This window comes from Prionailurus bengalensis, chromosome F2, assembly GCF_016509475.1.
Source record: "Prionailurus bengalensis isolate Pbe53 chromosome F2, Fcat_Pben_1.1_paternal_pri, whole genome shotgun sequence".
Taxonomy (NCBI): Eukaryota; Metazoa; Chordata; class Mammalia; order Carnivora; family Felidae; genus Prionailurus; species Prionailurus bengalensis.
The window spans coordinates 66,221,609-66,435,417 of NC_057353.1; the positions used below are offsets into that span (position 1 = coordinate 66,221,609).

The window sequence follows — 213,809 nt, forward strand, 5'->3', positions numbered from 1 at the left end:
TGAGCTGTCAGCACAGAGCCCAACACGGGGCTCAAACTCACAAACTGTGTGATCATGACGTGAGCCAAAGTGGACGCTTAACTGACTGAGCCACCCAGGCGCCCCATGCAATTTTCCTTTTAAAAAAAAACCTGTTGGGGCACCTGGGTGGTTCAGTTGACTTCGACTTGGAACTCAACCTCTGTGGATATGAGAAGACTACTGTATAATACTTCCCCTACTGGGTTGTTTTAGTCACTAAATAAAATAAAACCTGGAAAAGCATACTTCTTTAACTGTAAAGCCCTATACAAACTAAGTTCTTACTAGTTATTTGTGCTTTTCTTTTTCCTTAATTAGTATCCACACTTTTACATTCATATGAAACAGATCGCGTTGTCCATTCAGGAGAATTAAGAAGTAAAGTTTATTTCAGAAAGACTGTGGGATGTTGTTGGAGGGATGGCATTTCCTTTCTGTCCTTCTAACTTTGAAGAAATAATATGCAAATGCCACGATCTTGCTAAGGTTTTTCCATACAAACCAGACTTGGAAATATCTTGCACCTGAACAGTACAGGTATGTTTAAACTGTAAATAATAACCTAGGGGAATAATAAGGTGAGTGAGGAAGGGACAACACGTAATTACAACTGGAATTTCACTAGGTGAGAATCCAAAGCAGGCAGAGCATATAAATCAAATCTTTCCTTTCTAAAAAAAAAAAAATTAACGTTTATTTTTGAGAGAGACAGAGAGACAGAGTGCAAGAGGGAGAAGGGTAGAGAGAAGGAGTGAGACACAGAATCCGAAGCAGGCTCCAGGCTCTGAGCTGTCAGCACAGAGCCTGACGCGGGGCCAGAACCCAGAAACTGGTGATCATGACCTGAACCAAAGTCAGTCACTCAACTGACTGAACCACCAAGGCCCCCCACCCCAAATCTTTCCTTTTTTTTTTTTTAATTTTTTTTAACGTTTATTTATTTTTGAGACAGAGAGAGAGACAGAGCATTAACGGGGTAGGGGCGGAGACAGAGGGAGACACAGAATCGGAAGCAGGCTCCAGGCTCTGGGCCATCAGCCCAGAGCCCGACGCGGGGTTCAAACTCACGGACCGCGAGATTGTGACCTGAGCTGAAGTCGGACGCTTAACCGACTGAGCCACCCAGGCGCCCCCCAAATCTTTCCTTTTTAACTAACAAGGTGTGTGTGTGTGTGTGTGCACCCACAGTGTATGTGTGCACCTGTGTGTGTGTCTGAATGTTTGTGTGGGTGTATTTTTTCCTAGTCTTTTTTTTAATTTTAAAAATTTTATTTAAATTCAAGTTAGTTAACATATAGTGTAATAATGATTTCAGGAGTAGAATTTAGTGATTCATCGCTTACATAGAACACCCAGTGCTCATCCCAAGAAGTGCCCTCCTTAATGCCCATCACCCACTTAGCCCATCTCCCCCCAATACCCCTCCAGAAACCCTGTTTTTTCTCTATATTTAAGAGTCTCTTATGGTTTGCCTCCCTCTCTGTTACCTTATTTTTCCTTCCCTTCCCCTATGTTCATCTGTTTTGTTTCTTAAATTCCACATATGAGTGAAATCATATAGTATTTATCTTTCTCTGATGAACTTATTTCACTTAGCATAATACACTCTAGTTCCATCCACGTTGCTGCAAATGGCAAGATTTCATTCTTTTCGATCGCTGTGTAATATTCCATTGTATATGGAGGCCACATCTTCTTTATCCACTCATCCGTCAATGGGCATTTGGGCTCTTTCCATAATCTGGCTATTGTTAACAGTGCTGCTATAAACATTGGGGTGCGTGTCCCCCTTCAAATCTGTATTTTTGTACCCTTTGGATAAATACCTACTAGTGCAATTTCTGGGTCCTAGGGCAGCTCTATTTATAATTTTTGAGGAACCTCCACACTGTTTTCCAGAGCGGCGGCACCAGTTTGCATTCCCACCAGCAGTGCAAGAGGGTTCCCGTTTCTCCACACCCTCGCCAGCATGTGTTGTTTTTGCCTATTTGTTTGGTTTGTCTGGGGTGGGGGTATTTTACTTTATTTTTGATAGAATAACACATGCATGTGGTGTTAAAATCTAAGAGACCATCTATTCTACGGAAGGCTGCTCCCAGCTCTCTGGGGTTAGGCTAGAGAGGACACAGACTGCCTCTAGATGACAGTTCCAGAAGTGGCAGAGCTGACAGGGGAGACAACTGTTTTCCTTGAAGTGTTCTTGAGGTGGAAGGAATCTTAAAGGTCACTTTACAGATAAGGAAATGGAGGATGACCAGAGAGGGAAAGTGACTTTCCCAAGACGACAAACTCTTCAAGCCCTTCCTAAGCATCTCTCACATGCAAGCCTTCATTCTGTCACTTGAGGTGGGTCCAAGATGAATAAAGCATGGTCTCCACACTCAAAGAGGTGACAGATTAATGGAGGGGCATTAAATGTCCTATAACACAAGGCACAGTGAATCCAGACTAAAAAAAAAAGTGCTTAAGAATACTGGAAGAACTAAAAAGAATTTCTGAATGGGAAATTAGAAAAGGTTTTATGAAGAAGGTGGCATCTGAGCTGGATATCAAAGACAGAAAGATCCAGGACAGTAGCACCCACGCTGGTATAGTTACCATGTCACCTGCTGTCTTAGGCATCCATTTTGGAAAACAACATCAAAATACCAGACCATAAAACAATACCAATAAGCCGGCACAAGGGAAGCTGAGAAGCACAGGCTGGGACAGGACGAGCAGCATGAAGTCACATTTCTGAAGGGGACGGGGTGGGGGGGTGGGGGCGTGGGGGGGAAACAGGGAGTACCTGCTGATGTATCGCTTCCATTTAAAATGCAAAAAGCGGGGCGCCTGGGTGGCTCAGTCGGTTAAGTGTCCGACTTCAGCTCAGGTCCTGATCTCGCGATCTCGTGGGATCTCGCGATCTCGCGGTCCGTGAGTTCCAGCCCCGTGTTGGGCTCTGGACTGATGGCTCAGAGCCTGGAGCCTGTTTCCGATTCTGTGTCTCCCTCTCTCTCTGCCCCTCCCCCGTTCATGTTCTGTCTCTCTCTGTCCCAAAAATAAATAAACGTTGGAAAAAAAATTTTTAAATGCAAAAAGCAAATCAAAGGGTAAATATATGCTAAAAAGTAAAAACATGCTAAAAAGTAAAAACAATTCTGATCATGCTCAGTATCATGATCATGCTAAAAAGTAAAAACAATTCTGTAGGTTCATTAAACGTGAATATGGTGCACCGACCTCATGTATATAAACTATAGGTTAGAGGCCTGCTTAGCTTGAGGTAAGGCAAGGGAGAGCAGCTAAGGGGGAAAAATGCAAAGAAAAACAATTTTGAACTAGATTCCAAAATGGGGGCGGGGGGGGGGCGTGGAAGAAATGCCACTGTAAGTGTGGTGACACTAAGCCCTGCCTCAGGGGGCCAGGCCAGCAGGTAGAATAATAATCTGTAAAATTAACCAACATGATGCCATCACTTTGAGTAATTATTGAAGCCCCAGGGTTGGGTGAGATGATCCAGCAGGCGTGAGGGTGAGTGCGGGGTGAGCAGGGAGACTGGGCCAGGACTCTGGAAAACTGTCAAGGGCAGGATACGGCACGGAACAGTCAGGAGTGACTTGGATGGTTACAGTTTCCTGCCGTGGTGGGAGCAGAGGGCAGCTCTGTGGTTTGGGTAGATGTAAAATTGTTCTTCTTTTTTCTTTTATGTTTATTTAGTTTTGAAAAAGAGAGAGAGTGTGTGTGTGAGCAGAGGAAGGGCAGAGAGAGAGGGAGACACAGAATCTGAAGCAGGCTCCTCCAGCCTCTGAGCTGTCAGCGCAGAGCCCGAACCCACAAATCGTGAGATCATGATCTGAGCTGAAGTCGGATGCTTAACCGCAGCCACCCAGGCGCCCCCATGCAAAATTGTGCTTAAACCTGTCCTCCAGGAGGCTGTGCCCTACTGCAAGCGGGAATGGGTACAGCGTGAGCTCGTGTGGGGGCAGACCTTGCAGAGCAGGACACTCACAAGCCAAAGGGGAGGGTCTCTCAGGAAGTTCTGGGAAGCTTATTTGCCCTGGGACAGCTAAAGACCCTCACAAGAGCTTCACTCCCTGTCACGCTCCCAACCACACACACCTACCTCCACCACCACCAACCGTCACCACCACTGCCGTCACCCAGAAATAAAGCATTTCATTAGGGGAGCAAACATCACAGTTTACACCTGCTGTCTTAGCATAATAATTGAGGGCATCCCCCTTCACTCCCCAGAGTGTGCCAGTTTGGAAGACGGATGAGTGGTGGCAAGGGTGAGGGAGGGTGGGGACAGGGTGTGGGCGTGACTATGAAGGGGAAGCAAGAGGAAGGTCAGTGTGGTGATGGGAGCATTTATATCTTGATGGTGGTGGTGGTTACACAAATCTACACATGCGATAAAGGAGATAGAATGATACACACACATTGTATCAATGTCGCACTCCTGGTCACTATAGTTATGTAAGATGTAATCTTGGGGGAAAACCGGGTAAAGGGGACCAAGGTCCTCTCTGTATTATCTTTGCAACTTCCCGTGAGTCCATAATCATTTTAGAAGTAAAGGGTTTTGTTTTTGTTTGTTTGTTTGTTTGCTTTTTAATGCTCTAGCAGCATCCACTGTGATAGAGCAGGCACTTTGCAGAACTGAGATTGGTGCAGCCAGCATTTGCTTGGATCTGTACAGTTGCTAATAGGAACATAAATTGCAGCCGTTATAGGCATGGTGCTGGAGGAGACTCAGTTCTTTTAAGTTGGGAATTACAAGACAGGGAGACCAAGAATTCTCTGTAACTCTTCCATTAGCTCTGTTACAAGAAAGTAAGTGGCCCAGCATGAATCAGCAGAGATAGATATACCCTGTGGAAATGGATCAGTGGATGACCCAGAACCAGCTCACAGACAGCAGAGGAGATCAGGAAGGACCAGGACAACAATATTCCCTGGCCATGAGCTGCACCAATGTTCAGGAGAGCAGAGAATTAATAGTTAAGCCCAGACCCGCATGATAGGGTAGCTGTATATAGTTTGGTAAACTGTTTTTAGTTTACTCCATATCTTGACTTTTGTTGTTCTCAACTGCTCAGTTTTGCTTTTCAGTGCCACAGTTAAAGGAATCCCATGAAATGTTTTTTTTTTAATTTTTAAACCATTTCCATTTATTCAATGTCATATGTCCACACCATTCACATGACATTTCAATCTTCCCACAAACTTACCAAGTGGATGTTACGATTCCCCACTTTGTATGTGAGAAAGCTGAGACCCCAAGAGGCTAAGTATCTTACCCAATATCACACGGATAATAAAGGGCAGGGCAGGTTCCAGACCAGGTCACTTCAACTCCAAACCGGTGTCATCCCCACTATGCTACACTGCCCCTCCTGGGATGAGTGAGGCAGGGGTAAGGAGAGTTACAGGGTTCCCTGAGCTAGGTAGAGCCAACTGCCATCAGTCACGATCCCATTGCTATGGTGGAAATGCCACCCCTTGGAGAACAGCATCAGAGCCCGCACTGTGCTCCCTCTACTCCCTATCCCCCCAGAGTTGGGGTTGGCGGGGGGAGGGGGTGGTGAGGAGCCCTTTGATTCATCCTATCTTTGCTTTTTTTCCCTGGAGGTCTGGGTGAGGAAGAGAACCCTCCACCCATGCCAGGAGCCATGTGCTAAGTTCTTATCTCAGAGCACCCATGGGTTCCATGCAGACCCACTCACTCTGTTGCCCCACCCCTGAACTGCAGTACATTGGGTGCTACTGAGAACCTTATGGGGTGGCCAGAGGTCCTCAGTAACCTTCAATACATAATAGAATCTGGGAAACCCAAACACCATGTTTCTTTCACTGCATCTTTCAGGTAAAAGGCATCCTCAAGAGAAAAGAGAAGAAAGGAGGGTAGGGCAGGGGCGGGGAGAGGAGGGAAGGGAAGGGAAGAAGGGAAGGGTAGAGGAGGAGAATAGAATATTTCTGGCCTGAGAACATCTCCAGCAAGGGCTCCACTGGGGAAAGCCTGCAAAATCTAGATCTCTCACAGAGAAATCTGAGGATACCCGGCCAAGTCATTGGATTGGAAATTCTGAAGCCGAGAAAGGAGAGAAAGCAGCCCAGACGGCTGACATCTTGACCGCTTGGCTCTGCAAACACCAACGAGGATTTTGTCTCCAGTCCACGTGACTCCAGCGGGCAAATCAAGTCTCAGTGTCAGACCAGAAGAGGGTCAGAATGAGGTTAAGCAGCTCCAAGATCTCTCAGCCTTTTTCCTCAGACATGGTTACAGACAAAGAGAAGGACTAAGAATAATTAGTGGCTTCAGGCGCCTGGGTGGCTCAGGCAGTTGAGTGTCCTACTTCAGCTCAGATCATGATCTCACAGTTTGTGGGTTCGAGCCCCGCATCAGGCTCCCTGCTGTCAGTGCAGAGCCCGCTTCAGATTCTTTGTCTCCCTGGCTCTTTCTCTCTCTCTCTCTCTCTCTCTCTCTCTCTGAAAAATAAATAAACATTAGGAGCACCTGAGTGGCTCAGTCAGTTAAGCATCGACTTCAACTCAGGTTATGATCTCACAGTTCATGAGTTCGAGCCCCACTTCAGGCCCTGTGCTGACAGCTCAGGGCCTGGAGTCTGCTTCAGATTCTGTGTCTCCCTCTCTCTGCCCCACCCCCTCTCACACTCTGTCTCTCTCTCTCAAAAATAATCATTAAAAATAAAGAAAAATAAATAAACATTTAAAAAAAGCATAGTGGCCTAATAAAAGATACTTAGAAACTAGCAGCTACAATTTCTCCACATTTACTTGCAGGCCTGGCATAGTGCCTGATATGCATGTATCTCACTGCAAGCTCACGACAGCCATACAGATCATTGTAATGATAACCCCATTTTACAGGTGAGGAAACTGAGGCTTAGAGACACCAAACAACTTGTCTATGGTCCCACTGATAATCAGCATACAGACAGGATTTGAATCCAGGAAAACTCACTCCTGAGCCATTTTTAACGGCTCTTATTCTGTCTCCCATGTGGATGATAGTGGGGTGTTCTAGGAGCAGGAACAGAACTAGAACCCGGGGCTGCCCAGCTCTATTGTTCTTCCCTACTCAAAATATTCCATATGTGTGGTCACTTGGGTGTGGCCCACACATGTGTGTGCACAAAAGCGTTCAGCCAGGAGGTGAGTCCTTGCCCCGCCCCATCTCACACACCTTGCCCTGAATCCTTGCTTTGAATGTCTGCCTCTTGTGTGTGTATCTTTACAATGTGGCTACATTGGAACTACAAGCTCAGCATTTTGGAAAACCCAGAGGGAAGGGAGGGAAGGTCTCGGGGCTACCTTCACGTGGCTGTACATCAGAAGAGTTGCTTTGGCAGATGAAGCGCATAGCCTGTCTGAGCAACCAGGTAGCAACCCATAAATTCCAAGGCTGGGGTTACCCCCAGAAGCGGATCCCATGTTTGTGCAGGGGTTTAAGTCCCAGCTAGATCTGGGCCTTGCTCTGGCCTCCCCCAGCCCCTCCTTCTCTGTGGCTGTGTGATATTGGGAAAGTTATGACCACAACACTCAAAATCAGTAAGTGGTCAGCTTTTCCAGTCAGGTGCCTGGTAAGCAATGTGGGACCTGGACTTGGAACAGCAAGTGAGGAAAAACCATCACTGAAATACAAACCTTGGGTTTTATTTGCAAAAAAATAAAACTCTAGGGGCGCCTGGGGGGCTCAGTCGGTTAAGCGTCCGACTTCGGCTCAGGGCATGATCTCGTGGTCCCTGAGTTCAAGCCCCACGTTGGGCTCCGTGCTGATAGCTCAGAGCCTGGAGCCTGCTTTGGATTCTGTGTCTCCTTCTCTCTCTGCCCCTCCCCTGCTTGCACGCTGACTCTCTCTCTCTCTCTTAAAAACAAATAAACGTTAAAAAATAAAATTAAAAAAATAAAGCTCCAAGAAGAGCAGGGGGTGTGGAAGATAACACAGATGAAATAAAGGAGAAGGGACGGGTCTTGAAGAAAAGAGCTAGTGACAGGGGAGAAGTGCCAGGAGGGAGGAAGCCACACACTGCAGGAAGGAGGAATGGGGCACCCCAGGAACAGCAACCCAGAAGGGAGCCAGCCACAAACACCAAGCCTGCCCAAGATGGCAGCTGGGAGCTGGCCTTCATGGGGTTTGGTTCATGGTCCCATTGTAGGACCCTGTGCAATGGCTTCTGAGGCAGACAGGAAAGTTGCTCAGCCCAAACATGAGTCTCAGGGGTGCAGTGCCATTGGGCCCAAACCCTGGGCACCTCGGCAGTAGCCTGGGAGACAGAGGCCCTATGGGTCACCTTGCAAAGACCCTACCCCTTTTGCCTTAGAGTCTAGGGAAGGAGCTTTGACCCAGGCTCAGTGACTCTGCAGGGGGTCTGATCTGGGCAGTATTGAGATAATAATAATAGTAGGAGAAGTAGTAATAATAGTGATCGAGTTTAATCATAAGACTCTTTGGGAACTTAGAATGTGCTAGTTACTGCTCTGAACACACATATAGTAACTCATTTAATACATCTACTAAATGGAGGTAATGTACTCATGATACTTATCACATGTTAGGAATATTATCAAGATGACACATGTGAAATTGATGATAAGGATGATAACTATAGTAATAATAACAGTGGTGTTGACGGAGGTGATGCTGATGGAGAGGTGCTGTTAATAGTGGTAATGGCATACACATTACGGTGTGGCAGGTAAAGATATAGATTTGGAGTTTCACAGGGACCTAGGTTCAAATTCCAGCTCCATACTGGATCATGGTATGATCTTAGGCAATTAACTCCAATGAGTCTCAGTTTCTTCATCTGTGAAATGGGAATAATATTTCCCTCATGGTGCTATTGAGAAAAGTGCATGTCAGTTTCTCAGTACAGTACCTGACACTGGCTGCACCCTGGCTGCTACGGAAGAGGGCACGGGGCTGGGGGGGGGGGGGGTGGTTAACGGGTGGGGAGGGGCAACAGCAGCAATAAAAATAGCAAAAATGGGGTTCCCTGAAAACTCTCTTGCACTGTTGGTGAGAGTGAAAACTGGTGCATCCCCTCTGGAAAACGGTGTGGAGTTTCCTCAAAAAATTAAAAGCAAGACTACCCTACGACCCAGCAATTGCGCTTCTAGGTATTTATCCAAAGGATACAAAACTGCTGATTTGAAGGGGAACGTGCACCCCAATGTTTATAGCAGCGCTATCAGCAATAGCCGAAGTATGGAAAGAGCCCAAATGTCCATCGACTGATGAATGGATAAAGAAGATGTGGAATACTAGGCAGCAATGAAAAAGAACGAAATCTTGCCATTTGCAACAACATGGATGGAACTGGAGGGTATTATGCTAAGCGAAATAAGTCAGAAAAAGACAGATCTATGATTTCATTCATATGTGGAACTTGAGAAACTTAACAGATGAACATAGGGGAAGGGAAGGAAAAATAAGATAAAAACAGAGAGGGAGGCAAACCATAAGAGACTCTTAAATACAGAGAACGAACAGAAGGTTGATGGGGGGGTGGACGGTGGGATAAATGGGTGATGGGCCTTAAGGAGGGAACTTTTCGGGATAAGCACTGGGTGTTGTACGTAAGAGACAAATCATTGGGTTCTACTCCTGAAGCCAAGACTACACGGTATGTTAACGAACTTGAGAAAAAGAATAAGAATAAGAATAAGAATAAGAATAAGAATAAGAACAATGAAATTCCCAGTAGATGTCAAGAGGTTCTCCCGGGCAGGGAGGGCGTCACCTCCTGATCACACTCTGCACAGCTGTTCCAGCAGAGACAACCTTAAGGGCCTTCACTTCACTTCGAGAGGATGTTTTTAATCTGGCAACGTTTAGACTCGAGTATGCAGGGAGGCCTTCTACGCTCACCACAACTCAGGCGCCACTCCTTAACTATTAACCACGTTGGCTCCAGCCAAGCAAGGAAACAGACAAAGGTTATCTCTGGAGATGTTATGTCACCCTCTCACCTTGGCCCTGGCACCGCGTGGCCTGAGCCTGACTCCTTGTCTGCTGGGACCACAATTGCCTTGCGCCATTTCCTTCCCCCTCCCAGACCCACAGACTCCCAGACCGTTGCTTTAACCCTTTTATGTCTAGCCAACATCTGTCATTTGAGGTTCTATGACGTCAAAGTGAATGATCATAATAATCATAAATAGCTTGCATGTACTGTGTTTATTATGCTGCATGGGTTAGTTTGTTCAGTCCTCACAACTACCCTGTGAGTTGGGTAGAATTATTAGCCCCATTTTGTAGGTGAGGATACTGAGGCTCAAAGGGCTAAGTAACTTTCCCTAGGTCATACAGCTCATAAACTGCATAGTGGGTACGTTATTTGACATACGTTCGATCTTGGATCCCAGGCTGATTCTTCCATATGATGCTGCCTGTCTTTCAAAGACTGAATCCACAGGAGCGAGAGTTAATTGAAGAGCCAGGATGGAGGGAGAGTGTCGGGGCTGGGAGGAGAATGCACTTGCCTGACTCTCAGATCCCCCTAGGAAAGCAGCTCTCCTCTACCAGCTTCTCTCTAGACATTGACCTGGCATTACCATGGTCCAATTGACGTGGTCAGTGTCGGTCTCAGAAATGATGCGTCGTGCTTTCTGAAAAGACAGACTTAAAAAATAAATAAATAAATGTAGCATGCCCTTTATCTCAGCAGCTCCGCTTCTAGAATTTCATCCTTCAGACATACTTGCACATGTGTGGATTGACATATTTACAAAGTTATTCATTGTTTGTAACAGCACAAATTTGGAAGTAGCCCAAATGTCTGTCATTGGGGAATGGTTAAATAAATTGGGGAATGTGCATATGATGACATACTCTGCTGCCTAAAATAAATTTAAGAGTAAAGCTCTATCTGCAGGGATATGGAAGTGATTTGTAGGAATACGTAGGAGATGAGAATGTACAACACATTGCTAAGGAAGGAAAGTAATAACAGCATGTATGTTATGTTGCCACTATGTGAACCATGGGGAGTCAGAAGGGTAACTGCAGATGTTTTCCTGTATATGCATAGATGGCCTGTAAATGGGTACGTAACAAACTGGAGCCATCAGTTGCTTTCAGAAAGGGCTCTAGGTGGCTCGGAGGCAGAGGTGGGACAAGGACTTTTTGCTCTGTACCATTATGTACCTTCTGAATTTAGGCACCTTTGCCAAAATTAATTTATCTGTAAAAACATGAATAACCATAAGGGAAGGTTCACGGCACATCAATAAAGTCACTGGACATGACATCAGAGACCTTGAATTTGATCATTGTTTCTGTCACCTTGGAAAAGCTGCTTGATGTTTCTGCATCCAGGTTTCCTCAATTATAAGGCTGAGGAGGGGGGGGGAGTGATAACTACTTCCTAGGGATGATCAAAAAGATTAAGAGGCAAAGTGTATTTGGTTATTATTCACTCTCCAGATATTTGTAGAGCACCTACTCTGGGTCAGGCCCTGAGCTCATACTATATATTAACAAGGCTGGCTTCCCCCCTCCTGCATCATGGGGTTACAGTCTAGCGGGGGGGGAAGGCCATGAAATCAATACAGACTTGTGCAGTCGCCTGTTGTCATAAATACTGCAGCGGCTCTGCGAGACAGAATCCCGCTGGGGTTACAGAAGGCCTTTCTGAGACAGGGACACTTAAGCTCAGACCCACAGGCATCTGCTTAGCCAACAGAGGAGGGAGGGGCATTGCAGGTGAGAGGTCTGAGCCAGAAATAAACTTGGAGAGTGCAAGGAACCAAAAGACAATCAAATGGCTGGGAGCAGCGAGCTCTGGGGGAAGGGCTGGAGGCATGGGGGAATGAAAACATCCTGAGCTTCCAGAAACCATGGCAAGGGCCACGGGTATGTTCCAGGTGCAGCGGGAAACCACTGAGGTCCTACCCAAGGCAGTGTGGCATGGCAGGGAAGGGTGTAGGCTCAGACAACCAGCTTCAAGTCCTGGCTCTCTCTCTTTCTGGCTGGGTGCCCTGGGGCAGCCCCATGCTTCTCAATAAGGAGGCAAACAGTGCCTCTGGTACTGTGTGTGAGGTTCAAGTGCATCCCAGGGGAGCTCTTAGCTCGGCGCCTGGTGCCTTGTACACACTCAGCAGATGGCTTCGCAGCAGCAGCAGCCATAACAGCCGTTGCAGAGCATTTCTGAAAAATCCTTCTAGAGGGACACTGGGCAAACAGTGGCCCCTGGACCAAATCCAGCCCGCCTCCTATTTTCGTGCTGTCCAGAAGCGAAAAATGCTTTTCACATTTTAACATTGGCTTAAAAAAAAAAGAAGAAGAAAAAGGAGAATATTTCCTGATGCGCGAAAATCTTATGAAATTTACATTTCAGCAGCCATAAAGAAAGTTTTATTGAGACAAAGCCGCTCACATTCATTTATGTATCATCAAAGGCTGTTACTATGCTGTAATAGGATAATTCAGGAGTTGAAACAGAGACTTGTGGCCTGCAAAGCCTAAGGTATTTGCTATCTGGCCCCCTATGGAAAAAATTTGCCAACCCCTGCTCTAGAGAATAGATAAGAGATGCCCAAAGATACAAAGAGCAGGACCGGTTAGGAGGCCCTTGTAGAGTCTGAGCAAGAGATAACAGAGAAAAGGGAAAGACAGAGAGAGTCTGTAGACAAGTTTTGGAAACTAGCAAGGGCTCACAAGTATTGGGCTTTACCGTATTTGCTACATTGGACACAGTTGTGACTACATCTATCTGTAAGATTTGAGAAGCTTTTGAGGTTTGGTTATCAGCTCCGACATGTTGTAATTAGAGGGCACTTGAGAACAGCAGAGGATGATTCCAGATTCCAGCTGACCAACAAGCTGACGGCATCACAGATATGTAATGTGGGCATCCTCTGGGCAAGCCCAGCATTGAGCTGTATAAATAGAAGCCAGTGGTCATCAGGAAGTCTTCCTGGGGCTGAAGTCATCCCCCTCTTACACTGTCACGGCAGACCCCAGGCAAGTGCTGGGCTCACGTCTGTGCCCACAACCAGCTTGAGGCAGGAGAACACAGTGGTGTTGGGAGAGAAGCCAAAACGTTGGCTGGGTAACACCTGGGTGTTAAACAACTGGGATTACCCAGTAATGGTAGGCACCACGTATTAGGCACCCACCGTGCCCCAGTGTGGCTGCAAGCTCTTCACGTGACTCGTCTCATTTAATCCTCATGAGTACCATGAATTACATCGTCACTACCACCGTTACCGCCATTTCACAGATGAGGACAAAGAAACGCAAGGGGAACTTGCCCAAGGCGGCAAAACTAGTAAGTGGAGGGGTCGGGATTCCATTCCCAGACATCTGGGTCAAGAGCTCCCATACTTAACCACTATGCCTCATTACCTCTCTTTTCCAGCTGTCAGGGAGAGGAGAAGACTATGGGTCATTTAGGAGTAACATTTAGGCCCCTTTTGTTACTTCCCCTCACAACTCCCAGGGATTAAAATATTTTGTCTGCCAGATAGCATTTATTATGTAATGACCACCTCAGTGTTTTCTTGAAGTCATATGTGGCCATTGATCCTTGCTTATCAGCATGTAATGCCAACCCTCCCCCCTCCCCAATATGCACATGAGTGAGTGTGCAGGTGCACGCGTGCACACACACACACAATTCAGTCTTATCAGGGATGGATTAGGATTTCCAGTGGGCTTTTTTAGAACGTGCAGGTAACTCTCAAAGCACCCACGTCACCATCCTATGGGCTCTAGACAAAGGACCACTGCCTGGATACATAGCTCAGGCCCTGTCCAGCTCTTCCTGACCTATCACCACTTAAAACCCAACTGAGTGGTATGGGCATGATTATCTGCATAAGAAACAGAAATTAGACATACCACCAACAAGAATAATAATTCTAACTGCCATTTATTAAGTGCAATGTGCCTTCAATCTAACCCTCTCAACAACCTGTGGGTTGAAGTAAATTGGTGGATATTGTTAGCCCTATTGTGCACAAAGGAAACAGAGCGTCAAAGTTGTCCTTACCACATGAACATCAGACAGAAAGTGTCTGCGTCAGTATTTACACGCAGGACTGCCTGACTCTGAACCCTGCTCCTAACTCCAAGGCCACAGCAAGGAGTTCAGAAGTATCCCAGAAGGAGCTCAGTTCATTAGATATTTACTGATCACATACTATGTGCCCGGTACTGTAGTAAGTCTTGGAGATCCAATATGACAGAAACGGTCCCTGCCTCATAAAATTTAGAGTTCAATTAATACAACTATGGAGTTTATTCATTCAACAAACATTTATTGAAAGTCTATATGCCAGATCCAGACACAATTCCAAGTGTTTGAAGATGCAGCAGTGAATTCAGAGTCTTATGCTTGGACCTCCAGATGGGACGTGCCTGCCCAGCCCTCCCGGGAGTCATCCAGCTGTTGGCGGGAAGTCTGGCCTGCTGTAGGGGCAGTCACCCATCCTGGCACTTACCAAAGTCACAGCCCAGGAGCAGGTCAGAGAAGGGCGGGCTGCTTTATCCCCAGTTGTGCTGAATCCCTGGAGCTCTGCAATTATCATGAGGGGTGTGGGGAAGTTCTCTTCACAAGGACTCCAAAGGAGATGAACCCTACTCTTTCATTAAAAAGTAACTGTGTCAATGTGGCAAGCATACCAAAAGGTATAGAGTCATCCAATCACCGTGCTGTACCTTGAAATGAATGTAACATTGTGTGTCAACTATACCTCAATTAAAAACAGCATCACCCTGTCACGGGGAAGGGGAAGCAGAAGATTCCAACCACAAAAACTAGAAATCAATTACAATGAGATAACAGAAAAATTTCCAAATACTAGAAAACTAAAAAAAAAAAAAAAAATTTAATATAGAACTTCATCAAAATTAAAATTTTTGCTCTGTGAAAGACCATGTCAAAGTATAAAAAAACAAGCTAGAGAGTGGGAGAAAATATTTGCAAACCATATACCCAACAAAGGAGTGCTATTGAGGGTATATAAAGACTTCTCAAAACTCAACAGTGTAAAAACATACAATCCAATTAGGAAACGGGCAAGAGACACAATGAGACATTTCACCGAAGTGAAATGAATTTGACATTCACAGATGGCAAGTAAGTGCATCAAAAGATGTTCAGTATCATTAGCCATTAGGGAAATGCAAATTAAAGCCACAATGAGATACCACTATACGCCTATCAGAAACGCTAAAATAAAAAATGTTTGCAACACCAAATGTGGGTGAATATGCAGAAATGCTGGGTCACTCATACATTGCTGGTCGAATTATAACATGATATAGCCACTCGAGAAACCAGTTTGGCAGTTTCTTACAAAACCAAAAGTGCACTGGGGCGCCTGGGTGGCTCAGTGGGTTAAGCATTCGACTTCAGTTCAGGTCATGATCTCGTGGTTCTTTGAGTTCAAGCCCTGCCTCAAGCGTGCTGACAGCTCGGAGCCTGGAGCCTGGTTTGGATTCTGTGTCTCCCTCTCTCTCTGCCCCTCCACCACCTCTCAAAAATAAATAAACATTACAATAAATAAATAAAATATTCTTTAAAAAGCTAAACTAAAAGTGCACTGATCATATGACCCACCAATCTCACTCCTGGGCATTTATCCCAGATGAATGAAGTCTTAGGTTTATACCAAAACCTGTATACAAATGTCTATAGCGTCTTTATTCATAATAGCCAGAAACTAGAAAAGACCCAGATGTCCTTCAACATGTAAATAGTTAAATAAACTGAAACGCATTCATATCAAAGAATACTACTCAAGAATAAAACCTGGGAATGCAAGCTGGTGCAGCCACTCTGGAAAACAGTATGGAGGTCCCTCAAAAAACTAAAAATAGAACTACCCTACGACCCAGCAATTGCACTACTAGGCATTTATCCACGGGATACAGGTGTGCTGTTTCAAAGGGACACATGCACATGCACCCCCATGTCTATGGCACCACTATCCACAATAGCCAAAGTATGGAAAGAGCCCAAATGTCCATCGACGGATGAATGGATAAAGAAAATGTGGTATATATATATATATATATATATATATATATATATGTACACTCTGGAGTATTACTCGGCAATCAAAAAGAATGAAATCTTGCCATTTGCAACTACGTGGATGGAACTGGAGGGTATTATAGTAAGTGAAATTAGTCAGAGAAAGACAAAAATCATATGACTTCACTCATATAAGGACTTTAAGAGACAAAACAGATGAACATAAGGGAAGGGAAACAAAAATAATATAAAAACAGGGAGGGGGACAAAAGAGAAGAGACTCATAAATATGAAGAGCAAACTGAAGGTTACTGGAGGGGTTGTGGGAGGGGGGATGGGCTAAATGGGGAAGGGGCACTAAGGAATCTACTCCTGAAATCATTGTTGCACTATATGCTAACTAATTTGGATGTAAATTTTAAAAAAGAAAAAAGAAAAGAAACGAATAAAACCAAATTATTAGTACATGCAACAACCTGTTTGAATCTCCAGAGAATTATTCTGAGCAGAAAAAACCCCAGTCCTAAAAGGTCACATACAGTATGCGTCCATTGAGATAAGATTCCTGAAATGACAAAATTATAGCAATGGTGAGCAGACTGATGGTTGCCAAGGAAGAGAGGTGGGTATAGATGTAAAAGGGCAAATGGGGGACCCTCTGCTTACGAATCTACAACTATCTCAAAATACAAAATCTTAAAGAAATAACTACAACATAAAAAAATAAACTTCAAATTTCATAGAACAAAAAAAAATGTTAAGAGTGCATAAGAAAAACCTAGTGAAATCCAAATAATGCCTATACTAGCATTGTACCAACATCAACTGCTTCCTTTTGGAAAATGTACTAGGATCATTGGGGGAAGCTGGGGGAAGATTCCATGAGATCTTCCTATACTATCTTTGCACCTTCCTGGGAATCTTAACCTATTTCAAAATAAAAAGTTTTAATTTTTAAAAACCACCTAATAGTCTAATGTTCTTACCTTCAATCAATTCTTAAAAGACCACACACGAATGCAGGTGTCTGTATGTCCAGGTGTCTGTATGTCCAGGTGACCACTAGATAGACATACCCACTACGCTGGAAAATGTCAGTTATAAATCAGAAATCTCAACTCAACAATTTTCTTTAATTTCTCTAATGCAATTTCATTTGTATTTTGAGCTCCCGTTCAGCCAACGTGGTAGAAATAATCTCAGGCAGTTCAGCTCCTGCCCCTTCCTACTTTCCCTGGGGAGATGGCCCAAGGCTTGGGAAACTTACAAAAAGTCTGATATCAATGTGGGGTGAGGGCGGGGTAGGGGAGGAGCACCTTCCTACCTTCAGCATCTCCTGTGCAGACTGCCATCTTCTGGAGATCTGTCATCCATCATCCCTCCGCACAGATCCACACCCCCCGGGCTCCACCTGTAAGGCTACTCGCACCCAACAACACCTTCTAAACCACCTGTATCTGTTTCCTACTGCCGCTGTGAGAAACTACCACAAATTTAGTAGCTTAGAACAGCACAAATGTATTGTTACAGATGTGGAGATCAGGAGGTCAGAAGGCTGAAAGCAAGGGGTCCGCAGGTCTACATTCCTTTGTGGAGGCTCCAGGGGGGAATCCATTTTCTTGCCTCTTCCTCTTTCCACAGGCTGCCTGCATTCCCTGGCTCGTAGCTAAAAGACTCTGACCTTACTCATCCATTGTCACATCTCCTCTGGCTCCAACCCTTTGCTGCCCTCTCATAAAGACTCTTGTGATGAGGGTAGGCCCACCCCAACGTGTGTGCACAAACAAGTCATGTGAGCCCACGATGAGATAGCAACTATCCACAAGCCAAAGAAACATGCCTTAGAGGGATGCCTGGGTGGCTCAGTCCGTTATGCGTCCGACTTTGGCTCAGGTCGTGAGTTCGAGCCCCATGTCAGGATCTGTGCTGACAGCTCAGAGCCTGGAGTCTGCTTCAGATTCTGTGACTCCCTCTCTCTCTGCCCCTCCCCTGCTCGTGCTCTCTCTCTTTCTCTCTCTCTCTCTCTCTCAAAAATGAACATTAAAAAACTTAGAAAGAGAGAGAAAGAAAGAAAGGAAGGAAGGAAGAAAAAGAAAGAAAGAAAGAAAGAAAGAAAGAAAGAAAGAAAGAAAGCAGCCTCAGAATGAAATCCACCTTGCTGGCACCTTGGTCTTGGGCTCCTAGTCTGCAGAACTGGGAGAAATGAATGTTTGTTTTTTAAGCCCTCCACCCCCATCTGTGGTGCTTAGGTATGACAGCCGGAGCAGACTACCGTAGTCTGCTGGTTGTGTGGGCTGCGTCTCCAGCACCCAGAATGAGGCTGACATACCCGCAAAGAGGAAGGGAGTGTTGTGAGGAATGCCCCCACCCGTGCTAAGACCAGAACAAAGGAGACCCGTGCTCTCAGGGGAGGAAGTGTGAAGCTGGGCCAAACTCTTCCAGAGACCGAAAGGCAGAAGCAGAAGGCAGGAGGTTTTACCGACAACCCCTCCCTCCTCAGGGGAACTAGGAGTGGGGAGAGGCATCCCCTCCACTGTCCTCTGTGACCACGAAAAGTACATGTTCCCATGCATTTATTCATTCAGCATTTACTCAGCATCCGTCCTTTATCAGTCTTCTACTGGCGTGTGAGGAATTACCAGACACTGAGCAGTGTAGAACAGCACAAATTCATCACTGCACAACATGTAGGGCAGGAGTCTGGACATGGAACCACTGACTTTTCTGCTCGGGGTCTCACTGGGCAAAAAAGAGGTGTCAGCCAGAGCTTCAGGCCTGGTCTGGGTCCCAGGGTGCTCTTCTGAGCTCAGTGGCTCTTGGCAGAATTCATTTCCTTGTGGCTGTAGGACTAAGGTCCCCGTTGTCTTGTTAACTATCAGCCAGAGCCTGCGCTCAGCTCCTAGAGGTGGCTCCCAGGTCCTTGCCACATGGGACCCTCCATTGCAGCCACGGAGAACTTCCCCTGTGTGAAATCCCTCTCCTGCTTTGAATGTCTCTGACTTCTTCTTCAACCAGCCAGAAAAATCTGTCTGCTTTTAAAGGGCTCACATGATTAGATCAGGCCTATCCAGATAATCTTCATAATCTCCGGATTTTAAGGTCAACTGATCTGAGGCTTTAGTTACATTTGCAATACCTTTTCACAGTAGTGCCTAGCTTAGTGTTGGAATAACCAGGGGCGAGGGATCCTGGGGCCATCTCAGAGTTCTACCTACCACAAACTCCATGTTAGGTAAGGCACGAGGACAGGAGTGCCTGGCAAATTACCCATCCCTGAGGGACTCACAGCCAAGTGGCCATGGTAAATACAAAGAAGGGACTGGATTGCAAGGCAGCAATTCTAATTCGAGGAAAATGCAATATTCTGTAGGACTTCAGAAGAGGCAGGTTTCACTCTCCTGGGAGGAGCAGAAGGCTCCCCAAGGGAAATGACGTTTGATTTGAGTCTTGCGGCATAGGAAGCGTGAAGGCATTCCAGGTAGAGGGTGTTCCATGTACAAGGATGGAAAAGACTAGCAAATTTAGGCAGTGACCAGGAACCCAGTGATGCTGAGTCTTAAGAGGACAAGGTTAGAAGAAGGGAGAAAGAAGACTGGGCTGGAAAGCTAGACTGGCAAGATGACCTGTGCCATCCTAGAGAAATGGGAAGCAACGGCCAGATTGTAAGTGGGGAAAAGACCTAGCAAGCTCCGTGTTTTCGGTGACAGCAGGGATAATGAGGGCAGATACGGGAGCCAAGAAAATGAGTTAGTTGGCGTCTACCACATTTCGAGTTCCTCAAACTAACCTTATGCTCTCAGAGGGAACGATACTAACTGATGGATCCATGAGAGGCAGACAGGTGTCAGCGGGGTATGAGACGTGCAGTGCTGGTAACACGTGTGGCGCATGGGATGGTTTCAGATGATGCACGGACACAGCAGTAAATGGCTCTGACTGAGAGAGAGACCTACTGCTTTCCCATTCTCTTTCCATCCTTTTAATTAGCCCCAAAAGAACTTCTCGCTTTGCAGGTAGTCGGTCTTTAACACCTAACACCTTTATCCTCGGGTTCTACCTTCTGCAAATAACAGTATCTAGCTAGATTAATAGCACTGTGTCTCCCCATAGATTACTTTTACTGTTCCTTTCATTTGCTACCATCAGTATTGGATTTTTTCCCACTGGGATAAAAAGCTTTATTATTATTATTATTATTATTATTATCATATAAGTATGTTTACATTTCAAATGTGATCCAATATGAATTTAAAATGTTATATAAATAATACTGCAGATGCACGTATGCTGCTGGGGCAAAAATTGTGAAGGTAGTTTATGAATGAGTTAATTTGGGACACAGGTGTAAGAGGGAGCAGGCAGGATTTGCGGTCAGTCTAACTTGGGTACAAGTCCCACTTCTAACTTATTAGCTGGACCACCCGTGAATGAATCATAAACCTCTTTGTGCCTCAGTTTCCTCCTTGAGGAGATGACGCACCCTCTCAGAAGGTGGTAACGATTAGATAAAACAAAATGAAAGACTCTTCTAGGTGCCTCATACATAGTACGCACTTGGATCTCCTGGTGTGCATCTCTGAAGAAGGAAACCTCAGTTTGGGGCAACACCAAAAAGGACTTGACTCCAGCACTTACTGAGTATCTGCGTTTGGTAAAAATTACCTGAAGGCATTCATCGGCTTAGTATCTGGGACCTGTGGGCAGGGGCAGTTTTTAGGCTGAATCCAGCTGTTTTGAGAGAAACAATTCATATTAGGAAAAGGTTTTGACTCAGGTTGGCCAGCGCAAGCACCCAGTGTCTTGTCCTGACCTTCTCTATGATCTCAGAATGCTTCTTCCTGCAGAGATCAGTTGGAAGTGGATCTGGAATATTCAGATATATGTGCAAATGAAGATATGTAGAAAATACTTCCCATTTTAGTTATCTAATGCCATGTAATTAACCACCCCAAAACTTAGTAATGCTGAATGTCTACCATTTTGCTATTATCTCTCACAATTCTGTGGGCTGACTGGGTTACACCGGGTAGTTCTTTTGCTCTGTGTGACATCAGCCAGGGGTGTTGTCACCTGGAAGGCCAATTCGTCTACAGCATCCAAGATGACTCATGTGGCTGTAGTCTGACTGGGTGTTAGCCAGCAATCAGCTGGAGCTGTTGTCCCCTGAATCCTGGTTTTCTTCCATGTGGCCTCTCCATGAAGTTTGGGCTTCTCACAGAATGATGGCAGGATTCTAAGAGGAAGGAAACAGAAACTACCAGTCTCTTAAGGCCTGGGCTCAGATGTCCCAGAATATCATTTCTATTCATTCCAAGCAATCACAGGACTAGTCCAGAGTCGAGGGAAGGGGACATAAACTCCACATCTTAATGGTGAAGTAGTTTTCACACAGGGAGGGAAAGGATTGGTGGAAGCCAACTTAGAAGACTGTACCACACCTCCTAAAGCTTTCACTTTTTGCAAAGGTTGTCAGTCTAAAATTATGTGTATATTTGAACCCAGCAAATATCTATCTAGGAATTTATCTTAAGGAAGTAATCATGGATGACTCAACACAATGTTGTCCATTGGCGAGGGGGGGGGATGAAATTACCTAATATTCAACAGTACTGGACCAGTTAAATTCAATGGGGTTTGAGGACAGTGTTTTGAGAGTCTATACCCTGGAAGCAGACAGAGTTAAGCTTAAAGCCCAAATTCACCACTTAAAATTTGGATGACTTAACTACCCTCTGTAAGTCTCAGTTTCTATAACTGTAGGAGATAAAATATGGGTTTGCTGTGATGAGACATGGAAAAGATTCAACACATAGTGAATGATCACTAAATGTGAATTGCCGTTATTGTTTGTAGTCATTAGTGCTATGATTTTAGTACAAATATTTCTAGATCCCCCCATCTCCTGGCACATAACACTTCTATGTCTCCATGTGGGTAACTTTGTGACTAGTTCCAACCAGTAAGTAATAAGTAAAAGTGATATATTACTTCCTGGCTGAACGTTTAATTGTCTGTACAAGATCGTTTTCCTCTTCTAGAATGATTGGCAAAGTCTGATGCATGTGTTGACTGCTTTGTTAGCTGGAGTCCCTGAGTGACTGTGATGGTCAGAGTCTCCTTGCTAACCCTTCACGGACAAGTAGCAAAAGCAAGAAATACAGCGGTTTTAAGTTACGGAGCTCAGGGAGTTATTAGTTACTGCAGCATATTTTAGCCTGTCCTGACTAGTCAATGCTGTTTTTGTCATTCAGCCTTGCAGTGAACAACAGTATTATGATCCCATTAAATGTAGCATATAAAAAAGGTATTTAAATTCTTAATGACAACGGGTGGCCGGGTGGCTCAGTTGGTTAAGCGTCTGACTCTTGATTTCAGCTCGGGTCATGATCTCACGGTTCGTGAGATCAAGCCTCAGGTCAGCTCTGAACTGATAGTGCAGAGCCTGCTTGGGATTCTCTCTCTCCCTCTCTCTCTCTCTCTCTGCCCCTCCCCTGCACGTGCACTCTCTCTCTCTCTCTTTCTCAAAATAAATAAACTTAAAAAAATTCTTAACAGGGGCGCCTGGGTGGCGCAGTCGGTTAAGCGTCCGACTTCAGCCAGGTCACGATCTCGCGGTCCGGGAGTTCGAGCCCCGCGTCGGGCTCTGGGCTGATGGCTCAGAGCCTGGAGCCTGTTTCCCATTCTGTGTCTCCCTCTCTCTCTGCCCCTCCCCCGTTCATGCTCTGTCTCTCTCTGTCCCCCAAAAAATAAATAAACGTTGAAAAAAAATTAAAAAAAAAATTCTTAACAACAAGAAAAAATAGTCCTTATATAAGGGCCACCTTCACTATAGAGGGTTCACTATACACAGGGACACTTAAAATATGTTTGTATTTCTCTCCCACCAGATTCCCTTCATCACTCATCCAAATATCAGCTCGACAAAGAGGCTATTTCTTTCTGTCCTTTTACCAAGCTTTATTCATGTTCATGGAATTTATCACTACCTGTTGTATTACCTATTTACTTATCATCTGGATCCAATATAAGCTGTGTATCCCAGGTCCTAAAAACAGTGTGTGAAACAAAGTAGACAATTTTTTAATTTAATGTAGGCATACATATATAGCAAAATGTTCATTGTGCTTTTTTCGCGGTTGTAAAATTGAGTGCTATCTATCCATTTCTCTAATGTATTTATTTTCGCTATGCATTCTTGCAACAAATATTTTATTTATGTGAATTTTTGACATTTTCAATGATTAATATGTATTATTTTCACATGAGAAATGATAATAATAGGTAACATTTACTGAGCACTCACCATGGGTCAAGCACTAAAGCTCAATACTTTACATGAATTATCTCAACCTCCCTGGGAGTCAGGTATAATCATCATCCCCATTTAGTATTCACAGATAAGGATACTAACATTTAGAGAAGTTAAATGAACACCGGGGCTGGAATTCAAACCCCAGAGCCTCTATGCTATAGCCAAATAACTAACTTGACAATGTATACATCAGGATGCACATATAAGCTCATTATAAAGAATAAATAGGAACATTCACACACGTTGTCTCATTGGAAGCTCACAAAAATGTTACGAAGGTAAGCCAGCAGGCATTATGATCCCCACTTCAAAGACCGAGTCTTGGGCCCATGTGACTGTGTCTTGCCATCTGTCTCCTACCACATCTTTGCAACAGGTGTTTCCTCCTCCCCCCCCCCCCCCCACCATACTTGGCTATGCACATCTTTTTTAGCTCCGTTGCATACTGACAGAAGACACAGTTCTGTTTCTCGGGGGCAAGCTTGGGGCTTTGTTGCTTATGAGCAAATCTGCATGGGGATTAATATAAGCCAGAAGTTAGGAGACCCACGTTCTGGTCGTGGCACTGTCACCAACTGAGAGTCTCAATTTTCCCGCCTGTGAAATGAGCTGGTTGAAGAAACAGATCCCTAAGGACCGATGCCGAGCTAATGCTTTGCAGGCTGAGAATCCAAAGGAGGAGGGATCAGTGATGTTCTTCCCCATCAGACTCAAAGCCCAGGCACCCCATAGAAATAGAAGCCTGGACCACAGGAAATGAAGTGCTTAGCAAAGATCATTCTCGGTAAACAGAAAATGTATACAGTCTCTCTTTTTTAAAGTTTATTTATTTATTTTGCGAGAGAGAGAGAGAGAGAGAGAGAGCAAGGGAGGAGCAGAGAGAGAGGGAGAGAGAAAATCCCAAGAAGGTTCAGCACCGTCAGTGCAGAGCCCGATGCAGGGCTCAAACTCACAAGCGGTGAGATCATGACCCTGGCTGAGATCAAGAGTCAGACACTTAACTGACTGAGCCACCCAAGTGCCCCAGAAAATGTGTACAGTCTTGAACAGAATTGGCTCCCTATTACTGGATGAGCCCTGACAAGAGCACACTTCATTCATTCATTTATTTCACAATCACTTATTGTGCACCTATGTACAATGCCCCAGGCAGGCTTTTAAGCACGGGAATATGATAGTGAATGAAACAAAGTACCTGCTTACAGAAACCTTACGTTATAGTGGAGAGACAACAAACAAATGAATAAGCACATATAAAATAGCATATGATAACAAAGACTTTGCCAGGTGATAATTCTCTTCCAGGATATTGCAAAAGAGAGTCTGATAGGGCCATACTTTGGTCCCCTTTTGATACAATAGCAAATGAAAAAGGGCACAGAAATAGCATTAGCCTTGCAGTTAGAAGACCTGGTGTCAAATCGTGGTTCTGAATCTAGTCTGAGAACTTGAAAACTACTACACACTGTATACCATCATTGCAACCTTATTAGCTTCAGCGACCTTCTCTGTAAGACGTAGATGGTAGCATCCACCGTGCTTACCTTACAGGAATGCTGCAAGGACCAAGCCAGACTGTGAAGTTGGAGAACTAGCACTTTGTAAACTCTCTGTTCTACACTCCGGGCAGGTTCAGATTTCTGCTAAATCAAGCTCCTGCTATAAACTTGAAAACGTCAAGTCCCAGCTTTGATCCTACCAAGGATATGGGATTCCATCTCAAAGCACAAGACATTTTGTATCAAACCACGGAGCGAGGGGTTGCAGACATGTGAGGAAACAGCATCTGTCTAGCTTGCTTCCTTTTTTCCTCTGCTTGCAGGTATTTGGCAAAGCAATCTGAATATTCCAAAAGGTCACCCTCTATCTCCCTTCTTTAGAAGTTGTGTCCGTAGTGGCTGTTCTGTGCTACAGTTGGTAAATTGATATTTAATACTTTTCACTTCTGAATCTTATAATGGAAAAATTAAATAAATGTAACATGTGCAAGGATATATACCAAAATTATAACCAGTACCTGTTTGGACTGCTGATAATTACTTTCTTCTTCTTGCTGACTTCTCTGTATTTTGTGCTTTCTTTTTTCATTCATTTAAAACATATTTACCTAGGGATCAGACAGCTGGAAGGGGCGATCCTGCAATTCACATCTTAATTCCAGATCTTTCTGCTCTGCCACCATTCCTTTGTGTTTATAAACCAGTGTGGATTTGTTGTCATTTGATTAGGGGCTCCTCAGGGATAATGCTATGTTTTTGGTTTCTTCTCCTCCTGCAATTTCTAAATTTGCAAGACTTCTCAGCCGGGCCTGGTTCTCACCCAATTAAGAACAGAAGCTGTTTTCTCCCCACTGGGCATCTATAAAACACCAGGATGGACTCTTGTCCTTCCTTGGTTTTGAAGCCACTAGCCAAAGATTTGAATCCAAATTCAAATTGGCTGGGTGACTTCGGAGAAGCGTCTTAACCTCTCTGAACAGCAGTTTTGCCATTTGTAAGATGAGGGAGACAATACACGCAGGGTAGGTGGTTCTAAGGATTTGACAAGATAATGCATATAGGAAGGGCTGGCCCCTAGTAGAGCCTCAATATGTGATTGCTGTTAATGAAAGTAGTCTTGGGAAACACTAGATGCTGTTCTAGGCTGGGGGATGGGGGAGAGGAATTCAGATTGTTACCAAAAGGTAGAATCATGCAATCAAGAACTCTGGCTCAGGCCTCTAATGAACTCAGTTCTGAGCCTCGACTTCCTCCTCTGTAAAATGGGCATGATAATGTAACTTCCCTTAACAGTGGTTCTCAAAAGGTGATCCAAGGACCCTGGAGGCCCCCAAGGCTCTTTCAGGGGTCCCTAAAGTCAAAAATCATTTTCATAATAGGGCAAAAATATTACTTTCCCTTTTCACTCTCATCCTCTCACACATACACAGTTTTCCCGAGGCTCTATGACCTGTCATGGTTGTCATTGCTCTGACGGCTAACGGAAAGTGTGTCTGTAAATCCCTGTTTTCATTTTTTTCAATTGAATTTCTAATACGGTAAACGTCAATAGGTATACAGCTCACATGGGCAAAAGCTATTTGGGGTCCTCAATAATTGTAAGAGTTTAAAGAGAACTGAAACAAAACATTGTAAGAATTGCTGCCTGATAGAGTTGTTGGAAAGATTAAGTAGCAATTGGCATATGGCGGACAAAGCACTCCATAAACATTACCTTTATCATCATGGATTCCAAAGCTCCTGAATCATATCAGATAAGGGTCCATCTACTCCACCTACGCGTAGAGCAAATTGAAATCATAGCACTTAATGCAAAGTCACCCTTGGTTTATTCCCTGCTGTTTGTTTAGGTAGTGAAAGTTCAGTCCATGTTAAACTTTGAACAATTTGCAGACAGCAGCACATCAGAAACCTCCACAGTGTCCATGACATAGAAGTGACCTGTAGACAGGGGGACTTGGTGGACAGTCCAGAGGACTACCCTGCTTGACTCAACCCTGCCCCTTCCCACCCTGTTAATCTCTCACCAGCCAGAAGCAGATGGTAACAAGGTAGGGGCACAGGAAACTTGACTTAAAGAAAATGCTCCTAAGTGATGGACCATCAAGAGGAGATGCAGTCTCAAAATGGGAACAGTTTCCTTAAGGCTTCCATAATTTCCGAGGAAACAAACTGAGAGCTGCACTTACTTTGGGGCACGGGGAGCGAAATGACCTGGAAGAGTCAAGGGTAAGCAATATGAAATTATTAAATTTGGCAGGGGGGTCCTTTTCCCCCCCTGTATTCTTCTGGCACACCCTTGGGGGAAGAAATATAAAACAGTATTCTTAGATTCTCATGTTTATGGCAAATACATTAGGATCTTAGAAGTTATCAAATGAGTCTGAGAAAGATGCAACACGATCTGGGTCATGGTCTGCGAAGAAGTTCTTAATGAATACGTTAAGAGCTGCATCAGCGATACGATGCATCGCTTCTTGGGTCTGTGACCATCACACAAGAGACCCCTCCCAGGCCAGGGCCTTGTTGTCTACGTCATTAAAAAAAAAAAAAAAAACACCACCAACAAAAAAACAAAACCAACAGACCCCACATGAGCAATAACCGAACAAACAGGTGCAGACCAGTAAGACAATTTTGCATATGAGCTATTTTTATTGTCAAAACTTCTGGAGACCCAAGGAGCTCTGTTAGAGAAATTGGAGCCCCAGGGGAGACCCTAGAAAAACGTTGTTCAGCCAGTTTTTTGTTCCCCAGTCTAGAAAACGAAAATGTCAAAAGGTCACCCAGTGCCTTGGCCACGCAGTCAGCCCCCTAGGCCAGCCGTCCCCACTCCAGTCCCCGTCCTCGCCTCTGGCCACTCCGCCGCGCACGGCCACCTGTTGCGGTCCTGGCGCCCAGAGCTGCGTCGCAAACCGCCGCTAGAGTTCGTTCTAATTCCCCGGAGCAGAGGCTGGCCGGGAAGACCCGACGCTCCGCGCCTGCTAATCCTCAGGGCGGGCGGGGACTCCGCAGAGCCTCCCAGCCCCAGGCTCCCTTTGTTTTCTCGCTGCGCTCAGACTGTCAGAAGTAGACCCCAGACAACATCCCTCGGCCCGGTTCTGCTAGTGCACGCCTGCGCCCAGCTCAAGCCGGGAAAGGCTGACGCGTCCACACGCCCTTGGAGGGGAACCGGGTCCGTCCGGGCAGGAATGTGCGGCGCAGACAGGTTGCCCGCTGAGATTCCGAAGCGTCCCGGGGATCCGAATTCCTTAGGGCTCCTCAGCGTAGCACTGCTGCAGGAACGCCGCGCCCAGAACGCAAGTTCACGGGTACCGCGCCGCGAGCGAAGGGCAGCGAGATCTTGGCCCGCCCGTACTCTAAAACGCCCGAGGGGAGCCAGGGGGGCGGCAGTTAGGGATCTCTTCCCGCCGGGAACGCCAGAGTCCCAGTTCCGAAAGCGACCCGCCCAGCTTCCGAGGGACTTCCCTGCGAGCGCCGCAGGGGTGTGCATTTCTCCGAGTCTGAGAATCCCAGCGAACGGCGGCCCGACAAGAGTTTAAGTCAGCTCCCGGGGCGTCTGTTTGTTTATTGGCTCTTAAGGGAAAAAGTTTGAGGATCTTTAACTAACCTCAGACCTGGCGCAAGCGCAAATCCCCGAATCTCCCCAGCAAAAGTCATCTAATTTCAAGTCGTTATATAAGTGGGGGCTCTTTCTCACCCTCCCTACCCCAAGCCCTCTTATTACTATTCCAGGAGCAAAAACGTGTCTTGCTTTAAAAAAAAAAAAAATTTTTTTTTTTTAGTTATTATTTCCCTGAGCCGGGAGAAGGGAGAAAGCGCAAGCAGCGCCCTGGGCGCGTGGCGGCCCCACCCGAGCACGACCCCTCGTGCTGCGAGAGGGACGCGGGGATCTGGGGTGCCACCCGCTCAGGGCCAGCAGCAGCGCCCCGCGGTCCCTCCGTCTGCCACTCCACGTGGTCAGGATCAACAGTTTGTTGAGCTCATCAGTGACACCTTGAACTTTTCATAAAGAAAATGGGTATTGCACCAGGAGGGTTTGGCCGCGGCCGCCGGGCCGGGTCGTGCTTAATATTCAATGATCTCGCTCGCGCCTCCCCCTCCTCCCCTCGGAGAAATTCCACCGAGTCCGTTACTGGGCTCAGACTTTTAAGTTAATTTACTGCCCACCCCCCCCCCCCCAACCTCGGCTAGTAACCAGCGCCTTTAGGGCTAACCTCCCCCCCAGCTCCCGCCTGAAAATGACATTTCGCCGGCGTCTCCGGAGGGGGCTGAATTTCACTTTGTAACTTTCTGCGGAACCCGAGCCCGGGTGGCAGCTCGGGTGGTGGTATCGTATGCAAATACGCATGCTGACGTTACAGATCATGTGGGTTTTGGCGTAGATTCCCCACTGATCGAGACATTTTTTTTTCCCCTTTTTTTTTCCTTCTTTTTTTTTTTTTTTTTTTTTCTTTTTAAAATTTTGGCCACTGTTCCCCGTACGGGGGCTTTTCCTGTCCGTCTGTCTGGCAGGCTGGCCGTGCCCCTCTTTCCCACGGAGCCCGAGCCCGGCGCCCGGTGGGGAGTGGGGAGTGGGTGGGGGGAGCCAGCAGAGTTCCATTTTGGAACGCCCGTGCCGCGTCTCCGCGCTCCCAGCCCGGGTCCCCGCGTCCCCAGCCCCGGCGCAGGTAAGAAACTTCGCCTCGGCGCCCGGCACCCCCCGCCCGGCGCCGCCAGCCCCGAGCCCCGCACGCCGGGCGCCGGCCACTCCAGCCCAACTTTCCCACCGCCGCCGCCGCTGCCGCGGCTCCCGAAAATGTGTTGTTAATGGGACTTGGCCGGGTTTGTGATTGGAAGAGGGGGTGCGGAGAGGGGGGGGTGCGGGCCCTTTCGGCGGGTGGGAGGAAAGAAGAGGATCCGGAGGTGGGGGGAGATTTTTTTTTAAGAGTTTTGATTACAAGTTTGGATAAATGGGAGCCAGACCGAGGAGGAGGAGGAGGAGGAAAAACATGTCTACGTTTCCCTATGTCGACATAAGCCACAAAAAAATATGGCGTCCGCTTTCGACAGGGCGTTACGTAGACCCGACTCTGTTTTTATTTATTTATTTCGTGGCCGGCGCCCTCCCCTCCGTGGCCCAGCTGCGGCGCTTTGTGCAAACGGGGCAGGTCCCGCGGGGACTCCGGCGGGACGTGGCCCCGGCCCGGCGGGTTTGGCGGAGGGGGGGGGGTCTGCGTGTGCGAGCTGCCCTCCCTCCCCCGCGCTCCCCTCTTCTCCCCTCTCCCGGTGACGATTCGCCGTACTGTGGTGGCAGGAAGCATGACGCCGTGGGCTGAGGCTGCCTCTGCTCTCGTCGCCGCCGGTGGCTGCGGGCGGCCGCCCGAGCTACCTGCCGGGGGGCAGGGCCGGAGCGCGGCGCGGGCCCCACGCCCGGCTCAGGTGGCGGGGCGCCCGCGTGTGTGTGGGGGGGGGTCCGGGGGTGGATCCCCCCCCCCTCGCTGTCCGCCGCCGGCCGGCCCACGCCCGCGGCCGCCTCTGCCAGCCGAGCCCACGCTCGCCCCCGGAGCGGCAGCTGGCGCTGTGGCGTCCGCCCCACGAGAGGTTCATCTTTGTTGGTGTTGCGGCGTCTTTGTGGCTTCCCCGGGACTTGGTATCCTCGCCTTTGCAAACTTGCCCTTTCCCCCGGCCGCTCTGCAGGAGGCTGCGGAGACGGAGAGCAGCGGAAAGTTGGAAACCAGTGAGCATCACAGGACGGTCCCCTTGGCCCCGTAGCTGTGCGGAGAGCTCGGAGGCGGAGGAGGAGGAGGGTGGCTCGTTAGGCTGGGGAGAAAACTTGGGGAAGCCAAGTTGTGATTTGCTCGGGCTTCCACCTGATTGATCGGCTTCAAAGCCAGTGGGGTCTCTGCCTGCCTTCAGCTGTTTGGGGATGGCCTTTTGTTTGTCCGGAGGTGGGGAGGGGGAAGGTGGGGGAATGGTGACTTTCCCTGGACCCGTCCCCTTTGGAAGAGGTATTGCCCGGCGGGCCCCCGGGGTCCCCTGAGTCTTGTCAGGCCCTAGAGTTCTTCCCCCACCTGATGTCTGATGATCTCCTTATCTCCCAAGTTAGCAGCTCACCAGGTCTGAGGCAGGCCCCATGGGCAGGTTTTGGAGGGGCAGGAAGTCCCCCTCTTCATCCCCTGAGTAGTTCAGACCTACACTTACCCTCTTGTCTCACACACACACACACACACACACACACACACACGCACGCACGCACAGGCACACACTCTCAGACTTGCAATACACTCACACTCCTTTATGTAGAGCAGAAATTAATGCCTGTTGAAGTGAAGGGGGTGAGCTTCTGAGGGCTCTTCAAGATTTCAGTCAAAAGGTGATTTTCTATTTATGAGGGCCCTGAGTTTAAGCAGTTCAGTCCCAGGGCAGTAATGTCAAAAAGCATTTGGATGACAACCAAGTGGAATAAATATCTTGTAAAATGGCGTGTTTAAAAGTAAAAATAGATTAATGGAACCCTCAAGTGCTTCAATGGAACTAACATAAAGGGTTGATTCAAGTTTAAAGGGAAAATTATATTAAGCCATATACACATCTTCTTTTACTGCCCGGGGGGTGGGGAATCTACAAGTAAGACTGAAATGTGTCACCGACAGGAACAGGGACCTGTGATCTGTGGGAATCTCGTTGGTGTGGAAACGCTGTGCTCTTTGATCGTTCTTGTGTGCATGTACCTTCTGGCCAGGTTTGATGTCAACTAGGATCCAGCTGAAGTTAACAGCTCTTAAGGGGCAATTCAGAGGTCAATGATTTAGGGGACATCAGATGTATTAACCAATCCCCATTTAAAGGAAAAGATCAAAATGACAGTGTTTGTGGGCACTCCAGAAGGGTATTCTCCTGATGTAAATGCAGCATATCTTGACATGCGGAAAGGTGATCCCCACACCAATGGTCTCACCTCCATCAGGGCTGTGGGATTGAGTGGGATGCCTGGTGTTTGGCAAAAAGAATAATGACAATATTTGATAATGATTGCTAATGTTTACTGTTTTCATATGCCAGGCACAATGGTTAGTTTTTTTGTGTGCTTTATCATTTAGTTCTTAGCATAACCCTGTGAGATAAGTGCAATTATTATCCTCAGGTTACAGTTGAGGAAACTGAGGCTCAAGGAGGTGAAGGAATTTGCCCAGAGCTGCAGAGCAGAAAGTGAAGTCAGTGTTCCGAACCGGGCCCTATTTCTTAGCCTTAAACGCTCCTGTTACAGCAGTTCTCATTAGAACGAGTCCTCATTAGAAGGGAAAAGTAAAGGGACAGGTGTAGTTATGAAAAAGAAGGAACAGTGACACTGCCCTGGGGTCTGAACTCCAGAATTTTCCTGGGTTTTATTCCTTCATTCACTTATTTAGCAGCTACGTGTTGATTTATTTGTTCATTCAGCAGCTGTGATAGTCATCATCCTAATAAGAGTGCAGTCATTAAACACTTTTATATGCCAAGAACCCTTATAAGTGCTCGTGATTATTTTGTCTTCGTGACATCCCTGGGGGGTAAGTACTGTCAGTCTCTCCTTTTTATGGATGAGGAAGCAGAGGCACAGAGAGCACAGAGGTTGCCCAAGACCAAACAGTAAGAGCACCAGACCCCAGAACACGCACACTTTGACCCCAGAAGAGCTCACTCCAGTGGGCTGAGCTAGACATTATGGAGAGACTGGCGACAGAAAGCCCCCCAACATCAATGCAAAACCCTGCTCCAGGCACTGTGGAGGTGCTGGCGGGGTCCAGACCCCCTACCCCCGAGGAATCTGAGCAGACCGGCAGGCCCAATCAAGCAGGATTAACTAAGTGCTGTAATTGAGAAAAGTACTGCGGAAGCACAACGAAGGGTGTAATTATTGTGCTCTGAGGGAATCGTGGAGGTTTTCCTAAAGGGGGTGGCATCTGAACTGACCCATGGAATGAGAAGGAACAATGTCTGGAGGTGTGTCAGATATGATTGTATTCAGCTGTTAGCAGCAGCGATCCTGACCACTGGTGACGTAGCCAGATGGGGGCTTACTCGTGTCAGACAAGAGGGGTGAGTGGGACGATGCCTGGGCTGTACCACTGGGGACCCAGGCTCTGTCTTTCCACTACACCATCCTTAGCTATAGGCCTCCGATCCCAGGTGTGTGTTCTTGAGGTGGAAAGGTGGCTGCCGCGTGTCCGGGCTTCACATCTCCATCCCAGGAAAGAGAAAGCAGGATGAACGAGGCATTGAACATGTGTCTACTAGGGCTTTCCTGTTACATTGGGAAGAGATGCCCTCTCAGGGACTTCTGTCCTTGGTTCATCAACCAGAACTGCACTGCCTGGCCACCCACACGTACCAGGGAGGGCAGCCCTGCATTTTTTAAGGTAGGCACATTGCTGCCGTGAACAAACTGGGGTGAATGGTGGGATGGTTGTTGAGTTGGCAGATAAAGTGTGTGTGGCCTAAGAGGAGAAGAGGAAGAAAGGTATTTCTGGTGAAGGTAAAGCTGTGTCCTGGAAGCCGAGCATATTCTGAGGAGGTGGAGAGGGGGATGGAGGGACAGTTGTGCAAAGAGATGATTGCAGACTTGAGGGTGGATGTGGAGGAGGGTGGCTGGTAATCCATAGGTACTGGGGAGCTATGGCAGGTTTCTGAGGACGCGTGTCAAGCATTTAGGAAGGTAAGACTGACAGCAGTGTGCCTTGTGCAGACAAATCAGCTCGGTTCTGGTTTGAAATAAAAAGTTTCAGACCAGGGGACCAGTTTTGCCTTAGGGCAAAAAGAAGACCGAGTGCAGTAAGAAAGTGAGGGATGATGGGGAGCTTTTCTTTTAGATCCTGCCAATAGGAATCCCAAATTAACCCAATGCTAGTCAGCTGTTCCGAGGACGTAAGTAGCTCTCCCTTTTCATAGCTCAGTTACTGAAAGCTGTGGAGGTAGGTACCATTACTCCCCAGACACTACAGTTGGCCTTTGTCCTGATCCTCAGACTGCTAGGTATTACCTGCATCAGAATAACTTTGGTCATGACCGTTCACCTTTGCTTTAAATGGACAGGATGGTATCAGGAGTCCTCAGAGGCCCTTCTGTTAGGTTCCCCACTCTGGATTCCTCCAGCAAGGACTGATTCTCTGCTCGATTTATTAGCTACTCTCTAAACCTCAATTTCCTCATCTCGAAAATAGAGATCGTTCTAATAGCTGCCTGATGAGTTGTTGTGAAGCTTTGGAAGAAATTTGGAAAAGAGCTGAGCACAGCGCCTAACACTGTGTTCAGCAAATATCACCTGCTGTCACCATCATCACCACCAGCATCATCACTGTCACTGCCACAACCTCTGGCATGTGACTTTATTGTATCCTTGAGATGCCAAGTGATTAACATACATGGATTTTATCATTGATTCCAAGACCCAGACTGCCCCCGTCTTATTGCATTCCCCCCCTCCCCCTCACGCATACGCACTGGTTAGTGGCAGGTCCGAGTAACCACTGAAATGGAAAGCCTTCCCAGAAAATCGCCGTGAGACCCCGGTGCAGTGTTCAGGTAGGATAATGTGCTGTGTCATAGTCAAATACAGACAGCGTGGTTCTGAAAGGATGCCTGACTACTCACATGGCCCCGTGGTAGACGATAAAGTAGACATTGTTTTTAGTAGTGACAAGGTAGTTTCATTTTTAACTCGGGGAGGGGGGGGGAGTCCCTCCTGGTTCCCCTCCCCCACCCTTCTCTAAGGCCCCCTCCCAGCATCCAACAGGTTGTGATTTTAAGAATCACCCACAATGTGTTTCCTGTTCCTATGCTTATAGTCTTACTTTTAAGAGGGGCCGATTGGGGGTGGTGTGAGTGTGTGGGTGTGGGTGTATAACAGACCCCCCCACAGAGAAAAACTGTCGTGACAACAGTGTATCAGTTTCCACCCAAACTTTAAAATGGAATAAAAGAGGCCAGAGCCAGAACTGATTTTCTTGCTTACCCCTCTTGTTTACCACCCTGGTGAACAATTTTCAGTAAAAAGCCACAGTGCACACACTTTCTTCCTCCCCTCTGCCTGCCTCCACACCTCTAGTACTAGAAACACTTAGTGGACATTAAATCTTATTACAGGGTGTTTCGCTGCAATAGGTTGCCACATAGAATCTGCAGTGAATGAAATACTTGTACTGTTGATCCATGGGGAATCAGTATTTGTAAGGAGCGTGCCCCCGGCGTTCACTTTGGTGTAAGAGATTTGTGGTATGTTTTGGGGGTGCACAGGCTTGGTTTGGGATAGAAAAGTGAGAAGCGTATGATGGGTTTACTTTTGGGTTTCAAGCCATGCTTGGTTTACCCCGCAGGGGGAAACCAGCAAAATCTTGGGAACCATTTGCTGTCCAATTCAGTGTGGGCAGTGGACTCATGGATCCCTGGGGCCTCAGAGAGTGTCCAGATTGAGTTAGCTCCTTCTTTGGGAGGGAATCCTCCCTGTTGGGGGCCCTGAACAGACTTTGGGAGAGAGGAGTCTGCTGTTGAGAAAGGAAGAGGGAAGACGTGAGCAAGAGTTTCTGGGCTCCGGGTTCTCCTTGGCCCGGTTGGATGCCTGCAGCTGCAGCTTCTAGACTCCGAAACATCTGCAGAAAACCAAGGAAGGACCAGAAGTCTAAATTGAGGTAGCATGCGTGCATGCCCTGGCTGTGCAAACATTATGGTTTAAGTCAGTGTTGCAGAAAGACTCCAGAAAAACACTCCTCGGTGGGGCTGAGGTCCATGCCCCACCCCCAGCTGTCTTGCTCCCCCTCCCGCTTTGTCCCCTCTGACTGGTGAGGCTGAACGAATACGAAGTTCCCTATACCCCCAGAACACCACAGACACACAGTGTTGCTGCCTTAATAACAGCAATGCGTCACCCAGATTGAGCACCTGCTGTGTACCGGGCCCTCTGCTAAATACTCTCACTATGTCATTCAGTCTGACCATGAGTAGTACTTTGAGAGCAGGGTCGTAGCCCAGTTTTAAAGACAGGAAACCAAAGCTCAGAAAGGTTAGGTACTTGCCGAAGGTCACAGAGAGAAAGTAGCCAACTCAGGATTCAAATTCAGATCAGTCTGATCCCAAAGCTGATGTCCTTTTTTTTTAAAGTAGTTTTTTTTAAATTATTTTGAGAAAGAGAGAGACCGAGCACACAAGCCGGGGAAGGGCAAAGAGAGACAGAGAGAGAGAGAGAGAGAGAGAGAGAGAGAGAGAATCCCAAGCAGGCTCCACACTGCCAGTGCCAAGCTGGATGTGGGGCTTGAACCCACGAACCGTGAGATCATGACCCGAGCCGAAGTCAAGAGCAGGACGCCTAACCGACTGAGCCACCCACGTGCCCCTCAAGGCTGATGCTGTTAGTCATCACCAGGTCTTTCCGAAATCTTGTGGAGGTGCCCCACCCCAGCCTAGGAGGAAGTATTGGGGAGACGGGACAGTTTTAGAATGTGCTTCTAGACGCTCTGATTGCTTTTCTGCTAAAGGGGTGTAGGGGTGTGGGCGTTCATGCATGCGTGAGGATGCGTGTGTGTAAGTTTAGTCAAAACAGAAGAGAATTCCAAATCCATGCTTGTGATCCAACTGCCCCACCCCAAAAAGACAACTCTAAAGCCTCCAGCAGTGTCTATGACAGAACATTCCCCAGGGGCCCTGCCCCCTTTCCGCCCTCTCCTTGGCTGTAGGGAGGAGGAATCCCAGCGGGCTGCAGGCTGCGCTCCCGGGACTGATGAGAATCCGGGTGCTACTTTCAGGATGCTGAACAGCCTTGCCAGCCAATAGGGGAAGGAGATGGAGGGAGCAGGCGTTGGGAGAGGAGATGGCTGTGTTGCTGTTTTTATACAATAAAAGAGGATCATTGTAATTGGGAGCCCTTGAATCATAACACGTCTGCCTATGGCTCTCTCCAGCTGCAGAGCCATTTAGTTAAATAGCGCACAGAAAACTCCTTTCAGCAGATATTACTTTCCCGCTGTTCTTAAATACAAGACTGAGCTGAATTGCTGTAAGGACAAAGCCATCTCAGCCCGCCCCCCCCCCCCCCGCCCCGGGTATACCCAGAGCCCTCGCGGAATTTCCCTGGCCTATGGAGGAGGACATTTAGAAATTATTTTCCTTTGCACTGCACCCTTGCCTTTTTGGAAACAGCTCCTTTAAGATATTTGCACACAGTCTGGTCAGAGTTGGATGTCATAGTCAAGTTGTTTATGGGGGGTAGTGACCCAGAAGGGGCAGAGAGAGGCCAGAATGCCAGTGCGGGTAGAGATGGGGTGTGTCCTTGCTTTTGGAGGAGGGCGGTGGGAAATGGAGAGATATGGACCGACAGCTGGAAGCTGGGAAGACTGCCCCCAGGTCAAGAAATTTAGAGGAAGGGAAGGCAGTGGCTCCAGGCAGGAGCAGAGAAGAAGCACAGACCCACACCTAACCTCCCCTAACAGAGCGCCGAGGGCTCATTACCCTGTACTTTCTTCCCCGGGAACTTTGTGTTACAGAATTAATTAGGAGAATGCGGTGAACTTCTGCCAGAGCCCCGCAGTTCAGGAGAGTGGAAGATTTCACAGTGTTCCCAGGAACAGGGGCTTTTGGGCTCACAGAGCCACAGAGTGGACACGGTTTGGGTCACTCCATGGGTTAATGGTAGACATTCCAAAGATGGAGGGCTGTATTCAGCAGCGTGAAATTGAACATGGCCTGACGTCAGCACTTTCAGAAATGGGATTTATGGGTCTTCTGGTACAAACTCTAATGTCCTCTGGGGTCCCTGGAGGAAGATAGTGGGGACCGGGGGATGAGTCTAATAGCAACATGGTGCATTAGTGGGATCAAGGAATGTTCCGGCTGGAAGAAACTTAAGGGAGCACTTAGTCCATCTTAGGGAAACTGAGGCCCAAAGAGGTAAGGGATTTGCCCAAGATCACACGATTATATGGCAGAGTATTACTTTCCTCTTCTATAGCTTGAGGCTCTTCGGTTTCCTCGAGCCTTCCCTAACCTAGCCTCTTTTCCTCTGTCTAGTCAACAAACACCTGCCAGAGGACGAAAACGACATCCCTGCCCTCGGGAAGTCCTTTGGCCCTTAGCAACTGCACTGATCGTCACACTGACATTATAGGAGCAATGCTGAGCCCTTTTTGTGGATTAGCTCATGAGAATCCCAAGAGATACAAGAACCCTTTTATTTCCACTTAACAGGCGAGGAACAGCAGAGTGGGAAGCCCTCTGTCCGAGGTTTCTGGGAGCCAGGCAGTCTTCTTCCGTACTGGTGCTCCCCAGGCATGGGCCCATGCCACCTGTCCTGCCCTCTGTGCACCTGGGGCTCCTCCATCACTGATTAGAACCAGCGGCCAAGCCACCAGCCAGTGCCGAGGGTAACACAAGGATGCACGTGCAGTTAGGGCTTGACAAAGGGCTTTTTTAAAAATGGTTTTTATTTATTTTGAGAGAGTGTGTATGCATGGGAGTGGGGGAGGGGCAGAGAGAGCAGAGAGAGAGGATCCCAAGCAGGCTCTGCAATGTCAACACAGAGCCCGACATGAGGCTCGATCTCACAAACCGCGAGATCATGACCTGAGCCGAAATCAGGAGTCAGACGCTTAACTGAGCCACCCGGGCAGACAAAGGGCTTTCTTGTGCATAGTTGGTTTTTTTCCCCCCAATGTGTTGAATGCCAACTGTATGTAGGTTCCTCACACCCTCACACCATCGTCCAGGTCGTTTGTACAGCAGCCCTGCTGAGCAGATAGTGTGAAGGTCAGGGCCAGGATTCCAGCACAGGTCTGTGGAATCCAAGACTGGAGCAGTTCTAGCCACATCAGGCATGCTGCAGCCATAACCCACTGATTGGGAGAACTCTGTGGGCAGGGACAGGTCACTTAGGGATACAGAATCACCAGTTGACTGCCCAGGTTAGTTTCCCTGATGTCCCCCTAAAAGTAAAGGAATCTGAGGCACTTCAGGCAACTTTCAGCTGAGCAGCAGATACTTCTTTGAGCATGTTAAGAAGTACCAATTATAATATATGGGGCAGTACATGCCAAGCCCTGTGCAGCTCTGTACCTGGGTCCTAGAGTTAGCCCCTATTTTAAAATAGCTTACGGTGTAATGTACATACCTTAGAATCCACCCAGGTATAAAATGTACAACTAACTGATATCTAGTGTATTTACAGTTGTGCAACCATCACAACAATCTAGTTTTAGAACATTTCTGTCATCCCAAAGACAGATCCTGTGTCCATTAGCAGTCACTTCCCAGCCCCCTCCCAGCCCCCTTCCCCAAGCCTTAGCAACCTGAGCTACCTTCTGTCCTATAGACCTGCCCTTGTTGGACATTCCACATGGGAGAAACCGTGTAATCTGTGGTCTTCCCTATTTAATTTCTTTCGCTTCACATAATGTTTTTGAGGCTCATCCGTATTATAGTATGCATCTGTATTTCATTGTTTTTATGGCTAAATAGTATTCCATTGTGTGGCTATGCCTGCGAGGGCTGCCATCACAAAATGCCACAGACTGGGTGGCTTAAACAACAGGCATTTATTTTCTCACAGTTCTGGAGGCTGGACGTTCAAGATCAAGGTGTCAGCACATTGGATTTCTTCTGAGGCCTCTCTCCTTGGCTCGCAGATGGTTTCCTTCTCACTCTGTCCTCACACGGCCTTTTCTCTGTGCACACACATCCCTGGTGTCCCTCTGTACGTCCAGATTTCCTCTTAAAGGACACCAGGCACATTGCTCTAGGGCCCACACTGATGACTTGTTTTAACTTAATCACTTCATTAAAGGCCCTATGTCCAGGGTCATTTGGGTGGCTCAGTCAGTTAAGGGTCCAACTTCAGCTCAGGTCATGATCTCACAGTTCGTGGGTTCGAGCCCCGCGTCAGGCTCTGAGCTGCTGGCACAGAGCCTGCTTGGGATTCTCTCTCTCTCCCTCTCTCTCTGCCCCTCCCCTGCTTTCTCTCTCCCTCTCTCTCAAAAATAAATAAATAAACATTAAAAAAAAAATAAAGGCCCTATCTCTGAATACAGTCACATTCTGGGGTCCTGGGGATAGAGCTTCAATGTATGATTTGGCGGGGGGGGGGGGGCAGAGCACACAATCCAGCCCATATTTTGTTTATCCATTCACCTGTCAACAATGGGATTTCTACATTTGGGGCATTATAATAATGCTGCTGTGAACACTTGTGTGCAATGTTTGTGTGGAGGTGTGTTTTCATTTCTCTCGGGAGGATCCGTGGGAGTGGAACTGCTGGATTGGATGGTCACTCTATGCTTTCCTTTTTGAGAAAACGCCAAGCTCTTCTCCAAAGTGGCAGCACCCTTGCACACTCCCAGCAGCAGTGCATGAGGGTTCTGATTTCGCCAGGTCTTTGCCAGTCCTTGGCATTGTCGTCGGTCCCATTTTACAGGTGAGGAAACTGAGCACAGCGTGGGGAAGGTCAGTCACATGGCTAGCGGGCAGGATTCACGCACTGGTCTGACCAGTGAACTACCCAGGGCCTGGACTGGGTAAGGCAAACGAGGCACCCAGTGTGCAAAACATAAGGTGGTGCTCGCTCCCGGGCTCCTGCAAATGCAGGGTCAGCGCTTGAGAGGGAGTGCCTCCTTGAGTTCTGCGTCCTGGGTGCCTAGTTTGCCACTGCCTCACCCTTGTCCTGGTCTTGCCACTGTGTGTAGGGTACTGTGCTCAGTATTGGGAGCAGGGGAAGGGACACAGATGACCAAGCCACAGCCTCTTCCCTGGAGGTGTTCTCAGTCTAGCTGGGGAACGTGTGCATTTGCTGGTCTACACAGTGGGCCTAGCTGGACTTGCAGGCCTGGAACCCCTGCTGCTAAGGCCGCTGTGTGAATTATAGGGGGTAACACCTGTAAAGTACTTAGCACAGCACCCGGCACCTAGGCAGTGCCCTAGAAATGCTGGCTCATATTGTTTTGTTATCCCCGACATATCTCTGACCTCATGTACTATGAGGCTGCCTCTGAGTCACTGTGGTTTGAGGGATATCCTAGTGCCATGAATCGATGACTAGGGGCCACACCCCTACCCCACAGAAGGGGCCATCACCCAGCGAGAGCAGGAACTGGTCATCCAGGCTCTCCTCAGACCTGCCGAGCCTGTCCTGGCGGACCCTGGTGGGTCCTGTCCCCAGAGCCCAGCGCTGGCTCCACTCGAGCTTCTGGCGTTTCCTGGCTGGGCTGTAGTGACGCTCTTGTGTCTGGTTGTGTTACCTCCAGAGCCATAGTGTGATTCCTGTGCTCCCCGGTGTGAGAAAGTACCTGATAGATAGTGCTTGAGGACGAGGTGAGGCAGGGAAAGGTGGCTTCCGGTCCTTTCTGCTGAGCTGACAGTCCCCTGGTTTTCTCCACCGGGGAGAAAGAGCCCTGTGTGTGGCTCCACTTATAACCAGATCAGCCTGCGGGTCTTTCAGGGTTGGGAAGGGTGCACTGATTGATCCTGGTAGGGGATTTGTGGAATCAACTTCAAGATTTCTGGGTATAGAAGATATGTGCCAGTTACAAAAACGATAGGAATTTGCAGTTCTTAAATACCACATCTGATCGTGTTTCCTTACCCTCCTAAAAAGCTCCCCATGTCACTGGTTGTCCAGGAATCACAAACCCAAGTGCTTTCAGGGGTATAGAAGAGTGAAGGGGTGAAGTATAGGGCAGTAGAAAGCAGTGGGGAATGGGTCAAAGTGGAAAGCATATGCCCAGTCTAAAGGCATTCAAAATCAATTTTTTCCCATTGTGCTTTCCTGTCTATTCTGAGGACTCCCACTTAGTAACTTCTAACCCATAGGATCAAGTCCAAATTCCTGACCCTAGCATGGTGGCTCTTGGAGAGCTGACCTCTGCCTACCAGGCTTATTCTACCATAACTAGTTCCCCCGCCCCCTCTGCCATATGCCCCACACCTCGGCCAGACAAGACTGATGCCTAAACCTTGTGTGCCGTCTTTTCCTTTTCATTCCTTTCCACACATAGATTCTTTTCCCTGGAAAGACTCATCCCCCAAACTTAGCAAGACCTACTCATTCCTGCTATAGAGATACTTGCTCCCTCCTCCGAGAGGCTAGTGTGCCATAGAAATAACCCCTTATAAATCTTAGCAGATAAGATAGAAAAAAAAAATGGATTTTTGTCTGTTTGCACATCTGTCTCCCTGGAAAACCGTGAGCCACCCCCACCCCCCAACCCTCACCGCAAGGGAGACTTTCCTATTTGTCTCCACGTTCCCAGCACCAGCACAAGGCTGGCCCACTTAGTAGGTTCAAAATGAGTATCTCTCCTCTCATGTGATTGGATTGTTACTGAGGATGAGTAAAGGACCCTTCACTGTTTGGGAGCCTGTGCTCTCGGTCAACACAAGTTGGCAGCCAGATGCGTTGCTGCTCGCTGCTGCCCCTGGTGGCAGGTCCTTGACACTGCCTGGAAAGACAGTCAACTGGACCATTTTGTAACAGGAAGCAGTGGAGGAAGCTTCCGTCCCAGGCTGGTTTTGTCCCGGATTCAGGATCTTTTGGCCAAACTCTGCCAAGCTCCCTGCCTCCCTGGCTCAGCCCTACTGCCTCTTCTGGATCTCTGGCCTATCTGTGCAGCCTGGATCCACTGCCTCCCTCCAACTTGTCCCACGTGACACCTACAGCACCATCACAGGTGTTGTCGCAGGGTCTTTCTACTACTTTCAATATTAAACTTTCTTTTATTTTTATGTTTTTTACAAAGTCTGAACTTGAGACCAAACTCTAAAGTTGTTAGAGAGAAAGGAAACCAAACCGATTGAATGCTATGTACCAACCATTGAATCTTGTTTTAAATTGTTTCATTTTCCCAATAACCCCACTTGGTAGACGTTTTTATACCTATTTTATGTATGAGAAAATTGAAGCTTTAAGAAATTAGCTTGCCTGAGTTATACGGGAAATGGCCGAGCTGGGATTTAAAGCCAGGTCTGAGTGACATCAGACCCCAGGGGATCTGTGGCCACATCACAATGTTGAAGTGTTAGGTAAAGAGTATTAAGAGTCTGTGTTGGGGCACCTGGCTGGCTCAGTCGGAAGAGCGTGTGACTTCTGATCTTAGGGTCGTGAGTCTTTGAGTTCCACGTTGGGTGTGGAGATTATTAAAAAAAAAAAAAAAAGTCTGTGTTAAGTGCCTTAGCACATGGGATACCAGGGAAACTAGTTCTGTATTCCCTTCCAGAGTTTAAGATTTTGCTTATGAAAGCCTGCACAGGTAGAATTAGTAACAGGAGCGTCTTTTTCCTTTCCCTTACCAGGTGCTTCTTGGCCAGTGTCTCATTCTCAAGATATTTGTCCTCTCACAGTTTCGTCAACAATTTTTCCCTGCTCTGGGGAGACAAGAAAAAAAGTACCTGTCACGAGAGAGATGGCCAGATTTACTAAATCTTCATAATCTTGCTGGACCATCTTATGTGATGGGAAGATGGTCTCACTGAGATTTCAGTGTACTGAGTGTGTGGTTGAAAATAACTGGCCATCCTGTGACAAACGTGCATGAGCCTTCTGGAATAGGCGCTGAATAAATGTACATGAGTCGTCAGTTATGATGCAGTGACCAGTAAGCCCCAGTATCCTAGTGGCTTAACAAAGCAAGGTCTATCTCTTAGTCTTTGGAGGTGTGCTGAAAGGCAACCGGTCATCAAGGTAGCTTTCTTCGAAGCTGGGACTTAGGGATCCAGGCAGCCTTGACCTGGTGGGCACATCATTTGAAACAATTGGCTTTCAGGCTGCTGGAGCAGAGGAAAAGAAAATTAAATGGTCACATACGCACTCCCTAAAACTATCACCTCTCCTCCCCCTGCCTAACTCTAGGATGCTGGGAAACCAGGGGGTTGGGAGAGTGGATGTGAATATGAGTGTTTGGTGAGCAGTACATATTTCTGACCTGTGAAGCCCTGGACTGGCCGTGCTATTCCAGCAAGTCATTGTTCCTGTAAGCCTGGCTGGGAATCAGGGAGTAAAGAGGATCAGTGGCAGAGCCCAGACTTGAACACAGCTTCCAGACACTTAGTCCGGTGCCACTTTGGCTCTAAGGACAGCGCTCAGTTGTCTCTGTCAATTGGGATGTGGAGGAGCCGTCCTAATGCTCAGAAAGGCCACCAAACACTAAAAATAATTTTTTGCAACATCTTTACCTTTCTTATATTGTGTAGAATACCATTGCAGTTTGGATTTACATTGAACATCCAATGCGGGGTAAAGAAAATGAACGTTAATGAGCCCACAGCTGCTGCCAAGCACTAGTGAGTAACTCTGATGGCCAGCATTTGCCTCGAGAGTGCGATGTGCCAGGCGGATTCTCAGCTCTATGTGGACAAATTTATGTACTCCACCCAACTCCCCTAGGAGGTCCTTTACTGTTAATTTCCTCCTGAGAGAGGCCTGATTATCTGTATATAACAGATGAGGAAACTGAGGCTCAGAGAAGTCACATGGCTAGGAAGAGGCAGAGCCCAGCCTCACAGGCAGATCTAGCTGATCCTCAACCCAACACTCAATTCGTGAGGTTTGGGAGTATGTTGGGGGGTGCAGGAAAGGCCTAGGATTGCATAGCGGTGCTATTCAGGTGAGTAGTTGAACGCTTTGGGGGTATTCTGCCATGCCTGTCTATTCCGAGGTGTGCCGGAAGCGTTACGGATGCTGGACATTTGGTTTATTCATACAGGAAATATTCAGGAACCTACTATGCATCAGACACACTGGTAAATACTAGAAATACTGAGGTGCTTTCAATCTGATTTATTTCTCCGTGGGACTTTCTAGATTTTCAAAAATGTCCTTGAAAGATAACTTCAGGACCTCGAGCATTCCTGCCTGGAATGATCATGTATTTGAGTTTTGGCTTCAAGAACATGGCCTGTGGCACCTGGGCTCTGCTTGGAAAGCAAGGACCCCCTTCAGCCAATTGATCCTGTGATTGAACAGCCCAGCGTTTGTTGGTTACCAACTTCGCACTAATTCCTGTCTCAGACAGTCAGCCAGCCAGTGATAAAGCCAACATTTGAGATCACCTAGTCCACCCCTCTGAGGTTTTATAGTAGAGGAAACCAAGGCTCTCTCTAGGTTGTGAAATACTCTAGGCCCTTCTGCTTCTTTAAAATGTTTCAGTCTCGGGGCGCCTGGGTGGCGCAGTCGGTTAAGCGTCCGACTTCAGCCAGGTCACGATCTCGCGGTCCGGGAGTTCGAGCCCCGCGTCAGGCTCTGGGCTGATGGCTCGGAGCCTGGAGCCTGTTTCCGATTCTGTGTCTCCCTCTCTCTCTGCCCCTCCCCCGTTCATGCTCTGTCTCTCTCTGTCCCAAAAATAAATAAAAACGTGGAAAAAAAAAATTTTAAATGTTTCAGTCTCAAAGCGCATTCCAGAGCAACAGATTTTACCAGTGATTCAAGACGTGTTCCTCCCTCTACTGCGCTTCCATTCAGGAATGTTAAGGATACAGGGTTCTACCCCTCTTAGGCACTTTATACTTTCGACAGTATGCCTTTCCATTTACCCCGGGTGCCCAGGACAGGAGCACTGACCAGCCTCATCTCCCGCCTAGCCCCCCAATTTGAGGGGGTGATTGAGGAAGCAGTCCCTCCATCATGGAGAAGGTAAAGGACACGTACAATGTCAGATGATTAGCAGTGGAACCTGGGCTCCAACCCTGTGCTTTTTGTCTGTGCTTCACGTGTGTGTGTGTGTGTGTGTGTGTGTGTGTGTGTGTGGTTTTCTTGCTTGTTTTTCGGTATTAGAATTTTATGGCCAAGTTCTCTGACAAAAACTAATCATTTTAGACTGTCAGGGTTGGGGGGTGGAGGTGGGGGAGGTATATGTCTGGGGAAGTATGTCTATTAAATAGTTTTGGTTTTGGTGAACATCACATTTTTTCACTTAGGGTTTAAATCGTGGAGTTTGGGTCTCCGAAAGTAATGGCATGACTCGGTTATCTCCGAGGTGAGGAGAACTTGGCTTTCGTGATCCTGGTAATCCGAGGAGGGGGCCTGCTGGGCTCCATCTTCCTGACCATGAGAAGTTTTCCATCCAGGTGACAGGGCTGGATCCGGGGCTGTGGGCAGCCTCCCTCATTCTGAGATTTTGGAGGAGTCCTGCCCGCCCACTAACCCTCCGCCTTTGCTTTGCACAAATGACAGGCATTTGAATTTACTTACGAGAAAAACAAAACGCTTTTGACTCCTGTAGCTCATCTGGTGGGGCAAGCGTCCGTCTGTCTTGCGGTTCAGATGCCCTTGATGACAGAGGACCCCAGCCACTATTACATCTCTTTCATCGTGGCTCCATCACATCCTGCCCTCCTCTCCCATCCTGGGTTCACATGGTAGCTGTGTGCCAGGCCTGCAACCCCTTCCGAGAGGGGCAGGAACCGTGTCCTGGACAGTACGATGGAGCCCCAAGCTCTAGTGGCCACCCCTTGCGCAGAGTAGTTGCTCAGTAAATATTTGTGGAATTTCTGAGGCAGGCAGCACTAGTGAACCCACAGCGACCCTTATCCGGGACACAAGCTGTTGGAGATTTGGCACATGGGTCATTTGTTCTGGCAACTAATGAAACATCTTTGCACCATGTGCTATCGGCAACCCTAAATGCAGGTTAACAGCAAATGCTTGCATTAGTCATGAGGATAGCTAGTGGTCACTTCGTGCCAAGTCTTTTCCCAAGGGAGGAGAGAGCAGTGGAGGGCGGGGAGGCAGGGTGGGAGGGAGAGAGGATGGAAATCATATTAAACCACAGGAATAAAAGAACAAAGAACACAGGTTCCCCCCCCCCCCAGTGAAAACCATGTGAGAGGCTTGCCTGAAAGACTTGTAAAAACATAACAAAAACCTGCAGCTGGAAGTTATATCTTGTGTAGACAGGTGCACATGCACACACATACACATACACGGGTTATACACACGTACACACACAGGTGAACACACACGCCTACATACCCACACACAGGTGCACACGCACACACACACACATACACACAGCTAAAACATAGTACAGCTGAAAAGTTTAATTTGTGAGTCCTTTATTTGACAGGACATAGGTATTGTGTACAACCTTAGTTGCAGAAAATACACATTGAGACTAATTGTTTTGTAAGTTCTGAGCTGTAGATACTCTGTGAATCAAGGCTTTTAATGAATGAAAAGACTGTTTGTGTATGGTTGGTTAAAATAACAACCCATGAGAAAATTCTTAATCCTAGGTTTGCAGAAGGGGACTATTTATTCCCTAATTACCTACTTCATTGTGGGTGCCTATAATAAAATTCTCAGGTTATATTGGGCAAAGTGTAGTTTTTAATAAAATAATTGTTTAAGTAAACATATTCCTGCAAATTTCCCATAATGCCCCTTGTTGTGAAATGAGTTTCATAAGTTGGGACTTGACATCTTTCCTCATGAACAGGATTTTGACACGGAGCTTCTATTCAGGGGCTCTGGACACACAAGGGGAATGTTTTCATTTCAGAAGAAGAATCTAGAAAGTAAGGAAGCAGAAATGTTTGGCAGTGTCCTCCCATCCCCCCCCCCCCCCAATCACGTTTGGAGGAAGGTGACTGCCAGTTCTGGACAGTCACCGTCTTTCTGTTCAGATGAGCCCTCGTGGAACTTCCCCACGATTCTGGAACAAGTACGTGGCCTGAAAGAAATTCCATGCACAGATGGGTATCAGGAGGCCTGGAGACACCCAGCTCAGCCGCCCGCTGCCTGCTGACATTGAGAGGGTCGTTCTTTCCCTCTCCAGCCTCGGTTTCCCTGCTCGTAAAGTAGGGGTGACCTTACAGCCTCTGAGCCACTTCTCTTCCCTGAAGTGTGCAGGACGGGTTGTCTCTGCCCGCTCCAGGTTGGCAGGACTTCTGCAGGTAGGGCCGGCTGTCAGATGCCTGCTGCCACCCTGGCTGCCTCCGAGCGGCCCGTTGACTCAGACCTTTCTAGAAGCCTTGTACAAAAGAACTCGACTTTCCGCCGAAATTGCCCGTGGAACTATGGTGACGTTTCCTTGGAAAACCCACGTGGTGTTGAGCAAGCAGGCTGCTCCGTGCAGCTGCCGACAGTCCAAACTCCCAAGGCAGTGGGTCTGCAACTGATTTACAGGGAAGCACCGAGAAGGGGCGGCTGGTGGGGGGTGGGGGTGGCTGGAGAGAGGGCTGGCAGGTTCTCAGGTCCCAGCGCCTGGCTGGAAAAGTTAACCGGCCATCTCCTCGAGGGGGACAAAGCCATCTCCGCGAGGGGGACAAAGCTGGCCAGACCTGCCCTCCCACCCCTCCTCCTCTGGAATGCCGTGTTTATTTATGGCTCTGTGGATCCCTGTTTCTCTTGGGAAATCACTTCTCCCAGGGCTGGGGGAAGCTGGCAGGATGTCTCCAAAGCAGGCTCCTTCCCCCCGCCCCCAGCAGTTAGAGCTTTTGGACACCAGGGATTGGGGGTGGGAGATGCCTCAGGAGAACAGGAGGAGGTAGGCCCGCAGGTGGTGTTGGGGACTTCTGAGTGGTCAGCCTGGATTAGCACCCTCTCCTTCCCCCTTTCCGGTTCGGTTTGGAGCCTGGAAAGAGGGTGGGGACTTAAAAGTGAAAGCAGCCAAGCAAAAGCAGCCGAATTTCCCTCTCCCTTCCCCCGCCCCAGCGAGCAACCCCAAAATGATGCCAGGAGCAGAGGTGCGAGGGCTCTTAGGTTAGTAGGTGGTCAGAGCCAGACTTGGTGGTTTAGCCATCTGGTGTCTTTCTATTCGAGGCTGTGATGGTGGCTCCGGGCCCACCTCACATTCCTTGCCTCTCGTCGCTTCCTCCAGAGACTCGTGCTGGAACTCACTTTCCAGCTCTACCGTCGCCTCCACGGGGAAGCCTTCCCTGAAGTGGTCTCTGCCCCTGCCCCTCCAGACCAGGGTTTCTCTACGTCAGCACTGCCGACATTTGGGGTCAGGCAGTTGTCTGTCGTGGGGGCTGTGCTGTGCCCCTTGGGGTGTGGAGAGCACCCCTGGTCCTCCTCCACCAGATGCCAGCAGCACCTTCCCCAAAATGCCTCCAGATGCAGCCAAATGTCTCCTGGGGGGAGACCATCCCCTCTTCCCTCCCTCCCCCTCCACTGCCAACCTTGGGGCCAAATCACATGCCCCGTTCTGTTTCCTTCACAACCCTCTTCCCTCCCTGACATGATCTTATTTTTCTCTCTTCATCCCGCTGGTGCGCAGCCCTGGTGGCCCGTTATATTCACCTGAGAAGCTTTAAAAAAAATCCCGACGCCAGGCCCCACCCCAGGTGATTCCACCAGAATCTTGGGAGAGACTCCTTAAAAGCTTCCTGGCTTGGTCTGCTGGGCAGCCTGGGTCGAGAAACATCTTGCTCTGTCCCTCTGGCGGGTAAGCCACCACATGAGGGAGGAGCACGGCGGCCTTGACCACACCTGTAAGTCCAGAGAACGATGCCCGGCGCACAGTAGGACTCGGCACTGAGATCCCACGAACGTGCAAACACTCCAGACAACCCATCATCACTAGTAGGTGTTCTTTGTTCTTTCGCTGTTACCATTCGTTCGCTCAACAAACATTCATCGAATGCTTGCTGTGGGCCAGGTGTGGTGGTGCTACATGCTGGGGATGCCAAGCTGAGCAAAACTGAACCCCCGTCTTCTAGGTGCCTCCAGGCTCCTGGGAGGCAAATATGTAAAACGCGAGGTTGCCCATAGGATGCGATCGTTGCTAGACTGGCTGTGTGCAGAAAGCAGCTAGAACAGAGAACATGGAGTTCCTAAAAAGACACGAAAAGGAGCCTCGTTTCTCTTAGCGAGGTGTTTTCCTTAGTTTTGACACTTGGGTGACATCACAGCAGCTGAGCCAGCTGAGGTCCTGGGAGGCCACCTAACTTCCGATAGGAGCCACCTGCCTAACGTGGCCCCGTCTGGATTCAGACCCAGATCTGCCTTCCTCGAAGGCCCGTGTTCCCTCCAGGAGATGCTACTGTGTCCAGAGCTGAGACTGGAACACAGGACCCTGGGTTGGTTCTGTGTGCACAGCAGCCACTCGGTGCCTTCAACCAGCGCGTAGGATGCCCACCGCTCCCACCACTAACCTGCTGTGGACCATCCATCTCCTGCCCCCAAAGAGTTTTACCCCCGAAGCCCTTTCAGTCTATGAAACCAAGAATCAGACTGTCTTCGTTTGACTCCTCAGAAGGAGACCCCAAGACAAAGATTTAAGTGAAGGTGGTTTATTTGAGAAGTATAGGAAGCTCTGGCAGGGAGCCAGGAAGGGAGCCTAGGAAGAGAAGGTGGGGGGGGGGGGACACGAAGTACTTTCCAGCAAGTTACCACGGTGGGCACCTGGGGCCGCAGCTCACGGGACCGCATGGCCCACCCAAGAGGTGTGGCAGGCATGGGACTCACCAGTACCCACTCAGGAAGCAAAGTGGGCCCGGAAACCAGAGAGAGCCCCCAAGCAAGGAAACACAGGTGTTGGCAGTTAGAATTCTATGAGGCTCAAGTGCGCGGAAGGGGGCACGCGGTAGGGCACGGGCGGCATCTGCTCAGACCCAGAGGAGCGCTTCTCAAATATCATTTTTTTTTTCAGTTGTCAGTCTCATTTTTGGGGCACCTGTTGTATACAGAGCTCCGGGCTGGGTTTGAAGGTTTGAAATAGACATTCTGTCTCGGAGGGGTTGGCGGTCACAGACAGGTGACCAGAGCGCTGTCTGTGTAAGCCTCACTTCTGCAAACACTGGTATGAAAAAGGTCCAGGTCCTCAGCCCAGCATTTGTGGCATTTCCCTGGGCAGGATGCAGCCCCCTCTCGTCATTCCCTCCCCCTGGAGCGCTCTGCTCCAGGAGTTTTGAACTGCTTGCAGCTCCTGAAAAAGCGTCTTCTTTCTCTTCTCCCTCTGGACCTAAATTTATACGTGGTAGCCCTTCTTCTTTGTTCCCAGAATAACTCCCCATCGTTTATGAGTCGGGTTAATATCTCCTCCTCCGGGAAGCCATCTCTGACTAACACTCCAATCCAGGTGCCCTTGGCTGTTGTCAGGGTCACTATTCTTATTCCTCTCGGAGGAGTTGTCATAGAAGATTGCCATCACATCTTCTCTGTAAGCTTTGGGGAAGCCATGGATACATGTTTCCTTTTCACTGGGCGTTAAACTAGGCCTGGGTGTGAAAGCTAGGCCTGAATTTCAAACTTAGCTGAACGGCTTCCTAATTGTGAAACTGGGACTGAATTTCAAGCCTCAGTTTTCTAGTCCTTAGAAATGGGCACAATAATGCTTCCCTCACAAGAGTGCCGGAAGCATTAGCGAAATTCATGAAAACTGCCTAGGACACAGTATACATACAGGCATCTGAGTCAGGGCCCCCGACAGAACGTGGAGTAGTAACGGGAATTAGTGAATGGACCGTTCACAGGTAGGTGCGCAGGGATGAGTAGAGCCAGCAGGAAACGGGGAAGCCCTGGGTGAGCAACAGCTGCAGGGCCCGAAAGAGCAAGCGGAGGGGTGGCCCCTGGAACCGGAGAGAGGCTGTCTTACATGATAAGTACCAACTAACCTTGACTGTGCACCTGCTATGGCCACTGTTCTAAATCACTTAAGCCGCATTTATGGGGTATTCCCCGTTTGTCCCATTTGACGGATAGGAAAGGTGAGGCACAGAAAGATTCATTTTCTCTGCGTCTCGAAGTTGGGGTGGGTCCTTGCTGTCCTATGACCCTCTGATCTGTGTGGTTGGTGAGCGGGAGCCATTATTGCTTCTACTGCTACTTGGTCGCGGTGGCTGGGCCCTAAAATGTGAGGCAACGCGGGCTCCTAGGCGGGCTCAGACGCTTTCCAGCCAACTTATTAGCTACAAATTGTGGCCATCTCACCTGGGCCCTAAGTGGGCATATTTATTGAGTAATGAAATTGGAAGTCTCATCCCTTTAAGCTTCTGGTAATGTGGGACATGGTTCACTCGTAAGAGTTTTAATACTCGCGCATATTTGTTGACTCCATGAATCCTTTTTGACATTTGTTCAGGATTTCCAGGCTGTATGGGAAGGAAAGCAAAACACCATCGTCAGTGTTGTAGGTAGAAATAGAGAAATAGGGTTTTCCATTCAGATTGAAATGTTAGGCACTTGCAGGCAGCCTTTGAATTTAGATGGCAAATTTAACACTCCTGTCGGGGGCCACCCAACCTGGTAACCACAGCCAGCATCCTGCCCAGTGGGCACCCCACAGTCAAGATAGGGATCGTGGTCCCGACACACAGGGCTTAGGGCGGGCCATGTGAGGCTCCGTACTAATCACTGATGTTGGGCTTCTGTGTGCCCGGCTTCCTCCCAAGATGTTAACACAGGTTTACTCATTCAATTCCTATAACTACCTTCTAGGGTGGGGTCTATTATCAGCCCCATTTTGCAGATGAGGAAACAGAGACACCAGGAAATGAAGTAATTTGCCCGAAGTCACCCAGGTGATGAGTGGAAGACCGCTAATTGAAATCCAGAGTCTGACTCAGGATACCTTCTCTGAACTTCAGTGTTATTGCCTCTCTGTAAGATAAGGCCCTCTTATTTTACGAGTGAGGCTCAGAGAGGTACAGTGACTTGTCCAAAGTCACCCAGCCTTGTTAGCAGGAAAGTTCAAAAGGGTTCTTAGTGACTCCTTCGGACTCTGAACCATCCTGTCGCCTTTTTTTTTTTTTTTTTCAGTTTTCTTACTCATCTGTAAAACGGGGCTAATAATTATACCTTTAAATATTTTGAAGAGACTAATAATCATTTCTGCCCTGACTCCTTGTAGATATGAGGACCATTACAGTGTATGTGGGCACCTCACGTAAACTGCAGGGTGCTAGAACAGGTTTCTAGTAAATGACCCCGCTGGCCTTGCTCAGCAGAGTTCAAAGCACATGTATTAACCCACACGGTTCATCCTTCATAATCCATAATCCTCAGCACACCCTTTCAGGTTTGCAGCTGCAGAATCAGTTGTAGGAAGGAGAGTACCTTGTCAGGATATGGAAGCTAGTGAGGGCGCTTTCTAAGATTTGAACCTGACCAGTCTGGGTTGGAGCTCCTTACCAGCAGCTATGTTATTTTTTTTTTTAATTATTTTATTTTAGAGGCCGCACATGTGAGCAGGGGAGAGGGGCAGAGGGAGAGAGAGAGAAAGAGAAGAGAATCTTCACGCTGAGCGTGGAGCCCGATGGCTTGATCCCACAACCCTGGGCTCGTCACCTGAGCGGAAACCCAGAGTTGGATGTTCAAACGACTGAGCCACCTATGCGCCCCCACCCCCAGCAGCTATATTATTAACAAATCTTGTCAATGTTACATTTTGCACCTCACACACATTTTCTCAAGCACTAGCTACAGCCACAAAATAAAGGAAAATCATTTCTTTATAAAACCTGAATCTGGGAGGGACTGGTCTTTTTTTTTTTTTTTTTTTTTTTTTGCAACATCCTAACAGAGATGATGACAAATGCCCTCTGTACCACCTTTCAGCGTGAGGAAGCTTCCAGAGGGAAATAAGGGCCTCAGAGACCCGCCCTCTGAAGTCCTATTAGCAGTTGTATCACAGCAGAAAGGGCAGAGACGGCTGAAGTGGCTAGAGGAGGAAGAACCCAAAGAAACTAGAAAGAAGAGCTGAAAACAAACCTCCCAGGGGCAAAGAGAGCTCATTTATGCGCGATCCCATGGTGTTACTTAGTTATGTCCGCTGGAAGTGATTTTAGACCATAGGTAACCTCACAAGCCATCGGGGGCACATGTGCCTGATGTGACCTGAGCCACATCCTTTACTAGGTAAGCTCCAGACAGGCTGGCTGTGGGGTGTGAAGTTTAAGAGCAGGACCAAGGGGTGCCTGGGTGGCTCAGTCGGTAAAGCGGCCGACTTCGACTCAGGTCATGATCTCGTGGTTTGTGAGTTCGAGCCCTGCGTCGGGCTCTGTGCTGACAGCTCAGAGCCTGGAACCTGCTTTGGATTCTGTGTCTCCCTCTCTCTCTGCCCCTCCCCCACTTGCGCTCTGTCTGTCTGTCTCTTTCTCTCTCTCTCAAAAATAAACCTTAAAAAAAAAAATAGCAGGACCAAGAGTGAGGCAGACCTGAGTTTGAATCATGACTCCACCCTTTTCCAGCCGTGTGACCCGAGGCCACAGTGTGCCACCATTTCATCATCTGTAAAGAGAGGTAATCACTGTCTACATAATACAATATTTTTGCAGATTAGAGGAAATCCTATACTTGGAGAAGTGGCTGCCCAAAGAACTCGAAACAGAAAGAGTTAGAAAAGGTTGCCTCTGGGGAGTATGTTGGAGGGGGTTAACATTTATCATAAGCCGGTGGTTTTCATCATAAGCCTCTGTAGTATTTCATAATTATGAGCATGTATTTCTTTGCTAAAAATGGTTTTAAGGCATTTTATGAGGGGCGCCTCGGTGGCTTAGTTGGTTAAGCGTCCAACTCTTGAATTCAGCTCAGGTCATGATCTCAGTATCCTGAGATTGAGCCCTGTGTTGGGCTCTGCGCTGACAGCGTGGAGCCTGCTTGGGATTCTCTCTCTCCGCCCCTCCCCTGCTCAGTTGCTCTCTCTCTCTCCCACGCTCTCTCTCTCCCAAATAAATAAGTAAACTTAAGAACGATAAAGCATTTTACAAGATCATGTAAACCCAGCACTGTGCAAAATGCTTGGCAAATAGTAAGAGTTTAATAAATGCAGGCCGTTTTTCTGGATTCCTTAAATGACTCGCTGTCACTATTTCCTGAATGCTTCAGGAACGCAGTCTGGGGTTGCTGTTTCAGCCTAGAGCAGCCGAGTGCTCCACAATTACAACAGGCAAGTGATTTGGACAGATCTCTTCTTGCCAAATGAATCATTTTGCTTCCTGATTCTAATGCCATCTCCCCTCCCTGCCACCAACGTGCTGGAGAAGGCAGACAGTGCCTCACTACAGGTCTCCCCTCACCCCTGGATTCAGCTAGTGGTGGACTTAGCTTCTTTAAATCTCCAGGTTCCCTGGACTCTTCGGCCAGGGCTGTGAGAGGGAAGAACGAATCCAGCATGGCCTCACCGAGATCAGAGTGAAGCAGATTCGCTTCATTTCTTCAGAAATGGCTTTTGAGCTAGTAGATGAGGAAAACGTCCCAAGTCAAGCATCTCTGGTGTTAATCAAGGTGTTTGAGAAAGCCACTCATGAGTTCTTTGGAAACATGATGGAGAAATGTTGGATGATGCCATTGGATAAGTTGGCAGGTTAAATGACCGCGCCAAAGGGTATTGACAGATCTGAGTAGAATTGCCCGGACTGAGGTTCCTGGTGGCGAGTCTGGCTCTCTGCGCTCACCCCTATTCTAACCTAAATGCTAGCCCTAGGAGTCATCCAATGTGTGGCCTTTGGAACTCACACTGCTTCTTACAAGCTACAGTGATAACGGGAAGGTGCTTCACTTCTGAAAACCTCAGTTTCCTCATCTGTAAAATGGGGGATAGTAACACCTGCCTCATCGGTTTGTTTAAGGGACAAGGCAAGGAGAATGCCTCGTGCCACGCCCGAGACCTTGCAGACCTTCAGGCAATGGTTACTTGCATCTCACTGTGGTCAGAAATAACACGACGCTGGGAGTATTAGTGGGTTTATTGGATGATAAGCACAGCCATTTAGAAGATCTCAAGAAGAATGAGCCAAATCTAGTGACTTGAAGAACAGCATCAAGTCCCACGAGAGAGCGGGAGACAGAACCCTGAGGCACCACAGATCCTGGGTGGGAAAGGCTGTATGGGCTGCAGGTCCGGAAGGACTCGCGGTGTGAAGAGGGATGTGGAGATAGTTTTTAGCAGCATTGGGCACAGAGTGTGTCCAGAGCGAGCCAGTCACAAGCCTCCTCACAGAATTGTGCTCAGCAGTTTGCAGTATTGGGTGCAAAGTGGGACATTCTCAAACTAATACGTGGAAGGAGAGCGACTAGGATCGAAAACAGTCTGGAAACAAAGAACATAAGGCTTCACTTGTTAAAATTTGGAATATTTAGTTGAAGTTTTAGGGGTCAGTAAACGGCACAGCGCTGTTGCTTGACCAGGTTCGAGACCAATCAAGAGAGATACAAGTGGGGCACCTGGGTGGCTCAGTCGGTTGAGTGTCCGACTTCGGCTCAGGTCATGATCTCGCGGTCCGTGAGTTCGAGCCCCGCGTCGGGCTCTGGGCTGACAGCTCAGAGCCTGGAGCCTGCTTCGGATTCTGTGTCTCCCTCTCTCTCTGCCCCTCCCCAGCTAGTTGTCTGTCTCTCTCTCAAAAACAAGTAAACATTAAAAAAGAAATTGTGTTTAATGTCCACTTTGTTCCTTACAGAGCCAGGCTAGTGAGCATGACTTACGTACATCTGCTGGCTAGAAGGTCTTTCTAACGCGCCCTGTCCTGCACCCCACACCACACAGAACCCAAGGAGGGAACTGTGAGCCTGCAAAGCAGACTCACTCACTTAGAGCCATTGCTCTGTCTGATGGCAGAGCCAGAACAGGCAAAGAAATTGCATCTGTGAAGTTTGCAGCTTAACTTCATTGAGTCAAGAAATGGACCAGTGACTCATCCGCCAGCGAGATGCTTTACTCCACTTCTAGGCGAACGTGGGTGACAGGGATGGAAACAGGTCCAGGGTGACTAAGTAAGGATCCTTCCTCATGGAAAGAAGGCAGGGGAGGAGTAAGAATCTCCCCTTAACATTTAGGAAGGCTGCCCCAAATTCAGTAAGCACCTTCTTGCTGTACAAAGTGCTCTTCATTCATTCATTCATTCATTCATTCATTCAGTAAATATCAAATAGTTACTGATCACCTGTTATGTGCCAGGTAGTCTTCTAGGCTTTTGTGGGACAGAAACAAAATAGAATCCTGCCCTCATGGAACACACATCCTTGGCCTGGGAGGAGACAGACAATAAAGGGTAGTAGTCATCATAAGCAAGGAAATCGTGCACTATGCAAGAAAGTGATAGTAGCTGTGGAAAAAATAATAATCCAGTATTTGAAAATGGTGTGGGAGTGAGCTATGGGACTATTTATGGAAAGAGCATTCCAGGCAGAGGAACAAAGCTGGGGCAAAGGCCCTGTGGTAGCAGTGTGCCTGGGGAGTGGGAGAAAACCCAGGAGGCCAGTGTGTGGAACAGAACAAGTGAAGGGAGAGCCGTGGGCCAGGAGACACAGGAACTGGATGGCCCAGAGCCTTATGGGCCATGCTCAGGACCCTTGTCCACCTTTACATGGGATGCGTGATTTGGTTCGCACTACATGATGTGGTGTTATAGGATAGTTATTCCTATTATCGTTGTTTACAGACGAATAAACTGAGATTCACAACCGAAGTCCCCTATTTTTACAGCTGAGAAAATTAATACCCAGAGAGATGAAGTGACTTGCTCAAGGCCACAGAGTGGGCAAAATGGCACTGGCCTAGGACTTGGGCCTCTCGATTCTCAGTCCAGAGCCTTTTCCCCCCACACTTCTACCCTGGAAATGAACTGCCCTTGAAGGAGGTGACCCTGGGCCTCTCTTGCAGATTCAGATATAGATCATGGAGTTCTTAATACTGTGTTTTCTTTTCAGATCTTCTATGTGGACTAAAGAATCTCCTTCCTAGTAAGGGGGTTGGTGTGGAAAAGCTGTTAAACATGCATGTTAATGAACACGGGATGAGGGGAAGGCCAATGACTGTAATATGGCCATTGCAAGCCGGATGCTAATTGCTTCCTATGTACCTGGTCCTATTGTGAGCTTTGGACGTGTATTCATTCATTCACTCCTCACTAGCACCCTGAGGGGTAGGTATTGTCATTACCCTCATGTTATAGATGAGGAACTGAAACACAGATAACTTGTCCAAGATCACACCATAAGTAAAGAGCGGAGCAGTACTCAAAGTTCAGGAAGTCTGGCTTCAGAGTCTGCTCTTAACCCCTCTGCTCACACTGATGGACCAGGACCAAAGGAAGTTACACCAGCTGCAGGCTTGGGGTCACCAAAAGCATTTCCTGTGGGCAACTGGGGAGTGGATGAGAGCCATCTTTTACTTCCCCACATTCTTACCTGGAAGATACTCCTTTTTCGAAGCTTCCCTTCAGACACAGGGACTTTCAGAGCTTAATTGGCAAGACGACTTTCAAACACCTCCCTAGGAAAGAAGTCTCACCTCCCCTCTGTGACTGAAAGCATGACTGTTTCTGCTTGGAGTTATTTTAGGAGAGAGAGAAGCCATTCCCATGGATTGAAAACAGCACTCGGTATATGCTGATCTGTTAATAATGATAATGAGCATTTATGTGGTGCTTACACTTTCCAACAGGCTGTCATACTGAGTCATTAGATCATTCAGTCCCACGAGGGTTCTAGGTTGTCACCATTTTATAGATGAGGAAGCTGAGATGCACTGGGGAAGGTTAAATGATTTGCTTAGTCACACTAGTGAGAAGTGGAGAGAGACTTGGACCCAAGTCCATATCGAAAGTTCTAGCTACCACTCTGTGCTGGCTGAACAGCCACGCTCAAATATAGCCACTAAGACTTCAAGTTTCCCCCACTGTCCTAGAGTAGAGTGTTCCTATGAAACCTGTCGTGAGCAAGCTGAAGCGGCATAAAGCAAAGAAGCAATTACCATTCATTTGTATAGGAAATTTTTCGGCTCCCCAAGCCCCCAAAAAACCTCTCAGGCTTTTCTGATACCTTAGGACACATCTTGCTAAAGGATGCACAAAATAAGTCAAAGCACAGGCAGTTGATGCCGAGATTCTAAGTGTAGGTCCCAGGGAAGGATCTTGGTGGGGCCACTCTCCCTGCTTGGGGTGCAGCTATCTCTTTAATGGCTGCTGCAAAACTAATAATGCTATTTTCATTTTTTGCCCTTTTTTCCATAAAAAGTCCTTTTTGCATTTCTTTCCGTTAGTGAAGCCAGGTACTAATGGAGATCTCTCATAAAGGTGAGGTGGCATAACACAAACTTTCAAAAAGGGGAAAGCTGTATATTCCTGAATCACGTGAGCCCTTCAACCCATCTTTTCTCCTGAAGACAAGCATAAAGAGCCGTGGCAAATTCCTGGGGGTATTTACTTAGACTTGAAAGATATTGGAGAAACCAGTTTCTAGGATTGAGTCTCCACTAAAAAAGATTGTTTTTATTCCCTAGGATCTGGCTGGCTGTGTCTGTTTTACTAAATTAGGTTGCCGACGGATTGACACCCATTGGCCACGTTTAGGAGTTTGTGTTGATATCACTGTTGTGAAAAAGCACATATTGGTCCCCACCATCTATATGCCTGTGACTAATTTTTTTTTCTCTCTTCCATTTCGTGCAACTTTTGCTTACAGCCTTCTTGGCGTAATTGACACATTGGCTCGGGCCTCCAAGACTGCCAACTTGGAGCCTTGAATCAGTTAAATCAGTTATGACAGATGTGATTATTTACAAGAAAATAGAAGTCACTATAATTAGACCTTCTAAGGAGTACATTTGGGTGGAGAATGAGAAAGCACAAGTCTGATCTGGCACGATGTGTTTGGATTTCAGCCCTGCGCAGGTTCTTCTCTGCTCTATGAAAGAAGGTGTTGGGGCGTCTGACACCCTCCATAGACACTGCCATGTATCAATTCTCGTGACAGAGCTATTGATAGATGGAAAGGCGAGGTGGTAGAGGGAGCATTAGATTTGGCCCCAGAAGTGGTTTCAGTTCTCAGCTCAGCCGCTTGTCCTTACATCAGTATCTTTTTTTTTTTTCCAGTCATACAATGGGGGTTAAAAAAAGAGAATCCCTATCGTACCGCGTTGAGAAAATGAAAAGTGACAAAGACAGGTGTCTAGCACTGTGCCTGATGTGAGGCACCATGCACGGGGCTCCCCTCTTGAGCATGACCCTTGACCTCTCCGAGCCTCACCTTTCTCATTGGAGAATAGAAGTGAAAACCATTTCATACAATGGATGTGAGAGTTGGAGGAAATGAAGTATGTGAAAGGGGCTTCATGACCATTTGTTGCTATTTCATGCTTCCATCTTCCTATTTTTTTTAATCCATAATAGTTTTGGGGGACCTGGGTGGCTAAGTTAACTGACCATCTCTTGATTTCAGCTCAGGTCAGGATCTCACCATTTGTAAGTTTGAGCCCCACGTGGGGCTCTGTGCTGACAGTGCAGAGCCTTCTTGGGATTCTCTCTCTCTCTCTTTCTCTGCCCTACTTCCCCTCTCTGTCTCTCAAAATAACAAACTGAAAAAAAAAAAATCTCCATAATAGTTTTGATTCATTGCATGCATCATGGGCCAGGCACTGTAGTAAGCTGGGTCATCTTCTCCGTTAGGTACGTAGGCATAACGCCTAGTGCCCACGATATTTTCAGAGCCCCAGGAAATGTTTGATTTTAATTTCCCTTAAAATCAGAAGGAAAAAATGAACATAATAATAATGAATATAAAATCAAATATAGAAATAAGAAACAATAATAAGCATCATGATTTATCTGGCCTGGATTATACTCCTCTTTATACCGATGTAATATTAAAAACCCAATTTTTTCTGTTTTTTTATTTCTATTATTATTTTTTTATTTAATGCAGGAAGGGACCCATAAAGGCAAAAATGTATAGGGCTCACAAAAGTCATAATGCAGCCTTGATTGTGAGATCTTCACAAATGTTAGCCCAGTCATTCTCAGGAAGGTTTTTTAGATTCTCATTTTACAGATGAGGAAATTGGAGCTTCAGGAGGTTAAGAAACTTATCCAAAGCCACATGGCTAGTAAGAGACTGTATTAGGTTGGGCTAACAGCGGTAACCCCCAAATTTTAATAGTGTAACGCTTTAGGAGTTTATTTCCTGCGAACACGATTCAGTGCAGATGTTTGGCAGGTGGTCTTCACACAGGGATTCGGGAACCCGGTCCTGGGAGCACTCTGGGTCAATTGGTAGATGGAAGAACCACATGTGGGAGGTTTTCAGGGGCTGGGCCTGAAATTGCCCCACATTACTTCCGCTTTCAGTCCATTGGCCAGAGTGTAGCCACGTGACCATCCTAACTGCAAGGAAGACTGGGAAGTGGAGTCCAGCTGCATGCTTGGCAGGAAGAGAACATGGATAATGGGGACACCTCTCAGTCCCCTGACATGGTGACAGTGTTGGATGCCAGCCCACATCTTTTCTACCCCAAGTCCATGCTCTTTCCACTCTAATTAGCTGATTCTTGCCACAAAGCCCCTTTATGGGCCCTTTAATCCTGCCAGACTTGCCCGTTTACTGTGCCCAGCACCAGACCTTTGCCTGCCCCGTCCCCCTTGCTGTGGTAGGCGCTGGGAAGAGAGATGCCTTGGGAAGGCGCTCCTCCTACCCTGGAATTGCTCGCAGGCTAGCTTGAGAAGACCGCAGCCTGGTGCTGTGTGCTCCGTGTCTCCTGGTACCCAGCCCAGTAGTGCTTCTGGGCATGTGCTGAAGCCAGAGAATACCTCCACAGTGTGAGAAAAGGAGGCTGCACAGAAGGTCTCAGAGAGCAGGAGAAAAGAGGTTTGAGCTGGAGTCTTGGCTGGACCGGGAGCCTTGGGCAAGGCATCAGCGGTAAGGGGGTGGTAGCAGGTGATCTTGCAGCACTAAAATGCCGCAGTCCTGGTATTGCTAGTGATTTGCCAAAAGCGAATTGTGTGGCCCTGCCCTTGAGCTGTTAACAGTGTTGCCTTTGAACCCCCGTGTTCATAAAGGACAAAACGGCTGGAGCCAGCTGGAGGCCAGATGCCCTGTGGATGTTTCTGTAACTGTTGGGCTAGCCCAGTGACCCTGGCGATGTTCCAGTAGTGCTGGTGTTGGTGGGCACCCAGGTCCTGCAAGATCAGGCCAACACCATCAGTCAGGAGACCGCTGAGTTGAATCGGAATAACTCCCTCCTCCAGGAAGCCCTCGGTGGTCCCTACCTGCTTGGAACTCAAGGCACTTGTCATGCCACCTTAAGGTCCTGCATCGCCTCCTGACACCTGGCACACAGCTCTCCTCCCATTACCCGTTAGTCTCTCACGCAGGCGCAGAACCCTGCTTAAAAATGTGTCTTGCAAGGAGACTTGGCATCCAGGACGCGCCCCTGGAAGAATTTGTTTTTGTTTTAATGCCGAGGACGTTTGCATGAAAACAGGATCTTTGTTGCTTAGGAATTGATCAACTCCTGCTGCTCCTTCTCCCTGCTGAAGTGCCAGCCCCATATTTGTCACAGGCAAGCAAGTAACAGGACGGCTGGGACCTCCACAGATAGAGGGTCCTGGCTGTTCAGGGAGGGCTACAGAGGCCATGGGGTCCACAGAGAATCCAGAATCCTTCCTACGCTGAAAAGAGCTCACAGGTGAGAGGTGCCCTTGGCCGAAGAAGTGCCTCCTGAGTGAAGATTCTTTGTGGATCTAGTTTGTCCTAGATGCTCAGGAGAGAAGAGAAGGGGCAACATTTAAGAAGGGGCCTCCACCTGCAAGGAGAAAAAAGGAACAAAGACAGCGCAGACGTAAGTGACAGGAACTGGTATGTAGAGCAGAGAGGTGGGAAGTGAGGAGCTGGACAGACGTGGGGGTCTGCTACTTACCCGTAGGGTCAGCATGGACATGCTGCTTCACCTCTCTGCACCCCAGTTTCCTTACCTACAGAAGAACATCCATCTCTTGGGGGTGTTACGAAGATTAAATGAGATGCTATATGTTAAGTGGATGGCATGGTGAACACTCAATAAAGGCAGACTCTTATTATTGATATTAATAATAACAATTCATAATAATACCAGATGCTCTCCATCCTAAGGAAGAGATATCCAGATGGCCACAAAAGGCTATTTAGAGAAAGGACTTGAACTTGATTTGACACAGCTGTGTCCACTGCAGACCATTCTTGAGGTTGGAGAAACAGTCCACGAAATCGAAGTAAAATTGCCCACATGCCCGTGGAGGGGGGTTTTCCAGGCCCCCCCCCCCCGCCCATTTGTGGCCCCGGCCTGGCCTGACAGGCGTTGGCCTAGAAGGGACAGAGATGAGAAAAGCCTGGAGTGACAAGTCAACCCATCAAGCCCTTCCTCTTGCCTCAGTGCTTGGTTTCTGGAGGGCAGGGGGGCGTTTATGTCCAAATGCCCACAAGAGGCTGGACACCTTTCTCTCTCCGCGCCCTTAATATATGCTAATCAAAGCTGAGAGCCTGCAGAAAATATCTGCTTGGCAAAGCCCTGCTCCCTCGCCTTGGCTTGCCCACCCTCCCTGGGCTTCCCCTCCCATCTGCCTATCCAAGGGCGTCCATAAATCCGGCTTTCGGAGCCCTCGGGGGCTGGCAGGGCTGCCGTGGACCTCAGTCACATCTCGATGGAAACAATTGAAAACCACTTGGCAAAAAACAAGGGGTGACCTAATGTTTCGTAGCAAGAATACATTTTTTCCTCGCCATTCTTATTCAAGCCCTGGAGAGAAAGCCGGCTGCTCTCCAACTCCTTTGGGCTGGGACCTCAGGGTTTCTTATTCCTTTCTCCCCGCTTTCTGACCACCCCCCAGGGGAAGCACGGAGAGGCCAGGCTCCCGGGTTGGCTGTGGCCCCCACGGCCATGGAAGAGCAGATCGGGCCTTACCTTCCTGACTTGCCAGGCGGCCTTGGTCCCCTCAGAGGCAAGGCTATGGGCACAGGGGCCTGTGAGAGGCCCATATATGGAGCCTGGGGAATGTGGGCTCTGGCAGTCCGCCTGGAAAAAATGGCCGTGTTCTGAGGGCCAACTCTGCCGAATTATAAATAGCACTGCCTCCCTCCCCTTCCAGCTTGCTGTGTCTGTCACCGAGCCTTCAGAGAGTAAGTTGGAGAGGACCGGACAGGACAAAGGGGCAGGCGGTGGGGAGGAGGGGGAGACCTACAGGACTACAGGACTTTCAGCTGCTGTCTTGAGATCGATAAAGAGAACTGTCACCAGACCGTGGGGCTGAGAGTAGACACATTTGAGGCAGCAGAGTGACTACTGATTTAATACGTTTTTTATAAGCCAAATAAATATGGGTGGGGGCGGGGGAGAACTAAGGGAATGTTTAAGTACAGGAGATGGCTTTAGAGGAGGTTTTGGAGCCTTTAAAGGGGCGCCTGGGTGGCGCAGTCTGTTAAGCGTCCGACTTCAGCCAGGTCACGATCTCGCGGTCCGTGAGTTTGAGCCCCGCGTCAGGCTCTGGGCTGATGGCTCGGAGCCTGGAGCCTGCTTCAGATTCTGTGTCTCCCTCTCTCTCTGCCCCTCCCCCATTCATGCTCTGTCTCTCTCTGTCCCAAAAATAAATAAAAAACGTTGAAAAAAAAATTAAAAAAAAAAAATAATAAATTGCCTCAATATATGAAAGCTTTCTCTCTGGCTCCAAAAGGCCAGCTGTTGTGGCTTCCAAATCGGAACCTTTGGACAGGTGCCCACAAAGGCCCATCCTGGGAGTCTTCTCCCAGATGATTTCTCAGTGGGTTTTGGTATCTCCCTGACATAGGGGAAGCAGGGGCACTCACCCCTTCCCCACAAATGTCTGCACGTTCTTTTGCTCACCACGTCGAGGGTGATGAATTTGGAAGGTGTTAGAAAAGAAAGAAAGGAGTGTGCAGCTCTGGCTATAGAAGGCCCCCCCAGCGATTCACACCTGGGTGATAGTGATCGGTAGGAGGTGTTCCAGCAAATTCTGAATTCTGGAGGAGGGGTGGGCTACTACTGCAAGGACCCGAAGTCCTGGGTCGTGCCCGTGACCGTGCTGGGTGCTCCTGGGGACCGATGGCCAGGTCTGCTGATTTGCTGCCCGGCCCTCCACGGTCAGAACTCCGAAGTCGGGTCTAGGGGGCTCCGCTGAGGACGATGGGACTCAGGCGCCCGAGGTGTGTTGAGGGCCAGCACACCCCCACATGGGTGTCCGTGCCTCCTCGGTGAGAGAGCGGGCAGTGCTAACAGCAGTTGCTTGTGCCCTTTGCTCCAGTGCTTGTGGCCCTTTGTGGCCCTTGTGTCCATATCACAGATTTGGAAGTGGGCTTACCGATGGGTCTCTCCTCTCCTACCTTTTTATAATCCCCCTTTCATGCGTGCTCCGGAGCTACGTGTGAAATCAGACGTGTTGAAAGAAAGCTTAAAGAGGAACAGACAAACCTTTGTGTCTTTTGGACACTTGTCGGTAGAAGATCTGCGGACCCCACAGAATTCAGGCAACCAGTCAGCATGGGGTGTGAGTGGGTGGACTTTGGAACTTGCCCTAGTGTTAGATTTGGAAGGCCCGTCCCAGGGAGTGGCTTGAAACCCGTGCCTCTGGAGCCCTAGGCGGGGGAGGTACCTCAGAGGCTGAGAGACAAAGGGCTTGCAGACTTTGGCCCATTTCAAGCAAAGTAGCTCCGCCCGTTCCCTGCTTTAGGATTAGACAGCATCATTTGAAAAGGGATGTCATGTCTTCAAAAGTGTGGAAACCAATACTGTGGCTCTCTCTGTCATTTCAGTGCTAAGTAAGTGATTGTGACTCTTGTCTCAGGAAGGGAAATCTCAGAGCGCTGGGACAGGGAGGGAACCACAGTGAGCATCTTTTCACCTCCCTTCCTTCGGCAACTGAGGCCCAGGGAGGTGATGGGATTTGTTGAAGGGATGTGAGTGGCAGGACCTGGGACTCAGAGCCACTGCAGGTGCTCGTAAAAGAGGCACGAGGTGCCCTAAGCACCCCCAGTGGTGGTATTTGATCCGATCAAGACAGACAGCTTCCCAGAGGAAGTGACACTGAGCCAAGATGAAAAAGATGGCAGGTGACAAGAAGGTGACGAGGGGCAGGAGGATTATCCAAGCAGAGGAACCACATGGGGGCTCGGGCAGGCAGTTCAGGGAAGCAGAGGCTTGGGAAAGGCGTTGGCTTTCATGGGAAGACCCCCCCTCCCCCCATCTGTCTGAGCTCACATCTCGCCTAGGGAACGAGGAAGGTGAACGGCGTTACCACCTGCCAGGCGAGGCCACGTTCTGTGGGCTTTTGGAGCGGTTCCTCTGGCGGACCCGGAGCCCAGCTTACCACGAACAGAGCCTGCTCCCCAGAGAGGTGTTTCTGCTGGAGCCCAGGCAGGATGGCGTGCTGGAAGGCTTGCTGCAGCAGGACTTGAATACATAATGTGCCTCCTCTGACTTGAGCTGTGAGAAAGTCCAGACGGCCTTCTCTAGACAGGAAAGGACATCGCAGGGACGGTGGGGTTTGCTCGCAGTGAAACTCCCTGTGGCTTCCTGGGGAGAATATTGGTCTTTTTCTCAGGGTGTGCACTTTGCATGAGCGTAGGCCCTGTTCGGGCCCCAGATCTTGTTTCTGGTCCCAGGGTGCACCGTTTATTCCTTAATCAGAACTGAAGGGGGACTTGGGTAAAGATCCCCGGAAATGTGGACATTGATCGTTGTCACCCAGATGATATGCTTGAAAAAACAAATACATGTTCTTTGCAACATAGCATCCTAGAAAAAGGATTTCTATTCTTTTATATTCTGCTCTCTGGGGAAAACCAGCACGGGCTAGTGCCGACTCATCCAATCGTGGGCTTACCTTATCCTCAAGCTTCATGAATCCCACAGAACCGAGGGGGAGTCTGGGATGGCTCAGGAGAGTATGCAGAGCTTTACTAACTAGCAGTCAAGCAGAGAATTCCCAGTCACTCCCACTTGCTTTTTTTTTTTTTTAAAGTAGGCTCCATACCCAGCATGGGGCTTGAATTCACGACCCCATGACCCCAAGATCAAGAGTCACATGCTGTACTAACTGAGCCAGCCAGGCGCCCCTCTCCTACTTTCTGATACGCATTTGGAGGCGGGGACTCTCTGCACAAAATGCCTTACTCTGTATTCATGAGATTCATAGTCTCCATCCTGACATGCTAGCCTCGGTCCTGCGAGAGTGTGGTTCATGCTTCAGTTGTCTCTGGGCCAGGGTTTCTTAAAGTGTGTTCTGAGGAGCCTGTGTCCTGCGTGATGCTCTGGGACAAAGGGGTTGTGTTGTCATGTTAGTTTGGGAAATGCTGCCTACTGATTCATTTTGCATGTTAATTCTCTGTTCAGATGTCTACGCCAGATATCTTCCCAGACCACCATTACCACCGCTGTCAACACCTATCCCCATACCCGTTCTGTTCCTCAGAGTCCTTTTATTTTTTGTTAAGTTTGTTTCTCAATTTTGAGAGAGACCGAAATGGCACCAGTAGGGGAGGGGCACAGAGAGAGGGGGAGAGAGAATCCCAAACTGGCAGCGCAGAGCAGAGCCCGATGCGGGGCTCAAACCCACAAAGCTGTGAGATCTTGACCTGAGCCAAAACCAAGAGTTGGACGCTCAACCGACCGAGCCACCCAGGTGCCCCCTCTGAGTCCTTTTATATCCTGATGTTATATTTATCTGTTGAGTTTTGTATTGTCTGTTTCCCCCACACTCACAATGCTCCACGCGCCAGGGACCTTGCCTGTTTTGTTCAGTACTGTATTCCTTGTGTCTAGAACACTGCCTGGTTCAATAAAATAATGTGTCATTGGACAGTGAACACATGAACCAACTGATATGTTCAAACCCTCAGGACTCTTCCGTATAGAATTCTGTTTAATTTTATTTAGCTCAATATTTTTTCCTACTTCTTCCCCCTTTTCTTCAAACGCCCAGCTCATCTCATCACCTAAGTCCAGGTCGAATTTGACCCTGAGAGGCCAGCTCTGACCATTCTACCAGGAGAAGCTGGCCTCCTTGTCCCACACTGTCTCATCACCAGGTTTCATTTTCTTCGTGGTATAATGACCAGTGGAAATTGGCCTGTTCATTAGTTCTCTCCTAACAAAGAGTGTGTTAGTTCACTTCTCTGATCTGAGCTCTGTGAGGGCAGGGAGGTCATCTGTTCTGTTCGCCACCGACTCCCCAGGGTTCAGAACAGTGCCTGGTAAGTGATGGGTAATAATTTGCTGCATGAATAGCCCTCTTTTCTGACTAACCCTTATCAGCAGCCCATAGAATTTAAATTCCACCAAACACGCTCTGGGACAGGCTGTTTTCTGTCAACCCTCACAACCAGTTGCCAGTCATTACATTATGGTAGCTGCTCCTCTTCTTCATAAAACTACCAGTGTCAGAACCAGAAGGGACATCGGAGAGTGTCTACACCCAGTGCTCTTGGTTTATTGTTGTTGTTGTTGTTGTTGTTGTTGTTTTTAAGTAAGCTCCACGCCCAATGAGGGGCTTGAACTCATGACCCTGAGACCAAGAGTTGTGTGCTGTAGTGACTGAGCCAGACATCCCCCACCCTCACCAGTGCTCTCGTTTTTCAGAGGGAGAAATAGATAAATAGAGGCTTTGAGAGGGCAAGGGCTACCGGTTCAGGACTAGTGCCCCAGGGCTCCTGTGTCCTACTCGAGTTATCCTCCATTGTCTGTGTTCTAGGGCTGCTGTACCAAACTACCACAAGCTTGGTGGAGGTCACAAGTCTGAAATGGGTCTCACGGGGCTAAAGTCAAGGTATCACCGGGCTGTTCCTTCGGGAGGCTCTAGGGGAGAATCTGTTTCCCTGACTTTTCCAGCTTCTGGAAGCTGCCTGTGTTCCTTGGCTTATGGCCCCTTCTTTCATCTTCAAAGCAATGGCCTATTGAGTCTTTCTCAAACTGTGTCACTCTGACTCCCTCTTTCACTTCTGAGGACCTTCATGAATACATTGGGCCCGTCCAGATAAGCCAGGATCATCTCCCCATCTCTACGTCCGTAACCTGACCACATCTGCAGAGTCCCTCTTGCCATGCAAGATAACATATTCACAGGCACTGGGGATTAGGGCATGGACATCTTTGGAGGGGACGTTTTTCTCTCTGCCTCTCATCACACCATCTGCCCCCTGCTACACCCTCCGGCAGATGCACGTTCTCCTCCCCACTGGGACTCCCAGCACTTTCTGCATCTACTTGTCACATCACTTTATAGCTCGTCTAGTGTCTGGCTGCCTGGCCGGGCTGTGGCTTCCTCATGGGCAGGGCGGTCATCTCTGTACCCAACCGTTAGCACGTTCCTGGCCCTTAGGAAGCACATAGGAAGTGCCGTTGCCTTGGCTGAGATGGATGTAATCCACCTCCGTTTACTGCACCAGCCCCCTGCTTCCATTCGCTGAACTGAAGGGGGCCCCCAGCAGGTTCTGCTGTTTGCGTTTTGCCATGGGATCAGTCCACAAAGAGAGCAAGAGAGAGCCTGGCCCCAGCTTTGGTCTTCTGGCATATTAAAGTATGAAAAAATATGAGAACTGATTACCATAAAACCTGCAAAATCTTTATATCAGCAAGTTTACTCTTGATATCCAGAATACTCTGCTATAGAACCGAGTTGTGAGTTTAGCACGAGGTTTACATTTAAAAGACTTTAAAAACTTTTTTAAAATTTTATTTATTATAAAGAGAGACAGCAGGGGAGAGGGGCAGAGGAAGAGAGAGAATCCCAAGCAAGCTCCACACTTCGCACAGAGCCTAACACGGGGCTCGATCCCACAACTCTGGGACCATGACCTGAGCCAAAACCAAGAGTTGGAGGCTCAACCAACTGAGCCACCCAGGTGCTCCTATGTTTAAAATACTTAAATTCAGGGTATTGCATAGGTCTTAGAGTCTCTGATTCAGACAGCCTCATAAAGTTTTGACATGGACTGTGTCAAAAGCTTCAATTTATGCCCTTTTGTGAGTGAGAAGCCTGGTCTGAGGAGCCCTCCCGTTCACACCCCCAGGCCTCCAGACCTTGTGAGAGGTTCCACTTTGGAATAAAGGCTGAAGGAAAAGCCCCTGGGATGTGGCTTAATATTCAGTATCAGACCTTGAGCAAGTCACATTCTTCATCCAAACATTGTATACTCAGCTGTCAGCGAGGGGCTTGGAGCCCACGACTTCTAGGTGCCCTTTTCACCAACATCCTGTTACCTGGAGGGATCTTGTGATAGATGCCGCCACCTGGTTTCTGGTCCGGATGTAGCCATGAGGAAGGTTTTGCTTCTGGCCCGGGCCGGTAAGTGATGCCATCACTGTCCTGCCTTTCACAGACATCCTGGAAGATTCCTTCCGCTCTCCACAGTATTCTGAACCTGGCAGAATCCTAGAGGTTCTCCACCCTGGAGAGATCCTGTCCCTCTTCTTCTTATTATTTTTAATGTTTATTTTTTTGAGAGAGAGAGAGAGAGAGACAGAGCGCGAGTGGGGAGGGGCAAAGAGAGAGAGGGAGACACAGAGTCTGAAGCAGGCTACAGGCTCCAAGCTGTCAGCTCAGAGCCCAATGCAGGGCTTGAACTCATGAGCTGTGAGATCATGACCTGAGCTGGCGTCGGACGCTTAACCGACTAAGTCACCCAGGCTCCCCAGAGGTAGGGTGGTTTCTTATCTGGGGTGAGTGCAGACTGAAAAAAAGCCCTGATTTTGAAGCATCTTTGATGGCTTTTAGAAAGAAAACAGGACCAAAAAAAAAAAAGAATCATAAACAGTTGAAAACAATATGTATGTTTCTGTGTTATGTGGTTTTCTATATGTTCTGTTTCACAATAAAATACATTTTAAAAGTCACAAGCAAACAGCACTGAATAAACGGGGTTTCAGGTCCACAAGGCAGCCAAGAACCCGTTACTCCCTTTCTAAGACTGTTCTGTTTTAGGCTGTTGTTCTTCCGACCCCCTCCCTCCAGCCCCCTGCCTCACCCTACAGCAGCCATGTCTTGGGCTGGTCCATCCACCAGGTCATTATGATGGTCCTCCTGTATTGAAAACACTGTGTACCCCCAAGTTGCCCTTGATGACACACAGTGTGATATGGGAAAAACAGCCCAGACCCTGATGTCCAGCAGAAACCTGGATTCAAGTCTGCCCTTGTCTGCTGTCTCTTCACCTCTCTAGGCCTCAGGTTCCTCACTAGCAAAGCAAGGGGCCTATCCTATGTTAGGCTTGCAAACTCAAGTGCATACGAAGTCAGGCAGGTAAAAGGAATGAGGAAGGCGAGCCAGAAGTAAGGAATGGGGAGTGTGGCAACTTTGACAAAATCGAAAATTCCACGCCCAGTCCAAAAGGGACACTCGCCACTGAGCCCCAACAGACTGTTCCCAGGCAGGAATATAGACTTAGGGATGCCAGACAGCTACCTTTTGTTTGTTTTGTTTTGTTTTGTTTTAATTTTTTAATGTTTATTTATTTTTGAGAGAGAGGGAGATAGAATGCAAGTGGGTTAGGGGCAGAGAGAGAGGGAAACACAGAATCCGAAGCAGGCTCCAGGCTCTGAGCTGTCGGCACAGAGCCTGATGCAGGGCTTGAACTCACAGACCGCGAGATCATGACCTGAGCTGAAGTCGGACGCTCAAACGACTGAGCCACCCAGGCGCCCCTACCGTTTGTTTTTCCAAGGAAAGTTGGAAATCTTGGTTTAAAAAAAAAAAAATGTTTATTTATTTGGAGAGAGAGAGAGAGCATGAGCGGGCAAGGAGCAGAGAGAAGGAGAGAGAGAATCCCAAGCAGGCCACGCGCTGTCAGCGCAGAACCCAACACGGGGCTCAAACTCACAAACTGTGAGATCATGACCTGAGCCGAAATCAGGTGTCAGACGATCAATCCAACTGAGCCATCCAAGTTTCCCTGAAATCTTGGTTTTTATAAGACATTTCCAAAATGCTTAACGCATAGTGTAGCTCAAAGAAAACACGTCTGAGAGCCAAATCCAGCCCCAGCCACCTGTTTGCAAGCCTCGGGCCAGAGATTTGGTAGCTTGCAACCCACTCTGATACATGGGGATGCCGCCATGCATGCCTTACTTTCTGTGTGCCTGGATGTGTGTTTCTCTCGTTGCAATCAAGGCACATATTGTCCCTGGAAGATAGTAGGTGCTCAATTAATGATAGCCATAAAGGACTAGATCCACGTGTCGTACTCCCGTGTACCGCCCCACACGAATACACACCAGGACTAGCACGCGTATACAAGTAGTCCCCAGGCGTTTCTGCTTACTAAATACGCAAGAACAGCAACCTTTAATGATACCATGGAATCGTAATGATGGAATTATGGTAATGATACCGTGGAATGATATCATGGAGTAGACTGACCTACAGCCTCTAAGAGGGGCCCCGCATGTGTGGTTCATGCTCTTCCTGATGTAGTTTATGCAGGTAAGAGAAATGGAGTCCTGCTGGGTTATGTCCTCTGTCAAAGGCCATGGTGCAGCAGCCCCCTCTCCCCATCTGGCACCCAAAGAGATTTATTCCGTCACGCCATGAATTTCTGCCTCACCCTTTCCTTTCTCCCTCCTTCACTGTCCCCTACTCACCAGGAGGAGGTAGCAGACAACTCAAGGACACATCTCACTCACCGGGGGCGGGACATGGGCTTCGGTGGAAAAGAAGCCCATTATACCCCAGATCTGTGGCTGTGAGGGTGAGCGCACCTTGTGCAGCTGAAGGGAGCACAAAGAAGCACTTGAACCCAGTGGCATCAGCCTGCCTTTCTTCACTGGAGGGAAAATGGGCCATTATTCCCACTGTGCCCTATTCCCACCAGCTCTCCGCCTAACCTCCAAGCAAGAGAGGCCCCACTTTCCAGCAGGTTTCTCTGCTGGACACTCCAGCAACATATTAGCATATTTTGCATTAAAAAGGACTTGGAAAATGAATTAAATGATTGGCATGGTGTTTTCAAAAGGGTTTTCCAAACTACTAGTAATTGTGTGGTGTTAAAATTCACCACTCCTGCCTGAAATGCCGAGCCTGGCAGCCAACTTAATCAGGAGACATCGCACCAGGCGGGGCGTATTTTAAGGCTCATGATACCCGGTGATTGCCTGAACAGTACCTGGAGACTTGCTAAAGAGAACCTTGTCCTAGTTTTTCAGCAAGCCGGCAGTTCATTTTCCTTCCTCACGGAGCCGAGATTTACGCCAATTCAGAATCTCTTTTTATGAGAGGGTCTGGGTCAGCTCCGGAACAGTCTGTTGAGGCTCCAGGCTGTGTAGACAGTATCCAAATGCAGACAACAAGCTAACAGAGGTGGAGCTTGGGGGACGGGTACTAGGTTGGTCACTCATGGCACTGCTCTGGCCACGGGGGCTCTGTGTAGGGGCACGAGTGTGGCAGAAGCTTCTAGAACGCGCTTTGAGAAATGCTGCTCTGGTCCAACCTCTTCATTTTTCAAGTGAGGGAGATGAGACCGAGAAAGACTATTACTCGCCCGGGGTCAGAAGCCATTTTTATTCTTCCTTGAAAGCGGGATTCAGATCCCCTGACTCTTAATCCAGGTTTGTCGTTTTTGCGGGTGCAGAGGAAAGAAAAACTAAGGGGCACCCGGCTGGCTCAGTCAGTGGAGCATGTGATCTTAGGGTTGTGGGTTCAAGTCCTACATTGTGTGTAGAGATTACTTAAAACGAAAATCTTACAAAAAAAAATTAATTGGGAAATAGGGGTGTGGGGCTGGGTAGGACTCCCGGAGGGAGGTTAGGAAGTCCAAGACGGAGGATGACAAGCTGTGGGAGAGCCTTAGGCTTTTTAGAATAACAGTTGTTACTAACATCATAATTAACCGTGATAATGGTAATAGTTGCTAACACTTGTGTGCTTTCTCTGTACCAAGCGCCGTGCCAAGAGCTGGCCTGTATTACCTCATTTGACCCTCCTAACAACTCTGTGAAGCAAGGGTTAGGACTCATGCAACCCCGTTTTACAGATGAGAAAACTGAGGCTCAGAGATCAAGCAACCAACCTAAGGTTACCCAGACCTGCCTGCAGCATCAGAATCTGTACAGAAAAAGAGAGCGTCCATAAGCAAATGATCAGGAAAAGGTAGTATGAGGCACACAGCTACCAGGCAGAATTAAGAACAGAGACAGGATGAGGGAGAAAAGAGTGGGGACCGAGGAGAGCGCCAGGGGCACCCAGAAGGTGCTGGTCAAGAAAGCAGAGTGAGATGCAGTGTGGATGGAACGGGGCTCTGTGACCTGGGCTCCCATGTCTGTGCAGGGAGCAGCTTTGGCCCAAGAGCAGAAATACAGACCTGGAGCTCAGGAGAGGAATCACACAAAAACTCCGGGTTTTTCAGGAACTGGAGGGGGGAAGGAAGAGAGAGAATGCCTGGATAATAGAGTGTGTGTGTGTGTGTGTGTGTGTGTGTGTGTGTGTGTAGGAGGACCATACGCATACACACCCTCACACACATCCCTCAGGAGTGACTTGTAAGGAGAACGTGTCCTCAATCCAGCTCAGCCTGGGATGAAGGAAGAGGTGCCTGATCAGAAGGGAGACTGGAATCAGGGAAGACAGGGACAGCCATGCCCCATGCCTGTATCCACCAGTGCCTGGCTAAAGGCATCTCAGGAAGTGTCATCCTATAACTCCCCTTGTCTGAGCAGAGAGCCCCCCCCCCCCCCCCCGCCCCCTGCCGCATGCTGTTGGGAGAGGCGGCTCAGTGGGTGTGGGCTGAAGCAGGCTGCAGGACAAAAGACGGAGGGGTAGAGGGCTGCCCCCTGAACGGATGAGTGGTTTATCTCATCTCGTGTATTTTTCCCTCCCCTTCTTGGGGCTGATGGATCATATATGTGAATGGGCTTCTGGATGACTAATGACAGATGATTCTCACTGGGAATACAAACAAAGTATAGTGGGTCTGGGCTCTACCAGGGTCTTGTGGGCTGGCTTTTATTTCACACAGAGTATCTAAAGGTGGCAGATAACAATTCATATACCCTACACGTTGAGGGCACCGATCTTTTTAAAAGTAATTAAGACACTCTATTTCAGCAAAAAGTTAGAAAAACGTCCTATTACCTTTTAGTCTCATTAAAGGGCCTCAAGAACTTTTAACAGTGGTTAGAATTTCTGTGCTTTTCCACATTTACTTAACGTGCTGATAGTCCCTTCAAAAGGATATGCACGGGTACACATATAAATTAGAAAGAAAGGAAGAGGAAGAACAGTATGAAAACCTTCCCACCTCAGTCTAGGAGCTGGGCAAGAAAGCCTCTCTGCCTGAGCTCTGCTGGGGTCTGCGTCCATTTGGACGGCTACAGTAAAAATACTATAGACTGGGTGGCTTGTAAACAGCAGAGACGTATTTCTCACAGTTCTGGAAGCTGGAAGTCCAAGGTCAAGGCACTGGTGGGTTCAGTGTCTGATGAGAGCCCGCTTCCTGGTTCATAGACGGTCGCCTTCTCACTGTGTCCTACATGGCAGGAGAGGTGAGGGGGTCTCTAATAAGAGGTGATAAGGGCACTAATCCCATTCAGAAGAGCTCCACGACCTAATCATCTCTCAAAGTCCTCACCTCCTAATACCATCACACTGGGTGTTAGGATTTAACATAGAAATTTTAGAGGGACACAAACTTTCGGTATAGCAGGGACCAAACATAGAAGACTGAGTCCACCTTCAAGTGCTAAGGAACGTAGGGTTGGAAACCAAATGTACAAGCAAAGGCATGGGACAGTTGCAGGGCAATAGCCCCAGGACTGAGGGCTCTGAATTTTAAGAGTGCAGAGAGGACACAAAATAAGTGACCCCAGATGGAATTCACCTTGACAGGTTTTCTGCATATAAAAGGTAAAGTTTGGAGTGCTGTTTTGAAGGAGGAAAGGCCAGCTGAAGGAAACGGCACAAACAGATTGTAGAGAACCCATTGGTGCTGACGATGTGGGTTTTGCTCTCTAGACCGGGAGAATCTGAACATGCCATTTTGACGGACTTACCATGTTCAATTTTGAGTGTGACTGAACATCCAAAAGAAAGGCCCCTGAGCAATGAGTCTCGGAGCTCTGTTTGCTCGTATGGAGTCCGCTAGCCCCCTGCAGCCCAGCATCGTTCAGATGCCTGCCCTCTTTTCTAAAACAAGAGCCAGTTTAGTGAGGTCACCTGCTGGTCCCCTCATTTGCATTTGGTGGTCAGAGCTGGTCAGGGTGTCATTCAGACAAATTAATTTCGCAAAGTCCTCATGGGTTTACAGGTAGGGGGATGAAGGATGAGAATGTGAGATGTAAAAAATGCATTTCAGAAACGCCATCCCATTAGAGCTTCATTTCAGTCCCTTGGGGTGGCCACCAAGTAAACAGCTTAATTTCCATCCCTGCTGGAGGTGCCGAATGCAGCATTCACACTTGCCAACAGATAAATGTCTCCTGTCTCTGGCGGTGCTTAATGGCTTTTAGTGGAGTTAAGGCTGGGAAGAAAGGGACTGACTTTCTCTTATTGGGTAAAACTGAAACACTGGGGAGACAATCCCTTTTCAGACAGATCCTTTCCTTCTCAGATTACTGAGCCACAGCCCAGCCAACTCCTTTTCAGCTCTTTCAGGTAAAATGGGAGACAGAAGCCACCCAACTGGGGTGCAGGCTGGTGTTGGGATTTGTCAGCTGAGAGATTTGCATTTCTAATAAGGTCCGAGTCCAAGTGTGCCTCAGCCCTGTGGCTGCCCTGTCTCTTTAGCTCTCCGAGTGCTCAGTTTGCTGGCACCCAGGGAAGGATCCTCAGCATAAATAAATCGCTGTGCAGAGAGAGAGGAAAGCAGAGGGTAGTGGGGCATCGGGGGCGCCTTCTGGTGCGAGCCTTTAAGGTCCTGTATGTAACAAGCTGCAGAGCGCCCTGGCGAATATTCCCTGTGCACCTGTACCTCACATGCCCTTTGTCTACATTTGTTTTTAAAGATTTTATTTATAAGTAATCTCTGCACCCGACCTGGGGCTCGAACTCACAACCCCGAGATGGAGAGTCGCATGCTCTACCAAATAAGCCAGCCAGGTGCTCCAAGAAACTTACGAAACGTTGCTCTCTGAGATTGTGAGATTCATTGTCATTTCTCTGAAAAGAACCAGGCATGTCTATCCCAGTGTTATCTACATTGGCAGAAAATTGGGAGAAGGAAACCTACGTCCTCTAAGAGATGAAGAGTAAAACAAATTCAGTGGTTAAATAAATGAACGATTAAATAAGTAGCAGAAACCAATACAGCAAGTCTACTTAGTAGTGTGATTTTTTAAAAAGTGTTAAACGTTAGGGGTGCCTGGGTGGCTCAGTCAGTTGTGTCCGACTTCAGTTCAGGTCATGATCTCACGGTTCATGGGTTCGAGCCCGGCATCGGGCTCCATGCTGACAGCTCAGAGCCTGGAGCCAGCTTCTGATTCTGTGTCTCCCTCTCTCTCTGCCCCTCGCCCACTCGCACTCCCTCTCTCTCTCTCTCTCTCTCTCTCTCTGTCCCCCCCCCAAAATAATAAACATTTAAAATTTTTAAAATATAAAAAATGTTTAAAGATTAAAAATTAAAAAAAATAAAAGCATTAAATGTTAAGTGAAAAATGCAGGATATTTACTGTATACTGTATATACTTTTTATTTTTATTTTTTTTTCAACGTTTATTTATTTTTGGGACAGAGAGAGACAGAGCATGAACGGGGGAGGGGCAGAGAGAGAGGGAGACACAGAATCAGAAACAGGCTCCAGGCTCTGAGCCATCAGCCCAGAGCCCGACGCGGGGCTCGAACTCACGGGCCGCGAGATCGTGACCTGGCTGAAGTCGGACGCTTAACCGACTGCGCCACCCAGGCGCCCCTACTTTTTATTTTTAAAAACACGATGTAGATGGAAATACAGCATGATGTTCAACAGTTAGTTCCTAGACATGACATCAGAGATGATTATTTTTCTTCCTTTATTGCTATATTGCCTACAATGGCTTTTTTTTTCTGATTGTAGAAGTTAAATGTCGAAGCAGGAAACTATCATATTCCCTCTTTTCTTTTGTTTCTTTTCCTTTCTTATCTCCTGGCACGAGAACATCAGCTTTGCTGTCACTGGGACCATCTAGGTGCTGCCCAGCCAAGCCTTCAGTTGCTAGCAGGGAACAGAACTACAGGAGCACAGGACAAAACTTGAACGTACCTAGTCCCCCTCACCTGCCATTTACTCTGCCTTGAGTTCATCTAAACCCTTCTTGAACTTGTTTATATTTTTAGCTCGTACTGCCTCTCAGGCCCAACAAGTTCCATGTGTTTTCCACCCGCCGTGTGAAGTGGCCGAGGCCTGCCTGTCGCGTATCCTCAGATGACCTCCTTCCCACGCCAAGGGGTCCTCCCCGGTTTTGCACTTCTAGCGAACAAAATAAGAACAGCGAGGACACGTGCACAATTAGCCAAGCACCCGTACAGACATAATCGATTTTGTAGAACTGTTGAACCTGGTGTTGAGAGAGACCTCCGAAATTGTTGAGGCCGGTGTTTTCCTCAAAACTCACATAATGACAGTCACTATTTCCAGAAACCAGTGGAAATTGTACAGTACCCAGGATACGGTGGCACTGGCTGCCTAAAAATATCACAGGGCTGTGTGTGTGGTGGTGGGGAGGGGTATTTTGGCTTTGGCCCTGGGCAAGAATCGAATAACAATGGTCACCTTGTTTTGATCAGGGACTCCGGCATTTCTACAAGTGCTTTGCTATTTTGTTAATGGAGAAACTAATTAATGTATGAGAGACAGAATCTTTAAAAATTTGGCACGTGGAGAAGGAGGACATTGACGGGACTTTGCTAATCTGGGCCAGACCTGTGAGGCGGAGAGGGCAGGAATATTCCCGCATGCCGGACAGAGGAGCAGGAGGACCCCGGAGCGGCCACCTGACCCCAGCTGAGGCCAGCGCACGGAGGCATGGGCCTGGACCCAGGCTGTCCAGCTGTAAGGCCTCGGCTGTCTCCAGGGCGCCTCTTCTCTCTCTGTTTAAACCAAGCCCCTGAGATATGTTACCTGCACTGGGAATAACTTAATAGACTTTAGATTCAGGCACGCTCCAACAGTGGTCTTCCTGTCCAGACTGAGTCGTCGAAACTAACGTTTTAGTCGAAACTAAACTATTGATTAGTTTCGTGGCCTTTCTAGATCCTTCAGTCTTTCCCAACTGTAGAAAAACGGGCTTCCGGGTTCAGTAGGGTACAGAGGGAAAGACGGTGGGCTCTAAACTCCGAAAGCCCGGGTTCAAATCCTGCCTCCCTCCCTCCCCGGTCCACAATCCCAGGTTAAACTTCCCAACTGTAAAATGGGAATAATGATAGTATCTGCCTGAAAGGGCCTTTGTGAGGATCGGGCAACACACTGAATGAAAAGTGCTTGTCCAGTGCCTGGCGCCCAGTATATACTCCGTGAAGATGAGTCGTGGCCTCTGATGTCATCATTGTTATTGTCGGTGTCCCATGAAAGGACCATAGTTAGGACACACTGCCAGCTTTGAACCCGTTTTGCTTTGCCAGACCAGTGGCAGTTACCCCATTGGCTGTGTCGCTTCCTTTATCCTTTAGGGGAAAACAACCCAGTAGCTCCTCATTCACCCAGTTCCCGTTTCAAAGGGAGCAAAGCAAGGCCCAGATGACCTGCCCTACATGACTTGCTCAAGGTCACACGGCTCGCTGGGGCAGAGTGGGAGAAAAGAGCTAAATCTAGAGCTCTTCACTCCGCAGTGCCCTGTTCCCTCTACGTGCCTCCTTTAATCCTCCAGACCAGGAAAATAGGGAGAAACGAGAGAAAGAAAGAACCAGATCCCCAGGAACCCTTGTTTGGATCGCTGAGCAGTCACTGCATGCCTGCTGCTTGGTTAGTGTCTTTCTTTCATTTAGGAGCTTTAGATGCCGGTGAGTGTGGGGGCCCCCCAATGGTTCCCGTTTCGCTTTCCTCCCTTCTTGCCTTCACCTGACTGCGCTCTGCATGAACCTCAGAACCTCGGGTGGTGGGTGGATGACGGACACAAGGAAGAAGCATGGAGTTGGCTGGTGGCTTCTGGTTGGTATTAAGCCCTTGTCCCCGCGTGCTGGCTCCAGAGGGGCATTACAGGAATCCTCTGAGGCTCACGCCCATCTCAGGCTCTGCCGAAAGCCTCCTTACCTGAACCAGCCACTTCCTGAGCCCACCTTTTTTTGAGAGAGAGAGAGAGAGAGAGAGAGGAGAGAGATAGCACGAATGGGGGAGGGGCAGAGAGACAGGGAGACACAGCATCTGAAGCAGGCTCCAGGCCCTGAGCTGTCAGCACAGAGCCCAACATGGGGCTCAGACTCTTGGTCTGCAAGATCATGACCTAAGCGGAAGTCAGACAGTTAACCGACTGAGCCACCCAAGCGCCCCTTCCTGACCCCACCTTTGAGGTGTCAGACATCCTGGGCCACAAAACTGAAGGAGCCTCACTTCCTGCCTTCCAGGGGCTCACCGGTGGGGCAAGTTAGGCACAGACTGTGAACCAAATCACGGGAGGATTTGTGCACATAAGGGTTTGGGGAAGTGCATTCCAGGCAGAGGAAGGTTTGAGCAAAGACACTAAGGTGTCACCTTGCACAAAGTGCTTCAGGGTTGTCTGGTTGCTTTGAATATGTTTCTTCTGTCCCAGCTGGACTATAAGTGCTTCTAGCAAGAAATCACAGCGAGTCCTCCTCTTTCTTCTTAGCCCCTGTGTTCGTGGGGGCTGTTGACAGATTGGAAAACACCTTCAACTGTGCAATTCTTACTTGACTTGCTCAGCAGCTTTGTGGGGTTAGACTTTATTTCCATTTTAGAGATATTTAAACTGAGGCCTTGCAAAGGTGACTTGGTGGCTCAACTCCTTAGTGACCGAGCCTAAATTTGCACTCAAATCTGAAGTCTGATTCCAACTTCACCACGGATCTCACCTTTAATTGGTCAACACTCGGGAAAGGGGCCTGAATTCAGTGTTTGACTAAGAGGGAGACACAGGAGCAAGAGTCATGGAGCTCAGTAGAAAGGGCAGTGGCTTCAGAAGGGAGACCCCTGGGGGCACCTGGGTGGCTCAGTTGGTTGAGCGTCTGACTTCGGCTCAGGTCATGATCTTGTGGTTCGTGAGTTCAAGCCCCGCATTGGGCTCTGTGCTGACAGCTCAAAGCCTGCAACCAGCTTCCGATTCTGTGTCTCCCTCTCTGTCTGTCCCTCCTCCACTCATGCTTTGTCTCTCTCTCTTTCTCTTTCTCTCTGTCTCTCAAAAATAAATAAACATTAAAAAAAAAAGAAGAAGAAGGGAGGTCCCTGGCTTGGGTCTCAGCTCTGCCAAACATGAGTTGCAGGGACTTAGAATAGTCACTTCTCTTTGAGACTCGGTTTCCCTGGTTGGAAAATGAGAAGGTGGTAGGAGATCCCAACTCATAAATCTGTAGAGCTGGGATCAAGAACCTTGGTGTTCAGTAGCTTTCTTCTGTCTCAGCCCCCAGCCCCTCCCTAGCTGCCCCCAGCCCCTGGTTCCATCCAGCCCCTGTGCTTTCCCCTCTCCAACAAACCCCACCTCTATCTAGCTCAGTGGAATCACCCAGGGAGCATGTTCAAATGCTGAATCTGAGGCCTTTTCCCAGAACCTGAGGACTCTGAGTCCCTGGAGATGGGCCTGGGAACCTGCATTTCTTCCCTAACCAACCCTAGGAAATTCTGATCATCAGCCAGACTTGACAGTTTGTGCCTAAGCTCGGTAGTTCTCAAACTTGAGTGGGGATCAGAATCACTAGGGGGGCTTATAAAATGACTGAGCCCCAGCTCCAGAATTTCTGATTTCGTAGTTCAGGAGCAGGACCCACCAATTTGCATTTGGAACAAATTCCCAGGTGATGCAGCGGCCACCCTTTGACAACCACTGCCCTAGCTGATTCTCTGAGAGCCTAACTAGCAACAGCAAGGGAATCTTTACTCATGGGGAAGCCCCGTCAGCACATGAACTTTTTTCACAGAGACCTTTATAATTATTTAGATGACCAGAATAGAAGCTAGTGTTGGCTGTGACATATGCTACATACCAGGCCCTGTGCTAAATGTCTAGAGTCAGTGTTTCTTGTTATTATATAGGATTTTGCAGATTCAGAATTAGAGGATCCATTAGATTGAGTGCTCATCTCAGATTGCACATATGACCAAGGCAATCAGGACTTTCTAGAGCAGTGTTCCGGCTAATTTCCTTACCCCACGAGGCCTCTCTGTACTGTGTCAGCCATGATGGATTCTGTTACGGGCATTTCAAGCCAGGTCCAGAGAGGGTTCACCATGCAGGTTGGGAGTGGTACTGCTGGTCGGAGGAGCCTGGAGCCTTTCGTTAGTTCCCCACAAATGGTACCCTGCTGTTAGTGGCCTTTGGCCCATACCTGCGGGACAGCATGACTGTCCCTCATCTCATCATCTACCTAGCCCACTTCTAGGGGACCCTTCACGGACCCACAGGGTGTTGCGTCTGTAGCTCGTAGCTCCTGGGGTAAACACTGGGCTCTGCTGCTGGGTCTCAGAAGACCACCAGCCGGGTGGGGCTCTGCCTGGGTTCTGGCCCAGCTGATGTTCCGTTTGCCCGTAACAGCCTTGGAAAAGAACTGTTGGTGTGAGATCCCAGGAGACATTCAGCAGATACAGATGGAGAAGGTTGCATCATAACTCGAACTCTGGCGCGTCTTTATTGGCGAGCTTCTTTCCCCCTGACTTGTGAAGATTCGTCCATTGTTTAACAGCAGGTTCCCTGATTTGTGAAGAAATGTAGGACAGAGTAATTAGAGAGGAAATCCAAGTGGTCATGAGGGCTTGTTCCACCCTTAGGTCTTTATTCTCACAGTTCGCCAACACACACACACACACACACACACACACACACACACACACACATCATGCTTGTGTGCGTGGTCTGTTATTGTTTTATTTCCCCGATTATTTTTACATCTGGCAGGAATCTCAGGGGTCTCAGGAAGTCATCCAAGTTGTTCATGCCTCTCATGCAGTGTCTTTTACTTCCCCTACCTGTGCTCTTGGCTCTGTGGAGAAAAGGAAGGAAGGAGGGCAGGAAAGACACTGATCCTTCAGGAGGGCCAGAGGCCTCCACACAGAGGCTCAGAGTGTTATCCTTTCTGTTTTAAGCGGATTGACATGCTCCCTTGAAGGCAGCTTGGCGGAGTCAGCTGACTTTGGAATTGGCTTTGAACGCTGCAGCTCTACTCAGGATCCTCCATTGAACCAAGCCACCTTCTCCGAGCTTCAGGTGGCCAGTCCGACCTGCCCGTCTCCTCTGAGAGGTTGTGAAAGAAAAGAGATGGTGGCTATGAGAGCATCTCTCCCGTCTGAGAGGGGAAAGGGATTCTAGAAACCTAGGTGTTTTACTTTACTAATGAGAAAGCGGGGCGCATGGTGGTCCAGCCCTTCCGGGGCAAAAGAGCAGGACTGGAAGCAGAAGCAGGGCATTGCCGTGGTTGTGTTTCCTTCCGTGATTGCTTTGTAAACGGCGAGCAACGTGAGTGCGGAAGCAGAAGGAAAACGATAGGAATCTCTGGCCGGAGCACCTTCCCCAGCTTCTGAGACGGCGTGTCGTGACCAATCACTCGGTTTCTTTGTGTGTGTGTGTGTGTGTGTGTGTGTGACTCTCTGTTTCGGTCTGTCGGTCTCTCTCACACACACAGACACATCTCTTGGTTTAAATAGAAAAAGGCAGTGACTGCTCTTCACAAGACAGTTACTCTCTTTCACTGATCAGCGGGAAATCCATCGGGCATCATCTTACTCGGCAACTTATTTTCCAAGACATGAAGGAGAGAAGCTTCAAGTCAGGGAGAATCCACTGCCTGAGCTCTCTGGCATCCATGGGCTTGTGGCCTTGTACCTGCCTCAACCCCCAGCCCCCTAGTCCCCCTGTTCCCCTCCCACAGATAGACACATTCCCGGTCCTGTTGCCCCCAAACACACATAGGGTGAAATCGGAGAACATGGGCTATTAAAACAGACAGAGGATCAGAACCGTTTCTCACTAGCAGTGTGACCTTGGGCAGGTCACTTAACCTCTCTGAGCTTCAGCTTCCTCATCTGGACCATAGTAATAGCCCATTGCATTGAAGCGAGGCTTCACCTTCACAGCGGAGAAGGATAAAAAGTGCTTAATACCGGGACGGACACAAAGTAGCGGCCCAATAAACATTAATCTGCCACTATTGCAAATGTTGGAGGGATACTGAAGATCACGTGATTGCTGTATCATTTTCGTAAGGGAATTGACTGGTTTATCATGTAAATGAGATCTCACTAGGCCTCCAGCAATCTGGCTGCATAGTTAAAGCTCTAATTTTCTACCCAGGGAAGAACAAATATTGTCCAAGTGTTAAGCACTCCATAGCTGAGCTGTTATCTCTGCAATACTGAGATGCTCCCGTGGTACTTTTCAATACTACCTTGTGTGCATAAATATCCTTGTATCTGGAAAGGATATAAAATTGCAAATAATAAAGGGATACCGATACAACAGAACTGGACACCATGAAAACAGGAGTAAAAACACAAAAGCCCAATTGTCAACGGGAGAGAGGTTACATTATGCTGCACTTTCTAGTTTACAAAGCACTTTTTTATAATCCCCACGCCCCAGCGGCCTCACAGCCGGCCTGGAAGGTAGATATCATCTCACCCAATCTGCAAGCGGGAGAACGGGGTCTCAGGAGGAGAGCCGTCATGTGAGTAGGTAAGACAGACAGCAGCCACATCCTCCCAGGCCTTGTAGGACTTAGGAAAGGAATGTGAGTAGTTCTGAGTTCAGTGGAAAGCCTTCGAAGGTTTAAGCAGGACAGTGTTGCCATGTGGTCCACGTTTTCAGATGATATCTTGGGGGGGGGGTGGGTGGAGAAAGAGCAAAAGTGGAAACAGGGAGGCCACTCGGAGGTGGCTGTGGAAGTTCAGGCGAGAGATGTGATGCTTTCGAGAGAAAGAGAAGTGGATGGGTTGGAGATGGAGGCCAGGAGCCAGCCTTCCGGTGGACTAGATATGGATGCTAACGGAGAGGGGAGAAGCGAGGATGGCCCCCAACTCCCTGGTGGGTCGCTGGGTGGCTGGTGATCTGATGGGGCATCTGCAGAGGAACAGGTTTCTGAGGTGGGGGGCGGGGAATCGGGAGATCCATTTGCATTTATTTTTGGAAGGAGGATGTATTTCCCCAAACACTTGGTCCTCTGATGGCAAAGAGCTGGTCGTATTCACTTGCTCCTGGATGTTGAATAAATGCTTTCAGTGAGCAGGGTGAGCTCAGGCCCATCCCCAGCAGCCTGTCTGTAAAGAATGCTGCCCCTGGCAAGGCTCCATGTTCCTTCAGCCTCCAGGGAACCAGGGAGCCATTCATGACCCCTTCTCAGAACATTGGGCCCGATACAAGAAACAAACAAAAAACCCCAATGTCCTACCTTCTAATGTTTCAGGCTTTCGGTAACTTTTTCTTTCGCCAATCTCCACGGGATCTTTCCTCAGCTAACGTTTGAAAGTGATTCTTTTTTTTTTTTTTTTTTATGTTGTGCTCAGGCCTTAAATAACCTTTACCCCGTGGTGGCTTCCAAATAGATGAAGCCTGGTAAAATTACAATAACATCAACAACAATAACAAGCTTTTGTAGACTTCCATTTAATTAAAAGACCTTGTTATTTTAGCCTCAGGAAAAATCTCTGAGCTAAGATACATGGTGAGTTTGTTTGGCTCTGTTTGAGAAGCCAAGGAATGTGGGACCCAAGAGCATGCAAAATAATAATAATAGTAATAGTGTTAAATTAAAAGAGTTAAGGCATTCGGAACAGGGCCTGGCGCATGAACGTTAGCTGTTGTTTTTATGATCAGTTTCTAGATAGACAGACCCAGGCACAACGAGGCTATGATGTACCCAGTGGTGGAATCGGCTCCCGTGTGCTCTGCGATATTCCCGGATGCTGCTCTCAAAAGGAATCTATGTTCCAAAGTGATGTTCAGGTGGACGGGAAGGCTGCTGCCAGGGCTGGGTCCCTATGAAATGCTCCTTTTCGGCCGGCCAGGAATCGCAGGAATCGCCACACGTCTCCCTTGCAAATCTGTTTTCTACCTGAGGTCTGGGAGCAGGCCACCCCAGAGCCTGTCCTCTCTCCACTGCCTCCCGCCCCAGGGGCTCCCCCTCTGTCCATCATCTTTTGCTCCTTCCCATTCTGGGAGGTAGAGCACAAGCCCCGCCTCCACCACCTCCTCCTCCCCTGACCTCCACCCTCCCGGCACCCTTCTCCAAAGGGCTTCTGCAGCAGGGCCACCATGGGCACCATGGAAGGGCACATGACCTCATCTGCCCCAGGTGACTCCTCACATGTAAGTCTTGCCCCCCCCCCCCCCCCATTGAGTAGATGGAGACAGAGAGAGGCCTTGTCTTGTACCTGGTGACTCTCGCTGCCCGGTGTTCCTGGCCCAGGGCCAAGCCAAGAGCAGGTGCCATGACATCATACGACTGACTTCTGAAACAATCACCACAATCATCCCTACAACCCACCTTTGCCAATGGGTGGTGAGCTCATCCAAGTCAACCCCTTGGGGAGCTCACCTCTTATTACAAAGGTGCCATGGCTCAGAACAGCCCAGACCCCCCAAATATCCCCCCAACACATTCTGAGCCTTGAGCTTGGCAAATCAGTGTCCTTTGAAGGTGGTTCCACCTTTCCCATCTGTGGAACCAGGAATGTGACTTACCTTAGAAATATAGCTGGGGAGGCAGGGGACAGGTGTTGAGAGTAAGGGACAGTTATACCATAATGTGCCCAGTTTGCTTTTTGCCTACAACCTGATAGTGAGGACAGCTCCAGAAAAGGGCTTCCAAAGGTGTCTTAAGCAAGGGTCATGTCCCTGAGATCGATAGGAAAGGTCTGCTGCGGGGATCCTGTGGAAACAAAGGTTCACTTTGGGCTGAGTCAGTTCTGTGAGTGTGCTTACAGTTTGTCCACAAAGAGGAGTGAACAAGTGAGTGAGCCTTTGGGTGAAACCTCATTATCTCCTGGCCAGAGTGCATGTGTCGTTGTATTTGTGTATATTTGTGTACATGTGTGCCTTGGGAGGGGAGCCTACAGACCCAGCCACCCCGAAAAAGACAATCCTGCTCTGAAGCAGATATAATGCTCATTCCTTTGCCTCTTGCCATCCCTCACAGGGCCCCCAAATTTGTTTCAGCCCAGTGACTCCCTCCACTGACCTGAATTTAATTATTTTATTCTTCATAAAGAGAACACCTCCCCCCCCGCCCCGATTCCCATCCCATTCCCAAAATTAACTGACCTCTCCTCATTAAGTGTTCTAACAACACGGTTTTGTGTGGGAAGAGACGTGGGCTCTGTTCACAGGCCCTGTCTGTCCACAGGCCCCGCCGTTGATCTCTGTTAAAATGATGAAAATTTGACAAGGCAAGGGCGGGTGGAGGTTGGGAGGGTGTTTTCCCTAAATCCCCGATATTTGGGTTTTGTCCAATAAAATATTTTCCTGGGCATCAGAGGAAGAGGAAATGGACAACGTCTGTTTCTTCAGAGACCTATGTTGGCCTGCTGGCGGAGGCTCAGGAGTGGCCTGTGCACCTGCCCCCAGCACCCTTCTTTCCCTATCCTCCTAGTGGCCCGGGGTAGGGTGGGAGCCAAGAGACTTTCAGTGTGCATATCCCGGGAGAGGAGGCACGTTTAGTAACCCGACTGGCTGCAGTTCCTGAGTGATTGTTATGAATCCTGAGGCACAGCTGAAACCTGTTTACTGAGGCCACTACCCAGCGCCCCCCCCAGGATCTCTTCGTGGCCGTGTGCATGGGGGGACCCAGAGGCTGTAACTTGAAGTCACCAGATTGGACAGAATTCCCAGCAAAGCCCCGGGTCATGTGGTGGCTGCCAGGAAGCAGTGGACAGGATGGACAAGGGCCATTCTGGGGTTTTGCAAAGTGGGGACGTGGGGGTCAAGGGCGGGAAAGGCATCTGTCCCCCCTGCTAGAGGCCCCAGGGAGCCTGGTGCTGCCATTCACCAGCTCTGTTCATGTGGCTCTGATCTCCACTTCCTCATTGGAAAACACGGGGATAACAATACCTGCCTACAGAGTGAGCGGCTCTGGAGCCAGGCATTTCCAGCTCTGCTCCTCGATTGCTGTGTGACTTTGGGCAAGTTACTTCACCTCTCTGGGCCTGGTTTTGCTTGTCGTATTCACGTCCTGTGGTTGCTGTAACAAATGACCACAAACTTGGTGGTTTAACACAACAGAAATTTCATCTCTCACAGTTCTGGAGTTCATGAATCAAGTGTCAGCTGGGCCATGCTTCCTCTAGAAGCTCTAGGACAAATTTTTTCCTTGCTTCTTCCAGCTTCTAGAGGCCGTTGACGTTCCTTGTGGCTGCCTCCGTCTTCACATCACCTTCTCTTCTGTCTGTGTGTCTCTCTTCTGGGTGTCTTATGAAGACACTTGTCATTGGATTAGGGCCCATCTAGATAATCCAGGGTGATCTTCTCTTGAGATCCTTAACTTAATCACACATGCAAAGACTCTTTCCAAATAAGGTCACGCTCACAGGTTCTGGGGACAAGGACATGAACCTATTATTTTGGGAGCAGGGCACAATTCAACCCACTATGAATGACTAAAGTCCTTCAGCCAATGCCCACAAACACTCACCGTTTGCTCTTCTCATAATCCTCACCAATCCACTGTTGACTTCGGGGAGCACCACGTTGCACCCTCCAAGGGGCACCCGCCCCATTTTGGTGGATGCAAATGGCCCCTCTAGAGTTACACGTGAGCACGTGCTCGCGGACCCCTGGGTGGTGCTGCTTCTTGCCACGTCAACCACCGCCCCCCAGTCCAAGCCCCCGTCCCCTCTCGAGTGGACCATGGCAGTGCCACTGGCTGCCCCTCCCCCCGCCCTCCCTCCACTTTCTGCACACACCCCACAGCTGTCTCCTCTCCCCACAGCTGCTTTTCCAAATGATGGGTCAGATCCTGTCAATTGCCTGCCCCCAGCCCTCCACTCGTCCCCCCTTCTCAGAGCAGCGGCCAAAGCCCTCATGGCAACCCCGAGACCCCCCATGATCACCTGCCCTCTGCCCCCTGGCTCTGTGGCTCAGCCCGGAACACACGCACGCACGCACGCACGCACGCACGCACTGGCATTTGCACAGGCCGTTCGCTTAGCCCAGAACACTCCTTCCCAGTGGTCTGTACTTTCCTCCCTTGTTTCATTCAGGTTCTGCTTCAAAGTCACTCCCTCAGAGGGTCTTCCCTGACCACCACAGGGTCGTAGCTAAACTAGCACCCCATCCATCTCCGATCCCTCACCCTGGTTTTTCTTTAAAGCACACAGTGTGCTTGGCACCATACGTTTATTTGCTTGTTGAATGGTCTGCTCTCCTCATTATGCTCAACTCCATGAGAGGAGGGAGGGTGATCTAGCCCTGCTGAATCCCCAGCCCGGCACATGTGAGGCACGTGGTAAACATTTCTGGGATGAGGGGATCTTACCGGCCAGGCTTTGGCTCTGTATGCATGACCTAGTATCTCCCAACAACCACCAACGATGGTGTTGTTCTACCCTCACTTGTTGGAGGTACAGAGAGAGTCAATAAATGTCCCCTCTCCCCATGGGGAGTGATATCAGCAAGATCCGAGCTAACTAGCCTTACTCCAGAACCGACTTTCTGAATCACCATCTGTCATGAGGCAGACATGAAAGACGAGGTGAAAGGCCTTTGGAAGTGAAAACGTGCTACGTGGAGGAAGCAGAATGACAGGCAGTAGCTGAGCCCTAGCCGAACAGGTCGCTCCACATTGCTTTGGGTCACCTTCTTGTTTAATTTTTTTAATTTTGAGAGCCATTTTTGGCTGCCTCCCTGGATGATATAATGTAAAGTGGTAAGAAAGGTGTCTGTGAAGTATCGTGGTTCTCGTCTACTACTGTCCTACGTGGGTGGTCTAGAATGTTCTAGAAATGGGGCATGCATGCTTAAAGGTGTCCTTTCTTCCAAAACAGGTCAGTCCATTTTTCTGCCATCGGTGAACATAGCATATTGATTAGGATAAAATATCTTGATGTGGGGCCGTGCAAAGAGCATACCTCCAACTCTACTGCTAAAAACACCCTGGGGCCTTGAATCATAATAGCAGCTCTTCCCCCAGGTGCTAGGCACATTCCAAGCTTTATACTTATTGACTCATTTCATTCCCCTAAGCACTCTTGGGAGTAAGCACTCTTAATCACCCCAGTTAATCCCCATCACAGAGACACAGAGATGTTAAGTAATTCGGCCAAAGTCACCCAGCTAATAAATGGCAGAGCCAGGATGTGAACTCAGGCCGTCTGTCTCCTGAGGGTGAGTTTTAACCAACTCTCTTTCGTGACTCAGCTTCATCTGTAAATTATGGGGGAATGCATCCAATCGTGTTTCCAGCTTGAAATATCCATACTTTGAGGGGGAGAAGCTGATAGTAGTTTTGAGTCACTGGTGTGAATGCAGAAGATGTAGGCGAGCAGGGCTGGAAGCAGGGCTGAAGCAAGGAGATCACAAGGGAAGGTCCAAGATGTGGGCTCCTGTCTGTCAGGTCCCGGCTCGCATCTTGCTGTCCCCTTTTCTCGCCTCGACGGTTTGCGGACATAAGAACACACAGGTGCGTATCTGCCCCCAGACGGCTTTCCCCTGTGTGTGGGAAAAGGAAAATGAAACTCTTATGGTCGACTCGGCCTCACATCTCTTTTCTCGTTTAATTCACATAGAAACCCTGTGTGGACAGGCAGGGAGAGTCCCATTTTACAGATGAGGAAACAGAGACAGGTTGAGAAAACAGATCTCGAGGTCACATTTCCCCCCTCCTGCCCTCCTACGAGTATTTCCTGGGTCCTTCCTCGGGGTTTTTCCTACCTTCCTGTATGCAAATACCTTTGATTGCTCCCAGCCACCTCCCACACTGTTGCCACCACTAGATTGGTAATAAATACCCATCATGAAGACAGCTGTCCTTTATTTAGTGCCTCCGGTGTGTCAGGAACTATGCCGGGGGCTGTCGCATTTTGTTTGCTTCTACTCCCCACAATACCCCTCTGAGATGCAGCCTTATGATGCCCATTTTATAGATGAGGTGCCTGAGGCCATAGCCCCAAGCTGACCCTTGCATACAGTCACACAGCTAGGAAGTGGTAACCCCAGCATCCCTATGTATTAACCCAGGTTGTCTGATGTCCCTTCCCCCCTCCCCTGGGGGACTCGTGGTCATGGACGATGTCCAGTCTCCTTGACATGGTGTGTAGGGCCCCCACTCCCCGGCCTCTGCCCCTCTATCCCACACGCTAGCTCCACTGTCCTCACTGGAATCCACTCTCAGCCACCTGCAGCTCTCTGCCCAGGCCATGCCCTTCCTTGGGACCTCACCCCTCTGTTCCCTTCCCTGGAATTCCCACTCCCTCCCACTTCTGACTGGTGATTTCCCACCCAGTCTTCAGAGAGCGGGCCAAAGCCACCTTCTTCACGAAGCCTCCTTCATGCAGACCCGCCATCTTCTGTCCCCTTCTCCCCACCCAAGCATCACTGTGTCCCAGGGCACCCTGTACCTCTCTCCATTCTGGCATAGCTCACAGGGTGTCTCCCACAACTAATGCAGCCTGTGGATCTGAGGGACATAGGACAGCAAGGAGCAGTATGGCTTATGGAAAGAGTGGCGAATTCGTGCCCCGCCAAAGGGCATTCTGATTCCTTGTTGTTGTTGTTGTTAAGTTTTTATTTATTTTGAGGAGGGAGGCAGAGCCAGAGAGAGAGAATCCCAAGCAGGCTCCGGGCTGTCAGCACAAGCCCAGTGCAGGGCTCGAACCCATAAATGGTGAGAGCATGACCTGAGCTCAATCAGACACTTAACCTACTGAGCCACCCAGGCACCCCTGATTCCTCGTTTTTAAAAACACCATGCCAGCCAGCCCAACAAAACAACTTTGTGGGTATTTGAAACCTGAGCCACAGCTGTGAGACTCCTGGGAGCCCTTCAGGATTTTCTACATTGTCAGTGCTTAAATGAGGGAGACAGGGAGGGAGGAAGAAAGGATTTACTTTCCTAAACCTGGCCGTTTGGTATATTCTATGTATGGTATATTATGCCATTATTATATTATGTATTATACCAGACTGCCATAACAAAGTACCACAGACAGGGTGGCTTAAACAACAGATATTTATTTTCTCACAGTTCTGAAGGCTGGAGGTCCAAGATCACGGTTCCAGCCCATTCTGTTTCTGGTGAGGACCCCCTTCCTCACTTGCAGACAGCCACTTCCTGCTGCGTCCTCACATGGCCTTTCCTCAGTGCATGATACAGAAAGAGAGAGAGCAAGCTCTCAGGTGTCCCTTCTTACAAGGACACTAGTTCTGTGGGATCAGGACCCCATTGTTAATGACCTCATTCAACCTCCCTTAGAGGCCCCCATCTCCCAATGGCCTCCGTCCCACTAGGGGTCAGGACTTCAACATATGAATTTGGGGGAGACAGGCATAAACATTCAGTCCCTAACACATGGCATTCCGGATCACTTGATCCTGTGTCCTTACTATGGGGATTCTGGAAACACTGAAGGCAAGCAGGACAGTCCAGTGGTCCAAAGCATGGGCTTTCAAATCAGAGAATTTCAAGTTTGAAACCTAACCCTGACGCTTATTCTCCGAGTGACTTAGCCTACAGGGCCTCAGATTCCTCACTGTAAAATGGGGCCACGACACAAACCACACAGGGTTGGAGGATTGAGGTTAGTGCATATCCACAGTGCCTGACAGCACCCCTGTGTGAGTTTGGGGAACACTCATGGAGCACACCTCTGTTCTGGCCGCCCTGCCAGGTGCTGGGAATCGGGTGGTGAGCAAGATAAGCAGATCCCTGGTTCTCACACTTACTGGACGAGCCAGATAATAAGGGAATATGTGATCAGATAACCAACAGGTCAGTCATTTGAGGACAGGGCATGGGCCGTGAGGAAATAAATCAGGTGGTAAAATAAGGGCACCTGGGGAGGTGACTTTGTCAAGAAGCTGACGGCCACACAGAGACTCAGGTCGGAGTATTCCAGTCGCGGGAAGGGGACGCACGCAGACTGCAGGTGGATACGCTCGGTGCCTGCATGAGCTGTTAATACTTGCTGTGATTGTTGTGTTTATTCTTGCGTGTGGCCCCACCTTCGGAGTCCACCTCGCTTGTGGGGACACAAGACCTCTGCGCAGCCCTTCAGGGTATAGTGCCCCCTGAACTGGGCCTTCAGAGGAGGGCAGCTCAGCGAAGGCTGGAGTGGTCAGGAAGGCCTCCCCCTCTGTTGGTGCAGAGGGGAGGGTGTGTGGGGAGGGAGGCCAGCATTCCAGAGGAGGGGGAGTGTGGCTAAAGAGCCTGGCATCTGAGAGGGACCCTCGAAGACTTCCCCGGCCAGTGCCAGGTCTAAAAGAAATGCCCAGGGTGCCATTGGGTGACCTCAGTGTGGGCTGACAAGGGCAGCGGCGGGCTCCGTTGTCACGGCGGGCTGGGCAGGTTGTCAGTTCGAGAGAATTAGCTCCCCTCTCAAGATGTAAGGCCCTGGGCAGAAATCCAGCTTTGTGAGTCACAACCAGATGCACATCTTGTCAGAGAAAACCATGGCCACAGAGCACTGGTCATGGTTTCCTGGAAACTTCCTGAGCGTCGGGGGAGGGGGCCCTCTGAGGATATAGGTGCCAGCCACAGCTGAGAGTGGAGGATGTGCCGTGGGCAGGGCCCAGGCTGGAGGCCTGGGGCTGCACCTTCCGGGGTCCACAGCCAAGCCTTCCCCACCCCACCCCCGGAAGAGTCAGAGCCTCAGCGAGGCCAGTGGACTAGCTGAGGCCCATTTGGGGTCTCTGTCTCCCCTCCCACAGCCGGCCTCCTCAAGCAGGCCCACATTCCCCTTGTGTGGGTGCAGGAAGAGCACTTATATGGGGAGAGGTGCCCCTGAGTCCCCATCCCACCACCATGGATTCAAATCCAAGGACTTCCACTAATAGAGCTTCTCTGGCCCTCAGTTCTCTGGTCTACCAAGCAATAGGATAAATTGGGAGCTCTCCAAGGTTCCGCCCAGCTGCAGTATTCAGACACTTCCTCCGTTTTCCTCCGTATAGATAAAAGAAACTGAAGCCCAAGAGAAGGGGTTTGCTCGGAGTCAACCCAGTTGAAGGTGGGACCGGAGCTCCTGCTCTGGCCAGATCTGCACCCTTTCTCCAATGCCCGGCCTTCTCTCCTCAGTCTCCCTCACCCTGGACGCCTCTTTCCCTCTGTTCTTTCTACCTGTGCTTCCCGCCTGCCAGACAGAGGTTTTCAGCTACTCCAAGAAAGATGTTCCCACGTGGGGGGTGGTAGGTCTCCAATCAGAACCAAGATGGGAACATCTGTGTGTTCTCACCAGTATTAAGCAGGCAGGGCCTCGTCTGGCCACCTCCTGTCTGAATCCTACACATCCTTCAATCCAGCTTCAATAACACCTCCGCCAGGAAGCCCTCTGGCAGATCACTCCAGCCAGAGCTGTCACCTTCCCAAGCCTTCCTTCCCCATGCACGCCACCTTATAATCCTGCCATTGGCATTTTCACTTACTTTTGTTGTGATTATTTGTGCATACATCATAGCTCTTCTATGCAATTTCCAACTCACTGAAATCAGTAACCAAATTGCCTACCACCAGCCTCCCTTGGACATCTGGTGCAGTGTTTGTATTCTGAGTGTTGGGTAGATAATTGTGGAATAAATGGAGTTTTCTTTCTTCATTGCAGAAGGGTTCTTTCCTTTCAGAATGAATGGCTGGGCGTGTAAGAGCATCTGTTCTAGAACTACAGTGGGTTGAATCTTAGCTTCGCCATCTGCACACTGTGAGACCTTGGGCAAGTTACTAACACTTTTGTACCTCAGTTTCCTCACTTGTAAAAGGAGGCTGACTGTAACCACCCCACCAACCAGGGTGGCTGTGCAGGTACAGTGGCCTGCATAGACTTGCATCAATAAATGAAGTTGTTAAATTTCAGTGGCCCTCTATGCAAATTTTTATTTGATGTTTTGGAATATAGCACAGCCTTGCAGAGTTCAAGTTTGGATTTAGATAAGGTGCCAAATCCTTTTTAATCCTTGCAGTCACTGAACCTGCTTTCGGGTATTTGGTACCCATTGTAGAACCTCCCCAGGTCCCTGGAGTAGGAGCGGGGAGGGAGGGATGGGGCCCCGAAGCTAGCGTAACTGCTCGCCAGCCTAGGACTAACAGCTACATTAAGCGCTTTTATTCAATTCATGTGACTCCACAAATTTGGAATGTGTTAGGGAGAGTTTTTCCAGCTATGAGTCAGTACATTTATGCTCTCTCACACACACATAAAAAAATTTTTTTAAAGAAAAAGAGTTTAGCGAGAATCATTTATGAGTGCAAAGTGGAAATCTGTGGAAATTTTATTTTGACCCTGAAGGCAAGTAATACTTAAGAATTTAATAAAGGGCTTGAAACAGGATGCAGTAGAGAAAAAACACAGCTAACTGCCTTTTCCTTCCTTCTGTATTCTCAGCCACTGTGTTTCACAGAGGAAGGTCTAATTTGCGTGGGTTTATTAAGCACCTCCTGGATACCCAGATTTGTGCTAAATATGGTGGGGAAGAGAGGAGAAGCAGAACCAGCATTTATTAGGCACCTATTACGTGCCAGATAACCGTGATGGGAGGGGAAGAAACAGGTCTTCACTTCAAGAGGCAGTGTTGGAGAAAATGGAACAATTGTATTCAGACACATGGGTTCAAACCCCAGCACCCTATATTCGTAATACCATCTAATCCCCACCATATCCATTATATGGATGACAAAACTAAGGCTCGGAGAAGGTAAAACATTTGTCTATGGACACAGAACTCTTAAATGTTAGAAACCATATCCTAAACTGGGTCTTTCCGTCTCCCTATCAGGGTTAATGTCCCTAGGAGCTGGATAGGAGCTGTTTCCCACCAGGGAGGGAGGCAGACACACTCGTTCTCGGAGATCGTGTCTGCATATCATAACCAGGTACAACCTTCCTGCAGACCAGTCTCTTCAGCCACCTTCTGCCACTTGCTTTTAAGTCCTGCAGTTAGGGATTATCAAGAACCTGCTTCTCATTCAGGCTGATCCTCTTTGCTGTTGTTGTTTATTTTAAATAAAGAAACCACCGCCCACCCAGAGGGCTTGTGTTTCTAGCTCACTTTCCTCTCTTTTGCAAGGGCTCATTTTCATAGAATCCCGATCACCAGGGAGCTGTGTTTTTCCCTCTGAAACATGAGCTGTAATCAAAGGTGTATTCATCCCTAAACATCTGCCAGGAGCCACCTGAGCCAGGGTTCCCCAAAGCCTCGAGGCTGAGGCCAGGTTCCCGGGGACAATTTTTCCCTACACAAATCAGATTGCCCTGTGGTTGTCTTTTGTAAAGATGGCAGGGTCCCAGGCAATGCCTCTCAGATTGCTGGAGGATGTGAAGGGGACCTCGGGGTAAACAGGATTCCACTGTCCATTCGGCAGCTACTTTTGAGGGCCACCACGTGCCAGGTACGGCAGGCGTGGAGAATCCCATCACTCACAGGTATAAGGACCCGACTCCTTGAAATGCCTGCAGGGCTCTGGAAAGTCTGGCCCTTGCTGTTTCTCTGGCCTGCTTGGCTATGGCCACTCCAGCCCGCTTCCGGTATCTGTGTCCCGCAGGGCTCCACACGCACCCTTCTCCAGCTTTTTCGTCTTCCTTCCCCTCTTCGCCTTTCAGATGTGCCCCCCTCTGCTATACTCCCATGTGCCTCTCCTGGTGCTCTTGCTGCCATTGCCATGTGCTTCGTTGGCACCATAATGTCTTCGAAGTCTTTATCTCCAGCTCCATTGCAAGGGCTCACCTTACCTCCCCAGCCCTGGTCCATAGTGCCCATTGTTGGAAGAATGAGGACAGTAGTAAGCAAAACAGACCGTGCCCTGCCCGGTGCTGGGCACGTCTTCCTAGAGTGTTCGTTGTGCTTAACAGTTTTGAAGAGGAAATATTTGGAAACAAATACAGATCAATTCTAGAGCAGAATTCAGCGTTCTCATTCAAGACGTCAAGCTGCACCCACACACCACAGGGAGGTTATGAACTCAGCATTCTCTGTACTCTTGGGGTTCTTAGTAGAAGAGTAGGTTGGGCTTGGGGGAGAGGTAGCCCAGTTTGCCAGCAACTCCAGCCATGGGGCCAAAGTTTAAGAGGCCAGTATGGGGGCGGGGGGGAAATGGAAGGACTATCCAGTCAGGCCAGAGTTCAAAACCCCAGTGCTGGACTTTCAACTCTTGTGACATGGGGCAGTGTATTTGATCGCTCTAAGATTCAGGTTTCCATCTATAAAATGGGTACATGAATACATGCTCCTCAGAGTTGCCGTGAGAGAGAGAGAGAGAGAGAGAGAGAGAGAGAGAGAGAGACGGCCCCTGGAGGACTCAGCTCAGTACCTGGCACAGAACAAGAACTCGGGAAATGGTGGCTGTTGCATTAGCCACTCACTAGTGATGCTCTTTTTGAATTAAAGGCTGTTGTTGGTGATCAAGGTGAAACATTTTCTGGAGCAGAGACAGGCAACTTAAAACTATACTTCCAGCTTACAGAATGATGGCTTCTCAGAAGTGACTTGTAGCTTCCCACCTTCTTTCTACTTGACCTTTGTCTCATGTCCAGCCTGGACTGGCCCCAGCCAGAGCCCGTCACCCCCTCCCCTTTATTCCATGGGTTCCTTGCCCTCTCCTCAATATGAGGCCATCACCGTAGGACATAATGACCTGCTTACCAGACCTGGAGTTTCTTACTCATCTGCTAAATGTTTGCTGAATGAAGAAATGGAACGGAATAAATTGTGTTAGTGGGGGTGACCGTGGAGGGTGGGGGGTGTTTTTCTCCTACAAACGGTTCAAGTAGCTTCCCCCCCTTTCCTCCTTCAGGTGTCTAGCAATCCAGGAGGCTTAAAGTAGGCCATAAGGGAAAGAGCAGGGGAGCTGGAGGGAAAATCCCATGGGCAGATTTTTCCTTCCTGGGATTTTGCTCCATATGACCAACACTTTCTGGTGAAAAGAGTCCTGAGCCAGGAAGACTGGAAATACGTACACGTGTCAAGGCTGAAGAACATCGAAACATCCCTTAATTCATTTATAATGCTCCTAACGGGAGCTGCCATCTTCCTCACGCAGGAACGGTGCTCAACACCAAGGTGTTCGTTACCTGGTGCGGCCCAACGAGGAGGTTCTGATAGAACCCCACTTGGTTGGTGAGGAATCCAGGGTCCCAAGGAGTCGAGTCCTCGGTGTGAAGGCACAGCACAAGGGTGTGAGACTCAGACTCAGAAGTCCTGTCTCCTAGACCAGCGCTGTTCCCCATGCTGGTTAGGACCAGGTGTCTCGCAGGCTGGGTCCGAGGGTAAACAGGGAAAACAGGACTGATTCACAGAGACCCCTCCCAGCTCTGGCAATAATTCGCTGTGCAGCCCCATTGCAAGTTGCTCTGCTTCCCTCTGCTCAAGAATCACCTGGCCAGCGGAGGAGAGTGATAAATGTCAGTAATAATAGTAGCTACCATACCTGCTGACAAGATTCTAAGCGTTTTATGTGTTGCCTCCCTCAGTCCTACAGGGTAAGTTGGGGTTAATTAGGGGAAGGGGGAGGACAGGGCATTGAAGGAAGAGACTAAGTGTAGCCGTGTGGCTGCCTAAAGGATGGTAGACGGATTCAAGAAGCTTACCAGTCAGGGATCCCAGAACACACTGGAGTGAGGCGAGGCAGGGAGAGATGAGCCGATCTGGACCTTGGAAGCCCTGGGGTAAGGAGTGTGGTCTTTATCCCGAGACAAATGAGGCATCTATTAGCTTCTTCCCCCACCCCATACTACCTCTATCACATTGTCCTTTCTCAGACTCAGTCCATTATTGATTTTTTAAATATTTATTTTTTATTTTGGCGGGGGGGGGGGGGGTGGTGAGGGCAGAGAGAGAGGAGACAAAGAATCCCAAGCAGGCTCTGCAATGTCCATGCAGAGCCTGACGTGGGGTTCTATCTCACGAACTGTGAGATCATCACCTGAGCCAAAATCAAGAGTTGGACCCTCAACGGTCAGTCTATTTTTTATCTTCCTCCTTTTTTATACTGTGAATTTCCTAAAGGTAGGGACTGGGTCTTCTTTTTTTATGTCTATCTGGTGCTTAGCACAGAATCAGGTATATATGGGTACTTAATATAGACTGTTAACCAAGGGGCGCCTGGGTGGCTCAGTCAGTTAAGAATCTGACTTCAGCTCAGGTCATGATCTCATGATTTGTGATTTCAAGCCCCACATCATGCTTTGTGCTGACAGCTCAGAGCCTGGAGCCTGCTTCGGATTCTGTGTCTCCCTCTCTCTCTCGGCCCCATCCCCGTTCATGCTCTGTTTCTCTCTGCCTCTCAAAAAATGAATGAACATTAAAAAAAAATTTTTTTAAAGACTTAATCAAACGTTTAATGTAGTCAGTATTCAGTATTGACATGTTCGATATTCAATAACTATATATAGTATACATTATATATAGACATTAGTACCTATAATGCAACTTACATTCAGCTGGATGATTGTAATTATAACTGAAAATTCAGAAATTGCAGCACCTTGGGGGACAGTTGGGGGACAGCAGAGCCGTCACTCTCCATGCAACTCTGTAATAAAGCTCAATCCTAGTATTGAAACAAACACAGTTCAAAGGGCATGCTAGATTTTGAATTAAAAAAAAAAATCAGTAACTTAGGGCCCGAGTCACTACAGGGGCTATATTTTAAAAAGGAAGAGGGGGGATTGATGGGAGGGGCTAGAGAAGGGTTGAGGCTGAGAAGGCAGGAGGGGACAACGCCTTTGTCAGAAGTTCCAGGTGAGGACAGCTGCAGCTGTTGCCACAGGGTAGCAGAGACGGGTGGTCTAGCCCTTGGCCTTTGCACAAAGATCCGTGAGGCCCGAGCAACAGGAGCTTCTAAGACAGCATGTGGCCACGCTGAGCCAAGAGGAGGAGTGTGGAGCACGTAGGGCGACTGGACAGCGAGGCCTCCAGGCTTGCCTTGCTCACTCAGGCTTCCCCAGGGGCCGGCGGGGGGTGGGGGGGGGGGTGCTTTGCATCCAGCTGGCGTCACTGGGGCAAAGCATTCATGTACTGGGAGCGTTTGCCTGTGAACTGCTGCCACCTCCAGATTTTGTTGACATCCTTCCCCTATATACCCTGTGTGAGCTCATCTGCTTTATGGAAGCCAGTGCAGTAGAAGGAACGATACATAGTGTAATACGTGACTACCTGATAAGCCAAGAAGGCCAGCTGGCCAGTTTCCATGGAGAAAGGTAACAGTCACACACCCTGTGTGGGCTGTGGACCATTTTCTTCTTGGTCCATGAGTCTATTCAGCAAACCCATTCCGTGAGCCGAGTGTAGAGCAAGGCCATGGGGAGTTAGGCAAAACTAAGTGAGAGCATCATAAGCCTGTGACAGACATGATCTCTTTCCCCATCAGGAGCAGCTGAGCCGTCAGAGGACCTCAACCCCAGCCTGCCCACAAGCTGTGTGACCTCAGGAAAATCACTTAACTTCTCTGTGCCTCATTTTCCTCAACTGCAAAATAGCACTGATGACACTCTCCCAAGTTTTTGGGTTTTTTTTTAAATTTTTTTAATGTTTATTTTTGTGAAAGAGAGACAGAGTGCAAGCAGGGGAGGGGCAGAGAGAAAGAGAGACACAGAATCGGAAGCAGGCTCCAGGCTTTGAGCTGTCAGCACAGAGCCCGAAGCGGGGTTTGAACTCACGAGCCTTTGAGCTCTGAGATCGTGACCTGAGCCAGAGTCGGCCGCGTAACCGACTGAGCCACCCAGGCACCTCTCCCAAGTTCTTTTAAGTGATTAGTTAATGGATAAAAAGCTCTTTCTAAACTAAAATGGGCTTCACAGAGTATTGTCCCTCCCACAAGTCAGTGCCTGGAATACTAAGGCTAGCTGGTCTTCCAGGACCTTCTTCCACTGGATGGTTAGCTCTAAGTGCAGTGGGCAGGAGCCCCAAACTCCCTGCAATCCAAATAAATTAATCGCTGGGATTAACACAGAAGCTTGAATTCTCCTGCAGGAGGAAGGCCCAGAACCTTTAACTGGGAAATTTTGTGGGCCCTCACAAAAAGTGAGGAGGAGGAAATCAGTGTGCAGCAAGCAACACCTCCCTCTCTGAAGGCTCTCCAGGACACCCAGGACCCTCCCTGTCTGGGGCCTGAGGTCATCCCCCGGCCCCCCACTGCCCTTCCCCAGCCCTCCCACCCAGCTGGGCCTGCCCATCCCTTCCCCCTCGCATTCTGCTTCCCCGAGATCACGAGATCACGCAGTGGAAAGGAACACCGGCTTGGGAATCACACGAGCACGGGCTTGGCTCAGCTCTACCAGTCGCCAGCAGTAAGCGAGTTGTGGCCTCGTGAGCCTGTTTCCTCACCTGGAGAATGGGCTATGACTTCCTTCCTTCCACGGTTATTGACGGATATTACTATTCCTTCGGAGATTATGGATGAGAACCTGGCGGGCTTTAGTGTGCCCAGAAATCACCCGAGAAGCTTGTTGGGAGGCAGGTTCTGACGCTGTAGGGCTGGGTGGGGTCTGCGACGCTGTTCTCTCCACCAGCTCCCAGGTGACACGACTTCCCTCTTGAAGAACAAGAACACAGAGCAGGTATATGACGGCAACTATTGCCATGAAGATTCTTTTTTCTCCCCGGTCAAAAGGTTCTTCCTTGCAAACAGGCATCGATGGATAAGAGAAACCTCTGCTCACCTCTGAATTCGTAGGGAAACAAGAAAAAACAAGTTTTGCTTTAGAGGCAGCCTGGGTGTGGGGAGTGAGGAGAGTGGCCTCCACGGCTCATCAGCACGCAGCTCCACGCGCACACGTGCGCCGCAGGTGGGCCTCCGCCGGCTGCAGAAACCTCTAGAGCTCAGGCCTCAACTTGCCATGCTGGGAACGCAGCCTCGGAGCTGGGCACACGCCTTATTCCTCCGGCTACAGCTCTCCAGAGGAATTTTCAAAGCACACGGGGTTCGCTTGGCAGGAGCCTCCCAGGATATAAACACGCATTTGGGGCTTTTGCTTTAAGGACTGCGGTGCCTTTTTGACTGGAGGCCTGTGCCCAGGCCTCTTCCCCCTCACCTTCATCAAAATGGAACCACGGCCGGCCAGCCGCTGCTAGGAGCAGACACCAAAGACTCCAGGAGAGCCGGAGTGAGGATCGGGACACCTCCCCACCCCACCCCATCCGATCCTGCTTTTGGTTTCCCTTCCTAAAAGGCCTGCTTCCCAACAAGCTGCTGACTCACCCAGGGTGAGGGGCTTTTTGTTTTTCCCCTCTCCTCTCAGCATCCCCACAAAGCCCAGAGGTTTTGAGGTTGGTTTCACGAGCAGTTTTGTCCTTATCATTTACTTTCCTTTCTCCCCGCCCCCCCCTCACCCCCGTCTCCATCCCAGTCTCCCAGTCCTCCATCCCGCCTGGAAAGAGAGTTGGACACCCAGGTGGTCGGCCCGGCTTTTAACATTGAGTTTCTCCTCTTTGTAGGTCTTGACACACTGGCTGCTCTTGGAGTTCAAGCATACCAAGATTCCCAGGATGTAAGCAATCCGGGACTGGTGAGTGACAATGCGTTGGATGCAACCTCAGCTGGATTTCAAGAAGGGGAAGGGGATGAGTAGGGGGCGCGGGCGGCCGGTCCTGGAGCCTGTCCTGAGGGCGTCCGACTTTTGCAGCTTCAAACCGTTTCCCTCCAGATGCACCTGGAAATGGCACAGAGAAGCTAGGTGTGAGTCCCTCGCAATTCAGAGGGGTCCTGCCAGTCCCTCCCTAGAAGCAAACAGAGTGTGTAGGTGGCTGGGCTTCCTTTCTCTGCTCAGATGCACCATCCTGAGGGCCTGGGCCTGGAATTGTTTTCAGGGAGCCTTTAACCAGGATTAGGGAGGTATTCTTAGAAGAGAGAGGACATTACCTGGTCCCGTCCAGTTTGTAACCCATCGCCCCACGGAGACCTGAGGAGGTGAGGTGAGAAAGCCACCTTTGCACATATAAAGGGCTGTCATTGAAGAAAAGTGGGCAGCTGTTAGCTCAACCTAAGGAAAAATTCCTACCAGAAGAGGTATGCAAAGGTGACGTAGGTGTCCACCACAAGTAGTGAGTTCCCTGTCACTGGCAGAATTCAAGTGCAGGTTGCAGAAGCATCGGTGTTGAAGGAAGGAGTGGTTTTGACTAGTGTTTTACAGACTGTTCCATGATGACCTAGAACCCCCAGGGGTTCTAGGGTGAGGGGTAGCGGACTTAGGGAGAGTGAGGGGGCTTGTGAGTGTGTACATTCTCTCAGCGCTACCTGTTTGGTGTGGTTCTGCTGTAAAACGGTTTGGAAGTTGCTGGATGCGATGATCCTCAGCTCTTCCTATGACTTGTCGTCCACCGGCCCCTGCTGTACCTGAACTACCACCAGACAGACACACATATCACAGCACGTCGTGAACGTGATGGGGTGGGCAGCTCTCCAAGCGTGGTGGGGGTTTTGGCCAGAGGCTCCTGTCCCATGCCAGGACCACCGAAAGATTAACCGGCTAGTCATACCATCTAGAGCTCTGATCCAGGCGACACAGACCCGAAAAGAAGGCATGGGGGACACTGGAGCCCCCCAGTCCCCCAGGCTGTGGGGGGACAGTGAGGGTGGCTTCCTAAGGGGGGGTGGGGCACTTTGGCAAGACCAGTACCCCAGACTCAAGCTAGCGTGAGAAGAATTGCACCCAGACCCAGGTGGGGACAGTATGGGAGAGGGACACCCACTGTGAAGGGGAAGGTCTCTGAGTAATGAGCCCCCAGGCTTCCTTTGTGCTTTGTCACTGGGCCTTCTTCCCCTGGGCCTGGGTCAGCTGCAGCTGTAAATATTTATCAAGGGCCCCTGAGGGCAGGGTGCAGTGGGAGGCCAGAGATGGGGTTTTTCTTTAAGAAACTGACAGCATGGATAAGAATTGAGTTTGACAGTCGCTGTGCATAGGCTGTCTGTTCAGCTGAGTCCTGAGCGCTGGGGGTGGGGGGGTGCTGGGGGCGGTGGAGAGGGGGTATTGAAGACCAGCAATGGGAACAGAGGGCTGAACAATGCTTTTGAGCCATGGCTTGATGCTTCCTTGGCAAATCTTCAAACAGGAGTGGGGCTTTGAGGACAGGGGCTGTGTTCTTTGATTCACAGGAGCTGGCACATAGTAGGTGCTCAGTAAGTGATTGTCAGATGACTGAAAGGGAAAACAACGAGGAGGCACCCGGGGAGGTGATGTCTAGTTAAGAGGAGCGGGGCCCCCGGAATCGATCTTCCCAGGTTCAAATCTCGCCTCTTCCGCTAGCTGCTGGGCCATAGGCCAGGACATAGTAAGTGCCAATAACCCTGAGCCCTATTTTTGTTCTACATGTGGGGCATGACCCTGAATTAAGGTTCAGTGTTGGGACAGGACAGTGTCCAGTGTTGGGGCAGGCTCAGTGATGGGACAGCATGAGTCAGAGGAGAGAGCTCTGGGCTGGGAGTCAGAAGACCTGGCTCAGCTGGAGGGTGGGGGGACAGGGAAGCAACCTCACCCCTGAGCCCACTCTCTAAGACGGTGATTCTGTGAGGAGGTGATCAAGGCGGCTCTATTTTTCCTGCTCTCCCTCTGATGGGCCATTGTAGTCCTGGCACCCTTCCAAAGGCAAGGGCAGCTCAGCCATTTATTACTTGTTGGGGGCCCTCCTGGAAAGTGGTCCAACGTCTCCGGACCTCCCTGTCCCCCAGTGAAAGGGAACCCAGTGCAAGCCTTCTTCTTTTGCAGAAATGGTCTTAACAACTTGAAAAGCACTGTGCAAAAGAAAGATTCTGTTGATGCAGACAGAAAATCACTAAAGATGGGAGCTTGGGTAGCATAATCTCAAGCCTCCCAGCCGAAGCCCATTCCCTGTCCCCTCCCTGGTGACGCCGCCTCCACTGGGAGACCACTTCTCTGAACGATGCAGGCACCACCCACTACACCAGGACCTGTAGCAGGTTCCAGATAAAAATTTGCACTTGCCTGAACTGGGTGTAGCTGGCATCTGCCTAACTCCAAGCCTCAGACTCCACAAAATGCCCATATTTTCCCTGAAAGCAGACCTAGGAGAGTCTGGAGGGCATTTCCAGGGAGGGCCCCTGTGGGCTGGTGTGGGTACACACCTGTAAGAGACACCGAGGCAGCCTTGATTGCCGAAGACTAGAGTCGGCTAAATGGGGGCGCGCTGCTGGCACCTTCGAGCTGCCACCTCTGAAACCATGTCTGAGGCAGGATACAGTGGCCCAGGATGCTATCCGGCTTATTCCGGTGTGGGCCGGGCGCCACAGGCAGAGAGGGTCCGGCATCTCCAAAATGGGTAAAGGAGTGCCTGCTACACGTGTGAGTCATGCAGGTGTGGGGAGCCAGGGACCCTAAGGAGAGCCAGCTGTGCAGAGAGGCAGAGTGATGGTGTTATAGGCAGTTTAGAATAGGGATGAGGGAACAATAAAAAACAGGATGTCATGCATTAAGCAACATTCAGCCTACAAGTAGTCAGGGACCTGACTAAAGAATAAAATGCCCAGGCTCCTTTTTCGTTTTTTGTTTTTGTTTTTTTGAGACCCACACATGCACATAAGTGCCTTAAAGGACTGAGAACGACCCGTCCACCAGGGGTACTCGAGGGCATAGAGCATACTCGATATTCGGGGTATACTCCTGGCAAGTGCCAGGACACATGCATCAAGTGACCAAAACTAGGTATGTGCAAAGTCCCTCAAAGCTCCTCCAGCATTAAAGGAAAAGATCCCCCATACCTCCCGTGAACATTCAACCTTTAACGTCCCAGTAAGTGGGTGAGGCCCAGGCTTCCTGGGGTGGCTCCCTCTCAGAGCTGGCACTCCCTTCTTGAGTGTGTGCTTTCCCTTTCAATAAACTCTTTGCTGTTGCTTTTACCTTAAAAAAAAATTGCATTTGCCTGAAACATTTATCAGGCTTTAGTAATAGACCTGGACTGCAGGATGGGCTTGCTCAGGGACCCACCTTTCGCCTCCCCTGCCTGTCACACCATGATCCTAGCTGGATAGTAGGACCGTAGTGAGCCAGAATCACTTAGCACACAAGCACTGGCCCTGTGCCTAGGGGATCTTCAAAGATGTCTAACATTTTGCCAAGTGACCTCAATTTTACTTCTGCCTTTAGTGGGACGGATACAGGGAGGAGGGGCTTTCCTGGCCAGCTTCAAAGAGGGAGCTCCATCAGTCACACAGCTTCTCTCAGCTTCTGTGCCACCTCTATTTAGATGAGGTGACCAGGCTAGGTCAGGGATGGTAAATAGATTTCATCTTCTGCCAACGCTGATCAACTGGTCTTGGCTGCCAGGGGCAGGGTATTGAGAAGGATTCTGAGGGCTATCTAAGAAATGGTGTGCTGCAATGGATTAGTGATGTCTGCTCAGGCAGAGGACAGTAGCATCTGCGGCAGTTTTTGGCATGCCTGCACTACCCCCCCCCCGCCCCGCCCCGCACCCCACCCCGTGCTTCATGTTTTATATCAACAGCCTTGTTTTGCATCAGAGAGACACAGCACAGCAAAACCTCATTAATCTGGCCCACTTTAGAACCCACCCGAGTGAGTGAAGAGTCTTAATCTTTGGGTGTCCCCTACATTCAGGAGCTTTATTACCTTTCAGTGAACGGAATGAAATGAACTCGCAAGTAGTTAACTGGTCCACAGTGATCTGTGCTTCGCAAGTCTGACCATAGGGCTGAGCGCAGCTGACCTGTATTTCTAGCACAACTTACTCTGTGTGCAAAGTATGGATACCACCAAAAGAAACTCTGATAAAAGCAGAGTGTTTTTGAGGTACAAAACCATTCAATGGGCAGCTTGACTTCTATTTCAAATTGCCAGAGAATTTGAATTAGAGCTGGCTGCACTAGCCAGGAATAAGCTGTTTTTCCAGAATTATATGCACAAGATGAGACAAAACAGTCCAGAACTAGATTTTCCCTGAGCTTCCCGATCTGTAAAATGGGGAAATAATACACCCCATAGGGCTGTTTGGGAGAGTAAATGAGATAAAAACGCAGAAGAGACCTAGCAGGCGATCGTGCACACAAAAGCTGGTCAAAAAATGCTATTTCTTCTCCCCTGTACCACCTCCTATCTATAGTCCCCTGAAAGCATAGCTTTCTTCTTACAATATGTTCGAGAAAATGCTGTTACAGATAGATTTTTTTAAAATAGTATCATACTTTTCAAATGACTCCTGTTTTTCAGAGCCTCTTCCTTTTTATTTCCAATGATTTTTCAACGGGAAAGTCCGCTTAAACCTTCAACTGGAGTTGCTCTCGGTCGTCTGGGTGTAGGAGCTGATGCTCCAAGGGTCCCGACGGGCATGTGCGTGAAGGCTGTGGTTGCAGGTCTCCCTAGAGGATGACTAGACCGTGTCCCTGTCTTCCCTTTAACTCGGCAGGTGTCAACACCCAAATACCGCTCCCTCCATAGGGAGAGTCGGAACAGCAGAGGTGGAAAAATGCCGAATTGATACCAAGTGAATTTCAGTGTGAGCGTGTCAAAGAGGGGATCTACTTGTTAAAAATGGGTAGGAAATTGGAAATGGAACTCCAGTTTGGGCCTTAGTCCCTGAGAATCTTCAGGAGAAAGAAGTTCTCACTTAAAGAAATCAAGACCCATTGAATCCATGAGAGGCAGGGAGAGGAACCCATGTGCCCGGAGGGGCAATACTCCCCAGTCACAGGAGCCCAGGGTGGGGGAACAGGCCTGGGAGGCCCAGGGGAGCTGGTTAGGACTCCTGGGTTGTTGGCTGAGAGCAGAGGTTCTAAGGGGGCACTGGACAAGCGCGCGCCCTTTGTTCTGGTGCCTGGAGCATCTGTCCCGCCTTCTCCGGCCCCGGTGTGGACAGCCTCGTGCTTCTCCTTGGACTGGAACAGAACCGCTCTGCAGCCCGTGCCCTGCTCCCCCGCCAGAAGCCTCATCTTCCCTGCCCCAGGAGAAGGCCTGGCCAGCAGCCTGCCCGCTGCCCCATGGGCAGGGGAGGAGGGGCATGGACCCCTCACCCTCCCTCCCCTTCTTTCCCCTGAGCCTCCACTCCCTGTGTGATGACTGTGCTGTGGGTCCCTGTCCTCATCCTTGTCCAGCCTCGTCTTCTCGCTCCTGAGGATGGGGCTGAGAGTGCTTGGAGCAGAGGGGAGGCCTTGTGGTTGGGGGGGAGGGGGGACAGCCAGCATAGGCTCTCCTGGGGAGCTGTCACCTGGAGGCCCCGGGCAGCCAGGGCTGTCTCCTTAGCACTTGAAACTCAGCAAGTCCTGCAGCTTCCTCTGAGGCCCCTGTCCCCTCTTTGGATCCCCATGGACCTTATGGCCCCACCACCCAGTGTGAGGCAGTGCCACAGGGTCATTAAGACCATGCGCTCTGGAGCTGGACTGGCTGGGTTAGCATCCCAGCTCCACCCTCACTGACCCCAGTGTTGGCCAAGTTATTCAACTTCTGTGTGCATCAGTTTCTTCATCTGTAAAATGGGCCAGCTCACAGGGTAGTTAGGACTCCTGAGTTTATGGTATGCGCTTAGAACAGGGACTGGCACAGAGTGAGTAAATCAAAATCAGTAAGAAATGCAGAAATCAGTGTGTCATGTGATAGCCTGATTGACACCAGCAAGATTTTAAGTTTCGGCCCACAGAAACAACATCCTTCCTTCTGCCTGTGGGTTCAGGAGGCTTTCAACTAGAGCCTGAGGGAGGGGGAGAATTTCTGCAGATAGGTGGCTGTGGAATCATGGGCAGAGATGCAGAGGGAGAGGACACCTGGGACATTTGGAGGATCCAGAAGTCCGGCATTGCTGGAGCAGGTGGAGCCTGAGGGAGGAGCACGAGGCAGTTGAGATGGGCAAGCTTGGATGAGTCAAAGCCTGGAGATCCTCAAACGCCACGGTCAGGATTGGACTCCGCAGGAAGCAATACACAGCTGTCGGAAGTTGGAAACCAAGCAGGTGATGTGATGCACGACGTGGTCACCGTGCAGGGACTAGGCTGCAGGTAAGACAGATCAAAGGCAAGATGCAGTTGGAGGCAGCTGCAGAGAGATGGCCCTGGAGGGAAGGTGTGACTGTGTGAACTGTGACGGACAGTCACGGCAGAGGCAAAGTGAGGGGAGTTGCCCCCAGCGTACTAGTTCAGAGAAAGCATCGACCGGTCTTGAACACAGAAAGTGGGGACAGAGGAGTCCAGAGGGAGCCCTACACTCCTGGCTTGGGAATCTGAGGGAGATCCTGCTGAGCGTGGTAGTGAACAGATAGAGAAAACATGCCAGGTGGTACAGAAGGCGCTGGGAAGGTAGTAGCTGACGCACGTGTGGGACGCCCAGGGACCGGGGTGGGCAGCGTGGAGCAAGTGGTCAGGCACGTGGTCTCGGGAGTCCACATGGCATGAATCCAAATCCCAACTCCACCATTTACTAGCCGTGTGACCCTGGAGGGGTCATTTCCTTTTCCAGAGTTTCCGCGTCTTCATCTATATAATGGGGTTTACACAGTTATTAGCTGCCTGAGAGGCTGTTCGGTCAGGACATGTGGCGTTAGGAGCTGTGCCGACGGAGAGTGCTTAGTAGGGGCAACCTTGCCCTACGGGAGCAGTGGTCTTGATATTAACTTTTAGTGTTAGTATTCGTGTCCTCATCCTATTGGGGATGTCCAACATGGGCATAAGCGAGCCCAGGACAGGAGGGATTGGCTCCGGAGTCCTCCACCCAGAGGTCAGTGGTTGTCAACCTGACAGGGGTGGTCCTGGGGGAGGAAGAGAAGGCCATCAACTGGGTTCTTTACAAATTGCATCACCCTCCCCAGCTGTGGCCTCACCACACTCCACCCCCCCCCCCCGCTGTCCTGTGAAAAATCAACACGGGTGACTGTCACCATTCCCAAAGGGCATGTGCCACGTCCCTCAGGCCTGCTGGGAAGGAGTGAGGTGGACAGACAGCTGACGGAGGAGCAAGGCAAGGCCATGGGGTGATTGCATTCTCTCTCAGGGACTGCTCAGAGCAGGGGGCAGAACCCGGGGACACTATCCACATTTAAGAGGCAAGACTGGAAAAAACAACTCAGTCGGGAAACAGAGCTACCGCTGTCCCAGGTGCCGCTAATATGACATTCACTCAGTCCTGCCCGACTGGACATGAAGACCCCATAAAAGGCGGGCGGTTCTGCACAATCCAGGTGCGGGTTCAAACCACACTCCCACTCAGCACGTGAGGGGTCCTCTGCTCCTTCCTCCAGCAGCAGTAGACTCTGTATCTGAGTTGAACAGGAGAGATGGCCTCCCACCTTCCCCTCCTGTCCATCTAACGCTTGCCCTGGTGCCCTGCCCTGAACCCTGTTCCGTGTTATTTCAGAGCCCACAGTTTATTGGCCAAGGAAATGATAACACCTGGAACCAGGAGGTAACAAGGCTCAAGTGGATATTCAATTATATTAGTCGGACTTTTGGTTACAAGCTTAGAGATCTGATTCAAATTGATGGAAGTATAAAAAACAAAAAAGCAGTTCATGTAATTGAAAAGTCTGAGCTGCTCTGGCCCTGAGCCCAGCTGGATCTAAACAGTGTCAGCAGGCATCGCTTCTCTCTGTCTCTAGACTCAGATTTCTTGTGTGGGCTTCGCTCAGGCAAGTTTTCCCCCCAAAGATCCAGCAGCTTCTCTCGGCAACCCCCACAGAAAGAAAGCTTTGCTTTGGTGGCCATCCTAGCGGATGCCCTGGGGTTGAGGGGTTCGGGTCACGTGTCCATGCCTGAGCCAAGGATTGCTGTTTGAGCAGCATCAGTGAGCGTACAGGGGAGGCTGGCTCACCCACCAGCCCGGGCAGGATGCTATCTTTGCTTTAAGTGAGCTCTCAGCTGATGAGGCTTCTCCTTTGTATGGCCAACAGGGTATCTGTTCCCTGGTTCCAATCGCTCTTCGTGCCTGAAACCACTCACACTGTTCTTGAGGTCAGAAGTCTGAAATGGGTCTCGCTGAGCTAACATCAGCGTGGCAACAAGATGCATTCCTTTTTGGAGACTCTGGTACAGAATCCGTGGCTTGCCTTTTCCAGCTGCTAGAAGCTTCCCTAATTCCTTAGTTCATGGTTCTTCCATCTTCAAAGCCAGCAATGGCCAGTTGAGTTTCCCTCCTGCTGCATTACTCTGAAGCTGACTTTTCCGCATCTCTTTTCAATCTCTAATGACTCTTGTGATTACATTGTGCCGACACAGATAATCCAGGATACTCCCTTTATTTTAAGGTCGGCTGATTAGCCACCTTAATTCCTCTTTGCCATTCAAAGTAGCATTCACAGGCTCTGGAGATTAGGGCCTGGGCGTGTCTGGGGGCTGTTTTTCTGCCTGCCACAGCTATTGTCATTAGTGTTGTAATATTTAGGCAATATTTGCCATGACCAAGGCCATTTGCTAAACTCTTAACCACCCAGAGGCAGGGTACAGCAAATAACCCCCATTTTACCATCAAGGAAACTGAGGCACCAAAAAGTGAGTCACTTCCAAAGTGACGCATTCAGTGACAGTAGAGTTGGGGCTGGATCACAGGTCTGCCAGACCCCAGAGTCTGGCTCTTTACCAGGTCAGCTGGTGGAAGATGTCGGGCGTGTTGGAGTAACAGAAAACAGAGTGGAGGCAGATGGATGGAGTGGTGGTGAAGTTCTCTGGCACCAGACCCCCTAGGGTTTATGTGCCGGCTCTGTCCTTCACTAGCCATGTGACCTTGGCCCCGGTCACCCCACTTTTCCATGCCTCCCTTCGTCAACCACAAAATGAGCCTTGCAGGACTCCCAAGAAATCACCAGGGCTGGTTTTATTTTGATTTTTAAAGTAAAATTGCCAGACCCAAGTTTTTCTTTTTTATGCGTAGCTTCAACCCACTTTTAGTGGGAGAAAAAGCCATGTATACATCTCCTTTAACTTTGCTTTCCTTTTTTCCTGTTTCCTCATAAGACAGCATGGCAAGGATCAGCCAACTATGCCTATCTCTGAGCAGCCTGTGAGCTAAGAATGGTTTTATATTTTTAAAGGATTTTAAATACACACACACACACACACACACACACACACACACACACGCAACAGAGAGTGCATGTGACCCAGCAAGCCTAAAATATTTACTATCTGGCCCTTTACAGAAAAAGTTTGCCAACCTCAGAAAGAACAAGGCAGTTGAGTCGACCAGACCTGGGTTTGGATCCTGTATTATATGGTCATGGTCCGGTTAGACCTTTAGACCATGAAAGCACCATGGGGCCCCCTTGGGGTTTTCCCCTCCGGGTGGGGGCAGGAACACAAGTGTGGTGGTCAATATGTGATTGGGCACCTACTCTGGGTAAGAGCGTCACCTGTCGTCCCCTCACCAGCCAGGTGCACCCATGGGGGACAAGCCACTTGGGGGAGCAGGCCACTCGCTCACGAGTGACACAGTGGGAGGAGATGGAATGGGGATTTGAACCCAGGCAGTCCGAGTCTGCACTCGCCTGCCTTGCCTCCCTGTTGTTTCCATTGATTTTTTCAGGCAAGGGAATCATTGGCTGTGCCTTCCCCCTTCTCAGGCTTTCCCCAACTCTCTGCAAAATTCCTTCCCACTGTAAAGTGGGAGAGTGGTCAGAAACAGCTCTCATGAGAACCATTTAAAATTTTGGTTCTGGCATTCATCTGTCCATCCATCCGTCTATCCAGCAAACACAGCACAGCACCAGGAATGGGTGAGAGAACATGCCTTTTTAAAAAACAAATTCTAATGTTTATTTTTGAGAGACACCGAGCATGAGAGGGGGAGGAGCAGAGAGAGAGACATACAGAATCCAAAGCAGGCTCCAGTCTCTGAGCTGTCAGCACAGAGCCCAATACGGGGCTCGAACCCACAAACCGTAGGATCATGACCTGAGCTGAAGTCAGATGCTCAACCGATTGAGCCACCCAGGTGCCCCAAGAGAACACGTCTTTAAGAGTGACAAAGACACAACCCCAAGTCCTTGGGTCCTCTGCGTTCATTGTTATGGGGAGGCATACAGGGAAACTCATTAAATAGCACCACGCACTTGATTAATATGCTGTAATTCGGGCAGCACCAGACTATTTCAGCACCCCTCCCCCCACCCAGTTACCATGACAACATTATTTCAACAAACAGCTCCTTAATATTTAACAAAAATTATGCTCCTGCCAGGTGAGCAGAAGAACCACCACACTACAAAGGGCTTAGAGGGGTTTACAAAGACATTTTTATATGAAGCCATCAGTTTCCCCTGATCCCTGCGTGCCATCCGTCGCCAGAAAATGCAAGTGTTCTGGGGGCTGGGCGCCAATGTGATGCCAGGCCTCCGTTACATGCAGCAATTGAGAGTTGTCACTTTTTTAATGCAGAATGTCACAACGGCTCCGTGAGGACGGGTAGCGTGATAGCATTATTAAACGCTTCTTTGTACACCAATCTACTAATTTCACCCCAGCTCGCCTGAGGCTGCTGAAAGCCTTGTTTGCTTCCTGTGCCTTGAATCAAGCTGGATTGCGAGACGGCGTGTGGAGAGCCCAGAGCGTGTGTGCGCCACTGTGAGAAGGGGCTCGTTTCCTCTTCAAGGCGCCATCTGGTCCCACCCGGTCGATTCAGTAAGGAGCAGGTGCAGGGATCAGGAGACCCAGTCCTCTGCCCTCAAGGGGGCTTGAGATGAAAGAGAAAAGACCAAGGAGACACGGAACATTCTGTGGCAGCCTCCACCAATATGATGGTCTGACATGTGCTGAGCATTGAGAAGGCACAAATTAATTACACATCCCAGACCCCCATTGGGAAGGATGGGTTAATAACTGTAATAAAGTAGGGAGAGTGGGAGTGCTATCATGGTGATCTATTAGCTGTATGCTCTTAGGTAGGTTACTTAACTTCTCTGTGCCTCTGTCTTTTCATCCATAAACTGGAGATAACACTACCTATAGGACAACCTAACTCCTGTCATGAGGTTTAAAAAATGAAATAAACGTATAAAAAGCACTAAAACGGTTCTTAAAATACTCAAAACAGTAGGCACATGGCAAGTATTAAATAACTGCTAGCTAGGATTTCAGGTTCCCATGGTACCATGCATACAATTATAATAATAGCTCACATCTATTAAGGGCTTACTGTGCCTCGCACAATGCTGAGCGCTGGTGCTGTACTATCTCATTTAATCCTCACGTTCGTCCTGTGAGATAGATACTCTCATTAGCTCCACCTTGTTGTAGGGGTTGGGGAACTTGGCTGAAGTTGCGAGGCTTCTTGTTTGTAAGAGAGGATTGGAATTCAGTTGGTCTGCGTTTGCCACCTAACAAAACGCCAAGGGCAGTACCACACGGAGCACACCGGTGGTGCTGGGGGAGCACGGGTGCCCTGCTGGTGGCTCCAGGGAGGGCTGTCTGGGGGCAGCGGCTGTAGGTACTTTGAAGGCTCCTGTATAGTCGTGGAGAGAGGATGGGGTTTGAAGGCAGAGGGGCAATTCTAAGTAGGAGGACTAAGTAGCTGCATTTGTAGGAGAAACACTGTCTTGTTGACCATCCGAAGGGCAGATTCGTGGCATTGAGTGGGACCTTATCTATCTATTTAAAATATACATTGGGCTTTTATTTAAAATAAGTGGACTGGAAGAGGAAGCATGAGACCTGACCTAAGGGGGAGAGAAAAGCCTTTAGAATTTTCCATTTTCTTGGATCAGGATTTCATTGGGATAATATGACTGGGTCTACATCGAGTGTGCATGTCTATGCAATATGGAAACATTTTGCCCCCGTATCTCCAAAAGCAGAGAAAGGAAGGTTTAGATTGTGTAGCAAATTATAACCATAGCCATAATGCACTGTATTTTTTAATATATACATATGTATGTGTGTATCAGCTATTTATTACCACAATAGTGCTTCATAACAAGCAACTACCAACCTCACCCATGAACAACAAGAAGCATTTATTTAGCTCATAATCTACAGGATTTAGCCTTCATGGATTGGGTTCACTCATGAACCTGAGGTTAGCTAAAGGTTATGTGGCTCTGCTGATCATGGCTGGATTTACCCGCATCTTTGGGGTTGGCTGATCTAAGATGACCTCAGCTGGGATGACAGGGGTGAGTGGATAAAGCCCCACCCATGGTTGACCCTCTAGTAGTCTTGCTCAGGCACAGGAGCAAGGGTGCAATCTGAAAGGTGCTCGTGCTTTTGCAAGCCTTGGCTTGCATCCTGTCTGCTAACAAACCTCCAGTTGGGCAAAGCAAGTCACATGGCCAGAGTCACAGTGGGAGAGCTCAACAAGGTTACATGTCAAAGAGTATGGGTTGGGGGGGCGCCTGGGTGGCTCAGTCGGTTAAGCGGTTAAGCGTCTGACTTTGGCTCAGGTCACGACCTTACGTTTGTGGGTTTGAGCCCTGCATCACTCTGTGAGCTGACAGCCTGGAGCCTGCTTCAGATTCTGTGTCTCCTTCTCTCTCTGCCCCTCCCCTGCTCATGCTCACTTGCTCTCTCTCTTAAAAGTAAATAAACATTTAAAAATTTTTTTTAAAAAAGAGTAGGATGGATACAGGGAAGGATATAGAATCGGGACTATCAGTGTAACCAGTAACATGTTTCCCAAAGTCCACCAGATGAAAGCATCAAGCCATCTGGGAGGAGGAATCCTCAAAGGCAGACTTGGAATAGTCATATGATTTCTTCTGGTCTGAGAGCTACAAGGTGACCTTGACCTCAAAGTGAGTCCTCAGTGCATGGCATTTAAGCCAGCGTCTGTGTCTTCAACATCATACCTAATCCCTGACCCGAGGTGTCTGCAGTGACAAGTAGAACCCATCACTACAGGGAGGGGGACCTCGTGTACCCCCAGTGGCACTTGGTTTGGATGTCCTGCTTGTCCTAAGCTGCTTCTCTAGACGGCAAGGACAGTGCAGCCCTGGGGACTCAAGGTTGGCCATGTGTCTCCTGGCAGAACTTGGTACCCAAGGTTTGCCCTAAAGGCAGTCTGTCTAGAAATATAGGTCAATTGAAAGGAAGGTCTATCTAAGGAATTCTTTTTTCTTCCACATCATTTAATAGTAGCCCAATACCTTGACTTTGCGCTCTACTGGATACTCATAACAATAAGGACTAGCATTATTCCATTTCACAGATGAGGAAACTGAAGCCAAGAGAGCTGAAGTGACTTTGTCAGAGTGGCAAAGCCAGCTGTGCAACCCAGCCCGCTCTCTCTCTCTCTCTCTCTCTCTCTCTCTCTCTCACTCTCTCTCTCTCTCTCTTTACCGCCAATGATCTGCAGCTCAGCCCTAGGGACTGTGTTCACATCCCCGTTCTGCCCCTCGCAGACATGTGGCCTTGGATATGTCACTCACCTAATTCTCTGTGCCTCTGGAGAGAATCTTATCTCCCCGATGGGGCTGTTATGAGAAGTAAATGGGTTTAAAATTAAGGACTAAGATTCTTGAGTACTGCCCTGAAGTTGGACATATTCCTAGAACTCTCCCTGAACCCTCAAAACCACTCTGAGGAAAGTACTGTTCTTACCCCACTTTTACAGATAAGAAGCTGATGTTCAGGGACAGAGTGACCAGCCAGAGGCCCCACCAAGGTGGGGCTGGAGCTTGGACACAGGCTGTTGGCCTCCAGAGCCTGTGAACGTCTGCTTCCCGTGCAAGGATTCAGCAAGGACACCATAATAAATACTAGCTGTCCTTGTCCCTTTGGAAGCCTGAGCTTGAGAAGCACATTGGGGAGAACATGCCACAAGAGAAGCAAAGGTGAAACCCTGGCACCACTCTAAAAAGCATCTAAAACAGATGCTGCCCCAGCATTTGGTCCCTTCTGACGATAGGAGCATCGTGTTAGAGAGCCCCTGAGGTCATACCCCAACACACACACACACACACACACACACACACACACACACACGAAACTACCAAAGCGTGCGTTCACTGAACCCGGTGACTCAGAAGGCAGTGGCACCATCTCTGTAAATCCGAACACTTGATTAACACCGAATGACCTACGTGACCAAATTCATCTGATTGAGATGCATTATCACCACCAGTTCATTTGCTGGGCGCGTGAGTGTTGCTAACAGGCTCCAGCTTGAGCACACAAACCCTCCGCCGTCATCCTTATGCACCACATACCTGTAAAGCTTTCTAAGCACCTTGACATGGGGCCTTTTCACTCCTCGAGGGAGGTTAAAGCAGGGATAGTATCTGTTTTCCAGTTTAAAAAGCAAAGGCCAGAGCAGTGACACTTTGGCTGCCGGCCCTTAGGAGAGACAAAAGAGGTCCAGGCCAACACAAACTAAAACTGTTTCTTTGTGTTCAATCAGAATCTTGGGTCCAGATTTCTTTTTTATCATGTACTGTCTGTGTGACCTTGGGGAGGTTACTGTATTTCTCTGTGCCTCTGTTTTCTCCTCTGTAAAGTGGGGATAATAGTGTTTACCGCTTAGAAATGGTAAGAGGATTCAGCATTTCATCTATGTCATGTACTTACAGTAGTACCTGGAACGAACATACGAAGCATGTGGTGAATGTTGCCTATTGCCATTACTGTGTGCATTTTTGATTAATCATAAATGGAAATTAAGTAGGGCTTGATAAGTGTAGCTTGTGGACAAAAATCCTTATCGGGCGTGAGGGTGGAGTCACAACAGGCGTCTTGCGTGACGAAAATATTGAGGAGTCCGTTAGGATACATGGCCAAGGTCACCCTGCTGGTGAGAGGCCCCGTGGAGATGAGAAGCCATCTGACCCCAAAATCTAGACCCTTTCTGTTTTACCAGGCTGCCTGACTGTCCTTAGCAGGAGATCTGTCCCTTCCCTAAGTCACCCATCCTGTCACTCCATAACTCCGGTATTGGCAAAATGCCTGGGCTCATGTACCTAATGGAAACCTCCCCATCTCCTTAAAACTTCCAGCCAGCAAATTTAATGGAGCTGTGAACCCAGGTTTGCATTAGCCATTCAAAAAGGATACAGTTTGTATCTGAGAACACTTAATTAAGCACTAGGCTTAATTAACTTAAATCAATCTCGTTCCTTACTCCCAAGCCCCCCTCAAAAAAGAGGGCTGCGTAAAGTATAGTCCTTAACTGGAAGTTCTGATTTTAGCTGTTTCTAATCAGACTCAAAATTGCCAGCTTGTTGTCTTAATCTGCCCCTGAGATATCAGCCTTCCCTGTGTGATTAATCTTTCCTTTCTTTGGCCACGTTTCAGACCTAGACAAGCATTGCACTGCGGCTTATCATGTTGTGGTTATTGTTCCCTGAAAGGGATGAATGGAAGCAACCGCCTTTCCTTGCATAATTTGTCAAACACCCACACACCCCTCTTTTTATTTTTAATTCCAAAGCCAGCCGATGAGCTTTGCACTTTTGCAACTTTGCCTCCACCCTCAAGAATCTTCATTAATTAAAAAAAAAAAAAAAAATTTTTTTTTAATGCTTATTTATTTTTGAGAGACAGAGTGTGAGCAGGGAAGGGGCAGAGAGAGAGGGAGATACAATCCAATGCAGGCTCCAGGCTCTGAGCTGTCAGCACAGAGCCCGACGCGGGGCTCTAACCCACGAACCGTTAGATCATGACCTGAACCGAAGTCGGACGCTTAACCGACTGAGCCACCCAGGTGCCCCTATTAATTTTTTTTTAATGTGTTTTCTTCCTTTCGCTAGAGAATAGTGACTTGCCCCAAACTGCAAAATAACAAAATGCACAAAACTGGACCGTGGGTCCTGCAGAACTTCTCCCTTTCCTTCTATGTCCACGGGGGCAACTGTGATGCCTGCCACCTCCAAGGCCTCCTCTGCCACCCTGGCCCAGACCTCATCTTTCACCTGGGCCTGATGGGCCCCCCTTCCCCCCCTTACAGTCTTGCTTGCAATCCACCCTGCACACCTCTGCCAAAGTTACCTTTTTACTATACAAACTAAATCACGTCACTCCCAAGGATTATAACCATCCAGTAGCTTCTCCCTGCAATTCAGCTGATGTCCAGACTCCTTTCCCCAGCTGACCAAACCTTAAGGAAAAGATCCCGCCCTTCTCTACCCATCAAGCCCCTACCGTCTCCTCCACTGAGTATCCGCCATGCTGGCTTTCTTCCTGTTCTAAGGGACCCCAAGCCCGCTTTCTCCCTGGTGCACTTGCCGTCCCCTACATGTGCAGTGTTCTGTCCTGGGTTCCCAAGAAAACAGAGGCGGAGGCACAGCTCCTAATGGTCTACGTGGGGATGGGGACAGATGTGCGATCCCCAGGAAGCAGCAACAACAAGGCAAAAGGGAAGTTCAGGTGAAAAGAGAAAACCGTGTTCGGGGTGGGTTGTTCAGCTGACTGACCGCTTCACGAGGAACTCCAGCCCGCTGCTGTGATACACGGATGGTGGTGTGGGATGTAGTCAGCTATACTGTGATGCCACATCCGCGTTCCTCAAATCTGCCACGTTGTGCAAAACTGCACAGTAAAAATCACCGGGCCCAATCGCGGGGAGGATGAACTTAGGGCCACAACTCAAAAACTTTGTCCTCGTAAGAGCAGTGGCACGGTTTTACACGTTACACATGGTTTAGAAATGCACAAATACTGCAGTAAATACAGCGTTTTTCCTTGCCACGAGACCCGTGTGTTTGAGGAACTGGGTGGCAGAAGGCGGCAACTTGTGGGTCACCGTGGCGTGGTAGAGGGACAAAAGCTGTGACACCAGCTGTGACGGTCGTGACTCGTCACGCACAAGGTAAACTGAGGTAGCCGGCACTCATTTGAGGTGGATTTCTGTTCATTTCTGTGGATTTCGGTTCAGGTGGGTGAAGTCTGTTCACCTGTGGTTTCTCACGGATGACCTCGGGCACAAGCATGTGCAAAACCCATGGCTTACTCCACCGGGGTCCTGTTGCAACAGATTTGCATTTTCCAGACCGGCACTGCAGCCGACCTGACAGGGCTGTGTCCCAGAAAAGCCCGTCGGGGGAGGATGTCAGAGTTCCCCCGTCAGCATCAGCGCTGACTCTCCGTGCTCAGGGGGCTGAGCCTGAAGGAGGAGCCAGCGCCCTTAGGCCTGGTCAGGTGGGACCCGAGGCCAGCGGAGGGGGTGATGTTGGCCACGCTGGAGCCCGCCCTCACGTGAGAGAGCTGGGGGGACACCCGGGGCCCCGCGCGGCCCAGCAAATCCAGCATCTTGCCGGGCCCGGCACCTGCTCTTGCCTCGTCCTTACGCGTCCCACCGCTGGTGGTTCATTCTTTTCACTTAAAGACACCCCTTTGGGGTGGAGGCGAGGGCCGCGGGCAGACTGGCAGCAACACCGGGGGGGCTCCAAGCAAAAATGGGAAGCCGCGGGAGCCGGACAGACGTGGTGGGATTTGGATGTGTTAAATCCTGCCCTACAGCCGTGCGGGAACTGGCTCACTGGGGAGAAGCCCAACTAGGAGGGCGATGACAGCTTGGACCAGGGGTGCAGGAGTGAAGCTGTGGGAGGCGGGCAGGTGGGGGGTATATTTCGGAGGAAGAGCCGACAGACTCACTGATGGAGAAATGGGGTTGTGGCCTGTCAGGGCTCCCCCAGTGAGACCCTCCTGGCTCATGAGAAAGTCCCCGGATTGCCACCTTACCACCGTCAGGAGACAGGCAGACCCTGGTTCAGTGTGGTATTTGGCGAGTCGGTGACAGCTTAAAATCACCTAGACGTTGAATTTGTCATCTCTGGAGTGCTTAGCTGGGATCAAAGCAAACACACCCAACTCTTGGGACATGCAGGGGCCTTGGGAGGCCTGGGGGGAAGGGGGTGGCACCACCTGCCACCTAGTGAAGGGAAGGCCCCTCCCAGGGGGTGGGGTTTTATGTGGGAGATTTGGGGTGGCATTGAAAGTTCTCACCTTGAGAGCAGACAACAAAATGTTTAAAACAGTGCTTCTCAGAAGTGGGAGGCATGAGGGAGCACTTTTGTTCCCCACCCCTGCCCGGAGGACATTTGGCAGCATCTGGACACTTTTTTTTTTTTTAATTTTGTAGTGTTTGTGTATTTAAAAAAAAAAATTTTTTTTTAACATTTATTTATTTTTGAGACAGAGACAGAGCATGAATGGGGGAGGGGCAGAGAGAGAGGGAGACACAGAATCGGAAACAGGCTCCAGGCTCTGAGCCATCAGCACAGAGCCCGACGCAGGGCTCGAACCCATGGACCGCGAGATCATGACCTGAGCCGAAGTCGGCCGCTTAACCAACTGAGCCACCCAGGTGCCCCAATGTTTGTGTATTTTTGAGAGAGAGAGAGCATGAGCTGGGAAGGGGCAGAGAGAGAGAGAGAGAAGAAAACAGAATGTGAAGCAGGCTCCAGGCTCTGAGCTGTTAGCACAGAGCCCGATGCGGGGCCGAAACCCACGATCCGTGAGATCATGACCTGAACCCATGTCAGACGCTCAGCTGACTGAGCCACCCAGGTACCCCTGGAGACATTTTTGACTCATCACAATTTCAGGCAGGGTTGCTGCTGACATCTAGTAGGTGAAGGATTTTTTTTTTTTCTATTTTAGAGAGGGCACGTGCAAGTGGGGGAGAGGGGCAGAGAGAGAATCTTTTTTTTTTTTTTTTAATGTGAATTTTGAGAGAAGAGAGACAGAGCATGAGTGGGGGAGGGGCAGAGAGAGAGGGAGACACAGAATCCAAAGCAGGCTCCAGGCTTTGAGCTGCCAGCACAGAGTCCGATGCAGGACTCAAACCACGAACCACGAGATCATGACCTGAGCCAAAGTCAGATGCTTAACTGGCTGAGCCACCTGGGCACCCGACAGCAGGTGAAGGATTTTAGTGTGCTGCTGAACATGCTACAATGCACATGACAGCCCCCTCAGCTAGAAGCTAGTTGGCCCCAAATGTCACGTATGCCAAGGTTGAGAAACCCTGATTATGTCCCGAACACCCAACACTAGGGGGAGGGGGGGGGAGCCTTTTCAGGTCTGTTACAAAATCCCATAGTCTAGAACACTGATCATGTGGCTGGTGGGTCTGGCATCTACACCTGATACTGGAGTTTATTGCTCTGTATATTCGAGGTACATTAATGGAGAGTTGAGTACACATATATTTAGCTCAGCATTTCTGAAAGGCTGCCAATTCAGGGAAAAAAATCAATTAAAATGCACAAAAATGCCATTAAAAGTTAAGCAATATGTGCCAAACACTGGACACAAGCAAGATGCCTCTCCGTAGGTGAATGGATGAACCAAGTGTGGTATATCCACCCACTGGAGTGTTATTCAGTCATAAGAGGAAATGATGAGCCAACAGGCCAAGGAAAGATTCGCAGGAACCTTAAGTGCAGATTGGTAAATGAAGAATGAAGTGGTTGCATATTGTAGGATTTCAACTTGGTCACATTACCTAGTAGAGGGGAAACTATCCAGACTCTAAACACGTCAGCAGTTGCCAGGGGTGAGCAGGAAGGGAGAGAGGGGTGACCAGGTGGGGCACAGGGAGGGTTCATGGCAGGGAAACCATCCTGTGTGATGCTGTAATGGGGGACTCATGTCCCACGTGTGTCAAGACCCATTAAATGCACAACACAAAGAGTGAAACCTGGTGTAAACCGATGAACTTCGATTAATAATCACTTTGGTTGTATCAATATAGGTTCATCAGTTGTAGCACATGTACCACACCAGTACAAGTGCAAGAAGTTACTAGGGGAAACAGAGGAAGTGGGGAGAGAAGAGTGATATGGGAACTCTGTACTTTCTGCACATTTTTTCCAGAAAACCTAAAAGAGCTCTAAAAATTAGTCTATTGATTTTTTAAACATTAAGCAATATAACAGAATTAACAAAATTATTATAATTATCATAATAACTAACACTTACCGAGTGCTTCCAAAGAGGCAAACACATAATAAAAAGTCGTCACTGTCATCATTGGTGAGGACGTAACAGAAGAACTGAGTAGGAAGAATGGCTCTCACTTGAAGAGCACTGCTTAGGTCCAGGCAGATAAGATGTTGAACCTTATACATTTAACCCCCACTACCACCCTAGGAGGAAGGTCCTATTATCGCCATCTTCATTTTATAAAACAAGGAAATGGAGACTCAGGTTAAGTCATGGGCCCAGGGTCACAGAACATCAGAGGCAGGATTTGAATCAGATCTCATTGACTCTTGGGCTTATGTGCACACATGTGGGAGTGTGTGTGTACGTGTGTGTACCACATAGAAGGAGAAGGGTGGGGTGATTAGTGAGTGACTGGATCAAAGGAAAGAAGGAAAAGCATCAAAATAATGGAAATACACATACACACAAATGAAGTTTCTCCCCTCCCCCTGCCTTGTGTCTGGGTCTCTTCCTGTGGGTGTTACCGCCCTCTACCCTGCCTGCCCACCAGGGATGGTAGGGTGTGGGATGGGGTGTGGCGGTGACCCAGGCTGACCAGTGTTTCCATTGGGCGCTGGCCAGCCTGAGAGTTGCATCTGAAGCCAGCCTCCTGCCCTGGGTGGTCCTGGATAGCTCCTCTTGCCCAAGGTTGTACAGAAGGTTCCAAGACAGCAGCGGGAGCCCCTGCCCCTTTCTCCAGGAGCATTCTCTTTTGTTTTGTTTTGTTTTGTTTTGTTTTGTTTTGTTTTTTACTGTTTATTTATTTTTGAGAGAGACAGACAGACAGAGCATGAGTGGGGGAGGGGCAGAAAGAGAGGGAGGCACAGAATCCAAAGCAGGCTCCAGGCTTCAGGCTCCAAGCCGTTGGCACAGAACCCAACGTGGGGCTCAAACCCACGAACCGTGAGACCATGATCTGAGTCGAAGTCGGATGCTTAACCAACTGTGAGCCACCCAGGCGCCCCAGCATTCTGTTTTCAAGAGGAATGCGAGGACCAGGCAGCAACCATCCCATCCTTAAATGGGGACAAGCCCCTCATAGTCCCGGAGAGCTGCCTGTAGTCCTGCAGATTAGTGCCTGCTGCGTTCAGAGTCCAGAAACAGCTACTTGTCTCCTTCAGAAGGTGCTGGAATGAATTGCCCGGCACCGCCCAGTTTCCTGAGGGCTTCTGATCACGTCACTCTGGACCAAAACGTGAAGCAAAGATCCAGCTGCCCCATCTGGCTGGCATTTTCATATCTTTATAAGGTGATGTCATGCACGAAGGGAAGGTGGCATCACTCTCACCTGATTCTGCCTTATCTCTTTTTTATCCACCTTATTCTGTCTAGACCCCCATCCTGAACCTACTGGCGGAGAAACCCACCTCAGGGCGTGGATCTCGTCCTGGTCTTCTCTGTCTTCCTCTGTGTCTGTACCGTGCCTGACAACGGCATGTCCTCAAGAAACGTTTGAGTGGCGCTACCCCGAATAAATCTCAACTGACCATGGACCGAATATTCAAAGAAGCATTTTTCTGCCCATTCCAGAAGATTTCAGTATGGGCCCATCATTCTCAGATTGTTTTTCAATCACCAGAATTGATTTCCGTCGTCCCCCTCCGCAGGGTCGTCGCCAGTGAAGTGTATGAAATTGCAATTAATGTTGGCATTTGTCCCCGTCTCCCTCCCTTTCCTTAAAGGGGGCACACAGGTGGTGGCAAATTGACGAGCCAATAGTAATCGCATCATAGGGGAGGTGTGAGCATTGGCAAGGGCTTTTGCAATTAAATTAGGTGGAGAAATTCGCTTTCTGAGGAAGGGACAGCAAGGAGGTGCCCCTGCCGCAGGGGAGCTGGCTTCTCTTCAGAGGCGCTGCAGGAGGGGTGGCTCCGCAGAGCACAGGAAGAGGGCGTGGCCGCTGGGATTATTTCCAGCGTAATTGGTTTTGCACGGCTCAAGTTTTAGCAAGCAATTTCTATAAGTCCTTTTACAATTGGAATTCATAAGCAAGTCTGTGTGCGCTCCCCTGAGTGGTTTTTTTTCCTCTTCTTTCTGTTTCCTGGTCCCGTCTCACTAGTACCTAGTACCGTCTTTCATCCGATCCCAGAGAGATCCCTGGTCTTCCCACCTGTGCCAAACCAGACCCTTCCCAGAGAATGGGTTTCATTAAGAGTTTCCATCAGCCCAGTCTTAATTTTGTTTCTCTCCTGCAATCAGCGATTCATCAGCCTGCAGTTCATTAGGAAACTCTTCGCACCAAGGAGAGCACAGCTGGGCACTCGCTGTCTGGGCCGAGCTGCGGGCAGACGGGAGGGGCCGATGGCAGAGGTGGGGACTCTGCCATGCCTGGTCCGTGGATGCTCCTTGGAGGCAGAGGACTTAGGAGGGAGGCCGACTAGTCCATCAGTCTAGACCCACAGCCCTTCTCTGTTCCGTGGACTCCCTCTCAAACCTTCCTACAGCTCCTTGCTGGGACTCTGGTTTTAAAGGCACATTTGTTGTTGTTATTAAAAGGGATGAGCTCCCCTCTGAGAATTCTTTTACTCCCTGCCCTCTTCTCTGGTCTTCCCCTTGCACGAAATGGGCATAGCCAGATCTATTCCATAGGATTCTTGGGAGGTGGTGAATATAAATGCCTGGGACATGATGTCATTTTGAGCAGTTCTGTTTTATGCACCATGCATACAGTATCTCATTTAATTTCTACAGAAACACTTTGAAGTGGGTTTTTTGGTTCATATGCTTATTTGTTCTGTAAAAACCTTTTATTGAGCATCTACGTGCCAAATAGTATTACATAACCTGCTGGGGCTCCAGCCATGAACAGGCAGATTTCCCTGCTGACAAGGAATTTAGGTTCTCATAGCTGCTGTTACACCATTTTACAGACCGAAACACTAATGCTCAGAGACAGTGTCACTTGGTCAAGGTCACACGGCCACTTGTCTGGCTCTGAAGACAGTCCCCGCTCTTCTGTCCTTGCTGCCTTCCTGGGTCTGAACCCAGCACTAGGCATGCACATAGCTTTGTCAATATGTGGAGCTTCCCCCCACCGTACCCTCACCCTGTTTCAATTAGGCTGGATTACATGTCACTGGGGAGGGAACAGTGCCTGGGAATTAGGAGATAATTGTGTGACCTCAGAGAAGCTGTTTAATCCCTCTGAGCCTCAGTGTTCATGTCTGTGAAATGGGGATAAATCTAACACTTCAGGTTATGATGGACTTCCCAACACCCAGGATATGGGAACCTACTTTAAGGGCTGTGATGTCCTGAGCCAGTATGAGTTGTTTCTTTGTGCCCTAGTAGCCCCTGGGTGTCTTGGGAGCCTGTTCAGCTGCCCTAGGCCCTGGGCACCTAGTTTCTTCTAGATCATTAGAGGGAATACAGGCTAGTGGTTTTGACCGTGGTTAAAATTCCAGCTCCGCATTTACCGTTATGCCACCTGTGAAATGGGAATATTAAGAGCCTCTGCCTCAGAGAGTTGTTACGAGAGTGAAGTGATCCTTTCCTGACAGCAGTGGCCGCCATGACTCAGTGATGTTCACACAGTGGCTTCATTCTTAAACTGCTAAGCAAAACCCTGTGATTCTGAAACATCTCTGAGGATTACATTTCTTGGTCTGAAAATCAAATCTAATTGTTTCTGTGAAACATTGCATCCCTCTATTCAGTTTTGGATTCATCCCCTTCAGACTAGGTGGTTTTTGTTTTCTCTGTCCGTTTTGTTTCTTTCATGTGATGTTCAGAAATATAATGGAGCGATTTCATTTCCATTTAGCGAAGTAGATTGTTAAAGGAACAGGAAACCTGACGACGAGGTTCTCCTCCCAGGGATGTTACCCCACACGTGGAGTGGTTTTCGTGTTTTTCTGACAAAGAACTGAGAGATTGTTTTTCCTTTAAGCTGCTCAGTGGTAAAGCCTCTTCTCTTAAACCCGGGTCAACTCTGTATAACCAAACAGCTGGAAGTGTGGGCCAAGAGAGTGAGCCGTCTAGACACAGGGACAAGTCCCTGTCCGTGTGTAAAGGACAGCTTTGTTGTTCTTGCCAGACGCGATGGCCCAGATCACTGGAAGGCCACATTTTGGCTTATTGGAGGCCGCAAGCAGTCTTGCTCAACCTGGAAACCCACATTCATGAGGAGAAATCATGGCTGTCAGTCCTCGTGAAGTGAATGGCACATTTCAGGACCTTCAGAGGGAAAATCAGCAAAGCAGAACTCGCTGATTTGTCCCCACTGTGCAAATAAGCTACCATTTATTCAACGTCCCCATGCACGTGACCAACCTTTCCTAGGTGCTTGGAACACGTCATCCCTTGTTTTTGCCCCAAACCCACCTATTGTAGATGAAGAAACTGAAAGTCAGAGAGGTGAGGTGACTTGCCCAAGGTCACACAGCTCTGACGACGCAGAGCAAGGCCCTTTTTATTCCCAAACTCTTGTCGTTCTGGGGAACCACTGGGGGAAAAATTATGGATGAGAAAACAGTAGAAAAAGCCTGGTGGTGATGGTGGCGGAGGAGGAGTTGATGTTAACCGTCCGTAGAAGAAAATTGTTGCCGCCTATCATGACAACGTTGTTAACTATTCACTTTCAGAAAAGGACCTAAAAATGGACTGGCAGATACATATTCAACTCTGTTTAAAAAAAAAAAGAGAAAGAAAAAGAATGAAATTGGCAGGCATGAATTCCCAATGTCAGAGGCAGAACCAAGCCCGGTCAACCTGCTTCTGGATTTCTTTCCTCCTTACCTTTATACTTCACAAGCGTCACGTTGTATAATTTTTTGCTTCTAGTCCAGATAGGACTAAGCCATCCCATCATGTGGTGCCCCCAGTAAAATAATAGCAGTTAATACTTATTTAGCACTCTCTGTATGCCAAGCCGTGATGGAACCATTTATATTCATTTTTTTTAGTGCTTCTTTATTTTTGAGAGAGAGCGAGCATGGGGCAGGGGCAGAGAGAGAGAGGGAGACACAGAATCCGGAGCAGGCTCCAGGCTCTGAGCTGTCAGCGGAGCCTGGTGTGGGGCTCAAACTCACGAACCACGAGGTCACGATCTGAGCCGAAGTCGGTCCCTTAACAGACTGAGCCACCCACCTATATTAACTCCTTCAAGCTTCACAAGAAGCTTGTGAGACAGATACCATACTCATAATCATTTCACAGAGAAGGACACAGAGGCACGGAGAAGCTAAGCCCGGTGCCAGGGCCACTGAGCTGGAAAGTGGCCGTGGGGTTGGGCGCCCAGGCAGGCCGCTCCCTACTGCACCTGTGGGCTCCTGCCCCAGCTCAGCACAACCTGCTCCTGACCTTGTTCTTCCAGTTGCCGCTTGATTTCGCCCAGACTTGTCTGATACTCACTCGCTGGATCTTCTCACAGCTTTGCAAAGTCCTGGGTGTCCAGGGTGAGTGGTTTCCGTCAACAGCCACGGACCAGCCATCCATTCGGCAAATGCGTACTGAATCCTTGCTGGGTTCAAAGCACCGAACTGGGCACTGAGTCTGGGTCCTCGTCCTTGTATTCATGGAATTCCAAATTCCTTGAGAGCTAGGGTGCGTCCTGTGTTTGTTTTTCCTCCCTCTCCAGACCTAGAGTCCCACACAGACCCTCTCCCACAGCACCAAGAGCATTTCTTCTTCCTGGCATTTTAACGTTTTCCTCCCCACGTGATGAAAAGCAGGAATTTTGGCCTCAATGCATGGAACCTTGCGTTTATAGAAGGTGCTCAGTAAATGCTTAACAGTCATAGAAGGTGCTCCATAAATGCTTAACAAAGTGGATCCCTGGTATTGTCTTTCCAGCTAGAGCCAAACAGGGCTGGTTTACAATTGCACAAAGAGAAGCTACTTAAATAACAAGCCGTAAAAGGCTGCAGAAAGAGGGTATCCACTGTGGCCCCCTTCAGGAACATCCTCTCGAGTTTCAGATTTTGACCGCAAAGACAAATGCCATCAGGGAGGGGGGTGGGGGACGCTGGCTGCATCTGTCTCACCGTGTCCAAAAATGCTATTCCTTAGCCTCTTTTCTAACCACCTCCCACCCCCACTTCCCAATATCCTGACTTACATGGAAAATCAATGTAGTTCAAGTAGGAAACAACAAAGAGAGAGGTTTCACCTGAGGTGGAAATTATGCAGGCAGCTTAATGCAAATTGGAGGGAAAGACAAAAATAAAGCCGTGCTAGGGAATCCAGGCACCCTGGTAATTCCGAGCTGCTTTATTCGGTGCACTCGTTGTGGGGCTGGCTGTGTGCAGGACCCAGTTAAAACTAACATCATGTCAGGTTTAGGCTTTCGGGAAAAGAATGTGAATGGAAAAACAAACTGCAGATGTTTGTTCTGATTTCTAGCAGAGACGTGAAATGTTCTGTGGCTTTCAGTGTATCAAGCTTTTCCCTCTGTCCACGCCTCACCTAAGGAGGGCACCCTCCGGGAGCCAGATGATATAAAGGAAGCCAGTTTGTGGTTGGAATGACTTCTCACATGTGGCTTCCAATTTCTGAGGCTCAGTGACATTCAACATGTGCTGGTCCTTCATTTTGTCCTAGTGCTGGGCGTGACGTGTTTTGTTTTTTTCAAAGGCTCATAAATGGTGGTTGGCAGGTCTCTGTAAGGTCACAACGTCCTGGTCAGGCGTGAGCCTTTGCCCACTCTAGTCTTCCTCCAGGAAGCCACGGGGTTTGTCATCCATCCCTGAAAAGGTGGCTCTGAGATTTCAAATGTCTGCTTTACAGAGCATGTAGGTACTCCTCCTAGTCGTCTAGCTAACTTTAATTGCTTTCCCATAATGCACTGCTTCCTACACGTACCGCATGTCTGTTTTAAGTGGCATAGACAAATATTTCATGCTTATGCATGTATTCTCAGGAGTATTAGGGGAAAAAATGTAACTAAATAATTTTTAAATTATTGAGTGAAGAACAGTACAAGTGGTATCTGTCTAGGGCATAACTCACAACGTGTGGTAAAAATGACTAAAGTTTGAGGAACTGGGGGGCTCCTGGGTGGCTCAGTTGGTTAAGCGTCCGACTTCGGCCCAGGTCATGATCTTGTGGTCTGTGAGTTCCAGCCCCACATCGGGCTCTGTGCTGGCAGCTCAGAGCCTGGAGCCTGCTTCAGATTCTGTGTCTCCTTCTCTCTCTGCCCCTCCCCTGCTTGCACGCATGCTCTCTCGCTCTCTCTCAAAAATAAACATTAAAAAAAAATTTTTTTAAGTTAGAGGAACTGTCCTAGAATGTGAGCATTTTCAGTCAACTTTCTAAAAACTCACATGCATATGGTCTGTTTACCTCTTCTGCTAGAAGAAGGGAAGAAAACATTGCAGCGTGCATCTGAATCACGGTGGGGTGTCCTAAAAATGTAGATCCCTCATACTCTCACCAAGAGAGCCTAGTTGAGCAGGACTGAGGTGAGGCCCTGGAATTTGCATTTTAATTAGCTTCCGAGGTGGGTTTGTGGTAGGAGGTCCTAAGGCCTGAAGTCCCAAAGGACTGCCTCAGAACACGCTTCCAAACAAAGACGGTTCCACTCCCGGCACAGAATGTTCGCTTTCATCTTCCCCCCAGTGAGCCGTGCCTGCTCTCTGGGAATAAAATCTCATAAAACCTAATTTAATTGTTGAGCGGTGCTTCCTCTTTAAAACCACTTGTACATGCAGATTTGGGGGCTGCTTGGCTAATCAGGATTTCTCAGCCTCAGCACTACTGACATTCTGGGCTGGCTAATTCTTTGTCGTGATGGATTATGCTTCCATTGTAGGATGTTTTAGCAGTATCCCCGGCCTCTACCCACTAGACACTAGCAGCACACCCCACACCCCCACCATTGTGACAACTAAAAGTGTCTTCAGACACTGGCAAATGTCCCCTGTGGAGACTAAACCAGCCACCATTGAGACCCACCCGGCTACTTAGGTAACTTTATTCCGCTCGATGAACCTTTCCAGTCACAACCGGACTCAGAAGATGATGGTGAGGGGCGCCTGGGTGGCTCAGTCGGTTGAGCCCCTGACTCTTGATTTTGGCTCAGATCATGATCCCAGGGTCAGAGGATCAAGCCCCACGTCGGGAGCTCTGGGCTAAGCGTGCAGCTTGCTTAAGAGTCTGTCTCCCTCTGCCCCTCCCCCACTGGCGCTCTCGCTTTCTCAAAAAAAAAAAAAAGATGATGATGGTGATGAGGGTGAAAAAGGGATTTGCTAGCTTCCCACGACTAGGGACTGAGTTCCTTGAAAACGCAGGTCCCTGGTGGTGAAAAAATATGCTCCAGTAGAAATTATTCATAGCTCTCTGGCCCTGGAATTTGAATTCTCTTTTTTCAGGAGCCCTCGGCCCCATGAAAAAAGAATGTTTTATGAAGTGCATGAAGCAGAACGAGTAGCCTGCAGCCTGGCGTAAACCTACCTCAGATCAGCTGTAAATTCAAGGGACTTCACAGAATCGGTATAGCTGGGCCAGGTCAGCTAGTGGTCTGCCCTTCCAGGGGAATTCAAGTGAACCAACAGGTATTAGCAGCTTACTTCGTGCCGGGCACTAGGGAGGCCGGTGAGGGTACAAAAATAAGGATGATCGAGTCCTTTCCCTCAAGAGGCTTGGGTCTGTTAGAGTCAGGCAGGTGCCCCAACAGAGGCAGCATGACATAACGGTCCGACTTCAAATCCTGCTCCACTTACACCAGCTGTGTGGCTTTGAGCAAGTTCCACAACCTCTCTGTACCTGTGTTTCCTCCGCTGTAAATCAGGGGTAGAAATGGTACCTACCCCAGGGGTTGTTTGGAGGGTCATATGTGTTCATATTGTACAGCACCTAGAAAGGGCTATGTTAGAAAGCCCGGCGGTGAAGGGCAGACCTTGGAGTCAGGAGGCTTGGGTTCAAATCCTCACTCTTCTGAGCTTTGCCAGGCTCAGAGCCTCAAGTCGTCCATCCATGAGATGAGACAATCTCATCTTGCCCCACAGGATGATGGTAGAGGTGAAATGAGATGACCCATGAAATGCCCAGGCCAGCCTGGCACACAGTAAGCACTGAATAATTTTAGTTATTTTGTATGGTTATTAGAAATGGATTTTTACCCACCAAATTCATAAGAGATCAGAGACCACTTATCTGAAGTGAAAATTAAGAGAGCCAAGGGCCCAGAAAACTGCATCTCTTGGGTCAGTTCCCTGACACTGTCCAGCAATGGCATTAAGAGGCTGGATTCCAAAGGCCACCTGGGTGAGCACAGAATCCACTCAGGGAAGGTAGTTCTGGAATTCATATATGCACGCTCCCAGCCCGGCATCTGTACCAGCTGCCTCCGGGCTCTGGGGGCTTTCCCCGGACAGGCAGACAGGGCACACCTCCTAGCTGGGTGACTCTTCTCCTAGCATTCTTCTAAGCTTACTCTTTATTTAGATGTATTAATTACTTATTAGTACAGACACTCTCTAAACTCTGCCCATCCTGTCTCTTTCTTATCTGCGTTTAAGACAGCTTTGCCCAGAGCTCATCTGTCTTATCTACTTGATGCAGAATTTCTGCCAACAGACTCACACGGACAGGCAAGAGCCTTTGGTCACTCTCTCCAAAAAAAGTATTTATCATATCTCATTGTGCCACAAGGCAAAGATGTATCAAGCATGCCCTGGCTCTTTAATGAAGTTAAAATCCCAACTGATGAATTAAGTCACACACCTTCAGTGATTATCAATGTCCGAGTGCCAGGTCTTGGGATGGGCTTCAGGAAAGTCTTAGGAGATAATCGCCATACTACCCCAGCCACATATCCCTGAAAAACTGTGGCCCGGCCCCCACTCTCGCCAGCAAAGAGTAAGTGGGGAACCCAGACTTCCACCCTCCCTTGGTAGCAAGGAGCCCCAACCTTGCCTCCGCTCCTGCCCCCACTGGGGTGGTGTCAGAGAAGGCAGACTAAGGAGAGGACACTTTTCACCACCGCCAGCCGAGGGTAACTACACCCACCTTGGTGTCAGTAAAAGCCACACAGGAGTAAGAAGGCACTCCTAACCCTTCCCAGCTAGGGAGGTGTCCGTGGAAGCCTTGTGGGGAGCTGGAACTCCCATTCCTGTCATTGGGGATTTGAGTGTCCATGAAACCCAAATGAAGAACCTGGACGTGCACCTGGCAGTAATGAGGTGCCCCCCACCCTGTCAGAGCAGTATCCAGGAAAGCCAGCTCAAACACATTTAAGAAAGATCCAAATTCTCATAATATCCAAAAGGCCATATTTCAATTAAAAATCACTCATACCAAGAATCAAGATCTCAAACTGAATGAAAAGAAGACAATCGATAGATGCCAACACCAAGCTGACACAGATGTTAGAATTATCTGACAAAGATTTTAAAGTGGCCACTATAAAAATGCTTCAGTAAGCAATTATGAAATGTTTGAAATATGAAAAAAAATAGAATGTCTCAATAAAGAAATAGAAGAAAAAAAACACATGGAAGTTTTAGAACTAAAATATATAATAACTAAAATTAAAAATTCATTGGATGACCCCAATAGACTGGAGGGCACGGCGGGTGGGGGGGCGGTGGGGAATCTGTGAACTTGATGATTAAACAGTAGAAGTTACCCAATCTGAACAGTAAAGAGAAAATAGACTGGGGGGCAGGGGAAGGGAACAGAATCTCAGGGATCTATGGGACTATAACAAAAGGCTTAATATTCATGTCCTCAGAGTCATGGAGAGAGAAGAGAAAGACAGTGGGACTCAAAAACTATTCAAATAAGTAATGGCTGGAAACTCCCAAATCTGGCAACAGACCTGCAGACTCAAGAAACTGAGTGAATCCCAAATGAGATAAACCCAAAGAAGGCCACACCAAGACACCTCAAACTCAAACATCTAAAAACCAAAGACAAAAACTCTTGAAATCTCTGAGAGAGAAATGGTACCTTACTTACAGGGAAAAACAACATGAATGGCAGATTTCTTACCAGAAGCCATGGAGACCAGAAGGAAGTGGCATAGCATTTTTGAAATAACTGTCAACCCAGAATCCTATATCCAGCAAAAATACATCCTGCGGGAATGAAAGGGAAATCAAGACATTCTCCAATGAGAGAAAGCTAAGGGAATTTGTTGCCAACATATATACCCTAAAACAATGGCTAAAGGAAGTTCTCTAGGTAAAAGATGATTAGGGGTGACTGGATGGCTCATCAGGTTGAGTATTTGACTTCGGCTCAGGTCATGATCTCACAGTTTGGGAGTTCAAGCCCCGTGTCGGGCTCTGTGCTGACAGCTCGAAGCCTGGAGCTTGCTTCGGATTCTGTATCTCCCTTGCTCTCTGCCCCTCCCCCCCCCCCCACACACACTCATGCTCTGTCTCTCTCTCAAAAAATAAGTATGAAAAAAAAATCTTTTTAATTAAAAAAAAAGAAAAAATTATTAAGGCATCTTGGAACATCAGGAAGAAAGAAAGAACACAAACCTGTTTTCTACTTTGCCTCCCATCTTGAAGGAAAAGGACCACAAAAAGCAAAGCAGGGCCTGAAGGTTTTGAAAAAGGAAGACAGTCGGAGTCTTAAGGACCCTTGAAGGAAGAAAGGATGATTTGGATTCTGCCCGGGACAGAGCAGTAGTCTGGGGACCTGATGAGGGGACACAGTCTGCAACTGATGTCCTCAACTTCTTGTTGTTCGAATTAGAATAAAATGAGCTAGAAGAGAAATGTAAGGCTGTCCAGCTTTTTCCTTTCTTTATGTTAGACTAGAGTTAAACAACTTGTCTTAGAAACCCACAACCCACAACACACCCTTACTTACTTTAGACTGCCCCGTAGTTTCCTGCAAAAACCGAGCTGCAGTTAGAGAATGAGTCTGAAAATTTGGAAAAGTAGTATCAGTTCAAAACTTTCCTATCTGAACCCAATTTTGGTATTGGATTAGGTACCTGTAACACCTGGGCCGTGAAAGTAACCGGTTTCCATAATGAGCAGGAGACAGACGTAACTAACTCCAGCTCTTAGAAATGTGCACTTGCCAAAAGAATTGAATGGAGGCCGGTAGTTAAATAAAGCCATCTAAGGAGGCTAAAAAATTAGTTAATGTTTATTGGGAGCTTGTATCTCAAGCATGTTACATTTACGATTGTGTTCGGTGCAGAATTAATGAGAAGTTAGAGACAACTAAGAGTCCATCGGTAGGGGAGTGGTTTATGCTACATTGAGACCACGAAATCTGTCCAAGAGGATAAGGATTCCTCCTTACGTGTGGATGAGGAATGATAACTGGGATACACGGTTGAGTGAATAACGCAAGTTGCTGAATAATGCATCTAGTGCAATCCCATTTGTGAAAAATAAATTCCCTGTGTGGGTGTGTTTGTGCATGGGAAAAGGATATACATTAAACTGTTAAAAGCAGTTACTTCTGGGGAGTGGAAATAGAAAAGAGGTGGGGGATACAGTAGAGATTCCTGTGTCATCTAGATTTTTGTAGGAATTATAGGCTGCTTGTGTGATGCAAAAATTAGAATGGTTTCAACTTAAAGGGGACAGAGGAGGGGAGTGCCTGGGTGGCTCAGTGAGTTAAGCATCTGACTTTGGCTCAGGTCATAGTCTCACAGTTCGTGTGTTTGAGCCTGCATCGTGTCCTCTGCTGTCCACACAGAGCCTGCTTAGGATCTTCTCTCTCTCTCTCTCTCTCTCTCTCTCTCTCTCTCTCTGCCCCTTCCCCGTTTGCAGTCTCAAAAAAAAATTTTTTTTAATTAAGTAACTAAATAAATAAATAAGACAGAGGGCATGAAAGCCAACAGCATCCCGGTGGTCAACTTGCCTAAACCCCCCTCTAAGCCTTAGCTTCCTCAAAATGGGAAACCTCCCAGGAGCGTTGGGAAAATGAAACAGGAAAAGCTGCATGGAAGGGGCCCAGCCAGCATGAGGCTGGCGTCTGGATGCCCAGAGCCACTGAGTCGGGTCAGAGGATATTTCCCCATGTACAGAATGGCTGAGGACAGCCATCTCATAAGGGCGTTGTGAGGGAGTAAATGAGGTCAAAGATGTGCAAAGTGCCTGGATTGTAGGTGCTCAGAAGTGCAGTGGCTGGTGTCTTTATTTATTTATACCAGCCCCGCCAGCCCCCAAACAGAGCCTTGCAAAAGGCACGTGACAAGCAATCCTGGGGTGTGGGAATTGTTTTTTTTTTAATCTGGACCAAACGGATTGTAATGCCTGTCACTGCCTTTCCCAAATATGCATATAAGGGGTTCGTCTTGGGTGACAGTGTGCAGCGGGGACAGCCAGCAAAAGACAGAAGACTGGCCTCCCTATGGGCCCCGTCACCCTACAGCTGAGTTCACAGAGGGCTGCGGGGTCTATGTGGGTGGAATTGGGATGACAGGCCTTAGCCCCTCTATCTGGCTGTTGTGTACACAAAATGAGAGGCTAGTGTGAGAGCGTTGTGCAAACCGTAGAGCTCTGTCCACATGGAAAACCCTTGTTACCTCCCTCTTCTCTTTAATCTGACCTTCAACTGTGAGCAGTATGTTTCCCATGCCCACCCAGCATTCAAGTATCAAAGACAGATTTCAAAATTAATTTCTTGGAGTACGTAAAAACACTTTCCAGGGGCGGCTGTGTGGCTCGGTCAGTCAAGCGTCAGACTCTTGGTTTCGGCTCAGGACATCATGATCTCAGGGTTCGTGGGTTCGAGCCCCACATCAGCTCTGTGCTGACATTGTGGAGCCTGCTTGGAATTCTCTCTTTTTCCCTCTGTTTCTGCAGAGCACTCTTACGTGCTCGCTTTCTCTCTGTCAAAATAAATAAATAAACTTAAAAAACAAAACAAAACAAAAACAGAAACACTTACCAGTGGATGGCTATGGCTAGGGTAATAACCCTGAAGTAGGAAAACTCGCATCTTTCAGAAAAGGCAGTTCTTGCCATTGTTGTTAGAAGTAGGTGTTTGGCTCCTGGTCTGATCTGAGTGCGCTTCCTGGGCCTACCTGAACTCCGGTGGCAGCTGGGAACTTGGCTTGCCCCAGAGAAGTGGGGAGTGAGAGGGGTGTTAGTGGATTCATCACCTTTTCCAATTTCCTTTGTGACTTCCTCCCTTCCATAGATGTCACTTAGTTCTAACTTGTTCTATAATTTAACATTTCTTCCACCTGGTGGAAGAAACCTATGGTGCTGAGCCAGCAAAGGTAAGGACTCACCTGCATTGTAGCTTAAATAAAGTTTATCTGATTTGGGTTTAGTAGCCAAAAGGAGTTAGATATGGTTAAAAAAAAAAAAATAGGACAAATGAATACTCATTGCTCTTTAGGTTAATTTATAGACTTTGCATCCCTGGAGATTTCTAAAAATAGACTAAACACACATCATTCTGATTCATTCGCCTCGAGGGGCCAGGCCAGATAATCCTCCTCCTGCTTCCACAGACCTGTTCTTCCTCTTGATCCCACTCACTCGGGGCAGAAAGCTGGGAGGTACCTCCCATGTGCGCTCCAGCCTCCTGGGTGACCTTCCTCCATCAGCTTTCCATCCCCACGGTCACTCTCTCGAATTCGGGGCCTCATATCGCACACCTGGTCTCTTCCAGAGCCTTCGATTTTACCCCCTCCCGTCCATCTGCTACCTGCAGCCAAGGTGATCTCTGAAAGCACAGGTCTGATCATGCTTTTCACCTGCTTAAAATCCTTTCTGCCTTCATTGGCTACTGGGTGAGTCCAACTTGCCTGGGGCCTCTCCTCCCCATGATCAGGCCTCTCCCGCGTCCAACCTCAGCCACCCCACCTCCCAGCGGTTCATCCTACACCCCCCACCTTCCCCACAGCTGTGCACACTCTCAAAACAGATCTGCTCCCGTGTTCCCTTAAACATACCACGCCTCAGAACCTCTGTTCTGCAGCCTGTCTGCCCAGATAACATCCTTCCCTTTCTTACTCACCTGGTAAACTCCTGCTTGCTCCCCAAAACCCAGCTCAAAAATCCCCTCTTCAGAGAAGTAAGTTAACCTGGGAAAAATCAGAGCCAGGGCAAAGACCAGAGGGGCCTAACTAGTTTCTTTCTTAAATTCGGGGCACTGCCCTGCACATTGCCTTAACTTAGTCCCTGCCCCAACTCTAAAGGTAAGTCCCATCATTATCCCGGTTTTGCAGATGAGGTCGCAGAAGTTAAGAGTTTAGTGACCTGCCCAAAGTCACACAGCCAATTCATTGTAGAATTGGGGTTTAAACTTCAGTGTGTCTGACGAAAGCTTGCATTTAGTCACTTGTGGCCTTCTGCCGTCCGGTGCAGTGTTTTTTCAAGCTGCCAGTCACAATTCATTAGGGAGTTGTGAAATCGGTCTAGTAGGCAAAGCTGGCTACATAATTTGTGGGGCCCGGGGTGAACTGAAAACACAGGGCCCTTGTTCAAAACAACAGGAAAAAGCTTTTCCCCCTCATCTGCAGTCTCTCAGGCTGTCATGGTGTTTTTTTATTCCCCACCTAATGTCACACTCCCTCAGGCACATGGATACTCGTGGGAGAGTGCAGACCCTCTCGGGGCACCACCAAGGACAAGGCAGTGGCCGTTGCCGCGTGGGGGCAGGCAGCGGATGGCCACGTGTCCTGTCCGACTCCACTTACAAAACCCGAGTCTCAAGATAAACTAATAATAATTAGTATCATCATTATTCTCAAGTTCGTTAACATACAGTGTTATGTTCAGGAGTAGAACCCAGTGATTCATGTCTCACATAGGAACCCAGTGCTCATCCAGCAAGTGCCCTCCTTCATGCCCGTCACCCGTCTGGCCCATCCCCCCCCCCCCACCTCCTGCCAGCAACCCTCAGTTTGTTCTGTGTATTTAAGAGTCTCTTATGGTTTGCCTCCCTCTCTGTTTTTATGAAGATAAAACTATTAAAAACGTAGAGACAGTGACCACAGAGCATAAAAAGAAGGTATTAGAATATACTGTACATAGTGAGAATATTATTTTGTTCACTCTGTGTTTTACACATAGGTCTGCACACCCACAGGATTACCACATGAAATGTATTTCTTAATGTAACTCTCAAAGATGTCTGAAAACAGTCAACTATCAACTGCTCGCTTTATTTATTTTTTTAAGTTTGTATTTATTTATTTTGAGAGAGACAGAGACAGCACAAGTGGGGGAGGGGCAGAGAGAGAGGGAGACAGAGAATCCCAAGCAGGCTCTGCACTGTCAGCTTGGAGCCCGTTGTGGGGCTCGAACTCACGAAACCGTGAGATCACGACCTGAGCCAAAACCAAGAGTCGGACGCTTGACTGAGCCACCCAGACTCCCCTCAACTGCTAGCTTTAAACTGTTCCCCTTCCCCGGAGTGCACAGAAGAGGAAAGGGGCTTTGCCACGGTGAGCAGTGGACGGAGGGGCGTAGAGGTGTGGGTGGACACATACCCTCTTCTTCCCCTCACCTCTGTCCCTGCTCTTCTTACACTAGGGGCTTCTCCACGAGGAGACCCAGGTGCCTCTGAGGAATTGTCCACCAAGGTTCTGGGAGCCCAGGTATGAGCAAGAGACAAGAGACAGGCTCAGGGTTCTAAATATTTGGTTCTAGATATTTGCAAGTTTCTTTTCACATTTTTTGCAAGACAGCTTCATAAGGATGGTGGCCTGGCTTCCAGGGGTCATAACCTTGACCCTCACACAGCTAACTGTTTCTGCAAATACTGCGCCTTCTCTGTGTGTGCCATTAACACGCAGCATGGCCTCAGAGCTGGTGTCAGCCCTGACCGGCAGTGACAGACACAGTCTGGGACAGGCTGTCAGACACATCTCCAGATAGAAACAGAAAATCTGGTCTGACGTGTCCACCGGCCCCCTGCTGGCCCGGGCCCTCGGCATTGGTCAGCACGTGAGCGTGTCCTTTCAGAGCAGTCTCCAGCATCATGGCATCGTGTGGGCTGCCCCGTGTGACAGCGTGGCCACTGGGCTCTAGAAGGGACATGTGATGGGAAGTGGGGCAGATGGCTAAGAAACCATACTCCCCGGGGCAGGGGACCCCCTGTGGAGCCCTGTCAGTGGCACTGTGCCAGGCATCCAAGGAGGACCCTTTCATTGCACCTCAAAAGCCTTGTCTCCTAATCGGCCCTTTGCAGAAGGCATTCTTACCCCCACTTTGCAGATGCAGAAACTGAGGCTCAAAGAGCCTACAGGGCTTGCCCAAGGCACGTATTCATTCATTAGCAAATACGAAAGCACCTACTAGGCACCAGGTCCTCAGAAGACAATGGCGCGGAAAACAAAGGGGTCCTTGCCTTTGCGAAACTTACAGGATAGCAGGAACCAAGAAGAGGTGGGAACTCAAATTTATTTGCGGATGGTTTTATTGAGATGATAATTCCCAGACCATACAGCTCACTCACAAAGTGTACCACCAATGGTTTTCAGTATATTCACAGGTGGGCGCCCATCACCATGAGTTTAGAATACTTTCCATCACCTCCAGAAAAAAAAAGAAAAAGAAGAAACCTTGTAACCACCTGCAGTCACTTTCCACTTCCCTCCGGCCCCCCTCCCTCCGTTTCCCTCCAGCCCCAGGCGACCACTAGTCTACTTTCTGTCGCTCTAGATTTGCCTACTGTGGACATATCATACAAACGGAATCATGCAATACGTGGTCTTTTGTGACCGATTTATTTCACTTAACATGATGCTTTCAGGGCGCCTGTGAATTGTCAGCCCCCACCTTTTTTTTTTCTTTTTTTCTTTTTCTTTTTCGCCAAGTGAGACTGCATTTTATGGATAGACCATATTTTGTTTACCCATGCTCCATCGATGGACGTTTCCACTTTTTGACTGTTAAGAATAGTGCCGCTATGAACATTCAGCATTTGCATAGCAGGACCTCAGATTTGAACCCAGTTCTGCCCGTCTCTAAAGCCTAGCACTGTGCCCCTCAGCAGCTTCCATGCCCCCAAAAAGCTTGCCTTCATGAGCCTCCTGCCTCGTGTTTTGAGGGAAAGAATTCATCATCATGTGCCACAGCCTTAGCAGAGCCCGGTCGACATATTGGCAGGTACGAAACTCCCTCTGAGCTCCTGGGAGTCAGGTGGTCCAGGAAGTTCTCCAGCATCTCTGTCACTCTCCATCCTGGCCCTCATGACAGGGACAGGCAGAAAGCAAAGGCTGGGGCGTTCTGTCCCGAGCAACCCTTAACTCAGGGGACTCGCGGGCTGAGAGGTTTGAGCAGCATCAGCAGTGGAACTTGAATGTGGCCCTCGTCTGCATTGGGCTTGCTCAGTGATCACATAGCATGTGCTCCAAGTCGCCTCCTTACCTGGTTCTCTCTTATGACAAAAGAAGGGTTGTAACACCATCAGTTGTTGATTGAAAGGAAAGGAAGGCCATGTGCATAGGGCACGCCAAGTTACCAAGCCCGTGGGTGAATCCATCCTATAACTATGGCCTTAATGAGCTCAGCTGTCTCCTAGGGCAAGCCTTTCCTGATCTCTACCCGTAAACCCACACACTCTATTCTCTGATTGTCTGTGGTACTTTATGCTCCGTTCACTCACGGAAATTAATCCATTGTTTCATCTCTGCCTGTGTTCTTACATGGCTCCTCCTTGAATCCAGGGAGAACAGATAGCTCGCGGCCATACTCCAAACACCCAGCCCAGTCCTTGGTGCCTTGGAGGTGCTCAGGGGAGGCTATGGAAGGAAGCAGGCCAGCCAGAAAACAGCACTGAGGAGCTGCTGCTCTCATTCTGCTGCCTGATCCTGGCAGCTAGTTCTCTGCCAGGCTGCCTGGGTCAAGATGGCAGAGTGAACTAGAAGGAACAGAAGAATGCTGAAGGATCTTGAGTCTCACAAGCCAGGGTCGCCATAACCGCAAACGGTGAAGTGGGGAGAGAATGGGGCAGCGGGGACAGCAGCCAGAACAGGTGGCATCTGCCTCCCACGGACAGGCACAGGCACGAGGGCCCCACTGGTTATTTCCCAGCCCCGCCTGCAGGCCTCGGTTCAGCCTGGCCTACTTTCAAGCTCATTATATGCTGCTGCCGGAGCGAAACGCTCCCCCTGTCCCTGGTTCCTGAGACCTGCCCTTTCAGACCCATCGTTTGGCATTTTACTGCTTCCAAGATTCACCACTTATCAAAACCCCGACTAATTAAAACTTGCAACCGATTTCCTTTCTTACACTGTGGACCTCTACTCGCTAATAAATCTTACAGGTTAATTCAGATACGTAAGTCCGCTCCCGCAGAAGTGGTTTTCTCCCTACTGCTTTGTTATCTGAGCTTTTTCAGCTCTCTCTTGGATTTTTGTGATGTTCAAAGCCCGTGATGCACTTATTCCCAGAGAAACTGCTTCGCAGTGGCCCATCTCTCTAAGATTATTCCTGCTGCAATGAATATTTTTACTGTTATTCCCAAAGGGGAGCATGTTGTCTTTCTTCTCCTCCTTCCCCAGACTTCACTTTAGGCTGGGTCTGTCACGTCAGGTTCCTTGCAGCCATATCGGGGCATCTTCTGGGCCAAGTCCCCTGCATGTTGACTGCAAGATGAGGCCCCTTCCCCCTTCTGAGAACGGCTATTAGCATCTCAAAGTCCTGGCAGGCTGCAGCTGAGCCCCTGAGAGCTCATCCATCCAGTGTCCATGCCTTACAGGTCATGTAATGACACCTGTTAGGAAGAGGACCCTGAGTGGCAGACAGTCAGGTCTCCCAAATCCCCTTCAAGGGCTCTTTCCATGGGAGGCCTTGCCAGAGTTACTGCAGATCAGCGAGGCCCGCTGGCCTGGGAACGCAGCTGGTCAGTGCCCTGAGCTCGGCCTACAGCTCGCTCTTGTCTCCACTCCGCTTGCCTGGTCTCCCACCATCTCGGTGTTTCCTACCCTGAAAGGATAGTCTCTTCAAACTCGGAGATTTCCCCGAGCGCTCCTCCTCGATCATTTGTGGAAAATACAAAGTAAACTGAAAGATGGGGAGCCCGGGTGGCTCAGTCAGTTGAGCAGCCGGCTTCGGCTCAGGTCACCATCTCGCGGCTCGCGGGTTCGAGCCCCGCGTCGGGCTCTGTGCCAACAGCTCGGAGCCTGGAGCCTGTTTTGGATTCTGTGTCTCCTCCTCTCTCTGCCCCTCCCTTGCTCTCTCTCTCTCTCTCTCTCTCTCTCTCAAAAATAAATAAACATTAAAAAAATGAAGAAAAGAAACTGGAAGAAATTTGTAAGAGAGCCTGCACTGATCATTTGGGAATTTCATTTGGAACATCATCCACCTCTTTCTGCTTTTGCTTCCTTGGCTTTACGCTGCAAGAAAACATTTCCTCTCCCAGTTATGGGTGATTAATGGAACCCTGTCTGGGCCTTGGGTTCTAGCGGAGTTGCAGAATTTCTCAGGAGAGCAAAGAAAAGCAGGAAAACCTCCATTAGTGTCTTATCTGAAGCAGCCTCATTCTCTTCCCCATTCTGGAGGAGCCTTGTTCTGTGATGGCCATGAGAAAGGGTGGTTTGTGGTGGTTGGTACTTTTCCCCATGGCACAGTAGTCTGAAGACCAAAGAAAGTGGTGAATCGATTCCGTGTCAGGTAAGGAGAGGGAGTGATGGATATTTAAGTCTCCAGCCCTCCTGAATGCAGGTTCCGGGCCTGGGGCTTTGGTGATTCACCTTCTCCTCCTCGTCCTCCTGCCACCCGCCTGTGGGATGTGTGACCAGCTGACTCCGGTCCCCAGACACAGGCACTGGCAGGGAAGGGCGGACAGGCCCCTTGCCTTGGTGGGTTTCAAACCGCCTGCCTTGAAGTGCAAATGGCAGGTGTTGGCTCCTCTGTGCCTTTTAGAGCATCCGCCTGGCTCTTTTATGAGATTACAGGCGCTTTCATCTCGGCTTTGGCCCCGTTTTTCCTCCTTCTCAGCAAGGCTCCAAAGACAAGCATCGAGGCGAGAACAAGGAGAGGAGGCTCATTGGTGCCTGTGTCCCCGCTGGGCAGGGCGACCTGGCCTGTGCATCTTCCAGCCGCGTCCCTTTGAGCCGTGGAGGCTGGGAAGGGAGCGCCGAGGACCAGGTTAAGAGGGGTCCTTCCCCCTTGGTGCCGGGAGGAAGTTGCATTGCATCCTGGGAATGCTCTAATCATCCCTTTTGCTTTGTGCCTTCCACTTCAATCCAGTGGAGAGGGGCTTCGGTGCCTTTGCTTCCCTTTTTCTTTTCTTTTCAACCTAGAGGTACTTTTTTGAGGCTCAGGGCTGAGAACACAGTACATGTCTTGCGCTTTTGCTTTATGTCTGCATGTACACACACACCCTTCCTTCGTGGTGGCTGTGTTTCCTCACAGGTCTTGCTTTTCAGGTTCCCTTTGCTTGAAAGGCCCAAACGGGCTTTCCTTTCCATATTGCTCTCAATGAAAGAAAGGCGAGTTGCTATCCTGCCCGAGATGCTAGAATTCCTTCCTTCCGTCTATCCGTCCTATCATTTAAGCGTTTCTTATGGAGCCTTCCCTCTGGGCCAGGAGCTGGGAATGTGACCATGGATAAGCAAAGTTCTTGCTCCTAATGGGCATGCTCCTTGCAGCCTGCCTTCCCCGGCCCTACCCCTTCTAGCTCTGTCTCCCACCACTTGTCCCCTGACCACTTGTCCATCCGTCCGACATCCATGCCCTTCGCTGAGCCAGTGTCCCCTTCCTGTCTCTGCACTTTGGCTCAGGCATCTCTATCCGTCCAGGGTGCACTTCCTCTTCCAGAGCCCCACCCACAACCTCATCTGCCTCGACTCTTGCCTCTATGAAACTTCCTCACAGCTCTGCCCCCACACCAGACAGCGAGCAACTCCCTCCTCCGTGCACTTGGGGCTATAATGCACCCCATGTGGCATTATAGCTATGACCCGTCTTTCTCAGGGCTCCCAGCCCTGAGCTCACATTTGGGTCACTATGCATAAGGCTTTGTTCCCATGTACCATGGTGAGCCCTCCAGGCCCCCATCATCTCCAGCCCCCTAAGTATTTCTGGGAGTCCTCAGGGAATGTCTCGGTGTTCTTCACTCTGAGGAGCCACTGTGAGACCACTTGCTGCCCCTGCCAGAATTGGACTCCCTGTCCTTGCCCCTATGAGGCCACACAGCATCTGACAGAGTGCCCAGATTACCACAGTGTCCCCCACCCCCACTGTGCCCAAGCCCGTGGAGGGCTATGCTGTGACAAGGAGAATCCTGCCCCCCCCCACACCCCATGTGTCACATTCTACCACAGGGCCTCTGCTGCCTCACACAGAGATTTTTGTTGAAACAACTCTGTCCGTTTTCTTGTCCCCACCTCTTGGAATCAGACATGGATCCCTGGGATCTCGGCCAAAGGGTGATCTGCCAAAGATCAGGCACCAGGCCGCAGTCAGAACTGCATTTCCTTCTGATGACTAAGGCACTGTTCTTGAGACAGGGTATGTGTACTCCCTAAAGATACATTGCTTCCCAAACAACCCTTGGGCCTTAGAATTCAAAAACTTATTGGCAGGCCTGTCCTGCCAGAATTCCAAATGTGCCCTGACATGTTTGAATCTTAAAACAACCAACATAGGCTGCGGAAACATACGCCCCACCGTTCTGATTTCCTGGTCCAAAGCAGACATCACTAATCAATCACAGGATAGTTTCTGCCTCGTGACACCATTAGGATTCTTCTCCGTTCAGCATGCTTAAGGGACCACAGAGCACACCTCTACTCTGAAGGCTTTCAGGATCCCTTCATTGGAAATATTCACTATTTCCTGTATCTAATATCTAATATTATATAATATATAATATACTAATATCCACTATTCCTTTACCTTTCAACCCCCCCCCCCCCCCCCCCCACTATTCTCGTCTGGGCTCATCCAGATTGCAATAACACAACTAATGGCTAGTATCTTCTGAGCTCTTCCCTTGACTCGGGCAGTGTTCTGAGTGCCTGTCATTCATTAAACTTACTTAATACTCACAACCATATGCTGCCGGTACCATTACCATCCCCACTTTACAGATGAGAAAACTCAGATACAGGGATTACAAGAGATCCCCAGTCACACCCTGTGTCCTGCCTACCTTTGTCACTTCTGTCATTCGGCCATCATTTGTATCAGGCACGGATGTGGGCCCGGCACAGCGGTAGGCCGTAAGGACAGAAGTAGAACCCAGCACGCCGCTTGGGTGCAGCCCTTAAGAAATCATTTATTTCGAGGCCACGTTCATGGAGAGAAGAGAGGATGGGAGCTAGATTCAAGAAGTGGGAAGCTGAATGGGAGACTGAAGGAGTGAGCTCATTCAAGGAGTTTAAAATGAATGAGAGTGGAGAGAATAGAGCTGGAGCCTGACTAATGTCTTTTATTCCCGGACGGCCCCCGCTGTTCTTGTAGAAGCTTCCTCCTCCCTCTCGATACCCCCAAGCTTAGCTGAGGGCATCAGAATTTGTGAAAAAACCACGGCCCCCTGGGCGGGAGCCCGGGGAGGGCCCTGGCCTTCACATCCCCTGTCCCCGGGCCTCCCGGTCCCACTCTTCCGACAGACACGGACGGCTCTGGCAGCCCTGCACAGGATGTGGGAGCCACTGACGACTCTCTTGCAGTCGTAAGGGGAAGGGCCGTCGCCGCCAGGCCCCGCCAGGATTGGCGTCAGCTGGTCCAGACCCCAGAAGCTCTGTCGGGCAGCAAACCCAGCATTACTCTTTCGCTTTCCCGGAAACCAAGCTTCCTTGCTGGCCTCCAGCGCCCTGCGCCCTCTCCCTCCTCACCTCCACCACCTTCTGATCCTGAGCGCCTTACCTGTCCTCTCTGTCCCTTGCCTGCCTGCACCCTGCTTCCTCTCTTACATCCAAACCACTTCTTACCTGGCCCTCCGTGGACACCGCACTTTGTTCAGACCCGTGAGTCTTGGCCTAGACCAAGGGTCAACCGGCCTCCTCTGTAAAGGACCAGAGAGTACATATTTTAGGCTGCGTGGGCCAGAAGTTCTCTGTTGCGACGACTCGATTCTGCAGTGAAGTGTGAGTGCACACACGGGCACGTCTGTCACGTCCCAATAAAACTTTATTTGCAAAAGCAGGAGGCGAGCCATAGTTTGCCATCCCCTCGCCCAAACTGTTCTCGCATCCGGAATATCCCCTCATTTTGTCACATCTACTCCTTCCTGTCCTTTGGGACGCAGGAGTAGTCTCGTCTGGCCGGGAAAGCCCCCTCCCGACCACCTCACTGCCCTGTGTGCTCATCACCTCCTCACCCAGTTCTCTTTGTTTCCTTACCAGTTTGCATCTAGTACCCCCGTCAGTGTCCTCAACTGTGCCATTAGATGTAGCAACACTCTGGGTTCATAATCCGCACACGGAACTAGCTTCAAGCTGTTAGTCACATGAATGTGTAATGACGCCGTGCTTGGAAAACCACCAAATTAAGAAATGAAAGAGGGGCGCCTGGGTGGCTCAGTCGGTTGAGCGTCTGACTTCGGCTCAGGTCATGATCTCACAGTTTGTGAGTTCAAGCCCCGCGTCGGGCTCTGTGCTGGCAGCTCAGAGCCTGGAGCCTGCTTCGGATTCTGTATCTCCCTCTCTGTCTGTCCCTCCCCCGCTTGCACTCTGTTTCTCTCTCTCTCTCAAAAATAAATAAGCATTTAAAAAAAAAATGAAAGAAATTCTCAGAGATGAGAGGGTGACAGTAACTACTAGTCGAGCTATTTCTTCCAATGCTCTACTTCTGTTATCTTGTTTCATCATAGTCACAGCTCTCCGAGGTGAACAGCATTAGCCCATTTTACAGATGAGAAGGCTAAAGTCAGAGGCTTGTGGCCGGCCGGAAGTCACACAGCTTCCAGGAATTGGAGCTTGACTCCTAAACTGTTTCAGCCACATTTTCTCTCCTAAAACAAAGTAAAACCACTTTTCTGCTTCTAAAGGTAATAATCTGGGTTATTATAGAAATTGTTGAAAATATATAAAGCAGAAAATAAAAAATCATAATAATCCCTATGCCATAAATAGCCAGTGTTACCATCATCTATATGTGTTTTTTTTTTACAACTGTTTGTGTTTTTGCAAAAAATTGGAATTCTGTGTATCTGTGTATAGCTGCACTTTTTTTTTTCGCCTTTTAAAAAATTAAGGTCCAATTTGCCTTCAGTGAAATTCACCCTTTTTTTAATGTATAGTTCTTAGAGTTTTGATAAATGCATGCAGTTGAATAACCACCACCAAAATCAAGATATAGACCAAGTCTGCAACCCCCCCCCCGAAATTCTCTTGTACTCCTCCTAGTCGCCCCCACCAACCTTCAGTACCTGGAACCCACCCCCCCCCCCGGTTTTTGTCTCTACAGTTTTGCCTTTCCAGATGTCACATAAATGGAATCATCCAGTAGGTTGTAGCTTCGTGTTTCACTTAACATCATGCGAGTATGTTCCCTCGTCATTATATATTCTTCAAAAGTATTATTTTTTAATGACTGCCTGGCACTCTCCATCCCCCATGCTCTCCAGCACGCCACAGCAGCCTCTTGGAGAATAGAAATGAGAGGTACAAGGTCATGTTGGCAAGAACAAGGGCAGAATAGATCTGCTTCCTGCTCGTCTCCCGACAAGAGGTGCTGGCTCTTCTGACTCCAGGCCGAGGTGGCCCAACTCCACGTGGGCACACGGGTGATACCAAACCGCAGGTTAGAGCACCAACGTTTGCACCCAGCTCTGTGCCCTTACAGCCCTTGCTTGGACGTGGCACCTTCTGGATTCCTGGGTTCAGATCCAGAGTTTCCCCCGAGGAAATGGCAAGAAGAATGCCCACCCCACAGGGCCACTGGGAGGAGGCAAGGCGGTGGCGTGGGTGAATATGGGGACCACAGAGCTGGGCATTTGGGCCGGCTTTCCTTTTTCCCCATTCCCCGGTCCCCTCTCCAAATGTCTGGATCCACCTTCACTAAAAAAGAAGAGAGGAGTTGAGATTAATGAAAAGTGTTGAAGACCGGTTTTCACCTGGTTGAAGCTGCCTCCTGACCGACAGCAGATGGGGAGAGAACTGAAGGGAGGGCATACAACTGTCAGAGTTGGGATCTGTTGGGAGCAAGTACACGGAGGCCTCCAGAACCTGCCCCCTCCCCCCAGGTACGGGAGACACCCCCTGAGCACACGGCACGGGAGCAGGATCTGGGATACGCTTGCAGCTCTTAGTATCAAAATGGCTCCGGGCCTTTTCCGCCTGCCTTCTAGGTGATGAAATTTTAGCAAGTTCTTCACCACCCAACCCAGCATTTCCATCTCCCTCCTCCTGGGTCCTGCTTAGACTTCTCCCAGCAAAGTGCAGTCAGTATCCTAGTGTGTTGCTATGGAAAGAATGGCAATATCACTTCGAGTTCATGAAGAAAAAAAAAAAAAAATAAGAAAGAAAAGGAAAAAAGAAAAAAATAGGACAAGCAGGATTTTTTTTTTTTAAGTGTTACGAAACTGGAAGAAAAAGTGTTCCACCACTAAATATATCCACTTACAAAATCAGCAGATGTTAGGGCTTACACAGCGTCGGTCTCTCAGGCCTGCAGAAAACTGCAAAGCATTTTCACGCCGTCATCCCACAGAACTCTGGGAGGCTGTTGGAGATTTCTAGGTTGGTGGCTGGAACCTTCCATGTTGGCCAAATGGATGACATGGTAGCCTTTCAGGGGGTGCTTTGGAATAACTGGACTCCATTGTGTTTATTTCTTTTAAAGGCCTTACTCCCGTTCCCTCTCCCCACCCCCATTTTCTGTGCCAGGTCATTCAAATTCCGACCCCCTTGGGTACCTTCAAAAAGCCAAGCCTTGGAGCCTGAGTCTGAACCCCAGCTCTGCTGTGGACGAGCTCTGGTCCTTGGGCATGTCCTATCCAACATCTCTGAGCTGCAGTTTCCATATTAATAAAACACCTGCTTCCAAAGGCTTGTGAAGTTTAGCAGTAACACAGGGAGCATCTAGCATCTGGGGGGCAGCCCAGAGCTATTACTAGTAGTGGGGTGGTGTGATAGAAGTTCTCGTGCCTTCTAGCCATATTTTCTCTCTGCCCCGGGGGCTGTCAGGGACTGCAGAAGGGGCAGTTCAGCTTGCGTCTGTCATCCGGCCGCAGAGCCAGCCAGGTGGCGCATCCGGAGTGGAACCGCACTCAACCTCAGGCCTTTCTCAGTGTCACTCATTCATTCATCGCCTGTTGGTCTAGATAATCCGGATGTAGAGCATCTTCTCACACTCTTGGTTGATATCTTGGGTCTGCCTCTGTCCCAACTATTGCTGCCTAACAACTACACCAAAACTTAGGGGTTTCAAACCGAAATCTAGTACATGTCACAAATCTGTAAGTGCGAAGTTCAGAGTGTAGCAGTTGGGGCTCACCGGTGCTCTGTGATGTCTGGGGGCCTCAGTTGGGATGGACTTGAAGTGATGGGGCTAGAACAGCTTGGGAGAGTTGAGCATCTCTTCCTCCACGTGGTTAGCTTGGGCTTCCTCACAGCATGGTGGCCTTGGGACAGTCAGGGGCCCAGAGCTCCCAGGGGAAGGAAGCGGAGATTGCATGTCCTCTTAAAGGCCTTGGTCCAGAACTGTCATGGCATCACTTCTACCACATTCTATTGGTCAAAGCAGTCACAGGGCAGTCCTAATTCAGGGGTGCAGGGATGGATTGGGTCATGAGCCCCACCTCTCAATGGGAGAAGCGTCAATCTGTGGCCTTTTTTAATCTGTCACAGAGTCACCACACCTGCCTGCCTGCTTGCCCTAAAAGGAAAGTCTGAGAAGCTGATGGTGGAACATGGGAGCAGAACCAAAGGGCAGGATAAGCATTACTGATCGAAGGTGAAGGTGGAGTTCAGATAGCACACTTTTCACGGGAGCTGGCTCCTTAAAGCTGGTGCAAACCAGAATTTTGGAATAGGCCCTGTGAATGCCCCCTGGGCATCCTCTCTGGCAAATTCCTATCCATAGCACAACCAGCCCTCAGTTTCTCTTGCGTGTAAATGCCTAGCGCACACATCAGGTTTGCTTACAGTGAGGCATTTCCGTTTCGAGTCACTGTGCTCTTTCCTAATGAAAGTGGGTCCAGGGGTGCCTGGGTGGCGCAGTCAGTTAAGCGTCCAACTTCAGCCAGGTCACGATCTCGTGGTCCGTGAGTTCGAGCCCCACGTCAAGCTCTGGGCTGATGGCTCAGAGCCTGGAGCCTGTTTCCGATTCTGTGTCTCCCTCTCTCTCTGCCCCTCCCCCGTTCATGCTCTGTCTCTCTCTGTCCCAAAAAATAAATAAACGTCGAAAAAAAATTAAAAAAAAAAAAAAAAAAAAGAAAGTGGGTCCATATTTTTCCAACTGGCAGAGGCACCCAGGCCAGGCTTCGCCAGCTGGTCCTGTAGGCCATGGCCACCTGGAAAGAAAAGATCTCTGCTTTGGGGGGTGTGTTAGTTTCTTAGGGTCACCACTAACAGAGCTCTACAAACTGGGTGGCTTAAAACAGCAGAAACTTACCGTCCCCCAGTTCTGGAAGCCAGAAGTCTGAATCAGAATGTTGCCAAGGACATGTTCCTCCAGAAGGCACTAGGGAAAGCCCTGCTCCGGACCTGTCCCCCGGTTTCTGATACCCTCAGACGTTCTTAGCCTGTCACTGGTCGTTTTCCCCTGTATCTCCTCACATTGTCTTCCTTTAGGTGAGTCTGTCCCTGCCTCCAGATCTCCCCTCTTTATAGGGACACCAGTCATTTTTTTTTTCATTTTTATTTTGGAGAGAGAGAGACAGAGACAGAGACAGAGTGCAAGCAGGGGAGGGGCAGAGAGAGAGGAAGACACAGAATCCGAAGCAGGCTCCAGGCTCTAGCTGTCGGCACAGAGCCCAACGTGGGGCTCGAACCCACAAACCATGAGATCATGACCTGAGCTGCAGTTGAATGCTTAACCAACTGAGCCACCCAGGTGCCCTTGGGACACCAGTCATATAGAAGAAGAGCCCACCCTTGACTTTTGTAAAGATCCTATTTCCAAATACACTGACATCCTGAGATGTACCAGGACTTAGGGCTTCAACGTATTTTTAGCAGAAACAGAATTCAACCCACAACAGGTGGTGAACAGAGGCACACTGGGATCAAATCCTGATGCTGTGGCCATCTCACTCCCAGCCTCTCTCTGTCTCTAGGGGTCATGACCCGGGCCTCCAAAATAGAAGCTCTAGAGGGCAGCGTTCTCAGCTGCCCAGAGCGGTGCTGGCACATATTAGGCCCTCAATACATATTTTATTAAAGGAGGGAAGGAGGGTGGAAGGAATACATGAACCAGTCAGCCAGTCATTGAACAGCCAGTGGCCCTGACAGACCAGAGGGGCCAGCATGCCCCTTACCCCTTGGGTCCTGATCCTAAGTGGCCAAGGAGTTGAGGGTCTCAGAGTTACTGCTGCAGTTACTTTTGCTACTGACAATACAGGACTATTAACAGGCCCCTCGTTCTCCTGTGAAGCTATGTCAGCACATTCTGCTATTGGGAAAAATATGGGCGGCTGGGGGGGGGGGGGGTCCCACTGAAAAGCTAACAGAGGCTTCAGCCTGACCTCTTGGCATTTGAGATTTGAGTCTGTGGAGGGAGTTAAACTGATTTGGATAGAATTTAGGACGTGGAGGGTTGTTGCAAGGAGTACTAATTTGCTGTCCCCCTTGAAATCAGATAATTACCAAAAGAGGTTCTTAGTGGGCCTGCCTTCCGCAAATCGCACTAGGCACCAAGGAAGCATGCAGGATAGAGGATGAAGTAATGGAGTGTGATCGATGTTCAGAAAGCGGCACCTGGGTTCAGAACTGTGGGAGAAAGGGGAATGAAGATGACAAGGTCCTGACCGAAAATGAGCTCTTGACCCACCAGGGAAAAGACATACCCAGACAGGTAACTAGTAGACCCCTAGGGGAAATTCAAATTGTGTTATTTGAGAATAGAGGAGGGAGTAAACCATGTGACCGAGAGAAACCAGAGAGATTCTTCCGGGAGGAGGGATTGGAGCTAGACTTTGAAGACAGGCTAGGTTGGCCTTCAATAGAAATATTTTGGAGAGAGGGCCATTCCAGACAGAACAGCGTGAGCCAGGCCCGGAGGTAGGTGAGGGCAGGGCAGGTCCGGAAGCCGTGAGCACACGCCAGGCCACATCAGCAGGGCTTTGAAGACGATGCTACGGAATTCAGACAATATTTGGGGAGCAGTAGGGAGCGAGGGAGGATTTAGAGGAAGGCGTACCTTGATCTGTTTTTTAGGCAGATCACAGGGGCAGTTTGGACAAGGCCCTGGGAAAGCCCAGTGGCAGAGGGTGGAAGATAATTGGAAGGCCTCCTAACAGTGCAAGTGACCCAGGAGGAAGGCCTGATGGGGATGGAGGGAAGGGACATGGGACGGAGGGGCGGATACAAAGAGAAAGGACTGGACTTTCTGATGACAGCCCAGAATATGACCACACCTAACAGGGAAATGGTGCAGGAACAACCCCCATCTCGGAGTGTCCCCCAACAGAAGCAATACCCACGCTCCCCAACTCCGCTCTCCTGGGAGGTGACCGGCCTGAGACCAGGGCTCCTCAAACCAGGCTGCACTTTGGAATCCTTTTAAAAATACAGATGCCTGGATCCCACCCCAAGGAAATCTGGCGTAATTGGCCTGGGGTGCGGCCTGAGTGTTGGGGTATTTAAGAGTTCCCCTGCTGCTGCACGGGAGAATGATCTCCATGTACAGAGTCAGGCTGTCCAGCTGCTGTCAGTTTGTCATTAGCTGTTAATTTGAAGGATTTCTTAGTTAAATGCTAGGTCTTGCACTAAATGGTAAACTCCATGAGAACGGGAATTATATCAGCTTCCTGCGACTGCTGTAACTGAACCTTCGAAAGGTCATTCCACCGATCTGTCAAGCCAGCTGCTTGAGGGCTGTGGGGAACACAGAAAGACCAGAGAATTCCGTGGCCCCTTGCCGCACTTTCGGACAGTTTGTGCATCCAGCTGTGCAGAAGCATCTGTAAACCAGGCCCAGTGTGTTCTCCTCATCCCATGGGTTATGGGAAACTCCCCAAGAGGCCTGCACTCCCTGTGGAAGCTCCAAGGGACCATCTGCTGCCTTGTCTTTTCCAGCACCTAGAGCTGTGTTCTTTTTATTCCTTGGCTTGTGGCCCCTTCCTCCATCTTCAAAGCCAGATTCTTCTCTCTGACTCTGCTTCCCTCTGCTTCTGTCACATGGCCTTCCTCTCTTCCAACTCACATCTCCCACCCCCTCCCTCTTATAAAGACACTTAGGATTGCATTTAAGGCCTATCCAGATAATCCAGGATTATCTCCTCATCTCAAGATCCTTAACTTAATCACATCTGCACAATCCTTTTCGCCATGTAAGGTAACATTCACAGATTCCAGGGATTAAGACCTGGATTTCTTTCAGAGAACCATTATTCAGCCTGCCTTGGGGGTTGTGTTATTTTTGTTTGCTTTTGTAGGCTTACAACCTAGTGCAGTGCCTGGGACATAGTGACATAGTGACACAATGAGATGGGTGGAGAGCATAAGCTCAGTGCATTGGCTGATCGAAGTCGCATTGCAGTAGAATCAGACTCCTAGGGATGCAGAAAGATAGCTGAAGGTAGACTGTGGAAGGAAGTGCCAGACATAGAGGGATTTAACCTGGTGCCTTCTAAAATGCACAGCAGTTCCTACCGTGCATCCCTGACTTCTCCCCCTCCCCATTCAGTGGCTTTCCATTACCCTCGGGACAAAGTCTAGTGAGGCTCCCCCCTCAACTCTCCCAACTTTCTCTCCTCTCTCCCCTGGCACCCCATACTGTCCCTTAGATTGTACCTGGCATTCTTGCATTATCATTGCTTCTCTAATTTTCTTTCTCCTCTACTAGACTTAAACTCCAGGGGACAGCTGTAAGCTTAGCTTGCCCCCCGTCCTCTTTACTTCCAGTCTGCAGGACAGAACCTGGCACTTAGTGAGTACTCACGTATCTGTCAAGTGAATAAAGGAACTACAAACTAACGGGTTATTAAGAGCCAGACAGCCTTGCTTCTGAGAATATTGGCTTATCAGGGGAAATTGGACTGTTAGTTCATTCCCCAGTGCCTGGACTGGTGGCCTGGCTGACAAGTCATTTAAAAATATTTGGGGGGGGGGGGGGGGGTGGAGGATGCAAAGAGTCTGCCAGAGCAGAAGAAGGTTCAGGGAAAAGAGTGTGTGAGTTTTGGTAAGAGCCTTGGAATTGTGTCGTGGGAGACCCCAAAAGCTCGTCAGATGACATTCAGCAGAAAATCGGGAGCCACAGCTGGCCATTACTGAAATCAGAGATGGAGGGAGATGTACCAGCAGCAGGCAGCAAGGCACAAGATGATGGAAGGAAGGAAAGTTATTCCATTTCTGTAACCCAGACAAGGTGTGATGATAGCTTGAGTATGGAACCATCTAGAATATTACAAACAAGTGATAGAGCTTGGATTCAGATTGAGGGAGAGGGACAAACTCATGTGCTAATGTACCATGCCCTGGGCACACATATGAAGAATGGCACAGGAGGGAGCATCCAAGGTGACTTTGTGTTTGCCGGCCCCAGGTGACAGAGAGCTTGATGCCCCCACCTTGTGGCCCATTCAGTCATCCAGGAAGTGACCCCATTTCTTATTTGTGTGATTTTGCATCTTCATATCATCAGCATCTGTTACTTTATATTTTGACTAAGCTCCTGTACCCTGGGCCATAGCGCATTGGCACATTAAAACCGTCATTTGGATGGGATGCCTGGGTGGTTCAGTCGGTTGAGCGTCTGACTTCGGCTCAGGTCGTGATCTCGTGGTTTGTGAGTTCAAGCCCCACGTCAGGCTCTGTGCCGATAGCTCACAGCCTGGAGCCTGCTTCGGATTCTGTGTCTCCCTGTCTCTCTCCACCCCTCCTCCACTCACACTCTGTGTGTGTGTGTGTCTCTCTCAAAAATAAACACTAAAACAAATTTTAAAAAAACAAAACCCGTCAGTTGGAAATTCCTCTGGAAAAGGACAAAATCACAATAACAGGCCCCTCATATCTGAAGAGAAATTCACCAAGTATTTTTTTGTTTCCTGTCCTTCTGCCCCCATAACACACTTGTATACCCATTTCTCACCGGCATCTGTAGAGCAAGTAGTTGCTGGTAGAGGTCGAACTATCTAGGAAGCTGCAGATGCCACGCGGTTGGTTATGATGAACTAATGTTGCATCGGCCTAAAACGGGGAACCACAGAGGCAAAAGAAGAATCCAGCTTGGGCTCTTCCTTCAGTTCAGCAGGCAGGCCCAGCGCTGTGTCTCCTGTTTGTACAACAGCAGAGAGCTGGCATATGGAAGGCTCTGGATCGGATCACAGAGGAAAACCTCTTCTCAGACTCAGTGGCCTCATGGGGAAATAGAGGCTGTACTATTTCCTGCTCTGCCTGCCTCCTTGGGCATAGGAGCTCCCACGGGATGACGTCCGTAAAAGTGCCGGATTGTGGTTCACAGTCCAGACCTGAGGGGTGCTTATTACCATCGCGCCATGACCATTATTACTGTCGGTGTGGAGGAGATGGTGAGGATCGTTGGCAAAAAGGAACAAGCAGACCAGTGATTTTCTACCAGAGAGCAGCAGTTGGCACAATTGCTTAGAAAAAGTGAAAGAGGAATTCTGGAAGAGTGGGCAACCCCTACATGTTCTTTCCCAAGTTTAAATTGTAAAAAGAAAAGAAAGAAAAGGAAAGAAAGGAAGAAAGGAAGGAAGAAAGAAGAAAGAAAGAAACCAATCATGATTTTCTAGAGTCCTCCCATACTGGACTCACTTGGTAAGAATTTTGCCCCCAAGATAAAGGTGATCCCAAAGAGGACCTTCCCTTCCTGCATTCCTTCTGCGTCTCAAATATGTTGGCAGTGGGGAGACTCGGAACACTGCCAGGCCCATGTGTTGGAAGAGGGAGTGGGCGGTCAGCCCTCCCACAGCCCCCGTCCTTGGTCCATCCACCAAGACATCCCATCAGCAAGGTCCACCGGAACCTTTGCCCTTCAGTGCAAAGCTGGTCCTTGGTGTTATCATGGGAACCCTCCCCAGTCAGGGGGCTGTTCCAGGTCCAGGTAGGGCACACCTTGCCCCTGGGCTGCCAGAGGCCACGTGGTCTTTTGCACAGACCATGACACTTCTCTACGCCTCAGTTTTCTCACTTGTAAAATGGGTGGAGCTAGACAAGCTCAGGTTCAGGTTTGTAGTCTGTGATCCGTAATTGTCCAGGAATGCTGGGTTTCACTGAGTTCATCTGCGACAGGGCCCAGCTGTGCAAGGGACCCTGCACCCCGGGAGCCCAGAGGATTTGTGCAGGAGCTGTAGCTGCTGGCTGTGTGGGAGAAACTCAAGTCCGTGCTGTGGGCCCCGTGCCTCTCTCTCCATTAGCCTTCGGCCCATTGAGGAGCCTGCCTCTGCTTAGTGACCTACTCCAGGACATTTACTCCTTAGGTGACCTTTAAAAGCAGGAAGAAAGGGGCGTCATGATCTCGTGGTCATGAGATGGAGGCCCACGTCAGGCTCCCACACCAAGCATGGAGCCTGCTTGGGATTCTCTCTCTCTCTCTCTCTCTCTCTCTCTCTCTCTCTCTCTCTCCCTCTTCCCCACTCATGCACACTGTCTCTCCCTCTCAAAATAAATAAACTTAAAAAAAAAAAAGCAGGAAGAAAGGGAAGGGGAGAGGGGGACAAGGATGGGAAAGGAAGGAGGGGAGAGAGGCAGGGATGGGGAAGCAGAGAAGACACCTTGTCCCCATCACCTCATTTGATTGTCACCACAGCCCTGGGAAGCAAGAAGGAACATGTGTGTGAGGTCACCTTAAAGACAGTTCAGCTCAGGGGCGCCTGGATGGCTCAATCGGTTGAGCGTCAGACTCTTGATTTCAGGTCAGGTCAAGATCTCACGGTTTGTGGGATCGAGCCCCGTGTCCAGGGCCTGCTTGGGATATTCTTTCTCTCTCTCTCTCTCTCTCTCTCTCTCTCTCTCTCTCTCTCTCTCTCTCTCTTTTTCTCTCTGCCCCTCCCCTGTTCATGCTTTCTAAAAAATAAATAAACTTTAAAAAAAAAAAGGCAGTTCAGCTCTGACAGGCTCAGGGTGAAGTCTTCACCTCACAGAGCCAGGTGTTCTACAGGGGTGCGCCCCGTCTTGCCCACCATGGCATGGGAGTCCTCCAGCAGTTCTGTCGGCATCAGTGGGGAACTGTCAAACATGCTGATGCCTAGTCCCCACCCAAGATTCTGAGGTAAACCCTCGCGGGTGTAGCCTGAGCATCAGGATACTTACGCTAATGTGGTTTATGATTTTAAAAGATCTTTCTGGAGGATTAATGGTTTGGAGGAGGGGCCGTGAGTGGGAAGGTGAAGACCAGGCAGGGGGTGACTGCATGAGACAGGCAGATGAACCCGACTTGGGGGTAGGGTGAGCAGCCATGCCACTGCGTGAATGTACGTGCTCACTCGTGTCCCTCTGAAGACTGTCATTCTGGAATGTTCTAGCAGAGGTAATCAACGTAGCTGTGGCAACTTTATGGAGATGGGAGGCAGCAAGCGCTGGCCTTGTGGATCTGAGTCCAGCAGGGTTTCTAGCTTGTCCCAAAGAGACAGCAGCCCAGCTCTCTCCAGCCTGGAAACAGGAAGGGGTTCACCAGAGAAGTGGCGTGGGGTGAAAGGAAGGTCATGGGCCGCAGCCCTGGCTCCCCTGGCCCTGTGTTCATGTCCTGGGCCTGCCAGAACAGACTGAGTAGCCCCAAACAGCACAAATGCCCATACAGTTCTGGAGGTCAGAAGTCAAAAGTCAGATTCCTCGAGCTAAAGCCAAGATGTGGGCAGGGCCAGCTTCCCCTGGGGGTTCCAGAGAACCACTCCTTTCTTCCCCAACTTCTAGTGGCCACCTGCATTCCTTGGCTCATGGCTTCCATGTCCACCTTCAAGGCACGTCTGACCATCTCCATTTCTGCCCTCACATCATCTTCTCATCTGTAGTCAAGTCTCCCTCTGACCCTCCCCTTGTAAGGTTATATTGAGGCCCACCTGGGTAACCCGGGATAGTCTCTCCATCTCAAGGTCTTTAACCAAATCCCATGATCCCAGTCCCTTTTGCCATATAGGGTCCCATTCACAGGTTCCAGGAGTTGGGACCTGCGTATCTTTGGGGCCATTGTTCAACCTCCTACACCCTGAGTCCTGTGCAGAGAGAAGCAGAACCGTGGCCCCTGGATGCAGTTTAAACCCATGTGATGTTCGTCCAGGATTTGAGTGGCGTGGATGAATGGCTTTGTGGAGCACGTTCTATCAGAGAGCAAGAGTAAACCTTCAGTCTTTATCCAAGGCTTTGAGATAAAGGGAAGTCCCTTCAAGGTAGAGATGAAAGGTTCAAGAGAGAGCTGTGGTTTGGGGGATGCACAGGATGAGCTGGGGGGCTGCAGGCAGATTGGGGGACAGAATGGAGAGAGGGATCTGACAGGAGAATATAAGCGACTGCTAAAAAGCCCTGTGTTGCCCTGATCCACGCGTGCCTGGGGAACAGAGAAACCTCACTCCTCTCCAGGCTCCAGGAAGATGGAGTGAGCACGCATCACCCACGAGGCGGGAAATGAAAAGGTTACACCGGGAATTGTCGATATGATGAATGCCTGTGGTCTCACAGCCTCTCTAAATATTTTGATAGCGGAATTTGATGGATTGTAAATCAGAGCAGGCCCATCTTACACTTTTCATGCCACCTTATTTATTTATGTAATGTGATGCGTAAAACCAGAATCAATTCCTTTTTCTCTGTCTCAGCGAGATTTTTTCCCCCTGCTTTCAGAAACCCATCACTCTGCTCCCAGCCCTGGTTTGCCATGTTTATGGGTGTGTGGGTGTGTGGGTGTGTGCCTGTGTCTGGTGGCGGCTGTTATGATTCTTTCTACCCAGAAAAAGGATGCTTTGCCTTGGAGAGGATGATAGCACCAGGAATTAACTACAGAAATAACGAAGCCACTTTGCTTCAACATGTGTCTTAATCTTGTTGCTGGTTTTTGTGGCTTTTTTTACAAGATTATTCCTCAGAGAAAGAGAAGGAGTAGAGATGGTACAGTGTGATAGATTTGTGATACGAAACCCAGGCAGACACAAAGACAGTTTCCCAATCATCCTGGCTTGCATCTGAGCTCGCTTGAGCCCCTCTGGGGGATCCGATTAACCTTGCCTTTGACGTATGCTCTCTACCATAATAATTACTGGTTAATAATACATCATAGAGGGGCGTCCCTTACTTCATCATCAACATTGCTACCATTTGGTGAGCGTTTACAGGTACCTGTGATTATGATGGGATCTTTACAAGCATTACACCATTTATGACATCCTCACAATCCTACGAGGTAGGCATTAGCTCCATAGTTACAGACAAAGAGACCAAACCTAGGAGAGGTGAAATATATTGCCAATGTCATACAACTGGTAAGTTTCACTCTACTTGTTCTAATTCCAAAGCTAGTGAACTTATTCACTCTACTTAACTGGCTTCTCGGCTCAAAACTCCTTGACGTCACCATGATACTGAGGACAGACAGCCACCCAGCAGAACCCATCACCCCAACACAACTGCCTTTGAGACACTTCACCTCCCTGCCCGGGAAGATGGGCCACTGAGGTCTTACCATGATAGTGAAGGATAGGATTCTGTGTCTTCTCGCCATGCTTGCCTTCTGTCTGTGCCCACGTCTCCTGGTTGACTTTACCTAACGGATAGACTTAGGTCACCTCTGAGAACCTTCCAACTTTGATGCCCAGTGGACCTTCTCGATTCTGGTTTTTAGCCTTTGGCTTCTTTCACGAAGAAAGCAGAATATGGGGGCACCTGTGGGGGCTCAGTCAGTTGAGCATCCCACTCTTGGTTTTGGCTCAGATCATGATCTCACAGTTCATGAGTTCAAGCCCCATGTCACTCTGTGCTCTGACACACGGAGCCTGCTTGGGATTCCTCTCTCCTCTCTCTCTCTCTGCCCCTCCTTGCCTTGCTCGCTCTCTCTCTCTCTCACTCACTCACTAAAAAAATAAATAAACATTAAAATCTTTTTTAAAAAAAAGAGAAAGCAGTGTATGGTTTTTGGGTGCAAAGTCTTTATGTATAAGCCATCAAGACAATGCTTCATTTTAACTACTTGAAAAAAAACTATTTCAGAAACAACAACAAAAACAAAAAACAAAACAAAAAAACCTGTATGCTATAGTTTTGGTTTTTTAATCCACTTTTTTAAAAGAACACCTGGAGATTAAAATTTTTTCTAATACTTTATCTAGACTCACAGACGGCACCCCCCTCCCAAACTTTTTTTGGAGCTGTTTGGAGCTCTCCACTTATCTCAGATTCAACTATTCCTCAATTGTCTTAAGTAAGGAAAAGAAGAACTTTCTTCCATTATAAAACTATTGAAGAGTTTTGTTTTCATGTTAGTAAGTGAAAAGTTGTATTTCTCGATGAAGCTTTTTAAAGCCTTTCAAGAAAGTACCGTTGGGGAGAACAGAATTTTTAAATAACAACTGAACAATTTGAAAATTACTTCGCGGCAAACATCGAATGTCGTCGGCAGTCAGTGAGTCTGCCCCTCTGTGGTCACTGATAACACACAATCGCGTCAAGGCAGCTCGTTCTCGATAGAGTTCTAGGCCCAGAACTCAACTCCTTGAGGAGGCATCCCCTGATTATCTCTCTGCCAGGGCTGTTCAGTCACCATCACATCATTTTTCAAAACTCTGTCCAAATCACTCAGCACTATCTAGACGTTGTTTTCCATTTGTTTTCTGTCTTCCCCTCCTTGATCATAGATGCCTTGAGAGCAGGAATCTTTTGTCTTATTTCCTTAGTATCTAAAATTTTTTTTAATGTGTATTTATTTTTGAGAGAGAGAGAGAGAGACAGAGTGCAAGCAGGAGAGGGGCAGAGAGAGAGGGAGACACAGCATCTGAAGCAGGCTCCAGGCTTTGAGCTGTCAGCACAGAGCCCGATGCGGGGCTCGAACCCACAGACCACAAGATCATGACCTGAGCTGAAGTCAGACAGTTAACTGACTGAGCCACCCAGGCGCCCCTTTCCTTAGTATCGAAAGCGGTGACTGGGATATAGCAGACCTGAGGGACGGAGTGAATGAACGAGTGAGTGAATGAATGAATGAATCAACAAATATATAAGTTGCGTTCTCTTTTCCAAGGCCCATGTTTCTGTTGCTAAAAAAATAGGTCCTCTGCCATATTTCCCTTTTAAAATACCAGGAAGTTTCGAGGATGGGAAGGGGGTATCCAAATGGAACCGGGTGGTGAAAAGCATGTCTCACAACCAGCTCCCCCTACCCCTAGCGAGGCTTTCAAGGCAAGGATGATGTGGTCAGATCTGTGTTTAGAAACATGATGTTCAGTCATGGCATCAGTTGTGAGGTACGTATTATCAAGAAGTATTGCTTCAGAAGTAAAGTAGTAAAGTTTGTGAATGACTGTATTTTCTTGATTAGCAGGGACGCAAAAGTGACCCTATGTGAATGGCACTCCCGCTCACATCCTGCGCATCTTCCTTAAGTGGGAAGGGATGGTGTGGAATAATGGCCATCACAACAAGAACGAGAGAATGTTGCAAATGGCCATGTCACCCAGCATGTCTGTCATGGCAGGAAAAGGCTGAGAATTGCTGTTTTAGGAAGAAATGGTGGCAGGGAGGAGGTTGGCCTGAAACTGTGTCTCTCGAGATGTTTTCAATTCCAGGTGACAGAGAGCCCCATCAAACTGACCTAAGTATGTTGGATTCGGGCAGAGCGGCATTCAGTGGGATGTTTTCAGGACTCACTGTCTGCATCTCTCAGCCCAGCGTTCGGCTCCACTCTCAGGATTGTTCCCCCTCGTGTGGCAAGAAGGCCGCTGGCAGTGGTGCGAACCGTGTGCTCGCATCCGGTCGGCTCGGTAACTCCACCAGAAAGGAGCACGTGTCTCCCAGTGGTTCCGGAAGAAGCCCCAGAGGGAACCCCACTGGTTCGGAACTGCTTTGCTCGGGCCATGAGCCCGTTCTGCAATGACTCGCCGTTGCTGGAGGACGTGGGGTTCTGAGCGGTCAGAACTGAGCCCCACGCCCACTGCCGGAGGGCCCACGTGGACCAAGAGTGGGTCCTTTCTCGGCAAAGAATGAACTGCCATGGCCAGAGGAGGCGGGAAAGGCCGCTGGCAGGTGAAGCTCAGAGGCCAGGCCAGGATGGAGGGAGTGTTTGCAGCTGCTGAGGGAGGGCGAGAGGAGAACCTGACCTCGCACAGAGGCATGAGGGCCTGGGAGGCATGGTAAAAGCAGCGGAGTCAGGAAGACCCGGTGTAATAAACTAGGGGGCAGGGGGAGGACGGGGGAAGGAGAATCCGGGTTCCCAGCCTGAATAACAGACAAGATTAGGGGACTTTTATTTGGAACGAGGAGCATTACAGAAAGACCACGTTTGGGAGGGAAGGGATCAGCTTGGTTCTAGAAGGGTTCAATTTGGGGTATCCGTGAGACTCCCCGCGATGGTCACAGAGGCAGAGAAGACACACTTGGAGGAGCCTCTGAGGCCATCCAGCCCGGCCTCTGCCAAATTTCCCCATCAGCTACACCTTCCAGGAGGGGTGACTGAGTAGAATCTGTTTTCCAACTGAGCAGGGATGGATCCTCTGGTATTTAAAAAAAATTTTTTTAACGTTTATTTATTTTTGAGACAGAGAGACAGAGCATGAACAGGGGAGGGGCAGAGAGAAAGGGAGACACAGAATCTGAAACAGGCTCCAGGCTCTGAGCTGTCAGCACAGAGCCCGACGCGGGGCTAAAACTCACAGACCGCGAGATCATGACCTGAGCCGAAGTCGGCCGCTTAACCGACTGAGCCACCCAGGCGCCCCGGATCCTCTGGTATTTTAATTTATTTATTATTTTCCTTGGTTTTCATGAATCATCTTGGCCTTGTTAAAAAAAAAAAAATCCGGTTTCAGTGGACAATGGGCCATCCAGCCTTTGTCCACACAGGCTGGCCTCACTGTCAGCCAGCAGTCGGAGCAGAAGGTCTGGGGCCCTATAGAGAGGAGCCAGGCTGGGCGGGCTGTTTGGTAGCTGGCTGTCCACCAGGATGCGTGTAGAGCTTTGGGATGAAGGAATTGGAGGAAGGCAGTTTGCCCCACAGAGTCGGGATGGGGGGACAGATTTGGCAGTTTGAGAGAAAAGCATCAGCAGAGCAGGGAGGGCAGAGCACGCAGAGGTGAGGGGCGAACGGTACGGGACTGGAAGAGGTGAGCAACAGTCATCCCAAACTTCGAGAGCTTTGATGGTTGCACAGTCTCAATAACACGGATTGCAAGCTCAGCGCTCACACCATGTCGGAGGCCCAGAGCCAAACCTAGGGGCCAGGGCATTCACTGGATGCTCTTGGCAACCCTTTGACGTGGGGACCGTTTTCATGCCCGAATTACAGACAGAAAGGCCGAGGCTTCAGAAGCCTGACATAAGTTGTCCAGGCTCACACGGAGACAAGTGACAGGAGCAGTCTCTCCTTCACTGGGGGCCTGAGCGCCCCACCTCCACCATAGAAAGAGAGAGTTGGTGCGATAATGTGTAGACCGCGGCCGAATTGAGCGGCTTTGGGAAATTGGGTGTTGCTTTTTACTGTTGATTTGCTTTGTTTATTTTTTTAGGGAAATGGCAAATGGAGGTGTTCCCTGAGGGAAGGGGATCCAGGGAAAGAGGGGAGTTGAGAGCACCGGTGAGGGCTGGGCTAGAGTCCCTGAGGAGCATCGGGGCCCGCAGGCCAGGTGGAGGGGTTAGCCTGGTAATGGGGAGACCCACTACCGCCTCTGAGCTGGAGAGAAAGAGACGAGTGTGGAGATGGGGAAGAAGGTGACCTTTGTCTCGTGACCTTGATCTTCTCAACAAGATGGAAGGCAAAATCTTTAAAATAGACAGGCAAAGTTAGGAAGATTAAAAATATTGGCACAGTTGCCATAGAAATTCCTATGGGCACGAACAAAACATGAGAAAGAAAATCTCGGAGCAGCAAGACTCCGATGAGCTGGGTCACCTTCCCTGGGGGTTGGCAGCTGAGAAGGGGGACTTGGGGAGTGAGGTCAGGTGACCCGAGGGCAGACCTAGCAGGGGGTGTGGGTGCAGGATGAATGGCACAGCTTACCCTCACTTCACTGCTAATACCAGCTCACTAGCTAAAGTCACCTGTTTGGGGAACCAAACAGCGGTAAAGGTTCTCATTCAGCCCGATCCTGCCACTGGAGAATCCCCCCCCCCTCCGCCATTTTCTAAATGTGGAAACTGAGACTGGCCCTTGAAAATGAGTCTGTTGCATTTGGAGCAGTCCAGGCTGCGCGTGGGTTTGGGGTGTGTGAGGTGGGCGTTCGGGCTGTGGCCCGACAAGGAGGGACTTCTCCATCAGTAAGCGGCAGAGTCGGGATTCAAACCCGGGGAGAGCTGGCTCCAGCCTGGGTCTGTCTCCACCAACCAGGTGGGCACTAACGGTGAGGACCGAGGGGGGGAAAGACAGCCATGAGGCTAAGGTCTCACCTGGCAAAGGAGCTGTGGAATTCGTTGTTTCTGAGTAAATGAGTTAATTCTGGGGTCTGGGCTCACATGGGCCCGGAACGGGTCTGCCGTCCCAGGCCTAGCTGGCTTTCTTTGCCTGAGTCCTTACTGCCTTGTCTCAGGTCGCCACTTTTCCTCACGGCTAGCAAAACACCAGCCTCGTCTTGGAGCCCTGTGTTGCCTAAGTGCACGGTGGCGCTGATGGGGGTGGGCCACGTGCCCCAGCCACAGACTTCATTTCATCATTTCATCCCCTGAAACGTTTTTGGCTACGGGAGGCCACGCAAGCTTTTTCCTGCCTCAGAAGAGAGCATCTCCGAGTAACAAGTGGAAAAAGACATTACAATTCAATTAAAATCGTACTCCTTCGAACACTCCCAGAGGGAGAAAGCCACTCAGAATTTGTGAGAAATCTAATTTATAGACTCAGTGTCAGGAAATGGAATTGTTCACGATTAACAACTGTGTGTTCCGGGGACCAAGCAGTGGGTGTAGGGCCAGGATGGTCTGGGCTGTACCCGCTTCAGCAAGCCATTTAACCTCTCTGAGCCTCCATTTCCTCATCTGTGAAAGGGAGACCATAGCCGTGTGCCGGTGTTGTAGGGATGATACAGATTATGCCTATAAACAGTATCTGCTCACACCATCCTGCCCATGCTTAACCAGATCAGCAAATGCCTTTTCTTTAAAAAAAAAAAAAAAATTGTCTGAGCAACGGAGCCATAAAAACACGAGAAGTAGCATCTTTTTTTTTTTAATGTTTGTTTTTGAAAGAGAGAGAGAGAGAGCATGAGAGCAGGGGAGGGGCAGAGAGGGAGAGAGAGACACAGAATCTGAAGCAGCTCCAGGCTCCGAGCTGTCGGCACAGAGCCCGACGTGGGGCTCAAACCCACAGACGGTGAGATCATGACCTGAGCTGAAGTCGGTCACTTAACCGACTGAGCCACCCGGGCGCCCCAAGAAATAGCATCTTAAAGTTCACCTCCCCCAGCCACCAGTTGCGCTGCTCTCGACCTGTGGTGTCTACAGGTGTCTTATCCTGCATTACCAGGCATCCAGCGTGCTGTGTTCCCTTCTCCAACTACGGGTCTTCCCCCACGTCTGCATTGTCCTCCAAACTGTCATCGCCCTTGGGGACATGCCGTTCCACTCTAGTCCAGCACAGAATGCAGCAAGAAACCTCTCCAGTCTTCATGGCACAGAACTGGCCTCTCCCCCTAGCCACTTCTGCAGCAGGAGAAGCCGAGGGACGTGTTCCTGCCGAGGCCACCAAACCTGGCTGCCCGTCAGTCACCGTGGCTGCTGGTTAAAAGTAAAGACTCCTGGGCCTGCGTTCGGTTGTCGGGTTTTAAAGTCTGCATGGGGGCGCAGGAAGGGCATTTTCTACAAAGCACCCCAGGGGGTACCTGACGGTTTGGGAGCCACATCGTAGGCTTTCCCCCACATTAGATTTCAGTAGTCTAGGGAGAAATCCGTAAAACTCCAGGAATTAACTCAGGGTCTCCCGAGTGACGTTTCAAAAGCGATTCCCATTTAACAGATGAGAAAGATGGAGGTGAGGATGGGAGCAGACGAGCGAGCTGGGCAGCCAGGAGCGCAGAGCAAAACCCAAGACCCCTGCGTCCAATTCCTTCCTCCACTCCACCGGCCAGCCGCCACCGCCACCACGCACCTACCCTTCAGGATTCCTTCTCCCTGGGCAGCGGAGGGGTGGGGGGATGTTGTGACTTGAGAACATAAAGGAACAATCACACGCGCGCGCACACGCACACGAGGTCTACCCTTATGAGCTGAGGTGATATCTGTTAACAGCTCTGTCAGAAGACCTGGCAGAGCTAAAAGCATCTTTTTTGGCTTTGATGTCTTGGCAGGATGCTTCCTTTGAAAGCCCAGAGACAGCCCTGTTATTTCCTCTGACAGCCCCAGTGAAAAGCCCCGAAATGAGAAGTGGCATCCTCGCCAAAGCCCGAAGGTTCGATTCCTTAGGAGCGGCCCATGTGCTCCCTACGTAGGCGCGACGCAAAGCCCGCCTGGGAGGCCCGAGGGGCCCGGGCTCCTTGACTTGCTCTGACCTCTGACCCTCCTTGGGCTGGAGACACCCCCCCCCCCCCCCCCCCCCCGCCACAGGCTCTGACTCTCCCTTCCCCCACGTGCCTTCCTCCGGAACTTGATGGCCTGGACATTTCTCTCATCTGACAGCCAGGCTATGTGTCAGCCGCCTTGCAAAGCGATTCCAGGGGCTGGTCTGCTGGTTTGACCCGTTTTTAGTTCCCCTGAGGGCCGCAGGCCACTTGTAGGGAGAGGTCGGGAAATGCTACCACCCCATCTCTGGAAAGGAGGCGGGGAGAGAGGATGGCAGTGGGGACTTGCTTCCTTGGGGAGGCTCCACGTGTGGCCCACCTGTGCGCTCTCCTCCCCTGGGGCCTGGTTAGAAATGCAGAACCTCACTCCCACCCCAGACTTTCCAAATCCGAATTCTGTATTTTAGCAAGGTCCCCATAAAGCTTGCAGCCCAGCTCTGCTGCTCCAGGCTGTGTGACCTCGGCCAAGCTCCTTAACCTCTCTGAGCTTCGGTGTCTGCAGAGGGTTTTTGACAAGTGAGCCACTGAACACCTGGAATGTGCGAGGACTGCGGTGAATGCTAGCTGCCGTTGCTGTCGGGAAGACGATTAAGGGAGAGTCAGTTTTACCACATTTAAACCCGAATCATCCAGCTATCCTAGGGGGGCGAGTGCAAACTGAATGGGAGAAGGTTCAAGATGAAAAGGGAAGGGCCCTCAACATCTGCTTAGACAACAAATGTAAGGATAGAGGGAGGAGTGTCTCTGGCAGCCCGGGCCCTCACTGTTTAATTTGGGGGTAGTCAAGATTATTGTTCATCTGCTTGGCTTGGGGGTTCTTACCTTCATTGACGTGCCTTCTCGTCCTGCCATCCCTACCCCACCACCCCACGAACTTCTCTCTAAGACCCTGCTGCTTCCATGATTCGCCAGTGGAATGAAATTGCAGCTCCTTAGTGTGACATTCAAGGCCCTCCACAGTCTCTGCCTAACCTGACTTGCCAGCCTCTTCCCAGCTTCCGCCCTCTTGCCCTGCCCTTTGACCTCAGTCCTGTCCATTCCTCAGATATTTCCTTGCTCCTGCTCTCTCCTCTGCCTGGGAGCACGTTCCTCTGATTGGAGTCACCCTTCCCTTTCTCTGTCCTCCGGGATCCTACCCCACCCTTGGAACTATGCTTAATGGGGGGAGGCTGTGTCTTGTGCCAAGAGCACGTGTTCAAATCCCAGCCCTTCCATGAACTCACCGTGCGACCTTGGGCAAGGCACTTAGCTTCCCTGGCCTGGGTTTTTCTTCCATAAATTGAGGTTCATTACAACAGCCCTGCAGAGTTGTTGTGGGGCCTCGTCCACATAGTAAGGAGAATTTCAGTTAATCAAAGTCATGGTCATTTTATTTCTTTAAAAAAAATTTTTTTTTATCTTTATTTCTGAGACAGAGAGAGACAGAGCATGAGTGGAGGAGGGGCAGAGAGAGAGGGAGACCCAGAATCCAAAGCAGGCTCCAGGCTCCGAGCCGTCAGCACAGAGCCCAACTCGGGGCTTGAACTCACGAACTGTGAGATCATGACCTGAGCCGAAGTCGGTTGCTCAACCGACTGAGCCACCCAGGCACCCCTTGGTCGTTTTATTTCTAAGACGATTCCCTCCTCTGTGAAGCCATTAGCCATCCTCCTACCCTGTCTTAAGGAATTAAGCACAGCCTGCTCTGTGTTTCATAAACTCTTTCTCCTTCCTGTCTGTGCAAGGTCCCAACGCTCCCCTGGCTTCTCGTGGAGGGAGGCCCTGACCTCCCTGCTTAAAGTTGCAGGTCACCGCACTCCCCACCCCAGCCTCATCACTGCTTCACTTTTTCCCCATAGAGCTCATCACCTCTTGGGCTTCTGCTCATGTCAGCTTGTGAACACAAGTCCCACCAGAGCAGAGATTCCTGTGTGTTTACTCGTGTGTCCTGGGGACCCAGAACCACATCTGCACTCATAGTGCTCGGTATCTGTCGTCTACACGAATAAATCACTTTTGCACCATGGAGGGTATTCGGTGGGCACTCCCCTGCCTGCCTGTTACAGGCTGAAATGGGTCTCCCCTGCCACCTGCCAAATTCACGAGTTACAGTCCTACCCCTGAGAATGTGGGGTATTTCAGAAAGGGTTTTTAAAGAAGTGATTAGGGTTAAAGGAAGCCCTTGGGGTGAGCCCCAGTCCAGTGTGACAGGTGTCCTTCTGAGAAGAGGCGACCAGGCGGTACGCACACACAAGGAAGGACGTGCTGAGGACAGGGCAAGTAGGTGGCCGTCTGCAAGCCGAGGAGAGAGGCTTCCAGAGAAACCAACCCTGCAGACAGCTTGGTCATGGACTCCCAACTGCCAGAACTGTGAGAAAAACACTCCTGTTGGTTAAGCCTCCCCGTCTGGGGTGCTCCAGCCCTGGCTCAGTAATAACGCCGGCTGTGCGCTCCCTGAGGACAAGGACACGGTTTCCTCCTCTTTGTGGGCCGTTTCCACAGCCGAACTCGGCACACAGGGGTCTAATCGAACTGCGTTCCACGCACAAACAGAGGGGCTGATGGAGAAGCAGAGGAGCCAAGCGGGGAAGGGGGAAGAGAGCCCAGCGGACGCCCGGAAGGGAGTTGTTCGTGATGGTCTGTAGAGGCTGGCCGTTTTCATCCCATGTTACTTATTCCAAGATTTTGTCCTTTCTCATTCATCATTGGATTTCTTTGTGGTGAGTGATAGATGCCGTGGTGGATAAAACGAAAACCGAGTGAGTGTCAGAAACACGCAAAGGAGGCAAGGGTCTGTGTCGGTGCCTTGGCTCCCTTTCCGTGCACCATGTGCTTGTCGCGTTCTGTCCCAGTTGTCCTGTGAGGCCTGGGACGCCTGGAATGTCACAGACGAAGGAGATTTCTTACCTCTCCTCTCCTTCCAGGCGCCAGGATCTTAAGCACAAATGTGCTCAGTCCTAACCGGCTCAGGCCACCCGCCCCAAGGCAGGATCGCATCTCAGGCCCCACTGCTGGGCATCCAGGGGAGAACTCGCTGCCGCCCGGAGGTCGAATGTTCTCAGGCGGGCACAGAATGCGCCTGGGAAGCCGGCCGGGGTGAGACCGGCTGCACAGGGCTGGTGGGTTGTGATGCTCACCTCCCCTCCCCCAGCACGGAAGCGATGTGCTGGACTTTTAACGTGCATTTTGACATCTTTATTTTGGCCACTCTGGCAGGTGTCCGTCTGAGCCTGAAGACGGCTGGCAGTACTGGAGCCTTCGTGCCGGCGAGGCCCAGGCCTCGTGGGCGCTGGTCCCGATCCCGCTGGCGGCTCACAGACTTTCAAAAAGGCAGACCACGTGCTTCTGCTGTGCAGACGCTCACCCCCTTCTGGTGCCGGGGTGATTCTTCCCAGGGCCGTGGTTCTTGTGACTCCATCACGGGGACCCCCCTCCCCCCGAGAGATGAGTTCTTCAAAGGCTCCGTATTTTCTGCGCCCTGCCCCCACATCTGTCTTCTCTTCCTTCATCTTTCCTTCTTTTTGATCTGCTGTGGTTTGGACTCCTGGTCGCCAAATGAGTTTTAGAAGATGCTGTTTATTCTGAACCACGGTTTTTGGAACACTGAGAAGTTTTAGGATGTTTTACCACAGTTTGGTTCACTTCTGGGCCCCATTTGTCAACAGATTTAAGTCATTCTACGTATGGGGAGTTTCTCTAAGAAGAATCTCTTCCCCCTCCCTCCCCTGCACCCATTCCTGCCCGATTTCTTTGTTTTGCAGGCGAAAAGTTTCCTTTTGCTCCCTTGCTTAAAAATTCTATTTCAGGGGTGCCTGCATGGCTCAGTCAGTTAAGCATCTGACTTCGGCTCGGGTCATGATCTTGTGGTTCGTGGGTTCGAGCCCCGCTCTGGGCTCTCTGCTGTCAGCACAGAGCCTGCTGCAGATCCTCTTTCCCCTTATCTCTCTGCCCCTCTGCTGCTCATTCTCTCTCTTTCCCTCTCTCTCAAATAAATAAACATTTAAAAAAATTTCTAAAAATTATATTTCAGATTCCCCAGTCTCTTGGCTAGTGTGTGCAAATGTAGCCACCAGCTGTCACAACAGGGACACCCTCTGTGGCACTTTAGGACCTCCTTCCCCCTTACAGAGCCCCTCTGCTCATGCCCCCGGCGCACACCCACGCGTACACTCACGCACGTGCACGCACACACAAGGGTGCCTACACGTGCACACACAGCAGGACATTTTGTCGTGCCTCTTCTCTCCGTATCAGCTACAGGCCCCACGAGGCAGCCATCCTGAGTTAATTATTCAGCCAACATGCATAGGAAGCTTACTACGGGCCAGGTGTGGTCCTAGGCTCTGAGGAAACCACAGTGAAAAGTTTCTGCCTCTATGGAATCTATGTTCTAGAATAGCACTGTCCAGTAGAAGGTCCCTCAACGATAGAAAAGTTCTACGCTGCTTAATACAAAAGCCACCAGCCACGTGTGGCTATTGAGCACTTGAAATGTGGCCAGTGTAACTTGAGGAACTGATTTTTTTTTCATTTTCTTTTATTTTAATTAACTTAAATTCGAAGAGCCACATTGGCCTAGTGGCTGGCATATTGAAAGTCCTAGAGGAAGAAAAAAGTAGGTAAATGCTCTCTCCTCCCTCCTTCAGTCACAAAATGTCTAAGTAAATTTTAAATATTGAAAAGTGCTATGAAGAAAGCAAAGCCAAGCAGAGTAAGGAAATAGAGGAATGAGGGAGGCACTGATTTACTTGGGGTGGTGGTCAGGAAAGGTCTCTCTGTGGGAGGATGCCTTTTATTTTTGTTTTAATGTTTATTTATTTTTGAGTGAGAAAGTGAGAGTGAGGGGAGAGGGACAGAGAGAGGGGGGAGAGAGAGAGAATGCCAAGCAGGCCCTACACTGTCAGCACAGAGCCCAATGCAGAGCTTGAACTCACGAACTGTGAGATCATGGCCTGAGCTGAAACCAGGAGTCGGCCACTTAACCAACTGAGCCACCCAGATGCCATGAGGATGACTTTTAAATGGGGACGTGAGCACTGAGGAACTCGGGGGTGGGAGGTTAGGGCAGAGGTCCTGTGACGCGCAAGGGGGAGCAGGAAGTATGGGCCAGAACGTGCCGGGGTTGCAGGCTGTTATAAGGGCTTGGAGAAAGGGCTTTGTGCAGAAAGGTGACATGAACTGATTCTTATCTTAAAATATGCCGCTGCTCCAGAGAGGAAGGAAGCGGGAGACCCTTGAGAGGCTGCCACAGACTTCCAGGTGGGAGAGGACGGTAGCTTAGACAAGGCAGGGGCAGGGGGATGTGGAAGTGGTGCGAAGGGCCAGATACTAGATTTATTCTGAAGACAGAGTCAACAGCATTGCTGATGGATTAGTTGGGGTGAGCCCAACAGAGTTTGGGCCGGAATGACCAATGGTGGAGCCACAGACAGATGAGAAACTCTGGAGGAGGTAACGTATGGCTGAGGGGGAAACCAAGAGTCTCAGCAGCAGGGACATGGAGGCTGAAGATGTCAGTTTGGGTGTGGTCAGCAAAAAGACACGGTCCCCTCTGCTCTGCTGTGCCCGTGTCCTCTCCTCACCAGTGCCCGGAGGGACACTCACCCACTGCTGATGACGTTGTCCAGCATGGGAATGCCAGGGCTCCTCGTTAGAATAACTGGGTTCTGGATTCACAGGGGGAAATGCCCCTCCCCAAGTCCTGCTCAGCTTTGTCACCTGAGCCCCTAAGCAGATGTGTGTGGGCACAGTCCCGCAGAGTTGCTCGTAAAAATAAGCCTCCACTTCCACCCTTGAGCACTCTCTTCAGTGGAACTCAACCCCAAGGCAATGGGAGGGACAGGAGGTAACAGCCATCTTTTCCCTTTCCCTTCTCCCCAGGTGTCAGCTCTACTCCTTTCAAAACACACCTCCCTTCTCCTTTAAGCACAAAATGAAAGACGCCCTCTACACCAGCCCGTGCATTTACACACTGGACGCTGCCACTTCCCGGGCTTTGCTACTCCTAATAAGCAAATTGTTCCTGTCCTCCCAAATTAATATTTGTTTAATGCAATTCCAATCAGAATTCTAACAGGATTTTATTTTGCAGATGATTCTGATTTATGGGAATTGATTTATATGAAGAAATGACCAAACTAACTCAGAAATGTTTTGCCAAAGAAGAGTGATAAGGAGGAGCTCACTCTACCAGACATTAAAACATACTCTAATCTACAAAAAAAAATAATAATAATAATAATAAGTCATGTGTGTCAATAGCTAGATACGAGGCACAGAATAAATGACCCAGAAACGCCCTAGTATATATAAAAATGTGATGTATGACAGAGATGATTTCACAAATTAGTGAGAACACAATACATGCTATGAGATAATTGGTAACTCTCAAAAAAAAATGGTTAGAATTGTATCTTACAGCTTAACCCAAGATCAGTTGAATTCCAAATGCGTTAAATGTAACAAATAAAGCTAAAACACTCTGAGAAAACATAGAATGCTGTGTCTCAGCTATCAAGGCAGGGAATCACTTTTTTTTTTTTAATTTTTTAACGTTTATTTATTTTTGAGACAGAGAGAGACAGAGCATGAGCAGGGGAGGGGCAGAGAGAGGGAGACACAGAATCTGAAGCAGGCTCCAGTCTCTGAGCTGTCAGCACAGAGCCCGATGCGGGGCTCGAACTCACGGACCGTGAGATCATGACCTGAGCCAAAGTCGGCCGCTTAACCGACTGAGCCACCCAGGCGCCCCACTTTTTTTTTTAATGTACAAGTGATTTTTATCTATTTTCTGTTGAAGTATAATTGACATATAAGATCCTGTTAGTTTCAGGTGTGCATCAGAGTGATTCCATGTTTTTATACATCATGAAATGATCCCCACAATCAGATAGTTACCATCTGTCACCATACAAAGTTAATACAATATTATTGAGTATATTCCCTTTGCTGTACATTACATCCCAGGACCTTTTTTTTTTTACAACTGGAAGTTTGTACCTCTTAATCACCCTTTGCCTACTTCATCTGCCCCTCAAACCCTCCCCTCTCTGGCAACCAGCAGTTTGTTTCTTGTAACTGGGAACCACTTTCTATATAAAAAATCACAGCGAAAGGAGCCACAAAAGAAAAAGGTTGGTAAATTTGCTGCCTAAAACGTAAAACTTTTGCATGTAAAAACACGAAAAATGCCATCTACGAACAAACACGAATGAACATAAAAGGTAAACGATCGACTAGAATCATTTTGCAACAAATATAATAAAGTACTGATGCTCTTAATATAGAGACTTGTAAATCAATAGTAAAACCACTGAGCATCACAAGAGAAAAATGGCATGAATAAACAATTCAAAAGGAAAGAACACACAGGGCAAGTAAATCTATGAAAGCAGTTCAACCTGATTAGCAATGAAGGAAAGCACAAAAGTATATTAAGATCATCTAACCCTGGGGCACCTGGGTGGCTTAGTCACTTAAGCATCTGACTTCGGCTCAGGTCATGATCTCACGGTTCATGGGTTCGAGCCTCCCGCTGGGCTCTGTGCTGACAGCTCAGAGCCTGGAGCCTGCTTCGGATTCTGTCTCCCATCTCTCCCTGCCCCTCCCCGGCTTACAGTCCTTCTCTCAATCTGTCTCAAAAATAAATAAACATTAAAAAATTTATTTTTAAAAAAGATGGTTTAACCCTATCTAATCAGCAAGGCGTTTTCATGGTAATATTCCATGTAGGTCGAGTGGTAAGTTGGGCATTCCTGTTCATTGCCAGGGGAAGGGCCAGCTGATGGAAAAGTTGGCCAAATGAGTGGAGAGAACTTAAAATGCACATATCCTTTAACCCAGTGCTTCTGTGTCTAAGCATTCATCCTAAGGACTTACCAGAAATAAGGACTCATGGTGTTGCCTGCAATTTTGTTGAGCAGAGCCAAAAATTGAAGAAAAAAAAAAATGTCCAACAAAAGCTCAATGACTAAATGTATCACATGTGTATATCCCCCCAAGGTAGTATCATGCAGCCATGTTTAAGTCATTATTTTGCTCATTATTTATAGAAAGAGGGAACATTTCAAGTGAAATAAAGGAACTACAGTGTTCAGGGTGATTTTTTTCTCCTTTATACTTGAAAGCATTTTCTGGATTTTCTATACTGGTGACTTCTGTGATAAGAAACAAGAGTTGATATCCATTTTCTAATACCCATATAAACACCATTTGGTGGCCCCAGGTAAGCATCTTGCTTCTGATGTACCATCAATTAAAGCAGCTTGAGAGCCCAGCGACATCTCACATCTCATCTCTGCCACCCCACCCACCACTTCAGAGCTTAGAGACTTCATTGCATTTCTGTATCTGTTTGCCTCTAAACATGAACGAATGACCTGCACCCTCCTTTGCTTGCGTTGGGCCGGTTCCCACTGCCCTTCCCAAAGAAAGGAAGAAAAGAATGTGATATTTTATTTTCATGTGCACCCTCTCTCACTGTCTGTGCGTACCTAGGTGTCTGCTTTATTGTGGGTGCCAGTTGGGGTGGGTTAGAAAGAAATGCTAGTTTCTTCTGCCTCTTGTGGAAAAACACTGACCCTACCTTTGTTCTTGTCCCACAGATATGATGCTGCCTCTTGTGTTTAGCCATTGGAGCAGTTACAGTTTTTTGTGCTGAGATCATTCTGAACACTCAAACACTAGACTTCAGCATTCAAGGGAAGCCAAAGCCATTGGAGGGGGAATAAAGCCCAAAGCCTTTTATCTGATTTGCTCCAAAAATTTCACTGCCCCTTCCCTACCCAACCCCCTCCCCAAATTTAAGCTGTTGCACACAGACAGACGGCATGGCGAGCAAGCGAAAATCCACAACCCCGTGCATGGTTCGGACATCACAAGTAGTAGAACAAGATGTGCCCGAGGAAGGAGACAGGGCCAAAGAAAAAGGAAACAGCACAACACAGCCTGAAACAACCAAGGACAGTTGGACAGTAGAACCCGAGAACTCTTCCAAAGAAAATGAAGTGATAGAGGTGAAATCTACAGGGGAAAACCAATCCAAAAAACTCCAAGGTGGTTATGAATGCAAATACTGCCCCTACTCCACGCAAAACCTGAACGAGTTCACGGAGCACGTTGACACGCAGCACCCCAACGTGATTCTCAACCCCTTATACGTGTGTGCCGAATGTAACTTCACAACCAAAAAGTACGACTCCCTGTCTGACCACAACTCCAAGTTCCATCCCGGGGAGACCAACTTCAAGCTGAAGTTAATCAAGCGCAATAATCAAACTGTCTTAGAGCAGTCCATCGAAGCCACCAACCACGTCGTGTCCATCACCACCAGCGGCCCCGGAAGCAGCGACGGTGATCCCGGAATCTCAGTGAGTAAAACCCCCATCATGAAGCCAGGGAAACCAAAAGCCGATGCCAAGAAGGTGCCCAAGAAGCCGGAGGAGGCCACGCCCGAGAACCACGTGGAAGGGACTGCCCGCCTGGTGACAGACGCGGCTGAGATCCTCTCGAGACTCGGAGGCGTGGAGCTCCTCCAGGACACATTAGGGCACGTCACGCCTTCTGTCCAGCTCCCACCAAATATCAACCTTGTCCCGAAGGTCCCCGTCCCTCTGAATACTACCAAATACAACTCTGCCCTGGACACGAATGCCACCATGATCAACTCCTTCAACAAGTTCCCTTACCCGACCCAGGCCGAGTTGTCCTGGCTGACAGCTGCTTCCAAACACCCAGAAGAGCACATCAGAATCTGGTTTGCCACACAGCGCTTAAAGCATGGCATCAGCTGGTCCCCGGAGGAGGTGGAGGAGGCCCGGAAAAAGATGTTTAATGGCACCATCCAGTCAGTACCCCCCACGATCACCGTGCTGCCGGCCCAGCTGGCGCCCACAAAGATGTCACAGCCCATCCTCCAGACAGCTCTGCCGTGCCAGATTCTCGGCCAGACCAGCCTGGTGCTGACTCAGGTGACCAGCGGATCAACAACGGTCTCCTGCTCCCCCATCACGCTTGCCGTGGCCGGAGTGACCAACCATGGCCAAAAAAGGCCTTTAGTGACTCCCCAGGCCGCCCCCGAGCCCAAGCGTCCACACATCGCTCAGGTGCCAGAGCCCCCGCCCAAGGTGGCCAACCCTGTGCTGACGCCAGCCAGTGACCGCAAGAAGACAAAGGAGCAGATTGCGCATCTCAAGGCAAGCTTTCTCCAGAGCCAGTTTCCTGACGATGCCGAGGTCTATCGGCTCATCGAGGTGACCGGCCTTGCCAGGAGTGAGATCAAGAAGTGGTTCAGCGATCACCGGTATCGGTGTCAAAGAGGCATCGTCCACATCACCAGCGAATCCCTTGCCAAAGACCAGTTGGCCATCGCAGCCTCCCGACACGGCCGCGCGTACCACGCGTACCCGGACTTTGCCCCACAGAAATTCAAAGAAAAAACACAGGGTCAGATTAAAACCCTGGAGGACAGCTTTTTGAAAAGCTCTTTCCCGACCCAAGCAGAACTGGATAGACTAAGGGTGGAAACCAAGCTGAGCAGGAGAGAGATCGAATCCTGGTTCTCAGAGAGACGGAAGCTTCGGGACAGCATGGAACAAGCAGTCTTGGATTCCATGGGGACTGGCAAAAAAGGCCAAGATGTGGTGGCCCCCAATGGTGCTCTGTCTCGACTTGACCAGCTCTCCGGTGCCCAGTTAGCCAGTTCTCTGCCCAGCCCTTCACCAGCAATTACGAAAAATCAGGAACAGGTACATCTCCTGCGGAGCACGTTTGCAAGAACCCAGTGGCCTACTCCCCAGGAGTATGACCAGTTAGCAGCCAAGACGGGCCTGGTCCGAACTGAAATTGTGCGCTGGTTCAAAGAGAACAGGTGCTTGCTAAAAACCGGAACCTTAAAGTGGATGGAGCAGTACCAGCACCAGCAGATAGCGGGAGATCACGTTTACGACGCCCCACCAAGGAAAGCAGTGAAAGCCGTCATCACTGAGAGCCCAAAGAATGGAAGTGACGTGGGTCAGCAACATTACAAGGACCCCAAAAAGCTCTGTGAAGAGGACTTGGAGAAGCTGGTACCCAGGGTGAAAGTGAGCAACGAGCAAGCCAAGGATGGTGTGCCGGCCAAGCCTTCTGAAGCCACCTCGGACAGGTCGGAGGGCAGCAGCCGGGACGGCCAGGGCAGCGACGAGAATGAGGAGTCGGGCGTTGTGGATTGGGTGGAGGTCACGGTCGGAGAGGAGGACGCCATCTCAGACAGGTCGGATAGCTGGAGTCAGACGGCAGCCGAAGGCACCGCAGAACAGGCCGGCTCGGACTCCGACAGCATCCCTGCCGAGGCTGGCCAGGCCTAACAGGTAACCCCCTCCCGGCTCCCCGCAGGAAAGTAGGCGAGGATGCTGGCTGGCTTTCTCTGTATTGCCAGAGTCCATATAGGTTGTAGGGTACGGAGATGTTGACACAGATGAGGAGTTCTTTTTAAAAGTTCTTGTTTGAAAAAAGGAGGGAAACCAGGGATGCTGGCAGGCCAGGTCAGAGGACCTGGAGGGGGTCCCGCAGGACCAGTCAAAACAGTCCTTGGCTTCATGCAGGACGGAAAGCAGGTGTGAGCCAGCAGGAGGTGAGAGCAGAGTTTACTGAAGGGAGAGAGAGAGAGATTGAGAGCAGATACGGATGGAGCGTCTGGGAGACTTAAAAAGGAAAGGAGCAGGAGTCTCATCTTTGCTTGGGGTCTGGGGATTTTATTGACCACTGCGGTCTGGAGCACATGTCCTCTCAGGCATCCAGGAACTCAGGGTCCAGGTGTCCATCATAAGTCGCTCGTTCCCTGGAGTCAGGGAATTTTGACGAGAGATGTCTAGAGTCACTGGTCTGCAGTAGGCAGGCGTGTGCCACATGATGGCCTCGCCTGGTCCTTCCTGAGATGTTATCTACTGTGCTAGAAGGCCCCAGAGAAATCATGAACTCCTGGTCCCTTGTAAGGAGGACATACGTTAAGGCCTGTGCGGCGCGGGGGGTGCAAGTCCTAGCGAGAGAGAATAGAAGCAGGAAAGGGAGCAAAAAGCAGATTTTATGGAGCCCTTCGGTTTCCTGGTCTCACTAGCGGCTGGTGGATTTTGTGTCCTCGTTTGCAAGGCCCTGCCCATGAGTGACAGCGCTGTGGCATGTCTTGGACGCACCCTCTGGGGCCTCTCCGTTCCTCAGTCTACAAACAGTTATAGGGACACAGCCTCTGCCTGCTTTCTGTTTGCTGCTGTAAGAAACGGACCTGAAAAGGATGTTGTTTTGTTTTGTTTTCATTTTCATTTTCTTTCCTTTCTTGGATTTTTAAGGGTAGTTAACCAAGTTTACTGGCCAGAGATTTGGGGTTGTTTCTTTCAACCTGACAGGTTTTGGTGTTTGCCTAGTCATGGCTGAAGGAAGGCAAGTTTCTCACTATATAACACAGCTCATAATTGTGCTGAGTGGGTCCCCAGAACCCCTTCAAATCTGGAAGAGACTGGTGTAAATTAGGCCTGTGGAGCCACAAAAGCCTGGGAAGGGAGGTTGCCATGGTTACTAATGGCCGTGTCATCCACATGATGGGACATGCACCCAGGCCCTGGTGTTTGTGCTTTCACAAGAGGTCTGCGCAAATCAAGGCCTCAAAACACAGCAGCTTGCTTGGTGGTAGGTTTAGAATAGAGGGGGCAGCGGGGAGAGGGGTGCAGGAGGCAGAGAGCCGACCTTGGCCAAAGCCGACACATTCCACGGGCAGCTTGGAACCAGGAGGGAGAGGTGTGATTTACGCTCTGCCCAGATTGGCTTCTCCAGAGGTCACTTAAAAGGCAACAGAAGCCCCCCCCCCCCCCCATCATGTCATCTTTAAAAATAATGAAACAAAGGTAAGAACCTCCAGAATGATTGATAAGGTCCCGAAGGGAGCCCTGGAAATTACCATGCTTCTTTATTAACAACTTCGGACAACTTTGGCTGGTCATGCCCCTCATCAATTCATTTATTTCATAGTAAGAAATAGCAGTAAAGAAATAAATGAAAAAATAAAGTCTTCTTAGAAACCGTATTTTAGCCGGTTCCATCAGTTAGTGAAAGAGCAGTTGAAGGAACAGCCAATCAAAGATGCCATCAAGACTTCTTCCCGCCGTCCTCCCCCCGACTTTTCAAGGGGGAATCGTAATGGGGTACAGGTGAGGAGGCGGTCCAGAGGGGAGGGGCTAGTGGCAGGAGGGGGCTAAAGTCCAATAGTACCAACTGCCCCCCACCATCTGGCTACCTTGGTTCCTCCCTCTGGCTATTCTCGTACCTTCCTTTGAGACCTAGCTTGCCCTGTCTTCTATCCTTGACCTTTTCCAGTGCGTGACATAAATTTACCCGATTGCTTTTTCCTCCTGCCACGGAGTAGACAATAGGGTTCAGTTCAATCCAGCAAATACATTCTGCACACCTACCGTGTGCCAGTCTCTGTGCTAAGTGACAGAGATAACGGGATGAAGAAAGCAGATAAGAGTCCTTTCACGTGGTGCTCAGTCAGGCCAAGGAGAGAGGAAATTGCTCTTTACTAGCCGGGATGATCCATGGTGTGATAGGGACACGCCCAGCTGTGCACTGGAGCACGCAGGAGGGGCATCCAGAGGTCAGGGCAGGCTTCCCGGAGGAAGGGATATCTGTCTCAGAGACTAGCTGAAGGGAAGGGGCTGGCCGGTGCACTGACAAGGAAGAGTGGCTCATGTGGAAAGGGACAGACAAGGAAAGTTCCAGAGATGAGAAAAGGAATGGTACAGTTGAGGAACCAAGAGAGTTTGGGCACAGCCAGAAAGCCGAGTTTGGGGTTCAGGAGACGATGAAAAAAGGCAACTCAAAGAAATGACCGTGGTTTTCCACAGCAAGCAAAAGCTATTCTGAACCAGCTGTGTTGGCCGAGTTTGAGTAGAATTGTGAGTGTCCCGTGTCCCAGAGTGAGCTGGGATGGCACTTCCAGGTCCCCATGGCTGAGTGGGGTTTGTCTAGGGGTAGCAGCTCCCCAGGGGCCCTGAGGCCACCTGTTCCCACCCCTTCTCCCCCAAGCTGTACCACCACCGACAGGGGAACATGCCCGGCTCTTCTGCCTACCATCGGGCCTGTTCCCCACGAGAGGCCCAAGAGAAACATAAAGGGGGAAGCAAGGCTAAAACCATTAAGGAGCAGCTTTGGAGGGAAGGGAGGAAGGATGGAAGGGTGGGCTCAGGGCCTCCTGAGCACCAGAGGCTGAGCTAAGTGCTCTGGCCCCAGATGGTCTTCCTCAGTTCTCCTAGTGACGCCGAGAGGTAAGCTACTGTATATTTTCATAGGCCCAGAAACTGAGGCTCAGAAACCAAGGAGCGTACCCTCCTTCTCCCAACCAGCATCTTGGCTTCCCTCCACAGCCCCGCCTCCTACTGCTGTCTCTGCCTCTCTGTTTCTGACAGAAACTCCCTGTCTCTGGATGACCCCCAGGGTGGGGTTGGGAGGTGGGTGTTTAGATTTGACAGTTGATATTAGATAATTCAGAGATGAAGGAACTGGCTGTTTTCTACCTCCCACCCACCCACACACACACACAAACCCAGAAATACCGTGGAACCCCCTTTTATGTTTATTTATGGCGAATGCCCTCAAGTGTGAGCTGAAAAATGTTCCCGAACAAGATGCTATGGTCTGCTTGACACCGGGTAGCACCCAGTGTCCCTACTGGCTTCCTGATGTTTCCGAGGTGCTACTGCATTGAGAAAAGGGCTGCGGGTCTGGCCTGGTGGTGGCGTCCCGGACAGAGGCACCCGCTTAAGGGAACCTTTCAACTTAGAGGGAAGAAATCCCTCCAAATTACTTCACAGCTTTTATGAACCGAACACATGGGTCTCTTGAAATTCATAAATATTCAGTGACGCCTTTATTTAAACACATATTTATTTAGGAAACTGCAGTTGGGTTCAGTTGTTACACATACGATAATCCTGAAAATAATGCACAGTTTCAGCTTCGTAAAAGGTGTTATGGGATGTACGTATGAGAAAGAGAAAGAGAGAGAGAATGAACTTGGGTGAGCAGCTGAGAGCAAACTCCAGGGTGGGGTTTCCTCCTCTGTTGTGGTTCAGCATCCCCTCTGCCGAAGCTTCACAAGCTCACGACAGCGTTGACTCGGGCCAGGTTCACTCAGCCTTGAGGGCAGACAGAAAGGGACTCCTTACCTTTGAATTGTGTTGTGATGATTCATCCTCCGGGGCCAAACAGTTATGGAGCTATCCATTGAGAGACCTGTCGTGGTAAGAGGCTGAACAGTAAATTCCTCCTTTCCTAAAAATGAGTCAGAATACTTGAGCCAAACATTGCCAGACATATGCCTCAATGTTTGGCCAGATGGAATATCCCAGTACTCCTACTACTAAGAATTTCTATATACCGGTATATGCCATGTACTTGGCATTCTTCTTAGCACATCCATTAAATCATTTAAACCTCACTTCATCCCCGTGACATAGGTATGGCCTTCTTCCTGTTGTGCAAAGGGCAAAACCGAGGCTCAGAGAGACGCGTGGGTTCCTCAGCTAGCAGCTGGTGGTGCCCGGAGGCCACCCCTCATCTGTGAGGCACCAGTGCCTGACCCAACCACAGTTGGTACCACTGCCACGGGTCAGGGCAGACCAGCAGGACTTGACTCTTTCTTAATACTATAGTCAAACACGAATACACAGTGACTCGTGCACTAACTTGGCTACCTCCCAATTCCTGACAGTTTCCAACTCATGATTAGGGATGGCTTTGGACAAGATAAATTTCGTGAAAAATATTTTCCAGGGTTCAGCTTGCTTGAAAAATTCAAGGCTACCAACTGGTGCATCCTGGCTATACTTTAGGATCCAGGATATGCGTGCCCCACAGTCTGTTCAGATTAGCTGTCTAAATACAGATATTTGAATGAGTGGATGGATGGATGGATGGATGGATGCGTGGATGGATGCATGCATGCATGCATGGATGAAACTGTAATTATCTGTTTCTCTGTCTCTCCCCACCAGACCCTTGAATGTAGGGACCATATCCTATTAATCTCTGAGTCCCTAGTGCCTAATTTGGAGGGGGTGCTTAATAGCAATGTATTGAACCAACCTGAGAATTAACAAACATAGTTGACTTTCAGTTGTCTGGAATCTGGTATTTCAGTCCTTTGCTCCTCGTCCTCCTCCTCCTCCCCCTCCCCTACCACCCCCTCCCCACTCCCTCTTCCTTTCACTTCCTGTCCTCCTTCCCCTTTCCCTCCTCCTCATTTTCCATCACTCATTAGCCTTATTAGCTGACAGCTGACAGAGGAGAGAAGTTGGGGACAGTTTGCTTTCCGTGCATGTGAGCAGCTCCAGGAAAAGGTCTGCTGGAGAATCTCACTGGTTATTTACTGGGTGATGCTTCTCAGGGACTGCCCATTAGCCTCACAGCCCTGGCACCTAATGGAGAGTTAACTGTTACCACTTCCATTTGCCTAATTCTGGAGCTTCTCACACTAGGAATTCTCACTGTGCTTTGGGCAGCTTGTAGCAATTTAGGAATCATGAAGTCTAAGTTCCCTCATTTGTCAGAGGAAGGATGTGGGCCCCAAGGAGAGGAAGTAACTGGTCCAGAGACATCTATAATAAGTGATTCGACCCATTTATGCAGCAGGTTATTTGTGGAATGCCTCTGGCGTGCCACACTCCGGGTGTGTTCAAACTCTGAACATCTGTGGTACCCAGCATGTTCCTGCCCTCATGGAGCCCACAGTCTAGTGAGGGATGACATTTTAACCAAACAAAAAGGAGAGATGGCCATGCTAACAGGTTTTTTGAAGGAAAGGTACACAGTCTGTGGGAATATACGATAGGGGAATTTGACTTGATTTGAGTGGTCGGGGGAGGCTTCTCTGAAGAGAAAATAAAGGAGTTAAAATCCAAAAAGTCAAGTATGAGTTGGCTGAGCAGAGAAGAGGGGGAAGTAGCCTTCCATGCTGAAGATACAGCATACTCAAAGGCCCTGAGGCCAGAGGGAACTTCACATCGGGGGACCTAAAAGGTGGCCATTGTGGCAGTGATTTGTCCAGTTCACACTTCACAGAAGTTCATGGGTTAAAAACCAGAGTGGTATGTGACCTACAAATAATCCAAATTTCCCTTGAAACTCCTCTACCTCACCAGTAAAGAAGACTGTATGTGATTCAGTGTGTATGATCCTGTAGAGAAAGGTTAGATGCTCTGAGATACTCAAGGAAGGAGTAAAAGGAAGTCATGTTGCAGATATCTGGGCATTCAGACCTTCCTGCCATAGTGGTAAATGGAGGACGGATGCTGGAAAATTCTAGAGCATCCACATGGCCATATGTTTTACTTTATTCTCTATTAATTAGTAGGTCTCTATAACTTTAATATTTAACGATATTAGTCAACTAAGGCTGCCAGAAGAGAACACTACAGATTGAGTGGCTTAAACAACATTTATGCCCTTGCAGTTCTGGAGACTGAAAGTTCAAGATCAAGTTTCCAAGCAGAGTTGGTTACTGGTGTGGCCTCTCTCCTTGACTTGCACGCAGCCACTTCTCTCTGTGTCCTGTCCTTTCCTAGTCTTTCCTCTGTGCCTGTGCCCTCCTAATGTCTCTTCCTCTTCTTATAAGGACACTAGAGCCCCACCTCATGACCCTCATTTAGCCATAATTACCTCTTTATTTATTTATTTATTTTTTTAACGTTTATTTATTTTTGAGACAGAGAGAGACAGAGCATGAATGGGGGAGGGTCAGAGAGAGAGGGAGACACAGAATCTGAAACAGTCTCCGGGCTCTGAGCTGTGTCAGCACAGAGCCCGATGTGGGGCTTGAACTCACGGACTGCGAGATCATGACCTGAGCCGAAGTCGGCCGCCTAACCGACTGAGCCACCCAGGTGCCCCCATAATTACCTCTTTAAAGGCCCATCTCCAAATACAGTCAGATTGGGGTTAAGGCTTCAACATATGAATGGTGGGGTAGGGGACATAGTTCAGCCCATAGCACTAATAGAATTGTCTGTTGTTGTTAGGATTAAGTGAAATCCCCTAAACAAGGGCCCAGCATTAGCATCAGCAGTTGCTTAGTTGCTGGCTCTGAATTGACAGTCTTTTTTTTTTTTTTTAGTATATTATGATTATTTTTAATGTTTACTTATTTTGAAAGACGGTGGGGAGAGGCAGAGAGCAAGGAAGAGAGAGAGAGAATCCCAAGCAGGCTGCACACTGTCACCACAGAGCCCGATGTGGGGCTTGATCCCATGAACCATGAGATCATGACCTGAGCTGAAATCAAGAGTTGGGTGCTCAACCGACTGAGCCACCCAGGTGCCCTGACGCTTTTTTTTTTTTTTTTTTTATGGAGAAGAACTTGGCTGAATGCCTTCCAACTTGGCTTTTTCAGTTGGGGCCCCACTTGTACAAGCTCATGCTGTTGTGTATTAATCGCATCTCAGAGGGGTGGGGGTGAGGATGGGGGGAAAGACAAGGGGTAACATTTGCTGAGCCCTTCCTTACTGTGCCAGGCACTTTGCATGTGTTGATGACTCTCTGAAGTCAACACTATTCTTTTTCATTTTATGGCTGAGGAGAACAAGGCACAGAAAGGTAGCTCATCCAAGATCCTTCAGCTAGAAAGTGGGGGAGCTGGCATTCAAACCCAAATCCACATGCATAAACACGTCAGGGGTGTGCCTAGTGAGTTTAAAATATGATTCTGTTTGCCCAAATTCTTTGGACTCCTCTAGATAATATCCTCTGATGGAAAAAGGGCAGGAAGAGCCAATAGCCCCTTTGACTCCTTCTCCCATTGAGCCTCCTTGCAAGCAGCCTGGGGGAGACTTGCCTGGCTTGTAAGTCTCAGCAATTTCCCCAAGCCCAGAGGCTCCCCAAACGGCTGCGGTGAAAGAGCTTTGGCCAGATATGCCAGAGTTGACCAAGGCCTGGCATGGGAACGATTTGAGATGGGATGGAGTCTTCCTGGTCCACTGGGAAATTGCTTAATCCCTCTCCCTGCCACCACGTTTTCCTTTTCCCAATTCTAATTAAAATCAGAGCATGCCCCCTCTCAAGAAAAGAAAGTTTGGCTCAAATATTATTAAGATAATAAATCACTATCACGGTGCTTGTTTTTCTGTCTCACGGAGTACAGTATTACTCTCTCCTGAGTCCACGGGGCTTAGGGAAATCCCTACAGGGCAAATTAAAGAGACACAGAAACAGGTATCACATGGGAAAAGAATTCTAATTTTTTCATGTTTCCCCAATGGGTAAAGTAATAAGCAGATTTTGCTGAAGAATTAGACAGTACTTTTTAGCCTTCCAAGTTGTCCCCAAGATAGAAAGGGACTGCTATGAAGGCAGAGGGTTCTCTGTCCCGGGCAGTGTTCAGGAAGAGGCTAGACATCCACTTGGTGGAATAGTGGCCATAAGCAAAGGGCCCGACGATCTTGCTGTTTCCTCCCAAAGGGGAGATCCGGTGCTCTAGGATCAAATAATCCATCGGGTCACTGGTCCTCTGCCTTGGGGAATGTCTCCGTCCTAGTGGTAAGATTGCGGATAGAAGCCCAGGGGATTACCAAGAGGCCACACAGTCAAAATCACTGTGCTACTCTAAAATAAAAACCCGAGATGGGAGTTTGTCACCAACGTTGTGTAACCAGCCACCCCTCTAAGAGCAGCGTGCTTGTCCCATTTTTCTTTCACTAAGGAACGCCGGGGCATACTGTGTGGGCCAGACCCCGGGGGGGGGGGGGGGCGGCAGGGGTCAGCAATGAACACCGCGGGCCCCATGCGTGTCCCCAGAGGACGTACAATTAACCAGGCAGTTTGAAGACCGCGTGATACAGTTGTGCTGGAGATCCCTGGTGCAGGGGCGTTTGACAAGGAGACCTGAGGGTGCTCGGGGGCAGAGCCTTCCGGGGAAGCAGCCTGTGGCTAGGACGCGCTACCCAAGGGGAAGTGACTGGGCCACCGGCTGTGTCCCTCATGGGGAAGGGAAACCGCCCCGCCTTCTGTTCCCAGCGGCTTCCCAGCCTCCCTTTTGAGAGCATTGCCAGCCCCCGCAGTCCTGCCCGCTGCCACGCACCCTGGGAGAGGTCAGAGGAGAGCTGAGGTCCCAGGGTGCTCCCAGGGCCCAGAGCCACCCACGGACATCTGGGGTCTCTGCAGAAGCAACTTGGTGTCCTTTTCTCCGGGTCACCCTTTTGTCCTCTGCAGTGCGTTTGGGAAGGGGGTGGGGGGTGGTAAGGACTTTGTTCAGTATTTCTTTTCTTCGTGAATACACCTGTTTGGAGGCTTATGTGTGTTGATGTCCACAAGACATGACACAAGGGAATCACAACACATCGCCCGATGAAGAACCACCTTCATATTGAGGCATATCTAAAAATGTGAGTTTTTGCCATTCGCTTGAAGAGACAGGGTTCAGTTTCATTTTTGAGAGGGAGAGAGAGTAAATACGTGTATACACACACACCCCTAAGGCCCCAGTTTTACACCTGGCCTTCCTCAAAGGAAAATGAAGCAGTGTTTTGGGAGCACCTGCATGCCTGGCACTCCCCACCTGTAACCCCCGCCCCCAGCGGCCCAGCAGGTATGGGGGGATGGAAGTGAGTCCCAGGGTGGTTAAGGAAGTAACACGGACACACAGCTAGGAAGTGGCAGGCCCTGGATCCCAGCTACTCCGACCCCACGGCTCTTTCCACTCTGACCCACCACAGCCAATACCCACAGTCGTGTGCTGACCTGATGCTCTGCAGCCTGGCTGGGAGAAGGATGAAGAGTAGCGGTCTACCCTCCTTGGGCCTTGTTTCCCGGGCTCTTGAGAACCGCTCAGGTGGACACCCCACCAGAGGCACCCCCTTTGCAAGGGTGGTGAAAGACCCTGTTTGCTGGGGGGAAAGCCAGTTCCTTGGGGAGCACAGGAGGAGCCTGGCTCTGGTCCCTGTGCCCACCCGGGGGTGCATGTGGCTCTCCGTGGGATCTGCAGTAGGCACGTGGACCTCTCTGGGTGCCCAGAACCGCCAGCCCCTGCCTTTGAAGCAGACGTGCTCTGCCTGTCCCCAGGTGTCTCCATGCAGGGGGAGACTGTGTGAGTAGGACAGGGAGCCTGGACCCCGATCAGGTGTGGGAGGAGCAACTGAAGTGGGACTGACCTTGGAGGAATGCAGGCTCCACCACTCGCTACATGCCTGGCATCATTTAATCTCAGCCCCTGTTTCTTCACGCCACGGTAGGCTTAACGGTCTGGTTACTATAAGGAGTGGACGGGATGCATTAGCATTAGCACCTACCATTGGGCCTGGCTTGTAGTAAGTGTGAGAGAAATATCAGTTCCTGTCACTGTTGTCACAACCAAGGTCATTACTGTGACTGTGCCTCTGAGAAGTCTCGTGATTTGGGGGATTCGCCTTTCTTCCCGGAGCTTCCCCCCTTTTCCTTGTGAACTGAGTGATGTGACAGCACCACCTGTAAGGACCCCTGTGGTTCTTACAGTTCAGTGACTTTTGCGGATCACTTTCAGGCGGTACCAGATCCCAAGGACACCCCCAGAATCTGGTTTCATCCACAGACGTTTCTCTCACCAGTTGGCTTCTTAACTCCAGCATTCATTCTCCTAGTCAGAGCACCTAGGAAATGTGGGGACAGCTGACCTCCTGACATTAAGAAAGAATGACCGTATAGGTGACCTGCTGATACCTCTGGCTGAGAAGTCAAGTCTGCTTGCTCTTGGGGTCCCCTGTGCTAAAGGCACTTCTTAGGGTCCTCTCCACTAGAAGCAGCCGTTCCAAGAAGGAGGCAAAGAAAAAGCCAGTCGCTTCAGGAATCCACAGATCTGATAAACTTCCAGCCTGTCATGGAATACTAGCTGTAGTCCTGGGCCCTCCCCTCGGATTCCTTTCCCAGGAGCTCCAGATCCTGGGAGCCCACAAGGGTAATCATGGCGGTCTGTCTTTGCTTCCTCGGGCTGCCTTAAAGTACCACAAAGCGGTGGCTTAAACAACAGAAATGTATTCTGTCACAGTTCTGGAGACTCAAAGTCTGGTGTTGGCAGAGTTGGTTCTTTCTGGGGGCCGTGAGGGAAATCTGTTCCACGCCTCGCTCCTAGCTTCTGCTAGGTTGCTGGCAGTCCTTGGTGTCCCTTGGCGTCCCTTGGCGTCCCTTGGCTCATAGATGCATCACCATGGTCTCTGGCTTCGTCTTCATGTGGTGTACTCTCTGTGCGAATCTGTTTCAGTGTCCGGATTTCCAGTTTATAACGTCACCAGTTCTTTTGGATGAGGGGACACCCTAATGACCTCATTTTAACATGACTATTTATCCCTGTAAAGGAATTTCCAAATAGGGTTTCATTGTGAGATACTGAGGATTAGGACAACAGTATATCTTTTGAAGAGACACAGTTCAACTCACAAGAGGGTCCTTGTGCTGTTTTAATAACATCAAAGAACATAAGAATTAAGCATTTCTCCATTCGGACTCTTAATACTGTTGGTATGTTATAAGCAGACACTCTGGAGATTGCCTGGGTTTGAATCCTCACGGGGCCACTTCCCAGCTGTACAATCTTGGACAAAGTGTTTAGCCTCTCTGTGCTCAGTTTCCTCACCTATAAAATGGGAACAATGGTCACACACCTCTGAAGGTTGATATCGAATTAAAAATGCACTTAAGGGGCACCTGGGTGGCTCAGTCAGTTAAGCATCTGACTCTGGCTCAGGTCATGATCTCGTGATCTGTCAGTTCGAGCCCCACGTCAGGCTCTGTGCTAACAGCTCAGAGCCTGGATCCTGCCTCGGGTTCTCTGTCTCCCTCCCTCTCTGCCCCTCCCCCACACGCGCGCACGCGCCCTCTCTCTCTCTCTCAAAAATAAACATTAAAAAAAAATTTTAAATACACTTAAAATGTTTCATCTTGTTATGATCACTGTTCTATACCTTACCATGCTTGGAAAAGGCTGCAGCCAACAAAACAACAGAAGTCTGTAATACTATGTAGTATTGTCAGACTCTGGAACTTTAGGAGCCCCTGTGACTGGCTCCCCCTCCAGGAATGAGAAAAAGGCCTTGTAATGATGAAAAGAGTCACAGGCCACCACCTCCACTTGCCCAGAAAGTCATCCTATTTTCAAAGGTCTGTTTCTGGGGACGCTTCCTGTGATGTCAGACTGTACTCGGGAAAATACACTCTTTAAAAAAAAAAAAAAAAAAACTGGGGCGCCTGGGTGGCTCAGTCGGTTAAGCATCCGACTTCGGCTCAGGTCATGATTTCACAGTCCATGGGTTCGACCCCCACGTCGGGCTCTGTGCTGACAGCTCAGAGCCTGGAGCCTGTTTCAGATTCTGTGTCTCCCTCTCTCTCTGACCCTCCCCTGTTCATGCTCTGTCTCTCTCTCTCTCAAAAATAAATAAAACATTCTTAAAAAATTAAAAAAAAAAAAACTGGCCCCAAACTGGGGCACTTGTCTCTCCTCTAAGCCCTAGGATGGCTTTGGAAGGGGTCCTCCCCAAGACAGCCAGGAAGAGTGACCCAGCCCCCTTCCACCCAGGGACTGATCATCTCCTGACATCTTGTCTCTCCGGTTTTGTGTTGTCTTTCTAGGGAAGTCCGTCAGAACTGCATTGCTGATAAAGGGGACGCTCTGTCTTTGAGGAAGGAAGAGGACCTCCCTCCCCGGCCGTGGGCCACCCTGGCCAGAGGCTCCAAGTGGAACCACTTAGCCGGCGTGTGGCTGCTGGGTGCCGGAGCCCCAGCCTTCACACACACCCCGCCCGGAGGACCGGCGGGATTTGTTCATAGTGCCAAAGTCCTACTACTGCGTTTTCAATGGGTCCTTGTAAATAGTTTGCTCCTCTGCCCTGGCCCCCACTTCTTGCTATACTGGAACCAATTTGTACGATGTGGGAATTTTGTTACCTTTTTAATCAAGGGCAACGTCCTTTTCCAGCACTACCATTGTAAGGTTTTTTCCAGGAGGGAGGGCTGATCACATGTGCTTTTCTCTTTTTCCTTTTTTTTTTTAAATCTTTATTTTATTAATTTTGGGGAGGGGGGGAATGTTAGCATTAGTGCCATTATATCTACTGGATTTTAGGTAGGGAGAGTTCGTTTTATTAAAAGTAGTTTGAAATTTGGGAGATTTCTCCGTGGGAAGGGCTAGGATTTGGGCTTCTGTCTGAACTTTGAGAGGGTTTTACAGATGGCACATCTTCCAGATCAAGCCCATTTTTGGTTCTCCCTCCCCCACCAGCCACCTCCGGGGTCCCTGTTTAGCCACGCACAGGGCTTTCCGAACTGCCAACAGGTGGATCTGGTTTTCTCCGCCGCCTGGCCTCTTGGGCTGACCTTGGGCGGAGCCAGCACCAGAGAACTAGGGAGCAGGTGGCTCCCTCTTTCAGCGTCTTGTTAGATACCAGCAGAAAGGGCTTCCACATTTCTAGCATTATCGTTACTTTTGTGAAACTCCAACAAAAAGAGGTCTTCCTATCTAGATGGTACAAAGATGAACAACTTTGGTTTTGATTTCTGTTCCTAACTGCCTTTTCTCAGTGTGGTATTTGACAAGATTTCAGCCTGAAGCCTCACCATGATCTGATTTTTTTTGTTTGTGTTTGTTTTTGGGCCAATTTTAGATTCCTGAGTGCACTTTTGTTTTTTGTTGTTGTTGGTTTTTTTTTTCCAATTAGTCCTAACTTTTAAAGAGGAAAAACCAAGAGACATATCTGGTGTAAATGTTGCAATATGAATTGTGTTTGCAACCCCCTCCCCCCACCCCACCCCCCATTTGGGTATACTGCACAAATAAAATGCTAGGGAGTTTGGAAAAAAAAAACATTTTTTCTAACTTGTTGCTCATTTGTTGTAACTCAATAAAGCAGAGACTAAACATTTTTATAACCTTTTCCTCTGCTCCTTGTTCTTCATTGCTGCCTGGCTTCGAGGGCATGAGGTTTCCAACTCAGCCACCTCTCGTTTCAAAGCAGTATGACAGATTCATTTGACATTTCTCATTTTCTGTCTTGGTGAGGTCCGACAGCACAAATGGGACTTTAAAAACAGGGCGTACATGTCGATGTGGGAATCTATCACATCTCTTGGACACAGAGAAGTAAGTGATAGGTCCTCCCTTCTCCAGGGTCTTCACAAATAGATTCATAAAATACTGCGGAGAACAGCATGAGTGGGAAGGAAATCTGCAGGCCATGTGCAGGACCACTGCTCGCCCTCCGGTGACCCGAGGTAAGTCACTCCCCTCCCTGGGCTGCTGCTGACAGGTGACTGGGACACTGCCATTTCTCAGAGAAGGCTGGCTTTTGTGTCTCTGCCCAGGTAAGGTTTAAAGAGTCCCTCACTGTTCAGGGGTGAGGCTCATCTGCCCGGGGATTTTTCAAGCTTGGGCAGGCACCAGAATCAACTGGAGGGGCTAAAGTTTCTGATTCGGTAGGCCTGGAGCAAGATCCGAGAATCTGTGTTGCTAACAAGTTTCCAAGGTAAGTCTGATGCTGCTGGTCTGGGAAACCCACTTTGGGAATCTCTGGTGTAGATATTTGATTTTCCAGGGATGTATGGACTTTGGGCCAGTTTATCTAAACTAAGCATGTGTATAAAGCATGTGGAAGTATATTCTTCAGACAGCCCTCCCACTTCCCCAAACATAGGAAACATTGAAAAATCGGGGATTCTGAATAAGTTGGCCTTCTCTGGAAGATGTCCTCTATCTTGAGTATTGTACAGTTCTGGCCTTTGGCTACAAAACCATGCAGTCCTGCAGCAGCCATGGTCTAGGGCTCCGGCTGCCTGGGAGATACCTGCCCACTAATCTCTGCACCCCCTTTTCAATCTCCATCCCCTGGTCCCCTACATAGTCAGGAGGCAGAGATGCCTTCTGCTTAGCAGAATCTGCTCAGTCCCCACCAGCCACCCCAAAGCTCATGCTCCAGATACTACCCTCCCACCGGGACCACTGCAAAAGCACCTGTTCTGTGTTCCAGTGTCACCCACCCTCCAAGGCTCCCTACCTACAAGACAGGATGAGACGGAAGCACACAAGCCACCTACAGCTGCAAAACATAAGGAGCCAAGGCCGTGCAAGTGCCAACCCCGAACGTGCGGGACCCCACGAGCGGCTGCCTCCTTAAATTTTGTGTCCTAGGTGCCATACTTGCCTCACCCTAGCCCTGCCCTGTCTGCCACACTTGCCTCCAACCCTGCTTCATTTTCCTCCATCTTATTTTCACAGCGTGTCATCATCTATCTGTTTACTGTCTTTCATATCCCACTGCGTTACAAGCTAGCTTCAGGAAGACAAGAATTGTGTCTGGCTTGTTCCCTCTCGCACATCCTCTGGCCCTAGCACAGTGGCAGGATGTAATAGGTGCTCCCTAAATATTGGTGGGATGGATGGATGGTGGGTGGATGGACAGACGGATGGATGGACAGATGCATGGATTTAGAGTGCCAGCTCGGCAGTCAGACAAACCCAAGTTTGAATCCCAGCTCTGTGGCCCACGAGATAAGTGATCTTGTGGGGTTTATCTGACTCCTCACAACCCTGCTTCCTCATCTGAGGCATGGAGGTGCAGATCTTTGCCACAGGGCCAGTGTGAGGATTAACTACACTCAAGTACGCAAAGTGCCCAGTGCTCTACAAATGTTCTTTCCTCTTGTGCTGCTCTGACCGAGGAGCGACAGCGGGCCAGGCAGTGTGATGGCTGTGCCTTTCCGTGCCCGGATGGGATGTCCATGTGAGAAAGGCACACAGGAAGAAGCCAGATGAAGTCCTAGGAGATGATATTCCAGACACCTGTGCTTCTGGCTTTGGAGACTTGGCCATGTGTAGCTAATACTCTCCTTCCTTCCATTGACCCCCAAACTCTCCCTACACCCCTCTTCCAAAAAATCCCCAAAATCCAACATACAATTTTCTTATTAGGAAACAAAAAAAAAACAGTGAAAAGTGGCTGTAGCTCACTCATTCTCGGTCCCCACCCGCACTGCCTTTCCTGTGCGTTCCCAGCACTGGACCTTCCGCAGACCGCATCTCCCCATGCCGTCCTGTGCTTCCAGCCCATTAACGAATGTCGGACCAAATCCGGCTCCCAGCTTCTCCCTTGGCAGGCATCTGCCTTCCGCTCCTGCTATTTACTGCCCTTGCAGTCAGTCGCTTGTCACTCTCGAGCAACGTAAATACATTCTTCAAGCAAGGCAGCATGAGATCAGCCATCAAATGCCTGAAGAAACCAAAGGGAAAACCAAAGCCAGAACATTTGTCTTCTTTTTATTTTAATTTCTGCATCGAAGACAAAGCCCGGATAATTGGTTGCAGTGAAAATACACAGGGAAGATGGTTGTGCTCTTTTAACCGTCCAGCAAAATACATGTCGAGCCATCTTTGCCCGCCTGGGGACAATGAAAGGTGGCAGAAGCTAGGAGAGGTTCTTGGGGGGAAGAGATGGCCAGGACTCTCACTGAGGTGGACAAGAGCAGTGGAGTGGGCTGAACAGCTGTTGCTTCTGTCGGCCCCATACCTCTCTGCACTGCTGCCCCTTCCTCTGGGGTTCACTCCTCTGACTCCGGGGGTGGGGGCTGCCCATCACGGTGACCAGCCCCTCCCACAGGACGAGCCAGGGCACCCCAGCCCTGTGGCAGTGTGCTGCAGGAGCGCTCTGTGCTGGGGGAAGAGCTCCCTCTTCCCATCTAGATGACAGTGTGTTATTAGCCTGGAGGCACCAGCAGCCGGAGCCCCTGCCAGAGACAGGAAGCCAGTAGTTAGAAAGAAGCCAAAAAAATCAAGAAAAGGAGAAGAGCAGTGAAAGAAAGAGATGGCGGTGGTGACAATGACAATGCAACATCATCTGAGTCCCTGGACTCCGCCATTCCCGAGGCCAGCATCCTGTCTTTCCAGTTTCATCAAAACCAACATACTTCTTTTTGACTTAAGCCAAAAACCCATTACTAGAAACTCCGTTCTGATGGGTTGATGATAGGACGAGATAAAAATCAACGGAAAGACACTGAATGGACATCGCCATCCATGGCTGGTGTTTCCCTATTGGATGGCTGGCCTCTGAGTCCTTGCTATTCAAGTGTGTTTCCTGGATCAGCAAGCGGCCCCGGCCTCAGCCTCACCGAGGTACTTGTGAGAAGTGCAGAATCTCTGGCTGGCACCCAGACCTGTTGACGCCGAATCTGCAATTCGATACTGGCCTTAAGGTGATCCACGTATTCACTCAAGTCAAGAACATCCCCCCGCTCTACTCTGAAGGCACTGAAAGTCTCCTTCCCCACCTCCTGCAGCACACTGGCTGGGGGTTGGTGGGTGGAATCGAATGCTACATCACACCACAGAAACTGTTTTCAGAATGTAGACTCCAGGGCCTTGAGGAGCGAGGAGGCGAGGTCGGGAACAGGATGCAGGGCACGTGGTGCCCCAGGTGTGGGCACGCTTGTCCTTCTAGGCCACCTGGTGCACTGCCGCTTCTAACCAACAGCTCTCGGAAATGACAGCTCTCGCTGGCCTGCCACAATACAGGCTGGAGAGAACCAGGAGGATGTCAGTTCCCTCCTACTGATTCCTGAAAGCTCCCGGCTGGAGTGCCTCGCAGCTGGATGTACTTACAAACCACAGCAGCGACACCATCTTTGTCCCTGAGGGATTGATCAATAAAAATCAATTTAAAAAAAAAAGGACTTTGGTGCATCCCAGGACACGTAGCGAGCCAGGCATCCTGCAGAGTGCAGGAGGTGCACTGCCCTTGACTTTGAGGAGGGGGGAAACAAAGGTGTCCATCAATAACTCTATCACCTTCACCCAGAACAAGCCCCCAAAGCGTTACACACTTCCTCAGTCTGGATCCTTGGAGAAAAGAGACAGAACACTGAGACTGGGTAATTTAGGGAGAGTTTATGAAAAGTTTATTGTTTACAAAGGTGTGGGCAGAGTTTGGGGAAAACAACAAGGGAGGATGTAGGGAGCTTGGCCTGAACGCGTAAGGAATAGGGCAGTTACTGGAACCCACAGAGGGCAGATGTACAGAGGAGGCTACCTGAAAGGAGATGTGACCTTCAGCAAATAAACCACGGTGACCCAGCAGGCACAGAGTCGGGGGAATAAATACCCTGACATCATTCTCCTTCTGTCCTCTGCCCTCCTGCCACTGCCTTCCAATGACCAAACCCAATCAGACGTCAGAAGGCAAGGGATCTGTCAATCCAGCCCATCAGAGACTGGCTCCCAACACACAGAGCAGGTGAGGTAAGGGTAGAGGGAGGAAACAGATGATCCCACACACAGATCAGTCTATTGGCTGGACCAAAGATGGCAAATATGCACTAAGCATGCCTTATGCCCTACTCCACACCTGTGACAGACATTAATAATCGATGTGCCTTTCCCTGCTAGGCTTGGACAAACTTTCAAAATATTTAACACAGAACTCTACCTCGAATCTATTAATCTTGGAACGTGGTTGCCTAGCTAATATCCATCCCCTCATTCCTCCTTGCTCACAGAACCAAGATACTGCCCAGGCACTAACATACCCCAGCTCCCCAGGTGAGAAAACTCAGTTTCCCCTGCAGCTAGGAATGGCAAATGACACAAAGGCAGCAGGCCGCTGCATAGTTAGTGCCACTCTCCTTTCTTCCTTCTGACCTTGTATGCACTGGTGATCTTTAGACTGTGTCTCTGATAGCCTCATTGAGCCCCCCAACCTGTGCCTCAGATGAAAGTTTCAAACTATTTTTTTAATCGAATTATAATTGACATACAATATCCTATTAGTGTCAGGTGTACACGATGATGATTTGATATTTTTTACATTGGAAAATGATCACCGTGCCAGGTCTGGTTACCATCCATCACCATACAGAGGTATTGCAATGTTATTGACTATATTCCCTATGCTGTACATTACATTCCTATGACTTGCGTATTTTATAACTGTACATTTATCCTTCTTTAATCTCCTCCACCTATTTCACCTGTCTCCCCACCCCCTCCCCTCTGGCAATCACCAGTTCTATCAGTGAGTCTGTTTCTGCTTTCCTTTGTCCATTTGTTTTTTATAGACCAAATCTAAATGAAATCATATGGAATTTGTCTTTCTCTGACTTACTTCACTTAGCAGAATACTCTCTAAGTCCCATCCATGTTGCCACAAATGGCAAGATTTCGTTTTTTTCTGGCCAAGTAATATTCCATTATATGTATACTGTATTATACATTATATATAATATAATGTATTTTTATATATTATACATATATAATATATTTATATATTATTGTGACATTTATATTGAATATTTATATATTAATATATAATATTTACATATAATGTAATTATACATTATATAAATAATGTGTAAATAAAATTATAATGTATAATATATATACACACCACATCTTCTTTATCCATTCATCTATCCATGGACACTTGGTTGCTTCCATATCATGGCTATCATAAATAATGTTGCAGTACATTATGCAGTACATAGGGGTACATATATCTTTGCAAATTATGTTTTTATTTTCTTTGGGTAAATACCCAAAAGTGGAGTGGCTGGATTGTGGGGTAGTTCTATTTTTAATTTTCTGATAAAACTCCATACTGTATTCCATAGTAGCTGCCCCAATTTACATTCCCACCAACAGTAGATAAAGATTTCCTTTCTAAACGTCTTGATATGAAAAGTAAATCTCTGTTTGACCCACCACCCATGGGATCTGTCTGATACTTGCCATCAAATGCACTCATAACTGACACAAACCCTGTGTGCCATACATTCTAGAGAGATGTGAATTCCTTCACTCACACACGTACTTATTTATCCCTGTGCTAACTGCCAGGTGAGAGACAAGTGAGGCATAGTCTGTCTCCTCTTCAAGGAACCTTGATCTACATTTTGAAAGATTGGTAGGAGTTGCCAAATGGATAAATGAGAAGAAGGCACACGAAGCAGAAATGAGTGTATGCAACGTCGGAATGTTAAGTACTAAGAATCCATCTAGCAGTCTATGATGTGTAAAAAATGAAGAAACCATCCCTTTCGAACAACCAATTCCGAAAAACAACCAATTCAATTCAAACCCGGTCGTGAAAAAAAACAGAAGTGATTATCTACTTGGAAAGAACCTGAAAAACAGCCAAAGATTATGCTATTTCCTTGTATGATGGGAAATCAAAAAGTGGCTTGGGATTTCCCAAAACAAATAAAATTTTATATAAAACAGATGTAAAGTGAAACAAAATGTATTTGAAGTCTTCTACCTCAGACTCGCTTCCCACAGCTGAATTTGGGTCGCAAAACTTGGAATCAGGTCGGTACTTCCAAATGTATCCCCCCATTCCTTGTGCATGCCCTTTCTGTGGCCACACTGGTCCACCTGCTGATTACTGAACACTCCCTGGGTCCGTACAGTTTCCCAGCTTAGAACCCCCTCCCCAGTTCTTGCCTAACCCCCTGTTCTTCCAGGCCGAGGTGAAGATCCACCAGACCCAACAAAGGTAAATCTCGGGTGACAGGAAGCTGGGTTTAAGGAAGACACATAACCCCCAGGCTCTCAGAGAGCCCTGCTGTTCTGAACTCCAGGAGTTCACCATCAACAAGATCTATTCTAACCACACATGGGTTTGTTGTTCACCTTCCTCTTTGTGTGACGCTCCTGTAGTCAGGAAGTGGGCTGAACATCGTTTGCTTTTCCCTCCCAGCATCCCTTCCCCTCCCTTTCAGCCACGCTCACATCCCTCTCCACTGGGGACCCCTGGGCCCTACCCCTTCCCCACACCTGCTCTCTCCCCGGGGCCAACTACAGGCACCAGCACACAGTCTATGGGCACCAGCACACAGCAGCACCCTCTAGCCATGGGGAGTCATGTGACTCAGGCCTAGCCAATCGCAGCACTCCTCTCTGACCTCCGCGTGGGGGGGGGGGGGCGCGCCAAGGGGTACTCACGTGACTCGAGCTGGACCAATCAATGATTTTCTTGAGGTTTATAAAAATTTGAGCAGCGAGGGACAGGGGGAGAAAAAAAAAAAAAGGAGTGCGGGTTCATTAGAGTATTCAGATCCAGCTAATCCTAAAGTTAGGTTCACCCATGTTTCCCAGTTAGTGAGCCAATAAATCCCCGATTTGCTTAAGTTAGTTTGAGTTGCCTTACTGTCATTTGGAAATGAAAGAGTTGCGAGTAAAACCCGTACTGTTACCCCACTGCCCAGCACATGTCTGCGGAACTGATCACAACTGGAAATGCAAGGGCAGATTAGAGGACATTTAAAAATTTATTGGCTATGATTCCATGTATATGAAATGTCTGAAATGGGCAAATCTATAAAGATAGAAAGCGGTGGGGTGTAAAGAAAGGATTAGGGGTAAGGGCTAAGAGCTGTGAGAGTTCTTTGTAGGGTAATGAAAATTTTGCAGCATTGATTGTGGTGATGGTTATACAACTCTAAATATACTAAGAGCCATTGAATTGTATGCTTCAAACAGGTGAATAGCGTGGCATGTAAATTATATCTTGGGGCGCCTGGTGACTCAGTTGTTTTCAGCATCAGACTCTTGATTTCGGCTCAGGTTATGATCTCATGTGAGTCAAATCTGGAGTTGGGCTCTGTTCTGACAGCACAGAGCCTGCTTGGAATTCTCTCTCCCTCCCTCTCTGCCTCTACCCCACTCGTGATTGATCTCTCTCTCTCTCTCTCTCTCCCACATACACACACACACACACACACACACACACTGTTCAAGCCTGTCCTGAACCACACCCTCCAGGTTTTCTCTTGCTTGGTGCCTTTGTACCTGAACTTCCTTTTTCTTCCTTCTTGTTGCCTGAACTTCCCTTTTCTTCCTTCTTTACCTGGCAAACTCCCCATGACTCATGCAAGTCCCAAATGAGTATCATGTCTTCCAAGAATCCTCTCCTGACCCCTTCCAGCCAAGTCCTCTGTGCTCCTAAAACCGCTTTTGCATGTCTTTATTATAATTCTAGATACTGTCCCTGTGTTTGTCTGCCATGTAAGCCTATGGAGGCCTCCTTGTAGACAGAGTCCAACCCCACGGGGACGAGGCAAGCATGCATTCAATTGTGTGTTGTAGGAATAAATCTACACTAGCAATATCCCCAGCTTAATTAGAAAAGGGATGGTAGTAAGATATTTGAAAAAAAAAATTGTGGGGAAACATCCATAATGGGATAAAATGTATAAGTGTCCACAAACTTCTTCCCTTCACCCACCTGCCCAAGAGAACCTCTCTAATTGGCGGCCTAATTCTCCTTTCTCTTCTGTCTCTCTGAGAGACCAATTTCTACATTTTTTTTGGTTCAGGGCCTGGAATGTGCAAAGAAGGACAGCAGCAAAGGTGTCAATGGAGGAGTAGAAGGACTTAAGGAAAAAGGTCTAATCAACCTGTGTAATAAAGAATGGAGAGAGAAAAGAGATGAAGTTCAGGGAATAGAAGTGGAAAAGAAAGGGCTAGTGGAAAAGAAACAATTCTTCGAACAGCTTCAAATAGAGTATAGCACAAGAGGGAACAGGTCAAGAGTCAAAACAGCGTACAGGGCGTGCTGTACAGGGTTATATATCTGGAAGCCTGCCTAATGTTCTTTCAGAAAGATGAGAAAAAAGCTAAATTCCTTTTTTGTCATGTTTTGGCTTATTTGGACTGTGCTTCTATAACTGGTTCTAGGACTGGACCATATGGGTCACAGTTTCAATAGGGTTACATGAAGTTTCAGTAAATGCAAAATGAAACTGGAAAACCAACTGAAAGCATTTCCTGCTATTAATAGGATAGAACTCATTACCCATTTCCATGGACCATACTTGTCTTCACATTTCCTCATACTGTTCTGCCTGGTGAGAATTGTGCTTCCTGGAATAGCAGAAACGTGGTTGAGCAGCAGAGGACACAATCATATGACTGTCCACGACAAGGCCACCCCAGGATTCAGGACCCTGGATCCTGACCCTTGTTTTACCACAAGGGTGTATGACCCTTGGAAAGTCATTGCTCCTCTTTAAGCCTCATTTTTCAAATGAGGGGGTTTAGACCAGATGACCATCAACTGTTCATTCCAACTCGGAGATATGATTATAGGAGCCTGGGCCAATACCCGTCTTAAAAGCCTCCAGATTCCAGCTCCCAAACCCCCTACCCTCAACTGAAGGCTTTGGGGAGATTTTTTTAGGACAGCAGTGAGCTAAAGAAACTTTAGGGCAATAGCCCTAAAGCTTTGGAGCAAAGATTGTCAGTGAGCTCCCCAGGGAGGGAACTTTGAAGAAGCATATGTGCCCACAAACAGCATTTAATTAAAGAGCAGCAAATGGCAGCATGGAAAAGCGGGAAGCAGGCTGTTCAGGAATATTTCTCCAAATGCAGAACATATCACTCTATATCTCTTCTCAAGCCAAGCAACGTTCACAATGGCTTTGCTAGAGACACAGGGTGCCTTTGAGGTCATCTAACCGGTTGCTCTGGGCAGGCAGCTGCCCTTGCCCTAGGCCTGGACACAGTCTCCTAAGCCTGGACATAGTCTCCTAAGCACGGTCTTCACCTGGTGAGACTGGGGACTAAGTTGACCTTAAGCAAGACAAATTCCTCTTTAAGGGATTGCTAAATCCATGTGTGCTCGCTCCAGAAGTTTCCTGTGGTGTTTCTGACTCGTGTGTGGCAGATCGTCAGATTGTGTAAGAATGGCTAGGACCCCAAGAAAGAAGCACTTCCAGAACACACGAAAATTGCACAATTTTCCCCGCCAGCAGAGTAAAGGCTAGACTTCAGAACGATTTCCTCAAGATTGGATTGAGGAACGTGCCCAAAGCTACAGAAACTAACGAGTGCCAGAGCTGGAATTCGAACCCAGGGTTCTCGGAGACCAAAGCGCATGCTTTTATTTATTTATTTTTATCTTAATATTTTTTAATGTTTATTTACTTGTTTTTGAGAGAGAGTGTGAACGGGGGAGGGGCAGAGAAAGAGGGAGACAGAGAACCCTAAGTAGGCTCCACGCTGTGAGCACAGAGCCCGATGCGGGGTTCGAACCCACGAGCCATGAGATCATGACCTGAGCTGAAATCAAGAGTCAGATGCTTAATCACCTGAGCCACCCAGGTGCCCCAAAGCTCAAGCTTTTAAACACAATGCTCTAGGCCTTCCTCAAGCTTTATTATGGCTCACGCCCCATTACAGCACTGGGCTGATATGCGGCATATATGCCCCGAGGGTTCTATACTCTGAGGATTCTTCCATTCACTCCCAGGCCAGGGGAGTGGATGGTACTCAGCACTAGGAGTCTGCCTCCTAAACCAATTTTTCTTTCTTTTTCTTCCCATCATTTGATGGAAGTTGCGAAGAATACCCAGCATCTATCTCTGGAAGAGCTCTCACACACTGTTTTATAATTATCCTTCCATGTGACTCTTCCTCCTTCATTAGCCTGTGTGATCCCTAAGGCAAGGCTCTTACCTCATTCATCTTTACGTCCCAATGCCTCACACATCGACAGACACTTGATCAAGGCTCTTGATCAAGATTGTGGGAAGAAAGCAGGAAGAAAGGAAGGAACGAAGGAAGAGAGGGAGGGCAGGAGGAGGGAAGAAAGGAATTGAGTTGAATAAGATAAAGAAAATAAGGATCTAGGACATACATTTAAGGCTTTTCTTGTATAACAACCAGGTACAATACATAGTCTTGATCGGATCCTGGTTTGAACAAACTCTAAGAGATATTTAGAGGCAAATGGAGAAATTTGAATATGGATGGATATTAGGAAATTATTCTTAATTGTTAGGTATGTTAATGGTGCTGGGGTTACATAAGAAAATGTCCTTATTGTTTACAGATACACAATAAAGAGGAGAAATGTCATGAGTTATATATCATTTATTTGTAAATAGTTAAAATACTTCAGAAAACAAAGGATGGCAAATCAACAGTTGTTGGCTCTAGGTAATGAGTATATAGATGGCTATTATTCCATTCTCTCCATTTTTCTGAACATTTGAAATTTTTATAATACAAAATTCCAACAATGCACTTTTCCCATATAACCACAGTGCAATTATCAAATTCAGGAAATTATCATTGCTGAAATACTACTCTCTTACATACAACCCATACTCCAGTTTGGCCAACTGGCTAACACTGCCCTTTAAACCAACTTTTTGTTCCAGAATCCAATCCTGAATCACATTTTGCAGTTCCTTGTCATGCTTCTTTGCTCTCTATCAATCTGAAACCGTTTCTCAGCCTTTCTTTGTCTTTCACATTGGCATTCTGTTTCGTTGTACTTGTGCAATTGTGACCATGACTTGATTCTCAACTCCTACAGGATTCTGGCAGGAACACAACAGAAGATGTTGTGGCCTCCACAGTGTGACACATCGGGAGGTACCAGGTGTCAGTCATTGATTCAACAAACATGTACAGAGCATGTCCTAGGGGCTGAGTTCTGGAGTCCCCAAATGGCATCCAACCATGGCCTCACTAGTGAGGAAGACAGGAAGTGACTTCGTCCCAACCCACAAGGAGCTGTCACAGTGAGCAAAGCACTCCAGGGCAGAGCACAGGAAGAATGGAGAAGGAGTTGCATTTGGAACAGTCTGGAAGGCAGGTGAGGAGTTCCCCAATAGGGATGGGGAAATGGGCCTTGCCAGATGGCTTTGGAAGCAGTCAGGAGTCAATGAGCCAAAAGTTTGGAGATTATAGGATTGTCAGGTTGGATATAGAGATAGATAGCAAAATAATAAAGATTTTTTAATATAAAAATGGCATCCCGCCACGTACACTGTTTTATAATCTGTTCCTTTCTCTTCACAACTTACTCTACACATTTTTTCCATGTCAACAAATGCAGCTTAGTTTTAGTGGATTAAAAAAAAAAACTTTTGTTAATGTTTATTTTCTGAGAAAGAAAGACAGAGTGCGAACAGGGGACAGGTAGAGAGAGAGGGAGACACAGAATCCTAAGCAGGCTCCAGGCTCTAAGCTGTCAGCACAGAGCCCGATGTGGGGCTCGAACTCATGAGCCATGAAATCATGATCTGAGCCGAAATCAAGAGTCGGACATTTAACTGACTGAGCCACACAGGTGCTCCAATTAGCAGATTTTTAACTGAGACATTTTGGGGACACCTGGGGTGGCTCAGTCGGTTAAGCAGTTGACTCTTGATTTCAGCTCAGGTCATGATCTCACAGTTCTTGAGATCAAGCTCCACGTCAGGCTCTGTGTTGATAATGAAGAGCCTGCGTGGGATTTTCTCTTTCCCTCTCTCTGCCCCTCTCCCACTCATGCATGCTCACTCTCTCTCAAAATAAATAAGAACCTTAAGAAAATAGAATAAATGAGCTTTCTCCAATGTCCCACTATGATTTATTTAGCCAATCTCTGGCTGATGGACATGCGGGCTGTTAGCAATTATTTTGCCACTACGATCTTCTACCATTCTTGTCCCATTTCTCTGATTATTTCCTTAGGATAAATGCTGGAGAGGCTTTTGGCTTCCGAGGTCAAGGCCAAACCTAAAGGATTCAAGCTCTGAGTCACAGAGGGCAGCATTAGGCTGCTAGTTGTTTTTCCTTATCCCTCCAGCCCCAGCAAAGCTCCCTAAAAGTCTGCCTCCTGCCTGTCTGAGCGGACTGTGGACCCAGTGTGAAAGCTGGTTTAAACTAACGACTCACACCAATTATTGCTGACACAGATCATTTAAGACTCCAGGTAGGCACATCGACATTTTCTAGACATAAAAGCTCGAACCTAGATAGACTAATATCCAGTACCAAGATGCCAGAAAGGAAAAACATGGACAAAAGGGTTTAGATGCCACTCTGCCCGGAGTCAGGGAAGGAGATGGAAGCTTCACACGGTTAGCACAACTGGGGAGGAAGAACACAGACTTCGAAGCCAGGTGACTCAAATCTTGTAGTTTGGGGCAAATCACAACCTCTCTGAGTCTTGGGTTCCCTTGGGTGTAAAATGGGAAGATAATGGCTGCATCGTGGAATTCTCTGAGGACTGACTTAGCCAATAAACGCGACTCACTGGTTTAGTGCTGGATGGGCAGAAGCCAAAGAGGAAAGTTTACTCACCACACGTGGTTCAACTGAAGAGACTTCATTGCAGGGACCTCTTACACAGGTGCAGGCAGGGTTCAGGGGACAAGCAAGGCACTCAGAGACTGGCAACAGTGGGAAGCCATTACTTGGCTAGAGTCACAGATGTAGCTGCTGCTGGTGACATGACCAAAGAAAGAGAAAACAGAGAAGAAATTCAACATCCCCACTCTTCCTGCCCTCCAGTCTCCTGCCATTGCCTCCCATGGCCAATCCTAACCAGGAGCCAGTGACAAAGGACTCTGGGTGATGCGGACCCACTCAGGTGCACGTTTCTATGTCAAACATCATGGCATCGGGGATGCTGACTGCCTTGAGCAGCACATACAGAAGAAAGCAGTGGTGTTGCAAGGGTGCGGTATAGCCAGGTCACCAAAGAGGTCCAGGCTTGAGGAAGGCAAAAGTTCAAATGGACTCAAGTGGATTCTGTCTGGGAATCCAGGTAAATGAGCCATCGATTCAGAGACATCCAAACGCAAGGTGCTGGAATTCATCTAACCCATTCCCCTTGGTTTAGAGATGGAAAAAAAACCCAACCCAACACGAGTAATTTGCCTATTATCTTCTTCTAGCTAGTTACACATCCAGGACCAGAACTGAAATATTATGACTCCAGAACCAGCTTTTTTTTTTTAACTACACACATTATTACTGCAGCCATGAATCAAAGTTGTCTTTGGCAGAGCTATCAGTGCACTTATTCCGAAAGTAGCTGAGCCATAAAAGGTTAATTATCCCTTGTAAACTGTGCCAAACAGATGCTATGAGAGACCAAAGTAACCTCATCTTTGATGGGCTCAAGCTAGTAGGAAGTACAAACAGTCTTCAGAGCTCAAGGAATAACGACGGGCAAACTTCCTCCAAACTCAAATTCTCAGGAATTTTATAAATACTTCCACAATGGCAACACCATTCATTCAATATTCACTTGTTGAGCATTTACTTTGTGTCAAGGACTTTAACTGCTAGGGAAACAAAACTGATTACATGCTGGCCCTGCCCCAAATGGGCCCCCCTGTCTGTGCCCTCAGTTGATCCTAGGTCATTCCAGGACCTTGACCAGTCCATCCTTGGTCATAAGGACCTAGCATATTCTGGCCCATATTTACTCTGGCCCAATTTACTCTTGTTAAACATAATGAGGTCGGTCTAATGGGGGAGGGAGACAAGTCAACACCAAAGTCAACATAGTCAGACATACACACAGAGAGAACTGGGAAAACAGAGCAGGGGCATCATTTCCAAATAGGGGCATGGTTGGCTTCCTAGAGGAGGGGCCACCTGAACTGAGTTTTCTTTTTTTAATATTTCTTTTTTTTTTTTTAATTTTTTTTTCAACGTTTATTTATTTTTGGGACAGAGAGAGACAGAGCATGAACGGGGGAGGGGCAGAGAGAGAGGGAGACACAGAATCGGAAACAGGCTCCAGGTTCCGAGCCATCAGCCCAGAGCCTGACGCGGGGCTCGAACTCACGGACCGTGAGATCGTGACCTGGCTGAAGTCGGACGCTTAACCGACTGCGCCACCCAGGCGCCCCATTAATATTTCTTTATATGGGGGAGAGCACAAGCAGGGGAGGGGCAGGGAGTGGGGGCAGAGGATCTGAAGCAGGCTCTGCGCTGACAGGCTGAAAGCAGAGAGCCCGATGTGAGACTCGAACTCACGAACCACGAGATCATGACCTGAGCCAAAGTTGGATGCTCCACCGAGCCCCTCAGGTGTCCCTGAGTTCTGAGACCCGTAAGAGTAATGCACAAACATGACATCTGGGTGACTCAGTCGGTTAAGTGTCCGACTTCGGCTCAGGTCATGATCTCACGGTTCCTGAGTTCGAGCCCCTCAACAGGCTCTGTGCTGACGGCTCAGAGCCTGGAGCTTGCTTCAGATTCTGTCTCCTTCGATCTCTGCCTCTCTCTCTCTCTCAAAAATAAATAAACATTTAAAATTATTAAGAGTAATCCACACACAGGAGACTAAAGGAGATGGGGTTTAGTAGACTCAATCTGATACAGGCTTAGATTTTTCTCTCTTCTCATCTTCAATTGTACTTCCACCTGCCTCTCCTTAGCCGATGGGGTTTTTGCTCTCTGATAAGAACCACCTTCCGCTGTCCCATAGAAACATCGGTGTGAGCTTGTTCTGGTCTCCTTATGAAAACCACCTGTCTGGAAGGCAGGCGGAAAATCACAGGAGTCACACCTGCCTGGCCTGACAGGCGTGAGGAGAGAGGGCATCGGAGCCTGGCCAGGAGCAGGCCGAGAGGCGGGAAGAGGGTAGAGAAGTTCCTAGCAGCTCCCGGCCCTGACTTTCCCCTGCTCGCTGTGGGGCACAGGATTGGGGCCAGAGTCCACAAGGTCCCCAGGCGCAGCCTCTCCTCTCAGCGCAGGTTAACATTGGACAAAGGCACAGAGAGCGTTCACCCCAGAGCCTTACACGCCTCGGATTTCAGAACAGGTGACAGCCACTCTTGTGCTGGGAGCTTATAAACCAGCCTGCAGCTGGGCCCGGGGCCGGCTGTGTCTCTCCTGGGGCAGTGTGCCCAGTGAGTCCAAACCCCATGGCAGGGCATGATCGGCCTCACTCACCCTTGAACCCATTGCCCCCCACTGCCCACCCTTCGCCCACACTCGCCTCCACCTCGTGGACACTCCATTCCTCTTGCCTCCAGACCTGTGCAAACACTGTTCCCTCCACCTGACACTCTGACCCTGGCCCTGATCCTTTATCCCACTAACCCCTGCTCCTCTTTCAGGTCGAAGCTAGAAATCCCTGCTTCTAGAAGTTTCCTGTGATCCCACCCCCAGGTCCCAGGGAGCTGCAATTGCCAGACTGCGTGCCCGTGTCTCCCTCAAGGGCTCCGCAGGGCAGAGACTGAGTCCTTTCATCCCTGTATCCCCAGCATCCAGCACACCGCCAGGCCTGTGAATGTGCCAGACCCGGTGAATACATCCCTTCTCTCATGGGAGCCATTGAAGGACTGATTCCAGTCAGCAGGATGAGAAGGCCAAGGTCATTCCTCAGTTGAAGTGTCCTTGTTGGGGGGGGGGGGGGGGGGCGGGGGTTTGATGCTCAGAGTTCTCCCTTTGCATGAAAAACCACTCCCTTCTATTTGCAAAGGACTTTCCTCTGCACCACCCTCAGGGGTAGGTATTAATCTATCCGCTTCCAGATGGGGAACCCGAGGCCCAGACAGGTTCGGTGAGTTGCCTGCGATGCACACTCGGAGGTGACAGAGAGCAGGCCAGCCCCGGGGTCTCTGACTCGGGTTCACCAGCACCTTTGCTGGCCTTCTGGCATTGCCCAGGGGAGCCAGCCAGCCTGAGTTCCAGGTGAGGAGTCGTTGCTTAGGCCCTTCCTGTGACCTGTTAACTGCTCTACAAGGGGCCCACAGGGACTGCCTGACCTACTCCATACTGGGGTACAAACGGCTCAACTCTCCCCCAGCCAGCCCTCACGCACACACGTGTGAGCCCCACCCCATGGCTTTTAGGTCCATGGCCCTCAGGAAAACGGGGGTAGGTGGCCACAGAAAATTCATGACACGTGGTGGGAGGGTCGAAGGCACAAACGGAAGACAGTGGTATCACCCAGGGCCCATGAGCCCAGGCATCCCTAACACCGAGGAAGGACGACTCCTCCCTTCTTCCCGCCTCCCAATCCCACACAGGTGCCTTTTGTTTGAAAAAACTAACTGGGACCCAGCTGGCAAGAGAGTCTGGAAAATGTAGTTTCTCAGTCTCGGGAGTGCAGGGAAAAGATAAAAGGGCAGATATCGAGCTGAACAGCAACAGGTAGCATCTGTACACCATCAGGGCCACTAGAATAGGGCGATGTCTCCAAAAGGCCCTTGTGAAGGGCCAGGAGCACAGGGAACGTGCTTTCTGAGTGTCCTGCACCTGTGGGCATTCTCCTTACTTTGGAGGGGGTCCTGCCTTCTACCTCCAAATAGAAGTGAAGATCTCAGCCAGCCTCCCTTGCGGCTGGGAATGGGGCATCGGCTCCACAAATCAAATTTGCCAGCAGGATCTATTGGGATGGAAGCGGTGATGTGAGGGAAGAAGCCCAGGCAGCCTCAATGTGCTGGGAGGCAGCGGCGGCTGCAAGGCCTGGTCTGTCCGGAGAAGATGCATGAACCCCTGCTCAAATTCCTGGCCCAGCAGTGACTGTTCCCTCTAATGTTCACTGGGGGCAGTCTCTCACCAGATCGATCCTGCAGCGGCGTCCTGCGTGTCACTGCCAGGGATTCAGCCTCAAGCCGGATCCCCCAACCTTCCCAAGATCCTCTAATTTACCCATCTTTTTACACAAACATTAAAGCTAAAGTATGAGGTCTTTACAAAGCGTATACAGATCAGGAGCATACAGCTCAAGAAATTTTTATAAAGTGAACCGTCACCCAGAGCAATAAGTAGGGTATTACCAGTACAAGCAGGTGCACCCCCAGGGGCCCTCTCAGAAACTGTCCCCCCCAACTCTAATGTAATCGCTCACCCGACTTCTGACAGCATAGATTCTTTGTGCCTATTCTTGAGTTTTATATAAATGGGATCATAAAGCAGATATTATTTGCATCTGGCTTCTTCCATACAACATTGCTTCTGAGACTCCCCAACGTTGCTTTCTGTGGCAGTGCTGTGTCTGTGTTCCTAGCTGTATAGTATTCCATCAGAGGAGCAAACCACAGTCCACCCATTCGGCTGCTGATGGACTTCAGGTTGCTTCTAGTTTAAGTTTATTAAAAATAATGCTGCAATTGGGGCACCTGGGTGGCTCAGTCGGGTAAGTGTCCGACTTTAGCTCAGGTTATGATCCCCAGTTTGGGGGTTCGAGCCCCTCATCAGGCTCTGTGCTGACAGCTCAGAGCCTGGAGCCTGCTTTGGATTCTGTGTCTCCTTCTCTCTCTGCCCCTCCCTGCTCACGTGCTCTCTCTCAAAAATAAATAAACATTAAAAAAATGCTGCTATCAACGTTCTCACATGTGTCTTTTTATGTGCATTACAGTGCAAGGCAGTCATAAGAGGGGGACAGAACTGAGGCCAGCTGGGATTTTTGTAAAGAAAACAAGTTATTAAAACAAAACACACTGTCCCCAAATGGCTTTCAGCTAAGTAGAATCATTTCTAACAGAGCCATTTAGGGTGATTCCCTGGGCCCACAGCATCCCCTGTAATCAGCACCACCTCGGGGGCATGTGGGTGGCTCAGTCGGCTAAGCGTCTAACTCTTGGTTTCGGTTCAGGTCATGATCTCACGGTTCATGAGTTCAAGCCCCGTGTCCAGCTCTGTGCTGACGGCACAGAGCCCGCTTGGGATTCTTTCTCTCCCTCTCTCTCTCTCTCCCTCTCTGCCCCTTCTCTGCTCGAGATCTGCACATGCACTCTCTCAAAGTAAATAAATAAAATAAACACATAAACCATAAAAAAAAAAATCCACCAGCTTGGTGGCATCCTGGTGCTAAATGACACTGCCACTGCTTCACTGCGCTGTGACACGGCAGGGTGACAGGGTCCCCCCTCTGAGCCTCAGTTTCCTCACCTATAACAATAACGCCAACTTCATCAGACCATTGTGAGGATCACAGTGATGACGGAAGGACACGGGAGGAAGGCAGGGGGACAGATAGCACTGCGGACTGGCTTTGTAGCAGATGCTTCCACAGCATTAGCTCAGGGGGGTGTCACCATCATCCTATGAGGTGGGTCTCACCGTTCTCTTCGTCAAGTTGAGGAAACTAGAGCTCTGAGGTTTGAGGTCATAAATGTGGCTCGAGGTCACAGGCCTGGTGAAGGGCATTGTCAGCCCTGCCCAGGTCTGCCCGCCCCCCCACCCCAGTCCACCCAGAAAGTGGGGACCGGGATTCTGCCTCTTGCTGGTAAGGGGAGTCCTTCGCCTCCTCTGAGCCCCGCGTGTAACTCATCGGCAGCGCACGGACAGTAAAACCATCACAGGGCAGTTGTGAGGACAAAGTGAGTTGGTGGTTGGGAAGGGGAGGGACACTAATGTGTCTGAGGAGAGCCAAATGATTTACACAGATTGAGGTAATTTCCACGACAGGCATCCAAGGTGGGAGCCCGGTTACTTCCTTCTAGCTAGGACATTCGGGTGTGTCATGAACTGTGACTCAGAAGTCCCAGAGGGATGCCAGCCCCCACCGGCCTCATCACCCTGGACATTCCAGTTCCTGCCCAGGGAGAGGGGTCCAGTCAGAACTGACCCCCGCAAAGTGGACAGTCTCCTGCCGCTGAGGCCAGACTCATAACTCCTCCAATTGTCTTTGTTCCTCAGACCCTGAAGCCAGGCCTGCACCCCCCAACACACACACACACACACACACACACCACAGGCCCGGCTCAGCAAGCCCCCTCCCAGCCCCCCCTGCTATCAAGAAAGCCATTGTCAAATGCACACACTCAAAATGCTAAAAGACTGCGTTTTTATTTTTCAAGGGCCCATTGCTAATCACAAGAGGCCACTTAGTCTGAGTGGGGCCCAGTAATGTTGATTAATGATTATGCATTTCTCAAGAGAGTGGGGACCGCTCCACTCCTCTGTCTCCTGCCCCAGTGCCCGCCCCGGGTGTGCGCATTAATCAGGGCGACCGCGGGTGAACTAGAGCTGTGACCAGTGACCTTTGGGCAAGAGCGCTGCAAGGCCCCAGCACCGGGTCGCTCTTCGCTCTTCGTTTCCAGGTGCGCTTGCTCCACACCCTCCTCAGCAGGGCCCTACTGCCCTGTGCCCTGCCTCACCCCTGCCAGGGGAGTCTAGGGGGGTGGCTTTTCCACTTCCGTGCCTGGATCACCCCTCCCATCACACGCCACGTGGATGTGAATATTAATCAGGCCCCACACACCTCCAGACAGTTCACCTTAATGATCTTAAGGGTTTTCCTTAATTTCCTTTCTCTGTGTGACAGATACAGACATTAATAATGAGTGAGGGTTCTCAGCCCCTCCCCCCGCCCCACTATCTCCAAAGGATATTCAATCTTCCTGTATTCAGCCCCGCCCCCAGCCCCGCCCACGTCCCTCCCACTCTTTTCTGTGGGTTCCCTTCTGGCCAAGCCCGGCTTGTGCCACGTTTTCGGAACACAGAATCCGGAGAATGGGCTGAGGGCGACCAAACTGGAGGCAAGGAGAGAGAAAGAAGGCGGGGAGGGGTTGAGATTCAAACATGTCACTGAGGGGAGCAGTTTTCTTGCTGTGGAGGAGTCAGGGGGACTCTCGAACACCCTCAGGTGTGAGGGACAAAGTGGAGCAAATCGGAAGGAGGGCTTTTAAGAAGCGGGGAAAGGCTGACAACCAAGGGCTGGCTTTGGAAAACCACTCGGTTCTACTGCTACTAGATGTGCGGGACTCTGAGGCCAGGCAATGCTCCCTTCTAGGAATTAGGTGCCTTACCCAGAGGATATGTGTGTCACTATGTTCCTCAGAGTACGTGCCCCGGAATATTCACAGCAGCATGCTTGTTATATCCTGAAACTATCCCGATGCCCACCAACAGCAGGGTGGACAAGTAAATCATGGTGTATGCGGACCATGGAGTAAGCTTCAGCGATGAGAACAAAAACACTACAATTATACACAACATGAATACTCTCACAAGCGTAACGTTAAGTAAACGCAGACACAAAAGAATATGTACGGTATGGTTCTATTTGTAGAATATTCTAAACCAGGAAATAACTAACTTACTACGTGGTTCCAAGTCAAGACTGTGGCTCACCTGGGGTGGGGCTTGGTGACTGGCCCAGGGCAGGTGTTCAAGAAGGCTTCTGGGGGCTGGAGATGTCATATTCTGATCAGGGTGCTAGTTACCCCAGGTGTGTTGGTTTGTAAAAAGTCATCCAGGTGTGTGAACTTTTCTAAATACAGAGTATACAATATTTATTTTTAACAATTTTTAATGTTTATTTTTGAGAGAGAGAGAGAGAGACGGAATGTGAGCAGGGGAGGGGCAGAGAGAGGGGAAGACACAGAATCCAAAGCAGGCTCCAGGCTCTGAGCGGTCAGCACAGAGCCCGACGCGGGGTTAGAACTCACAGATCGCCAGATCATGACCTGAGCCGAAGTCGGACACTTAACCAACTGAGCCACCCAGGCGCCCCAGGATTTATTAAAAAAACAAAACAAAACAAAAACCAGCAGCATTGTCCTGGATCTGTTCTTTAGACTTGTTAGTAAAGGTCTGAATGGCCGTAAAATCGCTTTGCTTGGCTGGGCTGTGTTTCTGTGAAGGCGGTACTGTGCTGAGACAATGCTTGGTATTCTTTCAACTTGGTTTGCTGTTCCACAGGGGCCTTCAGGAAGACTTGTGTTTCCGAGCTGCCCTCGTGATTCGCTGGGACCCCGTGAGTGAGTGCCGGCCAGCAGCTTGTGGGCAGAAATGATGTAGGCCACTTGCAGCCTGGCCCCTAAAATCGGCTGCGCAGTCCTCCACTGGCTCTTTCTTGAGCGGCCACCTCCAGAGAATTCAGTGGACGACTCTGGGGTCCTGGGAGGTTGTGGAGCCGCTGAAGCCCAAAGCACAGCACACACGGAAGTTTGAAATCCCGGCACTAATTGAAAGGACACTGAGTCGCCGAATAACTGCGTGGAGCAGACCCCCCTCCTCATTCTCCACTCCCCTTCCCGGCCCCCACCATCCTC

The 213,809-nt window shown here is 49.2% G+C and overlaps 1 protein-coding gene and 2 long non-coding RNA genes across 3 annotated transcripts; 1 reads left to right on the forward strand and 2 right to left on the reverse strand.

The window, feature by feature from the left end:
* Positions 1-18,572: 18,572 nt before the first annotated feature.
* Positions 18,573-22,401, reverse strand: LOC122495766. Its single transcript, XR_006300562.1, has 4 exons — positions 21,087-22,401; positions 20,827-20,879; positions 20,679-20,744; positions 18,573-19,952 (listed from the first exon to the last, which is right to left on the reverse strand). It is a non-coding gene; the product is annotated as an uncharacterized LOC122495766 (long non-coding RNA).
* Positions 22,402-29,018: 6,617 nt separating this feature from the next.
* ZHX2 (zinc fingers and homeoboxes 2) lies at positions 29,019-191,953 on the forward strand. Its single transcript, XM_043601681.1, has 4 exons — positions 29,019-29,497; positions 102,128-102,198; positions 175,643-178,387; positions 190,653-191,953. The coding sequence occupies exon 3, from the start codon at positions 175,868-175,870 to the stop codon at positions 178,382-178,384; it is 2,517 nt and encodes an 838-aa protein (XP_043457616.1). The 5' UTR covers positions 29,019-29,497; positions 102,128-102,198; positions 175,643-175,867; the 3' UTR covers positions 178,385-178,387; positions 190,653-191,953.
* On the reverse strand, positions 60,368-62,983 carry LOC122495768. The gene is made up of 2 exons (XR_006300563.1): positions 62,384-62,983; positions 60,368-62,269 (listed from the first exon to the last, which is right to left on the reverse strand). It is a non-coding gene; the product is annotated as an uncharacterized LOC122495768 (long non-coding RNA).
* Positions 191,954-213,809: the final 21,856 nt, after the last annotated feature.

What these genes read in the sequence shown, in the direction of transcription:
- ZHX2 (XM_043601681.1), top strand. Translation starts at nt 175,868, where the DNA reads ATGGCGAGCAAGCGAAAATCCACAACCCCGTGCATGGTTCGGACATCA.